The sequence below is a fragment of the Rissa tridactyla genome, chromosome 1 (assembly GCF_028500815.1).
Source record: "Rissa tridactyla isolate bRisTri1 chromosome 1, bRisTri1.patW.cur.20221130, whole genome shotgun sequence".
Taxonomy (NCBI): Eukaryota; Metazoa; Chordata; class Aves; order Charadriiformes; family Laridae; genus Rissa; species Rissa tridactyla.
Genome location: NC_071466.1, coordinates 209,824,586 through 210,112,943, shown reverse-complemented (window position 1 = coordinate 210,112,943; position 288,358 = coordinate 209,824,586). Strand labels below are relative to the sequence as shown.

Sequence of the window (288,358 nt, the reverse complement as noted above, 5' to 3'; positions counted from 1 at the left end):
ATAACTGCATGACATCATATTCATGACCTCACGTAACTGTGGTGATACATGTGCTGGGAGCAAGGAGTGAGATGAGGAAGAGCCAGGAAACACCTCTTCCCTCTGGGGCTGGGTTGCAGGAGCTGCAGAAGGAGCTACCAGATTGGGTTTGAACCTAGAACTCAGACTCCCAAATCCTTTCCTGCCTCCCCAGAAGCCACAGTTTTATTCTGCTCAATTTTCTTTATAAGAACTTGTTTTCACCTGTACCACCAAGATGGCTTTGATATATAGTGTTCACAACTTATGTAATGGCATAAAACCTCCAGTACAAAAAAAAAACTGAGCTAGATCTGTCAAATTCAGTGACTTTGATCCTTGAACAAGACATTCAAAGCCCGATGCCAGAAGTTAAGCATCTAAGACAAATATGTGTCTGGCTCATTAAAAGTGCAGAGCACCTTTTAGTGATGTTGAAATCTGAAAACCAAACAGAAAAGCCAATCAGAACCATCGTTTGTTGCTCTGCCAGAAAAAGAGGGAAAAAAAAAACAAAAACAAAAGCCAACACTCCCCCCTCCCAATTTATACAGATCATCAGTCTGTAACATTAAAAAAAAATGTTCATATTTATCACTGAAATCTAAACTATAGTAGGCCATTAACGTAGTAAAACAGCAAACTGAAGAAATAATGTACAGGCTTACAGAAAAATGGCATTCATTTACACCTGTTGAGCATCTCATCCATACTGTTGAAATAGATTATAGATTTTAGAATTTACCTTACTAGGCGTACAGAAAGGTCCAGGTGTTAATAGAAGAAAAAGCGTAGGTTTCTGAGTTCTTTCTCCTGCTCTCCAGACCCTCGAGGCAGTTTTTACTAAAAAAAAAGCCCAAATCCCCCTTTAGCTCAGGAATGGGAGTTGCTTGAGACTACCCCTGAGGGGGTAATGACATGCATATTTGGATGGCAGATTCCTGGACAATGGGATACGTGAACATCCACACTCCCTTTATCAAAGAAGAGAATCAAAGGTATGAGCACCGACAGAATAAAGCAAGACCCTTTTCATGGGATTATCTCAAAGTTCTCTATCAATTTAAAAAAATCTTCTTTTCTTTTAGGGGTTTATTGGGGGTTTTGTTGTTGCTGCTTTGACTATGCAGAGGGTTAATAAGATTTTCTGTCAGTGTCAAAAATGAATAGATTTGCAGAGACGCTGAAACCTACCAAACCTGAAGGTGCCACAGAAAATGAGGCAGAGTTTCCGAGTTCGGGTTGATCTGCTTGGATCGGGATTGTCCAACTGAAGTGAATAACACCCCAGCAAGCAAAATGTTTATACCTGTGTTTTCAATGGGGACTCATAGAAGAATAAAAATTCTTGACATGGCTTATAAAAGGTTGAAAGAACAGAAACAGAAGTAGGAAATCATGTCCTGTGTGTGGAGGGGAGATACATCTCACCTCATTTCAGCTATCTAAGGGTTAGGCATTGAATCTCAGCCAGTCATGTCAGTACTCCGTAGTTTATCGAGAGGCAAGCACCTACAAAGGACAATTCATCTTCTCCAAGAACAGATGTATATGAGGGATGAAGAGGAAGTCTGTCTTTCATCACAGACTATGGGGGGAGCCCAGATGATGAGCTGATGCCAGATGCCTAACCTTTAGACAGCTGACGTTAAAGGAGATGAATCTGTGACTTTATCAGAAGATGAGATGTGATTGTCCTGCTGTGTGACCTGACACAACAAACTAGTTTCTGAAGAATATGCACCATGGATTTTTTTTTTTTAAATCAAGCTCTTTTCTTCTCATAAGAAAAACACATCAATATTTGATACTTAATTCACTGGACTGCCTTTGCAGGAGTTACTCCATTAGTTTTGGACAATACCTTTTCTGAGAGCATAACTGGAACATGTCTAGCAAAAATTCCTTAGAAAGGATGACAGAAGAGAGGGCCATGAAAAGACACAATCTTTTTATTAAAGTACATGACACTAAATAACTGCTACTTTAAGCATCAGAGCGTTATGCTGTTGCTCTGAAGTGCCAGATTTTTAAAGTATTGCAGGACATGGAAATACACATAACAGAGTTTTACCAGTGTTTCATGCAGTCATGGGAATAGATAATTGGGATCAAGGCTCACATTGACCCCAGACCGGTATTAATGCCACAAAATAAAACACCAAGCACTGGAGGGCTTTCTGCCATAAGCCTCATACAGCTTCAAAGCTAGATCTAAGAAGGACTTAAGGTACTTGGAGATGATAAAGGCACCTTGAACTATCTAAAAACCCATTTGCTTTTTCATAGAGTTTAAAGATTCTCAGATGCAGGCCATTCATATCCTAAGCCATCCAAACCATCCAAACCTCACACCTTAGTGCTTCTTTCCAAGACAAAGTGTCATCTTGCAGCTATGCATACCCTTCCACCAGTCTCCTCTGAAAGGCTTACTTCTCAAAGTGCATTTAACACACACAGATAAAACTCATTCCATCACCCAGGACAGCTGTGTTAGCCCTGGTAACAATAACACCTCCTGTTGACTTTTTACGTAAATAGAGGGGTGGCCAGCCTCTGAATCTGGAGCTGTTCACATGCTCCTTGATAATGACAGTGCTGCTGGATAACATAAAAATACAGGAGCAAACAAACCAGACACTGCTGTTCACATTACTCTCATTAAATCGTCCTTGGTACAACACATACTGGGGTTGTGGGACCTTTAGGACTTTTCTTCTTGGAATCATTCCCTTCCTATCAGCTTTTTGAAGTTTGTCTTTAACTTTCATATTCAAAGGTAACTAGGTTGCTGGATAGGCATGGATAGCCATGCTCAGTCTTCTGAGCCAACACGGTAGACACCTATTCTCATAAGGTCCTGAGCTTTGGACGGTCAAGAAGTAGAAAGTGACTGTTTGCAGCATTCAATCAAGTATCAGACTTCCCTGGATACAACCCCGTGCTCCGTTTTCTATGAGGCAGTTGTAAATCGCCCACCTGGCACACAATGTTTTTTAAGGTAATTCATCCTCCCCAAACTTTCTGTTGGAAAACTTAATTTCTGCTGTACTCAGACATAGTTCTGATTTCCACTCCAGGGGCTCGAGGTGGCTAACAGCTAAGCACTTTTGCATTTAACTTGCAGACAATGAAGCCTTTGACTGGGCCTAGCCCTTTCACTATAAATCTTGTCAGTAAAGCAGGGGAACTCACTTGTCACTATCTAAACCATCTACAGATACAGGTAAAACCGGGGCAGGTGCGGCACAGTTTTGGGTTTCCTCCTATAGGCCTGCAGCCATATGATTCTTTGCAGAAGGCAGACAGGAAATTTATAGCCATGCAATTATTGAATAAGCTGCATTGAGTCCCTGGGAAATCTCTGCGTAAAGGAATCCCTGCAGAAGGAGACAATCCCATCTAGTTTTCGTGCTAGTCTTCTGCATTGATAATCAAAGCAGATATATCTACAGTAACTTCCTGCCTATTAATTTATTTGGGAGCATTTTACTTTTCCTGTGTTCAGTGAAGAACATCAAAGCTGCATTAAATCCATCAATTCTCATTCATCCACCTGACAAAATACATTAAATTTCTACAGAATATTTCCCATCAAACGTGTTTGGTCTAATTGTAGATAACTGAAATATCTACAAGCAGATGGCATAATAAAGATATTTAATTTTATTTTTTCTCCAACTTGGGCAGCCAAAGGTGTTTGATTTAAAGGACATGGACTATGACTTCAGGAGACAATAAATCTATTTATAACAATTTTAATACATGATCAAAAATGCTGCAAACATATGAAGCAAAATACTGATATAGTCTGTGTTTCTGTTTTTCTCACTGTGCTGCTCGTTTTTCTAGTTTAAGCTTGTTCCAAAAAATGTGACTGGCTATCTTTGAGGCAGGAGGTTAGCTATCACCTCTGCTCCTGCTGCTGGCATCAAAGTGGAATTAGCTGCTGTATGACTGTATGTCCCTACCTGACCTTGTGCGTCCTGGAGATCATTGAGTCATCTACCTGTACTGGAAGAGTCAACCAGAGCCAAGGCATTATTGTGGCAGCACAGAGGGACAGCGAATCTAGTCAAAGACTAGACAGTTTTGGGCTTTTCTTGCAAATGCAGAACACATAAAGAGAAAATGTGTTGGTTTTTTTTTTTTTTTTGGTAAATGTGCCCAAATGTATATTTGGGGAAACAGCTCAGAAAATTTTCTTTTAACATTCTGTAAATGAAAAAAAAAAAAAAAAAAAAAGAGATGTCTTTTTGTCTTTTAGAACAAATAACATTTGGGCTAGAAATTCAGCCTTTATGTAAAACAGAAGGTGAAAAATTTGTGTTGTAATCAAAATGCATACTTATGATAGTTTCAGAACATCTTCACTGTTCCAATTTTTATTTATTTACTGGCACTAAAAAAGTTGGAGATTTTCATTTTTCATCCTGATCTGTGAAAAGGGTCTCCTTGATTTGTTTGTTTATCTTTTTTTGGAAAGTCCAAACCTTACAGTTTGGGGAAAACATCTTCTCCCTCACCGTAGTGCTCCTCATCGACTTTAAAAGCCTGTCAAGCATCTTTCTGTAGTTCTGATTTATTGAAGCCGTGCCAAAGGTGGACAGCACAACTTTGTGCTTACTTGACCAATTCAAAGGGGGTGTTTATGGGCAGACACTGTGGCCTAGAGGATGTTATCGCTTTCCCACCCCCTGCCAGGATGGAATCTGACACTTCTCACTTTGCTAATGTTTTCTTCTCCCTTTGCCCCTGGCTGTGGCTAAGTGATTGTTTATGGCAGATACTTTAAATCATTATCACCTCCTGGGCCTTTGAGTACTGCTACATAATCTGTTTTTGCATCAAGGAAACTCTTCTATCAGTACAAAACAAGGCCAAATGTTTATCTGGTGAGATGATAGTCAAAGTGTCTCCTCTAATATTTAAAAACAAACAGCAGTACCTCTGCCCTGTTGCAATGAACACCGGCTAGCTAAAGCTAGGCAGTATCTCTGACATTCCTTAGTGCATGGCTCAGGACTCCTTGGATAGCTGCTTGCCATTTGTTTTTAGAGCATTAGAAATATCCAGGGAACTTGGAGGGCAAAAAAATACATGAAAAAGCTTCACAAAATATGTCTGTGTTTACGGCACTGCCTAAGAACTTAAACCCTGTTTTGCAGTGTGGTAGTGCCATCGTAACAATAAGGTGAGCTTCCCTCTGGTGACTGTCTGGCAGGGACTCCAGGCACACCAGCTGGCAGCTGTGTGGAGCAGAAGAAGGTGTTGGGGGCACCAGGAAGGCCATGACCTCCCTGCCCAACTTGGAAAAGCGAAGCTTGTTGTTGCTCCCAGGGGAAAGATAGGGGTACCAGGGCTGTGATTACTGATTAGCAAGGAAAACAACTTCTCCCTGAATCACCACAGCTATGGCCCTCCCAACCCCCTGGGAAGAAGCACTCTTCAGGAGTGTCTTCCACAAACACCTCCTGGTTCTTGTCTCCTTGGTTGTGCCTCTCCTTCTCTTGGCTCTCATCCTCAAGGTAGCAACATTCAGCTTTTTTTTAAGGGGTTGAAAGACATTCAGCAGGCTCGGTCAACTGCCACAGCAATCCTCACAGCTCACCAAGGGTTTCTAGTAGTTGTCAAGTAGTTTGTTGGCAGAGGAGAGTTCAAAGGAAGCAATTGAAGGGTACCCCTCAGTGGACTGGTAATAATTACAGCACTCCTTTTACACACTGTGGCCAGGGGTATATTCTGGAAAGTTTCTACTTGAAGAGGAGTTTGAAAAAAAAAGTCTCACCTATTGAAAGTGCTCAAGTGGGTGTTGAATAGGTGCTGAATGAAAATTGGCCCAAATTTCTAAGTCTTAAGAGTTTTAGATCACTTGTTACTGAGTAAATGAGAAAAACACTGTCAAATATTGCTGGATAAAACCCTAAAATGAGAGTTTCCTTTAGACTCCACATGGAATTTCATATTTGGAATGGAAGTTTAATAATTTGCCTGATAAGGAGTTAGTATGAGTGTAGGACTTGATATGTAGGCTTAAATCCTGGTCCAAATTAAGTTGCTTGGGGCTTTAGCGCTGACCAAAGATATTTGGAGCCTTTTTCAAAAGAAGCGAATGCAGAGACAAGGGGGAAATAGGGGACGGTGTTTAGGAAAAAAATAAGCAGGTTTCATGGATATTCATATTCTTCAAAGGGAAGCTTGCTGTCCAAAAACATTAACATCAGCAGAATCGTAATGGGTTTACATTTCTGGTTAACGATACAACACAGCTGTTACCTCACTTCACTGTTCAATATATTGCAGGTTTAGTGCATGAAATTACTCTGACACCCAAACTAATCCAAAACATGGTAGCAGGAGTAAACACAACTAAATAAAGAAATCCTGGTTGTGGCTTTGAAAAACTCCTACTGTTGTACTGCTTTGAAAATGTCCAGAGTTGTCAGCACAGCCAGCTCAAGGCTGACTCACAGCATGGGTGCCTAGGAAATGTTTTAAGCATCTAAAGGAGCTGAAGTTACAGTTCAAGCCAGAGACACAGTAGTTGTTTTGCCCTTTCTATTATATTATGCTTTTCACAGTAATTGCCTGACAAAGAAAGTAGTGGGGAACAGCACAGGAGCATTTTTGCTGACGTTGTCCTTGTGAGCATGGATTAAAGGAAAATCTGTGCGTAGGAGCAGTTAAAAGGTAGCATTGTTTTCTGGTTTGAGCTCTCAAGGACCAGACATAGAGTATAATGAAATAATGAGCTTTACATTTTGAAAATTCAAAGAAAAAGTCTGTCTGGCTCTCTCACTCTCTTGGCTTTGCATTTAATAAACTGTCCATTCTGAATATGCTACCTTTGCATTCATGTCTTTCATTCAAAGTATTCCTGCTGTCATAGCTACATCTCCAGCATCTAAGCTAGCAAGCCTGAAAGGACATTTAATCACCCTCTTCTTTTTTAATCTCTTCTTTGACATTCTAGTGCCAGTTCAGATTTCGATGTTTCTAAAGAGATATAAGCACCAATTCTTCTTGGTATCTCTTCTACTAGCTTTTCTCCACAACTGTCGGAAGCTTCACTTCTCCATGTTCACATTCTTGAAGTAATTTGAGTTGGACATCTCCTTGTCTCCCATGCTTACAGCCTTCCAATAGTTCATAGTATCATGGAATTGTTTAGGTTGGAAAAGACCTTTAAGATTGTTAAATCCAATCCTAACCTAGCACTGCCAAGTCCACTGCTAAACCATGTCCCTAAGCACCACGTTTACATGTCTTTTAATTACCTCCAGGGATGGTGACTTAACCACTTCCCCAAGCAACCTGTTCCAATGCTTGACAACACTTTCAGTGAAGAAATTTTTCCTTATATGAAATCTAAACGTCCCCTGGTGCAACTTGAGGCCATTTCCTCTTGTCCTATCACCTGTTACTTGGGAGAAGAGACCTTCCCCCACCTCTCTACAACCTCCTTTCAGGTAGTTATAGAGAGCGATAAGGTCTCCCCTCATCCTTTTCTCCACGCTAAGCAACCCCAGTTCCCTCAGCCGCTGCTCATAAGACTTGTGCTCTAGGCCCTTCATCAGCTTCGTTGCCCTTCTTTGCACATGCTCTAGCACCTCAATTCCTATCATCTCTTTCAATATTGTCAAATTTCTCTTTCTTCAAGCTTTTGTTGTTCGGCTGTTAATCAGCCCCACACCTGTATTATCTCGTCTTAATAAATCTAGTCTTTATCTTTTCAGCTTTTTCTGATGTTGTACCTTTGTCCATACCTTGCTTTCAGTGTCTCCTGAAGGATCAAAATATCCTTCACTATTGGAGTGTCAGTTACTGTCAGGTTTTCTTCTAATCTGTTTTTTAATGTCAGTGTCAGAACAAAAAATCTTAAATGACCTGATACTAATTTTTTTTTAAGCTTTCCCTTCTCCTATGTTTTCCCGCGCGGGTATGAAAAGTTTATGCAAAAGACTGATTCCAGACTAAGGAGAGAAGAGAAGATACACCATGTTCTTTTGGTGAATAGCCCAGAGTTATCTAGGATTTGAAAAATGCTGAGTCAAATACTAAATACCTGAAACAAAATAAGAGATTTAGAATGTTATTTCTTACCACCAACTCTAGTTTGAGAATATTCTGTAAACTCTTCAGGCTATGACTCCTTAATATTGATCTCTCCTGTGAAACCTGGTCTACTCTTCAAAATACTTGAGTACTCAAAATAACAAGAAATCAGGATCTGGCTATCTAGACTATTAAATTACAGAGTTCTTTCTCTTCCTCAGTTAATCTCCCTCTATCTGTCATATAGAGAGTATTTTTAGTCTAAACCCTATTTCAGATTACCCTAACCATTGAGTTACAGGAAACTACTTCCTCTAGAGATGTCAAAATTAACATAGGGATTATGCTCTTATTAACTTTTTGCTAAATTTTGCTCTAAGAGTGTAGACTTAGGTTAGATATTAGGAAGAAATTCTTTACTATCAGAGTGGTGAAACACTGGCACAGGTTGCCCAGAGAGGCTGTGGCTGCCCCATCCCTGGAGGTGTTCAAGGCCAGGCTGGATGGGGCTTTGAGCAGCCTGGTCTAGTGGGAGGTGTCCCTGCCCATGGCAGGGAGGCTGGAACTAGATGATCTTCAAGCTCCCTTCCAACACTAACGATTCTATGATTCTATGAAATTTGGCCATACTTTTGAAGTATGTACAAAACTCATTGTACATAGTGAATGGGCTTTTGAAACTCACCCAACTAATTCTGTCTAATGTGACTGGGGTTTTATTTCTGAGATGCAATCTGACTTTGGTGGCACTTTTATATGTAGTAACTCACACTGATCTATGTAAATCTAAAAGAACCAGAGGAAGGATATTGAATGGAGTAGGAGGCGTTTTTATCCCGTTGCTGCAGATTTTGAAGAGGGTTTTTTTTATTTTATTTTTTTTTTAAAGTTTGTTTTCTTCCCCTGATTGAGTAACATTATTTAACTGGAATAACTTGGGGGGAGGGGGACAAGGGTGAATTAAAAAAAAGAGAAGGGGGGGGAAAAAGAGAGGAAAAACAAAGCCTACATTTGTGGATTATGAACACAAAGGAACTGGCCAGAAGAAGCAAACATTAATTTAAAATCTGCTTCCAGCATGACAAAAACTATGCACAAAGCCTGGAGCTCTTTCGTTAACAAGAAGGATTTAGAAAAATGTGTCCTCATTGGAACTTGATCTCTAATATGGCCAAAACTCGAAAGCTTTAATTGCCCTAAGGAAGGAGTTCTTCTGTACTTAAACTTTTATTTGAAATATTAATTGTGATGAGTAGCAGGAAAGGGTTACCCTTTCAATTCTACCTTCTAGGTTGATGAGCATTTATTTTCCACTGAGTGGATTCACAGCTATTCATTAAAAGACTTTAATACACAGTGCAATGGAAAGGAACATCAGCTATGCATCTCTGGAGAACACCGTTCATACTGTCTTAGATCATAACCCAAAATGAGCTGTTGATCTCACCAGTTCTCATTTGTTCGCAGCATAAAACCACCACATGGTTTGGCACAGAAAGAATTCCCTGTCCAGGGAAAGCTGCGGCTTTTGAAGGGTGTAGCAAGTTTAGTATATAACTAAACACAAGGAATATACCAAGACCAGTGTTGTTTAAACACTGAACTAATTTGCACATGGAAAGAATATGTTATTTGTATTTTCTACCATCAGCTACCTTCATGGTTTGATTATTTTTTCCTTCTCCTTTCATTCTGTGATCCTTTCTAATGAAGGGTTTCTTATTTCCAGCCAGTGTTCAGTCTAGTTAGAGTATCTATGAGTTCGTTGTCTAGATGTTTGCATCATTTAGTAATGAACACAGCTGACACTGTTTTAGCTGATCAACTCAAATTAAACCTTTCTTTCTCAGCAAACAAACATGACCTGAAAGACAATAACACCTTAGTCTATTGCATGGCCTTTCATTATTTTCTGAAATTAATGTTAAATGAATAGGATGTTGAAAAAAGTGATTTAAGCTTTTGTGCACATGAAACCTGATCCTGCCCTGAACTATTGCATGCTAATTAACTCTTGACTATTGGAAGTTAACACACAATTACATCTTCTATGTCAGTGTTCAAATTTTGAGGAGGAAGTGTTTAATTAGCATTGTCAAATGAAAATGTAGACATTCACTATATAGAAGGAACCTTTTGTTGACTTAGAGTCAAGCGGTGTCAAAGGCACAGCAGGAAATTGCCATTAGCCAATCTGGACTTTCTCAACATTCAGTTCTACATCCCATAGTCATCAGCTTCTGAAGGAGAGCAATTTAGGTAGCAAGTCAATCACATCTGTAAGTTGGGTCAACCCATCTATGGCATGCATCCACAGATGGGATGAAGATTGCTTACACATTCCGGCTCCTGGACCTAGTGCTTCACTCTTTATCAGATGTTCTAAACACCATTGGGAGACTGTTGGTGTTTTGAAGGCAAGAGATTAATGACTTATCTTTAAAGTCACAACAGCTGTTTCATTTTATGAAGCCTATTTTTGCAAATATTCATGGCTGCGTTTGGTAATTGATATTTATTGTCATGCTCAGGAGATGAAACGGTTGGAAATTGGGATTAATATTCAAATGGAAGATTGAGTCATATGGAACGTTTTTAAGCAAACTCAGAAAGATGTGCTAAATATTAGCCCACATGTCACTTCCAAAAAAGGCAGTATTGGAGCCATGTGTCTTGTTCATCCCATTTTTCCACCCCACAAGTGGTGCTCGGTGCCGTGGTTGCATGCAACAATTTTGAAGTTTAAGCTCTGGCTGATATCATGTAGCAGCTGTACTGTGGTGGAGGAATGGACTTCCAAATGCCCCCCTCACTCAGCTGTAGGAAAATTTAGCTTACATATGTAAACTTTGTCAAAAAAACCTTACAGAACTTAATGGAACACAAATTTTAGATGATGGTGCTGGGGGAAGACTGTGCCCCCGTTAAATAGAATCTGCAGCTATTGTAGTTCTAACTAACAAATGGTTAGGCTCAGCATTGCAAGATGCAGTACAGATTCATTTGGTTTTTCTTCAAGATTAAGGTTAGTTGCAAGCTCGATGACTAGAATTGAACAAATAATTAGTTAAACCCAAACATGCTGATATAATGTATCTTTAGATTTTTACTCTCTCTCATTTTCCTTTGTATATGTGTGAAAAGATTCAGCTCAGATATAATTTCTCTAACTTTCAAATTGAATTAAAGTACTGGAGAAAATAATAAAAATAGTAAATACTTTTTTTTAAAAATGTACCTTATCTGGAGGGGAAACTTTGCTAAAGATGTGTAGATAACTATGGCTAGCAATAAATATCATGAGGTAAATTTTAACTTAAAACAGCACCCTTTATTGCCTAAAGAAGGCACATCAAAAGATAAAGCTAAATATTCCTTTAGAGTATAGATACAGAGTGCCATAAAAGATTGAGTATGCTCTTTGCAATCAAGTGCTTTAGCGAGGTTTAGCAAGGTTGCCAAATAGAATCACTTTATCTTAACCTGACTTGCTATTTTTTCACATTAATTTGTCTTTACATTGGTTTGAATAACTGCTGAATGCAAAAACCAGGCTAATTTTGGCAAGAAGTTCCAGAAATGCTGAGAGGACTAATATATAGGGTGATAGAATCGTAACTCAGCTGAGAGACAGAACAAATTCCAGTATGCTGGTGTGTACTTGTCCATCACAAAATCATCCCTGGCTCAGAAAAGTGGTTCAAATTTTCATGGAATACTTTTCAATTAGCATATAACACAAGACCATGTGTTCTTACCTTGAATAGCTATGAAAAATTTAGTTTAAATGTGAGGAAATTGGTATTGAGTTATAAATTAGGTTAGATCTACTTCTGGTTACTCAGTTGCAAATACATGACGACAGGATAATTGATAGTATGTCACACTACTGATGAGATAAAGTCATTGCTGTTCTACGTTTTAATAACAAAGCAAATACCGTGATTACTTCGCTACTGGTGAACTAATCTCCCATTTCTGAAAGAGTAATAACAAATATTTCACTTTGGAGGATAAAACACACAGAAAAGTAAACCATTTTAAACGGAGCTGGAGCCATACTTTCCAAGTTTTATGTGATACAACCTTTGGTTACAATATGAACAGTCAGCAGTTTTTCATAATTGGTAGAAATATAGCAATGTTAAAATATAGAAAAATAGCTACATTAAAGTAGAAAAACTGGTTATTTGACTTTTATAACATTAAAAGTAGATTTTGCCAGATATTAAGTGGGTATAACCTCCTCTATAGACGAAATATGTGTATTAATAGAGATGTATTAGTATAAAAGGTCCCAAAATTGAAAAGGCCATTCCATGGGAAAATCGAGTACTTTAGGAGAAATTTTGTTCTAGATCTGAACAAAAAGCCGAAAGTCTGAAGTTTCTCCTGGAAAACAAAATTCCTAAAAATTCTACCAGAGATTCTGACATTGAGGGTTTAGCCGCTATCCTGACTCAGGAAGACCCTGATAGTGCTGAAGGAAGTAAGGTTTGCTACCACGGGGAAGAAAGATTTCTCTGCATCTAGATAAGAAGCCCAGAAGACTAAGACAGCCAGAGAGCTCTCACACAATCATAGATCTATGACACAGGCCTGGAAAGTTTCCAATCTGCACAGCAGGATTGTTCCAGAGTTAAGGTTTTGTGAACCCAAGAAATATCTGAGCAAGCAGTCTTAGGAACAGGAAAATATTCTAATGGGAAGGTATCAGGCAAGTGGGATACACTTAGGGTCAGATTTTACGTCATTCACTTTTCTGATCCAAGTCCTCTGTGACCAAGATATTTCAAAGAAAAAAGATAGATAGATAGATAGATAGATAGATAGATAGATAGATTCATATTACATCCATAAATATAGATTAATAGAAATCAGTATGATCTCCTGGGAAGAAAAAGGCTCTGCTGGAATCCAAATGAAAAAGTTCTATTGAAAGTTTTCTTTTTTAGACCTTTTATCTTCTTTTGTTTCCTTGATTCTTCCGATCTGAGAACAAATCTTTAGAACTAAAGTTATGAGTTTTTAAGTTTTCTCTCTGCTGGTGAAAATAAATAAAGGTTCTTGACTTTAGTATCACATGGAATGTATATGAAGGCAGCCAGGATAAAGAAATAATTCAAAGGTAGTCTCTTACTTGCCTAGGTGTTATTTAAGCAGGCCTTGAGAATTAGAATGTAGTGGGTTTTCGTACTGATTTTTACAATATGTTTGCATAAAGGATGATAGATGTTTTTCTGGCTTTTTGTAGTAATGAGCTGGAGATCTCTACATCTGATAAAACTAACCTCTCCCTGCTGCAAATGAGTGGAGGCATAAATCTCGTCTTTTTTTATTGCAATTTATAAGAAATAGAATTGTACGTTAATGTGAAGTTAATTCCTGTTTTTTTTTTTTGTCATGGACAAATAAGTGTCCAGAGAGTACAATTATCACTACAACAGACTGAACGCTTTATTTATACTATTTATGGAGTAGGTATCTGAATTAACCATTGACTCTTTCTCATCCAGTCTGGATTTTCTACTGGAGTATTTTTTCTGAAAACTCTGGTAAAACCTGCAATATTTTTTAGGTCACTTAAGAGCTTTGGCCAGTTCTTAAAAAGAATATGAAGAAAACGTAATACACAGAGGCTAAGGAACCAAAGTTAAAAGTCCAGATGAACAGCATTGGAAAAGTCGGTAAGAGATCTGTCATTCTTGGCCCTGCTGGGTGATTTCAGTATTGAGAAATTAACACCTTCCTGAAGTTTAACCTGAAAATACATGTAAAAAAGAAAACTTGTGTATACTGTAACCTCAAAATCTAGTTTTCAGTCCTCACTGTGACTTTTGTCATTACAAATTCTGGTATTGAATTACTTTTTTTTTTTTTATTAGGGCTTCAGCATTTCAGAGCATGTGACATTCCAGTCAAACCAACGAAAAACATATCACCAACTGTCTCTTTGTCTTTGCTATGCCCCAGTTAAAAATGTCTTTCACTTCACTTACAGAATGCCACATGACATGAAATGAACTTCCTTTCTCAGATTCTTGGTGTCATTCATAAGGTTGTAATTAGTTCTGTACCTTGGTCATGTAAGTAGCCCAAAGAAGTGAAATTCACTTTGATTCACTGCTTTTAACAGTGGTACAAATCATGAGCTGTGCCCTTCAGCACTTTTGAATTGTCTGGAAAAAAAGTTAAAAAAAATAGTTAAAGCTTCTAGCTCTTCAAATGTGCAAGTACATGTAATCTGCTGGTGAGTTACCTCTCTATTTGGCACGTTATTAGCCAGCCTGCTTTTACAATTCCTGCAATATGCTTGGTAAAATTGACTCAGATCTAGACTGGTCTCCAAAGCATCCTGACTCTGATTATTGCAAAGTTGCTCAAGAAAAATCAACAGTCAGGAATAATTCATGTAATATTTTGCTTGCATTATGCATTATGAGTGCTAGGCCAGGAGAGGCAGAGTGAGGCTGGGAATAAAGAAGAAAGAATAAACATTTGATGGAGTTGCCCTGTAAGGTAAAAATACAGAATATTTGTTGTACAAGGCTATTAGCAAAGGTCATGATATTTTTCTACTGATCTGTTACGGATAGTTTATTACCATTAGTCTTTGATAGAGATCCCAGTGATGGATGCAAAACCAAGTGATAGATGCAAAGATAAAATTCCTTTGCTATTGCGTGAATTTAGTGTTTTGTCACATTGGTTATTAGAAGAGATGTCTTGCAAGATACAAGTTATGGTTCTGATTCAGATTTTCATTAAAAAATTATCACAGAATGGTTGGGGTTGGAAGGGACCTTAAAGATCACCTAGTTCCACCCCCGTGCCGTGGGCAGGGACACCTCCCACTAGACCAGGCTGCTCAAAGCCTCATCCAGCCTGGCCTTGAACACCTCCAGGGATGGGGTATTGACAGCCTCTCTGGGCAACCTGTGCCAGTGCCTCACCACCCTCACAGTAAAGAATTTTTTCCTGATATCCAATCTAAATCTACCCTCTCCCAACTTGAGGCCGTTACCCCATGTTCTGTGATAACACTTCCTGATAAAGAGTCCCTCCCCATCCTTCCTGTAGGCCCCTTTTAGGTACTGGAAGGCTGCTATAAGGTCTCCCCAGAGCCTTCTCTTCTCCAGACTGAACAACCCCAACTCCCTCAGTCTGTTCTCATAGGAGAGATGCTCCAGCCCTCTGATCATCTTCGTGTCCCTCCACTGCACCCGCTCCAACAGGTCCATGTCCTTCTTGTGTTGAGGACTCCAGAGCTGGATGCAGTACTCCAGGTGGAGTCTCACCAGAGCAGAGTAGAGGGGCAGAATCACCTCCCTCGACCTGCTGGCCATGCTTCTTTTTACGCAGCCCGAGATGCGGTTGGCCCTCTGGGCTGCAACTGCACATTGCCTGCTCATGTTGAGCTTTTCGTCCACCAGCACCCCCAAGTCCTTTTCCTCAGGGCTGCTCTCAAGCCATTCTCTGCCCAGCCTGTATTTGTGCCTGGGATTGCCATGACCCAGATGCAGGACCTTGCACTTGGCCTGGTTGAACTTCTTGAGGTTCGTACAGGCCCACCTCTCAAGCCTGTCAAGGTCCCTCTGGATGGCATCCCTTCTCTCCTGCGTCTCAACCACACCACACAGCTTGTTGTCATCGGCAAACTTGCTGAAGGTGCACTTGATCTTGCTGTCCGTGTCACCCACAAAGATGTTAAACAGCACTGGTCCCAGTACTGACCCCTGAGGAACGCCACTCGTCACCACTTTCCATGTGGACCGGTGGACCAAAATTAGACCTGAGATTCAGTGCATCAGAGCCTCTTCAGCTTATATTCACAAATGGCTGGATGTGTCCTCATCATTCAGGAAGATTTTCAATAGAATTCAGTTTCATAACCCTGTGTTACCCTCTTTTCCCTCCTAGGCTGAGTCTTCCTACCTTGTCTTCAAGTCAGTGGGTTTGCAGGTGTGGTATAACTCTTAAGAGTGGGACCCTAGGAAGTTTTGCTTCAAAAAAATAGGCAGTGATAATAATGGCCCTGAAAAATATTTCTAAACCAATAAGATTCCATGATATTTCATATTCTCATAATAAAATGAGAAAAATCTCAGAATGTATTTCTCACAAATGAAAATATGTTAAATATATTGTGGGCTCTGATTCAGTTTAACGACAGGGCGGCATGCACCTGAAAAACAGGTTTGTAAAGGGAAGGCTTCCAGATGCTACCTTATAAGAATGACAACAGGCGCCACTATGTTGGAGACACAGATAACAGCCCAGTTAAGAACGGTTTTCTTTTATTGTAGTCACATGCAATTTAAAACCAGATCCTGAATTCCTTTGTAGTGTCAGATTCATAGTGGGTAAAATCCAACCTTGTGAATTTTTCCTTATATGAAAATGTAATTTACTGGTTTATATTTCTTTTCTCATTAATTTACACTTACTTTACAGCCACTTTTACTCCAAAATTAAATTAATTAACCATCTATAAGATGAAAGACAGTATGCTCTCAGCTGAAGAGAATGATGTTCAGAAGCATGGCTTGCTCTTTCTATCCACATCTGTTACTCTTTTGGTTAATGCAGTTTATTATTGTTTGACTAGTATCTATAGATATGTTATTGGTCAGCATATTAATACTTCTTTTCTTTGGTTCTGCCCAGAAAGTCACTCATACTACTCTTAACAAGAACACCTTTCATCTTAATTTAAGTCTTACAAAATTAGGAGCAGCAAACAAATTGTCAGTAAAAAAATCTTATTTTGCTTACCCCACCATTCTCTTTTTTCCCCTTTCCCTCTTCCCCATCACAACTGAAACAGTTTATTTAGTTCAGTAGTCCTGGAAGCAATGATAAAAATCATCCTAACAAGTCCGATAGTCATCAGTTGTTCAGCAGACATTACAAGACTGTCTCATCTCCTAATTACTCAGCAAGGCACAAGTTGCACTCTCGGGGCTTTCCTGCAACGTGTGAAATTGTATTTCAGTTGTACATTCATATTCTGCTTCTAGAAGAGCAGGATGACGGTAGCAAAACCTTCCATGGAAACCACTTTGCAACTTCCTGCCTCAACTGTTTTTGAAGTCTCTGCTCCCGAAATCTGACTTCATCAATGGTAAATACAAACAGCTACAGAGCTGCGATGGAGCCAGTGAAGGTCACCTTGAGTCTGTGCATCGTAATATATGATGGTAATGGGAGAGCTAAGATGAAATGCTTGTAAATCCGGAATATAAACACAGTATATGAAAGGAAAAGACTTGGAATATTTAAGAGTCTGTAGGAAGAAAACCCGACGGCCAGTTTGTTTCATCACTCTCAAAACTTATAGGAAAATTTTTAAAAAAATTCTCACAAAGTGATAAGAAGGTGAAGGTTTAAGTGTGTGAAGAGAAAGGAGGAGGTGTTAGGGATGGTATGAGTTTGCTGAATTGAGTGATTTGGCTCCTAAGAAGCAGTGTTGAGTGATGAGGAAGGGAGAAGGAAAAATGAAGAATTCCATTCTAGTCAATAAAATGTTAAGGAGAAGCATTGCATGAACAGCTCATTCTTCTGCAGCTTGATTCCTCCCTGCTGAATGTAAGGGCAATAAATACTTCAGGGTTTTCAGAAGAGAATGCACTGAAATTTTTATTCCAGGAACTGTTCCGTTTTTTCATCAATAATGTTGTATGCTGCATGTAAACAGTTACCAGGAGGGGTAAAGTGATAAGAAAAGGTATAATTTACTGCATGGTCAAGGTTTAAAAAAATTCAGACCTGAGATATTATTTTAAACTAACTGAAAACTGTTTCCTTTTTCATAGTCTGAAAAGAGCTGCCTTGTTACTCTGCCCATGTAATTCCAGTTTTTGAGATAGAATCCTGCTCTAACAGAATCTAAAATTGCCTCTTCTAAACTTGAACAGGATGGGCTTTTGTTTTTCTGTTTCTGAACACCCTGTTCTCATGAGCAAAGGTTCTCCTCTGAGAAGAGATCCAGGGAACTTCGAGGCCATCCTGGAGATGGGAATGAAAGAAGACTGAGGTACAGCTGGGAAACAGAAGAAATCTGCTGTAATCTGTATACTCAGTTCTTTCAACTCTTGAGCAAATATTTGTGCATCCAGAAAAAGCCAAATCAATCATTTGGTCTTGCTTTCTTCCATCTTCCTTACTTGGATAAAATGCACGATGATGAGCATGAGGGCAGGGCAGGAAGGACAAAGGGCAGATGTAACAGGGAGTTGCTGTCATGCTTTCTATCACTTGTAAAAGTGTGGCTTAATAGTACCTGAAGGCCTCTGCTTGTTGAGATGAGATCTTCAACATGGCTATCCTGCCTTTACGACACTAAAAGTTATGAAGGATGGGTATTCACTTTGTCACAATGCTTCTTTCTCAGTGATTCTTTCTGTAGAGGAGTGCGACTGAGGTTTTGAAGCCAGCCTGAACTTTCTTTCTCCGCGTTTACCACCATGAAACATAACTACAATGGAGAAGATACAGCCTTTATCTGTTCTGTATGAAATTTGACCTGTGATTCATAAGAGGTGATCCGCATTTTCCAGTCTGCCCCTCTTCCTGAAGGTTTCCTGCTCAGATTTGATTGATAAGTGAATGCATTTTCCAGATATGCCTTCTTGCTTTTTTTCGCCCCCCTCCCCTTCTCCTTCCTCATTTCTGAAAAGAAGCAATGAGAGGGAAGAAATGGACTGTAAAAGAAACACAAAAGCAGAGATTTGCTGAATGATGAGAGCAGACTCAAGGGGCCTCCAGGTAAAAATGGGGTAATTGGACAGCATAATATCATATAACTTCAAGACATGATGCGACTCGCATCCATATGGCATTCAATTAGAGATGTCCAAATACTAGTCTGTCTTCAACCACCATTCTTCTGGGGCCTCTCTGTGTATCATTTAGTGAAGGATGCTTTGTTCCTTTAGGCATAGAGGGGATTTGTCAAATATCCTTCAGCTTGTATTTAGGAGGAGGGGAGGACATGCATTTGCAGCCTGTCTTGGCAGCACTGCCTGTTGTGGCAGGTATGACAGGTCTATGACAAGGACTGCCCACACAGCTGCTCGGTTTCCTCTTCTTCCGATGTGGTTTTGATACGTCTGCATCCAGTCCTACTTTCCTCAGCACATCAATCTTCCTGGACACACATCCCTTGGCTCCTTGACTTTCAGTGCATTCCAGTGAATGGCTTTTGGGTTTATAGTTGCTCAAGATGAGCCTTTTTCTTCTTGCAGAAGTTTTAGGCTAAGGTAGTACTTCTCTGAATATATTCGCAAGTGAGGGAGTTGGGAACAGGGCCTAAAGAATGCAAGACCAACATGGTGTCTGAGATCTTTCCTGTATGTTGGGTATTTCTTAATGAGGAAACATATACCCTCTTCATTTCCTTCTTTCTGAATCTTTTGTTTAGGTTGAAGGAAATCTCTCTGTAATGCAGTCTTGCATATGGTGTGAGCATCTCAAACTACCATGACTAATGAAGACGCAGGGGATGGGAATTCCTTTCTAATCACAACGTGAGATCCACAGCAGCTTTTAAAAAAGCATCCTTTGAACTAGGCTGATCAGTGCTGCTCTTTTGTTCAGAAACGTCTGAGAAACAGTCTGTATCTAGTACATTTTAAAACGTACTTCTATTTCAAACTGTATGGAATATTCAAAATATGTTTGGTGTATGTATAACTACTTATAGCAACAAATGGTTTATATGAGATACATTGTGTGGCTCACTACACTAGGTCGGTCACATAAGACATGATTTTTTTTAATATTCTTATGATAATTTATTTTTTCCTAAAGAAGATTTTATTTTTCCTACCTCCATATGGCCTGTAAGTATTAGGAATAATCTTCCTTTTTTTTTAAAAATTAAATTTACAGAAATCTCTTGACATATACATCATGTCACATAAATCAGGTTTGAATATAGCTCTTAAGACAGGTTTTGTCCAGATCTAGCTAATGACAATTGTTCTATGTCTTCAGGAAGGAAAAAACAGCCGTTTATATAGAACCATGAAATTTTATTCCTATTTCCGAACACCGTAAGTCATTATTAGTCTTTAAAAGTCCATTGGAAGTGGCTGCCTCAGGGCTATGTTGCTGTGTTCCTGGCCTGTCCCTGGGTGTTGAAAGTTAACTATAGTCCTTTTGAGGTTTATACACATATAGACTACAACAATAAAGACTTTGAGTTATTAAATTTACAGCCATTGAGCAAGCTACATCCTTTCCAGTCTCTTCTTTCAGTGAAAGAGGAGAGAAAGCCAAATATTGCCTTGGTCAGAGGGAAACGAGTGGGGAAGATCTGTGGAAAAACAATAGTGACTGTTCTGCTCTCTCCTTTCCTGTGACTGAAGTGACTGTGACTGAAGCACATTTAAAAGAGGTTTATTTGTATCAGTTAAAACACAGAATATTTCAGCCCTGCAGCAAAACAAGGAAAGCACCCTGGGAACAGCACTTAGCCTCTGCACCGATAGCCTTTCGCACAGGGAGGCTTCTCTCCCATCCAGAGAAGGTGGAAAAGGAACAAACTAGAGTTTTAAGTGCAGAAAGCAAGAAGGCCCTCTCCTCCTTTGGGTTTCTCTCCAGAAGTCTCCTGTTGCATCACCTTTTCCTATTGCAAAAGCCTCGTCGTGGGGCTGTGTGCAGTATGGAATTCAGCTTGCCTCACTTGCCAGCCATTGTACTTGGCTTTTTTATTGTTTGTTTATCTGCTTTATACTCATCTTTCTGTGGCTTTGACTCAGACATAAATGTTTATAGACCTCTGGATTTCTTTTTGCTGTAAGCATTGTTTTTTAATCAGTGTAAGCTCCTGGGAAGTCATCGGTCCAGAGAACAAAATTTACATTTCCCTATATATAAGATAGCAAAAGAACAGGAATTCCATAGGAATCTGTTCTCACTTGACAAGTAGGAGTCATTTCCTTTGCTCACTGTACTAATGCTTCTCAGACCTATGCCAAAACAGGAAAGCTTTATAGGTATTATATCTGCGATGTTGACCCCTGTAACATTAGTGAATATGGACAGAGATGTTCTATGTTATATTCTAGTGAACAAGGAACAGAGGTGAAACTAGCCACTCTGTTCAGAGTAGCTACGCTTTTATGATGCCCGGGTCATTGCCGAGCAGCAGCAGTAGCCTACAATATCCCATCCATTATCCTTTAAATCAAAGGTTCCCAACTACAGTCCCAGGAGCCACACCCACACCTCACACCAGTACCATGGTTTAGGCAATGCTGCCCACAGGCAGTTACCCCATCAGCTGGCAAGCAGCTAGCACTGATCTGCTGGTGGCAGCATTTTGTTGTTGCTCTGTTCACAGTACTTACCACATGAATTTACAGACGTAGGAGGATAAATATTGGCTCCCCATTGTCATCCCAGTGAAACGAAGGTATTGTAGTGTAAGGTAAGGGGAGAGTGTGTTATGGTCAGTCATTGCTTGTGGGAAAGAGGTGACGGTATGTGAATGGAAAATGAGAGGTTACACACGTGCTGCTGAGAGCTTGACACAGGGCCAGTACCCTCCGCTTTCCTCAGACTCATGGACATCAGTAACACAGCAGACTAAACCTGGGATCGCTTCCCTAAAACTTTTCATCCCCCAGATTCATACCCTTCCAACACATTCTTTGTAACTTCTTTAATATTCCAAGAGAGATAGGCTTCATATTGATCCCAGCTGTTTGTTTCTCCAAGCTTCAAGAAGTCACATGTTGATCTCCAAAACAGCACATCTGCCATGACATTATCATGGGGATTGTCAGAGCATTCGTACTGATCTGACTGAGGATGAAAAGCCCTTTGCAGTGCCATCTGCCTGCATGAAGGGCCTAAGTTTTCAGCGATGTTCGTGTCTTGGGTATGCAACAGCCGCTGTGATGGCAGATACTGAAAGTCTCAGAGATCTGATCTGAAAGACAGATCTGAACTTTGTCACACGCATGAATATCCCCACTGCACTGATGGCACTGCTTAGGCATTTGGAACAATATCCCCATGGCAGGGCTGCACACCCCATGTTGTCTACGGTGTTTTGGTGCACATGGATAAGCAAGTGTTTGAACGCAGCCCTTACTCTCATCTCTTGCTGCAGGTGAATGTGTTGTATTACCTCCATAGATCATTTAATGTGTTAATTTATTATGTTAATGTTAAGATTTTAATGTTTCAAAGCTATTACTTTTAACACTGGTTTGTGGTGTTTCTTCCTCATTTGTGCAGTTCATCTCTGAGACGGGCAATCTTTTTGCTAAAGATAATGTAGATACTACAGTATAGTAAGTGTTAATCTGTAAAACCATGTAGCTCCACCTGGCCTAGATCACTAGACTCCTTCTCCATACATGTGCAACTGCTCCTCATGTTAATGAGGAAAGCATGGTCTTTGAAGAGGAAATACACACATCACGCTTCACATCCTAAAGCACTCAAGATGTTTTTTTGACATGCCAGAGATAAGTAGCATGACACAGAAATACACATAATACTTGATGAGGTACCATAGTACTTGATGAGATACCATAATATACACAAAACTATTATCACTCAGCTGTCTTCCACTACACATGCTGAGCCTATCAATAATCACACTTGGTTTGGCTTTCTGGGTAATATCTTGAATTGAATTCAAATACAAGTATAACCTGGCACTAAGCCTTTTTTCCTGCATTACAGGAAAAGCAGAGCTAATTCAAAAATGTTGTATTCACTGAGAATTTTGAAGCCTGTATCTGCAACTATTTTGTGTAACTCACTGGATGATTTTAATTTTGGTGTTTTTTTTAATGTTTTGCACCCTTTTCCTTCTCCATTTTTCCAGCCTTGACTTAGAAAAGTACAGAAGGAGGAAGAAGGTAATACTTTAGTTTTCTTATATTTATGATAAAATTGTAAACAAAACATAAAGTGATTCTGACTTTTTTTTTTAAAAAAAAGAAGTCTAGCTTTGGTCAAAATACCTTTGAACAAAAAAGCAGAAGCTTGATCAAGCTCAAAGGTAATGCTAGAGCAAGAATCATAGTTAAAGAATGAAAATAAATGTAATAAAAAAAATACGTTTTTTTATGAAATAATATATATATATTTTAAAATCAATATTGACTGTCAGACTGAGCACATAGAAACTTGCAGTTGTCAAAGAAAAGTAAAGTAAGTAAAGTAAGTTAGTAAATATGTCCCTTAGAGTATTTCACACCCATTGACTGCTCCAGCAATTTAGATATAGGGCTTGTAATAGGACCTGTAATCCTTAGCCAGTACTTAGCTGGTACTCCTGTTTTCCACATTGCCAATGAAACAGGAACAAACGCCTAAGCTGCATTGTAAATGGCTGTATATTTGTACTCATGCTCTTCTTTTTGCAAGATCAGGCTCCTGATCTACCTGTGTATCTAAAACTCTCATTTATACCAATGAAGACATAGGTAAGTAGAATGCTGTATTTGACTTCATTTCTCCATAGAGTAAAACAGAGTAAAATTTGATTGCATGAAATAATCACTCTAAGAAAACATCTCCATCTGGAGGTATATACTACATTCAAAGAACTACAGATAACTATCTGTAAATGTACATTGTTTGGAAGACAAATGGATGAAATTGAAAAACGCTTAGATGGGCTCAGAGCAAAAATACTAATCCAATCTAAATACAGTACTAAGCGGATCTGAGTTGTAGGCATGACCAGAGAGGATAAAAAGATGAAATAGCATAGTTCATCTCAAGTCCCTGCTTTGAAATATCAACAGGACTTTGAATCAATTGCATTTTGATACTTCCTAAAATGTTATATACTGTTCTATACACTGTTCTATACTGTTATAATTCTGATTTTCTTCTTAACTGCTTACATTTTTTGTGTACTTTTATGTGCCTTAAAAGGGAATTACTTCAATGAATACAGAAACTTCACTCAAATCTTCAGAAAAACACAGCTTTTCTGTTTCAGTTCTCTTCTCCCTCATGTTATGTTTTTATTGTTAGGGCCCTATTTCTATTTCCAGGGACTATATAAAAATGGGTTTACCTCTTGCATTGATTGAGTTACACTCCTCCAGATTAGAAGACCCAGCACCAAACATGAAAGCCTGTACTGGGATACCTATATCCATGTGCTTCCGCCGCAGCATAAATATACGGCCCTAACTCTGAATAATTAGGATAATATTACATTTAGGGTGTTCTTTCTTCAAGATACATATGAAAAGTATTGATAATGGAATTTGAAGAGCCAGTGCAGGAAAGATGGGAATCTGAGTACTCTTCATAAAGAAGAATGTCACATAGACCTGGGCATTGCAATGACCTTTGAATATGGGGTATCCTTTTCTCAGACAGACGTAGGATCAATGTGCAAATTTACACCTTTTCCTCTCTATTCAGAGTTCACCCTCTACTGCATTTCCTTGCTTATTAGATGACAAGTTTTCATTCATTTTTAGGTTTTGCTGCTGGCTGACAAACTCAGCACCACTACTCAAATGTCTTCCACAACTTGGCGAGAAGCAAGAACACAAACAAATGTTGCTGAGGAGAATTAAAAAAACAGGAAGCACTTATTTGAAAGGTCAGATCATTGCATGCCCCCTTGCACAGGTGTATTGCAATCCTATTTTATTGTGTGAGCCTCCATTTCCTGCAGTACAACTGCATCCATCAGAGCACAACATAAGCAGTCTTTCATGAGTGAGGCCACTGTGAATATTTTTCATTTGTTACCCTTCAGTATAACATTATGCTTCATTTACTCCATGCTATCTGAAGTCTGCCCAGAGGAATCTTCCTTGTTGGTTCCCCTCTGATTCTGGCTGCAACAGTATTTGAGCACATCTTCAACAAGAAGAAACTCCTCCCTAGCTCCCAGTTTGGGGCAGAAAAGTATTATCTATATTTGACAGAGACAAAAGAAGAGATTAAGCCACTTTCTCTGTACAATATAGGGAACAAGAGCCAGGGGCTCTAAAGGTATCCAGCTCTCTCAGATTTCACTCTGGTGCCCTAATTCATAAAGCAATTAGCCTCTCATGCGCACAGTGGCTTAAATCACTGTACATCATGCTTTCTCTGCAATGAATGTAAACCATCTAAGACTAGCGAACATTATCAGGGGCAATGCACTGCAAGACAGTGCTAAGTTCAGCATTCCCTGTTCAGCAAGCAAGCTGCACGTGAGCATTGTGGAACAAACAGTACGGGCTCATCTCGCAAAGCCCCAGCAGCAGGGCTAAGATCACTTTGTTTTTAACTGCTTTTTCCCAGCCAAATGTGTCACTAAGTCAGACTCACACTGGTTTTACTGGATTGTGCAGTGGTAGAGGAAAGGATCAATTCCCTTTTGTAGCTATATTTCCTGGGCAAAGAACGGACAGTAGTCTGGAGAAAGGACAGCACTGAAATGATAGAAGTGACTCTATGATTCAACACTGAAATGGTGACAAAATAGCTGGAACTGCCTTCCTGCGGTGCTAGATGTTGCCTTCCACAGCCAAAGGACCTAGTCCTTCGATTAGCTGATCCTACATGAAGGTAGGAAAATCCCTGGGTAAGGAAGCTTTACCTCTTCTGATGTTTTCTGACTCTTAGCATTGGAGTTTGGGCAGCAGAGCTGCCCCTAACTTTTACCCCTAATGTTGCTCCATCCTCACGGTGCTCTGCTTCCTCTATGCCCACTACAACTCTGATTCATCGGGGAGAATGGGGAGGCCTTTTCTTGCAGGTAATGCAAATTTTCTGCAAGCAAAAAAAAATGTTTACTTCCCTGCAGCTTGGTTATGAAGAAACTGCTCTGCAATGTCTGAAATCCTCTGGTATGACTGATTGCTATCATTTAACCTTGACAGGCCTGAGAAGTGGGCCAATTTGAACTATAGAAAGTTCAACAAAGTCAAGTGCAGGGTCCTGCACCTGGGTTGGGGTAATCTCCGGAATCAATAGAGGCTGAGAGATGAAGGGATTGAGAGAAGCCCTGCAGAGAAGGACCTGGGGATACAGGTTGATGAAAAATTGGCCATGAGCTGGCAACATGCGCTCACATCCCAGAAATCCAACTGTATGCTGGGCTGCATCAGGTTGAAGGAGATGGCCAGCAGATTGAGGGATGTGATTCTGCCCCTCTACTCCTCTCTGGAGTCCTCTGGATCCTACTTGGAGTACTGCGTCCAGCTCTGGAGTCCTCATCACAAGAAAGACATGGACCTGTTGGAGCAGGTCCAGAGGAGGGCTGCAAAAATGATCAGAGGGATGGAACACCTCTCCTGTGAGGACAGGCTGAGAGAGTTGGGGTTGTTCAGCCTGGAGAAGGGAAGGCTCCAAGGAGAACTTACGGTGGCTTTTCAATCTATAAAGACAGCTCATAAGAAAGACGGAGGGACTTTTTACCAGGGCTTAAATTTTATGATTCTATGATTCTCTGAGCTAAACAGTGATCTAAAAAGTACTCTACAAAATCTACTACACTCATACAAAAGGTATTATATATGTCCTGGAAGCTTTGACATGTAATTCAGTTTGCACTTGTTTTCCAGCAAGTCTCTGACCTTCCTATGACATTTCAAGTATCTACCATCCAACTCCTGCAGTCATGGTATTTGAAATTCAGTGATAAACTTTTCTAATTATGCAAAATACACAATTTTTCATCCATCCCTTATTTTGAAGGTTGGATTTGCTAGGGAAAAAAATCATTTGGGACTACTGCTTGGACTGAGAAGAAACAAGGTATTCCAGATGGAAAAATTAAAACAGAGAGGTACAGGGAACTGAAAGAGGTCTCACAGAAATCTTTGTGTAGCTTTAGTGTCAGGGATTGCTTTACATTCTGACTATAACAAACACGCGTTTCATTGCAGCCTTAACTCCAGCTGGGAGGCCAGCTATGCATGTTGTAAAGTAATATAGAGTGAAAGGACAGATGTAGGGTAAAAACAAAGTACTTGGCGTCAGGATATACGGGCTTCAGACCTGGATTTGCCCCGTTCTGTGCATTGAAATAAATCATTTGGTCTGTTTCTCTCTCCCTCTGAATAACTACTTGTAAAATTAATCTGCTACTTACGTACCTCTAGAAGGTGCTGGACTGCTAAACTGGTTTCGTGTAGGGTTATTTTGGGTTAACAGTACAAGTTGCTGAAATGCCATTTGAGACACTGACAAGGGTGTTCATCATCCACCTTTAACATTGTTCTCAATCTTTTAGCTAAAAATATTTCATATTATTACAAGCTTTAGCCCGACTGTAGTAGACTGTGTTACACACAGAGAAGACTATCCTCCTCCGAAAGGTCATTCTGAATATCTAAATCAGATGTCCTTTCAAATTGACTTTCAGAACAGTCATCACTGACTATGCAGAGAGTAGAGGGTAATTAAGCATGGGATGCACCTTACCAGGTTTCAATGCCTGATAGGTACATGCCTTCACCTGAACAAGTCACTTAGGCTCAGTGGGGAGAAATAAGCACTGCAGAGTGCAAAATAGAGATTTCTCAGAAAAGATAACATTTGTCCAAGGAAAAAGAGAATTTATACAGATGATATAAAGTAAACCTCTCCATTGAAGAAGTCTTGAGTTATATTCCTAATGTTTTAATATCTCTTTCTTTCCTGTCCTTTACCTTTTCCTGCTCTAAAACGGATGTACTGATTATCCATAGCATTTAAAGGCTAATACCTTGATTTTCCACACAGCTTGAAACAAAGATTATTAACCCCAAAACCAGAAATTCTGGCAGTAAATTATTTGGTCTGTCTCTTACTCTGAAGTGACAAAACTTTTCTTGAACAAACTTCTTGGGTTCAGGATTTAATTTTAAGGTAGGGATGCCAAACCCAAATAGGCCAGCACTCAGGGCAATCTGCCCGAGTCAGAAGAGGAACATGAGGCTCTGTTCTTCTCATGCCAGATGAGAACCTTATCCTCCACGTTGTTGGCAGCTCTTCTCTGGGCCTCTCCTTTTTCTCTACCTCCCACTCTCCTTGACTCCCTTCCCCCTACTCTGAAAAAGCTTTGCCAGGTTTGACTTGCTTTCTTTCTCCAGCAGAATAGAAACACATTTTACAATCTAAAATCTGTGAAAAAACAGAAGCTTTGTTTTCAATCCAGCCTGCCTAAAAGAATCCTTAGCATCAGCAGGTCAGTATAATCAGTTTTGCTTAAGTGGTCAAAAGCCTCTGTTTTAAAAGATAAAAATAAATATTGCAGCAAGCATTAAATGAAAAAAAAAAAGAAAAAAGAAAAGGTTTAGGAAATGGAAATTAAGCTAGTCTTTCAAAAACAACTTATAAAAAAAAATTGTTTCCTTTCATTTTCTGGCTTCACCCAGTTTTCTGTTTCTATGTGTTCCAATTGCATTTTAGTAGAGACGTATTATTGCATTCCTTTTGCTGTAGATACTGCTTTGTGGTAAACAAAATTTGATCCCTTTTTTTCCAATAATTTAGTCAGGCTAAATAAAATTATTCTAATACTTTCTGAGTTTGTCTAGCAAGAAGTACACTCACATCTTCTGATTTTTTTTTCTTTCAAAACATCAAAGAATGAAAAATCTGTCAGTCTGAATGTTGTTTCCACATTCATTTTTACCTTCTCTTAATATTACTCTTTCTGTTCTCACTAAAATGGTAGCACTGTATTGGGTTATGATCTGGGAGACTGCCACAGAAAAAATAGCTCCTACAAGGAAGATTTTGCTGAACAAGGGTTACAAAAGATTTTTATGAGAGTCTAGTTGATAACAGTAAAAAAGATTCCAGCTCAGTCCTGTTCTGAAGTTCCTTAAGCGACAAAGTTTATCTCTGTTTATCATGAAGGTTTTCTCCTTGTGCTTGTCAATTATTCATTCTTAGTCTTGTTGCTCACTGCCTGTTCCATGACTTTCTTTTCAGCTTTTCTCGTTCAGCTTTCTGCATCTCCAGAAACAAAGTGCTTCCAGGGCCCTCCTTACAGCTGGATAAATCAGTTGCTTGCTCCCCCTAGCCTCTCCCATTGCTCCAGCCATTTGAACAGTGACATTACTACGGGAAGGAAGATTGATGCACCTATAGCATGTTCCCTGTGTACCAGGCTCTCAAACCACAGGAAAGCCCAGGTGATTTTTCCGGCAAGTGACCTCTGCTCCGTTCCTCGTGCTAGAGCCTCTGCTAAATACATCGTGTCATAGCCTGCACAAAGTACGGCAGCAAGCGCAGGAATTTTCTGCTCTTTCTGATTCTCAGCTGGGTGTTGACCATGTGCCCAGTCTTGTACAAAGCTTAAGAACATATTGTTCTCTCCTATAAGGTCATTGCATACATATTGGACATATAATGCAATATTAGACCTCAGAAGAGCTGTCTCAAAGCGATTTTCTTTTTCTTGCTAGTAAAAAAGGGCAAAAAACCACTGCATTTTTCACTCTGAACCAAATCAAAAGCAGAGTTGGCTGGTCAGGAATTTGTTCTGCCAGAGATGGTGTTATTCTTAGAGCACAGAGGTCATTATATACCAGTATGTTCTTACAAGAATAAGGCACAAAGGCTTTAGATTTAATGTTAGATACTCAGGGTAATGCCTATTTGAATCAGAATCCTGCCATGACTTTTTTGGTTCATCTAATAACTATCCAGGTACATCAAACTTTGTAATCAATTTCTCACTTCCTAATTACTGTCAACTACATTTTAGAAATGGATTAAATCTTTCCTGTGCAAAAGACTTTGTGTGAATAAGGGTAAGTGCATGATAGTTTTCATCAGGAGAAAATCTTCTCCAGCCTGGAGGACAGGTTTAATCCAAACACATCATGACTTCAAGAGGTGAGCATCTGCTGTCTGGATCTGACCCCCTTCAGATCCTTTTCTGTAGTTGCTATGTCCAACCACTCTAACATTTCTGTTTAAATAATTATGTAGTGTATGATATTTTGCTTCTAATACAGTTGAAAAGAACAAAGACGTTTCATTCTGCTTTTCCAGATCTTGAAAAAAGAGATGGTATTTCACTATCCACACTATTTTGCACAGAATTCCTCTAGCATTAATTAGCACTTCTATTTGAATACAAGGACTTACAGCATAAGTGATATCTTTGGAATAAAGCTGTAGAACAAGACTGTAGTGCAGTCACATTTTAGCTATTTTCCGGAAGTGTTCCTGAAGTATAAATACCAATATCCAAAAAACCTGCAAAATCACCCACAGGAGAAAAATAATTTCAGCTTTTGAAATGGCAAAGCAGACACATAAATAAGGAATAACTTCCCATGGATGAAAGGTAGACAAAAAGTTTCCCCCTTTCAGACTTCATCATGTGTAGTACATTTTCAGGGCTAGAACCTTGGAATGAAATCTTGCTCTCATTGTGTAGGGTAAAAATTTCGTCATCTGCTTTGAAGTCAGGTTCCCACAATGGGCCTTCCTAATAAATTTACTTGAGCTAAAGTAAACCTCTGTCAGTAGATGACAAGATGACAAAAGGAAGGTTTTTACTCTCTGAAGGCAACTCATTAAATAGTGTTGCAGCTATAAATATGTATCCAATGCTTTCGTTGGCATTAGTCTTGTTGCAAGTAATGGAATAGAGTGATGTGTTGTGGGTCTCATCTAACATGTTTTTAGATATATCTTGTGTAGGTGTCTATAGCAGATTCTGACCACCTGAAACTCCTTCCACTGCCAATGGAGAGGGATCATCACTGTAAGATAATGATTCATCTGACTAGCATGCACACATCCTAGCTGTATTTATCCTCTATATGTATAGGATGAGATGAGCTGTTCCTCAGGAATGTCTGTTTTCTCCATCACCTTTCAAGTGACTTTCTGGTGGCCCTCATATCTTGCATCTGGCTTGATGAAGTCTTTTCTCACTATCCAACTGCACTTTTGTGATCAGTCTACATTTTCCAATTGCAACTGCACTTCTATTTCATCATTTCAATCCAGCTCCAAGGCTTCTCTGACAAACAAATTCCAGAGCGGTTTAGCATCTGTACATGTGACATATTACAGACACAGTATGCTGAAATACATTGTAAAAATTCAGATTTTATATGGTACTTTGAGACATTTCAGTGAAAGCACAAACTGTACAATCCAAGAGCAAATGTTCATTAATCAGCCTTGTGTCGTATGTGTTCTTTACTCTCTATTGTGCTGTTTCAGAAGCGTATTTCCAGACTAGTTCAGTCATCTCCAAGACAGCCGGAGTTTTCTATTGTCTCATCAGTCTAAGAATACAGTCAAATTCTTACCTTTTGGAGAAGACATTTTGTCTGAGCAGTTCCATGTGTGCTAAAGCATATCCATCTGGCATCTCTGAAGGGAACTCAGTGTGATAAATATTACCACAAATTAGTATAGTTTGAAACCTTGGCTCCAAAACAAAGTTTAATTAACTGTATTTACTGAATGGTCTTAGGATGTGTTTTAAGACTACTCCCTGCAGAGAGATGAAGGTAAACAGAGACTTTGACGCTACACGCGTGTGTTTGCATGTGCGGACGTGTCTCCTCTGATCCTTTTTCTTGTCCAAAATACAGGTCTTATTTTCTTGTTCCAAATGGAATATTCAACAACTTAGTCGTTGCCAGTAAAACTTTTGGGTGCCTTAGCTCTTCAAAATAAAATGTCAATAGCTGTTTTTTTTAATGCATGACTCAGGGTAAAAGTGCTATTGCCAAGGTTTATCAGTCGTTAAACTTTCTCTCAGTGCAGATACAATCTGTTTGCCTGGGAGTTGAAACAAGAAAGAACACGTATTCCAAAGTGTAAACAAAGATCTCATATGATTATAGTGCCGACTTATCTTTGGTTGAAATATTTCACAGAGCAGCTATGGAACAACAGGCACATACTTATGGGCAAGTATTCAGTTGGTAAATTGATGGAGGTTCTCCATTTGGAACCAGCAAATGTTAGGTGCAGGATGCACAGCAGTAGAGAAGCAGCCAGTTTCTGGAGAAAGGATAAAATTTGTAGCAAAAGATAATAAAGGGCACCTGGAACCACTCCCAGGTGGCTAGACAGATGCTAATGAATTCAGACAGTTTCAAAAGTAAATGAAATTATAACACTCAATTATGTGCAAAAATTAAGAGACTGAGCAACAAAAGACATTAGGAAAACCTAAAAAAGAAATTAAAAAATGAATCAGCAATGGCTCAGTTTTGTTGCTTTAGGTGAAATAAAACTCCAGAGGGACCAACACCAAGATAAGTAAATACAGTAAGGATACTTCAGATTCATGTCATGTAACTACTACTGTACACTAAAAGACCGACCCACTTACAAAATCTCACACACTCGTAGTAATGTTTTGTGGAAGACAGAAAGAAGTTTACTTCACAGAAGGATACTGGGTCGGGTCCTCAGCTGATGCAAATCGGCTTAGCTACCCTGTTTTCAGTGCAGTTATACCAGTTAATTCTGGACTAGATCCTCAGCTGAAGTTTTTACTTGTTAAAGTTTCAAATGTTTCATTTAATGACTTCTGTGTTGGGAAAATTCTCCCTTCCACTCTTCTTCTGTACTTCTGATTTGGTCCTATAATTTTCTTATTCTCTTTTTGTAGCCATTAATGCATTCTGCTGAAAAAATTAAATTAGAACAAATATTTTCCAGGAAGACATAATAGGAATAAGGAATGTATCACTTTAGTTCATTTGCAAGGCAGAGCAATCCCAGTCAAAATGGTGTTTCAGTTACTCATTTTGTGAATCTACAATTACACTGTCTTTTATTCTTCTGAGTCTGGAATTGAACTTTTTTTTTTTATAAGGCCCTTGGCTCCGTACTGCACTATGTGAGATTTGTTGTCAACATTATATGCTGATATATATATATATATATAAATATATATATATGGTCAGCTTCTCTTTTGAGTTTATATCTGAAAAAAATATAATATATAATTTTAATGTATAATTATAAAATACATAATATACAAAACTTTTATAAGATATAGTGGTGAGTTTAGGAATCCCCAATATGTTACCCAAGGTCTTAAGAAATGGAATATCCAGTTCCTAGAGCAGAGGTTTTCTGTATTATCCTTGGAAACTGCTTACAATCTTTGCTTCAGTTTCTTTTTACTTCAGTTTAATGAGTAATGTTTTCCTTCCTTTTCAATAGATAGTGAGGATAAAGTTGCTAGTACCTGAAGCGTTAACTTGACATATACAGGTGAAATGTGATTCATCCCACCCAACATTGCCTTCTGTGCTGTAGTCTTTAGTCTACCTTCATAGACAACAGAGGAAAAGCTACTTCCAGAAGAGGCTTGTTTCCACCCACCTCATATTCCTCTCCTATGTCAAGATGAATCAGTCCCTGGGATGTCCATTTTATTCCCCCTGGTCTAGAAAGACCCTAGATTTCTAAATGGCTTAAACATTCAAACAGCTGAAATCACACTTGTAACATATGTTACATGTACAACAAAATAAAAAGCTTTGAGAAGACTAGTATTTATAAATTGTGATATACATAAACCTACTCACATAATCACTAATGTTCATCGCCGGCTGGGAATTTCCCAACAATTCATAGCAGAAGTGTCTGAAGGAGGAATTCGAAGAAGATTGCAATACGCTATGGTTTAGGTCAATCTTTAGGGAATATAATATTTTACAGAAGATCAATCATCAAATAACTCATTATAATCTCCCAGTTATTAGACATGCCATGTGTCAGTGCTTCTGACTTGAAGGGGGCAAAATATTTGCGGATGGAAGCAAAATCTATGTGTTTGACGACAGGTATCAGGAAGACATAAAATGAAATTCAGCCTAGTTTAGAGAACCATTACAGATTCTACTCTGAAAGCTTAAATGATACATCACCGTTAAGATCTATAAACTTGCCTGTTTCATGGGCAACCCATAGAAGTGATCTCTTATGCCTAGAGGGCTTCAGCTGTCCCTCTTGGGGGTTTTAAACTTTTTCAAAGAGTTAGATTATTGGCCAGGCCATAAACTCAAGACCTCTGCCTGGAAGGCAGAAGCTCTCTGTTCGGCCTGTGTGAGCTCTGTTTTCGCCAAAGGAGATTGTAGGAGCAACATACAAATATGTTTGGCCTCTGCTAGTAGGACACATTTCCTTGACCTCAACTTGCTTTGCTATTGCTGCAGCATGTACCTGGAAATTAAATAAAATTTTTTATTTATCTCATCATTCTTCTTTACAGACTGTTTCAGGTTGATATGAGGAAGTTTTGTGCACTCTTCAAATCCAGAGTTCCTACAAGAGTTCTTAGGCAGATCCAGAAAGATATATACATATATATATGACATATATGTATTCTTTTCCACCAGATTCAGCTCCAGCATTTTTATACTGTTTATTGGAAGTTCATCTTCAAACTACCTACATTTTCAGGTGTTTTGACTTTTGAAATCAAATCTTTCCCACATTCAAAATTAAAAACTGTCTGGAAAACAAGCAAATAGACCAAAAAAAAACCAGATTAATCAGTTTTTCAATTTATAACGGTGCTCAGGAACTAGTGTGCCGAGGTAAGCTATAACTGCCACCAACACCATTATCATCAACTAGCACAACACATATTCCTGCAAATTATAAAACCAGGGTAGAATGACTGTTATTTATTGAGGTCTAGAACAAATCTAGGAAATTACCTAATCCTTTATGATAAGCAGCAAAATCAGTCTTCTTCTTGCTGGAATAGAGAAGCTTGTATGATTTACTTTGGTAAAAACTCAGACTTGTAAACATTCAGAGTTATGGTCAGTCAACAAGAACAGGACAAACTTGGTGATACTCAGGCATTATTCTTTTGATTTTTCTTTTTTTTTTCCTTTTCTTCCCACTGACTGTAACCACTATTTTTAGGTGCTATTAATCTACATTCATACATTTGACAATATGAAATGTAATACTTTCATTTGCATGGCCATTCTGGTCTTCCCTCTCTGCAGGAAATGGAGAGAAATCCAGGCATTTAGAAAGTCAGCTATAGGTGTAATTTAGTTTCCATATAGTTAGGGCTGCCTTTATTGACAAATTTTTCACCTTGTTGATTTTCACTTTAGACTCTTATCACTGTATATAATGCTTTATCTTTACAGTTCGGAGCTATGGGTTTCATAACCTATTCTGCTGAAAGCAAAATGTTAAGGGGAGGAAAGTTTCCTACATCTCAGGGGAGAGTTGTGTAATGGACCAAATCTCAATGTCTTACAGCGCCACTGACAACAGATTAGAAAACTTGATCTCTAAATAATAGCTAAAAGCCATTAGCCATCTCTCTTCTCATTTCTTTGTGATGTGGTAATTTTGTCTCTCTGATTTTGTGTTATTGCTATGTTTGCTATAACCTTTTGCTAAAAGGAAAGGCAAAAAGTCCTGTGCTAATTTGCATTTTGTTCTTGTGTTTTAATCTCTGATCAGTACTATGGATTGCCTCAGCTAGTGATAGGGTGCTCAGCAGTTTTAGGACATGGTTGGACTTGCAGTGTAGATACAGATCTACAGCATCAGGCTTATTTTTTAGTAACATACCACTCTTGGGAGGTCTGCTCCATTAAAACCTACTGACCAATTCAGTGGGAAATTACAGAGCTATAAAATACTGCTATCCTAACAGTAATCTACTGGATCATATAATTTACATATTAGCCAACATTAACTTTAGCAAACTGTATAGTTGAACTGAATTTTCTGCTCCATACTGAAAATTAGACTTGTCTTTGAAGGTCTGTTTCTCTCACCCATCTTTTCTCCTCTGGATTTCCCCTGTCTTCAGAGACGATATACTGGGTCTCTCCTGCAGTTCTTCATGCAAGCCAACACTCACTGACATTGTCCTAAAATTGGAGAGGGAGTCATTTTAAGAATTCTGAAAATGTGGGTATAAAACACACTTTATAGATAGCATAATGAATACTTTACAAACCTCAGTGCATTAATAGATTTTATTAACTTTCCATAGATCCTCTTAGGTGTTGTCATACACCAAATTTAGAAATAAATATCTGAAGAAATACTTTAAATTAAATCCACTGCCGTATTTTAAATTAAAACCTCCCCTTCTACAAACACACGCTGGATTAACACAACTGTGTTACTTCCTTTTGACTGAAACTGGAAGCAGCTCCAGACAAGAAATCCCTGCATTAACTTTGCCCTTGTGAACAACTTCTTCCTCTTCATTCTCATTCTCTACTGACTAATTAGCTCTCTGGCAGGGTATAGGGTATAAAAAGCATCAAAGTATCTTAAAGCCACTTTTGTTCTCCCCTCACTTATACGAGGAGTTACAAAATACACAATCCACCTCATTGTGCTTTATACAACTTCATAATCAGCCCTCATTCAGTTTTCCTCTTGCTAATGGCAGTAAGAGAGTTCTGACTAACTTGAGAAAAGTATGGCCTTAAATGCTGATGGTTTCCTGAACACAGTTCAGATGATACATACACTCAACCTTTGTGTTTCCTGGGATATTGGTCTAACCACCAAGAAAAGTACAAAAACTTCATTCACATTTCTTTTTTTAGTAGCAGAAAACGATATTATGTAACTTCAGAAATTTGATAAAGATTCAGCTTCAGAGACTGGTCAGTTAATAGAAGCATTCTGGTTTCCTTAATAGAACTATGTCTCTTTGCAACAATCATGGCTGAAGAGTCCCCCAGGGCTTGGAGTCCTCTTCTGTACTGCTGAAAGGATAATATTTAGAACAGAGACAATCAACTATTCAACCCCTGCCCTGATTTATGTTGTACGCTTTGGAGAACACTCACCCAGTAGTGGAAATTGTCGAAGCTTTGCCTGTCTTTTAAGCCCTGTGTAAGGTTGGACGGGGAACATAGGAAGCTTGAATGAATCACTGAATATGCTACACTCTGTCGCTGTGCAAAATTGTTATAGGCACATTAATACGCTTCTCTGGAAATGGATTTGACCATTCAAGGTGTTCAGAGCTTCAGCTTGGTTCCGCTTTTGCCATGAATAAGAGCTATTTGGCTATGAAATCTGTTCTCTGGTGCACCCCAGAGAGTGACTACTATAGTTTGTTTAGAGTGTGACATGCAGTTTAAGGAAATGCCTGGAAATATACAGATGGAAGAGGAGAGAATGTCAGAAGACAAGGAAGACTGGATTTAGCACAGGTGAATAAGGAAATTCTGAGGTGAGGGAAAACCATGAGGTTAGGAAATATGTGTACTAAGACTGATAGCTAATTATGACAAGAAGAGAAAAAAATTTTTTTTTATGATATAGTTCTGGCTGGGATGACAATGATGACTAGTAGGTGAGGTGACTTGTTCACATCATATTTAATAGTTTTGGCACAGCTCAAAGAAAATATAGTCCTTTACTCTAGGCTTTTAGTAATCCACTAGGCTCTGGGCCACCCAGTTTCACCACCCAACAAGTTCCCTGTAGGCAGCAGCAGGGGGTACTGGAGGGATTATTCTTCAGACAGCACCAACACAATTTTTTTTCCAGATAGATCAGTGTTTCTTAAGCTAGTTTGTCTTTGCTTCTCAATGGGAGGCCTTGGGATAGGACACGGTAATAATGGTTTTGGCTTTATGGCTCCCAGGAACTATAGCTCCTATCTAGTGCTTCAGCTTGTGCGGTCCATCTCTTTCCCTATTCAAAATGACTTCTATAACACATTCTTCCCCTTGACTCCAGCTGCCAATGCTTCTTGTGGGAATCTGCCTGGTCAATGTTCCCCCTCTTCTTTTTTCTGCACCCTCTTCCCCCTAGTTTAAGAACCATGATCTCAAGACAGATTTTGCTGTTTTGTTTTGTTTTGGTTTTTAATTATTTTAATTGAAATTAATTGGTCCCCTGAGGCTTGAAACTTCCTCAAGGACTTTGGAGTTGATCTGGTGAAGCGTTTCAGACTTTCTGCCTTGCTAGTGTCCTTTTTATTTCTCCCTTCTCTCTTTGTCTCCTCTCAACTTCTCTCTCCATGATATTGGAGTAACAACCTTGGGTAGTGGGAGAGGAAAGGAAAAAAGCCTCTTATTCTCTAGTTTCTCCATTTTACCTTTACTACCCTTGTTTTAACACTAAAAGAAGCCATTAGGGTGTTGTAATTTTCATTTATTGGCACAGATTCAAAGTTCTGAAAAGTACTGCCAATGCTGCTGAAAGGCATCTCTATTTGCCGGCAAATGACTTATTTGCATATGAATGGCTACAGCCCTTGCTGAAACTGTCAGGTGTTATAAGCCCACATGGAAGTGGTCCCTGTTTTCTTGCTTTCTTTTCAGCTCCCCTTCCTCTGAAATACATGACATTCTACCAGTTGTGTGGAATTTTCTCCAAAAAATCAGGACTTGGTCAGTTACAGTGGTGAAGAGTGGTGGGATGATGTCAAGAGAATACATAAATTATATTCAGATAGCCTGGTCAATAAGACTCATAAGTATTTAAAAACAAATACACATTTCTGCATGAATACAGAATATCAATATTAGATATGAAATATTGAACTTCACACAAGTTACTAAGTTCTCCCTAATATGGGCGCAGCAGCTTTATTCACAGGCATGAATATTCATAGTAGGTGATTGAATATTATCAAGAAATGCAAGCAACTGAAAAGTGCTGTAGGATAAATATGGTAAAAAGTTTAAGGAAATAAATATGATCCTGCATCTATGAGATTTGCAAGCATTTTCCTGTATTTCCCTGACATACTTCCTGACATAAGTAAGTAATGCGCTTATTGGCTTGCCTACTACAGTGCCAGAAGTCTTCATATGCAGAGAAGAATGATGATCAAGAATTCTGCAGAAGAGGAAAATTCTCTGGCATTAATTAGCTGACTCTACTAAGCAAGATTGGCTTCAGTACTTGGTACGGACCAAGTAAACTATTCTGAACTGAAGCTCTGTTCTTGTGGCTTTACTCCTTAGAGATTAGAACTAGATGAACCGGAAGATAAAATCTGAATGCTCACTTCCATATTCTGAAACCGAGAAAAAATCACCTTGCTTCTGGAATTATTTCTTGGTTCCCACTGATTATTTTGAAGGTAGAGAGTTCCCATTTCATGAAAAGGAATTTCAATTAAAATTCATATACTGAACAAAGATATTCCCTGAAATCGAAGTACTAACAAGTGGAGTACAACTAAAACCCTGAAGTCATTAAATAGTGATGATAACAAAAAATCATATCAGTACGTTAGGCCTATTTAAACTCTTCAACTTGTGAAATACAAATTAATTTTTCATCCATTTAATTTGAGTAGATGGAGAAAGAATGCTCTATTAGGCAAATTTGTAATTTTATCCATGATGTTTTATTTCTTTAAACAGCGAAATGTTTTTATGCTGACCTTCCCAGAAGAAACCACTGGAAGATATTGGAGATTATAAACTTCATTGTGAATGATGAAATATTGAGACACATTCATAAGCTTTGCTACAAAAGTACTCTTTTGGGATGGTAATTCTTTCCAGTCATAAAAATCGCCAGGGCCCAACTCCACCTTCTGTGTCTAATACTGCACAAATGCACTGTCAATCATTATACTCAATAGTGGGAATCTGACATTTTCTACATGACTGAAAGTGCTTATATGACTAAATAAAGCTCACTAAAATACTGCCAGCTTCAAACTTTTGTAGACAAAAGGAGGAAATGCCTAATACAGATGCACTTAACCCAGTTTAACCCTCATTTAATTTATGGGAATAAATCTTTGCTTTTTATCACTATAAAGAATATTTTTTTCTGTGTGCCATTTTTTTTAGATATGTTGGATACAAAACCCATTTAAACCAATCCAACATTCGAAACATTGACCAGGCTTTATTCATGCACTCACTCACTGGCAAGCTAGGGCCTTAAATTCAAAAGCTTTAAAGACCTTGCTAGTGGAAATGGGCTATCTAATCTCACATTGAATAGGAAATACAAAACTGAATGGAAAGTTGACAACTATCCTTGAAGTCTAACAAATTAAAGTACATGCTTATTGGTTAAGACAAAACTTTATAGTCCTCTAAATGTTATCAACCCAAGTTAATGAGCCATGACATTCATTCTACCTCATACAACACTTCTAGATTTATGTTAAGTTGAAGTGCACAAGCATTTTTAAATGTTTTTTTTTTAAATTAAGAAAATATTTTATAGTTCATATGGCTGAAGGTGGATATATTAAAATACAAGATTTGGTGGGAACTGTAATTAGAAAAGCATGTTAAGTCAGAAAGAAGGAAATCACAAAAAAGGTCATCTGTTACAGTCCGTCAGTTTTATATTGCCAGTATCAGATCTAGAGAAACGACAATGTAACGTGTAATTTAAACTTGGAACGCATCTAGTCTGATGGCTTAATTCAAATAAATGTTTTGTGTGCATCCTATCCGCCAAGAAGAAATTTGTAAAAGCCTTATGCCCGTATAAATATTCATCTCAGACCTTATAATTTCACTTGTGCACAAATAAACAAATTGTTGTTTGGGAATAGAAGATAGGAATTGTTCATCCAAACCATTCATTTTCTGCCATTAGACTAATCAATAGTGTTCTGAAAGGAATATTCCGTATGTCAAATGAAAACAGACTTGTAGGGAAAAATGTTTTTTTTCTTTGATATAGTAAAAGAAGACTGTGTTTATTAGATGTTATTCAGGGGTTTAATACAATGGATCTTCTGAATAAATCCAGGAAATACTGTTACAGTTGAAAAACTACCAACTTTCTAATAAGTTGGCTGACCATTCTGAAACTGTGTTCAAGCTCTGGATCTTACACAGGGCTGATACCACTAATTCATTAACATTATTGATACCTCTCTGTTCTTGGTAAATTCTAATGCTTTGATCTCTTCTTGATATGGCTTAAAATTATAGTTTATTTGGTGTTGCCTTTATATGCTTTGAGTTTAAGGATTTAAATTATTCATGCAGAATGGAAGTAAGCATATGATGCAACTGACAAAATCTGGGAATCAAAATTTGTAGCTGGTCACCTGAGACTTTTCAGACAGCAGAGGTAGCAGAGGTATGTTTCATCACATCTTAAAATAGATGTCAAAAAATAGGTCAAGTTTATCACACCCTGGAAGTGCTTATTTCTGTCTATTGACGTTTGCAAACTCAGCTATTGATGTCTGTTGCAGAAATCCTATCACAAGTGTTTATACTTTCATTGTCAGATGTGATTAGGAACTTGCACATACCACTAAAGCGATTGGAGAAACATTCCTGGAGCCTCTACTCCAAATTTGTCCAGCTATTGAAAAGCTCTATTTATTTCACAACAGGAATTTAAAAAGAATCAGCTTAGGGCTATAATGATAATTTTATTTGCTCTGACTAGGGATTACAGTTGCACATGCAGGGGCACAGGTTTATGTGTGCTGATTGCAAATTTAATGAGTGGGCAAAGAAGCCTGGCATGAATGCTAATGAGGAAGAAGGTCACATTTTATCAGCAGTACAGGCTGGACTCAACAATGAAAGAAATATTTGGTGATGACAAGCATTCTGCCTGATGTAGTCATGAAAAAAAGAAAGCAGGAGTAGGGTTCAAAGAGGACTGAATTCCTTAAAGTACTAAAAGAAGAAAATTATACTTCTAACAGTTAAACTGAAGAGAGAGAGCGTTGGTCAGAGAGGGAAAAGAAACTAATCGTTATAGTGGAAAACACAGTAGGATGAATGAAGAGAAAATTGCAAACAAGAGAAGGCCAAGTGGTTCTTTCTGGGCCTGTCAGAGTTGCTGATAATTGACAGTTCTTGGATTCAAACCAAAATTTTTGCTATATTTGATCTAAAGATAACCCTAACAGCTTGGAGGGAGTTTCGTGAATGTATCTGGGAACACTTATCTCACCTCAGGAAAACAGTATGTATTTTTAAGTGATAACAAGTTCATTTCTGTAGAGCAGGGGAAAAAGAAGGTGTGGAAAAATGACTAATTTCCAAATGTGATAAGAATATAAGGTAGTGTTTCATTTAGAAGGCGTGTCTGACAGAAAACTAATTTAGATGCCAAAAAGCCTTGGAAAACTGGGGGGGAGGGGGAAGAAACCATAATAAAAATAGAACTACTATCATTCTGAGGTATAATTTACCTCCATTAAGGAGGTAATACACATTATGTCTTGCTTTGAGCAAAGCCTATGGATGCATGGAGATTAGATCCAGTAGTAATTAAACCACTGACTCTGGAACACTGCACACTTTCAGGTGCGTAACACAGGGTAAGGAAAAAATAATTTTTTTCAACTACATAAGAAAGAAATGAAAGATGAAGACAAAAATGGAAATACATATAAGGTTTTTATCAAATATTCAAAGTAATAGTATCAGGACATGGGATACAAGATTGAATTATCATAGTTTAGCTAATTACTGTCTGCCACCTAACTCAAGGTGTTGTCTGGACAATAATGGATATTATTAGCCCACCCCCAGTTCTGAGGTTATAAATTAAATTAAACTGGTTTGCGTTGCATCACATCTGAAATAGGATAAGCAGTCATTATTGTGAATGTGCAATAACTTAACCTGCTTAAATCTGTGTACTCAAGCTATTGAGCTTGTTAGATCTACAGCCATCCAGAAACATTCAGGAGTATGAAGCATTTCTTTCAGGAGTATGGAAAACTTCATCTTTATTTCCTCCAGCAACAACTTTAAAAAACTGGTTAGGACAACTTTCCCATTCGAAATCAACATGATTTTTGAAGATGGCAACAAAGAAAACTAGCATTGACAACAGGCAGACAGTCCAGTTTCTGTAAAGTTATGTTTTCCTGCAAGAATGGATTTAGTCCTCTAAGATCAAAAATCACACACTTCCAAAGGATTGCATGGATCTAAAATTCTGCAGTGTTCATTTCTGGGTTTTGTTTTTCCTCCTTATTCACAAAACCCTGGTGCACAGGGAAACACATTTTTGAAGTTTCATTAAAACTAATGGTGGTTCAATTGCCCAAAACACTATTTCACTGAACAGTTGCATCTCTCTTCAAGGAAGACCATCCCTGAAGACAGTAAAATCATGAAAAATAATGAAAGACAAAGTAAATGCTAACTCTGTTCCTGAAAATTCAGGTTCAGGGCCACCAAACCCTTCACTATAAATGTAAGACTTTAGCCTAGGTACAGGTCTGGGTCTTCACGGATTCAGGGATTACAGTCTCCCAGATGAATCTCTTTTCCAAGTGAGAGCATGGAAGCTGTGGCTTGGCTGTCTTTTACAGGGAGGGGGAGGCTAGAATTGTAGGTCTCTAGGGAAAAATCCACTTAACCCTTTCTTGGAGCTAGTAAAATGGTCATTAAACTGGAAATTCTTCAATAAACCACTTCTGAATTAATGCTGTTAATTGAGTTTTCCAACAAGTTCTGAAGAAGAAACTTAAATATTTCAGTTTCTGGGTCTTTCAAATCATAGTGACTGAAAGGAAAATACATTTATGTATTTCTTTCTGATACAAATTGACCAGTTTTAGCATATACACAAGGGTCCATTTTAAAAGAGAAATGAGAAGGGGTTTTGATGACTGTTCAAGAGTCAACAGACTTATCTGCTCCCAAAAGAATCTCTTTGGTGTTGACACGCTACTCACTCTTGTCTCTAAATGGAAAGAAAAAAATAATCTGTTTCAAGAAAATTTGGTTGTTGGTGTTGGGTACTCATGAAAGATGGGACTTTATTAAGGAAATGTTAGCTTCCTATATGCAATTACCAGCATGCTAGGTTTTTTCCTTTAAATATATTGCAGTTCAACATGAGTCTTCTTGGCAACCTATGGAAGAATTTACATTAATAGATGCAATCTGTTACAGTTACAGTAATCTACAGTGATTATTTCATAATTCAGAACTGTGGAGGCGTTGAATCCATACCTGGACTATTAACATCCTGAAAGCGTATAAACAACTTCACTGTCAAGGAGTCTCTTTTCCCACAAAGATTCATCACAGTAGTAAAATTCACACCTGAAGCTGCAGGGTAGGGATGTTAACAGCTGAACTGGGATAAAGTATACTCTATCTAGAGTTCATTCTATTAGACTGACTTGTCAGAATTAGTTTCACTTTGTATTCTTTCCATAGAGCTCAACGAATGCAATGAAAGCATTAAATGAAACTTGATTCTTTGCATTTTAAACATAGATCTGAGTACAAATAAATTACTCCAATAAATGTATGGCTGTATTTTCCATAATGCAATGGCATTTTACATAGTTGTCAGATGCTGATGTTTTAAGAAACTGCATTTTTAAAAGTCAGACTACATGTGCTCACGGAATGTATCTGGAAGCCTCAGAGAAGCCTGTCACACTAAACAAGTTATTTTTCTGTGAGTTATCTGATAAGTGGCCTGTATCCCTGCAGAGCTCTCATGTAAATCTTTTAAAAATGTAAGAAAATCTCATTATGATCACAATATGGTCCTGGATGTTTTGTAAAGCCAACAACTCTTCCAGCCAACTTAATATTCCAGCCCTGGGAGGGACTCCTCCCTGTGTTTTGGGAGCCCTACAAGTTGTTTCTGAAATTCCAATATAATCACCAGTTTTATACCAGAAATCCCATGGAAGAGGCCTGATTGGAATGTGTGCATTTTAGAAAGCTGTATGATTTTTTTAAGACTTCTTTTTCTAGCTCTGTTTAGTGGAACTGACTCAAACCTCAACCTTACAAGTACGGAAATACTTTCCTTCCCAACCTGTCAAAATATGGTTACTTATTCAACTTCAGAAAGAACATATTCATATTCCTTCTCATGCTGCCTCTCATGCCACATCCACATTAACTTTCAAATCATTCCCTAAAATTGTTCCCTCAGCTGCTTACAACTAAGCAAGCTAACATCAAACTAAGACCATTGACCACTGTTAGTGATCACTGGATGGACCAACATTATCTCATTTCCTTAAAGGCCCTTGTCTGCCTACGTACATCTGTTTCACCCACAAATTTATTTTTAGCCTTTGCGATGTGAGTTCGTGTGCCTCCTTTATTCACACAATGTAAACACCAATGCACTTTCAAAAAATAAACTTGTAATGACATTTAGATCAAGATTAATATACTTAGTCTCTTACACATGGGATAGGTGTTCAATTTCCTCTTTCATATAGTGACAATATAGTCAACACCATCAATAGAATTTACTGAACAGTTCAATTCACCTTTAAAGAGACACATAAAGCTCAGTTCAGTAGTCTAGGTTTAGGCATCTAAAGACAGTTGAGGTGGGGTAATCTAGATTATGTAATTTTTTTCTGTCATTAATAGAGAGAGACAAGGTAGCTCTGGCAGACAATTTGGAGTTTGTATGAGTGATGAGCTCATTAAAAATTGTTCAACTCAGATGTATATCCAAATTTCTTCTTTTCTATAAACACCTTCTTGGGGTTATACAGAAGGCATATTTGTTCATTTGGTGGTCCATAATTTGTCAACCTCTGTATCTGTAAACCCATTCAGTTCCAGTGAGTAATGCCTGCCCCCAAGGCCAAGTAGAATGACAAGGCATATACCTACACTACTCAGAACTATTTCCTTCTAAAACACTCAGTCTACAGTTGAGTCGCATAGACTAGGGCCTACATCTGTGTTTTTGACTGTTCTCTATTCCCTGTGTTTTTACCTGAGGCATCCAATGCTCACATCATAGAGATTGTACAGAACTGGGATCCCTAAGGTCCTGAAACAGAGTCATGTTAGAGCAGATATTCTTGTGGATGCCTTTGCTGTTCCTCTGAATATCCTCCTAGTTAAACCACTGACGCCATGTATAGATAAAATATACCAGCTGGACAAGTCATAGAACAGTTTGAATTGGAAAAGACCTTAAGGATCATCTACTTCCAACCCCCCTGGCCATGGGCAGGGACACCTCCCACTAGACTAAGTAGCTCAAAGCCCCAACCAGCCTGGCCTTGAACACCTCCAGAGATGGGGCAGCCACAGTTTCTCTGGGCAAACTTTTCCAGTGTCTCACCACTCTCATAGTAAAAAATTTCTTACTGATATCTAATCTAAATCTACTCTCTTCCAGTTTGAAGCCATTACCTCTCATCCAATCACTACACGCCCTTGTAAGAAGTCCCTCTCCAGCTTTCCTGTAGGCCCCCTTCAGATACTGGAAGGCCACTATAAGGTCTCCCCGGAGCCTTCTCTTCTCCAGGTTGAGCAACTCCAACTCTCTCAGCCTGTCTTCATAGAAGAGGTGCTCCAGCCCTCTGATCGCCTATATCTTTCCTTCCAGAAGAGAACAATTTCTGAAAGACTACTAAAGAAGACTTATTCTGATCCAGCTGGTGGTTAAACTGGTACTGATCTAGTAATTGCTCTTTTAAAACACACTTGCTACAGGACTGTAGTCTAAATTTAGCATAGTGAATGTTTTTGTTCAAAGGCCGTGCTAGTCAACAATTTCCAGTGCTGGAAAATATTATAAAGATGACTGGGAACAGCAGGCTGTCTGTTTTTTTCCAACAGCATTAGAAATTACCAGTTCTGAAATGAGACCCAGGCTCCTGGTTAGACTGGAAGTGAAATAAGAACCACCTAGTTCTCCAATAGAGATCTTGAATTAATTCTGGCTTCTGGTTGGAAACATAATTCATTTCCCTTTAATTTTTCTGTTCTTGAAAGGTTTTTTGATTAAAACTGGGAGGTGGTGTGACAGGAGAATGCCAACTTTGTGCTGCTTGTTTCTTGAGAACAAGAAAAACAGTTCCCTGATGGATGCCTCACAGGAAAAGGTCCCTAAATTTGAGGGGAGAGAGAGGGAGAAGAGAGAGGGACGGAGGAAAAGATGGGGAGAAAGAGGGACATGAGTAGAAAGTGGAGTCTGAAAATACAAAGCTATAAGGTTTGAAGACTAGAGAATTTTTGGATTGCTGTTTCCAGGATTCTGTTCTTGAGGAGCTCGTGTCCTGCAGCACTGAGTACATCCTGCACACTATGACAGGAGGAAGTCTGGAAAAGTAAGGAGAGGCAGAAATACTCTCTGGCCCAAACTTTCACAGCAGATTGGCCGGGCTGCTGTCGCGAGTCAGTTTTACAGTGGAGACGGGACAAGTTTGGAGGCAGGCTGAGCATGGACTAGGGGTGAACTACAGTTTTTAAAGCAAAGAGGAGTGGTAAGAGGATGGGCAAGGTGTTGAGGAGTGTCTGACTTAGAGACCTTGGCTACATTATTAAGTTACATAGGTATACAGCTGTTTTGTCTTCCCTGGGTGACACTAATTGAAGTGCCTTTGCTATGTTGTTGAAAATTAATGTTCTTCAGAAATTAAGGTGGCAATAATTCAGTGAAAGCTTATCAGATCCATCTCTGTATAAGTTGCTACAGTTACATGTCTCAGAGGCTTTAAGTAAATTTTAATATTTGCACAATTGCAGACAAACACATTTAATACATAGGAAAACTTGAGGTAGTCTAAAAAAGCATCTTTAAAAAAAGGAAACTCAAACATACAACAAAAAGCAACCAAAACCCTCTATGACAAGTGTTTCATTTTAGTTTATTCCAGCCTTGACTAGAGTGAAGAAGAATATTTTATTTTAGGAACATGGTTTAAGAGTAAATCTCTGTTCAAGACAGATTTGGAGTAGTTGCTTAATTTCCATTGGCACCTGTGGGACCTAAGCACATGATTCATATTATACAGATGTTTAAATGCTTCCCTGAATAGGACTGTGACACAGTGACCCAGCCCCAAAAGTGTATTAATGTGTTATATGCAGTCTCTATAATATGCCAGTAAACCAGAAATAAAGTGGCTGCTTGTGCCAAATACATCTCATGATATGTTGCTTACAGAATGGTACATTGTAGGTTTACTACTGTAATTCATTTTTATCGCTGCAATTCAGCTGATTTCCTGAGAGAAAAGGTAAACAAGATAGAAGAATCAGCACTCCATGATCCTTCTGTACCTAAAGAGATTTATTCTCAAATAAGCTTAAGAGCATTCCTTTTGCATTCTGATAGACAGCAAGCACCCAGAAGAAAGGCCATGATATTCCCAGGGCTCTCAAACAGTAGAGAAATAAAATTATTCCTAAGACATGGGTTGAAACTTTGTCAACATTCAGCAGAAAATCCTCAAATGTAATTGAAAGGCCGCAGTACTCTGGAAGAATAAATTCATTCAACAGCTCCTCAGTTCAATAGTTGAGAAATACCCTTCCACGTGACAGCTAGGATAAGACACATTTGAAGGTTGTTTCTTTATTTATATCAATTTCTTTTGTGGGTGTTTCCAATTTTCTAATTAAGAACCTTACTGTTTTGCTTAGCTGGAATACAACTTGACTTCATATTAAGTCCAGAATTCAAACTGATTAGATAAATCTGGGGAAGTGCATGACACGTGTTCAAGCAAAAAATCCAACTAAATCAGTGTTGCGAGCAAGTTTGTTACAGGGTCTATAGTTTGATAGGAGTTAGGGGACTAAAAGATATGGTATGCTTCTTGCTAAATTCAGCGCTAACTTTAGGGTTTGAAAGAAACAGGAATTGCTCCTGGATGGTATTAACCAATTCATGACTTTGAACAACAGTATCTCAGGGGAAAAAAGCTTGAACCGCTCTTTGTATTGAAAAACACTGAAGTTGGAAGACTGGAACGGAAATAAAGGCAGAAATGATGTTAGGTAGGTGAATATGTGCAGGAGATGAATTCAACAAGGTGAAGTCCATCCTGTGTAAATGGAGGAAGAGGCTGGAGGAGCTCAGAGCGTGGAAGAATGTTGGTTGGAGAATTAAAAAGCAGGAGTGTGACTTGAATGTGAGGATGCCACGTGGAAGACAAATGCCATGTGAGAGGGTGATACGTGGAGCATATACCATAGAATAAGAAATGTTTAGAGATTGTGATGAAAACGATTATCACCTGCAGGCAGGTGTCATTGCTGTACACCCTTCACTAAAGTGGAAAGAGAGCAGAAGCACTCTCTTACCGTGCACGTTTGCAGCTGGGAAGACTTTGCTGAAGTGGACTCAGGGCACTCAGAGACTTCCAGAGCAGCAGAATATCTCAATATCTCATCAATGCCTTTTTATTAAAGTCCTGCATTACCCTGATTTAAGGAGGCAGTAAAAATGACTCTGTGTTATAGAGGTAAACTAGTCTGTTACGTTCACTCCAAAAGCTACAGTCCAGATGAGCTATGACAGTAGTGACAGCATCTGAATTACTTCTTATCACCTGCTCACAGATGATGGGAAAAATACTTCAAAAACTGCTCCACAAATATTTCCATGAAAAGAAATTCAGCAAAAACATAGTGAACAAAAGATTGCAAAGGTCTGGAAAGCATTACCATGGAAACTGGATGTGTCATGGAGTACTTCCTATGGGAAGTACTTCCAGCTGCTTCCTATGGGACAGAGGGGACGAGAAGGATTCTCAGGGTGGCAGGGCAGAACACCTCAGCCAGGGCCAGTCCCCGTCAATCACGAACAGGGCAGGCCAGGGGGAAGCTGGGGCAGACCCAGCCCCGGGCATCAGACACCTCCGTAGGGATGGGGATGGGATAAGACCACTCTGGGACATCAGCCTGCAGGTGGGGGTGAGGACCGAACTCAGGGAGGAGGATCTGAGTCAGTCCCAGCCCGGCATGGCCATGCAAGGTCGTGGAGATAGAGCAATCTGTTATTGATGCCTGATTCCAAAGAAGTTCTGTGAATACTGTGATGTGTGGCCATGGCAACACATGCACTGAGAAACAAAAATGCCACAACTGAGAATTTCTAATTTTAAGTGTTGAAGAGAATTTAAACAACAGAGTTTAAATTACTCTGTTTAAACTGATTTCCATAGTTCATGAACTGAACCTCAATTTTGGTACGACTGAATTGTAATCTAACTAATGAAAGACACACATGACTATTTCCCATGTTGCTGCCAAATACTCAGTCAGTGCTCACATAGCTTTAGTAGTCGCTACATTTTCTAAAGGCTCTACAGGATAAGTTTGATCTGACTTGCCTGGTATTTAAACTGATTGGGTTTTATTCATAAAAACTGATTCTATTTTATGTTGTTAAGATAGGCCTGCAGGTAAAATTTCCAAGTACTTTTATATTCATTGAAATTATCCCAAAGATTCACAAATAGGGGAAGTGGGCTTGATCTCCACCTTACTCAGTCTAGCCCCAAGGACTTGGCTTTGGTGGTCATTTCCTTCTCTCAGAGGATTTACACAGAAGAAAACTGCTTTGAATTTCTGGATTGATACAGATCTGAAATCACCATCCACCTTTCTTTATTACCCACAAAAGAATCAACAAAATTCCACACATCCTTTGAAATGAGCTTAAAGTCCAATGTATTAAAATATTTCCCACAAAAGACATCTTGAGTATAATCTGTTTCATCATCCAAGCATGTTCAAATCCACAGTTTGCATGTTCTGCTTTCTCACAAAAGTCCTGGTAGGATATATTACAACAGAACAAGAGAGTTCTCTAAAAAAAAAATAAAATGCTATTGTTTGATTGCATTTATAATATATTTGAGTCTCTAATGCATCACAACTGTGTTGCTTTGTGAATGAAGAATCATCTTTATTTCTAGATGTTCTTTCAGCCACTGACAGAATTTCTAATCAACATGAACAATTTTGTCCTTTGTTACTTTGCTATAAATTGTGTTAAAGATCCTATTTACATCAGTGTGCCACAGAGCAAAATTGCAAATACTGAACGTGAAATAGGTTGTGAATGTCCGTGATGTCTAGTTTCCTAGTACAAAGTGGGTTTGAAGGTGCCTTGCATAAATAAAAAGGCACATCATATCCGTTATCTCAGTCTATTTTCTTGCAAATGCAGATCTGCTCTCTAAGTTAACAACCTGGCCAGGTTACCTGTGTCTGAAAGTAGGAGGAAATGACGGAAGCTTCTTTCTTACTTCATTTGGTCTTGCTTTGTCTTCTTCCATAAGCGACACTGAGTATCAAATATATAATAACCACTTGGAAATGGAAAAATAAAAAAAAAAATAAAAAAAAAGAGTACACAATGCATTACTTGATTAGCATAATTCTAGAGCAGACGTCTTTCAGAATATGGTGCTTGGCACGCGATGTCTGTGTTCAGACAAGGACTGTGGGCTGGGTGATAAGAAACTTCCTGCAACCCAGACCTTTTTCTTCCAATCTGTCAGATATTATTTGTCCATTTCCCTGCATCATTGTGAGCCTTAATCACTTAGGACAATGCTCATATAACCATCAGTGCAAAAGGTTAAGGGTCTTAATGTGCCCCAAGCACTTTAAAAGCCTCAGAGGAAAGGTTCAGTGACTGAACAATATTATCTTACAGGCTAAAGACTTTTTTTCTGCTTAATGTATATAACCAGATGTGCTTTTACTGTAATGAGCAGTAGTGACCATTAAGGTCATTGATAATACTTTGCATTTATAGAACCATTTAGAAATATTCCTATGTCTTCAGAGCATCCATATGAAGGAGTTTTACAATCCTCTTCTTTCATCAGGCTGGCCAATAGAACATTTTTTTTCTACGATAGTTTTAGAACATGGGTAGGACTTGGGGCACTAGTCACAAATTTGGATGTATGTAGCTAGGCTTTTTCATCCTCTTCAGATTTAATAAAACTTTTAGCTACTCAGGAACTTTAGGAAGACTTTCACAGTTCCATACATAGAAAGTAATGGATTTGGATAAAAGATCTCTGAGATTGAGGAGATTCAAGGAATTTATCCTCTTCTATCTAATTATAAAAGCAATCATGACCTACATAGCTGATATTTCAGGTTCTAGGTTTACTAGCATTGACACCTCACACTCTCTTTGTGTTTCTATTTTGTTTAAAAACAATGAAATAGTCTAATACTCCTGTGGCAGACATTATAGTGGGTCATGGAATTTTTTCTTTGAAGTGCCAATTTAGATACAACAATGCATACCCTAAATTAAATAGTTCCAGTAACAGGATCAGTGAAGCCAACTTGGCTTCAAATTGACATAAATTAGCCTAACACACTGAGTAAATCCTCAGGAGGCTGGTGTTAAGATACCACAGATACTCTACAATTGATACCCAAAATACTTCCAGTCAGTCCAGAAAGGTGTCATACATTTCCATTCCAGCATAGGCACATCGATAACAGAGGGCTCAAGTTTGAGGCATGTGGTTGAGGAGGCCTGTGAAGCTTTTGTATGCATTGTCGATAAACAGAGTATTTCAGGCTCCAGGATGTCCATTTGGCACTTCTTCAAGAATGCAAAAAGCAAGCTTAAATGAAAAATTCAATGTTCTGAAACAAATGAATTTTTCTTAACAGAAGAAGTAATAAGAGACAAAACACTTTCTTCCTTTACTGAAAGCTAACCCCTTAGTCCAACAAAATAATTCTAAAAGCAGCAAAATGTCTTTTTTTCCACGTGATGTGATCAAGTATATTTGTCATGGGTAGTTTGGAAAGTGCACGTCTCTGACACTGCTCATCACAGGATTTGTACATAGCAAAGGCCCAGTAAAAGCTTGGAAAACAAATCCTTGCTCATTATAACTAGAGCATGGAAAAGGCTGATATCTGAGCAGTGAGCTAACAAATGACCCATTACAGAGGTTATTTAAATGTTTGGAATAAAAATGGTAATGCCTCTTCAGGTATTGCCAGCGGTAACTCGGTAGCTTGAATACTCTGCTGCAAGAACAAAATGTTACACAAGTTAATGAGAACAGCCTGAACTGTTAAGCCCTATAAAGATCACATTAATTGAAATCTATGTGTAAGCCATTTAACTGTAACAGCTTGATTTTTCGTTTTCTGCACTTAGAGTCTATCATTATCTAAGTGATTTACACTATGGCATTGATACAGTTTCTCTTTTATGAGAGAGAGAATAACTTACTTTTGGAATATCCTGATGGCTTTTACAGCTCTATATTTTTCTCTACATTTAGGTTAGTATTTCAAAATATTAAGCATTGGCAGCTCAGTGACCCACAGTAGACCGCTGCCTCCATGCACAGTCCTAAAGGTATGGATCTTCACCCAAAGACTCACCTGCAGTAAAATCAGTACTTTAATATTCTACGCTATAAATGAAAAAAAATAAAAAATAAAAAATAGTGATTTTTGAGAGTATCAAGCATGGGGGGTTTTCTTGAGAGCTGAGGGAGCCTGAATTCCAGAGTGGAGGTAAAAAGATTTGCCTTGATCACCTCACTTACATAGTGGAATTCTATAGATACTGCAATCTAGGCTCCATCTGTGCAGTGACATGTCCAGAGGGTAATTCAGGTTCCTCATTACAGTGTTGTCCATTGACTACAGTCCGTTAAATATAAAGTGAGTTTAGGCTGACTATTCCTAATGAAGAAGTCAGACTATAGATAGAACTGTGTATATTTGTAACACTACACATTAGCATTCCTGTAGCCTGAATAATGTCGTTAAGTGACCTTAAAACATAAAGGCAGACAATTTTTCCATGATGTTTCCCTGAGTGTGGAGGTTCTAGAAAACTTCAATTAATTGACTTTAATATTAAACGTTATCAATTCACAGAGAAGCAAGTATGATTAATGAATACTGACACCTGAAAGACTTGGATATCTAAGTATTACAATGGAAACTCACATCATCATCTTACTATACAACCCCAGAGTCAACCAACACTCTTATCAGTCACTGGATAAGCAATTCCACTGACTAGGGCTTGTTTTCTTTAAATTAAGATTGTTTCATATGGTCCTCTGAAATCCAGCAGAGCGAGCCACCCTAATAGCTTCATGTTTCATTTGCCTGCGACAACCATCCTGTTCTTTTCACTCAGAGACCATTTTCAGTCAGTGGTGATGACTAGAGTTTGGATAACTGTTTTCTGTCCGGTCAAGCTTACGTTTTGCTATCTGATAACGTGGATAAAACTCCATACAATCCAATCTAAAATAAACAAAACAAAACAATACCTCAGTAAAATGGGAACAAACAAATGGGAATTGGAGAAGCATTGCATGGGACATACAGCATCAGCAGGCTTGCTATGCCAAATGACTTTTCAGTTAGAGAGCAGAGAGCTTTAGACAATTTCTTCTCTTCCCATCTGTAATTTCATGTTCGTTTTTCTATCATGGACATAAAACCAGCTGTTGCTAAAACACATAGAAAATGATTCCAAGAAAGCTGAATTTGTTGCAGTAAACAACACTTTTACTTTGTGCAAGTAGAAGAATCAGAGCAGTTATATAGTACAATAACTGCAGGTCTTTAGCAGAAAAGTTTGCTTTGTAACTGGACCGTAACACAAAACAACATATACATGATGGGGCTTCGGGAAAGCAAAGAATATTCATGGGAAACATCTGGCTGTCAGTTTATAGCTAATATTAGAATAATTTAGACTTAAGTCACATTCTCTCTTGCAATTAGACAAAGTGATTTCAGACCATTCTGACTTGCAGCTATTGAGACTACTAAATCTTGAGCAAAGATTCATGCTTTTAGATCTGTCTTTCCACTGGTGATGACCCATTAAAGGAAACTTTGTTAAATTAGCCGCCTTCCTTACATTGGAGACAAGCAACACAACATCCTCTTTCATTTCTTTCCAGATCTTGTTCTTTTGTTAGGCTTAATTCATAGCTCTGTGTATGAGGTTCACCATCTAACTGTAGACAGTCTGTGATCATGACTATGTTTGAATTTTTTTTATGGCCAATCTGTCAGCTGTCATCTGCCACATTTCACCATCATTCATTTTTAATTAGAATGTTGAATGATTATCTTGATATTCTGCTTTTACTTTTGCATCTTAAAAACCTTTGTATTACTTATAACATGCAGACAAAATAGAAAGGAAAATATATACCATAGGAAGCGGAAATGCAGTTTAAAAGGGACTAATGCATAGATTTTCTGAATGGAAATCACAGAAGTTTCCTTACCATTGCAATAACTTCCATGACCTGAACCAGGACAGTGTTGTGCAGTAACACCTCAAATAAAAGGCAAATTTTTATTTTGAATTTAAAAGGTGAGATACCTTATGGCAGCTGCCTGGCCTCCATCTGCCAATTGAGAAGGACATGGCTCTCCTGTAAGTATTTTGATGTATCTTCCAGTGCTCTGCAACAGCCTCAGACTCCCTAGGGCATTTCAATTGATGTCAGACACCTACATGATGTCAGACAATTGATGTCAGACACCTACACCTACAGGACACCTACAGCCACTAAAAGCTAGAGATCACAGCTGGTCAAATGCCAGGTTGTCTAAACGTAGGAGTCTAATGTCATTTGAAATATTTTACAGCATCTCACCTGGGCTCCAGCTATCACTCTGTATGAGCATACATCTCCCTGTTCTGTGTTACCTGATATGCCAGCATGTCTTCAATGGCACTAGAAGCTTATATCAGGTAAATGAATCATGCCATAGATGTCTACTCTAAAAGGTGCAGAATAACTTTTCCAGGTGATGTGAACGGTGTTACCGAAATCTCTGTTGATCATTATGAGATCTTAGACACCTACTGAATACTTCAAAGCTTGCATGTATAATCCTAAATTTAGACACATTTTAGACAATCTAAATCTGCACTGCCATTACTTTTTATTTATGCCAGTCTTTTCATTGTTCTAAACAGTCCTGCAGAGGGACAGTCTTTCCACCTAACGACATTCAAATATACAGATTCAGGAAAACAGAGCTGAAAGTGAATTAGCAGTGGACAACAGTAGCTGGCAGCGCTCCATGCTAATAGCCCAGAGACCAGCTGACCCTTGTTTTGGCTTTGTGCCTCAGAGTCAAAAACATTCCTGAGTATGCTCACTCCAAAAGTGTTGCATTTTGCTGCCTAATGACTTGGTCAGACAGCAGTTCCAACTGGAAATCTGTCCAGGCCACCTGATGGGAGGTTGGTCTTAGTTTTGGTGGAAATAATAACAGGTGTGGAGAGCCCCCTTTGGCAATGAAATGGGCCAGCACAATTTTTGCATTAATAGAACATGTGTTCCTAATTTCATTTGCATGAAACCTTTTCCGTTCATGTGCATTTATCTATTTTAAGAGAAATACTAACATATAAAAGTACACAATGCAGCTTTTGGAAACCGAAGTGCATATTTGGGAGGCAACTGTTCACATCAAGGCTGAGTTAGATTTTTTTTTAAACCAGGGTAACTCAATAAAACCAATGAACAATCTTGGTCTTGTAACAAAACAAGATTTATCCCTTACTATCTGATTTTTACAACTGCACTGGGTGCTTATAAGGGTCAGGATTCTCCCCTTTTTTTACCCTATTCCTCAAGAGCTCAGCTTTCACTCAGGAAGGCCACAGAATCCTTGATAAAAGAAGACTGAATTTGGCCAAGAACTTGTTCTTGCTCCTCTGTTTGTTATATTTAGGAACGGAAAGCTCACCTTTGAGCAATATGGGCATGGTATGTTTATTTTCTGCGTGACATTGGTCTTTCTGGGAATCTTTGATGAAATTTCAATTTACCGTGTACTTCTTTCTGTCTACCTTGTAATAGTGCTTGATATTTACAGACATGTACTTCTGCTGTTTGAAACATGAAAAGTAACAAAAGCAAAACAACTCAACAACAGAACACATTCAGAGTAAAGGAAACCCACGCATGGAGGAACTCTGTTGGAATCTAATGGTGAAGATAGTAGCTAAACTGAAAGGTCTAAGGAGAAAGCCTGAATCACGTTCCATTTGCATTTTTCTGTGCTAAGGTGTTTGGGAACATTTCTGTTTAAGCAAGCTTGTTGTAATCTGGAAGAAATTATAACTATAATAATAATCTGTGAAAGCCTGAACAAACTAATTATGCTTAGGCATGCCTGGGCTGAGGTGTTACCCTAATTTAAGGTAACGTTTTGTGGTTTAGAGGTGCAATAGTCCCAAACCATAAGGAAACATTGAAGAGATTATTAAGTCTCCTAGCAGGAAGGACTGTGTGTGGTCCTTCATCCTACATGGACTCTCAGTAAAATGCAGAAATCACTGGAAAATAAAGACGATTAGTGGAGCAAGAGCAGCTCAGTACAGTGAATGGCAGCTCACATTTCTGTGTCAGCTGAAACTTAGATGTGTCCTTATTAAAGTTCAGGACTGTTCTCAAAGCCCTGGAAATTGCAAATTGTGAATGGAGCATTAATATAGAGTGTGTGGGAAGCAGCCAGTTGCCCAAGCAGTTGTCTTACCAAGAAATTAAAGGAGAAGACTTAAAATGTTTTGGGAACTACTCTGGGCAACAAACAACTTCTTATTGTATATTATCCTATTTGTTTTATTGTTGCTCATTTCTAAGTCCTTCAAAACATGGTTTACTTGGTTCCTTGATTGCATGACTGAAGTTTAGCTTATCAAGCACCTAGATAGTTCACTATAGTTTTTCCAAGATCCTTATTTTGGGATATAATTACTTTTTACTAATGATCCCTAGAAACTTAACCTGGCCTAGTAACTTTCTGGCTGAAGGGTTACATGTATAGCACTTTATTTATTCTTTTCAACTTTATCTGGCAAACATTTCACAACTGATCACTTCTTTTAAGTAGAAAGCAATCGCTGCACAGCCAATGACTAAAAAGAGGATCTCCATCCTCAATTGCTGTATATTCACCAATCCAGCCGATCAAGAGAGGTGATTCTCCCCCTCTACTCTGCTCTTGTGAGACCCCGCCTGGAGTACTGCATCCAGCTCTGGAGCCCTCAGCACAAGAACGACATGGACCTGTTGGAGTGGGTCCAGAGGAGGGCCACGAGGATGATCAAAGGTCTGGAGCACCTTTGCTGTGAGGACAGGCTGAGAGAGTTGGGATTGTTCAGTCTGGAGAAGAGAAGGCTCCGGGGAGACCTTATAGCGGCCTTCCAGTACCTGAAGGGGGCCTACAGGAAAGATGGGGAGGGGCCGTTTGCAAGGGCATGTAGCGACAGGATGAAGGGCAATGGCTTTAAACTAGAGCAAGGTAGGTTTAGATTAGACATTAGGAAGAAGTTCTTTACAATGAGGGTGGTGAGACACCGGCACAGGTTGCCCAGAGAGGTGGTGGAGGCCCCATCCCTGGAGACATTCAAGGCCAGGTTTGATGAGCCTCTGAGCAATCTGATCTGGTTAAAGATGTCCCTGCTTATTGCAGGGGGGTTGGACTAGATGACCTTTAAAGGTCCCTTCCAACCCAACACATTCTATGATTCTGTGAGCAACACTGATTAGTCCCTGATGACTATGTGACTAAGTGTCTAACCAAGATCATTACCGTATTCTTGGAAGGTGTTTTCATAGTGTTGCTGACCTGGGATGGAAAAGTAGGGTTCACGTTTCTGTTTAGAGTGGCACATTCACATCTCCTGTTGCCATGTGTTCTACATACCTTAAAATCAACAACTGACTTACCTAACCTGGCAAGAATAAAGCAAAATAAAACAGTAATCCCCACAAACACTCTTGTGAAATAGAGGAAAATCAGAAACAAGGCAGTATGCCCTTTGTCATATCTTGCTGACTATTTTACATTCCTATGCTATTGCAGCAATTTCTGAGTATGAAACTTCCTTTTCAGTGGTGTGCGGTGGGAAGTCACAAATTAGACCTATAGACAAATACACAGAAGTCTGGGGCAGTATGTGATTGTGGATGAGAAAATTTCTCTATTCACAGCAAAAGGAGCTGTCTTCATTAGAGCTGTCAGTGACTCTGCTATCCCACACAAAATACTAGATAATGATCTGTAGGGAAGAATTCGGTGCTGGGCAACCAGCAGAAGTAACATTAATAGGTCTCTTCTACCTCCATTTTTTACTAATTCTTTCAACACAACCATGGTTTAGTGGGTGTCTGGGGATTTAATTGAAATATGGTCATTTCACTCACATTCTAATAAAAACACGTACATCCGAGCATGATCTGTTTCCCACTTGTAAAACAAAAGTGGCTGAAGAAGAGAGGTTCTGGTCTAAGGAGTTAAACCTCTGAGCACATATTTTGTTCCTAGCCTGTGTGACACTTTAATTTGCCTTTTGGTTTCCCTTCTCATTTGAAAATTCTCTTGCAAGTGTGGGGAGATGATGCTCTGATGATTAAACACAGATTTTAGTGGCTTGCTGTATTAACAATGTTTCTGTTTCTGCCAGATGTTGTTGTCGCTTTGGGATTCTTCAGCATGTACCAAGAGCTGGCACGTCTTCCTGCATTTGTTCTGGCACTTTTCAGTCCCCACAGTGTAGCGGCACAGGCACTAGAAGAGTAACCCAGCAAATCACCCCAGGGACAGAAATGCCAGTCAACCAAAGCTTGACTTTAGTAATGCAGCCAGCATACTTGAACTGTCCTGGAAAATAGGAACTGGAGAAATAGAATAGAATTTTACAATAGATGCTATTGAAAAAAAAAAAATAAAGAAAGAAATTTGAACTGAGCTCATTTGTTAAGCTTGGGTGAGCCTGAGCAAGACGTAGTGCACAGCTACTCCCGGGGTGGGGCAGGAATCAAACTCTGGTCCACATCGTCCCTGAGAGCATGGAAACAACTGACACCAGCTCTCATAGAGACACTGTTTATTTTCTGCTTAGTCCTGGCTATTAGAAATGAGAGCTGCCTGCCATCCATTCCCACCCACCGATGAAGAGGGAGACAAACTGTGACCTTCCCTCATCACAAAGCCTGAGCATCTTTCAGAAAGGCGAACAGCCCCATAAGGGACACCGACCAGTGTCCTACTGCACAGGACAGCGTGACAGATTTGTGGTCACCATATGTCAGACAGGAGCACACAGAGGCTTGGAGACAGAAACTCGAGTGTAAAGCTGGAAATGTAATTGGTTCATGACCAAGAACCCACCTTTGCACAAAACATGACAAAGTAGCAGCGTGGAAAGACTGACAGAGCACCAGGCTGTGATTTGAAACTAAAGTTTCAAAAGTGAAACCTAAAGTCCGCGCTGCGATCTGCAGTGTGTCATGGGGAGATCTCCGAACTGCAAGCAGTTTAATCAGGGTTGGGTAACTTAACCCACAGAGAGTCATAGAAAACAGACAGCTTGATGTACTGAAAGTAGCTTGGTTAAGCCAGCTTGGCCTCACTCTCCTGGGGAGACCAAACGTGTCCCAGCTCCGTTCCCACAGTGATCCTATAGTTGCAGAGCAGTGGCAATGAAGTCGATTTGTCACCCTACATGCAATATGGGAGCTATGGTTCTTGCTTAAAGTGCTCTGAGATCTGCAGCTACCTGTGACTGATTGATTTCTTTGTTCACTGCTGAAATGAGCTTTCTCCCATTTCAAAGCAAAATATTTTTTCTCAGATCAGCAAGCCATTTTTTGGCTCTATCCCAAATAAAATTATTTTGGGGGGGATCATTATTATTTATTTTCCCTTATTCAAACACATGAAACATCTTAAGTCTTTTCTAGCTCATAAACACTCAATGATTTTTTTTAAATAATTGTAATTTAACTGAAGAGTCACTTTTTAATACAATATTTCTGTAGAAAGCAATTTATTTCCTTAGAAGGGACAGGTGATATTTTCTTTTTTGCCTCTCACTGACATTTTGACACTTTTGCTTCCCTGTACTCTTGGATAAAGCACAATAACACTAAAGAAATTACAGGGGATTTACACTGGGTGATGCATTCATCAGTGGGGTGGCAATAGCCACTCTGATACTCATTGCAAACACAAGAGCTTAAACAAATTCCCAAACAGCCAGCTGTGCTTCCCATGACTATTTTAAAGATCCTTTACAATATTCATGTAACAGCAAACTGTTACAATCTGCATGCCATGTAAAGGTTCGCTGACTAAACTAATAATCTTCCATTATAATTCAGAAGTGCTATTAATGGAAGGGATCTACATATTTTAAAATATTATATGCTTAATTTGTCTTTCAAGTAACTCTAAACATTCGGTACATCGGTAATGACCCTTTTGACTGCTTTCTGATATTTTGCTGAATTAATCCTGACAGCTTCATCAGTGTAATAAATCATAGACTAGTTAATTGGAGTATTGAATCTGCATCTAGTAGCCATGACTGCAGCTGAACACTTTTCAAATGTTTAAGCCTTTCTGCTACCTCAACGCCTTTTCAGAAAAGCAACCTCTCAGTGTCTTCCAGAAATTAGCCATCAAAGCAAGGACAGTTACCATAATCTGGGGAATCATTGAAGCATCAATCAGGAAGCCTTTTTTTCCTCTTTATTTACTTGTTACCTAGGAAGAAACCCTGCTGGTTTTATGTTATCCATTCTTCCTTGGTTGTTATCTCTATAAATAGATTATACGCTAGTGCTCTGTAGGGTCATGCCATTCTTGCTGCTCATAATTTCCAATTCCATTAAAAAGATACTGTCAGTTTGCTTCAAATTCACTAACACACGTGTTTCAACTTAAAACTGAAATCATCTCACACAGATGCAAATCTTCTTGTTTCCACCCCAGGGATTGTGAGAATTGGCATATATGATCTTTTTCCCCCATCTTAACCTCTCTAGCTTGTGTGTTCCCTTAAGGCAGCCACTTAGATTCCGCCTTCCACCTGCAACATTATTCCCCTTAGAAAGAACTGCTTTTGCTCCACTGGACATGTCAGAATTAATGTAATGGAGGCCAAAAGAGTCTTCCAAAAAGAGTTATTATATTTGGATTTGAATAATAAAGGCTTCTATGCAAGACTGCAGATAATCTACAGTACAATTAGAGCAAAATCTCTTCAGCATTCAAATAGTCATTTAGACAGGAACTCAGCCACCTAAAGAAACTCCTTTCCACTTCATCATCATTCTGGGAAGGATGCCCTGAGACCTGTCCAATAGCCTGATCCCATGGAGTTAGTTCTACTGGTGTAAAACTGGTGTAAGAGGAAAATCAGACTCAGAATTTTCAATTTTTCCAGCTATTATATGCCTTTGAGTTAATTTCCTTTTTGCAATTTATACTGAAAAATGTCACTTCACTGACCTTTTTTTCCCCCATTTTCCATTTGGATAATCAAAATAGAAGGGGAAGACTCATGGCAACATTACAGAAATGAAGTCATATTAGCACTGCCTTCAGTTTTCCATTCCTGAGCACCATGCCTCACTAGATAGTTTGTATATATCTGCTGAAATTATTTATGTAAACAGCATTAACACATAATCCTTTTTTTTTTTCCTAAACAAAATAATACGGAAACACTTTTATCTGCTTTCAAAAATAGCTCACTTCATCGATTTTTTACTCATGAAAGTTCTTTAACAACTTGACTGACTTCCAGAAAAACTACAGAAGGCTGAAAGAGGATTGGGTCATACCTAAACTAGAGGTTTGCTTTCCTCAGATCAGTTTAAAGAGATTTTTTGGTTTTTTACATTTTTACATCAGAGCTCCTACCTATGCTGTTGATGATATGTTGTGGGAGTTGCATGGGTGTTTGACTTATGCTTCATTGCAACACAAACAACAATTCCCTCCTCTTCAGATCAATTATCTTGCATACTTTCCATTTCAAAACCTACCAACTGAGTTTATTTGCGAGAAAATAATCCTACGTTAAAGGATGGTCCTGTGAATAAAGGCTACTATATGTAAGGCGAAGGAAAATCTGAGTCCTTAAATTATAATGTCGGCATTTCAGCTCTTTGGTTTCAGACTCCCAAGTGAAGGGTATAAATGTAATTTTCTTTTTGAGGCAGAAGACATTAATTTCTATTACAATGTGGCAACATAATTCTATATACCATTCATCTAAGTAAAATTTTTGAGAAATTTGTGCAAAACCTCTTATTTGTTCAGTTGGTATTGGAATGCTCTGATGCCCAGTTTTCATGGTTGCTTGGAATCCTCTGTGATAGAGAGTTCTATCTTTTCCCCCCCCTCTCTTTCTCATTACAAAGCCATCCTGATGGGGTTTGCTATTTACATTACCCATCATTCTTCTACTGATTTAACATTGTCTGCTGCTACACAAACAAGTTGAATAAACTGTAGCAATGGTATGCAGACAAATGTGTTCCTTTGTTTATAGCGATCGCATAAATCTGTGTGTATTGATACTGGTGAAGAGGTCTCTGATGATCCTGAAAGAGACAATTTGGGCAGGATATCAATCTCTTATGATCCTGAAATAATGCCATGGGATCTTTAACTTCCACTTGAACAAGCACTAAAGGCAGAAAGATGGAAACTTGGATTAACTTCTTATCCAAGTGACACCTCTCGCAATGTTTTTGACCCTTACTTTAAAGCTGTCACCAGTTGCCTTGATTTATGGAAACACTATCCTTTTAAATCCTCCTCCCTCTTATCTCTGCAGGCAGTTTCCTGATTTGCTTTTCTTCCTCTTAGATCATCCATATTATTTCTTGACAGGGGCTGTGTGGACAGCCACACTTTCGATGGTACTTGGAAAGAAAAATGATTCTTTGTTTTCCAGTAGAACAGAAGGTATTATGGACATTTTTAGTAGTTTTACCCAGAAGACTCCAAGTCTTTTTGTTTTAGGTTACAGAAAGAAAAATACTAATAATTTAAAAAGATGCAGAAAAAAATCACTACAAACTCCATTTCATCTTACTCTAGTTTCACAAGCTAAGTTTCCCAGAAAAATCAGAACTTTACTATAGTAATAGGATACTACTTCCGTCATTCCAAAGAGCTTTCATCAGTAACAAAGAACCTGTTGGGCTAAGACTGTTTCACCAACAAAAATAAAAGTTGTTTCCAGACCCAGAAGTTATGTCTATGCTAGCAAATAATATAAAAAGCCATGAGCAGGGAGCAAGTCAGAGCATGAGCACACCAATATCTATATTATTTAACATTTGCCGTGCACCCTGCCATTGTTTTCCCTTGTGCCATTCAGCGTTGACCAGACAATACCTGGGCACAATTGAGGAGACAGCACATGTCTGTGTCTGTTTCCCATGAGCAGTTTGGATATTTTCATCCTGGTTTTCTTTGGAGAGAAGCTAGATGAAGTGTGTGTGAAGGCAGGCCATGCCATGTCATTGGAGGTCAGGAGCACAGAAGAGTCTTTGTCCATTGTTCGTAAGACAGACGCAGCCAGAGAGTCTGCAGCTCAAGCACAAGAAAAGCGACAACAGAGGACCGCAGTGGATTATCAGCACACAAGAAGAAAAATTTTGGAGGCAGTGCATCACCTAGAGAAATGTTGTCTATATTGGCTTAGTCTTGACAATGTTTAAAAGGAGCCTTTCAAGAACATGATGGTCAAGATGAAAGAAATAATGAAGCCTGGTTTCAAATACTGAGAATGGGTAATAGGGTAGGATTGTTAGGTTTTGCTTTTTAGGCAGAAATATATATCAGTTTAAAAAATGGTAAAGAAAGTATCATTGGGCATATTGTTGGCTTTCACATTTTCCATTGGACAGCAGACACTCAAAAAGTTAATTCAGCTCTTGTACAAAAAAAAAAGAAAAAAAAAAGAGTGATGAGTTGGGACAAGAATGGAGCAGAGCACATTTCTCCTACTCCACTGCTGGCTGATCTGCCTTGTGGAAGCCTGACCTTTCCCAGACACTCATTCACATACACACCATAAATTGTTCAATATTTTCTATTATGTTGGCTTTTGTGCCATGGGTTGGAAAATCTTAAAATAATGCAAAAAAGGTAATTTTGCAAAGACGACAACTGGCAAATTGGTTACCACATAACAGCCTTACGGTATGGACTGACATCTCCTTTGGGATGTGAGAAAGTTTAGAAATACACTCATAAGAGTTTGAAAATATGAACAAGCAAATTGTACTCAATGTACTTCTGAAAAAAAATCCATGAAAGGAATAAAAATAGTAAAAAAGTGTACAAAGTAGTAAGTGAAATATATCACTTGAATGTGGAGCCATGGTGTCTGCAGAGTAATAAGAGAAAATGGCAAAGCCTTGAAGAAGTGTCAGATCCCTGCAATGTGCAAATGAAAAATAAATCTACCTCCAGAAAAGTAACTTTCTGTTTTTACTATAGCAACGTTCTTCTGCAAAGAGATCAAAACCGTTAAGTATTCTACCTGGAAAACAAATTAGCAACTTGTGACCCCAAAACTATGAGTGGATGCATAAGGTTTTTCCTATTTTTCTTTTTTAACATGAACCTAAAGAAAGTTTCCTTTCCTTTTTTTTTTTTTTTTTAAAGTCACTCTTTGGTGAAGAAGTGAACTTTAACATGAATGACAGATCTTTCTGAAGACACCATCTCCTACTGCTCCAAACTAGCCAACTTGGGTAAGATCACAAACAAACAGCACAGTCCCAATAGGCCTCAAACATCCTGAGCTTCCACTCATTAAAGTCAGGCCGTAAGGCAATACAATATGGCCTCCCCTAGAGATTTTTTTTCCAAGAAAAAATAATAGTACATTGGATATATATTTTTTTTTTTTTTACTCTGTCTTGATACTTTTGTGATGATGCAGGGAAAGTGCAGCGTGATGTCAGTATTATCTTAAATATATACAATGTGAGTATTGAATTTTTAGTCATTAAAAATGTAAGCATAGCTTGCAGATTCCACAAAGCTTCAATACATGACCAGCATAGTTATTCAGACTGTGGGTACTTAAGAACATGCCAAGACTGCAGCTATCAGGAGCAGATAACTTTACTCAATGTATTTATTGTGGCTTTCTTAAATGACTCAAAACTTGCAAAGTTGAAGTCTTCTTTTCCCCAAAGTCAATTATCCACAAAGTTATGGGAGAAAAGCACTTTTTTTCCAAATGAAACCCAAATTCTTAAGCACTGTTCACACAGTCGGCCATGCAGAATCAGCAAAGCTCTTAACAATTCCCCAGGGTTGGCTTAGACCTCTGTGACTTCATGGCAGTGTAACAATGGGATGGGGTTTGTCACAGCCTTCCCAGTAACTTCCAAATAAAATAAAATAAGAAAATAATTAAATGAAATTAAATAACCATTCAGTCTTCTCTGACAGAGATAGTAGTTTCAGTGGTATTAACTGGCAAATTTGTTCAGATTGAGACTGTAATCCTCACTGTGTTTACTGCAAGGAGACCACTGCCACAGTCATTGGACGTGTAGTATGTGAAAATTCTTCATTGTCTCTGCACTACTTTGTTCTGCTACAGTAGCTGAGGCAATTTAAAGGCCAACTCGTGGGAATTACTGCAGCACAGACATGTAATGTGAACATTATGTTAATATAACAAGCCAGTCTAATTTAGCACTTCTGCATCTCTTGAAGGCATAGTATTAGATGGCACGTTGTCTCCTTTGAACTGAAGATATGCCTTTTCTTAATGAGGGGACAATTTTTAACTGATCACTGAAAGACATTTTGGCTGAACATTTTACACGATTTTACAGTTCTTACAATCCTGATTCTTTTTTAATAGTGAAAAATTGGCTGTCTTTCTCATAAGAGCTATTCTGGTGTTGGGAAAGGGAAACCAGCCAGTAAATGCTGCATAAAAACAAGAGGGGAATTGAGTTACAAAAGTACCGCAAAGCATCCAAAACAGTAAAACATAGCACATATTATTCTTGAACAGTTCAGCCTCTTCGGAGGTACTAGACTGCTTCTCCAAAGTCCTGTTTTATATGTGACTGACAAGAAAATTATACCCCCTTATCTTGAAGCTGACTTGACTACTGGGAGGCCTTTGGCATCCACGGAGAAGCCTCCTCTCGTCCTACCAAGACTGTGAACAGACAGGTCATCCTGTATCTGTTATCTCTTTCCTGCTGTCAAAGCATCAGCTTTATCCCTATTCAGTTTGGGTTTCTGTTGCCTATCACTCCAGTCCCAAGTGACATAGTGTGGGGTGATCCTCTCTGCCACCCTTGTGCGTTGATGGACACAGCTAGTCTTTGCTCTCTCCTTCCTCCAGTCATTCATGCAGTCATCTCAACTGTGAGGCCCACAAGAGACTTGATAATGATTGGGCAGCTGACATAGATTGTGAGTGGGCTGTGAAAATAATAGAGCTATAATTTGTTTATTTTAGTTCCACAACTGAATCAAAAGAAGAGAGAGAGAAAAAAGAAAGACGATGGTATATGACTAGGTACAGGCCTGGAAAGGCAAAAAACTGAAAACCCGTTCTTTTGTCTGACAACCCAACCTAAAAGAAAAGAGATAGACTTAGAGTTCTTCTGAAAAAAAGCTACTACTAGAAAACATCTTGACTTTCCTTCTGCTTCAATACCCTGTCAGTATAGGCTATAGGTTTTTTTAGGGTCAGGGTCAGGTTCAATGCATCACTCTGCCAGAGGACATTTGTACTGAATTCCTTCCCCCTAGAAGAATTCCATAAGCGCAGCTTCATGGCAGCATCATGGTTGAGCTCGCCCACTTTCTATAAATAAACATTCAGAAGACTGGAGCATAGTTATCACTTCCCAGGTGAATGTCTCAAAAAAAGCGTGTGGAATAACTAGTGATAATATTTTTATATGGGATAATGTATATTTAACTCAGAGTTCTCAAAGGAGAAACTGGAGGACATCTCCAAATTTTATGACATCATAAGATTGTCATATTACTTGAAATCATACCCTGGTTTATCAAATGATGAGAGGATTGCTGTGCGAGGAGAAAGATTTGAATTATTTTTTGTTGTATGTAACAAAATTTGATCCTGTGTTTTACAAATTCTGGATAAATTCTGTGATTACTGAGTAAAATATAAGACATTGTTTCTGTTTCTCTTTAAGGCAGATTTAAGAAGCTAGCCCTTTTCCTTCCAACCTCATAAAACTTTCTGGACACAGAACCCAAGAGTGCTACCATTGGTCAAAAAAAAAAAAAGGCAGAAAAAAAGAAATTAAAAATTTCCCACCTTTCACTGTAAATTTTGTTCTTAGATTTAATCTAACCTAACCTAATCCAAACTTCTCAGTTCCCTCAGATTCACTACACAATTCAGGGTCTCATTACTGTGTCCACACATCAGTATTTTGCGATTTATTTATTTCGAAAATTCTCTGCATCTTCTGATTCATATTGTAGCTGCTACGCATTTGATGTATGGGCTTCCTGATACAGTGAGGCAATAATTCCTAATGGGAGGCACATTAGGATTTTCTCGGAATGCAAGAAGGGAGAAATCCGAAGAAGACCAATCAGAGAGTGACAAAGTATATATTGGGTAGAGGCTGTTATTTTTACTGCCTGGTGATATCACACTGTGTTCTGCACTACGGCTTCTGTGATATACTTCATTTGAATAAATACAACTCCCATGGTACCAGCCAAAACTGAATATACACGTAGAACTCTCTTAGAAGCCTAACCCCGGATGAACTAAAACAATGACCTACAATAACTAGGTGTTCCTAGATTAAATACTTCAACTGCTTATTTTGGAGATCACATCTCAAAGTAACATAGCTGCAGATCATGTTTTCCAAAAAGTAACAGTTTTGATCTGTCTTGGCAGGGTCATAAAATTGTTGTGGGAGGTTATTGCGGAGCGCGTTCTTTAGGAGAGTGTGTTCCAGGTTAAATCATTGGACTCTGAGATGAAATCTCTGCTTTGGCAGTTGGCAAAGGGTTGTGTTTAGAAAGATGCAAGTCCAAAAATAGCCTGAGGAAAGGTGTTGGCCATGGCTTAAGAATCTCTTTTCCAATGCCTTCTTTTTTGAGGGGCGGAAGGGAAGGATGAAGGCACTGCAGAGATAGAAGGAAGTTTGTGAGGAAGGGAGGCAGCAGAGCTAAATTATGACTTATGAATAATAATTTATTTTGTTGTCATGAAGTTTTATTGCACTTGGCACTACATGGCTGTGTCGTTATAGGAATTTATGTTCATGTCTCATTCAAATGAAAAAAAATAAATGAGTAATTTGTTTCTAAAAGAAAAAGAACATGCAGGAGCGTCCACAAGGAAAATTACCTCCTTCATTTGGTCCAGCTTTAAAAATGTGCAAAAGCAGGACTTTACTGTCAAGTTAGTTTGGTCAAATTCTGCTCAGTTGCCCTTGGGTTTTAGAGTTGGTTAAGCAGAGCAAAAATTCTGTTACCCATGGTCAAAACTGAACAACCATGGGTAAGTAAGATTTCAAAAAATCAGAGCACCTCCAAAGACTTTTTCACACGAGTTTTTAGTGCTGATACTAGAATTAACTACAAGAATTATCCATCCCTATCAGAATTTATCTAAAGGCTCCCTGAGATATGAACACCGGTCAGCCTGTGTTTTCAGAAGGGTTAGGTACACAGACTCGAAGAGCTAGTCAAGTGGAAACAGTGTCTGTGGAGCCTGGTGTGAGAAAATAAGATATCCTAGCTCTGTCTCAGCTGGGTGTTGTATTTGCTTTTTTCCTGTCTCATCTCAGAGGAGGACCTATCCAGTGGCCCCACGTTTCCCCTGAAGCTCCTAGGTTGCTTTTAAAGCTGAGTGACAGCAACACTCGCACTAAAAAAAATTAGGATTTGCTGAACCAAAGTTCAGTGTATGCGGGTGTTCTCCCAGTTTAGATACTTGTGTGCCCATGGCAACTGACTTCTCATGATGTCCACTTTGTTGTGTTGTTCTTGGATGGCTGAAATACAGAACGCTTTTGCAGCTATTTGCTTCACTTGACTGAGGATGGAATGGTTCCAGTTGTGTAAATAGCTCCTGATGCTCTTCCAGTTTTTCTCCTCACTACCCCATGGAGATGCATTTTCTTAAGCAGGACGTAGTATGAGAAGAAGCTCTGCTGGATTCCTCCTTCCAAACTTTCCAGCACATCTCAGGCCTGAACTACAGTATTCTGTCAGTGTAGCCCTTGACCTCTCCTTGAACAAAAGGAACCAGTTTTACCACATTAAGTCATGGTTTTGTCTAATGGACAATTGAGGGATAACTAAACTCGTGTGAGTCTTGGTAGGACTTTAACTTAGGCCTCCAGAGACGATCAGTTAATATCCCAATCAACTACACATTTGTCTATTCTTATACAAGCCCCTTGAGATAACAATGGTACAAAAAGCAATATTATCTAATTAACACATGTAGTTAGAGTGTGATCTTTCCTTTTGCCTTGGAATGTCTCAGCTGAAACAGCACTGACATCACTACAGGATTTATGAGGATTAAATAAAGTGCTTTTTCCCATACACATAGTGAGTATGAGTTTCATCCATCAATGCAAGCTTGCATAAGCCCTGTGAATGAAGGGTTATGCATGACTTTGAAACCCTATCTCAAGTGGCAAACAAAATGGAAAGTGTGTAGAATATAATATACAATGTGTGGATACACATTTTTTCTCACGTATAGTTATAATCTGTAGTTTATGAATTGAGGCTGGAAGGTATAACATTTTGTGTAACATCGTTTTCCTTTGTATGCTTGATAAACTAAAAAGCATGGGAATTACAAACCATGTTTTGATATTCTGTGTCTGAGTAATAACATCTGAAACTTGCTGCTGATTTTACAGGCTTACTTCCCTTGAAATACCCAAAGTTACAGAGGAAAAGATTGACCATTAGTACTTATAAGCCCCTGGCTCCTAGTTTTATGGCCATATGACTAGATGCTTCCTGGAAAAATGATGTAGAAAGGAAGATGCCCGAGTCTTGGGCTGCTATAAATTCCCGTAGTTACATTTGTTTCTGGAGCTATGTTGTTGATGTTTGCTGAACATATGACAGACTGTTAAAAATTATTTAACAAAAAAAAAGAAGAAAAAAATATTCACCGCCGACTGGGAAAAGTGAACCCCCTTCTCCACAGACACCAAACAACACAGTGTGTTGAACCTGACAAAGCAGGATGTGAAGGTCACCATTACAGATCAGATAAAAGGTCCATCTAGCCTTTCCTCATCCATTCATGCCTGGCACACATGAACTAAAAAAAAAAGACACAAAGAAGCATCAAAAATATAAAGTGGCCTTTTATAGCCTTTCAGCTTTGCCAAGGTAAGGTCTCATCCAGACCTTTGAAAGAATAATAGAATCATAGAATGGTTGGAATGGACCTTAAAGATCAGCTTTAAAGTAGGGACCATCTTTCCTTCCTTGGTGTCTTTATCTTTCTTGGTATTAACTTCCTTCTCAAGCCCTTCAGTGTATTTAAACCATATTCTCTAAGGAAGTAGCAGTAGCAACAGAAAAAGGCCAGACAGAAAAAAGCCACAGAGACAGTAGTCTTCTATTCATGAACTGCTGATCTTTGTCATCCTTTGGCATTTTGTAGTTGCTTTTTGCGTAGAGGCGGAAATCATACCAGTTCTTGTGTTCTTTACAAAACTGTAAAAGAAAGGCCAGCAGCATCCTTGCTATCTTCAGAGGAGCTGTCTTAGTGCAGAGAGAGCTGCTAATCATAAAATCAAGATCGCAAAAGAAGTAGGTTTCGGTCCAGCATGTGTAACTTTAATGGAGTCCTAATTTGAAGGAGTGCTGAGCACTGATCTGGAAAAACAGTTGCTAACGTCGATATCTAAGAGGTGGCACCAAAAATCTCCAGTTAGTTTTAACATCTGAGCCTACAAAATGGGAATTGCATCGCCCAGAGAAATTTCTAACAGTAAGAAAATCCTGTGTTCTAGACTAGATACTGGTCAGGATGTTTTATTTGAATAATTTCTGAAAAATAAGACCCTATAAAACATAATATATTTCCTGGTAAAGAGATATTAATTGTATTTGTACCTTATTCAGTCCAGCTGGATTAAGTTCTTGCTGAGCACATCAGACAGCTTTTACTTGCTTCTTGTCATGCTGAGTAACAAGACATTTAATATTAGAAAATTGCCTTAAAACTATATAGATCTTTACAGCCGAAAAAGGACCTGCTCAGACTGAAAATCCTTGCTTTTTAAAACAAACTCACTTTCTTGAAGTGTTTTCAATTCAAATATCCAAAGTAAAGTTTAATGTTTGTTGTCTTTTCTCTCCTCCTCACACATATCCTTGTTCATTTGTTACAGTATATTTGATTTAAATTCCAGCTCTTCACTTGTTGCTTGATAAGCTGAGTTTTAAGCATGGTAAAGTCCCATTAAAGCAAATAAATGCTTAAACTCCAGACCACAGTCCAGCTTTGGAGCTTTGTATGGCAAGAGAACTGATGCAAGTCTTTCACTGTGGAGTGCTGTATAACAATAAAAATGTCTGGAAAGTTAAATGAGCAAGACTGGATCACATATCCATTCCAAATACAATCATTCTGCAAACCTGAGAAGCTCAATAGGACACTTTACATGTCAAAAATTAATCATTTAAATGCAGTGGGAGCATAGCCTAGACTTAGACAAGTCCAGGCTTTACAATTTAACAACATATTATATTTTTTATAACAATATATCTGACAGATATACATTTGCATCTGTCTATATTTGTCATATACAGATGTAGACTTTATATTTTATTTTCATAATTCAGTTTTCATAATGAAAATGGTCACGGATCGTATGATCACCTAGTTCAAATACCATACCTCCATTAAAGAAATGTGACATCTCATTTTAGAAAATGTGGAATTTTTGTCTGTCTACAAAGTCCATTAGTCTTAGAAATTTTTTGGACTATCCACAAATTGAATTACAGACTATATTTTGAAGAAAAAAATCATGAAACATGAGGAAGAAGGATCGAATTAGCAAACAATTCGGTCAGAAGTACTAAATGAAGATAGAGGAGATAGTGTTGCATCTGGAAACCATGTGTGTTAAAAAAGGATGCTCATTCCAAGACTGGCCTTTGGCTTAGGTTTCTCTGTTTAGTTCTGTTCACCCTTGAGGTTTAACAGGCACAAGCTTCATTGTTAACTCTAAATGCAGGTACCAGGATTTATATAATCTGTGTGCAAATTGAACTACCAAAAGAGCTTGGTTGCTCCATGCCTAGAAAAGGTTTGATAACCTAAGTACTTGCCCGCAGTGATTTCTCATTCTCCATGTTAATGGAGACCCATGACAGCTGATTTCAGGTTGATTATCAGCCATCACCCAGTTTTTCTGCTTTGAAGTCAAAAGTTAGTTTTTCTGGCTGACATAAATCTAGGACATATCTTTCAAGTAGCAGAGAAGATTAAACAGCTAATCTAGTTTCTGAATGTGAATTTAAGGAAGCATTTGAAGGACCCTGTTAGAATAAATAAAGAGAAAACTTCAGAGGCACCTGTATGCAGAATGAAAATTGACTACCCTGACAACTTCTTGCTGAATTTGTCTAAATATTCCTATATCTCCATTTTTTTTTTTTAATTTTCAGATTTGATTTTCATTTGATGGGTGGGTGTTACAATGTCATCTGTGTAAATCTGTATTCATACAGTCTTCATTGCATGTCTGCTTTTCTTAGTCTAGGGTTAGACTCAGAGAAATTTTTAAAATGAACAGGAACAAATTCCAAGGATGAAAATATATCCCTCAGGAGTTTCAAAGGAACATGAAATGAGTAATATTAACAGGAATACTATAGTCAAAATTAATCGTTAACATTCCCAAACACTTGAAAAATCAGTCATTGGCTTACGTGGGAGACTGAAAATACACAATGTTTTCCAAGCATGGTCTTCAGATATCTTTTATTTCTTATCTATTTTTAAGTTGCTATGGTTTGAATTTCCAGGTTTTTCTCTGTGTCAGGCTGGAACCCGATGTTTTATCTACCTTTGATATCTCTCTCTCATAAATGCAAAGCTTGGAACTAAATTTTCAGAAATCCTTTAACTATTGTAAGACTTGAGATACTATGATAAGACTTGGCATCACAGAGGCAGGTAAGAAGCCACCCACTTAACATTGAAAATCTACTGTATATGACACAGCATCTTATAAGATCAGTAAGACTGCATGAAAAAACCTTTTACAAAGCACAAGGCTTTTCTGTGCACAGTTTTGATGGGTTTCCCAGGCTGGTAAAGTGTTGAGAATGTCCTAAGCTTTTGGTAACTGCATTCAACTATCTTAAAAATATCCCCAGATCTCTTTCAAGTGAATAACTGATCCATCAAGTTGGCATTTGGTAGCGGGAAGCAGCATGGTATTTTGCTTCTTTGATTCAGGGATGGCTTGAGAGGTTCCCTTCCCAAACGACCCCAGTGTGCTACTGGAAAGCCTAAGAGTTGTTTCACAAAAGGCTTGCTGAAAAGAGAGGACCAGAACAGTTTGGCAAAGAAGGGCCCAAGAAAACATCAGACCTGGGTGATTCTACACTGTGTGGGTTTTCTTACTGCAGTCTCACACAAAGTTATTCAGGGGGCTCTGGCTGAGGGAACGTCATGGTTTCAGCTAGGATGGAGTTAACTTTCTTGCTAGCAGCTGTTGTGGGGCTGCATTTTGGATTTGGGATGAGAGCGGTGTTGATAGTGCACAGGTGTTTTTGGTTGTTGCTAGGCAGTCAAGACCTTTTCTGCTCCTCATATCGCCCCACCAGTGAGTAGGCTGGGGGTGCACAAGAAGTTGGGAGGACACACAGTTGGAAGAGCTGACCCCATCTGGCCAAAGGGATATTCCATGCTATGTGATGTCGTGCTGAGGATATAAAGCTCAGGGAAGAAGAAGGAAGCAGGGGATGTTTGGAGTTATGGTGTTTGTCTTCCCAAGTAATGGTTGTGTGTGATGGAGCCCTGCTTTCCTGGAGATGGCTGAACACCTGCCTGCCGATGGGAAGTAGTGAATGAATTCTTTGTTTTGCTTTGCTTGTCTGTGCAGCTTTTGCTTTACCTATTAAACTGTTTTTATCTCAACCCACGAGTTTTCTCACTTTTATTTTGCCGATTCTCTTGCCCATCTGACCCAGGGGAAGGTGAGCAAGCAGCTGCATGGTCCTGGTTGTTGGCTGGGGTTAAACCAAGACAGGGAGACAACAGAAACCATGTTGTTATGTAGCACTACATCAAGGTAAGCTAATAGCATCACTGTCTCTCTCTCTAGAAGAGAAGAAATAAAAACCAGAATGTGTGAGATACTACAGCAGAGTACTGCAAGACTGATGCTTGAAATGGTCATGATCTATGAAGTATATTGCACTTCCTTCGTTAGATTCTAAGAACTGGGAATCTACAGTAATTATATGATGTCTTCCTTATCACACAGTCTTCATATATTTATCTTCCCGACAATTTTCAGGGAATTGGTGTTAGACCTTCCTGTAAACTGGGAGACAGGACACAGAGATTAGATTACCTTGGACAAGCCTTCAAAAGAGTTGAACTTGGGCCATCACCAGACCACACACTTCTTCCTCACCCAGCCAGGTGGAATTCACTTTTTGTTTCCATCTCACAAAAATAGAGCTCCTTATACTTACACTTTGACTTTAAACTGCGCTTTTAATTCCTCTCAAAGAAGACACTAAGGCTGTAGAAGGAGTTTAATCTGCCTTTTATTTCTACCAGGAAAGTAGCCTGACTTTTTAAACTGACCTGCTGTGATTTCTAAGTTGAAGACAAACATGAAAGGATTTTATTAAAACCAAACTACTTAGCTTTTTTTCAAACCCTCCTGCTTGGTATTTGCTTTCTACACATAAAAACTGTTTTTCTTTTATCCCTCCAAAACAGTTCGATGAAAAAGACCCTCAAGCCTTACTATTCAGCAATTGGGCCTTTAAAAACAAATTTTGGGTAATATGAGTTTTTACAACACATTTATATATTTATTTCTTGGATTAGTGCATTTAAGGGCTGTGAGGAGTTGAGGGGACTGACGGCTTTTTCTAAACCACATGGGGTTTTTTGGCATTAGCGATGAAGCTGTTCTATGCCAGGTAACTAAGGCTTATGAACAAAGCTACTTAATTTAAAAGTTCAGGCACAGGTTACAGAAACACCGGTGGTGTGAGCAGGTTTTCTTCTCCTTGCCTTTTCTAAACCCTTAAACACCTAGTTTTTCAACCACAGCTAACTCCAACTAAGGGGCACGTGTATCCCTGAAGAAAGCAAAATGCCTGTGCTCTTGCTTCTCCAGGCGAGATCAGTAAACCTGGACACAGGTCCTGTGGCAAGCCCTCATTTATGGCTTAATTCTTTTTACAGGCAGCAGGTATTAAGCCAGCTTCTTGCAGCAGCTGTTCTGGGAAACAGTGGCATGACTGTAATCCTCCCGGCTGAAATACTCCTAGGTATTTACTGATTCTCACTGCTCGCAGCTGAAGAGGCTCCAAGTCACTGGAGCCAAACTGACCCTGGGGTCTCAGTGTTAGTAGCCAAGTATAAAAATGAAGAAAAATGTATGTTCAGGATTTGAAATTTAGGTTAAATAGGAAAAATACGAAGATCAAAACTATGGGGCACCCAGGAAGGTTTGGTTTATCTCTTGAACCCTTTTCAAAAAAGCTAGGGTTTTTTTCTTTAAATTTAATTCAGCTTTTGAAATGTAGAATATAATTTCAAACTGGAATTAGAAACATATTTGCTTATGCCTCAAAAAGATAGATTGATCTGGTTTTTTTTCCCCTTGATTCTTTGTTTTAGTTGAAACTACTTTTCAGATTCTGTTTCATACTTTGGTAACCTTGATGTTTGGTGTGGTTTTTTTGGGTTTTTTTTAAATATTTTTAAGCAACTATAGAAATAAAGTATTTACTGAAAAGCATCACCCAGCACTGGAAAATCACTTCGGAAGCAAATATAATGAAGAATATTCTCAAAGAAAACACTGAAAAGGAACTAGCAAATATTCTAGTCCAAGATGAACAGAAATATAAAGAATATAGACTTCAGTAGACAGATCAATTCCTCATAATAGCCTAATCTAATAATCAGGCTGACTAAGGAGTTTGTATCCTTCGGTGAAAAGATGGATATAAGAAATAGCTGCATACTAAAGTCCTGGTTCACTTGGTTCTCTCAGACACTTAAGTTTTATATTACAGCCTCAGCTGATTTTTTTATTATTATTATAATTTTATTACTATTTTTTTTTTTTAATACTAGGCTGCTTTATCTTCCTGATCCAGGGACAAATGTTTTATGGATTGAGCAGACAGTGTACTAGCTGCTGAAGTTAAAATTCTTCACTTCTCACTTTATAGAAAATCAGATAATTTTGAATAGAAAACTTTTATAATCTTTGTAACTGAGATGGGCAAGGTGGACCCCAACTTTTTCCATCCACAGGATAAGATGTTTGCATTTGTCTGTCTAACTTGGAAATGAACTAGAAGCAATTCTAATAGAAGCAAAGAGATGGTTGAGCTTTCTGAATGGGACTTCAGGCAAGGCTGGAGTGAACTGTTGCCATGTCAATTAACTTATTTTTATGGAGTCAGATCATATCAGATCATACTGCTGGATATGGAAAACACATAGACACAATGAGATTGTGAAGCAGCTTGTACAGAAAATCTCCCAGTGAAAACTATTCAGAGGTTAACATTCTTTTTCAGCCTTCCCTGCTTATTCTTCAGCACAATGTGGTATCTTTGAAGAAACATTAATGATCAGTGCTTCCTTAGGCTCTCTGTGCTAAAGGATGTGCTCCACCTGGCCATGGCTATGCAGAGGCAGAAAGTCTAAAACACAAAAGTTATCATCGTCACAGGCAGACTACAAATAGTTTGCCTTTCACAATAAGAAACAAACCATAATCAGTACTTGGAAATTTTTAAATTACTTCCATATTATAGAATCATAGATGATGCTGCCTGACATTTTGTTCCCGTTCTAATCCATCTTTCTACTGTTTGAGTGTCAGAGTGCACTGCACCAGATGATGTCTTACCATTACCTTGTACATAGACATTTTTTCCCTCATTGTCTTTGGATCACATAAGCCTTTACACAGCTCTACAACACCAGCAGCTCATAGTCACGCCGTGAATCTATAGTATGCAGTCTTCTTTTCTTCTTTGTTACTTTCAAGCTCACAGCAGAAAGTTTTAGTACTGCCTAAATGAATGTTCTCACTTTTCATGGTACTGAATTTTCTCCCATTTCTGTCTCTCTAACAAAAGGCCATCCAGTTCTTTCCCTATGGCAGCCCCATCTTTCACTACAGTGACAATGACTTCCAACTCTGTGTTGTCATGTTTTATTAGATCACTTCTGGGTTTCTGTGCCAAAGTCATAATGAAAACATTACATGAAGTTAGTCCAAGTTTGATCCTCGAGAAATTTCAGTGCGATGTCCATGTCATCCAAGGTTTCCCATTTAGATATAGCTTGCCATCTCCCGTTTAAGCAACTCTTTAGCCAAGTTCCAGTTCTTGTATTAATCACCTCCATCCGAAAAAATTTCCCCTGTGACCCAGTCTTGAATACGTCACTGAAGTCCAGATATGTGACTGTATTTACTGCATTTTCCTCAAGAGAAATTGAAGTGTTTTATCAAAAGAAGACTGAGGATCTTTAACACAAGACATTTTGGACAATCTGTGTTTTAGTCATATTTTCAATTGACTTTATTTTTTGTTTTAATTTTGTTTTGATTTTATTTAGTATTTTCTTCAAAACTTTCTTTAGCCTTGAGTAATACTATTAAGAGTACGATTGACTTATCTCTCTTTTTTTCTTTTCTTTTTTTTTTTTTTTTACCTTTTAATAGATGACTATTGGGTTTTCTAGTTCCCCATCATATGATGACACTCCAAATTGGCAAACACATTAGAACTCCTTTGTATCAGAGCTGTTATTCTAACAGCATTTTGCTTATTTGATTGGTTTTCCAGAAATCTTGAATGCGTATTATTTTTCCTCTGTTCACTGCTCCTTCAGGTCAAAACATCTAACACTGAGTTTTCCTGCCACTTCACATCCTGTTTCCCATTTTAATGGTTGAATTCGATAATCTTAAGGGTCTTTTCCAACCTGAATGATACTACAATTTCACTCTTACTTCCATTAGTCACTCCACCTTTGTGAACAGTCATCACTGAAACATAAAGATTCACAGGGTTTTGGGTGCCGTTCCTTTAACATCAACATAGTCTGCCCTGCACAGCTACCACTATTCTTTGTTCCTCTGCACGGCTGCCATGTGAGATCGATGATTTTGCTATATCTTTGTTTCTTTTTTCTTTTTAAAGTTGGTCTTACCCCATCCTTACATATTCTGGCCTCCATGATGGTCAGAATACGTAAGAATTGATTCACCCAAGAGTACTCAGGGAGCTGGCAGGAGAGCTCACCAAGCCTCTCTCCATCATTTATTAACAATCTTGGTCAACAGGGGAGGTACCAGATGACTGGAGGGTGGCTAACATGATGCCCATCTACAAGAAGGGTCGGAAGGAGGATCCGGGGAACTACAGGCCTGTCAGCCTGACCTCGATACCAGGAGAGATCATGGAGAGGATCATCTTGAGTGAGCTCTCACGGCAAGTGCAGGGCAGACAAGGGATCAGGGCCAGCCAGCATGGGTTTAGGAAAGGGAGGTCCTGCTTAACCAACATGACTCTCTTTCTATGACCATGTGACCCACCTTCTGGATGCGGGGAAGGCTGTGGACGTTGTCTGTCTGGACTTTGGTAAGGCCTTTGACACCGTCCCCCACAGCATTCTCCTGGAGAAGCTGGCGAATCATGGCATAGACAAGTGTACTCTTCGCTGGGTTAAAAACTGGCTGGATGGCCGTGCCCAGAGAGTTGTGATTAATGGGGTGAAATCCTCTTGGAGGCCAGTCACCAGTGGTGTCCCTCAGGGCTCAGTTTTGGGGACAGTTCTGTTTAATATCTTTATCAATGATCTGGATGAGGGGATTGAGTGCACCCTCAGTAAGTTTGCAGACGACACCAAACTAGGTGGGAGTGTTGATCTGCTTGAGGGTAGGAAGGCTCTACAGAGGGGACCTGGACAGGCTGGATCCATGGGCCAAGGCCAACTGTATGAGGTTTAATAAGGCCAAGAGCCGGGTCCAGCATTTTGGTCACAACAATCCCAAGCAACGCTACAGGCTTGGGGAAGAGTGGCTGGAAAGCTGCCTGGGAGAAAAGCACCTGGGGGTGCTGGTGGACAGCCAGCTTAACATGAGCCAGCAGTGTGCCCAGGTGGCCAAGAAGGCCAACAGCATTCTGGCTTGTATCAGGAATAGCGTGGCCAGCAGGAGCAGGGAAGTGATGGTGCCTCTGTACTCGGCCCTGGTGAGGCCTCACCTCGAGTGCTGTGTTCAGTTCTGGGCCCCTCTGTACAAGAGGGACATTGAAGTGCTGGAGCATGTCCAGAGGAGAGCTACCAGGCTGGTGAGGGCTCTGGAGACCAGGTCATATGAGGAGAGGCTGAGGGAGCTGGGCATGTTCAGTTTGGAGAAGAGGAGGCTGAGGGGAGACCTCATTGCCCTCTACAGCTACCTGAAAGGAGGTTGGAGAGAGGTGGGTGTTGGCCTCTTCTCCCAGGTGAATAATGACAGGACCAGAGGAAATGGTCTGAAGTTGCGGCAGGGGAGGTTTAGATTAGATATTAGGAAGAATTACTTTACTGCAAGAGTGGTCAGGCACTGGAACAGCCTGCCCAGGGAGGGGGTTGAGTCACCATACCTAGAGGTGCTTAAGAAACATCTAGATTTGGCACTTCAGGGCATGCTCTAGTGGCAGAGATTGTAGGGGTTTTTTTTGTGTGTGTATGGTTGGACTCGATGATCTCAAAGGTCCTTTCAAACCATGAAGATTCTATGATTCTACGATGTAGCTTCTTCATTGACTGATCCTTTTTCCTACTCATTATAGACTGAGTAACGTTTTCTTCTGTATCTCTAACATCTTCTACAATGACCCTGCCACTTTTAAAATTACAGCTATTTATCTCTTGCTCAGTGTCTATTCTTAAAAACATCTGTTCACTGGAACAACTGAAAAATACGATAACACCAATAACTGTTTTCCAGTCTGTATGGAAAATTTATCTCATACATGTTCATTATTAGAGATTATGGAATTATTTAGAATAGAGCAAAACAGAACAGAATATTTTCAGTTGGAAGGGACTTAAAATGATCATCTAGTCCAACTGCCTGACCACTTCAGGGCATAGAGTTATTTATATTTCATATGATTTCTGATCTGGACTGTTGTCTTAGGGTAAACAACTGCAGCATGAATACAGCCAGACTTGTGTCACCAGTTCCCTAAGGGAGGACATTCAACTGGAAGCCTTGAGCTCTGCTTCTGGTTGACAGCAGAGTATGACAGGAGTCCCAGCTAACTCATTTGTTTTAAGAAGGAATCAATGCAACAAATTTTTATGCCAAAACTTGATGCCAAACAAACTCTTTTTGTGACTCAAATCCCAGCCTCCTCCGTAAGCCTCATGTGTATATTTTTATTGTTGTCATAGGGCATCCCTGAATTTCCCATCCTCATCTGGCATCAGTAGGACTAAAATGATATTCTAACTTGGCAAAAAACCCCCCTACAGTTAGCGAGTTTGAAGATGAAGGATTTCCAGTCATGGGAAACTGGAAATTGTGTACTCAGCTGTAACACAAAAAAAGTCATTAGGTCACTGTCAGCAGTGATGTAAAAGATGGCATAAATTAGATCTGGGCTTTGGTGAAAATGCAAAATGAGCATAATGTTACATTCACTAGAAAACGGTAGATATTATTCTTTTTCCAATACACAGTATAAAGCCCACTGGTGACCTTTTTACTTTGGTTAACACGGATTTAACTACTGTTCTGTAGTTAAATCTGCTGATTTAACTACAGAATTTTGATCATCACCTCTCATGAGTGCCCTTACCATGATAGGCTGCATACTTCTGATCAGATACTCGACCCTCCTTACAAATACATTATTGAAAATTATATAGGTTTACAGAGATTCAGTGTCAGTGAATAGGTATTTTTTCATCAAAGTATCCTAACCTAGTTTCTTAGAGAATTTCTGATTCTGTTCTTCTGGCCCACTCAGAACCTTGAGGACAGGTATGAATAAAATCATAGACCAAGGAGGCACTTTCCAAGCCATCACAATAGTAACTTTGATGTATTCATTTTGGTTCTGTCCTGATGATGACCCATCTCTTGATCTGCTGTAAAGCGCAGAGAATGTCTTCTTGCATCGGGGAATCAGGAGCTGCAACAAACTCTTGGCCATTTTAACTCCTGTTAAATTGTTTGGAACCCAGAGGTAGGTGAGATGAATCGCATCCTTCATTTCTGATTCTAAACATTATTGTTCATATAGAATAAGATTTCCTATAAAAGCCCATTTTAGTGAAAAACAGAAACTATTTGAGGACATCACCCATCTTCACAGCCCTAGCAACATGTGTGTGATGCCAGGTATAAGGTGATCTGGGTAGAATATATAATGATATTTAATATCACAGGAGCCAAAGAGAAGAATGAATAATTTAACAAAATCAGTGCTGCAGTGAAAATAAAATAAAAGAATTATATGAATCTATTTTAAGGCAATTGATATTAGATTAGAGCTAATCAATTAGCCATGCAGAATACATAGTAACCACTATACTAAGACATCATACAATGGCACTAGATGGATTTTTGAAGAGTACCAAAGAGACTTAGACACCCGACTACATTGACTTCCATTATCTCTTCACTAAATCTTTTTATAACCACAGAGTAATTTTCTTGGCTGGCATATACTGACATGGTTCAGTTAAACTGAGTGTAACTGAAGAGATTTATGAGAGCTGACAGTTAATTCCTTACACCCCTTTTTTTTTTCCCCCCATTCTTCTTACACAACTTAGTTTTTCATGCAATTGCATTCTTTTGGATGTCCTCGTAAATCTCCTTATCCATCCTCCTCCTCTCCTTGGAGCAAGAGGTGGGGGAGAGCATCTGTCATCTCATCATTGGCCAGTCTGGCCTAAACCATGACACCTTTACATTTTATAAGAGGAAATTTAAAGTAAGTCTTTCTACTATAAAAGTTTCCTTGGTTAAGCATCTCCTTTGCTCCTTACACCTACACTTGGTGATCTCTGAATTTGTTCACATCTGACTATAAGGGGAGGGGGCATTATTTTTTATTTTCTTTGTTTCCCTTCACAATATGTAATTTTTTAATGTTTGCTCTGAACAGTTGCACATGTGAGTGGTTCTGCTGACTCCATTATTATGTGGGAGCAAAAAGGCTTTCAGAGAACCAGTCCTCTGTGAATAGTGAAAAATACTTAAAAGTACATTATAACCCCTAGTCATTAGACTCAAATATCCGAATGAGCTAGCTTGAAATCTAATGTGAGCTCCCAGATTTCTGCATCTAACTTTGATAATTTTAGCTGACATTCCTGCAATAACGTCTTGCGCATTCAAATACTTTATATAGCCCACCATTGTAGAACTGTTTTTTCACACTTTTTCTTAATCTAAGCAGGAAAGGGGAAACATATTTAAAATTATTGATTTATTTAATGTTTCCCAGCACTCCTTTGCTACTTCTTTATATATCAAACCATCACTAGAAATAGTGGGAAAAGGTTGAAACAATCAAAGGTGATGAAAGTCCTCATGGTAATGTAGCTATTGCTTTATTTGAAGCTGTCAAAAAAGTACTGACAAATGCAAAATTTCAGTATTAACATTATAGCTTAAATAAAGGAAACCATCTCATTCTCCAGTGTTTGAGGCTAGTTAGAAAACTGTCAAACAGTGAACTATTAAGTCTGATGAGGACTGCAATCTTTGAACATTAAACTGCCACTGGGTTTTTACATAGTGGTTTGCTTTAATCATTTTTAGCAACTATGTCTTGGATTACTTAACATTATTTTAATTTATAATAGTATTAACACAGCAGTTTGTTGCATTGTCACTTTTGGGAACCATGAAATGAAACATGCGAGTTACTGGAGTTGTTTGTAGGCACATGGGAAAATTTCATCATAACAAAAATCATTCTTTTGGGACTGAACAGTTCAGACTTGGATTTTTTAACTAAAACAGGATAGATGCTAAATATTTCAGGAAAACTCTGTTTTGTATTGGAGCTCCTGTTGGAAGAAGAGCCTTGAGAGGGTGAATTTGAATTTAAGTTTTATATTTGTTGTTTGTATTGGTACTGAAATATCACAAGTGAGCACTGGAATCCCATTGACAAACCTGTACCATCATATCAATTATTCTATCAGCAAAATATTTTTTTCTTATTTCTCAGCCTCTGTAAGAAGATGCAGAATAAATCAGGGAAGCATCCTAGCTGCATCATGAGCATTGTGTGCACCTACAAATCTGTCTACAGCATTTACTGCAACATAGAGACTTTCTGATATCTGATATAAGGGTGATTTTTATGATTTTTTTTTCCATTTGCCTAATCCCTATTTTAATTCCTGCAGGCTTTTGACATCCATTACAGCGTGCTACAGTATATCCCATAGTTTAACTGCACTGTGTGAGCAGGTGCTTCCCTGACTGTTGCGACCTGACATTGGGTAACTTTTTTGATGCTTAATGTTTCTCACATCACAGGAAAGAATGAATAGTCATTTCCAACATGCTGTGAGCATGAGTAGCTAAGCTGTATGATGCACAGATGCAAAAAAGAACCAAAAGGACAACCGCTAGCTTCAAAAGCAACTGTCAACAAACACCGGCAACTTCACAGCTTACCTTTATGTCAGTAACCTCATCCAGAAATATTGTCTGTTCATTTTCTAGAATCAATAAGCTATTTTGAATCTTGTGACGTCGTTCACGACCTCCACTTCCATATTCCTTTGCTCTGTCAGTACACTTCAGAAAAAGTTTGCCCCTCTCCAGCATCATTACTTTGAAATTGTCTGTGACCTAGCGGCCTGAAGAACTGGAACTCTTGGATCTTCCACATACTGAGAAGGAGGTGAAAGGAAAGATCATAAACTGCATGAAATGATTTTGAGGTGTCTATCAGAGAAGAGGCAGGCGGACGTTTTGGCAGTGGCATCTGGCTGTTGTCAGGGGTATGGGCTAGATATTTCGCTCACAGAGACCCGTGCCAACATGGCAGGTGTCTCACTGATGTCTACACACATACACTCAGAATCGTTTCCAGATTGCCCAGCCTGGCAAAGCGTGAGCACTTAGTGACGCTGAGTAGTGTTCATTCATAACAAACATCTCCTATGCCATTTCCATTTTCATCCCTCCTGGAATTATTCCACTTGCCACTGTCAGTGCAGAGGGCTACAGTCAGGAGGGAGAGTCTTGAGAGTTTTGTGTGCCTGATAACAGCTCTGCTCTTCCTCAGCCTAGAATGTCTCACAGGTTACCTGCGACAAATCTGTACGTATGCTGCAATGTGTGAACAGCAGCATTGCCTTTCCCTGGAAATGTTCAATGTGTATCTTCTAAAAGGACTGATTTTTCTTCACGCATTTTCCAATCTGTTTATTAATCTGTTGCTGAGGTTACTTTGAAAAAAGCAGTGTTTTTGATAGCAAACCACCATATTATTATGAAACTTGAAAAGACACCAGTTTGCCATGAGAATGATTACAAAATGTTTTAGATTGACATTTCATCCAATTTGATTACTAATCTATTATTGAGGCGTCTTGTTTCCCACCCACCACATGTTCTTGTTAAGTGCTGAGAATTCAACAGAGTTCCTTCCAGTAAAAGTGAAACTCTTTCCATCTGTAGCAAAGGATTCAGTGTCAGTCCTTTATGATAAATAATGCAACTGCTTATTGATGCTTACTTGCTACCTAAACTGTTAGGATGCTTATTCAGTATCCTTACTTAATGTCCTATGCTTAAGGAGTAAGGATAATTAGTATCTAAAGTATAGGTAGTTATGTTTTCAAATTGGAAAACTTTGGCAAATCTAGGCAAAGCTAATTTTTTTTTTCTCTCAGAATGAGATTCAGCTCATCGATGAAACCTAAATTTAGACATCTGCATTGTCCTGGTTTGAGAAGCCTACTTGTGAAACTATGTGTTGAGGTTGCTGCTGTAGCTGCACATGCAGAAGCATACTAGGGCATCTCAGACAGCATTCCTACATTTAAGCAACAGTATTGAGTCCAGAGTACACAAAACATTTCAGATTAGCCTAGAATAGAGGCCTATATTTAATTTTACAGCACTACTAATAGTGAAACTTGTCATTTCAAATGAGAAAGATAAGTAAGGATAGAAGGAAGCACAAAAAAACCCTGGTTATAGCTTATTTACAGGATGGCAACACAGTTTAAAAGAACATGTTAGGAAGTGAGTATTGTGTCCTATTATTTTGATACTTCTTTTAGCATCTGAAAATATAAGCGTGCCAACACAATGGTGCACTGGCACATAGCAACTCTTCGAGAATTTTAAGAACATTGAATAAAAACACTGGGTTGAGTAAGTGAAAATGCCCTCTAATTTCTGCTTTTTTAGTTTATTTTATAAGTACTGCCAGACAAGATGTTATTTATAGACTTCAGACATCTGGAGTGAAAAAAGTTAACTAAGATATGTTCCTTTCAGAAAAAGTTCCAGCCACCTTTGCACAGCAGAGTATGTTGTTTGTGGATGCATGATACTGGAAAGGCAGTGGGCTCTGGGAACATGTAATCCTCCCCGTGAAGGCTTTCAGGCTGTAGTAATCACCCTCACTGACTTTGAGAAGACGTTTCTTAAGTAAGAAATGTCTAAATTGATTTTGGCATTGTATGGGGTCAGAGTTCGGAAAAGAAACTGTGTGTGCAGTGTTTCTTTACCGATGTGATTTAGAAGTAGGCTGCAGAAGGGTCCTAGGCTGAAGCAGAGGAGCGTAAAAGGCAGCTCAGGCTGGCAGGTACCGGTGAGCAAACCAGCTCTTTCTGGGTTAGCACACCCTGGGTCCTTGGACTGCAGATGTTGCTTTTGGAAAAACTGCAGCAGAAATGGGTGGTGTTTGCCTAGTGTCACAGTCTGCTTTGCTCCTGGTGCCATCCGCCCACAGCACGGCTCCCACATTGCAGCAAGGCTTCTGCGTTTAACAGCTTTATCTGCATTCTTCCTTTATCTGATGGAAGGAGACATTTTTACATAACAAAGCTATTAATTAGTTCTCGACAAGATTAACAGGGACTTGTTTTGACATAATTAGAGCTAATTCCATTACTCCTGAGGCTAAGGCTGTGCTAGAACAGAGGCTGAAAAGCTTTACAGGTAAACATAGCTTCACAAGTATTCCATAAGCAAACCTGTTTTAGGAAGGTTTAATAGAAATACGCATGCAAAAGCTGTGTGTATAAAGTGTGTTTCACAAGAACACATTGTGTGAAGGAAAAGCAATTTTTCATAAGGTGTAATGGAACATAATACAGTGAGTAGTTGTTATTTCTCACAGACTTCTGTATTTCTAAACTAAATCCTTGTCTTTATATATTTGCATATTTCGTGTTAGAAAGAAAGCAAGTTAGCTTTTCTGTAGAACTCCTAAAATAAACACAGAAAAGACCTAAAAATATATACTGAGAACAATAACGCCAGTCTGAGTTTTGATCCAGTAAAAATGTGTCTGTAAAATTCTATATGAAAAGAGTATGCCATTAGGAATCTGTTCCAAACTTCATTGACTTTAGGAGAAATAAGCATCACTAAGAGGTTTTATTGATCTGAGAAGAATGAGGTTTGGGTTTAGACAGCTGAAGTTTTCTAAATACAATGTATTCCTTTACTATGATGTAAAAGAAAATTTTTGAATGTTTAAAAGTATCTCTATCTTAAATCCATTTGTGAAGTGCACATTCTAGATCCATTTCTAAATCTAACCAGCCTGCAAAATCCATACTTTATTTATGTTCCTATTCCATCATCTCTGCTTACTTGCTCATAGTCTCCGATAGACCATCTACTTCAAAATGGCTGCAAAAATGCTTTATATCTGTAAGGTGTTACCATAAAAATCAACTCCTGAGACATAATTATCCCTTGTGTAGTTACTTAAAAGCTATTCTCTATTAGTCACTCAAAAGGTATAGGACATATTGAATGTAATGTTAAAAAAGATACAGTCATACTAGAAAAAGTTCAGAGAAGGACAGCTGATGATCACTGATTTCTGTATGAGAACTGTCTCAACTGATGAAGCCTATTTGTCATGAAAAAGAGAAAACTGAAGGGAAGATTATGACCGAGTTCTGCAAAACCATAAGTAGGATGGGAAATGTGAAGAGGGAGTGAATGCTGACAAGTTATCATGATATCTGAGCTTTGGGGCATCAAATACTTTAGCAAGATGCATGCTCAATCAAAGGGATGTACTATTATCATATCATTAAACAATGTAACTCATAAAATGTTACAGACAATCAACAACTGACCATTTCATTAAAGGAGTGGATGATGTAATGTTTTCTCACATAAATAAGAACATCAAGCTTGAGGAGGCCATTTTAGCTGCAAATTAGGTCTCTGGCATGGGGTCTTCAAGAGTATTGAAGACTTCAAGACTTGCATAAAAGTACCACCTGCCTTGCCTGTTTTCCTGTGACTGCCCACTGTTGGAGACCTGATACTGATACAGATGGGCCTTTGCTCTGTTCCAGGACTGTTGTTCTTAGGTTCTGGGAAGGTTTGGTTTTTTTTTAATTACACATGACATTCAATGTATTAAATCATCAGAGTCTTTCCTGTTTGGATAAGGTATGGAGGGTGGAACTTAAGCAGGAAAAAAGTCAAAAGTAGACTTGAAATTCTGACTCCTGGTAGCCATATGGTAGTTTAACCCAACCTGTGAATTAAGTAAAACAAGGCTAGCCTGGGCGTGGGCTGTTTGATAGACCAGACATGTCCTTGGGAACCAGCCTGAACAGATGGCCACTATGCACTGATGCCAACAGAGGAAGCTGGCCATTTAGAAAAGTTTCCTTCTGCCCTTCTTTGCAAGCTTGCTAACGTGGTGTTCGGAGTTGAAGGGAGTAAGCCTTCTGAAAACTCCCATTTTTGCATTCCTGGAACAAATCGCATGCTCTGACCACTTAACTATAATAGCTTATGGGTTCAGTGCTTCAATATGAACCACCTCATCTGGTGCTTTAATCTCAATGCTAGAATAGTGCATTTGGCTTAGAAGGCAAGAACAAAAGAAAGTGTCACGAGAGTGTGGAGCTATGAAGTAACCACATGTAATATTTCTGAAGTAGAGCACATTTGTAAAGCTTCAAACTGATCTCTTGCTAAAAAGAGAGCGCATTCTTGTACAAATGGTATTCCCTTCTTTAGCTTGAGTACAACTGCCCCAGTCTTGACCTTATCCAACTCTACAGAAAGTTGTCTATGTGATAAATATGACTTAATTTCAGGTGTTAAACATTTCCCCTCTATTTTATCCAAGTCTTGTTTTTAACGACATATATGAAACATGAACTCTTCAAAACTTTATACTGAAATTCTGAGAGCAGGTCCTTTTATCATTAAATGATTATAAGGCAGCACACACACTGAAAAAGTGTGTGCCAGGAAAGTCCCTGGGCTACTTGAAACAGAACAAATTTGCCCAAAGTTAGCATTCACAGCTACACGGAGATGACAGGTGATCTCAGAAGGCACTTTCAGCATCTAAATGCTGCATTAAGGATCCCAAGCCATCATTTAGGTGCCACTATCATTCGTCAAATTCCCACATAACTTTGTAGGTACCTTAAGTGCCTAATTTTACAGATTAAGGGGTTAGTCACAGAACTGTAGCATCGTGCTGCTTTTCTGTTCTTAATAGAGAGAAAGTAGCTCCTACAGGCTGACTCCAAGTGGTTGCATTAGGCTTCTGCTCTGAAATGCCCTGCAGGGCAGATCCTTTTTCTCAGCCGGGAATAAAAAGGGAACAGTGGACGTTAGACTCCTTCAATTTATCCTTTGTGATTATTCCACATAATTTCCCATGTGACATCTAAACTGAGAAACTCCAGAGCAGAAGAAGGTTTCTCATCTGAGTGTAAATCTTTAGCCTGTCCTAACTCCACATGAAAGTGGGATTTAAGCACACCCGAAATGTCTCCCAAATCTTGTTTACTGGGGAAAGATAACTGAGGCACAGTCTGGCTGTCACCTATGGTGAACTTTTAAGAGGTCTTTGTTCTGAAACACTGCAGGGTCTTCCATGGTGCAGAGCTAAAGGTCAGTTTGGGAGCAGCCCAGGACATTTGAATTTCTGTGGCAGGAAATGTCTATTTTGAGGATGTCCAGGAGCAAGGTGCTAAACTCATGCCCTCATCCTCCTGCATGACTTCATCCTCTTGTCTTGCCTATCCCAACTGCATGACCTGACTCAATAGACCTGATTACAGCATGTCTAACTCCAAAACAGAGCAATAAATACAATGTTGGTGCCTTCCCACACACTCAATATATTCTAGGTTGTAGATTTCCTTCTTCTGCCTGAGATTACAACTCATTTTATATGAAATACTTGACTGTTCATTTGAGGTTTCTGTACAATTCTGTTTGTGTCTTTGATAGAATTGGCTATAAGGTTAATAAAAGCATGGAAAGATGTGTGCTTGAGGCTTTTCTTAAAGAAAATTTGTTATCTAAATCAAAAAGATTTCTTTTCAAAATTTCCTACAAGCTGGAAACATGGAGAAAGTTTTTTTTAAATTATTTTTAACAAAACACAGGGTGTTTTTAATGATTTTTTTTTCCACAAAAGGGAAAGTTTTCTGAAATTTTGAAACTGCTCTTTGAATTCAGAAAGGGCAAAACTAGCAGCCACCTCTCCCCTTCCTCAGCCCCAGAGCTATTCCCATCCCCCTCAAACCCCTCCCAAACACTTTCCCCTTCCTCACAGGAATGCTTCAGTCCCAAACCTGTTACTTCCAGGGTGGGTCTTCCTTCCCACTGACCCTTCCAGGGTCCTTGCCGTGAGACAGATGTAAGCTGTCTCTTTCTGCAGGACTTGGGTGGCCCAGACAGCAAGGTGGGCTGGTCCTGCTTTGCTCCACCAGCTGAGGTGCTCAGCAGTGAGCTGGCTGGTGCCCAGTGGGGAGCAGGAAGGCTGAAGAAGGAATTTTAATAATGAAATTTAGTGGACCAAACACGCTGTTAGATGAGCCTGAGCTGTTAATAAACTCTGTGATGTGCAGCAGTGAACTGGATGACTTCTCTGGGTCCTTCTCTCTCCTGTTTTCAAAGATACTCTTGCAGAGACAACTCAGCTTCTGCTGGAAATCTGAGGAAAAAAAGAAGTGAACAGCACTCAGGATGGGCTCCAGAGAAGTCAGGGACACCAAAAATCTTGCTTGCTTGCTTGCTTTCAAAATGAAAAAACTTTACTTATCTAATTAACAAACAGAACAAGTAAAACCAATCCAAGAAATCACTTGGCAAAACATTGCACAGGGCATTTCATTCTCTACCTTGGCAGAAGACAATAGTGGAGATGACTTGCATATGACAGCCGTTCATTATATCTAGAAATGGTTATAAAAATGTTATCAGCACATTTTCATCTGAAAAGGCTGTTTCAGCAACAGCAATATATTTAAATACAACATGTTACACTGTTTCCAACAGGAGGTGCTTTGATCTGGAGAAATGAACCTTTCATTTATCACTACATTAAAAAATGTCCTTAGTAAGCTATGATATTTCATGTTGCGTGTTAGTTTTGGCATGGCATTTCACACAATTTTGTAACTAACACATATGTAACCACGTAAAAAGTAATAATAAAAATTTAAAAAATCTGGAAAAAGTATTCAGGGCCTTTCAGAGTTCCATTCAGGTCCAGCAATGCCCTTTAATGCAGTTAGTGTATAGTTGCTTTCATAACTGTATCTATATACAGGTAGATATATAGCTATCCTTATAATGGTAAACAAGGCTTCTACCACTGGTTTTCCACCTCTTCCAGGTCTTTCTTGAAACTTAAACTGAATTTACCTTCTATCAGGTTTAGGTCCTAAAAAAAAACCAAAACCAAATCTTGAAGAAGTTTATTCTATGAGGCATCAACTCCTGTTTTTATAGTGTTTTAAACTGTATATTTTATAATTTTGCATACACAAAACTTCCTCCTTCTATTTGCTTAGTTTCCTAATGTTTGAATGGCTTGCTTTGTCTCTTATCCCACCATTTTCCTATGATTTACTTAAGTTTAGTTGATACACTCACTAACTTATGCCCCAGAGTAAAATTCCTTCACAGATTTCTTTTCATACGGAGGAATTTGATGTCCTTTATGTGTATAAATTTAAGATATTCAAGAATCATCTTTCTTAAAGGCTTAGATTAAGAAATATAGAATTATTTCTTTTTTCCCTTTCAAGGTAAAAAATAAACTTATCTCTTACTAACAGTGAGCCAAAAACTTGTCCTGTTCTCCTTGTGCTCACACATAATGAATTTTTAAGGTTTTCAATAATAATCTTAATGAACAAGTCAGGGAATTAGTTGGCTGTATAAGTGACTGTGATCAGGTCACTTAAAGGGTAAGACAATCTTAAAATTAGTGAGGCACTGGGGAAGGCTATTTAGAATATTTCAAAATGTATATGTTGAGATATTCAGGAAACCTTTTTATCTCCATCTTTTGCTAAACAGAGAAGGTCTCCCACTGGCTGAAAAAATGACAAGCCATCCATATATAATTTAATTTGTTTTGTATAATTTTACACATTATTTTATTTGGAAGAAAAGACACAAGTTTGCAGGGCTTCTCAGCAAGTCTCTACTTTATTTGAATTTCTGCATTTTGGTAGGGAACAGCAGGATAAATATATGCAGAGTTTCTTTTACCCTTTAAATAATGGAGACTGACAGTGGATTGGAAAAATATATATCTATTAATAGTGCTTGTGCAATTCCTTTAGTCAAGCAGGTCAGTAGTATAGCTGAGCGGCAGCTGGCAACACCTGGTTGTGATGACAATAACCTGCACAGCATGTGTGCATTTTCTTCCCTCTCCTGGTTGCTGAGTCCACGGATGACAGCCTACTTCTGCTACCCGTGACTGGAACTAAACTGTGGGTCAGCCAGTGGAGACCTCATTCAAAAGCCACTTTTCAGACTCTGAAAGCCTTTTTTTTCTTTTTCATGATAAAAACAATATGAGAATTCTCAGGCTACCTGACAATAAGTCTTATGAGGAGCAGTTGAGGGAGCTGGGATTGTTTAGCCTAGAGAAAAGGAGGCTATCTAAAGGGGAGACATTATCGCTTTCTACAGCTACCTGAAAGGAGGCTGTAACCAGGTGGGGGTCGGTCTCTTCTCCCAAGTAACTGGTGATATGGTGATAGGACAAGAGGAAATGACCTCAAGTTGAGCCAGGGGAGATTTAGACTGGATATTCTTAAAAAAAAAAAAAAAATAAAAAAAAAATTATACTGAAAGGCTTGTTAAGCATTCGAACAGGCTGCCCAGGGAAGTAGCTGAGGCACCATCCCTGGAGGTATTTAAATGATGGGTAGACATAGTGCTTAGAGATATATGGTTTGGCGATGGTTTTTGTCAAGACTTAAGTTCATGGTTGGACTAGATGATCTGAAAGGTCCCTTCCAACCTAAGCAATTCTATGATTCTACCTTTAATTTAATATTTTTTCTGGTTTTAATTTTTATATAGTCTACATTAGTATCAATCAGGACAGAGAGTTAAGTGTCATAAAGTATGTATATGAAAGATGGGGACAAACTTTTTAGCAGGGCCTGTTGTGATAGGACAAGGAGTAATGGTTTTAAACTAAAAGAGGGTGAGTTTAGAGTAGATATAAAGAAAAAAAATTTTACAATGAGGGTGGTGAAACACTGGAACTTCTTGCCCAGAGAGGTGGTAGATGCCCCATCCCTGGAAACATTCAAGGTCAGGTAGGATGGGGCTCTGAGCAGCCTGATCTAATGCAAGATATTCCTGCCCATGGCAGGGGGATTGGACTAGGTGACCCTTAAAGGTCCTTTCCAAGCCAAGATATTCTATGATTCTATGAGAAAATCTTTGTGTATTACATAGAGTTTTAGTCTCATTAGTGGTATCTTTTTATGTTCCAATGGTCTACAGCAGAAATTCTGAGCCCTATACACGTGTAAGTGTGTAGAAAAATTAAATGACAAAAAGCACAACTGAGATGACAGTGTGGGTTTGTCTGAAAAACAGAAGAAAAATAAAGCAAAGATGGTATGGAACAGGTACAGAACAAAAAAAGGATTATGGTCATGAACACTTAGGAAATGCTTTTATCTGAACAAGAAATACATTGTAAACACAGCTTATTTTTCACAATTGTTTCCCTCTTACTGTGGCTTGAAGAGGATCTCTGTAGAATGATGACGGTTCAAATTCCAGTTCATTAAAGAGGATGAAAAGACAAAGGCTAAAATCATCCCAAGAAATTTAAAGTTTATCAAGGTAAAACTGCTTCTGAAGTTCATGTTTTCATTTGTTCTGAGAAAAAAACAAAACAATCCCAACAAAACCCCTCTTACAGCGAAATTTCGACACTTCTAAGGTATTTTATGGTTTTCACTTCATATGTCAAGTGGGGTCTCCCTACAGCTAACACAAGCTAACTATTGAAACTGATCTCTTAAGTTATGACTAGTAACATAGAAGACTAACATGTTTAGTATACTTTAGGTCTCTTGCAATGGAAAATGAGTAATTTATATATATTCTTTTTTAAATAAATCATGTCACCACTTGGTTTTTCAGAGAAAACTGTGTATTACTTGGCGTAAGTGGTAGGATATTGTGCAATACACAACAGAGTTCATACTTTTAGTGCATTGCAATGTTTCAGCATAGCTTCACCGAGGTCAGTGCTGCTGCAACGAATTACATCAGCCAAGGATCTGCTATTGAACTGAGCTGCAAATTTTGTTTGTAACATACAGACACAAAAAAAGTACGCTATTCATAATGAAAAAGTAAGAATAAAGGCTTGAGTAAAAAAAAAATCTGTAACCAACAAATTTTACAGTTATTGCTGATTTCAATGGCTCGTGATTCACTCTTCACTAAGCCATACTAGATATTCGTTTCGGGGTATTTTGCTTCTATATACCAGATACAGAAAGTAACATAGCTTAAGGGTCATGGAAGGGGCAAAGAGACATAATGAAACACAGAAATAGAGAAATCAGCAGAGCTACCTGGGAGACGAAAAATACAATAAAAAGCCTCCCAGAAGTCTATTGTTCATATTAGCAGAAAGGTTTGACATGAAAAAAAAAAAGAAAACTTACAAGTATTTTCCATCTATTTTTAAAATAAAAATGTATGTTTGCATTAATCAAAACTAAGAATCTAAAGCACCTAAGTAAAATCCTTCTTTCTGGTTCCAGAAATGTAAAAAGTACACAACTGTTCAAATCGATAGAAAATCTCTTCCTCATCCTGGTTCCAGCAGATACCACTTTTTTCAATTTTCAGAGGAAGGTGCAAGAATTCCTCTGAAGGACACATGGAAAATAATCTTCTAGAAGGGAAGCTCTGCTTAGAAAAAATATATGCCATTTTTGAATGGTGCCCTCACTGAAAAATGGTAGAATTGAACCTTAAGTCTACTTTCACACATCATCTTTCAAAACATATATCAGACCACAAATGAAAAATGTTAGTGCCATTGTGAGGTATCAGCTAAGAAAAATATGCGAGGTTTTTATACTACAATTTCCTTCACAAATTGGTGAGTTTACATCTGCCAGAAGATTATCTGTTCTTTGGAGAACATATGTAATGTGACAGTTGTAAGTTCTATCACATTTTTCTTCTTGAGTGTTCACGGACAGGATGCTGCACTTTAAAGAAATACTGTGAGACTAAAAATTTGAGGTCAATGGGTCTGGTTGCCTATAACAGACTGGATTTTCTATATTTAATTAAGTGGCTGATCCAGAGAGAATAATCACCTGCTGTTTCCACTAACCTGAGGATGTGACTACTCAAGATTTTTAGAGTCACTCCCTAAAAGTTGAGATTATCAGCTGAAGAATCCATCCTGTAACTCATGGGACCTCAGGTTCATCCCACAGCAAGTCTTCACTTCCCTTGTTTTGCAGGGGAGTAGTGAAATTTGTCTGGTTCTGCATATTTTCCCTGGAGCTTTCCATCTTTCCTTAATTACTTCGCAGAATTCTAACTGCCCATGATCACCTTCGGACTGCACAGGAATAACAATGACATTCTGGGGCTATGGTGCTCCCTGCTTAAAAAAATTCTGGAGGGCTCTTATTCCTCTGCTGCAGTGCTATCTATGGCGAAAGAGTGCTATGTAGAGGTCTTGATACAAGGCAAATTTCTGCAGCAGCCTTGAGGGGGACTCGTAGAGCAGTGATTGCAAGGCAGAAATTCCCACCTTCATCTCTCTCCAGCTGCGCGGCACACATGCTCCTTCCCACAACCGTGCCTTTCAGTTAGTCCTTCTAGATTTGGCTTAGGCATTCATGTATCCACAGCTTACCTCCTTTTTGCAGTGGCGTGTTCTCCATACATCCTTCTTCCTCACCCTCAGCACTATTTGACACTTCACCCATTGCAGCCCCCGGTGTCAGGTAGATCATTAAGAAATGAAATTAAGAAAACAACATATCCTAGACTGAAAAACTCCAGAGTGCTAAAAATTGAATCTCTGCAATTGTTCTGTTTCTCTTGATTGCCTCTAGATGAGAGTAAAATACAAAATTCTGTTGCCCGTGCAATGTTCCTTGGTTACTTTTGTGTGTGTTTGTTTTTGCACTGAAAAATGATTATTCTGCTAATTATTTTTCTGTGTAGGGTTTGCAAAACCTCTCTTTGTTCTATCCCAGAAATAAGCCTGATGCACACGAGCTTCTTCTCTTGATACACAGGACTAGATTCTTATGGCCACATATGAAAGGAGTGAAACTAATGGGCATTGTCCATTACAAAAATACTAGTTTCATGCATGGTTTGTATTTTGCCTTGTCAGTGGTGTGGTATCACAAACCCAGGCTTAGATTTTTTCAGTGTACTCCAGGCTAACTGTTTTGGAAAAAGAAGAATGCATGTCTCTGTAAGAATCCGAAGTTATTCCATAAAGCCATGAGCACAGAACCCGTTTCTGCCACAACCACCACAAAACCCGGGAGTAAGTCACTACAGAGCACTCCAAAAACCACCTAGATCCTTGCCAAGTCTGTTTTCCTTTATAGTTTAATTCTAGATTCAATAAACACAAAGAAAAGGCCATCAAACAAATGGAGGCTATGTAATTTTCAATTAAAACGTGCAACTGGTGTTTCATAAAAATATGGATGCAGTTATGTCTCTGGGCTGAACTGAAAGAACCACAAGTTTTGACAACTTGCACCTGCAATATATATTTGCTGGATTTTTAGAAAAGTAAAATACTACATTACATGCACACAAAGTGCGTATTCCTTAGCTATGGCCCTCTTTTGAAACTTAGCTCCTGAACAATGTTGCCAAAAGAAACAGCTTTTGTGCTTTCAGACAGCCAACATCTTATAAAACCAGGCAGATGAATGATGTTATGTGTAAGGGATGAATAAAAATATCAAAAATCTGAAGTTCCAAACAGGCTTTGCACGCCAAAAAAACTGTATTAAAATTCACCCCATAGAAAATAAAATCAAATAACACTGGGACCAACCTGAGCATTTAGACCCGCTCCAGAAGCTAAAGGCTTGTGAAAGTTCCTGAGGCAGAAGGATCCCCCTTTTGCAGTCAATTTTCCAAAGATTTTTTGAAGCTTGTTGCTACACTGGGTGTTTTTGTTGACGATAAAACTATGAGCCTATGGTTTATGCAAGGTATATGGTGAATGAGTATCTTTACTGTTATTTGAGACTGAGAGCATTCAGTCAATTCCGGCTTTTGAATTTGGGAGGAAGGTTTTACCATTGATAGCTGAAGACTGGGATTTCATTCACAGATTAAATCTAGAAGAAAGATTTTGATAACTCAGACCGACCGCCTTCGTAATTTAAATTATAGAATTGTACGCAAAGAAAATTATACTTGAGTCAGCATCTAATAATTCAACTGCATGAATATAATTCCCCAGTGATCTCTAGAGTTATATCAGTGTATAACTTAAATAAAAAATATATATTCCCTAATTTATGTAAATGAAGGAATTGAACCCAATATTAATAAGCAACAGCACACTTTGCTTTGAAACTTTCTCACGCCAGAAAAATGTGAAGGCGAAAATTTCCTCTCTGTTCTTCAAAGCAGTTTCCAGTTCAATCTGCTTTCACTTATATGTATGTAAAACAAATATTGATACCATAACTAAAGACTTCAGAAAGAGTTAGACCTATTTATCAGATGTTATACAAATGCACAGGAAAATTCATTCTTTTCCTAGGCTACACCTGATTTTAATCAGAAACGACCAACTGACCATCAAAAATGATAAGAAGAATGGAAGTATACATAAAAAGGTCACCTGTGGGTTAGTTCTGGGTGAGAGTTATCTCACCTGATTTTACATATCTGAAGATTAAAGTTCTGACAATGAACTAGTCACCATAGGTTGCCTTTGTGGGGGTCCTCCAAAGAAATCATCTGACCTCTCTAGAAGAGGATCACGTATGCTTTGGAGGTGCCTATTTCCCTTCTTGGACTAATTAGTGGTCTCAGGTGACTGGATCATAATCAATGCCTTACTTTTGGCTCACACTTGCATGGCTGAGCTTTCTGTATGACCAAGGAGTATCCCAAAGAGAGGAACCAAAGAAAAGAGGTCACAAACTGAATAATAGGAAGTAAAGAAACAAAACTGCATTCCACCAGTACTTTTTCTAAAATGCCTTATTTAATGAGAATAGTCCTCCTTTATTTTATTTGTTGGTCTCCACTAGAAAAGGGTTGCCCTAATACAGAGAGATTCTGGCACTAGTCCTCACTGTTAAAATATATATCCTGGAAGAATGTAAGAAGCTGGATCAGTCTCTGTCCCTCAGTCACATAAGTTACATCTTGGATATATATTTGAGCTCTTTATGACCTTGCAGATGCTTCTATTGAGAACAATCACTTCATTTGTTTTTCGCATTCTTTTTTATTTGTGTTTTATTATTTTCTATTGAAGCCCAGATTTTTAATCATGCTTTTTTGTCTTTCTCAACAAATAGCTTCACAAACAGCACAGTGTAATTCTTTGATCCCTTTTGACACCCGAATAGAGGATAGATGTAAGTACTCCCAGGTAAACTGAGAAGTTATCAGGTCTTTTTAGTACTGCTTAGAGATAACCTGGAGTTCCCTAACGTACATCTGGATCTGCTCTGTTTCTTGGTTTTGCCGACAATTCATTAATGTCTGGTAAATGGTCCACAGGGTCTCGTGTATTCAGAGACCTTAACATGCCAAAAGAATTTGCTGTTGTACCTTTGCCTTCCAAAAATCAAGATGATGAAACATACTGCTGCAACGGGGTTTGGTCTAACACTACTTTTAAAATCAGTCATCTTGATAATGATCATCATTATTAGCCATTGGAACAATTTCTCCAGGGATTTCTCTTCCTTATAGTAACTTAGCTCAGGACTGGCATTTTTTCTTATGTATCTATTCTAGCTCAGCCCGAGATTGAAGGTTGAGCTCAGAGATCATCCACTGAAATTCCTGAGCCAGGTCAGAGATAAGTGATCAAATTGTGGTTTTGGCCTTAAAGTCTTTCTCTATGTAAACTAAGTCTTCTCATCTGACTGACACTAATGTGTAGCTGTTAAGTAGCTTAGACTGCAATAATTAATAAATAATAGTAAAATATGGAAATATATCTACTGGTATCAGTGAGAGAAGGTATTAGTTAAGCCTAATTTTTTTCTTTTTTTTTCTGCTGTTAATCTAATCAATATTTAACTATGAACAAATTAAACTGTTAATTTTTTTTTCTATGCTGAACAAAACTGTTGAAAAGTACCCGATTTGTAAAAAGTGCAGTCTTCCTTTTCAATCTAAAGCACTGTTTTCCTTTGCTATTACTTTTACTTATGTTTCTTTGTGAACTGAAAGCACCTGGAGCTATGCATTGACTTAGTAGATACAGCAGCTTTTCACATATAAATACTCTCGGTCTGCAAGTCTGTTTTTGAAAGCATTCACTCACTGCAGCTTCTTTTCTATGGCCTTGGGTTCTGTTTTCATTGCAATCAATGACAAAAGCCATCATTTACTAGAAGGAGAAAGTTTGAAAGAGAAAATGTTAGAGCCAGCCAACCAAACTGACCTATACACCAGATTTCACTTCCTATCTGCAGTTTGCTGGGACAGAAGATATCTACCCAAACCACAACATCAAATGCTGACTCTTGAATGCACTGGGATACTTCACATTTGAGTTCAAGTTACAGCCTTCTCAGCTGATAGAGCCACTGAATATATAAGCATTTTATATAGATGCACATGGTTTCAATGATGCTAAACTTATTACTTTGTTTTTTCTTTTTTTTTGATTTTTTTTTTGAATTTTTTAAGCCATAGCCCTGAAGACTGAATGGCAGCCAGGCACAGCCACATCTAGAAATGTTGCTGATGTAAACTGAATAAAATCTAGTATAAAACCGAATAAATGAATTATACTGAAAGGAGAAATAAACAAAATTAATTAAAAATCTGTTTTCTTAGTTTGAATAAAATATCTTTCTGTCAGACTCTGAAGGTAATTTTGTTCAACAAGGAACACCAACATGTGGTCACTCTGTTTCCAGGTTGTAGCGCTGAGATGAATAGCACCTTTCATAACCGAGTCCTCAATAACCTCTGGACTTGATCCTGAAAACACTTTGTATGTAATTATGTTGGCTTCAGCTGTACTACTTCAGGGTGGGTTTCACTCACTTCAACATTAAACATTTAGAAGTAGACATGTAGGCTCCCTCTGCAGTCAAAGGAGGGATATAGAAAGCACTAAGGAAGAAGTGTTCCTTGTCTGGAGTATTTTTTAATTTTTCTTTCAAACGGTGGGATGCATCATCATAGAGGGAGATTGGCATCAGTCTCTGTTGACTGCATAAGGAGACCATATGATTGGAAACCTATGTTTCGGGAAATAAGTTTATTTGTAGCTTTGAGTGCATATGTGCTTGATGAGAAAAGCCTGGTATCCGTACACCAGTCAACTGAGATACTTGTGAAGACAACCAATTTGCAATATTCATCACTTTATTTAGTGTAAGTCTTATATTAGTAAGGTTGGTGCCTCCTGTGGCTAGAAAGGTGGAAGTCTAAAGGACATACAGATGCTGTAGTACCTGGATGCAGCTATGGTGCAAATGGGAGTAGTATGCAAGAACTCACTTCATCATACGGACCAAAACCACGGTAGTGGGGTGAGGGGTCTACAGCTCTCACAAAAACCAGTTCATTTGCTATAAATCTACACATGACCATGTGGGCGATAGGGAGTTGTGTTTCTGTAAAAAAAGTGCCGTTGACTTGTGAAGTAAAAAAAGATGAGAAAATAGTACTGGTGTTTTCCCAATAGCTCCCCACAAAATACATTTCTAATTAAAAATGTAGCTCACTGAATTGTAGAGATACTCAAAATATGACGATGTGTGCTGCAGGGATTTTGCTAAGCTTTTGGGATCTGGCTTCCTTTCACTGGGATTTAGATGCCTCACTAACCTTGTTTTGGCTAGGCTAGGTTCCTTGTACAGAGAAACCCAGACTTAAACCTTTGAAATTTCCCTCCAGAGCTCTCAAAATCCACAACTTCCACGAATACATGCCTGTCTGCGCTAGAAATTGTGGTACAATCTTCAAGTTAAGAGTCCCTTTCCTTCAAACCTGTTGCACAGGTATGTCGTGAAGGGGGTTAAACAGAATACTAACACAGAACAGAGGGAGTGTGTAAACAAATGTACTATACCAAGTTACTGTTTTCCTCCTTCTGAGTGCTGATGAGTCTCTTCTTTCAGATGAATTTTGTGCTCACTTGGCTAGTAGTATATTATCTTAAGCTACTAACGACAATGTGTTCTCACTGATGAATCTATAACAAATTTAATGTTTACTGTTTGAGGGAGACAATCTTTTAATACAATCAAAATAGTGATTTATTGAGGACAGAACATGATCCCACATAATGTATGCTGTAAAGCTTTAAGGCATGTGTTTCCATTTAACACTATTTTGCTTGCAAAGTGATCACCTAGAGTTAAGGTTTGCCCTAAATTGGGTAGGAAACAAAAATATCCAAGAATAAATAATAAACAGGGTGTGTTTTGGACAAAGATATGTTTTAGAGACAGAAAGAACATTTCTATCTATAGAACCATTGCTTGGACGTTTGTCTTCTGTTAACCACAAGTACATATTTTCACTAGAAAAAAAGTGACTTTCAGGCATTTGCAAAGATTTGTTCCTGCTAAGGATAAACAGAACTAGATATCCTGTGTTCTGAGATAAGAAAATACATGGAACCATTTCTTGTAATAGCACTCATGTTTTATTAAAATGAGGGGGTGGTGTTTATTATTGCTATGGCCACTGCTGAGGGGGACTGGAGTTCTTTGGACACAGCTCAGAGCTGGTTATGTTCTACCCTCCCCTTGTTGGTGCTGAAGCCAATAAATCAATGCAGCAGTTGTTGCCATTCAGTGAGAGCAGGGTAATGCCTTAAACCAATTAGTTCAACCACTGGTTTCATTCGAAGTAGAGACAGGCAGTAGAAATGCCCTTCCTTAGAAATATTGAAGTATAATTTTTACAAAGCAGAAAAATGAACTTCAGCTAATTTTTCATTAATTTCTTGTCTGACTCATAAAATACATAGAACTGTGGGCTCTCAGAAGGTGCTTTCCTTTCCTATCCAGGACATATGTGGAAATAAAACAATTTTTTTCCTTGTCATACTATTTATTTCGTAGAGACTGAATTCATATGCAAACTATGGTCTGTAGACAAAATTTTTATTCTTCTCACCGTATTTGGTCCAGATCACACATGCACTGAGCAGCAAAGCTTGAACTAAACTCAGCGCAAATTGTAGGTGCTTCATAAGACAGTCCAAGTCTTGAGAGGACAGGGACTGAATAGCGACAAGAAGGTACCTGGGATGTGGCATTGCGTAATTTGTACCTAACCCTGTAACGTGCTGGACAAAGTTAAACACTGTGAGCTCTAACGGAGTTTGAACATGTTCAGTTTTAACATTTTCAGTAATTCAGGATTAGATCCTTTATGACTAAGTTTTCATAATTAGCCAGGAATTTGGCAGCAAGAAAAAGATGGATATTCTACTTTTACCTAATAATTTTAAGGAAGGTTTTGTCCCCTTTTAAGTAATAACTTAGACTTTTCTCTGCACCTTTCATAAAAGTCTCTTTTTGTCTCTTATTCTTTTAATTTTTGAACAGTAACTCAGTGGAGACCGATTATCTCTTACCCCTATAGCAATCAATGAAGTGAAATTTGCTTATTTGGGAGCCGTAGGGGCTAGCAATGCCTCCCTTCATGCATTCTAACCCCCAATAGGATTTGTCCTGACGCGATCTACAGTGCATGCTGAGCTTCTTCACAAACTGGTAGGCTGAAGCAGCCTTGACCTCCTGTCTCTGCTCTGACTGCTTCTTGTTCTCAATGCTTTAGATCAGGTAGAACTTGGGATGATCAGGTGAAAAATAAAATTGAAGAACTTACAGAAACCCTCTCCAGTAAGGGTTTGCAGGCTCAGTCAGTGTTTGCAACTTTACATTCCTCAAGCACAGTATGCAGTGGGAATAAGGATACAGTACAGATGCCTGGTTCTCTGTGATGACCTGCAGACATTTATCCTAAAAAGGAAAAAAAAAAAAAGCAAACCTAAAAGCTATTTAAGAAGAAATACTGTTATGAATAAATCAGATTACAACTACAATGTCAAAGCTCTGTCCAAGATAAAAGAAAAGAAAATAAAGAAAAAAAAGGATCAGATCCCAACCCTGAATTTAAGGCTTGTTGGGGTGGGAGAAGACATGAAATCAGTGTGAGCTACTGTGTAGGTGCTGCATTGTGATTACCAACACTGGAATAAAACAGATTCTCCTCTTCCCAAACTGGTGGGAGAGGGAGTGAGCAGAGTCCCTTGTCCTGCTCTGGAGACCCCCAAAGATCAGCCGAGCTGAGTCAGCACAGGGCAATGAGCAAACTCTGGCTCTTCCCATTCACACAAGGCAAAAATCCCCACGTGCGCGTGAGGAGCTGAGCTGCACGTGCAGCATCTCCTTCACTGCTCCAGTTTGCAATCCAACAGATTAAAATAAATCAGTTCAGGGTTTCAGTGGCTTTATTTAACAGGCCAGGTAGAGAAGTTGCTTCATGTTTGACACTTTCATGTCTGCTGCTGGGAGCGGAGGCAGGGATGGGTGGCTGGGAATAAGCACTGCCAGACTTTAAGCCATCAAGGTTTGTAAGTCAACACCCGGTTTCTTGGTCTTGTCAGTAAAGAGTGGGCAGTTTTTTGAAAATTTTCACAGTTGGACATGAGTTACAGGATCTAACTTCTCATGAAGTTCCTCATGAAGGACCTCAAACACATCCAATGTATAGTTGTTCAATTGGAAGAGATTCACTAGAGACAATTTAGCCTTACATTTGGAAAGCAGTCTCTCTCCTTAAGAGATTTAAGAAACATCATTGCATTGGATAGTGCTGCAGGCATTTCTGTCACTACTTACAGAAGGAATAATAGCACTCAGCATAAAGACAAACGCCTATAGTGTGGCAGCATGCTGCCGTCTCATGTTTCTCCTGCAGCCTTTACTAGGAGAACATTTATCTGCTTTGACAATTTATCTCAGATGAAAATAGTTTTCTCCGAAATATGCCAGTTTGGCATTACAGTGTCTGGACAGCATTCAGACTTACAATCAAGCAGAAAATCAAGGAGATTGATAGAAAATAATAAACCCAGCTTACCTCTCTTCTTAATTTTAATTATTTGCCAAAGACCTATTTGGTCATTTTGTTCATACTTACTATTCAATGAGAAAAGAAGAATGCAGATATCTGATGATCAACTTTGCTCTTTTATGAGCCATTCAGCCTTACAGGAAATTTGAATGGTTCCCCAGGGCACTGGGTGTGGAATTTGGTCTTAGAGGACCCTCAAATTAACTATAACAGACAAAAAAGGGAGAAATACCACTTTTCAAATTCATGTTTGTAAGAACCTGTTGAATACTTCTTCCACACAACAGTCAATGTCCTTTCTCTTTCCATCATCATCACCATCATTATAATAATCACATCTTCAAAATGTTGACAGAAACCCTTCTCTTCCTATTAAAACTTTAGACAATTTCTGCAAATTTGGCAGAAATTCCTATAATTTGGGGGGCATTTCAAACACCCTGTAAGGGGCAAATGCAGTACTCTCCAAAAAGGTAACTCAAAGAAATAGCATTAATGCAGACACTGAAAAAGGTAAAATTCCTTCTAATGTCTCCCGGTGAAGCTGTACTTATCTACTCAAGAATTTTCTGAACAGTGGTTTAAGATACAATGCCAAGGAATGGATCAACTAGTCATTTAAAATGATACTGTGCAGATGGTGAATGTCTCCTCAGCCTGTGTCCATGGCATGACGTTGTATAACCTTGTTTTACAGCTCTAGTAACAAGGAATAAAAAGGCCTGCTCATTCTGCACACTTGGCACAGAAATTTTATGAACTTTCCCAGTTTTCATTCAGCAAACAGCCACAAGAGGGCATCTTTTTTCTTGGTTTCTTCCACTTCAAGAAATGAAGAGCTTAATTAATTTCACAAATTCGTTTTTATAATTCTTGAAATTCTCTGCTATTTATTCCACCAAAAATATGTGTTCGCATGATTTGCAAGAAGAAAAAGTAACTACCATAATAACAACATTTCCAAAGTAATTTCTTTTACATTTCACAGAGACTTCAGGCTGGTTCCACAAGTGAGAAAAGGGGACATTCATACTGATTTCTTTTTCACAGGAGTCTGAAACATCTCCAGTACATGAAGCAAGCAGTACTTTTCAGCAAGTTTTCATTTTACCGGGATTCGTGTTTTCAGAATATATCAAAGCCCAATTCTGTAGTTCAAATGAAAGCTTAAAAAATCAACAGGGATTTTTCTTCCATCAACCTGCTCCTCATTTTCTCTTTCTTGAGCTTCTTCTGGTGTAGAAAGTGGTTACCGGCAGAGTGCCTGTGATGTTCGGTGAGAATGTGGGAACAAGGTAAAGCACAAGAATCATTCCACAGGAATTTAAAATACAAACTGTGTTCTAATCTGCATCATACTGATCACAATGATATTTTTATTAAACAGTGCCATCCAGGGATTAAAGCAATGGAAAGTTTTAGTGATCATAATGAAATGAATGTGGAAAATCAGGTATAAAGTCCCCCTTTGAAGAGCTTAAGCAGCAGAAGTCAACGGCAACTATGAAACAACCTGTCTTCAAATTCCTCCATTTATTTTGTGGGAATGTAAGACACATGTAGACAAGTTGAGTCTGTGTATCTGTGTGCAGAGTTTATAAAAACATCATCAGATTCGTACTATATTAGCAAACTGTTTAAAAAACACAGGTAAAAAAGTGTGAAGCTGGCTTTTGGTGAACTGACAAAAAACCCCATGTTTAGGTTCTCGCTTGTATACCCAGGCCACCCATCTGACTTCTGTGTGAATGCTAGGTGAGGATGAAGCTCTGCTGAGGTGGGTAACATGGTGGAAACTCCAATATATCACTCTAGAGTTCTTTGGTTCTCCTGTTATTTCATGGGAGCAACAGTCGGGGTCTGTTCTGCAACTGAGTCGCCAGCTGAAGACTTTCAATCTGAGCTCTTCACTGAGAGAAACGCAGTTTTTGAAAGAGCCCCAGTGTGTCTTGTCTGGAAGTGTCTGGTATTATCTGTGCCATGTGTTCAATGGCTCTCAGCCTGTGGGCAGAAAGGCTCTTCCTCGGGCAGCCACAGAAGGAAATATGTTGGAGAGAAGGGTTTGGTGTGGGAGTGGGTTGGTCCAGGAGAGAATTTCTCTCTTAGGAAGTGGTCTGCAGCATGCGAAAGCTGGAGAACCACCGATGAAGCACATTCCATGGGCAAAACAAATAAATGCAAAGGCAGATGTATCCCTGGCAGCTATAATTTTGCACGTGGGCTACTCTTAAACGTGCATCAACCCCTAGCACTGGGCCACTACCCAGCTGCTTTCTCCTTATCAGTAAGTGTGGCGAGCTGGCTTTTTTTTTTTTCTTCTCTTTTTTTTTTCACTCCCAGTCTACCAGCCAGTGACCTGCAGTTCAGCCCCAGCGGGAATGTGTCACGGGAATAACGTGAGTGGACCTGATGCTGCTTTAGACTTTATGATTTGGACCAGCACCTGTGGAGGGTGGTTGCGCTATGAAGTTGGGATGCCCCTGTGCAAACTCACAGGTGTGTGATCCGGCAGCGCAAGGAGAGGTCAGTGGTCCAGGGGAAAGGACATGAGCACAGGGTGTCCGGTCTCAGCAGGGTGGGCATATTGTTGCCACACTCTGTCCGTGTCCTTGTGTGTGTGTGTCCGCTCCGCTACTTTTCACGGAGTGAATGTCTCCCCGCTGGCCGGGGCTGTGACCTACGGCGGGAGCAGCGGCAGCGGGTGTGTGTCTGAGCTGGCTGACACACACACACACACACACACACACACACACGCACACGCACGCAGCAGCCCATTTGCTGGAGGGGTGTGCATGTGCGTGCGAGGGAGTGGAAAGGGGTGGCGGGGATGGAGGAAGGGAAGACAGGGGAAACTCTGACACTCCGCGCAGAAGGAGGGAGACCCTCCGCCGCCGCCGCCGGGGAGGAGCCCGCCCGCCTCGCAACGCCTCCAAAAACCCGGCCACCGGCCCCGGTCCCGCACCGGCCTCACCCCGCACCTCGCCGCCGCTCCGGCTCCCCGGCAGGTACCCGCCATCCCCCGCCGGGGTCCCCAACGCTTTGCGCCGCTCCGCTGGGCGCTGGAGCACTTTTCCGCCGCCGCGGAGAAGGGGGGGGGGGGTGGTGTGGGGAAGGGGTGGAAAAGTGCATGGGGTCCCCTTTGCTTGTCCCGGACCCTCCGCTCGCCTCTGTCCCGACAGCCGCCTGGGTCGCCGCGGAGCGGGTGCCGGCGGCCGGCACCTGGCGGCGGTCCCCGGGCCACCTGCCTTGCTGTCATCAAGGAGGTGAGGTGCGCCGGCTTGGGAAAATCCCTCGGCTCTGCCCTGGGTGGTGGGTTTGGGGGGGGGGGGGTAAGGGGCGAGGAGGCGACAGTTTTGGGGAGCCGGGGGCTGAAGGCTGGGGAGGTGGGAGCGGGGCGGGCGGAGGGAGAGGTGTTTTGTTCCCTCAGCCTCGGCACCTCTGCGCCTGCCGCTGCTTCGCATAGGTGTCCCAGGGCGATGGGACATAGTCAGCCCATGTCCATCAGGCAAATTGTTGCGTGCTGGGGCGGTGGCAGAATTCCTTCTTTTCCACGTAGTCCTCCAGCATTGCCATGAGCGCGACTGTGCTGAACGTGTCCATCACCGGGAGCTGCAGAGCACCTGGTTGGCCTGGGGTGCTCACTGAAATGAGATTATTTGTCTTCTCACACTGACAACCTCTACTTTGCTTTGTACAATAGCACAGAGGGTGGTAAAGCTCCTTGTTTTGCAGTGAATATTACAAAATGAAAGTTGTTGCTTCTAGAAAGGAAACATTCCTAAGCGCCTTAGGTAATTGGTGACTGTGTACTGAAGAAGCACAAAGTAGCTACCTATGTTTCCTTTAAAAAAGCTCTGCTTTCATTTGAATTGGGAAAATTTGTCCAAAACCAATAGAGATCAATGGGGCAGTCTGGCCATAAGCAGAGAGCACTTTGCTGAGAAAGCAGCAGCTAAATGCTGCATCTGTGGCTCAGGCAGAGGCCGTGAAGATGCAGGCAAGAACTTTTTGCAAGAATTTTAGCATGTCACTTCTTTTTCACTGCTTACTTGCAGATCTAGGGAGCAGGTAGAGAGACTTGATTTCACTGTTTACCATTATGAGGTGATTAGTGTTACATGGCACAATGTGTTATTACTGTTTTTCAAACCCTTATTAGTATAGTTGATGTGATTTTCATCTTTGCCTTTTAATTAGTTTGTTTAGTTTATTATGGGCCTGATCCAGAAAAGCACTACTCATCATTTTCTGCAAGGTATGTAAGGGACAAGGTCTTTACTAAATCTGTGAAAGCTGGGTGTCTAAATATCTTTCTAAAGAGTAATTGGGGTACTTTAATCTGTATTTGTAATCCTATTGTCAAACAGAGGTACCCAAATTCTGCAGGTGTCACACCTCTTTTTCTTAAAGTTTCCAAGACAAGTCCTGCTCTGAGATGCCTCATAAATAGATGCGTTTTAGCCTTGATCAGGCTGAGCAGCTTGGCTTCACTTTTATTTGAACTTTATTTTGGCTTGGACATCCAGACTAGCCTGAGATCCAGGAACTAAATTTACCACTGGATCAATCCAACAGGGATCCTCAGGGTATGGAGAATAGAGCGGATTCCCTGTTAGGTGCAACATTGAAGCAGAAAATGATGTGCTCCAAACCAGGCAGAAAGATTGTGAGCCAGTCTCCCGGAGCCAGTATGTGGGCTCTGCCCAGGCAGCGCTTTAACCAGAAATGGAAATAGCAGCTTCACCAGTATCCTCTGCCACATCTCAAAATATAAGGACGACTGCAGTTACAAGGGCTGCTGTAAGATGCTTTCAGGACAATAATCCCAGGAAGAGAGAAATGCCCTCCAGTACTGCTGAGTAAGGTGATTAAGTCTCAGAAAGATATAATTTTGAGTTGTGTTCCTGTCCTCAGCTTTGGTTTGGTGGGTAGCTGCTGTCAGAGCCCCAGAAAGGGATACCTCTTTTGGACCCCACTCCCAAGCACCAGCCTCCACCTGCTTCTCTCCAGCTGCAGGTTGTTCCATCAGCTGACCTTCCGAAACACTGTAATAGCCCTTATCTCACTCTGCTTCTCAGTAGTTTGGGTTTTTTTTGTTTTTTTTTTTCTTTTTCTTTTCTTTTTTTTTCTAAGAGGTGATGTTTTCACTGCAGATACCACTGTATTCATTATGCAAATTATACTGCACCCTTGAGATTCTACTGGGATTTTGCAATGGAATTAAATGAAACAAGGCCCTAGGAAAAAAAAAAGAAAAAGTTTTAATTAAGCTAGAATATTAAATGGAAATAGATGTTGTTCATTGGGAAAGAGCCCTTTAAAACATTTGAGAATACTGCATCATTATTACTCAGAGATTAAATAATGATAATTAAGCAAATCAACACTGTAAACACAAAGGTATTAAAAAGCAAAGCCAAAGAATGAAACACTCCCACCAAAACCTGTCCCTATTTTGGTCCTAGCAAAAGGGATGTAGTCAGCATCTCTTTCCACGTCCTATCAAAGAACACGTGGAGGTGCAAATGCCCCACACAGTCAGCATCTTCACAGTTTAATCTGCAGAAGGTCACAATCATTCAGAGTCACTCTGTGAACACACTGTCAGTTTAGGATGGTCAAAATAACGATGTATTTCTGGACACTTTGTAAAACTCTATTTTGCTTTTTGTCTTGTTCTTCTTTTTGCTGTTAAAACTACAGAAGTTGTGATCTCAGGTGTCTCTGCTGTGCACCACTACAATGTAGACATACCGGTTACCCCTGGCTCCGGAGAGGTTGAATCATCAGCTGGGAATCAGCTGAATTCCCAGCACATGCCGGCATTTCTTTGGCTAAAACCCCTGGTGCTGGAATTGGCCACTGAGCCACCTCTATACTCTTTGAGGTTTCCTACATGAGGGAATCCTTCGATGCTGGTTAAGCAGGCTTTCCCACCACGCTCTCCTGGCAAGGCAGCCTGCGGGATAGCCAGAGCTATATTTGGCCCATTGTCTGTTTAACCCATGGAAAATGCTTAAGGTGCATGCCGAGTGTCCTTAAAGCAAACAGAGGCAGCGAACGTGTGATGTGTTTGTTTCCCTCGCTTTCTGGATTTTCTCCAACTCCAAACAAGCAACAGAGAAGCTCGTAGTAAAGCCATGCCCACGAGACGTGAGGTGTGGTGGCTGTATTTAAACTACGTGTGAAGAAAATTTTTGCTCCACGGGTGAGCTATTTTTATCTTTTTTACAGTGCTGCACCTCTGTTGTACTTCTTAACACAATCTCCCCCCCGCCCAACATTTCTGTCTGGGTTTTATGTATTTTATAAACTTAGCAATGGTAATGAGTCAGTGCTTAAATTATCCCTGTGTAAATCTTTGGTCCTTTTATCTTCTCCTTTCTATCCTTGTGTATTCAGAAAGGCCCCGCTCTGGTATTGTTATTTTTCACATCCTAGAGACACACTGAGTGAACATCCATGTGTTATCTGACAGTCGGTGATTAAAAAAAAAAAAAAAGGAAAAAAAAAAAAGCAGCCCTTCTATTCCACTCTCCCCAGTTTAGATGGATCCAACGTCACATGGAGGGGATCCAGGATGAGTCAGGGAGCAGTGCTGTGGTCCAAAATTCCAGTTTGCATTACAGTTGGGAGGCAGCATTTAGCATCATGTGGATTTATTTTCTTTTAACAGGAACTCCAAAATAATTTATGGAAGTCATATAGCCTAATGGGCAGAACAGATAACAGTAAGCCAAGAAGAACCTGGATTCCCATCTGGGTTAAATCATTGACTCAATTTGACTATCAGGGTTATGGGTGTGGTATTTAAGCCTAGAATATTATACTGGCCTTAACTAAATCATTGCACTTCCCTACAACATAACTGGAAAATGTGGTTAAGGTTCAGAGCTCTGCTGGTACCTAACGGTTTACCTAATAGTCAGCTTCACTGGTCAGACTAAGGACAGTACATTAGAGCCATTTATTTGCAACCTCAATTTGCAGAATGATTCCTAAAGGGTATATACGTGGCTGAAGTCAAATTCATGCTCTAATGCTTATATCTACATGGAGACCTGTAACTCGTGAGGACCTTTTGCACTGCATGATTTTCACACTGTATGTATTACTCAGCTTTCAGTAACACGGGTCCTTTTTGTACATCTCTGCCTATTTTTCTTCCTGCGTTATAATAAACAGAAAGAAGAGTCGTGTGAGCTTTTTTCTTTTAATGTGGTCAGTTTAAAAGCAAAACAAATATCCATAATTAAACTGTTTCCAGTCTAGTTGGTCAGTGAATCAGGAGGCTCGCAGGAAGCAGATGTCACACAGAAGAAGAGAGGCTAAAAAGTTCTGTAACATCTGAGCATACTCCAATAATATGTTGAGTGTTTCTTGTTATTGTTTTCTTATTTACTTTTTTCCAAGGGGATGGGAAGGAGAGAAGTCACCAATATTTTTCTGGAGTGTTCCCTTCCAAAAATCCTGGGGACACTGCAGCCCTGACTCTGATCTCATCGTGCGTCAGCATAACTCAGGACTGAATGCACTGGAAACAGAAAGCCTAGGATTAACTGAAAATTATACAAAACTGTCACGAAATGAAAGACTTGCGCCTGTTCTCAGTCTATCTGTACTTAGTGACTTCAAGGGACTTAAGCACATGTTTAAAGATAGACTGCTGTGTAAAATGCCCTCTTGAAAGAGGTACTTTCCTAAAGTCTAAATCTAGAGTCAGAACAAGTCTTATAAAAGTTAAGTGCAGTCCTGAGGGCTGATGTGTCCAAATATTCCAGCTTAATCTTGGCTAGAATTTTAACATTTTGAACAGCTACATCTAACGGTATGTGCCTACCTAGCTTGTAATATTCCCCTGGAATTTATCAATGACACACTCCATGTAATTGTGGTTAATTTTTGTCTGTCTAAAATCCTTTTTTGGTTTTGCAAGGGAGAGACTGCAAAGAGGGAGTATGTAAAAAATTCTTCCTCAACCAAAAGCAAAAATTTTTTTTTTTTTCTTTCCACAATGAAGAATTAAAACAATGTTTGTTGCTTTCATGCTTAATGTCAGAGTGTCTGCTAAAAAATACTAAGAAGAAATATGATGAATTTTTCATATGGAACTTATTCCCTGTAATTTTATAATGTACATATGTGAGGTTTTATGAAGACTTACACTAAAAGGCTTTAGAACAGTGTAATAAAGGAAAATTGTCCATAACATCCTTTGGTATCAAGAGAGCTAAACAGCCACACTTTAAGCGAGGGAAAGAAAATGAAGGGCAAGTAGTGACAGACCATTGCAAATGCAGTTCATTTTCTCCAAGATTTACAGAAAGAACCAGCCTTGACTGTAAGGTTCTTTGCACTCTTTCTTTCTTCATAATCTGTACCTTTGCAAGATGTAACATTCCTATATCCATTCTCTGACTTCTGAAAGATGTGTTCCACCTGCATATAAAATACCAATCACTTACTTGACTTCATGACGTGTTTTCTTTTTTAAGAAGGTGCCTGAAAACCTTTATTTAGGACAAAAATACATCTTCAAAGCTACTACGGTATGTCCTACCAATGGGGTGATTGCATGTTACGTCTCTGAAGACCCGTTGTTGCTTAATAGAAATCAGAGGAGACACAGGAGCAAATTTGTTTGTCTCTGTCTGTATTTCTTTAGATGTTGTTTTTAGTAGGAAGCATGCATAAGATATGGATAATCATGATTTATCACTTCTGTTTGTATTGTCATTAGTTGCAAGCAATGAACCTTTTGTCTTTCAGAGTTCTTATTAATTTATTAGCTATATTGAAGTAGCATCAAGAGGCCCCAGTTAGAAATGAAAATCCTCTTGTGTTTAGCACTGGTGATGTATCCAACTAAACAAAAAAACAAAGCTCACTTTCAACTATAGCGTAGGGCAAGAGCCAGCAAGTACAGAAGGTAAAGAGATGTAGCTTCCTCAAGAAGACAACTAACAAAACTGATTTTATTTCGTAGAGTAAACAGAGGTCTCAGCCTGTTTTTCTGTTGTTAAATGATATAAGCATCAGGGCAAAGTTGAATTTGTAATGACATTATGAGATCCCGTATTGTGAAAGATAAATAGCAAATTTGGCCTAATGCCTCAATAAATTAATTAAATTGAATTAACCTGACTTTTAGTTCCTGTGACCTCCTTAGTTTAGCAGATTAATTTCTGAACAATGCAGCTTCAAAGAATCCACTTTATTCTGGGGAGGTGTACTATAACGAAGTTAGAGGATTTTCTAGAGGCACAATGTCTGCACATGAACAAATCTGGAATTCTTGCATCCATTGAGCCATGTAATACTTTGAGTTGGAGACTCTAAGCTTTTGTGTTTCAACCAGAGCAGAACTCTTGTCTTCAAAAGAAAGAAAAAAAAGATCTGCTATAAATACTATGCAGAAACACAAATTTACCAAGAAGGAGAAAACATAATTCAGGATGTTTTTCATCTAGGTAGCAGGCATACCAATTTTTACCTGATCTTCGTGTATCTCAGCACGTTAATAGTGGAGACAGTTGGTGTCATCCAGTTTGCTGTCTAAGAGTAAAATATTGTAAGTCATTAATTTGTAGAAACAGGTCAATTGAACAGAAATCCGAGCATAAAGGGTGAGCTAATAAAAGCAGTTATCTTTATTACCTCTATACCCTTCCTGAAGCCAAAATGTAATACCTTTTTTTCGTAAGGAGTTTTTTTTGTCAATGGATCTTTAAATCTGCGTGTCTTCATTTCAGAATTCTAGATTAATAAAGTATACTTCCTGAATGGGATCCTGCAAAAGTAGTCCTGGGTGGGGGGTTTCATAATGATCATTTTAATGACAGGAAAACCACCCGCAGATAGGTGGGTTTTAATTTAGCACAAGGCACTGTTCACATCCCATTAGTGTGATGTACTCTGGAGCTGAGGGGCAAACTTCTGCTACAGCTTGTAGATAAAACTGCTGCATCAAGGCAGTGGATGGTGTCCATGGGAATGACAGTAGCACGCAACAGTTATTATGTTAAAAAAAAAAATAATCAAGATATAACTACCTGCATCTTCAGATAGTATGAATTAGAGATGCATAACTGAAATTAATGGAGTGATTTGTGATAGCTAAGGGCAGCCCTATGTCCTTAGAAGAAATGAGCAGCTCTAAAAGCGGAAAGAAGACAGCAGAGACTTAAGTTAGTGGTGCACGCTGAAAGCATTTGGGGGGAAAAGTTGTAAAGAGAAGCTAGCGACTGAAGTACTAAGCAAGTGCTATTGCTTCTTGTGCACTGACCAGGTGATTGTGGTGGGATCCCCAAAAGCCACAAGTCATGAGGAAAGGCAAGGTAAGCCAGCCTGCAGAAAGTTAGGAGGAGTACTCTGCAGCTTGGGCCCCAAGCTGCAAATTTAAGCACAGAAATTCATTTGGGATCCTCAGCCATGAGCTCTCCCAGCAGATAGATATCTACGTAGGGTCGGTTTTTTCTTTGTCTCAAAATTTAAAACAAAATAAAAATTAAAATAATTAAAAAAAAATAAAAATCTGTAGCATATATTTGAGTGGTTCAGGTGTCTGCTCTGGCCTGAGGTGACCTGGAAGCGCAGTTTTTCAGGCGCGTGGCTGAGCAATGGTGTTGCTGGTGCTTGGGAGCATGATTTTCCCAGCCACCACGGTCGTTCCACTTTTTTGCGAGTGCTCTGACATCAAACACTCAACAAAAGGGACTATGGCTTGGCGCGGTTAGAGCATCATCTTTCAGGGATAAGATTTCTCTTAGTGGACCTGATCCAACTAATGTTTTGTTATCGGTGTTGATATTTCCTATTCGATACTGAACTACACTATTGAATTGATCATCCGGAGCCCAATCCTATCTGTTCTTGAAGGAGTGCACTAACCTTGGGGCTGCTGGAAAAGGTGTTGGGAGAGGCAGATCATCTGGTTTCAGTCTGTGGGAGAACTGGGCACGCTTGGAGCCCACCCTGGCTTTGTAAGTAAGGTGGGCAGAGCAACGCCTGCTTTTGAACACCACAGACACTGAGCAGCTTGGAATAATGCCGGCTTTGTTGTATGTGCAGCCAGTGGCCCAGGTGCCACAGGGGACATGTTGTTAAGCAGGTTTGGCTACATGCAAAGCCTGGTAAGAGCAGAAGACAGGGTTTATACTGGTCTCTAATGCTGAACCTGGGTGACTGAAGAGGCAGTTAAGATCATAAATCTCTGTTATTTATCTAATCTTTTGGCTAAAACAATTTTAGTAGACAAGGATGTTTTACATAACTACTGCCTGAGTCATTGTGGTGTGTTGATCTGATGTCTTCTACAGCATATAATGTCAGAACTGAGGTTTTCTCAGACCCGGTGAAATCCAAGGTGTTTATCTTAAGACTCCATTTATCATTTTGTAAATTGAACTCAAAGTTTTAAAGGCTTTAAGGAAAAGCTGGCTGGATGTACTTTTCGGAATGTCAGTCCCACCTAATAGAGGAAAAAGTGAGAGAATTGATGCATCTAAGAGAGTTACTAACATAGTTCAGGCTTAAGGGTCTTTTAGGTCCTCTTTCTAGAAGAAAGGGTGCATTTACCTCTGCTGCTCTGTGGTGTCTATCTTTTTAAGATAAGTGTCCTGGGTAATACCGTTTGCAGTGTACAGATTTGTTCTGGAGTTATGACTTGGTGTTTATAGTCCTCTAGTGATGTCTACAAAAAGCAGACGTATATTATCTCATAAACCTGCCTCAGCTTGAAAAAAAGTAAAAAATGAATCTATGGCAAAGAAATAGCTTTCCCAATATAACACCCCGACACCTTGTGCACTTTGCTCATTGCTTTCCTAAATGACAACACGAGCTCCATTATGAAACTCATAACATAGACATTGATCTCTGCGATGGTGCTTAAAATCAAACCCTAGCTACCTGGTGATAGATGAATTGTTGTGCTTTGGCTTTTACAGTTGAGGAAGGGTTGGGTTTTTTTCTCAATTTGTTGCCGTTGTACATTGATGTGTAAGGTTGAAGAATAAATACTTAAGCACAAAACACTGCTGAAAGCTCCAGTGACAATTTCTGTACCTTTTCACAGCCTGGACAGAAAAGCAGGAGGTACGTGCAGCGAACAGTGCAGGGGGTTTGTCTTTCTTAATCCCAAACATTTGTTTTCAAAGCAAGAGGGCGGGGGGGGGGGAAAAAGCAGAATGAAATTGTCATATTCAGTTTAACACCCAAGGTGAGATTCTGTATAGTTTATCCCTGGTTTTCCCATTGTGCTGGGTCCGTGCTGGCTGCCAGCATGTCCTATGGCACAAGGACATGTGGTCTCTCCTTGGTCTCTCCTAGCTGGAATTGCCCGTCCTCACCTCTTTGCTGCAGCAGTTCTCCAGATGGTTTCAAGGCACAGGGCAAGCTGCTCCTGCCTCCAAACTCTTCTCCCCTCTGAAATTTCATCTTGTTCCTACAGTTTAACTCTTTTGTGCTTTTGTAAGAACTTCAGGCGCAGTTATCCTGTATCCTGTCAATTCCCAGAAATGGTCCCGACATAATGAAAAAACCTCACTCCCTAGGGCTGCTCTACTCAGTAACAATCCTGCATTTAGGGTGTTAAGCTACTAAAGGGAGAGAATTCAGACAGTTTTCAGGTCTCATATCAGGTTTGCGTGACAATGGTAAAAATGCCTTTGTTTATAATAGCATTTATGCCACTGATAACACAGGCACAGCTGTTCTGCAGTTGGTCAGTGCTGAAATATGGATAGTAATTTTCTTAGTAAAGACAGACTTTGTTTCTATTTTTATCCTAGGTTATCACCCTGCTTTAAGGATAATAAAATGGGCTCTAATGAATAGCATTTAAAAAAAAAAAAGAAAAAAGTACTTTCCATCCTTTCTGTCCTTTCCTTCCTTCCTTTCCCTACAAACAAGGTAAATGCCACTAAAGTGATGTGAGAAGAGCATTTTGGAATGTGTTTGGATTCATTGTGGGGTTTTTCCATCTAGGAGTTCACACAACACAATGGAAAGTGGGATCTAACACCTCCAAGATAAGCTATTAGACTATCTATAAAGCACTACACTCCTCTTTATAAGTGAAATTGCATGTACGGCCAGAATAACTGGGACACATTGGCTTTGAATATAAGTAGTGTTGTTATCTTTGGTGCAAGCATCAGCAGAGATTACCACAGTCTGTTGTGATGGCCCTGGGGGAACCTCACAAGGCCTTGCGGTAGGCACTGTACTATTTGTTTTCATTCTTTTCTCAACAAAATAGTGTTTTGATGCTTGGAAGGCGTGACTCTTGTTAAATTGTGTTGACTCTCTTCATTCTTCTTTGAGCCACCTGGAAGAAGAGGTGTGAGCGCAAGCAGAAAAGTTGAAAAGGTGCTGGCAGAGGATGCAGAAATTAATGATTGACACTGTGAAAACAGTTTGTTCTGTAGAGCCACCAAGACTCGGGGCTTTGTGTTCAGATGGATCCAGGATCCTCAGTCAGTGTCTTCAGTGTTTTCTCCTACAAAATCAGTAGTTTTTTTTCCAACTAGTTATATTAGATCCCACCAATGGGATCTGGTCTGACATACAAATATATTATATTATGGAAAAATTCCCAGGCTTAGCCTGTGTGTGCCACCACTCAGAGAGAAAACCCATCTATACTGTGGAGGCAGCAGCAATTGCTCAGAGCTCTTTTTGGACATGCTCAAGTTGAAGATGTGACCTCAGTCCCATGGGTGTCTTTTCTTGTGTAGCTGTCATTTCCACCTCCTACTTTTCTCTTAGGCTGGGAGAAAGTCCCGAAATAGGCATTTGAGTTTTTGGCAGTGTTTGCTGCCTAATTACTTATTCTTCATTCCCTACAGAGATATGGTGGTGCGTGGGATTCTCTGGTTTGTGTAAAACTTCGAAGTAGCATGTTCCTCTTGTGGTTCACAAGACATAGGTTGGAAACCCTGACACAGAACAAACATGTTTCCTTGTTCTTAAGCTGGGTGGTTTTGGCATAGGAATTTTATCTTTTTCAATTTCAGAAGATGGGCAAGGCAATTTAGTGGAAGAATTGCAGAATCTTGTTTTCTTGATGTGTCCGGAAACTGAATCCCATTTGGACAATAACTGCTAGTCCATTAACAAGTTACTGGATTCAGTATAAGGGTGACTGTCTGAGGTTTCTGTGGTCTGTTTAGTACAGGAGTTGATCAAATGTGCCTCTACTAATCTGAAGTTTTACAATTATTTAAACATCTTTCTTGAAATATGCATGATACTTTACCTGTATGTTTCCCGCCAGCTGTCCATACTCAGTGCTTATAGTTTCTGAAAGCAAAACATGGATAGGCTTTGATGGTAATTCAAAGCTGATATAGGATTGTTTTGATTAGTTAGAGATCATAGCTGCTGTCCTAGAAGGGGAGAACTGCATTTGTGTAGTACCAGAAACAGGTTTTTATCTTGTCATTTGTTTGAATAATGTGAGACTGTCACCTCTCTCTCCCTTCAGAAATTTGCTTTTCTGTCTCACCTTACTGAGATAATTTCCAAAAAAATATCAACACAGATGAAATGAATAGGGTCTTTTTTAATAAATTGGCCCTTATTGCAACCCAGGTGCAAGTTCCGGGGAAGTCAGAGGACATGCTTAGCATTCAGCAGTTCTCCCCAAGATTATTCTAAGAAACACATATCGCCCAATACTGAAGCCTGCTCTGGTCTGATAAGGTTTGTCTACATGCGGAAGTCAGCGTGCTGTTGAACTAGAATAAGAGTGTACAGCGTGGTATCTTCTTCACAGTAATTCTCTGCATGACCAGGCGCAGGGTGTATGTCCTAAGGCTGCTTTCGAAGTCAAGTAAGCTGCTTTCTAATTAAAAGTCTAATACACACTTCTGTCTGACGTGATGGCAGTGCCGGTGAGATTGTGTGTGTCAGTATGCTGCTAATTCACATTTTACTGTGTCCGGACTCTCATGTTAACAAGCCCTAAGTATTTCAATTTTAAGGTCTTGGTCAATTATTTCTGTAAGTGCAACAGAAATACCAGTGCACTGTGCTGTGATACAGAGTGCTCAGATGCCACATATCAGAGTAGAACGCTGTGCTCATTGAAGTGAATACAACATTTTAACTGATTTTAGTGAAAGGTCCAACTTTATGCTTGTGTTCATGTGTTTACTTATATCATAGTAACACCTAACGATCCAACCTGGAATTTTGGCCTCGTTGTGCTATTACTGGTAAGTTAACATCTAAAGAGAGCTTAGCGAAGAGCAATAAAAATGAGAAGGGAGGCTTTGAGCCAGGTTTGATTTATGAGGAAAAATTAAAGGATTTGAGCATGCATAGCTTGTTTGAGTTTCACAAAGAAGACAATATGACTGTAAATACTTCAAAAGTTTAATTCCAAAACCAGCAGAGGATTTGCTTAATGTTAAGGACATTCCAAAGGTTAGGACAGCAGCTCAGGAGACCTGGGGTTAATTCCATGACATACGTCCTTAGGCAAGTCATTTCTGCTTAGATCCTAGCAAATTCCTAAAGGCACCCAGCTGCCACTTCTTTGTCTACATCATGGAGTGTTTGTCAGCTGAGACTGAAAACCACCTAATTTAGACAATTAACTTGCTAAATACCTTTGCAGGTCTGGATCTTGGCCTCTACCTGCCTCAGCTATATATGTCTGTGAATGGGTAAAAGCTGCCCTTTGTCATAGGAAGAGTGTGAGAATAATATGTTTGGAAAGTATGGGTGTTTGTTATTTGTAACAATGGGAGCCATGCAAGTATACTGAGCAGAAAAAACTAATTAAGATGGGATTTATTTCACTTGTCCGTAGTGTAAGGTAGTCATCTAATCTTTCTCTATTTTCAGTATGGAGATGAGGGGCTCCAAAGGGCAATGAGCCCTATTCGGCGACAGTATCTGAAATGGGGGATGAATTCACCCCAGCACTGCCTGTCTCCACCTTCTCTGGAGGGAGCCAAGACAATGCCTGAATTTTAGATGGTTGAAATCAGGCAAGAATAAAAGGATCAAACAAAATCAACTCAGCTTGATTTTAAGGGAAAAAAATGTCTTCAATGAGCGTATTTACTAAAAGGTTCTTTTAAAAGAATTACAGAAACCAGCTCAAAGAACTTCCTTTTTCCTCCTGTTATTTCTCATAAAACATTCAGGAAGTATTTTATTAAAAACTAACGACATGATAGAGCTCCCAGTTACCATGTTTGTGTGAAGCAGTCCTTGTGCAGACTAGCAACCTCCCATAAGTGCTATGGTGCACGTACTACTAATGAATGTTGTAGCCAGTAAGGTGTACGTGTCCCACGTTACCTAATACTACATTTGAAATTCTAGGCCTTAATAACTAAATGGGAGCTGAGCTCCTTTGAAAATCTACTCCTAATGTCTCTTGCTTTAATACAGTAGCCTCATGGTAGCTGGAGATACTGCGTTACCTCTGGGTGGTAGCTACCTCCTTGAAAAAGACCAATCCACAGAGAAAATACAATTATGGGCACTGTGAATTTAAAGAAAAAACATGATGTGGGAAAGTTATTCATAGGAGAGCTACAAAAATTCTGGGAGCTCCTATTAGAGCTGATGGAGGTCCATGGGCAAAGCAGCTGTAGGATGCTAGGGGTCTGAGGAAAGGTTGAGAAATAAACACTCATGAGGAAGACCGAGGTAACCTATCTGAGGTCCCTGCTAACTCATGCAATTGCACAAGTTCACATTTCAAAGAAAGATGAGCTTCATCAGTTTATCCTGCTGTAGGTGTGACTCAGTGATAGAATCCTCTTTTATATTATTACATTTGTTACCCTGCGGGACAGCAACATCTCTTTGTGACTAGTTTACTCCTTTTGATTTGCCCTCTTCAAAGAAAAGGCCTGTTTGCAGGCTTTGTCCCTCTTCTCTTGGTAGCTCCCACCTCCAGCCTCTCCAGAGCTCATCTTCACACAGCTGGACTCTTGTTTTCCTCACAACTGCTTGTCGTTTACCTACTTCACTGGATCTGCAGGGGAGGGAAGGAGAGAGTCCCTTCGCTATTCAGCCCTCTGTCTCCTGGCTCATCTATTGATGAAGGGGCAGGGATGAGTGCGCAATAAGTCACTTCAGGGACAGGGACCTGGTGTCAGAGAGCCTGTGGCCACATATGATACTGGACTAGACTTATGCTTGGGAATGTCTAAAATATGCTGAATTTATAAGTGCAAAATGTATTTGCAAGAGTTTATATTGCTTTTTCTTGACCTTACAGACCCAATACCTATTACTTTGGGAAATTGGAGATAGACTGTCCTAAGAACTTAGAGGAGGATTTAGGGTTCACACAGGGGATCTAAACGCAGTGGGGGTTTTATCTGGGTGTGGAGCAATCCTGACTTAAACCAGGACATGAACTAAGAACCCTCTAACTGAAGAAGTGCATTTGGGTCACAAGGCTGTGAGCTTGAACCCCCATCTTCAACCTGAGTGAGACTTAGTCAGCAAGTTAGGTGTGAGATGCACCTATTGCTGGTTCCCCAGAGAGCCTGGGCTTGAACTAGGCACAATGTTCCTGGACACTGGAAGGACTCTTGGCTGTTTCTGCTGCAGAAATGCATATATATACACGCACACATGTATATATATATTCTGCACTGTCAATGCGTAAGGGAATAAAGGTGGAGATTATGTGAATTGCACTGAGCCCAGCTTCTTGCTGGGCTCCCTTGACACACCAGGTTCCCAATCCCTTCCATGAGTGACTCCAAACCTGTGAATTCAAATGATCAGCTTGCCCTAATTCAGGGGCTCTGAATCATCCTCTGTATGTACCTATATCTTTCCTGTGATTTACATCCTCTGAATCTCACCCAGAGGCCTGATGTGGGCAGTGAAAGAATCTTCCAAGGGCCCAGTGGTTCAGACACAGAGGACGACTCTGTGTATGAGTGCTTGTCCACAGGTCACTGCAGGTTGTAAAACATAACACAGAGGACAGAGAGAAAGCAGGCAACAGTGACAGGAACACCACATTGCCTATATATAGCTAAGTAGCTGTTGTGCTCTGCCTGTCACTGTTACGAACAACTATCTCACTTTTTGCTCCCTGTCTCTGTTTTATCCATCTGGTGTCATTCATTATATACTTAGACTATAAGCTGAAAGGAGGAGAGACTCTTGTATCCTCCATCATAGTATGTGCAGCAGTATGGGGTCCTGCCCCTGACTGGGGCCTCTAGGCACTATCCCAGTATAAATAATACATAAAAATAGATCAGCAGTGTAACATCCATCAAGAAAACCATACAGAGACTTAAACAGTGCTTTAGTATTGAATTGCTCTACTGTCTAATGTGGGGTTCATGCAATAGCTTGCTGTAGTTTTCCGAATTAGAAGACAGATCATACAAAGCTGTATATCTATGGGCAATGTGCAGGGAGCTTGGGGGAAATCTATAATTACTAAAATTGGGAAGTGTGCCAAAGATGATTTACAAGTATGGGGAAGAATGCATCTTTTGTGATGTTGAGGATTTTATCAGGTTTATTTTGGAAGCTTTCCAAAATTAATAGCAAAAAACAGCCAAAAATTCTGAAGTGAAGCAATCAGACCAAATTTCAGCTGCAGCAATAGCTGTGATAGCCCAGGGGTTTACAGCAGCTTCCTCTCTCTTGACACAGCACTGATTGTTCTTGTTGCACCAGGTAGGATGACATTAAGGAAAACGATTTAACTGAGTGATGCAGACAGCTTTTGAGGTGTGATAGGGCAATACACAAGAGAAATGGGTATTATTAATATTATCACCTGTATTACAGCCATTGCTGTAAAGTTCATCTGCACTCAGAGCCTCATTAGTCTACACACGATGTACAAAGAGCATGAGTTAAAACTCCTCTGAAAAAACATTAACAGGTATGTTAGAGAACAAAGGTGTACCTGAGAAATTAGGTATTACTGTTCTCATTCAGCTTGGAGTCATGAAGGTGTAGTGATTAGCTCTTTCATAGTTGTAGGTAGCTGTTCCTTGCAACTGATTTGATGGGATTGCTGAGGGGGAGGTTTGGAAGGTGGAAATGGACAAGTCTTTGGCCACTGAGGATTTGTTTCTTGTAATGGCAAAACATTGGACCTGTAGCACCAATTTTCAAATGCTTTTTGAGAGAAATTGATTGTAGTTGTCTGATATTCTTTCATTTTTAAAGATCCTTTTGTGCAATTACTTTTCTATTTGACCCATGACTCCACCTGTTGGAGCTCCATGTCCATTTGGTAACACTGATTGAGGGCTCCAAGGAGCAAGCTCTAAGTATCTCAACTAAGATGGTCATGTAGTTTCTCTATCTAATCAGCAGAGAGGGAGACACCTCAGCTTCCCATCCAAGAAGTCTGAAGTGGCTGGGAGTAATCAGCCCCTGAAGTGCCGGTTTCTCTCTAATGACTGTAAATGGAAACTAGATGAACTGACACCTAGAGCTGGGGTGAGTCTCTTAATCATCAACACGGGAGCCTCTTTCACTGTTTCAGTGCCAGAACGTTCAATGAAATAACCTCTGTGCTAGTTTTTTTTTTTCTTTTTTTTTTTTTTTTTTTCCCCTCTCCCCTTCATCTTTCAAAAAACATGCTGTTGCAAACTTGGAGCAGAGGTAGCATCTTCAGTCTCTGCTGCTAAACCAGGATGGGCTTCTATGCTGGTGAACCAGGATGGGCTTACATGGTGATGGCTGCTGGAGCCGATCTGCCCCGTTGTTCACTGGCAGTGCTGCAGGAGTGTAATGTAGTGTATTTAGTATGGGAAAATCACACAGGATTTGATTTAGGATTATCACTGCCATGGCTGTTGAGCATCTGGGTGGCTGTTTGGTGAAGGGAGTATAAAAGCTTGCTGGGTGCTTTTATGTCACACGACAAATGAAATTAATAAGTAAATCAAAGAGAATGTGATTGAAGAGACTGAGACTTTTCCCTTAACTTTAAAGAGTTGTATTTGGCTTATTAATCCAAAATTGTGTCTACAGGCACAATATACACCTACAGGAAAACAAAGACAAACCTTCATATTTGTCTGCTTTTTTAACATCTGCGTTAGTCTTTTATGGTTTATCTGGAGCCACGGTGGCCATTTTCCTGCTGTCGTACCCAGGTTGGAAGAGGAAAACTTCTCTGTGGCATCATATAATTTATTTTTGTTAGCTTTTTGGAGGTTCAGCATCCCTGGAGGTATAAGTGCTGAGAAGTGCTGAGAACTGTGCAAATCAGACTCCTGATTCTTTCTGTATCAGACAACCTGGTGGCTCCTGATTTCAGAGTTTCTTCGTACAAAACAAAGTCCTTCAGTTCTGCAGAAGACTTTATAAATCCATGTAGGGAGACTAAGAGTCCTTGATTTCCATAGATCCAAATAAACCCATTAAAAGAAAAAGGTTTCTTTTGTTGCTCTCAAGAAGAGTTAGGCAAACAACTTGAGCAGCAAGAGAAGAGGTAAGCAGTTGCACAATCTTCATTTGTATCATTCACATTCACACGTTGGGAAAAGAATTCCCAGCTCAAGAGTGGGCTCAAAATTAAAAGAGAAACATCCCCAAGGCTTTTGGAATAGGAAAAAGAAAAGAAGCTGCAGAAGCTCAACTCTCATGAATTGTTAAAACAAAACAAACAGCTGGATGGCAGAAGGGTTGTTCTCTGCCATAAAACATTTCCTGAAACTCTTTCTTCCAAGATCCATGCTGATTATTTATTTGTTTTAGTTTTTCTTTCTCATGAATTGATTTGATTAAAAAAAAATTAGGCATCTCATCTTCTGAATATGACGAGAGGATGCTAGCAATAATTTTGCCAGTTTCTTAAGTGCGATCAATTAATCCCTTCTTCTGAGCATATGGTGCAAGAGAGCAAGGGATTCATCCCATATCCTTCTTTGCCTGTAACCCTTTGTCTGTAATCTAAAAGTTAATTACCTGTTTCCACCCTCATTTCATCGTGAACCTTCTGTCCTCAGTCCTGCAGATCCATTTGCAGCAAGTGTAGTAACACTGAACTTAAGGTGTTTAAAGTAAACCGGACAGTGCTGACTGCAGCTAAGAGTGACTTCATGAACAGGTCATCTGGCAGAAGGAAAGAGGTGGTGACATTGGCATGAGGGTCATGACAAGTACTGTAGGCCCCCCTGCCACAGTGCTGCCTGCATGGCTTTTATCACCTCTCTTTCTTTTTTGAGGTCTGTATCTCATGGAAGGTGAACTAACAACATCCATCGAGAAGTCGGTGAAATTCTGCTCTAAAAGCATGACCCTGAGCAGGATCTTGTAAGAGGACACTTGTGTGCACTGTTGTGATTATCAGCTGTTTGCTGTTTTATTCCAAGTTTCTCAAAGCTTTTCTGAAAACAGAGTTTCAATGATCAGAAAAAAACAGCCGATGTTTTAGCCTGGCACTGTCTTCTGTAAAACCAGAGTTAAATTTCAAAAATTTCACCTGTAGTTTATCTGCCCACACCTAGAACCTAGAACCGCCTTCCCTTTTTACTTTCTACCTGAAAGTCGTGTTAGCCCAATTTGTACATCTGTATTCCCACTGTTGGAATATTTTTCATGGCTTAGTATTCTCCACAGAAATTACACAATGAAAGGCAGTACATTTTAAGTGCCAAAACTTGCTGGGATGCTTTGCTGGCTCTGTCACTGACTGCCTATCTTGCTCGGCTGATGGCTGATGGCGTTAGTGGCACGTTTCCCTCGTGGGTTCAGGGACTCTCAAGCTGACTGCAGGGGAGACAGATGGGTCACATCTGTATTTGCAAGTTAAACAAGGCCAAAAGACGGTATGGGCCCGCAGTAACCCATGATGTTTGTTAGCGTGCTCACTGGACTGGTTTTTGCTTTTGTCAACTAGCACATTTCCAAACTGTCTATCATAAGCTGGGGGGATGTGGAGGGATCCCAGGAGGCAATATGGATGAGACCATTCGGTTTTGAAGGGAACAAGGGTTTAGCTGTATGGACAGAAGCTGTGCCGGGCTGCTCTGTCTCAGGATCTGCAAATAGTGTCTGGCACATTTTCTTTATTGATACAGACTTAGACTTGGGGTCTGGAAGCTCAAGTCAGAGCTGTGCTGGGGGCAACTGTACCATATTCCTGTAATTACACAGGCTTTTCCTCCACCCGTCTTTTGTTTGTTTTGTCTTCTTAGATGTAAGCTCATCAGGGAAGGCATTGACACTTGCTCTTTGTTTGTAGAGTGTTTAGTACCATGTGGCCCTGACCTGCATAGATTTCACTGCAAATAAAGGCAGTTGAATCTACTCTTGCCTCTTTGCTTGTGGTTTGCAATGTTTTCCCTGACTATAGCTGTACCGTTAAGGAAGGAACAAAGGCTAGCTACTTAAGAACTGTAAAACCTGCTTCACTTCAGCCCTGGCTATTTAATTTTGTAGGCTTATGTCAGACCCTTAAGGTTAAAAATGTTTCTTTTCTTGTCTTGGCTTGAACAGTAAATGGAATGTTTCAAAGGCAAAAAAAAAAAAAAGAGTCCATACGACGCAGGCCAGAGTGATGCAGCCTTGCCTGTTTTTCTTGATCTGAAACACTTTATTAGCTGGAGCACAATATGGCCTTGCCGTCTCAGTTTCCATCCCATTTTTGGATGGAAAGTTGCACACCAAACAGGCCCAGAAGCAATCATTTGCTCATGAACGGGCAGACGTTTGCTCCCTTTCTTTGCAGCGTAACATTTTCTTGGTCAGACTTTTCTTCATCCCTTCCTCCTCCATGAATGCCCCCAAAACTGCAGAGTAGATAATTTTGGCTTACCATGAGCAAAGCTCTGAGATGATAATGAGAACCAGTGAAGAAACTCTCCATGTCTTACATGATACAGACTTGAACTCTGCTGAGGGGGCCGCATGCAGCAAGGTCAGGAGTGTGATGAAGTATAAGTTTGGAAGGGGAATCTGCTGGAGAGATAGTATAACCCACTGAGTGATAAGTGCTGACAGACTGGCACCCTGGTGTTTGAAGTGCTTTCCCTTGCGGCAGAAGTATGTCTCTGATCCTGTTGTGTTATGGCCAGACTCGGTCTGTTTTGAAAGCCTATACTTTCTTCACATGGAGACTCAGAAAGATTCAGGCTGAATGTATTTAACAGACCCCTGAATTTTGGGCCATGGTTAAAGATAAATTTTAAAGATTCGATATGGCCTTCCCAAAAGGCATTTGTAAGAATAATCATAAGCATATGTCAGTGCATTTACATTATTATTATTATATGTTTACATTAATGTTTTTCTAATACTTCACCATTAAGTTACTGTGTTTAGCGTGCTAGTTCATAGGAATAAAAGTATTAAGTTATGATTTCAAAAGAATGATAAAACAATAACACTGGGGAAGTTCAGTCATCTTCTAGTACTTAACAAATTGCGAGCATTATTCAATCTGTCCAGGCAGGCTCTTGCATGGTTCCTGTTCTTCTCTGTTTCTTTCCTGTGGGTTTAGCTTGAGAGTGCTCCCAGTATGGCCACACAGGGAGAAAAACTGAAATATGTGAGTGAGACCCAGGGTGGGAGGTGGAAGATTAAGTGAAACGTCCTGGGACCTTCCAGGAGAAAGCTGCTCTGCTCTTTACGCAAACCTCAGTGACAGAAATAATATCCGAAGCTGGTCATGGATGATTTGACTAATATGGGATCTTAAGAAACAGTAGCGGTATGTTTTCAGTTCCTTGAATCAGTTTACTTTGGTTACATTTTTGAATTTATATATATGTATAAAGAATTACAAATTTTGTAAATGAAAAAGCTTGGGAGAGAGAAAAAAAGAGATTATTCTTTTTTTTACCTGTAGTTTCTAGTCTAGGACTGGGGCAAGTTCCCCATCCCATTTGCTGTATCTCCAGGACAGCAATATTGTGTCACATTTTCAGAAGATTTCTGGTACCTGACATAGAAATTCTGTCATCTAGACTGGTTCTTTGACAACCAGTGATCAGAACACTTCACTGCTTTAGAAGACAATAGGAGGCAAGGGTATAATCCTTAATAGTACACAGGACTAATCAGGCCTCTCTTTAACTACTTGAATACAGAGGGTATATCTGCACAGATAATAGAAGAAAACACTGTTTTCGTTTTGATTAATAATAATAAAGCACTAACAGACAAGCAGATATGTCAGTTTTCAGTGATTTGCAGCCATGCTCCCCTCCGCTGGAAACAATGAGAAATAATTTACAAGCGCTTTCATTATCAGCATCCCAAAGGATAACTGTCTGCACTTTCATTCCTTCCCAGTCTCTAACGTATATGCACTAGGCTGCATTTTTTAACCATGCAATCAGAAAGCATGTATTCCTCAGGACCTCTGGGTCATTCCTGCAGAGGGTGGACACTGAATGAGAAAGACACCAAGGAAGCAGAAATGTTGTCGTGTTATTTTTAAATGAGCTTAGTAAAACATTGCCTTTATTTTCTCTCCGCTTCACAGACTTACTGTGAGAGGCAAGACCATGTTGTTTGCCATCACATTCCAGCTGTAGTGCTGACATTTGTAGCGTTTCAGTTCTTGGCCTTACAATCTTCTCGTTTCCTTTATCATGGAATCGCTTTTGTGTAGTGTGACATTTTCTTTGATTTCCTCTCAAGTAAGAACACTACCACAATAAAGACACATACACCTAACATCGCTAATATACTTTTCCTTTCTAGTAGCAGAAGGGTAAGAGCCTGTTACACAACCATCGGAGGGATTCATTCCTTTGCCTCCTACAGCAGAGGACCATGCTCAGACATGTCGGGGTTTTATGATGGTTCAGCAAATGCTACTCAGTGAAGGGCATTATGTAGGGAGGAACTCTACATAGATCTGGAACCGGAGAAACAAAAGGGATTGTTCTAGTAATGTTTTTCGTTGTTTTTGGAAGCATTTATTTGGTCAAATAGATAAACAAGTGATAGCATATCCTACATTTTCTCCTCCCGTATAGGATCTGATATTTAACTAGAGTCAACAGAAGGTGCTAAAGAGCTCAGGTTGGTAGTTTCAGTGTCTGGTGGTTTCTGTTTCTCCCTATTGATTATGCATGTAGCTTCAAGTGACTGGGCTGCCAGCTTCTATTTTCCAGGTACCTAAATAGAAAGGAGGTGAGTCTGAACCTTAGAGAGATTATCAAATATTTTTACACTAAATTTATTAAAGACAAGCTCGACTTTCATTCAAATTATCTGAACGAATGTGCTCACTAATTATTCTGTCAAAAGAATTCAGAAATGGAACTCAGACAATAAATTTAATATTTGTGTACTAGAGAACACAACTATCACCAATATTAGGGTCATGATGGTCACGGTCCTTTTCTACCTAATTAGTGCAACTTCAATGAAGACAGTGGACACACACCAATGTATCCCTCACTGACTACTCTCTGCATTACTCTGATACAGGTCTATAGTGGACACTTTGTTATAAATCTTTATTATAAATCTCTGCTTCTTTCATTAACTTGTGAAGACATTTGGTAAAATAAAAGGAAGTTAATTGCTGGGAAAAGAATGAGGAAGGAAAATGAGAAGGAATAATCGGATAATCACTATTTGCAACTGTAAACTTTTCTACAGTATTGATCATCATGATTTAGGAAAAAAAAATGCATTTTCTCATTATTATGTTTAGAAATTGCATGATCTCAAGAGGCTTGAAAGCCTTCAAAGATATTGAACATGGGCAATAGTATCATGATGGGTAATAGTATTCTTGACAATTTATATATTTGATCTAAGTATAAATGCATCTACTTAGAAAAGGCAAATTAGCATTCATCTTTGATGTCATGTATGAATTTTAAAACATGGAATCTTCAGTATTTATTTCTCTGAATGAGATTCAGTACAAAGCTTTCATGTTTACTTCTGCAACTCATTTGCTCAGGAGAATCAATTTACCTGATGGACACCTCTCGCATTATGAGACAGCTATTTGCCTTTCTAGAGATCCAGTTCATCTTTGTGAAAACAGAATTAGGCTGTCAGCATGCAGTTCTTTAAAATAAGCTCCACACTTCACCGATGTGGTGGGTAAGATCATGACATAGTTTACGGATCTACACAGGATTTTAGAAGGAATTCATAGGGATTCCTGTGGGGCTTGACCTTGTTGACAGTGTTATTGACATAACTCATTTTCTTCTCTGTTACACAATGGAAATCTAAAATGTAGGCTTATTAAATAGCCTCATTGAGTTCTACGAGCGTTACAGCTTCTTTCACCTTTTTTTTTTTTTTTAAATTCAAGTTTTATTTATTAGCCTGTACATTTTCATATTAGGGGAATTTCCTGTGGACAGAAATGAACCAACTATTTGATATACTATGTGTGATTAAGAAATATTTCAAACTGAAGATTCTGGAATAAATTGCCTGCTTTTTCTTGGTGTGGAGGGTGAAAAGCTAAAAAAAACCCAGAGAGTAATTCTGTTTTTCATTAAGATGCTTCTGCTGTAACAATTGATATAACAATTATAAAAAGCTTTATAGGAACTGAAACTGAAAACTACAGTGCAGAGAATGTGATGTTGTTTTGCACTTTGTCTCCTATTTTATACTTTAGATTTTCTCAGTATTGTGCAGCACAAATTTAGTGAGCAGTTTAAAAAACGGACTGCTAATCAGTGACACTGCTTGTGTTTTTCATTCTTGTGGGTGCTTCTGAAGAACCCCTAACTATATTATGAACGTTATTTTGCAACAAACTTCGTGCCTGTGTAATTGATCACTATTTTGTTGACTTTTTCCTTTTACACCAAAAAAGAATCATGGCCCTGCATTAAAAAAAAAAAAAAAGAATAAAAATTACATTTCAGATTATATTGGCTTAGTGTATTGAATATGTTCCCAGAGATATGTCCGAGAATCTATCTTGTTCTGCAGTAATAGTTTATAATTAAACTTCTTTTTCCCTGGAGGGCCCTTGTTTTGGCTTTCTAAGAGCAAAAATGCAACGTGATAGATGTGTCTTTGTTTTTTTCACCTCAGATGAATGGAACAAATGTCCAGATTCGCCTAAATTGCTGCCAACATGTAATCTTTAAAAATTTAAAAAAAAAGAGCTGTTTGTTTATTTGAAGGAATTCTGCCAGTATTTGGAAGCAACATAAATACAAGAACAAATGGTTATTTAATTATTTTAAAGCACTAGTATTGTATTTATTGGCCTATTGTTTGTACTAAATTGAGCTGTTGTCATGACGTTAGTCTTCTTAATACAACACACAAATATGCAGTTAATATCCTGAGGATTTAAAAAAAAAAGATGTTGCCTTGTCAGATGTCTTTCAGAACTGGCTTTGTTGTGACAGTTGTGTTAGATTGTCTTTCGTTTGGGTATTGTTCCTGTAGTCAGTTCACACAGGGTAATCAGCTCAGTCTTTTTCCACTTCTAACTCTATTAAACCTGTTTTACCGAGTCTGAAGAGTTCCCCCCTCCCCCTCCGCTCCTTTTGCAGGTGCTCTTCACAGAGATGCTCTGCAGCTTCCGAGCGGTGGCATTGGCCAAAGTCCGACCCAGCAGGGCTGAACAGGGCTGTCAGACGGAGAAATCAAGGTCCACAGTTTGGCTGATTGGGTCGAATGGTTTTTGTGAGGACGTGTTAGCTCAATGCCTCACGAACGCATGCGTTTCCAGCCTTGGCTGTGGCTGATAGCATGTTACCGTCGGGAGGGCAACATGGCCTTTTGGTCCCCCTCTGAAAGCTCTGCTTTTATTTTGAATGCTGCAATTAGTGGAATTAATGCGTGAGGGTTTTACAGGCAACATCCTGCCTGAAACCACATGTTGGACAAGGCTAAACTAGAAGATACACTCAGGGTCGGGGTTAGTCTGACACACAGGAAAGGAGAGGAGCTGTTGCAGAGTTTCGAAATTTTGTGTCCTCCAACACAGATATCAGACTGGGCCAGATCCCAGCGAATGTATCCTTTAGTTCATTACTTGCACCTACTGAATTTTAAAAATTAGAACAGGGTTTTCAGAGTGACCAGACTCCTTCAGTTGTTTTTTTTTGTTTCTCTCTCTGTCTTTGGGTGTACCAGGGAGTCATAGATAACTATCTTGCAGCAGTAGCTTTCTAAACTGAACATCAGAATTAGGTACTTCGCATGAGCGGAGAGGTTTTGGATGTCCTGTGACTGAGTTTGATAGTCTCCTTCAATAGCACAATCTGCCAGAGGTGGGTATGCACATTCCCATTCAACTTTTGCTATTTGAACAGCAAATAGTTTCTGGGTTTTTCCTACCTTTTTGAGAGGAAGACTAACAAGAGGCAATAATACCTCCCACACTGATTGCCATCGTATCCCGGTCTTAAGCTTGCCCCAGTCCATCTTGACACAGCCGAATACAGATGCAGTGGTGGTTTGGGGCAGCCCCCGTGGGAAGAGGTGGGAAGCGCTTGCGGGAAGAGTTGGCTCAGCAGGACTTGCTCTTACCTACCCTTCACCCCCTCGCCAGCTCTTTACCCCTGATAGCCCCAGCTATCCCCCCAGCCAGCGCTCGCCCTTGGCAATGGTGCATTGCTGCTTTATGGCCAGCTTTGCTCAGGTCCTTGTCCTTCTCGCTGGCTTCCTCCCACTGCTGAGGCTGTCTATGACAAACAGCAGCATTGTTTCCCAGTCTGGTTTCTGAGATTTCTCACCGTGCCTCCTGCCCCCAGAGTTAAGCAACTGCCGTTGCACGGCGCACTGAACTCTGCATGACCAGTTTGAGGGATTTCTCAACTGCGGCGTCCTGGGGTACGGCACCAGAGCCTGCCTCCAATTAGCTCAAGAGCACAGTTCCAGACACATGTATTTGGTTCAGCAAATGCTATTTGTTTGTTGGGTGATGATGTTTTTCTAAGCTTATGCTTTATTCATAGCATGAGTGACATTTCTGCAAGAGGTGGTGATGTGTCTCTCGGTCTTAGTTTTTTTCTGGTTTTGGAAATATACGTCAAACTGCTATAGCAGTGCACATTAGATCGCTTATGTATGAGTAAAATGGCAATGATAACCAGGGACTTATACATTAAATTAAACAAATATAGTCACTAGGTTTTAAAAACAATATGTCATTACCGTGATGAAAGAAATACTTTTGCTTCAAGGATGGAATAGATATTGGGTTTAAATTTAATTTTGTATTACTATTTTGTGATTATCATTCTTGGATTGCTCGTGGGATTTAAATGCACACCTTTCAAAATGAAATGTATAAATATGAATATTTAGACAGCTCATTTCAAGATTACTAGGTACTTTATTACCTCACCTACAAGACAATTTCATATTTGCTTTGATCCTCTTTGATCTCAAACAGATAGCAACCAGCTTTCAGCAGTGTCTCTTCATAATGTTTCTTTTTCATTATTCCCATGCCTTAGACTAAATTGCTTCCACTGAAGATGTTCAGTGGCCCAAATGACAGTATTTGAATTCTGAATTCATTGGATCTCTCTTTCTGTTTTTTTTTCTTTTGGCCAGTTTTCAGATTAATAATGTGAGAGTAGATAAGTTTCAGGGAAAAAAAAAAAGAAAAAGAGATTAAAAAATTATATTTCAGTATATTAGCTCAATAATATGATTATGCAGCATCAAAAGAATAAAGCTGTGCATTTCTCCAGTGCCCTGAGAATACCTTTTTTAAACCTTTGCCTCTCAGAGATTTGTATTCCTGTGGGAACGTAAGTGATACCAAGGGCAGCAGATTTTGAGTGCAGCTGTAGTTATCATTAAAAGAGATAAGTATTTGAAGGAATTTTGATATTTCAGCCATTCTATGATATCAAAGGTCTCTTGTGTGAAATATAGAACTATGCCAACAAAAATATTGATGACCATTGATTGCTACTTTGTGCTCCATTAAAAGAAAAAAGCCTCCAAGATGCATTCTATTTTTAATATTTGAAAAATAAGGTCATAATAAGCTGTAAACTCATACTCGGGTGCTGTGAATCATGATTATTCCCAATGGAACAAGACATACATATATGTATGCCTATATCTGAGTAGGCACCAGTCACTTTTCTGTGAATCTTGCATCATTTACATCCTTAGACTATTACGGATGTAACAACATTACAAATAAATTTTAAATTGCTTTTACATTGGCAAACAGAAGTTTGGATCAAATACATTGAAAGAAATGCAGAATTTTTTTTATTTTCTGAGATTCTAAAGTTCACATATTACAAAGCAATACAGTGTATGTTCTGATTGTATTTAACTTTCCTTACCTAGTAATATGAAATAATAGAAAAATAAGTTTTTTTATCTAAAGTCTAGAAGCCTAGAAAATGAATAGTTTGAAGTACTGCCTTCAGCTGTCACATTGAGAAGTGAAGGGTCACCACATCGAAGAAGGTGCTCAGTAGCCTCTGCAGGACTGACCAAAGCAATGAAATCTGTGTCCTGTGTACGTGATGAAACGCTAAAACATAGCTGAAAGAAAGCTAGTGTTATATTGAGAGGTTCCGTGTTCATTGTAACTCCTGAATCATCTATTAGATTTTCTTTTTTTTTATAGTTTAAGCTTGTTTTTGCCAAATATCAGTCTCAGAACTTTGCGCCCTGCACTTTGACAAGAGGCAGTGGTGTAAAAGTGGTGGGAAGTGAACCTTTAGTAATATCCTCTCTCTATCCTTTCTCCTTTTGCCATTCTCCTAAAGCAAAACTTGGAGACCCTTTCAAGCTATTTGCCAGTGTTCACTATTAATCTACACCCTATAACTACATTTTTTAAAATTTGGGTTTGAATCTTATTCAACCAAGTCTGCTATCCAGCCATTATTCATCTAAGAAACAATGCACGCTAACTGTATTATGTTTTTCCTATTGCAAAACCTTGTCTGTCTTTTTTAAAAAAATATTATGATTTTATTTTTCTGAAGGCAGAATGGATTCAGACGCAGTACCTGCCAAACTTGGAGAGACTTCAGACATAGGTTCCAGTTTTTACCAGTCTCTAGTGCTTTGTGGATCCATACTCAGGCTTTTTAACTTTGAACATGCTGATATTTTTTAGCCATTTAATATATGGGAGTCAAAAAGTCATATTGGCACGGAGGAAAATACAGAAAAGCAGTTTATAAGCCCGTGAAAGAATGCCGTTGTATTACAGCTGCTTAACAAGTTATTGCACATCAGCTGAAGTACTGTAATTGTCTGTCCATGCACTTGAGCTTGCCCAGAGTGAGGTAAACATCCATGTGCTCCAGGGATTACTCATTAAATGAAGCATTATGTTTTAATACTAAGAAGTCTCTGCTGTCCTTCCATTATTTTCTACTTTAAAGACAAATTTACTCTGCATAAGGGTAATTTTAATTATGTGGTTTGCTGTGTGTATATGTTGGATGTTTTTCAATTGCTCATGCAGACTGTAGACAAACTCATACATATGTGCGCACACAACATTTTCCCTGCTATAATTAGGTATTTCTGGCATTTTGCAATAGCAGGATCAAGGCCAAATTGTAGCTACCTTTGGAAAATATTAAAAGTAGCTGTAATTGAAAAAGGAGGTGTAACTTTTCTGATTTAAAACTTAATGAGGATTTTTTTTTTTTTTCAGAAAGTGTAATGTTTTCCACCATCATTTCAATGTTAGTTTTTGATCAAAGAAGTCGTGGAATTTTTGAATACGTGTATTTTTTGAAACAGCTCTGAAACTCACTAGGCAATGACAGAAATGTCATTACATTGTTGTGATCCTCTGCACGTTACTAACTTAACGTGAAACTTGACTTTTGATTGATATAATCAAAATAACTGAATAAGTTTTTAATTCTAAATAAGTAAATATAACTAATTAGATCCTTTGGAATAATACAGTTTATAATAGTGAGTTGAAAAAATCGTTGTTGTTGTAAAAGGAAAGGAACCTTTTTCTGTTGGGCCAGCTCACTGTAGCATTTCTGAGATGTAACGCATTTGGATATTTATTACCCTTCATGATTCACTAGAAGGGATATTTCTAAAGAAGCTGTATTCTGACAGGCCCTTAAATTAACGACTTTGTATGTATGAAGTATGAAGTATATAAAGTACAATTGTTTTTTTAGTATTTATATTTTTCTACTTATCCATTAGAATGCAACAAACTCAGATGAGGAATCCCTTTCACGAGCTGTAAATTTCAAGTTTTAACCTATTGACTTCATGCAAGTAAAAATCCTCCAGTGGGAGTAAGATGTTCATCATATCTTAACATAAAGTCCAGGAGTCAAGGAAACGCCTGACTGGAATAAGCAAGTAGCTCATCCAGTCTGCCATTCTGGCACCAAGAGTGGGTAAGATCAGATGTTTCAATGGGAGACATAAATCTTCACAATTTTACTGTTCTAAATCGCAAGATGATGTTTTTTACAGCACTCGCACCTTGAAACATAGAGCTTATAACTGTTTTTCCACATAGTCAGTATACAGTGCAAATATGAAAATACATTTCTTAAATTATCTATCCTAACGATTTTGAGAACAGAAGAATTTAAACATATATTATCAACTTTTGCAAAAGTAAGTCCCCTTTTCCCCCTCTTTTATTTAAATTATAAGGAGAGTAGAAGTTTTGTATGTGGGAAAATTTGGCCATTTCAGTACAGTAAAATTTAATTTTGCTGCAATGTGAGAGAGGCAGAGGGCCTTGTCAGGAAGCGAGGTGACAGAGCTACCCAAGTCCTAGGTGTCCTGGGATGCTTTTTCCACCCTACCACCAAAGTTATTCACCAAGAATGATGAGTGGGAGCTCTTCTGCTACTGGTGTTGAGCCACTGTTGTCTGTGAAACCTGAAAGGTTTCTCTTTCACTGATCTAAGCTGTGATTTTTGCCCCACCCATGTATTTGCCAACCTTGGCAAAAGGTTTTTGGTTGAATATTCAAAGCTGGTCCTGGATTCTGACCAAAGATTTAGTTGTGAAATGTTGCATCTCATTTTGTGCAGTGACAGCAGCAAGGTATTTTTCTTCGGCAGCAAATACTTATTGGGGCTGACCACTACTATCACCTTCTTAATTTTCTCTGACCAATTTTCTCTTGATTTCTCAGCCACTCTGTGAGTCTATTATGCAAAGTAAAGTAATGAGGTAGCATGCATAATGCCTCTAATGTTAAACCAGTTGGATGATCATCACAACTCAATCAGAATCTTCCTATTTTTATTGTCCAGTAGGATCTATTTTCTGGCTATTATGAAGATGGTGGTATTTGAGGGGAAATTAATAAGTTGTCAGGTTGCATTGTTGGTTTTGGAAGTGGTTCTTCACACATCGGATAGTAGACATACAAAATTGTTCGCCAGATGGTGTTGCAGATGCAAGAATTTTACAAGGGCTCAAAGGGAGGCTGGACAAGTACTTGAAAGTGATATCTACTTGGGGGTTACAAAATAGACAGGCCACAATAGGCTCAGGAAATCTCCTGAGCTGAAAATAGATTAAGAGAAGGGGGAGCATTAAGGGTGGGGAAATATCATATATAAATGTTCTATTCTTATTCTTCCTTACACCTACTGTTGAAAACAGAGGTGTAGACTGGATAAGCCTTCAGTCTTGCCATTACAAACATTTTTATATTCTTATTTAAATAAGGAGCTGTTGTGTGAGAGGATTTTTCTGGAACAGGAAATGAATGTTGAAGGTGGAGAAAACCCAGAACTGCTTAAATGTAGAAAATCAGTAATGTGTTTTGTGATACATATTGCTAAGGAAAGCAAATTGAGAGACAACTTCAATGTTGAAAGAAGCTCAAATGCAATTACTTTCTCAGTTACAGACTGCATAGATTTGCAGCCTTGCTTTTTTAGCTTTTCCATTTCATCTCATATTACTGCAAGGAACAGATTTGCATTGTTTTTTTGGCGATTTCTCCCGGCAATTCTCGAAGTACATACAGAAGGCATCTGCTGATCTAGCTGCACATCTCCTGAGCCCTACGTGCTCCTTTCTAAATCTGTAGCCAAACTTAAGTACCATAACTTACACTTCTGTACACATATACTATTGATAAACAAAGAAACAATCAGCTGTGCAAGGATGTCTGCTAAAGATGTTCCTCTTTTTCAGAAAGGAGATCGTTATGTGGAACAATTAAAAGGGGCACAGTCAATTCATAGTTCCTGAGTCAATTCAGTGACTCATAATATTGGAATTTATTATGCACATAAGGCATTTATTTTAATCTTGTGTTTTTTTTCATTTGTCTCATCCTTTGTTAGGATTGGCCTTGCATGCTGGATTCTTATCTTTTTATTGTTTTGTGTTTTTTAATGTTTATACAAGCACTTCTGAAAAACAAGAATGCAGCTGAGGTGCCTCTAAAGGAATAGAGATGCTCGGGTTCGAGTGGCCTTTTTTAATTGACTCTGCATGTCCTGACTGCCAGCGCTGGGTTATAACTTGTAAATGAGACTGGAAACAGAATACTTTCTCATCATCCACAACATTTAAATTTGCCTCTGGGAGAATTGTTGCCAAAAAAAAGGTTATGTTTATCAGGGTTATTATTGTTCTTAATATGATGAGTATTAATGATGATGGTAAAAATTATAGCTGTCCTTACTACCAAAATTGCTCTACTTAATATTAAGAAGAACAAAGTGCTGCTGCAGTGTTTTTCTTTGCATGTTTTAGTATTTTGGCAGATGATATCAACCACAGACTTGTATCAGCCATCTGAAATAACTGCTTGCTGATCATTAGAGTGATTAGAACCCACGAGCTTACAGATACTCTGGAACCTGTCAAGATAAAATGCTGTGAGAAGGTATTTTTCCAGAAAGTCCATCTGAAAGAAAACCTGCTTTTTGCCTCCTCTCAGTTTATTAATGGTGTGAGACGAGCATTTTAGCTATAATTTTCTTGGTACAAATTATTAGTCATTTTTGTTCTTTTTAGATGATGCTTTCAGTGGGCTTTTTTTTTTTTTTTTTTTCTTCTCTTACCATATGTCTTGGTCGTTCACAAATCTCCATAATAATAAAACTCATAGTTTACATGTATGATGTCTATGTTTTTTCTGGGTTCCGGGGAAGTGTGACTGTTCTCTGTGTCCTGGAAAGGCAGTTGTGAGATCTCACCCTGAGTTGCACATTACGCACAAACAACTAGTGACGAGCTCTTTCTGTGCCTCAGGAGGAGCACAAAGCAGCTGTAGTGGGACTAAGGGTCCAGACAGCTGATCTCATTGAGGATGGAGGATGGTCAGCATAACAGAGAAAACGTTCGATAGCTTGTCAATTCATGACCCAAAGGTCTAAGAGACTTCCATTCCCTCAGACAAATGCTGATCCCCATTAATATGAATGGTTGAACTTCATTTGACATCAGTCAGTCCTGGGTCTGAGTGCAAGTACATTATTCCCTGTGCCATTAATGCAGGTCACATACCCGAGCTGAGCAGACAAGGGAAGCCGAGTTTCCAGTAGTTATTGTTGTTTTGCTTTTGCGGTACTGTGTGAAGATGATCAATAGGTTTATTCCTCTGTAACTGTGTTCCACGCTTGAGTAGCTTCAATATATTTCTTGCATTTTATAAAGCTCGTCTTTACACTTGTGCGTGTTTATTTAAAACTGATATGCTATGTCAGATAACCCATTTGACTCGGTAGAAGGAAGCGTATCGTATTTAAGAGAGTGGCATTGATAACTGCTGATTAATATAAACTCATTCCACTCCTTAGTCACTTCAAGTCCTTCTAGAATGGCTACTGAATACATTCAGCATCAGCTTCCCCAGCTGTGAAACTGGAATAGTAGGAAAACATTTCTGTTGCAGATTCAGTATTGTATGTACTAGTTACTGTATACTTTAAATTGAATGTATGAAAGGTGTTATATAAGTTTTAAAAACTACATCTTATTTGTGTTTTATTCCTCTCTGGGCACAGGAAGTTCAGTATTGCATTGCAGATTTAAAAAAAAAAATTAAAAAATCAAGGATTAATTTCTCTAAAAAGTTATCGCCTCTCCTCATTTTAGAGGTGTTTACCATTTAGTTTGCTGAAGAACCCATGGACCAAGGTTCCTTTTGAACAGCCAATGTCTAGTTTTTCTGATGATTTATTCCTAGTAGTTCTGTTTTTCTGGTTCCTTGTGAAGAAATTGGCCTTCCCATGGTCTGTCCATGTAAGGCTTTTGTATAATGCATGCTCATTTAGTTAGTTGTTATATTTGTAAGCTCCAGCTGCAGCCATCACTCTCTAAATCTGTCATTGAAGGATTTTGTTTTAAATTCTGCCTGGCTTTGTCTTCAGATGTCTCTGAATTCCTCCCTGTGTTGAGTCACAGCTGTGAAAAGAGAAATCTACCTCTTTAATTCAAGGGGTCAGCGGTTTAAAAGCACTAAAGCCCAGTGGGGAATAGCTTAAGGAAGATAGTTAATCATGATGATCCCAAGGGGTTTCATAAACTTACATAGACCTCATCTGACATAAAGTGTCCTGGATATCTTCAAGCCCTGGCTTCTTTGAGGGGTGCCTGTTTTACCAGGGAGTGGGATCCTCCGTAGAACAAGCACCTGTGGTGGATGTTTGCCACCTGCTCAGCCGTGGCTATGGAAACACAACTTAATCTTCTCCAACACATCCCTTTTCTAGCTAAGACGGCGTGGAGGCCAAATCCGCTCTAGTCATTTTTCTCCCCACAACCTTGAGAAGCTTTTAATGTGGTAACTACAATGGCTCCCACTTCTTGATCCATCTGGGAGATAATAGACTTGCAGGAAGGAGTTGCTAATTTGGACAAAAAAGAGAGAACAGGCTGGAACACACGGCTGATATTTTGTCTTCTGACTGACAGAACTCATTGGCTTAGTTTGAGGGTCAGCAGTCCATCCCAGCGATATTTCTCACCCAGCTTCCTCTTCTAGCTCCAGTAGGGGAATCCTGGAAGAAATCCCCTTCTTGTCTCATCAGTGCAGACAAAAGCGTTACTTCAAATACAGTGTCAATAATTTTGACGCTTAGTTCTGTGTTTAGTTCTCATGGCGTGGGCAAACCAGGACTGTGGCAGCCTTGTGATATTGGATTAAGTGATATAGCTAATGCTGTGTCTGTACCTGTTCTATGTGTACTTCACTTGTTCTGTGCACACATTGCTATTCTTGATACAGGGATTTAGGATCTGCTTGTGAATCAGCTCTTGAATTACTGCAGCTTTCAGACAGTTTCATCAAAGGAAGGCCTTCTGGATTTCAGTCAGATTTCAGTAGTAAAGGAGTTGATTTGTAAGCAGATCAGGTAGGCATTGCCCTCATCAGAAAAGTCCTTGGAAAGATAAGGATGATTGCTAGAGAGTAGGAAAAGCCATTTGATGGCTGTCAGAGACTTAAGTGATCAGTGGAAAGGTGTTGGATGTTGCTGAAGACCTTCAATGTGTGATCCAGTTCAGTTATTCCTTTGTCCATTAGCTGTTAAAGAAACTAATAGAAAAATTTAGGTTGGAGGGTACATCAGAAGGTCATATTGTCCCATTTGCAGCTCAAAGGGTCAGAACTCCCTCAAGATCAAGACTGCCTCATCGTCTCAGGGGGAAAACGAAATTAGAGGTAGTGTTTTATATCCTACCTTTTTTGTATTAATCTTACGGTTATGGCAACTCCCCAGTAACTAACTGGTTAACTGCCTAAAAAGCTTTGCTATTTTTCAGTTAAGTATTGATTCATCTGTGCACCCTCTGTCCTCACTTTGTCCTCACGAGACAAAGGAAAGTTATTGTGGTTTTAAACCAAAGTGGAAATAGTTCTGCGTTGAATGGAGGTGGTGATGCTTGAATTCTTGTTTTCTTTTTCAGTATGGCTGTTTCAGATTCCAGGAACTGTCATGCTAGAACCCTTCACAAAGCAGTTTAAAAATAGACCAGCAAAACAACTCTATTGCACCAAATAGAAATTGATTTCTGCTGCAACACAAGCAGAAAGTTCTCTTAGGGTCTGATAGCAGCATGTTCTAACCCTTGAAAATGGTAAAGTTGGTGATCAGTGAACACAGGACTGTAAAAGCTTTGATAACCTGCTGTCTGAACTCACGCTGGCCATGTGTTACTCCTTATGCAGCTCTGTGAAGTTCTTGTTTATGGGAAATTAAACTGTGATTGCTTGTAATTTTCTGCAGTTTGCTCAAGGGCTTAAATCAAGAGTAGAACACTGGAAGAAGTGGTATGTGAGTCATGGGTCTCGATGCAGCAATCACAACCAGCAGCGTGTAGTCCCTGGTGAGAAGGGTGGCCGGGTGACTAAGGCACTGCCTGGAGGTCAAGGGGATGTGGGTACTGGTCCTAACTGGTAGGGTGACCTTATGCAAGTGATGTCATCTCCTATGCTAACATTAAAAAAAAATCAATTAACTCATAATGGCAAGGAGAGAGGATAGAGATGAGAGGCATTAAAGCTTTTAAACTGCTCGGGCGATGAGTACCTGAGGGAAACCCGTCAAGAGGAATAGGTCCACATTAAGTTAGTGAATTGTGTAAGCTTACAAATGGGCTGTGCTACAGTGTCTCTGCTGGTTCTCTGTCACACGTTCTCCAAATGTAAATAAAATCAAACAGCTAAAAAAAACTAGGAAGAATGCAGATGCATTCAGCCTAACAAAAAAATAACTGGGTTAATGTGCCAACACAGAACACTGCACTGCAGTGTACACGTTCATATGTATATCATTTTACATATTGGCTGCACAAAATGTTGATCCAAAATTAGTTGGGCAATAGATGTAAAGACCCCTCCTCCAACAGAGTTCAAGTGTATAGTCATGAATTATTAAATCAAAATTTGTTGGAAATGTAAATTAAAATCCTTCCGGCATGTCTCTCCCTATACTGTAGTCTCTATATTAAAGCCCTGCAGACTGTGCTGTACAGAGTTCACTGACAGTGCATCAAATAATGAGGCCATACATCGTTGAAAGGAATTCTACAAAAATATGCCATTGGATATACAGTGAACATATTTGATCAAAGCCCAGCTGCCATATGAAGTACACATTTTTTAACCATCACTAAACTCTATTAACCTGAATTCTTTTGAAAACTATCAGATCACACTTTTACACAGCTGACAATGAACTAAATAATACTGGCAGTTAATGAAACATCCTACCAGGATTAGTGCAATAAAAATAATTCGAAAAATGGTTAATTATATTAAGATGCCAACTACAACGTGCAGTTACCTGTCCTTTGTATTTCTAACCTTCTACTATTCTCTGAAAGTCCCACAGCCAGCTTTTAGATACAGCTGGGAAATCTGTGAGTGACTACAAGCATTTAAGCAGAATTCCAAACTAGTTGGCAATGCATTTCCGTTCATCAGATAAATCTAGCTACAAATTTTAGCACAATAGAGTATTTGCTGTGAAATGAAATTAACATTATAAATATATCTGTAAATGTAAATCTATAGTTCTTCTATTTCTTTCAGTTTTGGGGGAGGGTTGTTTTGGTTTTTTTCTGGTTGGGTTTTTTTCAGTAGGGTCTGATGGGTTATGATGTGCTGGGTGGCTGTGGGCAGAACCAAGGTGTTTCTGCCTGCACACAGAGGTGGCTGGCTGGTGGTGCCTCTGATGCATGTGTGGTATAGTGTGGTATGGATGTATAGTACGGAATTAATGGAGCCATACAACAGTAAGAGCTGGCTTAGGTCTGGATTGCTTGGATCAAGGAGAGAGGAGCCCTGCCTACTTGCATCTATAGATATATCCATGCAGACAACTTACTGGATATACGCTTTCAGAGTGTTATTTACCTTGCTGCTGTATCGTGCCTAGAAGTAAGTCTGGACTTGATTTATGACAAATTTCACCAGAGTGCTGCGTTATCTTCCCATCAAGCTGCATTTTTCACAAGCATGCAAAATACATGGTAGGACAAGTCTCCGTTCAAGTAACTGATCCGTAAAATACCGCATTGCCCGTAGTTACTGGTGACCCCCAGAAACACCAGCTGCTCTAGACCTCTGGTAATAGAACTGTCACTGCTAGAGGACTCTTGCTCCACCCCTGCAGACCTTGGAAAGTCTCCTATGAAAGGAGTTACAGAGAACAGTTTTTCCATAGCAAAACACTGGCAAGAATTCCTGGAGGTGAAAAAGAGACTGTAATCCTTCCTTTGAGTTGGCCATTGTAGGTATATGTTTCTTCCAGCAAAAGAATGGTAGTTGCAGGGTCAGTGGCTTAGCTGGCTTGACAGTGCTGCCTGGGGTTAATTTAGGTTTTAGCAGGACAAAAGCAATCTGTTAGTGTTTAAATGTTCAGGCAGATCTCCCCAAAATGAGCATTTCTTTTCTCTGATGGCCATCATGACACTTTTCTGGCTTTTCAGTATTTTCTCAACAGCAGGCCAAGGCTGTTCCACCGGTAAAGCTTCCTGCATGCGTTCTCTCCCTGCCTGTTTTATTCAGAGCTAAGCCAAGCCACCCCAAGTGCTGCAGGTGGTGACAGACGTTTTAGAGGAAAATTCTCTGGCTCTCTGCGAAAACCTTCGGATGTCACGGTACTCGGCAGGAAGCAGTTTTCATCTAGTCTACCTTTTCATTAATGTCTCCAGCATTTTTGTCCTACTGCCTTTTTCTTTTCTTGGATACCAAAGTTACAAAACCCGTCTTAGAATCACTTTTCATAGCTTGAGAAGTTTTTTTGGTCTGCTGGGGAAACATGCTGTACTTAAAATAATGTAACACTGAGGTTTGGCTTAGGGTTCCTTTTGATTCTTATGTGTTGCTAAATTGTGCCATACACGGCTTTCTTCTTTGGCTTGTGTTTTTTTCTTTTTCTTTTCTTTTTTTTTTTTTTAATGATCAGACATGTAGGGTGTTCTCATGTCATTCTAAATAAAGAGCCTATGGGAAGCTGTTATTACAGACGTAATATCTGAAGTCACTGTTCCTTCCACCAAAAAAAAAAGGAAAAAAAAAGAAAAAAAAATCCATCTGAGATACATCTAACTTCAGAGTGCAAGGCAGGTAGATATTTATGTGTGGAAGATATCAGTTGCCTGTCAGACTAGTGGGACATTTTATTTATCCGCCTATCTCCTCTTTTCAATATCATTATCAGATGACAAGTTGCTTTCTATCCCATCCTTTTTCTTGGACAATAGACATTGTGCTTGAGAAACAGCCTGTAGAATGTAAAACTATAGGTCTGATTTTCTTTTTCTTTTTTTTTTAAGGAGACACAATATACAAAGAATTAGGGTTAGAGAGTAGCATTTGTTTTATCATCAGTCATGGATTTATGCATTATATGTCCAAAAGATACAATGCCACACATAAAACTTCTCAGAATCACTGTTTCTAGTGATATATAACATGTCTGTGTGCAGGGCTGTCTATCTGACACATTCTGAAAAGATTTTTTCTATGCCTACACGAAATCTTTGGGTGTAATCCTGACCCCACTGACACTGACCTGAAAAATATCCTGGTATCTTTTGAGGATAAAGTGCTCATTTCCTATGTGTATAAGTTTAAGTGCCTGATAGTAAGTTTAATGGTTAGATAAGCTCTTCATAGCAGTGTGACACAGACTCTAGAAAGGTTACCCATTCTTACCAGTATTTATCTCCAAGCAGACTACGTGCCCTGTATAAATACCTCTATCAGTAGACTAGCTTCAGAAAGATGCAGAGAACTATAAAAAAATAAACCAAGTGAGTGAGTTCATTATTCTTCCCTCATGTTTTACTTCGTCTCCATTTTTACTTTAGCTTGAGTTTATCTTAATGAACAAAAAATCCAATGTAATCCTCAAACATATTTTCTACTCATTGGAGAGCTTTATTTATTATCAGATGGTTCTCTGCAATAAAAATGGATTTTTTGCTGACTCTTTGTATTCTCAGTTGCATCCTCCTTGTCTCTAAGTCCCTTCATTTTAATTTGTTCTACTTGGCTCTTCTCAAGTGAGAACCAGAGCAGAGATTTTTCTTGTCTTCCAAATTACGGGTGCTGAATGGGTAGGGTATAAATCCTGTGAGGAGCTCAGTAAAGTTAAAGCCTGTAAAGCTTTATAAAACTCATTATAAGCTGGCTTATACATTGTATCCATCTTTATTCTCTCTATTCATCTGGATATTTAAGAATAGTAAGGTCTCCTTTATGGCAAAACCTTATCTACACCAGATATACTGAATCCAATGATTTAAACAAAACCAAACCAAACCAACCAAAAAAAAAAATCACCTTCTGTAGGCTCACATAATTTTTTAGATTATATCATCATCTTTTTATTCAGCAATTTTTGCTAGTGTTGGGAAGTGATGTAATACTGATCTGGGTTTTTTGTGAAAAAAAGTATTTTTCAGAATCCTGGAAGAGAACATTTGCTGCACTATAAACAGCACAAAAGCCACTTAATAAATGGGAGAATAGTGATGAATAATACTGTTTACCAGTTCTTGGATGGAGTTAGCTTTATACTGAGATTTCACAATGAAGAGAAAAGCCTCCTCTGCCAAATAATATATCAACAGACCGTCTATCTAAGGGGTACAACAACATAGTTTCATTGTGCTCTGGATGAATGTCATCTTTGTTATTTAAAAAGTAAGTAAGTTAAAGATGTTAAGTAAGTCTGGAGGTATAATTTTATTTTAGTCTATTTTATTTTATGAGTTATTAGTCTGACTCACGTGTGCTTGTAGTTTTCCCTCTTATTAACACCGAATATTCGATATCCAGTTAATGGTTATAGTACGCAGTTTTGCACCACACAATAGACAACCATAGTAATCTTCCTTTAGGAATATCTGTGATAATTTATAGATGAGACAGCTACAAGTAAATGCATTAGGAACATATATCTGTATATTTGCAGTTAAAGTAACATGCTTTAAATTTGTATGCATATATATGAAGTATGTGTACGATATGAGTAAACAGATAACATACCTTTCAATACATTTGAATTATAGGTGGGGTACTTTTTCTTTCTTTTTGCAGGTAAATAGTTTTAAATCCTTTAAAGCAACATGTTTGTCTAACAGCCCAAACATGCTATTTGTTTGATCTTTGCAAGGTACATCCTTTCACAAAATAAAACCCCAAGATCTCAGACAGGGATAGCTGAGGAGAAAAAAGAATTCAGGTATCAGAGGTAACAGTTTGCATATGGAGACTAAATGGCCTAGGTAACTTATTCAGCCTACTTACAAGTCCACAGTGACTACCAGACATTCTTCTATCTTTTTTTAATCAAGATGAACCATCTCAAAGGTTGCTTTAGATTTTCAGTAGTTACTTGCAATTTGTAACACTGCTATTAGATTCAGTATAACTGAGTGATACCATTTGGTTAATGGCTTTTTCTGTATTTGCTGCGGGCTGTTTTCATTGTCCTTTTTACCAGAGTACAAAATTCCAAATTTTAAAATGGCCTCGGAAACCTAGTGCTGGAGACAGGTTTTAAATTATCCTCCAATTCTGTATAGTTTTTTTTTTAAATGGAATTAAACTGAGAGTTACATGAAATACTGTTAAAAAAAGTGTGTGTTTGCAGATGGGTCACAGTCCTTTCGGCTCTGGACTTTATGACGCCAAGGGAAGTCGGAAACCTACACAGTATTTGTGAATGCGAGATTTTGCCTTTAGATAGGTTTGAACTGAACAATCTGAAAAAACTCCCATAAGCACAGAGCTCCCTACTGTCTGTGTGTCTGAGAAGGCTGAAGAGCTCTGTTTATTGCAACAAAGGGTCTGGAATAAATTACGTTTAGTAAATTGGCTCCAGGTTTTCCTGTTTCAGACAGTAGCTTCGGAGCAATCTGTTTTATAGGCTCCACTAAATCTGACCAATTGCAAGGAGGTGACACTTCATTTCAGGGACGTGACATCACGCATGTGCCAGTTACGTCCAGCCACCTCTCTCTGGCAAGATGGCAGGACACCAGCAGATCAACATTTTGCCTTTTTGGCAGTTTTAACCTCCAGCCCGTTACGAATTTATGAGCCCCACAGGGAGGTCCTAGCAGGATGGAGCCAGGCTCCTCGGCCCCTCTTCAGCATCACGCCTCCCACCCCCGTGTGGGGCAAATAATAGCTCCTTTATTCCACTGGAAATACCCCTATTTCAGCGAGGTGTATGCATAGCTTCCTTCCCCAGTCGGTCTCGCAGGTGATAATTAACACAGTGCAGATATTTCCTAGCTGAAGCCAAGGTGGGAAAGCAGTTTTAGCCTCAGTATTTTTCTTTTCAGACTGTTTCCTCATTTATTTTGGGTCTGTTCACGATGAGGAAGTTTTAGAGCGTGTTGGTGCTTAGCAGAAGTATCAAAGAACTAAAGGAAACAACATTTTTTCCTCCTCTGACAAAACTCTTCTTACTTTTGAGGGGAGGAAAGAAAAGGGAAGTTAGATTTGCTCTTAGGCTTTATATTTTATTTCTGTTCATGGGTCTGATTACTTCTGAGCAGTGTGACTATGGGTCTTTTCATACAGGACACTGATTGACATTGCATATGTTACAGAGAGGAAGGATATTTCCTGAAGACTAATGGCCAGTTAGTTGGTCTGAAGTTCATTAACCTGAGCTAGTCGTCAGACCGCTGGAAGGACTCTGTGCAGAAGCTGGAATTGTATTAGAAGATCATCATAAACTAAAAATATATGTGACAATCTGGCCAGATTGCAATGAATCTAGGACAAGACAGGGTTGGCTCGAGCTCACAGAGCAGCTGCCTCCAGTGTAAACTAACCGCCTTGTGTCAGGACTTAAAACAAATGTTTTTTCACAGACATTATTCAAATAAAAGGGGGAAGAAAAAAAAAAAAGAAAAAAAAAAAGAAGGAAGGTATCCATTAGCAGAAGAACTCTACATGAAAAAATGAGGTTGTGAGGTATGGCCAAACGGTCAAGTTTGGTGCTGGTTCTCGATCTGTGATTAAACAAATGACAGTGTATTCAGGCAACGTTTTTTTTTTCTATAAGCGACAAATTTAGTCTTGATTCTTCTCTCTACTTTACCTCAAGAAAATGAGCCCCAAATTCTGTGGTGAGATCCCTGTTGGCTGAGACCCAGGCCCTCAAGGCAAGACTTCTCAGCATATTTGCAGTGAGACTGTCTCCCACTTTATTGCTTCCTTTTGAAGTATGGTTTGTCTCTATCATCCTACCGAAGATGAACAAGGCTGGTGTCTCTTGTCTTCATATACTCCTCCCCCTCCTCCTTCCCCTTCTTTGCCCCCCGTCCCCCCCCGGATATATTTCTTTAAGGTGATATAACCCTATGATAGTCTGGTGAACAGCAGTCCTTTGTAGTCCAACCACAAATAGATGTACCAGGATGGAAGAAGAAGAGGCCTTCTCTCAGGATCCTATACTCTAATAAAGGGAAGGGAAAGATGAACCAAAGGCATTTCATGTTTGTTTTGTTTTCTTTCCATGTCATCTCATGAATATGTAGTGGCATTTAGCCAAAAGCTGTGCCACTCACTGAATGTGAGTGTTGAGGAAGGGACTGAGAAGAAAGAAGCTCAATGTTCTGCAATAGGAAGGATGCTTCAGGCGTTTTACAAATCATTTCCCTCTCTCTCTTTCCCCGTCACACCCTTCCTGCACACTCCCTTGTCTTTTGCTATTGACAGAAGGTCTGTAGGCTCAGAAAGCCCCAGCTTCATTTGAGAGAGGTTTCTTTTCATAGAATCACAGAATCATAGAATGGTTTGGGTTGGAAAGGACCTTAAATCTCATCTAGTTCCACCCCCCTGCCATGGGCAGGGACACCTCCCACTAGACCAGGCTGCTCAAAGCCCCATCCAGCCTGGCCTTGAACACCTCCAGGGATGGGGCAGCCACAGCTTCTCTGGGCAACCTGGGCCAGTGTCTCACCACCCTCACGTAAAGGATTTCTTCCTAATATCTAATCTAAATCTCCTCTTTTTCAGTTTAAAAACGTTACCCCTTGTCCTATTGCTACAGTCCCTCATAAAGAGTCCCTCCTCATCTCTCCTATAGGCCCCATTTAGGTGCTGGAAGGCTGCTATTGGGTCTCCCTAGAGCCTTCTCTTCTCCAGGTTTCAGTTCTGTCTTTGGCAGAGAGAATTGAAGGTGTCCTCTTTCCAGTCCTTTCATGACAGGAAGGATGTAGTGCCTGCATCACGAGGTGATAAATTGATTCTGGATGCCTCCACAGCTTGCAAAGGTGCCCTGGCCCCAGTGTTGCTGCGAGCTTAAGTGCCAGACCTGTGGAATGGCTCTGGGGCCATGAGCTGTGCTGAATCTCCCATGGGCTCACAAGGAGCCTTTCCCTTGATGTCTGTGCAAGCGCTGGCTAATGTGGGCACTAGGATTACTCTTTTAATCAGGATGTCTCAGTACCTTTCAGAAAATAATTTTCATGGCAAGTCATAAGCCATTAATCTCGCTCCTAACCATAACATTTCCTTACTCCGTGATTTACAGCATAACTCAGATACTGACATTTGTCATTTCACAAATTATCTCCCTTGACCTCTGTTATCATGCACTTGTAGGTGGAAGGATCTGCGCTCGCAGATATTTTCATGCTCTGACCTCTGTCATTTATTAACCATCAAATTTTGCCTTCAGAACTCCGGATGCCATTTCGAATAATTTCATATGCAAAAGTAGAGTTATTGGGCAAAGGGAATCCCTCATAAGTGGGTACAAACAGGCCACCAGGAGAACTGTTGCTGCTCTCTGTTCAGCTACTGGGGTGGCAGTGTGACCTCGAGGAAGTAGGTTCACTGTAGTTTCATGATTCCGTATTTGCATAGGGAAAATAAGGACAGTGATAATTACTTTCATTTGTAAAGCACTTTAAGATTTATGGAATATGAATGACTGTTATTAAGTGAAAAGTGTTGCAAAGCTGGCTTAGTTGCACACTGTGCTAACAAAGTCCCGTATCAGCCTATTGACCTCAGCATGAACCACTCATTAAAGTTTATAGGACATTTTGGTGGGTGCATTGAGGCAGTTTTTCTGCTGGAAATATCATACTGAAAGCACATTTAAATCCATCAGCTGCATGGACTTTTTTCTCTGTTAAAACTAAACACAACTGCTTGCTCTATCCAATTTTCCTGGTTTATTTATGAAAGTTTATGATGGGTATGTATTCATTGTTAACTCAGCTTGTACACCCATGGTATCTGAGATATTACAGTTTATTCTAGTCATAGCATAAACATACAATAGCTGTTGTACTGAGATAAAGAGAGTGTTATAAAACATTAAGATATCCAGTGGAGCGGTACGAACTAACAAGTTGCATGGTCACTTCTGAATGGCAAATATTCTTTTTATGGATACTGCATTAATTTAATTTGTGCTTAAATTTTAGGTATGCTAGACATTGGTGTTTGTAAAGTTTACATATTTTTCCAACCTCACAGTGTGTAAGTTTAGTATTAAAGGAAGAGATTTACAGCATTTTGATTTATACTAGAGGAAAAAATAATTTTGTAACAAATGTGTTAAGTGAGCTACTCTTTAAAGATAGGTCTGGCTTGCTTTCAGAATTATTATTTATATAATAATGCAAAAAATTGGCAGATGTTTTCTTTTTTCTTCCAGTTTAAATTTGGATTGTTTGAAAAGCTGGAAGATATTTCACCATAGTGCAAAAGAAGATACAGAAGAAGAGCGCAGAATGAGAGCTTCCCAAGTACCACATGCCTGCAGCCTGTTATCTTTAGCAATGCTGTTCCTTCCAGTCACTGGAACGTCAAAACAAAATATCCCAAGACTTAAGCTTTCCTATAAAGGTAAACTTTTCAGCAGTTTTTCTGATTCTGCCACTTTTGTTTTGATGTCATGTTGCCAGCAGTTCATTTGTGTTGCTAATCAGGAAAACAAAACTCAGTTGTCCCTACAGTTCCCAGAAACATGTGATAGATGCCTTAAAGATGGATGAATTCTGCCTAGGGACAGTATTAAATTCTTTTTTTTTGGGGTGGGGGGTACATGTTACTGAAATATAACTGGTTTTTTAAATTATTTTTTCAGTTTGTTCCTAGAGGATATTAATATAACATACAGAAATTAGGGGGAAGTCATTGCCTAAACATAGATTTCTAGTGCTACTTGAAATGCCATGAGAGACATTCCCATGTGGCTGGTGGGGGTGGCATGGGATATGGAGGGCACTCACACCTTTTAAAAGCATCAGGGAAAGTCAAAAGACCTGCCCCAAGTGTTTCAAATGGCACTGACATTTTAATTTTGGAATTTTTAATTTTTTTTCTATCACCAAGTTGATATGTGAAACTCTTGAAATGTTGGGGTTTTTTCTTCTTATCTCTTTGGATCACAAAAGCGTCTTTTTCTGAGGACTTTCTTAACCTTTTCTGTACTTCTTGTTGAGAAGGTTAAAGGCTGAGGGGTTTGAACACAGATATATTTTTAATTCTTTATTGGACAAGTTCTTCAAAAAGGTAGATTTCTTGTTGCTTTGAATGCACAATACACAGTTCTTACAAAGCACAGAGATATATCATGTTGATATTGTCTTCTTTAGCTAAAGCAAATGCTCTACAGGTAGTTATTTTTCAGTTATGTCAGCACCTTGCCCTTAAGGGAGCTAATTCTGCTCTCGGTTTTTCAAACTTAGGTTTTCCTGTACGTTACAGAGTTGAACTCAGGATGGTGTGATGGGACAGGAGGCTGTAAAGCCTTCACCAGTAGTTATGATATGTTTATCATGCGTTTAACACGCACAGGAATTTATTGAGTAAGCACAGTGACATACTATTTATTTGCAAGCTTCTCTTTTGCTAGATTTGTATGCCACTGTGTATGGTATTCCCCGGTGTATATCTGTGTTTAATGTGTTTGCGTGAGAGAGACAGAGGAAGAGAGATCAAGGGATCTTGACAACGTTTTTATACATTCAGGAAACAGTTGCACTCACTTAAGCCAGTGAATACAGAAACCAAAAGACCTGACATGAGTTATGAAAGTTAGCAATAAAAACACCCTAACATATAGCCAGACTTTTCACAGTTAGGCCTTTTGAGATAATTCCCAATAGCAGCATATACCATATGGTCATGGCATTTATTGTGGATTTGACACTCATGATTAGTGAATTCCTCTTGACTTCAAAAGCAGATAGCCTTTGGCAAAATCCTGGTGGATGCATTTGGCAGGTAAGGAGGGGGAGAGAGAAAAATTACTGAGGTCAAAACAGGTAAAAAAAAAAATTCACTGAAATCTTAGTTTTAAATAGTGGCAAAGGCCTGCTGGGAGTGGTTGGGAAAATGCCTGAACTCGTTTAAAAAGACAATGAGTGGATGATTGATATTTAGGCCCTGACCCAAACTTTTATTAGCAACTTTATAAACCTTTCAGTTTGGCTTGAGGGATACAGTTTCCTATCCAAACTTATCCACCTATATCCCTGTAGGGGGAAAAAAAAGCAACAACAGAAACAGAATGGCACATAAATCTTAATTTGGAGAGCTGTGATGGAATTGAAAAGCCAAAGGAAAGAGAATTATCAGACTTCATTGTGCCTCCTCTTGCCTTTTTTTTTTTTTTTGAAGGGGGGGATGATTATTTTTCTTTTTCCACAGGGAACCAGAAAAAAAGTTACTGCTGTGTTTTCACACTTCTGCATTTTAAATGATGCAGGTATTGCTTGTCATAATTAAATCATATTTTTGTTGTTGATAACAGCGTGGCAGATGTAGTGACTAATAGAGTTGTCAGAGTTAAGCTTACCTTCCGCCTCCCCCACTCCCCAAGTATTCCAGCCAAAATAACTCCAAGGTTTCTGAGAATAAGATGTAGGAGAAATGAACTGTCTTGCCAATTCTCATAAAATTGTTACAGTCATGTCATTGACAAGTCCTGGCATCTCCATTCTTTGGAATTAAGACTTGAAGTATCATGAGGAGGATAATACGGGGCCCTTTTCCTTCTTCATGGAAAACTGACCAAAATTGGCCACTTCAGGCAGCTCTGAAAACCTGGTCACACATGTGTGTTCGTTTGGCTGCTAAAGATGTTGTCTTTCAAGGGAAGGTTTCATCCCCTTCCAAGAGCAATGTGTTAATGGGATGGCATAGCTCCATCTTCCCAGAACAGCTGAGCGTTTGCTCAGGCAGGAGAGCTGGAAGCGAGCAGGACTTTCCCCTGCAGTTACTTCATCTCACAGCTGCAGCCCAGCACACCTCAGCCGAGGGCTGGAAACTGCTTCTTGCCATGCCCCGACAGTAAAGAGAAGAAAGGGAACGCCAAGTGACGAATGCCGAGGATGAAGAAGTGTAGGGGACAAGAAGAGAGAAAGAAGACGAGGGAATGGTATTAAAGGAACACAGAAAATTGAGAGAGAAAGAAAGAGCTCAGTAGTGGAGAGGAAGGGGGACAAGGAGCAGGGTGGGGTAGCTAGAAGAAATGTCTATAACCGCAAGAGTGCTTCAATAAACCACAGTGCGTCACAAGTCCTCTGTTCAGGCAGCAATTAAAATTTTAGAGCTTGTCTGCATGGCAGTTATAGGTTTCCGTCTTATGTGAGATCACTTAAGGGGTGGAAATCTGTGCTGGAAAAGTTAAGGTACAGATATTCCAGTGAATTATGTGGGTATCAACATGATGCTATATGAAGAATTTCCCTTATTGTTTGCCCCAGCTCTAAAAATGTGTTCTAAAAATCATACACACATAAAACTACGAATGCACTCAAGTCAGTTTAAGTATCTTTTAATACAAAGTCATGTATACTCCACCTGTGTTAATATAATACACTATGATTTTTTATTACATACCTCATCCTATATTCCCACATTTCCCCCAATTCATTAATTGAATGATTCTTCAATATTTCTTTTTATCTTCTTCACTTAGACCTTAGCTTTTAGATATTGCTGTGTGTCATTCATATCCCAGAAATTATCACTGCTCTCATGATGCTTTTAAGGTGCTCTCACTACATAGACCATAATTAATCTATATTTCTTAGATACTTTTACAAGCTTATGAGATGGTTTTATTATTATGTTATAGTTTTAATATTATAATATTGTAGAAGATTACCATCTCTAGAAAACTCGGTTCTGATTTTTGAATAACATGCCATATTTTAATAGCCTTTGTATAACACTACATTCAGTCTCAGAGCAACAGTGTGTATTTATCATTCATTCTCATGTGGCTGGAGATACCCTATGGCCATCATCCAAACTGCAGAACTCAGCAAGCACAGAAGTGACATTCAGCTTCCCCAGTTGTACTGTCTGCTGCCTCATTTAGCATCCTCATTCCCACCTCTACAGCAAATGCAGAAGATTTTTGTACGCCAGTCTCATTCAATACCGTCATTTACAGGATGGCATCAGTTCTGTTACTGAAGAAGGGAAGGGCCTGTGTCGTAATTCATATGTACAAATGTGTTTAATTTGTACTGCGTAGACAGTCTTATTTCTGTCTGTCTTTTGAGTAGTAGTCTTTGCCAATTTATTGGCAGGTTCTTTTTTTACAGTTTTTTTGTGTGCATTTCTAGGCTTTACTTTATAGGGAGAGACAGAGAATAACCAGACCAGAAGGCTGATTACCTTCTAGTAAAAAAAAAAAAAAAATAAAAAATTCAACCTCTCTCAATTTGTGGCCCTCCTAAAATTTTCCAGTAGAAATGTAGACTCATAACTGCAAATTTAAGCCTATTGATTTGCTTTATTTTTTTGCTTTTCATGGACTTAGTCTGTGTGCTCAAAGAATCATAGAATCATTTGGGTTGGAAAAGATCCCTAAGATCATTGGGTCCAACCGTAAACCTAACAGTGCTAAGTCCACCACTAAACCGTGTCCCTAAGTGCCACATCTACACGTCTTTTAGTTACCTCCAGGGATGGTGACTCAACCTCTTTCTTGGTCAGCCGGTTCAAATGCTTGACAACCCTTTCGGTGAAGAAATTTTTCCTAATATCCAATATCCAATCTAAATCTCCCCTGGTGCACCTTGAGCTGTTGCCTCGTGTCCTACCACCTGTTACTTGGGAGAAGAGACCAACCCCCACTTTGCTGCAACCTCCTTTCAGGTAGTTGTAGAGAGCAATAAGGTCTCCCTTCGGCCTCCTTTTCTCCAGTCTAAACAATGCCAGTTCCCTCAGCCGCTCCTCGTAAGACTACGTTTATAACTCATAAGAATACTTTTATATTCGAGAAGTGTGCAGCCTGCTTTCTTGGCTAGGGAGTGTGCCCCAGCCCAGTTTTGGCCATTGTCACCAATGACATATCCACGTTGACATCCACAAACATATCTCATTGCCATGCGGGAATAGGGCCATGCCCCAAAAGCAAGCCATGCGTGCTGTGGCCAGTGCTGATTTGGTCAGAGGACGAGGATCCTACCTTGTGACACAGCACATAGGAAAAGGCAAGACTGAAGGCAACCTTTGTCTTTTAAAACAGGATTTACTTAATACTGTTAAAAACAACTATGGCAGCAATTCAAGTCTAATAAAGATGAACATTATTCTCAGCTGATTTTTTTCTTCTTCACATTGAATGAATTAAGATGCATTCTCACTGCTACTAAAGTCATGGCAAGAGTTTTGCCACTGAAGTAAATTGAAGTAGGATTGAATTTCCACTCCTCCTCGCTCTCCATCTTAAATAAGTGAACGTGCAATTCTGTCTCCTGTGTTGAAGGATAACAATGCTAAATCATCAGCTTCACATGGAAATTAGCCATGCCTAAGAATTGTTTAGCTTCATGCAGGGTTTTGTATACATGATTTTCTTCCCCCTAAGAGTGATCCATTCTTACAACATGGTGAAAAAGAAAGCAGAGGTTAACATTTTGGTGACGGGAATTCTTTTGAAAACTTGTCTGGATTAGTACATTTCCTTAATGTTCTAAAAACGATCCTTTGAACATGCTTCTTTGCAATATCAAGCATCCTGTGAGAAACAGGATATTTTTTGCTTTAAATGTGTTTCATTTTACAACAGACAAGATGCTTAACTGTTGCATCAGAGCAGTTAGTTTGTTCTGTTTCAGTAAAGCTGGCCTATTTCCATGTCATGCACCATTTAATTATGCATATAAAATATACTTACCATTGTATAGCTCCATGAGCCTCATTTAAACTGTCTGTGACATTGTGGTAATCCCAGCACCACGATGGGGGTGTTGCACAACTGTGAATGGTTGGAACGCGGTAAACCCGTGATGTACAAAAAAGCCTAGAAATGAGCTTGCATTCCTGCAGCTGTGCTAGCTCTACAGGAAGAAGAAGAAAAATCAGTAAAAATGCTTTTGTGGCAATATCAGCAGCTGTAATTCTGAATGCCAATGCAGATCAAGGAAAATGTGCTGAGTGAGGAAGTGATGAATCCCTTGTTTGTTTTTAATTTGGTTTTGATGATTTGTGATTTCTCTGAAAAATATGTCTGAGATTCCTTTGTAGAGTAATATAAAATATTTATGTGAGAGTTAAGATCCTAGTTTCAGATGCTGGTCTAGTTACAAAATAGATTTTGCCTGTTTTGTCTCAAAAATGCTTTCGTGAAGCAGTGAACACAGCGACTTAAAACGTACCGTAGGTTGCAGATGGATGGGCATTGCTGTCCATGTGATGAAAGACTCTTGCATATGTTGTAGACTAAGTATAAACTTGAAGGGGTTTATTACATTTTAGTAACGGGAAAACCAGCGAGTTTCTTACCAACATTTTTTTCCTTTTTTAAACTCGTGAACTTGGAGGTCAGATCCAACTACATGTTGCATTTTCTGTCATATAATTATCATATATATAATGTCCTGGAGAGCAGCCTCCAGTCAGTGACATCAACAGTTTACATAGCAGTTGAACTAAGAATAACCTTAGAGAACTGACCCGTATCAACCTCTTAACAGTGTAAACAGCCTTTAGCGCACAACAGTCTTCTTTTTTTTGTGATCACAAAAGGGCCTCAATTGGATAAAAAAAGAATTGTGTTCACAAAATACCAAACTATTCTGCTGAATGTTCACTTGATTAAATCTCAGAAGATGAGAGAGAAAAACAAAAGAGCAAGACTTTGGGAAGAACGAGTGGTCCCTTGCAAAAAAGAGGATGAGAACACCAAAAACCTCTTCCCTAGAAGAATGCGGGGAAGATACATCATCAGTGGCATCAGCTTCGAACAGGGTACTTTCAGAAATATTTGTCTAATTGCACTTTCAGGACAGCTATTTGTAAAGCTAAGCCAATCCTGAGTAGTTTCAAAGATCCCAACCTTGTTCGCTTTCTATGCACTAATTTGAGGGCATGATCCTCTTGACGTCAGTGTGTGTCTAGCGGTGGACATCTGTGGTTGCAAGCGCAGGTCCTCGAGTCACATCCTATTTCCCTTTCCTCCCTCCTCGTTTTTGCTGTTCCATTTATAGACAAGTTCCTCAAAGAAGGGCTGGGGGGTGCAGGGGAGATCTGTTCTGTAGTCAAAGTCCTTTGGAGATAAATCCGCAAAGAGATAGCAGAAAGAGACACAGACAAAATTTCCTTTATCGTGACAGAGCACTGTCAGAGAAGTCAGAGGGATTGGCTAGCTGTGGTTAAGAGAGGCATTTAGACAAGGGTGGGAGTGAAAAAGGTACCTTTTTTCCACTAATTCACAAGAACAGGCATTCTCCTTTGTGATCCAAATCCTGGCTGTCCCAGAGAAGTATGCTGTGTTGTACCACAGAGTTTGATAGCTAAAAGGTTGCTGAAGACTGTACAAATAAGACTATACAAATCCCTCTGCATTATCACCCTGGATTTCTTTGAAAAATATTTCTCACTAAATATGTAACACAACAGCAATCCGTATGACACCCGCTGGTGTCCCAAAATGGATAAATAAATGTAAATATTAATAATAAAAGATATCACCCCCCCACCCTCCAATATTACATAATAGGTCATGCCTATATATTAATGATTGACTGGAGGTAATATGATGGTGCACATGGTCACCTTGTGCAGACAGACATCTCTCATATTCCTTGCCCTGCAATTTTTAGTACATACAGTCCTATTGCAACATCGCCTAAGTTTAGAAGGCAGATGTTGGGTCCACCTGCACATGTGCACGTGGGACTTTGAATCTGACAGAGGTTGCTAGGCACAACTCCAACACAAACAACTAAAATATAAGGGAATTAATGCAAATATTCAGTGACCTCTGGTTTTAATGGCTTCATAAGAACTTAACTCCTGTCAATATCAGAAAGTATAATTGATAATCGTATTTCACTTTGCCATCGGAGAACATTATGCTACTCCAAGCTATTATAATGTGAATTGTTTTTACTTTCATTGCTGGAAGAGGTTCTTTGCTATTGCCAGTGCAAAATTATTTTGAAAACCTACCTTCACATTGGACAAGTGAGTTACGTTGCTACACGTGCTTGCTTTTTAATCAAATAAAATACATCTGGAAAGCTGGAAAAAAAAATATAAGGAGAAAAATCTTAGAAGTTTCCTGAAAACAGTCATTCTCTACATTTAAACCACACTTTTTTAACAGAATGTCCATCCTGTGCAGCTACCCCAGATAACAACGAAGTGACTTAAACAGTGCTTCCCTGTAGCAATTGCATCCCTGTACTGCACTTTAGCAATTTAGAGCAGGACTATTAATTTTGCCTTGTGAGCTCAACCAGCAGTCATGGTCGTAGAAACAGCTAAAATGTTAATGACCCCACTGTCTTTATAAAAGTTCTTGTTCCTTATTGAGAGCATGGGAAAGAAAGATTAGCTGGCCAACGTCAGAGAGGGAACCCCCCTGCAGGCACAGGAACAAGCAGTTACGTGTGGGGAGAGCAAGCAGGAACCTCCTAAAGCAGGTTTGCTGCCAACAGCGGAAATATCTGTTCCACTGACAGGTAAATCTGCTCGCAGAGGTCCCTGCCCTTCGCCTCCCTTCCTGTGCAGGCATTCCTCCCACCGCAGCCCTTCAGCCCTGCCAAACGCTGCCTTTGCTCCCTGGGTCATGCTGGTGAGCTGGTTATTGTTTCCCAGACCTGGTTTCACCTCCTTTACTGTATCTGCTCTGCCTCCTCGTCCATCTGGACCTGGCTTGGTTGAGTCAAGATACCAGAAGAACTTTTCAAAGCCAGTAATAAGGAAATTTCCTTGCCCTCAGGGGAACTGTGGGAAGGGCGTTGAAGGACCATCAGCACTTAACAGGCTCTCTCAGACGGTGGTTTCATGACAGCTAAGCCAACATAACAGCGTGCTGCTTCTGGAAGGAGGACATCTCCCTCCCTGCTGCTTTCTCCCCAAATGCACATATCCACGTCTTTCCTCCCTCATCTGCTCCCAGATGCATGGACCTGCCCTTTCTCTTGCACCAGCTCCAGCTCTCGTCAGCCCCCTTGGCAAGGACGTACGCTATAAGTAGTTAGGACTTTATCTCTCTATCTTATTTAGCTTTACAGCCTGACTGTACAGCTTGTGTGGGCTCTGGTCCAGTGCTTGGAGTCAGAGAGAAGAATGGCCCCCACAGCTTCTTGCTGTACGCTCAGGGCTAGATCCTCAGCTGATAAAATTATTGCAGGTCCCAGTGGTTAAACTCAGGGTCTGTCTCTGAGTCTTGATGCAAGTGTGTGTCTGTCTGTCTGTGTGTCTGCGGAGCATGCAGAGGGTGGGGAAGGGTGGGATGTACAGCTATTGAGTGCTTTCATAAAAATCTGTGTTGCTCAAAAACACTGGTTATAACTCTTGTGTAGTATGCAACTACACTAGCATGGAAATTGCAAATAGCAGTGATAGGCAACAAATCTGGATTTTTCTGTCTGTGAGCTGTTCGTTTAAGTCTTGAAAACAGAGGCACTAGTGAAGTAAATGAGCAAGTAAATCTGTTTGGCATTAATTCTCCTTTGCACTGCCAACTCACCTTCTTCACTTTGTGCTACCCTGTATCTCTCCTAAGCCTGTTAGTATTGATATTAATGTATTTTTTCAGGCCCATGCCATCTGACACTGTTATTACAACAAAGTTGTTCGTGCCGCTGCAGTTCAAGGTCTCTCGTCTTTTATCCTGAAAGCCTTATCTGCTTTGCTGTGAACATTACTCTCATTAGGGAGCTGGAAAATATATTTGAACCCGGTGAGAAAAATGTTAAAGTGAAAGTATTATTAAGATATCTGACCATTTAAAAAACAGTATCTTTCATGTACAACAGCTGTAAGCTCAATGGAGCAAGTCCTGGTGTCAGATGGGCAGTCTGGGAAAGCAGGTCTGAATAAAGTGAGTCAGACTCCCAAAGAGATCTGTCAGCACCTATTGGTAGCGTCAGACCAGGTACTGAGCCAAATCCGTATTTCTGTAGCCAATTATGCCTCAGATTATTCGAGAAAACTCCTTGCAGGTTTAAATCCTGGACATTGAAATCCACAACAAAATTCTCATCTGCTCCAACTATGAAACAAAGTCCACTTATCTTTATTCCTAAGGCTGGAATTTCATGGACAAAGCAAAAACTGAGTAAGGATTTAAAAATGTGTCGTGTTCTGCGCAGCTGCTGCCAGATAGTACGGGTGGAAGAAATAGCGCAACCTGCTGTTATTTTACCAGCCCACAGATATACGGGCTGTAAGGTGTGGCAAAGAGCTCCTCTGTATGTTCTCAGAAGTTTTTCTAAAGTAGGAAATTCCATGTACAGGTGCTTGAAAATACTCTAGCCATTTTTGTGTCACTCTGAAGAAAGTAAAGTCTGAAATGAAAGGTTGGTACTATTTTGAAGGCAAGTGCAATACGATGACAGTAATTTGTTTTGAAAGGAGGGATAGCACTGCGTATAATTTTATGAACCATACGTTTACAAAGGAAGAGCTATGTGCCTTGAAGTGCTAAATATGATCACCATGTTGCATTTCTAACACCTGCATGTACTGGAAAATTACAATACACATCTCCATCCAAGCAGGAAAGAATAAGTCCACTGCTGCAGCATGGAGTGTGTTCATTCATGCAAGTTAATGCAAGTCCAGATGCCTGAGATGGTTTTGATGCTAGATGTCTTCTAGGCACAACCTATTGTCAGTGCATTTTCTTTGTGTCGCCTGTTCCTCAGAGCATGGACTAATGCCCACACTTCATCCATCCTGGCTATGTCCTTCATAAGATCCCTGCTTTTCTAACTGCATGTCATAGAATTATGCACCTAAAGGTAGCTTGAAGGTTCATGAGATGAGATGGTAGGCTACTTGGAGCAGTAAAACAAATTCACGATCAGTGAGACTAACTCAGCTTTTTCAAATCAGCCAGTCAAAGAGGATTTTGCCATTATTTCCACCTGAAGCCTATCATCGCTCTCTTGCTTTCTATGGATTTGTTTGGCTGATAGATTGGGAGGAACAAGAGGCTGGGAAATGGTTAACCAGAGCATGAAGAAAAGGACTTTGAGTTGCTGCAAGATATCTAAAAATTGTGATTTTTAACTAGAGAGAATTCATTTGAAGCTTTCTTTTCCCAGGGTCTCAGGCTATTTGTCACTATAGATCTAGTACTGTGGGTTTTCAGACTAGCTTCAAGAATAGGTGAGTTTATAAGCTATCGCCCTCAGAATAGGGCAGAGGTTTTATCTCAGCTGCTTGACACTCATGTCACTGGAAGGTAATTTTAAAAGACAGGGCTAGAGCTTGGTCTCTAGTTAAGTTGACAGATCCTCTTCTATATGGTCAAGAAGAAAACTGGCCTCTGACTTCAGTAGTAGCTTGAAGTTTTACTCTGCTAGGTATAAGGAAAAAGCCTTAAGTTCTTAGAGAGCAATATCCTCTCATCATTGAGATACTTTGAAAGGAATTTTGAAATAAAACTGAAGTGGAAGAAAGCAGATTTCAGTCAAACGACAGATTATTTACTCATTACTCAGGCTGAGGACCCCTGAGAGGTGAAGAGAAAAAAGGTAAGGTCGGTCCTGACAATTGAAAATGAGGAAATAGAGGCGATGAGCCCATCGTTTGCACGTTCTGCCTTTCATTTAAAGAGGTGATTTAATTTGGCCTTGGAAACAACAGTGGTTTTGCTTACTTCGGCAGTTTTGCAAGAAAGATAAGCTACTTAGGAAGAGGGAACCTGTGCAAATCCACAGTCTTAGGTCTTCTTCAGAAAAACAAATGTTTTGCGCAAATACGTTTTCAGTTGTGCTGTCTAAAGTTAATTATTTAGTTTGGCTCTGTGAAGTTTGTGAGTTGAGCTTTTGCATTTTTTCACCAATAACTTGAAGTCACAAAGCAGCTTTTAATCACCTTTGCAATAATAACACTTTACAAGTTATTTGTGCAGCTGTTTCACTAGTCAAATTTATTTGCAGTTAAAATGCAATTAAAATATGCTTCCGTAAACATAAGCGAGAGTTGTTTAGTTTATGTTTTAACTGTGTGTATTTTTGGTCGTAAGCACCTACCTATTTTGTTTTACAGTATTACCATTTTTGCAGATTTAAAAAACACAGCGTCAGACAAAGACAGGACTGTAGATTGATTCTAACCCCTGGCTCCAAAATAGATGAACTAAATAATCTGCAGTAGTCTCAATTCTGATCTTGCAGAAGCACTTCCTTTCAAATGAGCTTTACTGATGTGAAAGAGAATCAGGTCCTACAGCATGATTTACTTTTTTTTTTAATTTTTTTTTCCTTTTTTTTTTTCCTCTTTGTGGGTGGAGTAGCTGTTGTGAAGGTTATCTCAAGATAATGTGATCTGTCCCTTCCCGAAGAAAGATGTGACAAATGTCTTCAGAGCACTGCACAGAGAGAGCTAGTGCTTAGTTACCGTTGTCCGTAATGACGGTTCGAGAAGCATAGTGCTTAATGGTGCGACTTCAACTACTTATGACTTTTCTGGGTTGTAAAATGCTGACAGATTTGACATCTGTCAATAAGTATTTGCAAATAAAGATGTAGGAAATGTTAAGGTTGCTGAGCAGGCTCATAGAAGTGCTTGAAGCTCAAAGTAAAAATGTCCTGAAATGCCTTAAATCCCGCAGCAGAGAGTTCCTGAATTTTGGAGCGATCTTTGAAAAAATTCTCTTTCCCATGTCACCTTCCTAGACTGTAATACTCTCCTGGAGAACAATCCAATCCTAAAAGAGGAACAGAAGTGTCTAACTCAAAATAAGTAGTAGAGGATTGGCTTTGGGGACTACTCAGAAAGAGAACCAAGATTTTAACACAATATTTTGCCAACAAGAAATCATGTTTTCTCAGTTCCCAGTAATCCTTATCCTTTTGGAAAGGCCCTGCTGTGCCATGAACATGACACTTTCCTCCAGGCCAAGTAAAATTCATTGTAGAGCAATGAGAGCCACATGGCATGCACAACAAATCATCATTGTCCATGGTGAGATGCAACTACACAAAATACAACTAACTTGCTTCTTGCGATATGTAGTAGATGTTGGTGGTAGACTGGAACTATTCTCTTTGCCTTCATACAAATACATCTGGGGTCAATTGGATCTTTTAAACTCAGAATACATTTGGAATTAAGTAAATTGCTACACTGACATGTCTTTAACCCCAAAATTTAGTTGAGGATTCGCATAATACCCATGTAAATTGTCATGGGTATTTTCCAGTACATGAAAGGCCTTGCTTCTATCTGAGGAAAATGACGTGACTTTTTTTTTTTTTTTAATTGTATATGAAAACTACAGAAATATACAGCCTTTAAATTCAGAGTCCTTCAAAGGTGTCATTAAATGTAGCTGTTTTGAAGCAGGTTGGGGAGTTCCCTTTCTGCCAATTTAGGCAAGGGCTGTCATTGCACAAATGTCTGTCACTGGCCACAGAGGCAATTCTGAGTCTTGACCGGGCGGTGCCAGATTGCTGCGTGCTTACGCCATGCCGGAGACGAGGAACAGCAGCACAGTCACCACATATGTGACCCGGGGCTAAGCAGTCTAAATACGCTGTATAAATGTAAATACATATTACCAGAACAGAATGACATTTTTTCATTTGAAGCCTTTATGCCATGGCTCTGCTGCTGGAGGTTATTTAAGTAAGCAATGATCACGCTGTTGTGAGCCAAGTCCACTGAGACACTTTTCTAAATGAATAAAAAACAGACACTATTCCAGTTTCTACCCTCAACAGTGAAATATTAACCCAGAAAGGGAGTTTGCTGAATATTCATTTAATCGCCAGACTGGAAAAAACTATTTTTCAGTAAAATAGCAAATACACGCTATAAACTGAGTGCTGAACATGTACTCGTGAAAGACCATCCCTGTAGCTAACCTTGTTTCTGTGCATTTTGAGAATGTTGTTTCTATATTAACCTGGCTACAGAAACGCAGTGATTCAAATCAACAGCCTGCTCTGAGCTTGAAAACCATTGAGCAAGAGTGCTTTTCACAGTAAATTTTTCCAGTGTAATATCTTTGGTGATATTAAATGTATCTCACTGTGAAGGGCAATTTCAACCCATAAGATTGGATTATTTTGCTTTTATGGAGTGAGAACAATGATTAATTTGGCTGTAATTTAATAAATTCTCTGTTAATGTTTACTTGACAAATTTTATTAGGTCATGTTTCAGTTTTAATCTTATCAGTGACCACGTTCAGAGTCTTATTTCCAAGCTCTTTTCAATAGTTAGTAAATAACTGACCAAATCTGATTCTTCACCACTTTGCAGCTTGTGTTGTCATTTGCGTCAGTATGAAATCAGTGTGCAATGCTGTCATTTCAATCTGGGACATTTTACAGATGTTTTCCCTATGATGCAGTGAAACAAATGGCTGTACAAGGCACCGGGCAGGGCTCATTCCCACTTGGGCGTTTCAGTCATGAGGCAGCTTTTTCCCTCCCTGTTGTAGCTGTTCTAGGTGGTTTTTTTTACTGAGAAATACTAGAAGTGTTAAGCAATAGATGACAAATGTCCTTTTGGGATGGTCACTACAGAGATCATTCCTTCCAAATACGAAAGAAATGGGAAGTAGAGAGCAGTCCCAGTCATCTCCTTTCAAGTATGTGGAGAATCAGGTCTACATATTTTGGCAAGTGACACACTTGCAAAGGCCCATGGATTGCATGACTCTAAGCAATGAAAGTGCTTCAGAGAATTTGCACAAACGTATCATTTATCCTTACTCAGATCAAATTCCTAAGGCTGGAGATGAGAAGGAATTTTTCCCTGATATTCTGCATCTTAGTTACCCACGTCCCACGGACGAGTACCGCGATGTGACTGGAAGCTTGTCATCAGAGGAGATTTAAAAGTAGCAGAGGGTGGTATGGATTGCTCAAATGCAGTAGCCTGTGGAATTCATTAATCTCTCCTGTTTATTTGTTATTGCCCGTGAATGACTAATTGCTAGATATTACTATCCTGTGTTCCTCTTCTTCCCTCCATCTTATCTACTAACTGGGACACAGAGCTGTTAAATAGGGATTTAATTGAGACTGCAGAATTAATAAGGCTTTTATTATTATATACCATGGATCACATAATCTAGTAATGCAGCCAGCTCTTATGTCACGGGTGGAGAAGAGAAAGACAATGACTCAGAAATGATGCGCTCTAGCAATGCTCAGCTGATAAACAGTATTTTAGAGATCAACCAAGAAGAATTTGAGTAGCCCAAGGGAGCTAAAACCTCCTGCTGTGCTATGGTCAGTATCAGAGAATCCTTCCCTAATAAACAGCTCCATCATTTCCAGTACCAAGAATTTCCAGTCAGAAAAAACAAGGGAGGAGGTTTGTACAGAGTATGACATCTAATGAAGATACATCTACATCACGCACAAAAATTAACAGTTTGACAAGAAGTGGCTGTCCTGTAACAGAGAACCCAGTAACAAAAAAAAAAAAAAGCATCAGGAGGAGAACATCTTTATTTCTTATTGGGTGAAAACACACTAGTGGAGTGAGCTAAGCTTCAGAAGTTGTGGGTTGAGAGGGCTTTCCTTTTTCCCTTTTAAAATTTGTATTTATTTATAACGCTATTACACTTCAGCCAGGCTATTCATCAGCCAGCTCTAGTGTAAGAAGTAGTCAGACAGGACTTGTGCTTTTATAGTACCATGCTAACCAGAAGTTGTTCCTAAGTGATCTTGCTGTCAATTAATAAACAGGTCTTTTAAAGTGTTACTAATTTAGCAAAAAATACCCTGACATCTCTGTCTTCACAGAAGATAGGACAGCGCTGGAGTAAAGCAGTGTAGTGCTTAATGTTAGATTTAATTTTTCAATGTGAAGTAAGATTTTTTTTTTTCAACATACTGCCAAATAAATCTTACCTAGGGGAATAGGAGCTGCAATACAAGGCAATTTGTTTTCAGACTGTACCGTAACAACATTCAGCAGTGAGCCAGACAAAACCACATGAGTGTTTGCAGAAGTGACTGAGCCAAAATATAATTGTCATAATTATATACTAGGTAGTCAGATTAATAATGATAAAATATTTTTTCTCCCATAGTGCTGTTTATTAGCCAGCAACAGGATTTAATCTTTGCTTTGCCTGTCACATGTTTTGTGAGAGATCTTGTAGAAAAATGGTTGTTGGTTTTTTTTGGTTTTTTTTCTCTTTATTTTGTTCAGGAGTTACTCTGCAAAAAAAACTGGCCCTGATTTTCATCGTGATCAGGAAGTGTAAATGACTTATGCTATAAATCTGGCCTCTTCAGCAGGAAGAATACATTGTCCATCCAGTGCCAGGAAAGGTGGAAATACCCTTAATTTTATATTCAATTCAATACAGGATTTACCTTTATGTCCCAAGATTTCTGCATAGTTTAGCTTGGAGAGGTTGCCTGTGGAAGAACTGATTCACATGTTTATTTTTGTTCTCCCCAAATTAATGACTCTCCAACAAGACTAAACCCTCGTTGTGCTCTTTTCTATATGTTGTTTATGTCTTCATCCAGAATTACATCCACAGACTCTTCATTAAGCAAAAGGTTACAGACTTTTTACTTTACAGCCTTTTAGCTTTTTTACAGGAGAAGCATAGATTCTTTCATTAGCTTCATAGAGAACCATGTTTTTCTTAATTACCTTCTGAAAGAGATTGGAAGCCACTATTAAATCACAGTAAAACTTAAGTGTCAAATTTGTGCTTTTAATAGGGAAAACTTCTTCTGCAGACAGGATAAGGATGTAGGAACAGCCACCCATTGCTACCTCTGTAAGGGAAGTAAAGACCTCAGGACCTTAGAGGTGTTGCTACTGGATGTTCCCTGTAATATGCTACTACATTGCTTTCATTTCAGTACTGTGCCATAGGGATGTACCTCTGCTGGATGGTTGTTGATTCAAATCTTAGTTCTCAAATGAAATGATAGTAATTGAAAATTTAATTGTAGCAATTCTCTACATTGCCACCAGAACTTAATATTAGACAATGGACAAACTGACCTTATATCAAACTTTCTATACACATTATGGTTGTTATCTCCTTCCAGTTCTTCTCAAACATATATATGGCTTAATGTCCAAGTGGAAATCAGTAATGAGCGGTATCCCTCAAGGGTCTATACTGGGACCAATGCTATTTAACATCTTCATCAATGACATAGTGGGATTGAGTGCACCCACACCAAGTTTGTGGATGACACCAAGCTGAGTGGTGCAGTTAATACCCTTGAGGGAAGGGATGCCATCACTCATCTAGTTGGACTACATGGTCTTTGAAGATCCCTTGACAGGCTGTATGAGCAGGCCCATGCAAACTATATGAAGTTCAGCAAGGTCAAGTGCAAGGTCCTGCACTTGTGTCAGGACAACCCTTAATATCAGTGCAGACTGGGTGATGAACAGATTCACAGTCAACCTGCAGAGAAGGACCTGGGGATACTGGTGGATGAAAAATTGGATATGAGCCAGCAATATGCACTTGCAACCCAGAAAGCCAACTGCATCCTTGGCTGCATCATAAGAAGTGTGGCCAGCAGGTAGTGGGAGGTGATTCTGCCCCTGTACTCTGCTCTCATGAGACCTCAACTGCAGTACTACATCCAGCTCCAGGGTTCCCAGTAAAAGGAAGACATGGACCTGTTCAAACAGGCCCAGTGGAGGGCCACAAAAATAATCAGAGGGCTGGAGCACCTCTCCTATGAGGACAGGCTGAGAGAGTTGGGGTTGTTCAGCCTGGAGAAGAGAAGGCTCTGGGAACACCTTATTGTGGCCATGTAAGAGCTTATAAGAAATATGGATAAAGAATTTTTACCAAGGCCTGCAGTGACAGCACAAGGGTCACCTGTTTTAAACTGAAAGAGGGTAGGTTTAGATTGGACAAAAGGAAGAAGTTCTTTATGATAAGAATGATGAGACACTGGAACAGGTTGCCCAGAGGGGTTGTGAATATCCTATCCCTGGGAGTGTTCAAAGTCAGGTTGAGGAACCTGATCTAGTTGAAGATGTCCCTGGCCATGGCAGGGGAGGGTTGAACTAGATGATCTTTGAAGGTCCTTTCCAATTCAAACCATTCTATGAGTCTGTAATACCAGCCACATCCAACCATTGTTTCCTGTTCCTAACTATTCTTTCTGTGATTGACCTTCTTTACTCTTTATATGCACCAAATACGGTGAGATATTGATCTTTGATCATGTGTATCCATGACTATGATGTTATAAACATACATTAGTTTTCTTACAATGAAGGAAAGGTATAGCACATATTTTGCAAGGATCTGTGTTTTTTTGTTTCTAATTTCTGTCGAAGAATGTGATTCCTTCATGCCACAGACATAATTTATTAAGAAAATTTCATGCAGAAAAATGTTTTGTGAAAGTAAATATTACCCAATTTGGAAGTAAAAAACCCCAAAGAAAACCAAGGTTTACAGGAACTGTATTATGACCCTGGAAAGACATGCTCTAAAACTACAGTTATCTCACCGGCATGCTCCATGCTGGTTGCATATATTTATAAGAGACACCAATGAGTCATATGTAAACATTTTGATTATAAAGATTTTCTTCATTTTCCCACAGACTTGCTGCTTTCAAACAGCTGCATCCCATTCCTGGGCTCAACAGAGGGACTTGATTTTCGAACCCTGCTGCTAGATGAGGAGAGGGGCCGGCTGCTGATCGGGGCTAAAGACCACATCTTCCTGCTCAACTTGGTTGATTTAAACAAAAACGTAAAAAAGGTCAGTTTATTTTCTGCAGAGTTCATCTCATAAGCTGAATTTTGTTCCTTTTTCTCTTTTTTTTTTTTTCTTCTCCCTTCTTCACTGTGTAACTGGCAGATTCATTGTGTAATGCTGTGTACCAGAATTTGTAATCTCACCTCCTATAGCTAGGCAAATTATCTTTAATTAACTGAATTTCTCATTGTATGTGACTCCTGTGAGACTGATGTCCTGCAAGAGGTCAGTTGCCTGAAGGATCCCGGCATTGCATTAAAGTAATATCAAAATATCAGCAAAAAGGCAAAAATGCAGCTTGGAGTGTTTGCTTCTTAATTTCTCTTGCCATGGTCAGCCTCCTCAAATAAAAGCCTTTGAAAGAAGATAACTGAAGATAGCTCTTCCCTTTCTTCCTGGCATCATGGGGATTACGTTAGTGTGATATTAAACAGAGCAGAGGCAATTTGAGTGGTTTAAATTGTAGTAAAAATGTTAGTGGCAATTTTAATATTAGCATTTGTATTAATATCTAGAATTACTAGTGATAGGAGAAGTTTCCACTGGGATCTACTGTACTCCCTTGCCCATGCCCTATGACAATGTGTTAACTCCAGATAATAGGATGGCAATTTAGCCTTCAGTATTTCTAGCAGACACGATGAATTGGAGCTTTTGTAGGCACAATTGACTGCTACATGTAAAAAACAGATGCTTGCCCAGGAACGCACGTGAAAGTGGCTTTCCTGCTTCTTCCAGATATCCTACTTACTGAAGGAAATCTAAATTCTCAGCTGTGTTTGATATTTTCTTTAAGCACCAGAAGGAGGTTTTAAATTACTGTGTTCTGCTGTCAGCTCAGAAGAGGTAACTGACCCTGAATTAATACAACTGCAGCACAGGGGCTTGGCAGGTGGAGCAGGAGACTATTTTGCCCCACGTGTTTGAGTGCAACATTTGCTCTTATATAGAAGAGATATAGTACCAGGCTGAATATCTTATTTCTTATTTTGACTTCTGCAATGCTCCATATGCCAGTTTCTTTAAAACTCAGGTTCTGAGCGTTTCAGGAAATTTCTTTCCTGGGATACTTTATCAAACACTTAACTTGGTCTGCCATCTCAGTAGTTTACTCAAAAAACAGCACCTCCTCCAGTTTTTCAGACTATAGCTTGATTTCTGGCATGGGCTTGCTGTAGAAAACAAATTTTGTTTGTGAGAAAAGCAGATTTCTGTTTCTGTGGGACGCCGTGTACCTCCTGAGAGATGCTGAGTGCTGTCACCTCCCGTTATGTTCAGCGGGGCTTGATTAGTTCGGAGCTTTCTGGAGGCGGCAGCACCCTGCATGATCCGCCCCTCCGTCCAAGCTGGTAACATTTTCCCTTTAGCCAAACCGCCACTGATCATTATGGATGTTGTGCTTTCCAAGAAGAGCAGAACACAACAGACTGAGCCAGGAGAATCAGTCTGCAATCAGACAGTGCCATTTAATAGAGATATTGTAGAGCAAAGACTCACTTTATATTGGAATTAAAATTTGCATTTGGTAAGCTGAATAGAGAATGTATGGCTACGTGGTAACCTGAAAGAAGGGAATAAAATTCAAACCCCTTGCATATCTGGACTGAAGAAATTATTATCTGCAAGTTCAAATGTTTCTAATTCTGAGTTTAACTATTCAGGTCATCTTTAACTTTTCAGACAAAACCCCAAGGAAAAGTGTATTTAAATAGCTAAAACTGAGTGAAAAGCTCTGTGGAGCATCCTGCTGTGCCAATTTCCATCTCTCTGTAAGCATTCAGCAACTTTATAAACTTACCCTCTTGGGTAAATGCCCAGGTAACACAAGACAATCTCACAGAAGCGTTTCTTTTTGGTTCCTCTGTGCTGGGTGGGTAGAAACTCGTTTAGGGAGGGAAGAGATGAGATGAAGGCAGTTGCGCGAGTGGTTGTGTATAAATCTCAGCCACTGATGAGGTTTCGATGCTAAAGGATACTCTCCAGTAGCAGCGAAGTGTCAGAAAGTAGCGTTTGCCGGGGCTGTGTTTAGACTGCCCGTAGTTTGGGTTGGCGCTGGGCCAGGCGGCTCGCTTCCAGGCTTTCCCGGTGCGAGGAAACCACACATGTCGGGACTACAAGGGTCTGAAGTGTGTCCTTTGTACTCCTCTGGAGTAAGAGTCCTCTGGAAAAAAGCTATATCTGCTCCTACGCAGCCCCTAAAATGAGAAATAATTGATTAGAATATTAAGTTTCTGCCTGTGAGTGATGTTTTTATTAATGGCATTGAAGAAGGAGGCTTAAAATTCAGCAAGTTGAGGGGGGTGAGAGAGGTGTAAGAGCTCTGAAACTAGAACACAAATTTTGCGTAGTTTGGGGTTTTCTGTCTTCAAAACAAAAGTGAACACGAACTGTAGAACACTCTATGCTGGGTAGTTTCTGATTAAAAAACCTCTCAGTTTCAGATATTTGTTATGTTAGGAACTACTGATACACCAAAAAGCCAAATCTGGGTCCCCAAAAAATTTACTCTCAGAAAATCCTCATCTGTGGATATAATTACTTGGCAAGATTATATTATAGAGTCTGTTGCTCTTAATTCAGATATTTCTGGAATGGTATTCAAAGAAACATCCAAAGCATTTTATCCTTTTCCCTTCTTTAATGTATACATATATATCATTTAATAACTTCCTTTTTACAAACTAATTATTCACCTAAATTGGTTAATTTAACTTACATATATTAAGTTATGGCTTTATTTCCTGGTATATTTTTCCTGATGAAATAAATCAATAGTTCTTCTGGAGTTCCAATTTCTTAAATCACTGTAGGTTTTATTCAATTTATTGTGTAATTGGTTGAAAACTTCCTTAGCTGGCAGCTTGAAAAAATCCATCCAGTTTCCAGTGCTTGCAAACCTTATTATAAAACAACCGTAAGCACAACAGTATAATAGAAAAGTCTTCCATAACGAAAGACAAATGCAGAAAGCTAAAATGGTTCCACTCTCCAAATACCTAAAGCTTAGCAAAGGGTAATCATCTTTCTGTAACGGGGATATAATTTCTATGAGCTTGTCCTGAATAGAAGCCTTTAGCTTCTATTGCAGGAATAGCATTAGCGACTGCCGTTGTCTTTTCTTGAAAGATCCTTAGATGCCTGACAAGCGTTGCAAGCTATTTATAAACTGGAAGATTTGTGGTTCCTCCCTATGAGTAAAATAAAGATGTTCAGCAAAAGAAAGCAGAAGGGAGCAGCAACCTGTATTTATCAGGGCGTTGCAAACGTGGTCAATAAATCTGAAGGCAGCTGTGACCTAACCAGTGGAAGTGCAGTGGGAAACAAACGTGTTTAATAGCATGAGAGGCTGGAAAGCTGAAGAAATTCTATAGGAATCCTAAACTCCGTGATCCTACTGGAAAGATTACTTTGGTACATAGAATTTTCTTATGAGTTTGCCTAAAGCCTTTGTTATTTTACTCCTTGAACTAAACAAATACTAAATGCAAAATGTCAGCTGGGTAAACACTTGTGAAATAGCTGCAAAGAAACGGTGCGCCTTTCTGTAAGCCCCGTGCTCGCGAGCGGTGCAAGCAGGGTTATGTGTCAGCACCATTATCACTGTGTAATCCGCGGCGCGACCCGCCCATCTCGGCAGGAATAGGAATGCTATCAAGGGCTGACAAGCTTTTGAAAAGCTGCCAACCTGCAGGGGCTGTCAGTGCTAGAAGACACAGCCACATGTGGGCCAAATAGATAAACATGTCAGATCTCCCCAATAGCAGCTTTGGAACAAGTTGTTTTCATCTGCCCCAGTGTGTATTGGCACAGGGTCACAAATTATCGTCCCTTGGAGCATCCTTAGTTTGTAGTTGCTACTATTTTTTTGGCATTGCCAGGTGCAGCTGTCTTGTGACTTATCCTTTGATGCCCTCTTGTAGTGATTTGTATTTGTATTTCACAGTAAAAAATACATATGCATATATATATATATATATATCATCTGGGTAAATGCTTATGAAATAGCCGCAAAGAAATTCTGCACCTTTCTGTAACTCCAGTGCTTTCCAGTGGTCCAAGTGGGGTTATATATCCGCACTATTATCAATGGGCAATATTTGTAGTGTGACCCACCCATCTCTGCAGGAAGGGGAACATAAATACAAATACGTATGCATATTTCTGTAAAACAGCACCCTCAACATATAGGAGACAAATTTTACCTTCATTGTGCTGGAAAACCTCCTGTCAGTCTATATAAACATCATCTCAATTAGGAATGAACCTGATGGAAATTTAGCCAGCACCGAAGGGAGGCTTTTGTTCTTGTCATCAGGCCAGAGCCTCAGGAATACACACAGAGTCCAGGATGTTTATTGCAGCCTTGAAATACAGTAACACCAAGATTGGTCCTTCCTAACCAATTATGTGCTGTTTATTCTATATGTCAAAGGAATTTAGCTTTCTGCCTGTTAGCAAAAGCTCTGGACTGTCTTGAGGGTGAAGATTTCTTGACCTGTCAGAAGAAAAAGACTTTCTAGCAAATATCAGAGAAGGCCAGACAGTCACCTGGAAAACACCGAAGAAATCGAAAGTTCTGGAAGTGGGGGCATGAGGACTGGGAAAGTTTAGAATAAACCCAATGGAACTGGAGGAGGATGGTCATTAATCTATCTGTGATCACGTTGGTTTGTTCTCAATCTCTGTGAGTAGAAAAAGTTCCAAGAAAGAAATGAAGTGAGGCTGAGATTTTACAGGGGCACGGTTTGACCCTCCACACATGGGGAATTAGTTCCCAGGTGTTAAATGCACGCTGATGGCCCTGCTGTTGAAACCAAGGGAACTCTTCTGGGTGTCACAGTTCATAAGATAATCATTTCCATCTATTTTAAAGTGCTTCCCCTTCCTCCCAAAATTAATAGCAATAGAAACCATCTTATGTATCATTTGCAATAAAACAAGACTGTTTCCATGGGGGATCCATATAGTTTAGTGTCCTGTCCCTGAAGATGGTCAGCATTGGGCATGGAAGGAATAGTGTAAGAAGAAGCTATAATGGTACTTCAGGTTAGGGACTTCCAGAAGTCCTTACTAGCCCTTGGAGGACTCTTATCATTGAGCTACGTAACTCTTGTTTTGAAGCTCTGCAAACCTTTTGGAGTCCATAAAACCATTTGATAGACTAAAACTTAGGCACCTGTGTAGACAAGGCGGAAGCTTTTAAACAGTGTTTACAGACACAAAACAACAGACAGGGGCAAGATGTGAAGAAAGCAGTATGTAACCAGAATGACAGCAGTCCTACGTGGAAGAGAGTGTCTCTGTTATTTCCTTTTGCATTGTTGCCATAAATTATGTTTCTGTAAACATCCGCTGTCATTTTTATATTTTACCCATATGTTTAGGTATAAAGAACAGAATATCCTGCTCTCTGAAAACACTTGCTTGTATTGGGCTTTGACTTTTTCAAAGGTAGGATTTGTCTTCAGTCTGCAGTGATAAACATGTCAGGAGCAATGCCATTTACCCTAAAAATCCTGGTGTACAGTTTCCTTTTAGGAGAAACAGTTGGTAGTCAGAAGTTTGCTGTGGTTACACTGTGGAAAATGAAGTGTAAAAACACTGAAGCCTTTCAAGATTTAATCCAGTGTAAATGAAATCAGCATCTGGTCCATTTCCTTTAAGCTTTTACATATGCTCATAATGAACACATGAAAATGCACTTTTCAGAAAATGTTTAAGCACTGAAAGTGCTGGCTGCTTCTTAAGTTGTGTTGGGAAGCGGATCACAGTTTAAGAGGAGAGCTGTGGCATGTGGAGATCTTTGTCTCAGACAGATGCAATATAAAAAGCCGACTTGGTCCTAGTAAGAGGTGTCACTCTAACAGCCACCTGCCAAATCTAAGCTACCAGAAGTCTGTGAATGTTTCATCCAAATGCACAACTGTGACTTCCAGTGCATTTTACTCCCTGTGACAGCACTGAAAATAGTGCCATGCGCTGGCGCGTCCTCCAGTGCTGTCTATCACTGTGGATCAAACCTTCTATCCTCTCTTCCCCACTGCCCCCAAGCCATATCAAATTATATCTTTCAAGAGATCTGGTTTTCTGCTACTTTGAAATAATTGGAGTTGGAAATTCCAGTCACGTGTCTCCCTGGATGTATATTTTAAGTGTGGGAATTGGTGCGTCGGCTGTAGGAATACCTGTTGGAAGAAGGAAGGTCTGTGGTAGGTATGAAAGTAAAAGAAATTTAAGAATACATTCCTGCCTTTTAGAGATCTCTAAGTATTTCTGAGATAAAACTGTTAAAAAGAAAACTAGGTGAAAAATCCTGGTCTACAGACAGCCTGGGTAGGTTTCAAATACAGGGAGAAAGTCAGATAAGGAACTTAGATGTATTAACTTCCTTTAAATGAAATTCCAGAGCACAATATAGTGGGGGCCAGTCACAAGAACCGGTTAGGGTAACCTTCCTCTTAGGATTTGTATATGAGAACAATCTGCCCAGTTCCCCATGCTGTGGACTTCCCATACCGCACACATGAATGCAACAGATGTGAGCTATTTAGAGAGCAACTGGTATACATGCGTGCTGTGCTAAAATCAGCTCATTTTCCCATTAATTAAAATATTCTTTGTTTTCAGCAAAATAATACTTTAAAAGAATGAAATTCTTTCTACTGTTTGTTGGGAAAATCAGTAAATTCCTAGTGCTTGCAGTGATTTTCAGCGGAGTGACCTGGGGTCAGTATACAGAAGCGACAAATGTCCTGGTTCTCAGGAAGCGATCCATGAACACACCCCCACTCTTGTGGTATTGGGGTGTGACATTTATGATATTGTCTTATGCAGCAGTGTGACAGCCTTATCATTGGATGTTTTCTCAGTGTTCCTTGATCTTACTGTTTTTCATTGTTTTTCATTTTTCACCTACGAGTTACTAAGTTCTCCAGGAGAAAAAAAAAAAAAAAAAAGCGAGTCACATTATTGTTGTTTTACTGGCGGGAAAAATGAGACTTGACTGTCACATATAGTAGGGCAACGGCAAAACTGGGATTAGACTGTCTCCTGGTTTACTTTGGTGGATCAAGTTGCCCTCTTTACTGTACCCGTTTTATGGTCACATTGGGCTAAGTCATGAATCCTTTTTTTTTTCTTTTTTTTTTTTTTTTCTTTCACACAGGGGTGTAGTTTCTCATGGAGGAGGGTTTCTCAGGGGGAGTGTATTGCATATGCCAGCGTGACAATGAGTTTACAGCTCAGTCTGGCTTTGGTCTTTGGAAGCTGCAGTTGGGACTGTCATATGGGGAATTCGCTCATACCAAGGAGCTTAAGCTTCTGAGTTATGGTCTATGTGATTCACAAAGCCCTAATGAGACATTTTGATGCCTAGGAAGCAGTAATTTTATTGCATGCCTTCCCTTAAGCATCAATATAAAGAATATCTAGTATACACAATAAAACAAGGGAAGAAAGGAGGCTTTCTTTTGCTGCATCAAGTAGTTATTTAAGATCAGTGTATTTTTCCTCTAAGTGCTTCCACCACCTCTTATTCCTTCAAAATAGGAAGGAAGCAATCCCTTTCCGCACAGAACTCAAATTCAGTGAGTGAGTGTTATGAGATATGCTGATCAGCTGGTGTCCATCACTCCAGATACGGATACATCCTGCTGGTGCTACATGTACCACTAATAAAACACTTTGGTGTTTCTCGTACCAGAGACTGTGCTGATAGAGAAGTGCCAAAGCACGTGTGCAGCGTCAAGCACGTGAGAGGCTCCAGCGAAACCCCCAGGGCTGCTGAAAGCCATCGACCTCAATGAGACACTCAAGTGCTTGCTGCTGGCATGAGTGGGTCTATCTTGGGGCCATGAAACTGGAAGTAGTCACGTTGGTCAATTGGTCTCACTCCCTGCTATCACCAGCAACTACCTCATGTAGCAGTTATTCCTTTCATAACCTGGTCCAAATCTGCTGTAAGGGGCCTTGAGGGATACTTCATGCAACTTCTTTAGCAAGGTCGTCGCTACAGATCAGAACCTCGGTAGTCTGGTATTGCACATTTATTTATTTTTTACCTACAATCTATATTTATTTATGACCAGTATATACCCATTTCCTCTGACTGTTTATAATTCTGGTCTTTGTAGCCCTTTGATTCTTCCTCAATAATATTACCAGTCTTCATTTGTGTTAGTGATGGTTCCCAACTTTGTGTCATCTGCACATGTTGTTGCACAGTGCTGGGTTTCTGCCAAGGTAAGTGAAGGGTGTACAACATAGGATGAGCTCTGACAGTGTTTCTTGAGGAACTCCATGAGTAACTTTCCACCACAAGCTCTTTACTTATCACACCATTTTTTTCTTGTAATAATGGCTATTTTTGCCAGCTGAGCTAATCAGTTTCCATGTGGCAGCTTATGAAATACTTAACTGGAACCCTGATGAAGAGGAGCTCTACCACGTTATTGTGGTATGCAATTCAGCTATGTTATTAAAGAAAAGTGCAATATCAGGGCGGAATAATGGCTCTTTACCAAGTTACATTGTCTTTTGTACCATGCTACATATTTATTGGAAACTTACGTTATTCCTTCCCTAACTAAAAATTTGTTTTGAAGCCTTACAAACAGATGAAATAAGACCCATAGGCCTGCAATTTGCTTAGATACCTTGTGTTGTTCCTCTTTGGTATTGTGACAATATGCAATATTTTCCACTGCTTTGGGAAAGCCCTGTATCATACCAGATTTAGTAATTTTATTAGAAATTATTCTTGGAAGAGATGTAATTTCATCCAAGTTTCTTTGGAATCAGAGTTCAGTGTTTTACTTTTGAGGCATCACTTCCCCTGAAGATTTGTAGTCTAATTGTTACTCTAGGAAAAAAAGCGCATAGAGAAAGACAGACACAGAAAGACGAGGAAAATACTCTCTTATAACTAGTATTGTTAATTCATGACAGATGGCAGCTGAAATGAAACTCTTAGACGTGAGTCCAGCTATTATTTATATATACATATAATGATTTATATATATCATCCATATATCAATTTATGTCTATAAATAATGTATTTCATTTTTTATAATTCACTCTTCCCTTTTCAGTCTTTTCTTATAGTAAAAATATGTGTTGGGAGGAAGGAAAAATGTTGCTTTTAGAAATTACTCTGCTCCTGATCTGAAAAGGACCTTTGTGGTTTTTAATGTTTTGTTTTAATCAGAAATCAATTTCCAGCTACCCTTTAAAGTGATACCTTATCTGTCCTACACTTATGTACTACTTAATTTTGTACTCCGGGGAGGTTTTCTTTCCCTCTGCTAGCAGAGAAACGCATTAACTTGCATTTATTAGGAGATTTTAATTTCTTTCCTGTTTCTAAATTTAAGAAAATATTTGTAGAATGATTTAAATGTAATAGTAAGTTTTGTTTTGTTTTGTTTTGTTTTGTTTTTTTTTAATTGGGCTATAGAAGATAAAATCAAGAAATCACAACAGTAGCTGACCTTTGGAATTTTGATATGGATATTTTGCAAGGAAAATAAACTGAAGATTAAGAGAAGAAAGTAATCCTGTTTAAATATATAGTTTATGTATTTCAACTAGTTACATTCTTCCCTTAAATTCAGTAACCCCACCTAGCTAGCTAGTCTAAGATTCCTCCAGACATTTCAGATACAGATGCGACCAATAAATATATTATATATATATAATTTGTAGTGTTTTTAAGATGAAATTATTATAGTATTACATGTCAGTGTTGTTGTCACCATCATTATATATTGTTTGGTTGTTTAGGGTTTTTTTTTTTTCCTTTCTTTGAGGTTTTACTTTTTGGGGAATTTAGGAAAAAGACTTTGTTGAATAAGATGTTACCATTGTAAGTTCAGCATGTGCACTGAAAAAAATTATGAAACAAAATGACCAATTTCAAAGCATCAAACCATCTACAAGCTGAAAGATTTTAAATACAAAAGAAACTACCAGAGCATCTAGTCTTACTTTTTGCATATTGTAAAACTAAGTAACTTGTTTGAATAAAATACGATACTAAGACCTGATTTCACCCCCTACAGAAGAGTCCACACAGCTGCATGTAAATAGGCTTATGCATGTGAAAATTCAGTGAGACTATTTTACATGTGTAAGGTTACTTGTGTGTCAGTGTTTAAGGGAACCAGGCCTGTGGTACTGATACACAGCATGTGATCTAATAAAAAAATAAGTTCATGCTTTCTACCTCAGCACATTGGCTCATTATTTATTATGTAATTTTCTTGACCTATTACAATTTAGAACTGACAGTTTCTGGGAACCTCTCATTTCTCATATGGAAACCTAATAAATATCACTTTAACTCCCCCATATATAATCGCAAATTGATTTTAAAGTTGGATCACTTAGCTTCACTTTTCTTTGTCTAATGTGGCCATGTATAATGCTAAATGCTGAGGCCATTGAGTAGCTGGAAAGTAAAACAATTGATTTTTCTATGATTATTGACTGCGGTCAATTATCATACAAAAGAGGGTGTGTATATCTCAGCCTGACTGGTCCAGCTTGTACGACAAACTCTATTTCCCATGAAGGAATATGTACAAGAGTTGAGGGTAGATTTGAGTCCATTAATACGTGTGATGCTTTCAAGCAGATGTCTTCAAATGTAACAGGGCCTCCCAAAGCAGGGGTCCGGTTCTTCTGTGTAGTTGGCAAGGAGAGCTGGACGTTTTCAAAAGCCTACAGAGGGAGACCTTGTCTACCTTATTGAATACATAACCTTTGGCCAAAAATCTCCAAAACCCCTCAAAGATCTCTAGCATTTTCTGTTACTGATATAAGGATCTTGGGCAGAATTGGGCATAAAGTTTATGTACAAGAGAGGTGAAGATCAGATCTTAGCTCAAGTCTCGTTGGCCAAATGTATTTGGAGATCCATGTTCTTATGTTCCTCTGGCTCTTCCTTTTCATCAGCTTTTCTTCACCAGCACCTCTTAAGCCTCAGGCTTTCCTTCTCCTTAACCCAGTGGCACTTGGGACAGACCAGTGCTACAAGCAAGACCCCTCCACCAGTTCACTGGTGCTGCCTTCAGCTCTTCCCAATGGCTTTGCAATGCTCCCAGTACTTTCCAGCATTGTATACTGTGTAATCCAGACACGCTGGCATGGCTGATTTCAGATTGCTCTTTCGTACCTGGATGCTATCACGACATCATTCGAAGAAAATGCTCTGGGAAAGTAAATTTGTGCTCCAGTGCTGAGATGTTGTTATACTGCCTTATCTCTGACTTTAAGTAAATATTGCTGTAAAGGGTTAAGGTTTAAGTAACTTAAAATACATTATCTTTACTAAGAGCTTCTAATCAGAAAGGTAACTGTAAATTCACTTGAGAGGAAATTAATTTCCTTGCAGAAAGCCAATATATCCATTTTCAATGGGAAGAGAAGAGGAAGAAGTGAAATAAAAAGAATGTTTCCAGATTGAGAGGAACACTGACTGTAGATTTTGGACAGTGATAAAGCCATTTGACACAGGACACTCCTGTGCTTTCCTTACCAGTGTGGGACTGGTAAGCCACATCCTACAAGGTGCCAACAGCTGGGTGACAGAAAGGGAATATTACAGCAGTTAACGTCTCTTGCATGTGGTTGAGTTGTGCATCCTTCCTTGGTGATGATTTTTTTCTAATGCATATTATAATAACCTTTTATTCCTATATATTTTACTATTTAAGATTTTATAATGTGTGATTTGAGACACAACACTACTCTAAAGCATCTGTGAGTACTAGTAAACTGCATCCTGGTACCTGGGACTTGAGGCAATTTCCTAACTAATATTTGCTCAAAAATTAGTGTGATTTGTCGTTATTATTCATCATGAGAAATGAGAAATAGTTATAGCTTTGTCTTGTCAAAATAAGAAGGAAAAAAGATCCATGTTCAGCATGGTGATTCTCTAAGATTTTATGTTTAGCTTCTATTTTGAACTTAATAGAATCAAACATACACTCAATAATATCCAGTTTTGACTGTTTAGTTGAAGTCAATGAACCAGAACCTGAGCTGTTGTTTGTTGATATTTCTTCACTAACGTAATTGGGGTTGCAGTTACTGATAGTAATTTGTCGTCTGGCTCCATCTACATCAAAGCCTAGTTTATAGAATTCTGCAGTGCAGATGAAAGAAGAGAAACAGTTATAATATATGCTACCAATTATCTAAGGTACATGATTCTCCTCTAAACTTCTATGTCATTTTCTCAGTAAACTCAGTGTTGAAGAGTGACATTTTTAACCCGTGCACTATTGATTTCTGTCAAATGTACTCTTTGTTCTACAAATTTCCCTTGAGCTACCTTTAGTTTTTTGAACAATACTTCTTTTCATTTGAAAATTGGCAGTAACAGCTAAGTATTTTTTTATAATGGCTTTGACAAGTTCACTGGACCAAATGTATCAGAAATGTAATTTCCCTTGTTTTGCAGTCAGTTTAGTTTCAAGATGATTCGGCTTGTCATGTCTTTGAGAAAAACTTACAATTCATAATGGTGACAAGGTGTGCTAGGCAGATCAACTAAGTACTTTTAAAAAGTATATATAGACAATGAAGAAATGAACAAAGGACAAGGGTTTGATTTAAAGCCTCTTCCCTTTTTGGAGTGGAACCCTGTATTCAAACTCATGTTCATTTTGATTTACATGCAAATGCCTTAACGTGCATAAATCTGTTTTAACTGTTCATTCAAGGAAATAGTTATTCTGCAGTCACAGGACAATTTATAATATTAATAATGTTTGTCTTATTTTAACTATGTTACAGATTTACTGGCCTGCAGCAAAGGAAAAGGTAGAATTATGCAAATTAGCTGGGAAAGATGCCCATGTAAGTATGGAATATATTTTTTACTATTGCTGAGAATATTGTATATTTGTGTATTTCTTTGTAAATGCACAAAACGGATTAATAAGCTGCTGTTATGCTTTTTTCCTGAACTAATGAACTAAGTGTTTTTTCTTCATTTAAAAAAATGTTACACTTCTACTTTTTTCATTAAAAGTTAATACTTCAAGAAAAAAAATATTAAATATTGCAAGCAGCAATCATGCTAAGCCATTCTTGTATGTAATAAATGCAGTTGAGAGATGAATGGCCTTTCCTCTGAAATGTATCCCAGGCGATACTCCCCTGAAATCCTTTCTTTCCCATCAAACAGCTTCTTTTTGGAATATCCTGAATGTAACTTCATTATAATTCATTAACTAAACAGAGTAGCAGAGCAGAGTACAAATTAACTTAATTTGCAGACAGCTGCAGTTAAGGTTAAAACAAAATCTCAGACTCATTAGCTTTTCCCTGGAACCACAAACCCCCTTTAGGAAGTCTTTTTAAGAAGTGTATTTAAGGTGCATTCATATATACAGTAAAACTTTCGTATCTCTTTTGCGTAGCAGAGATTACATCATGTGTCTAGAACCCACCAGAAATGTAAATATTTCCCAGCTGTATAATAAAATGTCTTCCTTTTCTCTCCACAAGTCCTGTGGTTTCTATCCAGCTTGTCTGTTACCAAGGTGGACTCCAGCTCAAAACACTCTCTCAGCTCTCTGCCTGAGGAATTTCAACTTTTTATCCTAATTTATTGCTACGCTTATCTTTACAGCAGACAAAAACTAAACAACACCTCTGCTGAGCACTGGGAAAATTCTGATACTGGTCTATATGGAGGATTTCTGCTGGTCTATTTCTTCACTAAGACAAAAGGGTCAAAGAGGGGAATATTTGTTTTGGACATAAATCATAAATATCTCCTTTTTTGCTTCCTACATTGTCTCTGCAGCTTGCCTCTCACTTAGGTATAGGGTAGTAGCTTAAACATATGCATAGCTCTTGTGTATTCCCTCCTAAGTACCTTGTTATTTCTTTAATTTTGGGGAAGGCTGCAGCAAGCCTTTCCTACACCCCATGTGGCGGCCCTGCAGCGTGCGGCAGCCTCTTCTGCTGCTTACCAGCAAGGACCAAGCCCAGCTAGAGCCAGGACTGGCCCGAGCATCCCACAGGACCCAGAAATGACCAAATAAAAGTGACCAGTAGGATGTGCTGGTGCACAGATGCACAGGTGCTAAGAAAGTTCACTCATACACAAAACATGCCCTTGGAAGTGCATCGAAGCCCTTCGTTCCACCACAATGATTTCTATCGTATAATCTTTGGTGTTAAAGCTGACGCAGAACCCTGAATCAGGAGCAAAGGCGAGAGATTTGGTAGCCAGACTATCCCAGTGGCTCTCCGACCTCTGCCCAGTTGTTGGTAGGGGTTGTTTGCTACAACACAGGCTGAGCAGATTTCCTCCAAACTGCACTGTAACCACATAACTTCTCATGGCTGTAAGCATTATAGCAGAATTAGCCTTGCAAGTCTGATTGATGAACTGCCTAGGAGACAGCCACTGCAAAATTGTAGCCGTCACAACTTTGAATTATTTGGTAAACAGTCTCTGCTACAGTAATTTTGATTTTAAATACACCAATACTATGGCTATCACCTAGTACAATATCTAATGTGAAAGAGAAGAATAAACATGAAAGTTAACCTTTCTTTTTCTTTTCCCAATAGACAGAATGTGCCAATTTTATCAGGGTTCTTCAGCCCTACAACCGAACCCACGTTTATGTCTGTGGCACGGGAGCTTTTCACCCTCTCTGTGGATACATTGAACTTGGAACTCACAAAGAGGTAATTTAATTTCCTCACAACTCTGACACGTCAAGAAATAACCCTCATCTTGTTTAGCATTCCTCATAGATTGGAAAATACTATGTGAATGCATAAAAAATGAACTGACAGCAGCTTGCATAAATAACAGGATAAATGGTGGATTTTGCAGGTCAGACGGGAACGCGTGTTCTCACGTTTGATATGAGCGTATCGCTTTTGAACAAAACACTTTCCTCAATAAGGCTTAATACGCAAAGTTCTTCAGACACTTCCATATGATTAACTAAGTGAAGAGAACATTTAACCCAGATGTCTGTCTTTCTAGTAAGTCATTTCCGCACACACTTTCTGCTTATGTACACACACACGTATGCAGAGTTCAAGATGACACTCGTAGCTCAATTTTTTAATGTACATATGCCCTTGGTCGGCAGAGATGGTTTCCTACTCCTTATGCACGACAGTAATGCAGAGATTGTAAAGGGTCTCTTAGCCTGAGCCCAAGGACGGCGTCTCAGGGCTTTGCAGATGGTTTGCAGCCCTGTCACTCAGTAGATGTCGGGTACCTTCCATCACCAGTGGCATATTCCCAAACTGAAGTTAGCAGCTGATTGGTCTTCATTTGCTGGTGACAAAGAAATCTCTATTCTAAGTGGTAAATGTTCGAGTCCTAACCCCCACAACAGAAGCATTTTGGTGTTGTGTCAAGCAGCCACTTAGTACACAAGTCTCTTTTTAACTCCTGTATGTATAACACTTTGGCTATATTTATAACACTGGCTCTGGTCTCAGACAGCGTCGAGATGTGACCTGTCTGGCTGCTTGCCTGCGGTGCAGGCTTCCCATGCTGCTATAGCAATAGCTTTCTCTTTTCTTCGTGTCTTGGTGAAATTCTAGAATATTAGAAATGAGGTCTAATGATATGTTATTAAATGTAATAACCTGAAATATGTACACATTGGAGATATTCTGACATGCAGAATCAAGGTCAGATGCTCACAGAAAAAAAAAGAAGAAAAAAAAAAAGTTTATTAATGTTTGCACATGCTGAGACCCATCATTATATTCCACACAGTCTGTGGGTTGGTTGATCAGCCCAGAGGGGCTGCCTATGTTACAGATTACTGAAGCTGCCTGAAATCTGTATGGTGGTGTTCTTTCCCTAATAAGACATTAATGCTCCTGGTATTGGCTGGTATGTGCTGTATTATTAAGCTTGCAAAGAAATAATTTTGGAGCCTTCTTTGCTTCACTACTTTAAATATTCCAGTTGAAGCAAATGAAATTTTAGATCCCGTGTATCATGCTGCTTCCTTAGCCTGAATGATCAAATACACAGCTGAATTGAACCGAACAGCTCTCAGCAAGAGCATAAGTAAGGCTCTGGTTTACCTCTGGGTCATTAGCAAGATGCCTTATTCACTCTACCATAGCACCTTTAACTACTTCATTTGTGAAGATTGTTTTCATCAGACATTATGAAATTATGGATTTGGTCTGATTGTTCAGTCCGGCAGCCAGTCTAGACAAGGGGTCTGCCTCAATTAGACGTGACCAATTACCTTATGAGAGGAAAGGGAAGAAGAATCCTGGTATTGTATTTCCTAATCCCCTCACTGTCTCCCAGTCCTGCGTCTCCCGCATTCCCCATGCTTGCTCAGCTGCAGTGGTAGGTTGGGCAGTGTTCAGCGCTACTCGTGCCTCTTCTCATGGTGCATCTCTTCTACAACCTCCTATTGAATTAACAGCTATGAATGGCGTGGGGCAGATTTTCCCTTTCCTTCTTGGACCCCAAACACCCTACAGCCATGGTCCTTCCGCTGACTTTCCAGATAAATGTGACAGGACAGGAGGGTGCTGAGGACAGGCCCATTGACGTGAGTTTGACAGGCAGCTGAAAATGTCTTCTGGTTGTAGGAACTGAAGCCAGGAATCCTATGTGTTAATTCAAAGCACTTTTATTGTAGATCCATTCTTTTAATTTTTTTTTTCCTCTTTTTTTATCTCTGGGTTATAAGAGTGGATAATGGATGTTTGGTAATTAGGAACCTCTACAGGAAGCTGTGGGATGCTTGGGAAAGCTAGGGCCTGAGATAGCTTCACGGAGGCTGTGAAACCAGGCACTGCCCTGCTGACCTTCGAAAGCTGCTGGTGGATTTGCCCAGCGGTCTGCTGGCCAGTGACAGTGCTGTGAAAGCAGAGAGGAAAACAGTGTGGATCAGGTGACTCAAAACCACAGCACACACTGCTTTTGAAGCAGTACAAATCCCCTACGGGATGACACAATTAAAGGGGATTAAAGTCCTAGTCTTGCTATTGCTGCAGTCACTGCCAAAACTTTTCTTGGCCAGTGAGGAAGAGGCTTGGCAAGGTTGGTGCCGTTAGCCACAGCTCTCCAAGGGATGCTCTTTTCTTTGAAAGCTTTGTCCAGAGTGAAAGCAGGAGGTTAATTCTGAGTGAATGCCTGGTAGTGTCCATTAGTTTGTCTGGGTGAAATCTGAAATATTTGATGTTGATCTATAAAGCCCTCAGTCCCTTGAGTACTGCTGGACTTGGAGACAGCCTCTTTGCATGTGATATGGCAAGGGTCCTCGGAGCAGCTCAGGATTACACTTGGAAGAAATGAGAATGGGACATTAACATAGTATTGTCAGAAAATAATAAAAAAAAAACACTACAGTTTTTAATTTACTTTTGTCCTTGGTGTGCTCTGACCCACTTCAGTAGCCTGAGAATTTGGTTTTCCTGATATTCCACAGGTTTGGAAAGGTAACAAGGGTTGTTGTTTGATGATTAAATTCTGCTTTGTATCAATCAGGATTGCTGGAGGAAATGGAATTTATGTTCGTAGATTGGAATTGATTTTTCTTTTCTCTTAAGGAGCTTAATTATTCAATATCCTGGGCTTTTGTCTTCTGAGCCGAGGAGACACCTCAATGAAATAGAAAGGCTCAGTCATTTATAATCTGATGTACATTAAGGATGAATTAATGTATTGTGAAGTCTGATCCTATGTGGCCATCGTTGGGCATACTTAGCCGTCATTTGTACTCTTTAGTCTTCTTGCAAGGCAGAAGTATAGAAGCAAATAGTTAAAATCACTTCACCCTTTTTTAAGTAATTGTTTAAATCATAAAGGTGTGGTTTTTATTTTTTTGGGTTTTTTTAAACTAACTTCAAAATTTATGTCTCTATAACAGAAATTAAACCCACAATCATTTGATTCCTGAACACTAGTGGGATTTTAAGTATCACTGTAGGTAGGAGAGTATGTTAACAGTGCTTCTGTAGGCAACCCCCTTCTCTAACAGCAGCAGATTTCTGAAAATCAAGTCTCTACACCTGCAAAGACTACTTTACTCCTCTGAGCAATCAATTTGCCCTCAGAAGGACTCACTGTGGGTTTCAGTTTAAGCGTGCTTTTAGAGAACTAATAAAAGGAACAAGTAAAAGCATCCATTTTGACAATTCAAAACTATACTAAAACTTCGAATTAGTGCTTACAACAATTAAGTTGTTGATTACCCACTGAAACCATCAGATGTGGTTTTTAAATAATTTCTTTCCTTTATCTTCCTCTATGCCCTTGTTCTGCGACCCAGGAATTAATCACACTGTATTTGGGAACTGCAAGGAAAGATCTATTCTGATATCTCTTGTATCATTAGCCTTGTTAAAAATAACAAGAAAGAGCATATGCTGCTTTCATTTAGAAGGGGCTGAACTGTGTCTGCCGCAAACATTATTCAGCAGTCCCTAGAGAAATTTAGGAGTCAGCCAGAATCCCTTCTGGGTCTCCTGTTGCAACACAGTCTATCAGCACTTTCCCAAATAGAAGCCAGGGCCTTTTAAGTGCAATCCAGCTTTTAATTTGCGTAGAAATGAACAATGCATCTTTTTTTTCCTGAAAATAATTGTATTTTTTTAAGATTTGTGTTTCACTATAGAGTGAACAGGATACGTTAAAACAGTGAGTTAAAAAAAATCCCTAGATAAAACAGATACACGGACTGTAAACACCAATGCTGAGATGACAACTGTGTGATCTAACACACCTTCACTTTGTACCTTAGCAGAACAGTTCGTCTAAGAGAGTTTTTCTCTGCGGACACACACCAGGATAATGACTATGTGTTTATTCTCAGGAAACGGTATTCCGGCTGGATACTCAGAACTTGGAGTCTGGCAGGTTGAAATGCCCTTTCGATCCTCAGCAGCCTTTTGCTTCAGTGATGGCAGGTAAGAAACCGTCAGAGCCAGGCGCTCCTCTTAGACATGCAGTGGCTTCATAATGGGAAGTTTGGGGTCAGAGGCTCAGCAGATGTCATCGCTGAAGCTCCTCTGGCATTAGTCGTGTTTCCTATGCCAGTTTGTGCTCTCGGAGCTGAGGGAGTCTTCAGTCTGCAGACACCAACGAGCTGGAAATGCAGCAACACAAACAGAGACATCTGAGCAGTTGTGGAGCCTCTGCCAGTTGAGCAGGACGGCGGTTTCATCCTCACCCAGTCATTTCTCCTTTAAGAAGACAACAAAAAAAAAAAAAAAAAAAACAAAACACACGGACAGACAACGTTTGAAGCACTTCTGGGCCTCTTTCTGCAATTATCAATACGTTCTGCCCTTTGAAGTCTGCTGACATCCACTATTTCCATAAATACATTTTTTGAGGTTTCTATTTACTCCAGTAGCCACTTCTGAAGCTGGAAGCCCAGGAACAAGATAGCGCAATCTGCCTGCTGCGTGCATCGCAGCGCTGTGTGGTCTGACATTTGGTGCCGAGGAATGTCAGCTTGACCTCCGGATTTCAAATCACTAGAAGAGCTACTTTTGTCATGGTTTGGTTCATAGCTTTGGACAATTTTCATTTAACTTGTCCGTCAAGCATATGAATACAAGATAAGAGTGAAGCACCATGACGTTTTCATTTACAGCCAAAGAGCAGTGGTGACAATGCTTTGAAGTATCGGTCACTCTGTGTTATAAAAAGAATATGACTAATGTTCAGTCTTTATTCTCAGATAATAAGATAGATGATTTGTGATTCTGACCCAACAGATGGGGCAGGACTTCCTTTATTAAAAACAATAGATTAAAGCCAGTGCTTATACTTCTCAGGGACCCCTAGTACTGTTTAATATTAGACTGTGAAATCTATTTTTAAAATGGGGTTCTAGAAACTTTTTCTTTCTTTTTTTTTTTTTTAATGCAATAGAACTCCATGATTTATTATAGTGTTGGCTAATTTCAGCAGCTCTCTAGTGCTTTGACTGCTCTATTAAATCTTGTGAAATGAAGAAGCTTCTGCGTTTTAGCTAACTAAAACATGAACTTCGGTACATAAGAATTCTCAAGCTTGATAAAATTAATGGTCAGGGCATTCTGGTATCCTTTCTCTGACTGTGCCTAGTGTCAAGTGCTTTGCAATAAAGTACAAGGAGCATTGTAAAGAGTTACAGTCTGCACCAGAGAATGCTTTCTTTGCCTATCTTTTGGTGATTACTTTATTTCCAAAAGTAATAGGAGAGCAGTATAGCTCACAGATAAGACAACGCACTGGGATGAGTCCCATTTCTGCCACTGATGAGACGAGTAACCTTTGGCATGTCACTTGTCCCTGCCTAGTTTTATTCATCTGCTAAATGTCGATACAGATTACTTGTACCCTTCAGAAATCACTTTGAAATCAGTTATACATATATGAGCTAAATAATACTTCATTATCTTTTCATTCATGTGTGCAGGTTAATACAACTGTGTAATTTAAATTCTTCACAGAAATGCATAGTCTCTCTTCGAATTCTACACAGCATTTCACCCCAAGTATAGTCCACAGATAAATTTGAAAAGCCGGTCTTTTTGACTGAAAAGTCACCTGCTCATCATCCATCTTCTATTATGAATTACTGCTTACTAAAACAGTTCTGGGCATAACTGGAACTTGGAATGAGAGATACCAAAAGCTGACAGAAGTGTTGAAAATGCCTTGTCAGCAGAGCCTAAGCAAGGATGGAGAATTTCTGTTAGCCCTTCAGATTTATCGATCACAGAGTGCCTGTCTGTTAGCAAACACCAATTACCCTGCTCATTCCTCATTATGACAAATGCCTTTCAGAATGCACTATTGTTTCTCTACAAAGGCGACATGCTGTCTGAAAGATGTGCTTTCCAATACTGTCATGGAAATAATACATAAGTTACAATAATAAAGAGGTAAAAAGAAAGCTGATAGGTCTTTTTTTTTGGCCAAATAAAGTGCTTGTGGATCGTGAATCATGGTTATGTTTGGGGTTTTTTTGATCTTATTTTCTTAAGTGCATTTACATCTTTTGCAAATGGAAACCCAAACATCTATGTTGAATGGTATTTATTCTGCATTCACTCTTAACAAAGGCCTTCTCTCTAAAAGGCCTTGTGAAATGTTTCCACCCAGAGTATCAGAAAACCTGGAGAAGGAACTCCTGGAAGGGGATTTTTATGTCTCATATAGCTTTTTATATGATTATTGTTTATGAACATGAACTTTTTTTTGCTGTATAAACTCCAGGGATTTATTGTTGCAAGTCATGAAATAAAAACCAAACTCCTCCAACCAATAAATCTATCCTGTTATTTTGAAAAAAGACTGAATTGTAAAATGCACTACGTGGTAAAAAAAGTAATTCACAGCGGTACCGTTCTTCTTTTTTTTTTTTTTTTTCACAGTGATATTGTTTGCTGCTTCTTTTTTCTTTTTTTTTTTTTTACTGACATCTGAAGGAAAACAGAAAATATTGTGCGATTCTTAAGGTTGTGAAATTTTGCATTGCCCACGAAGCTGGCAGAAGACTAAATAGTAACTGCAATTGCAGCAAGCACACTGCACTGTATTATAGATATAGTTTCCATGTGAGACGAATTCTGGCTGCCTCATTCATGCAAGATGTCTCATTTATTTTAGTGGGACCATTCGCTATGTTAAAATGATCACGATTTGGGTCTGTACCCATATTCTTACCATTAACACGTTACATAGTTGAGAAGAATTCCCATAGTGCCTAAATTCCTCTTCGTGAATGAAGTGTTGGATGGAGATCCCTACACCAGGAAAGGGCCAAACTGGAAAGTGCCCCTGGTGAAGCATCCATCACGTTTACTAGCTCAAGCCCAGGAGCAGCAAAGCCACTGGGGCCATGGCAAGCCTGGGACACAAGAGGTCCACAGTCAGTGCTCACGGCGCAGGATGCTCGGATTGAATACACCTTTCTACCCTTAAGGGTCCAGCACCCGTTAAAGCCTGGGGAATTTAATTTTCTGAGTGCCTAAAAGATATGAAAATTAGACTTGGACTCCTTTACTTCTCAGGCATATAATTACAAATATTAGCCTCATTTAAAAGCAAGTAACTTCACAGAACCCAAAATCCCATTGAAATATAAGCCAATGATACTTTAAAACATTAAATTAGTTCATAGACCAATTAAACGCAGGTGTTGTTCAACCAACAAAACACAAACAGTTTTAATTTTGTTTACCCCACAGCTGTAGAAACCCTATTTCTTTTTCATTTGCAGATGAATATCTTTATGCTGGAACAGCTTCTGATTTCCTTGGCAAAGACACTGCTCTGACACGTTCTCTGGGCCCTTCTCATGACCACCATTACATCAGAACTGACATCTCTGAACATTACTGGCTTACTGGTAAGATCCCAAACATATGCTGTTGTCATTTGCATTGTCCCTGCCTCTCTGAAGTTAATAGCCCCTTCCTTATATAAATATATGTCCAGTAACTATAAATATAGATATTGTATCATGGTATCTTTGGATTACGTAGGCTTTTTTAAAAAAGCTCAGTGGAACAAAAATGCACTTGAGAAAAGTCACAGAGGTGAAAATGCTAATTAAGAAAAGGGTAGGAGCGTCAGACCTAATCATTCTTTCCGTCTTTGATCTATACATCTGTATATAGTCCTGTAATTGGAATAATATCGTGACTTAAGTGATTCTATTTCCAGTCTTGTTGGAATAATTTTTTTTAAACCCTTTTTTCCAATCCCTTGTTAAAAGCTGTTCCCTACAGCATGTTGAAATGACAGACTAGAAATTCCACTTTTTTAGGTAGGAGGTCTTTTTTTTTTTCTTTTTCTCTTTTCCTTTTTTGAGGGGGAAAAATACCCTTTGTTGCTGTGAGGATCATTTTAAAACCACTAAGGGCACCCTAAAATAGCTTCCCAAACAAAACACTGCTTTTTCTTGCCCGTTAAAAAACATTCTGAGCTAGTAAACCCTCTGAAAAACTGGCTGCATTTACACCCAGCCAGTCTCAAACCACACACAGAGTATCATGGAAAACTTCGCTCACAAGTTAACCCTGCTCAATTAAAGCATCCCCCTTTTAGCCGTCAACTGTCTTTAAAGATGTGGCAACGCTGGCCCTGGTTCAGGATGCCTGTGTAACTATTGTGGGTGTATTGTAAAGCCAGGGCCTGCTGACCACAGGGTTAAGTTGTCTTCCCAGCAGACAACTTCTGAAAGGGATAATTTTTCCTCTTAACTCTTTGAGACCTCAACAAGAGGAAATGTTCTTTTTTATTTTTATTTTTTTCCCTGACCCTTCTCTCCCTTCTAAGCTGTTGCCTTACATTTCTGCCTAGTTGTAACTCCGTAACCTCAGGATTTCTGCTGTGGGATAAGGAGGAAAGGAAAAGCCACTTAAAGTCATTTTACCTTTCCAAATAGGACCAGTCCTTCAGACAGATACAAAAATCTCACATCTAACTCTGCTGATCTATCCCACTTTCATCTCCTGCACTCAAAACCTTTCTTGTGCCACCTCTCCTATCTCCTGTCTCTCATTTGTACGCAGCCCTTGTGTGATGGAGACCAGAAATGGGCTGTAAGTGATTGGGACTAGGATGGGTCCTTCCAGTAGGCAGTTCTCTATTTGTAATTAACGGTGCAACTGAATATTCAATTTTATTACTGGTGGCCTGTGGACGCTCAGCATGGAAAGATGGTTGGAGTAGCTGCTTTCCTAAGGGATGCTATAATATCCTAAAAAGAAAGATTTACTGTAGTTTGGTCCTGAGGAGCATCTGGTGTTATCATTAATATAGATCCACCTTGATGAGGATTACAGGGTCCAGCTCCTAGACCAAAAGAACGTACAGCTTAAATAACCAGTTCCAAATATTTTTTTTATGCTATTAATGTTTCTTCATGAGCAGTTTGAGACAAGGGAACAGGAGAAGAACACAGAATAAACTACAAGTTTGAGAACTGTTTATGTGTTTTAGTTTAGAGGCTGGCTGGGGGGTGTCTGCCTTTCTTCTTTCTTTTAGATTGATTCATGTTTTACTCTGTTTTCACTTAAAGCGTCTGTATTTGTGAAAGTTTTCTAAGGAGAATAATATATTAATATGTCTGGGTTTGAAAAACAGCTTTAGTGTGCTAGACTGGGACGTGAAAATTACCCCACACTATATAAACACTGAAGACCCCATATATTCTTCAGGTTTACCTTGTTTCCAGCCACATAAAAAACTACAGCCACACTCTGTCTAAGACTTCACATACACAATCCATGCACTGTTATACAAAGAGGCATAGATATAAACTGGGTGCTTTTAATATTTTGAAACGGTCCTTTTAAGGTTGGAGAAAATTTTGAGTGCAACTCTAAATGATGGGATCATTCCTGCAGTAAGCCGTAGTGTAGCCAACATATTTCTAGTTTATTGTGTAACATTATCAATTGCATACATTTATGCTTTCAGCCGATATTGGTATAAAGAAAACATTTATTCGATTTCAGGTTTAAAACTCCCATCTCATCTAAATCCCCTCTTCCCTAAGTCTACCACCCATTTACCCAGCATATGTTAGACCTCCAGGAAAAGTTGTACATACTTGAGTAATTGTACAATTAGAAATAAATTATTTCCAGGCATGACTCATGTTTTACTTAGGATAAGCATAAAATGTAAAACTTGTTTTTTTCCAGAGGGCTGAGGAAGTTTCGCCATAATGCACCTTAATATTTTTAAAGTTTAGTCTTATTCTGTTTCTGGAAACAGGATTATCCTTTCCTGGGGGAAGGGAGGGAAAAACAAAGCATAAGGGAAAAATGCGTAGGATACCTTCCAGCTCCTTGCAGAGCATCTCTGTCTTGACTAATTAAGACATGCCTTAATCTCAGTGACTGAATAGCAGCTTCACAAAGGAGAAAGGGAGGAAGGCAGATAATCTTTCCCATGACTCACGCTCACACAGGCTCATACTCCTGCACGCGGTGGCGCTGAAGACAGAGGGGATGCTGCCTCTGCTCAGACATCAGCCCTTCTCCTGCAGAGCTGAAGAATCAGGCGCTCCTGCAGCCGCTGACCAGAGCTGCCTTACCCGTGGCTGTGGCCGGGGACGAGGCACGTGGGGCTGGTGGTCCCGCTCCGGACGGCAAAGCCGCCCACTGGAACCGAGTCTGCCCCGCTCCAACCCAGTGGGCAGAGGAGAGCATCCTGTGGTGGGATACCCAAGCCCTACATACAGGCATGCACTAAACAGCTGCACATTCCTCCCTGCTTTATAGGAAGCTAAAGCTATAGTTGGAATAAGTGCTTCCCTGAATTGCATTCTTTTTTTTTTTTTTTTTTATGTTGCCATTTAGTCATCTTTGCCAGGGCAAAAACTTGCAGGCAATGACTTCTTTATATCCTGTGAACTTTGGATGGGATTCAGCTCACTTAGCTCTAAAAGGCAAAAGTTAGCATCCTGTCTGAGCTCAGTTGTTTCGCTTGTCTCTGTCTGTAATTTACAGAGGGAGGTGACAGTTCCAGAGGGTGACTCACCTCACCTATTGTAGGAATCTGTCTTAAAATAGGATTATTCATTGTCACTTTCTCCTTGTGTCACTCCCTGAGAGAGGACCGGGATGATCTAGTTTAGCAGCTTGACTTCTAGATGGTTAAAGGTAAATGAGGTGAGCACAATCCTTTGCCCCACTGTCTTGGGTTGCCTTTTCATTTCTTCATGTTCTGGGATTTACTGCTCATTTGCTGTCCTTTTTTTCAGAGCCTAATGAGTCTTACTTCTCTGTAGGTCTTTCTAAGGCATGCACAGTTGCATTGTCTAAAACTACTGCTGGCAATAGAAGGGTGTGAGAGCCGGCAGGTAACCAGCAGCAAACATGGCCACACCAGGAAACCCAGCAGCGAAGGACTAGGTGTAACAGCTCTTCCCACTTGGCCACGAGAGCATGTTAAAAAAAGCACGAGCAACATCTGAATTTATTGTACCGTATCTTGTCAGAGCTCATGATGCCTTTAATGCCCTGTTTAGTTACTACAATTTAGCTATGACATTAATACGTGGGAAAACCTTCTATTGAAGCAATTAGGGGGGGACAACTGTATGTATAGGAAAACAAACAGTGGTTCAGTATCATCATCATATAATTTTTTCCCATGCAAAGATTCCAAAAACCTAATTCACACTTGGTTTAAATGCACTTTTTAATGTTGTATGGATGGATTACAAAAGATGAGACAAAGATCTCACTTGCAGAACATAATGTGCTTTTCAGATCATGATCTCTCTCATTAAATTGTTTTCAGTCTCTTTGTCTTCATATCTTTTACAGCGTATTTTTATTTGGATTTAACTTTCAACTTCAGTGTTTTCAATTGTGATTGAAAATCGTTAAATATTTGTGTTCCTTTAATTTGTTAGAGATTCTTCTAAATCTGTTCCAGGAATTGGTATTGAGACATTTGTTTTTGCATTTGGCTTGCCAAGTAAAGCAATGAAATTTAATTTAAAAAAACCATATATTCAGAGTTTTGTTCAGTGAATGTGGATTAAAAAAAAAAAATCTATGTGAAATTCAAAAGGATGTTATAGAAGTATTTCACAGGTTTTCTTATTAAATGGCTATTAAGCTAACCGCATATTTAAGAAACCATACTGGAAGTGTATTTATGTATTTATTCACGCTTAGAGATCTAATCTTCAAAGTAGCCTTACAGGCCCTGAGGGGTAATTGAATATTTTCTTTAGGTTGATTTTTAAATCCTAAGTTAAATTTATAGGGCTTGATGCCTGCATCATTTCATTTTTCTGCTGACGCCATTCTCTAGTGTCAGAAAGGTTTAAAATGGAAGCAATGCTGTGGCTATTTTGATCCATAAATTTACTCTTCTGTCATGAAGGTGCACATTCAGCACTTAAACATATCCCATTTTGTCCAAGCCTTTGACTGTGAACTTTGGAATCAAGGATGCTGGTTTTGTCCTGGGTTTACTATAGAGTTCATGGTGAAAAATCCTCAAGGCTAATATGAAGTAACAATCATTATAAAGAGGACAAAGGCACAGAGATGCACTAAAAGCTGATAATAGTATTCCCCACATATCACCAGTGTGCTCTGTTTGCTCTGCCACCTTACCCCATCCTCCTTACTGCTTTTTTCTGCAGCTTGCCTACTTATGGGGGCCAAAGACTGTGTATTTTATTGCTGAAAGAATGTATTTTAGAGTCAAGGGTCTCTTTGCCCTCTATTTGTATAGCCACTTCTGTTTAAAGAAAAACATCATTGATCCAAGTGCCCATCTATTGTAGCACATTGGGGAATGTCTTAAAAATCACTTCCCCAACAATGTGGTTCACTTGTGCAAGACAGTGTTGTTGCCTGCTCTGCTGCAGTCAAGGGCCCCTGGAACTCATTTAAATTTTGATTTTAGCGCAAAATTAAAAATAAAACAAAAGCAAGACAAAAAAAATAAAACACAAACCACAAAACCACCACCAAACAAACAAAAGCCACAACTGATGAGCAGGTAGAGCAGGACTGGAGATCATGAACAAAAGGACCAAGGAAGACAGTGTAGGAGATGTATTCAGTCGTTGGCCCAATAAATATGCCTATAGGATGCAGGCAGAGACAGCAAAGCTTGCTTTGGAAGAGACCAGAAGTAATATAACTGCTCAGCACATCAAGGGAAGGCATGCTGTAGCACTCCTAGCAAAAAGCAGATTTAAATAACCCAAACGGACCGTTACATTGATATAGCTAATCTGTTTTCATGCACAACAGGGAACAATGTCCTTAAGACTGACCAGTCAGTGTGGAGTTTAGTGTGCTATCTGGGGCAGTGGATTTGGTAGATATAGTCAGTAAGATTGTTATAGCACAAATGTGTGGGAAACTTAACTTGGAAAAGCTGTCATTTATACTGATATTTTTTTTGCAAGCTCTCTTTAGTAAACAGCAGTGTATTTCTGTACTCATAACTGCTGCAATGTGTAATTAAATTAATTTAAATTCTACTGTGTGATTTTGTAAAATCTAATGAGCTTGATATTGGTGAAAAGAGTTCTCTAAGACAGAGTTTTGTAGACCTTATTTTGTATTGAAAGTCATCCTACTTTCAAGCAGAGAGTGAGAGCCAGTACTGCATGTTTATGCAAGTGGTGGTAAGGTATATATGCAAAAACATCACACTAAGAGTAAATACTTCAGAACTTACTAAGATTAAATACTTCAGGGGCTTTTTGCTCAGGGTTAGTCAGAAACTTGACACTATGTGTTATTTAGTGATGTTTTTAATTCACTGGAAGATGCAAAATAAATGCAGGTATTGAAAGAGAAATTTAGTATCAAGACTTTTCTACATATTTTAAAACCTTTTTTTGGGAACTTCTAGGAGCAAAATTCATTGGAACTTTTCCCATCCCGGACACCTATAACCCAGATGATGACAAAATCTACTTCTTTTTCCGAGAAATATCACAAGATAGTGGCACATCTGACAAGACAATCCTTTCCCGAGTTGGGAGAGTTTGTAAGGTGAGGACTCTATCTTTTTGTTTTGTTAAAAAAAAAAAAAAAAAAAAAAGGAGGAAAAAAAAGTTTGGTTTGTTTCTGTGAGAAATCTGTTTTTTCCCTTCAGATCAGAAGGAAATAGTATTGTTACCCAATGAGACATTGTGGTATTTTTTTTGAACATAGATTACTAATGCTGTCTGAAGTTTACTCGGCTGAAAAATAGACTTGATATGGACTGTGTACCACTTGTAGAAAAGCTAATATGCTTATAAATGATAATCCTGCATCTAAATGGTAATGTATTGACCTTCAGATATGCAAAAGTGACCTGCTTTGTTTCATAACCTTTCAGTGAGGACTGACTTGTCAAAGTGTACACAACGGCAAGGTATTCGGGCTTTTCTGGAAAGTGCCCACTGAGTGGAAGGATATACAAACCCATCCCTTCAACTTAGCTCAGTACATCATTTCTGGGCATTACTGAGAGCTGGGGTCAGTAATTTGTTTCTGCACATTCCTGATAATCAGTCGAGGTGAGGGTAGGCTAAAAATGCATATAGTTTCTGAGCTACACCCACGTCTGCCCAGAGGTTTCCTCCCCTGGGAAGGAGTGCAGTCCTTGACCTTTTGACCAAGAGGAACCAGGCCCCGGGTCTGCTGCAGTGTAAAAAGTTTCATTCAAGCTTAACCTCCTTTAAATGATCACTGCCTTCACTTTCTCTTTCATTACGCTTAGTTTTGCCCCTTAGGAAAGATTTCTGCCCCTATGGTATTCATAATGCAGGCTCAGATTTTCATGAGCTGCACTCTTTTTGAAGAAGCACCTCTGTCAAGGGCAGAAGCCTCCTCAAATGGTAATGAGAACATAAAACAATTCCTGTATAAGAAGACAGCGGTCATTTTGCTGTTTAACAGTCTGCTGGTTTTGCTAAGGTCTTCTTCCCACTACCGCAGAAGGGTCTATTGAGCTCTATGTCAGGCATACCCTCTATCCACTTCTTTGTCTCGTAATACTGTAGGAAGAGAAGCACTGTAGGTGCTCCCATCCTGTACCCAGAAATCACTGGCAAAAGTCAGGAAAATAGGACTTTAAAGTTGTCTTCATATTAGTAAAGATAAGCTTTGGGCAATTTTTTATCTCATATGATGAACAAGATATCAGCAACACCATCACAGCAGTCACACAAATAGGTACATTTCTGTGATATTTTGTTCAGGTGTCTTCATTTACTTGCATTTTCTGAGCAATGTGACTCTGCTGGCAGTGAAAATTATCTTCTTAAGAAGCTTGAAAATCAGTAAACAAAAAAAAGAGTTTGTGACTTGCAGTTAATAAGATGTGTCTAGGAGAAGAGTGTCCATTTAGCTAATGGACACACACAGAAAAACAGAGTGGACACGTGTATGAATATGTAAATCTATGACTGTTCTGCAGTCAAGCAAACTCCTGACAATTGAGATTTCAGTGGCCACAGCCATTTCACACTTCTATCCTTGACCTAAAATGTTAAGAAAACAAAAAAACTCATTCATAAATCAGTTCTCTAGTAGGTTTTTAGCCAGACGAAAGGATGGATAATCTTTAGTTGGGTATTTCACAGCAGTGTGATTAATGGCAGAATGGAAATGCAAACATATATGATTTGCTGCTAGACATGGCATTTGCTGATTGTGAGAAAGCACTTAATGCATTAGGATAAATTGGTAGACAACATTTTCAAGTCAAGGCACATGAGAGATTATAGTAAACGAAGATATATGAGCTAGAGATCTCCAGCATCCTTTACCTAGAGAAAAAAGCAGATAACGTATCATAAGGAAAGCAACAGTATTGTAAGGAAATCCTAACGACCATATGTAATTGTACCTCAAATGAGACTGAATTTGTAGAGTAATCATTTTAAGGGGAAAAAATGTCTTGAATTTTATTTTTTAATAGTCGAAGCAAAACAACTGAAACTGATAAGTAAGATGATTATTATCAGTGTTAGTTTTGCACTGTCTTCTTTATTTATTGAGCACTTCCCGATGGATGCAGGATTCTCTTGAAAATTCCGACTCTTTTTTTTTGTATGTTTGCCTGGAGTAGTGCCAAATAATAATAAAAATACTATAATACAAATTATTATAATTAAAACAAAATTATTATGATTATCTAATATAAATAAAAAGACGCAAATAGACTCCTCTGTTTACAGACTAAGATCCTCTGGATCTGAGCTTTGCTATGAAACATCTGCTATGCTTAATTCTCTCTGATATAGGATCAATGTCTTTGGTTGCAACAATCGATAACATAACCGTTTCCATTTGCACCATCTCGTTAATGTGACCTGTACTGCATAAAGTTAAACCTTTGCTTTCTTTCCTTAGCAAGCAGAGATTAACGGTGGATGGGAGGAGCCCGGCAACTTCTGCAATAATTTGCTTGGTGTAAACCCATTTTTTTTCTGCTAGAACTCAGTTGCTCTCTACCTCACTGTGCCTTAGGGCTTCTGTGCATTACCGCCAGAGACACATGCTGAAATTAGAATGGGCTTTGTTTTTAATAAGGAGCTTAGTCAATGCAGCCTATTCTTTGGCTAATTTTCAGTGGCTCGACAATATGGTCTCTCACTGATCCTCCCCCTTAGGGAAAATCTTCTCTGGAAAGCATTCCCTTTTCCCAGCTACTTTCAGACCCAGAAGATTACAATACTCCTGCTGGCAGCTCTTTGCTCAGAGTCAAACAGCTGTCACTTGTCCTGTTCATAAGACCATACTTACCATCTCGAAGCATGTGTTATAATAACGCAGCCACTGTAGCACTGAATAGCACTAATTTAGATTTACGTCATCTGCATTCTGTATATCACCAGGGGATATCAATATGAATTGGGAGGAAGTGCTTTCAACAGTCACTTTCAGAACCGGTTGTGTAATTTATCATGGCAAACAGCATTTCCTATTTTTGGTTTGAGGGAAGCAGAAAAAGTATCATTGGCCTATCTGTACTACCTGATACTAGTTATGGTGTGTTCCTACTTCCATAAAGTATAATCTGTTGGGTTATTTGCTTTCTTTGCAAGTAAGGTCATAAGTAAAAAGCAAAAAGATTATTATTAAAGATTAGCCAGCTATATACACATATGTATATTGCATGATCATACAAATCTTAACTTCTTAAAAGCATGGACTTAAAGCTTAAAAGCATGTTTCTGTTTCTAGAAAGACAGGCATAAACCTTTACGATTACATTTTCTTCCAGCCCACACTGCTGAACCAGTTTGCATCAGCTAAAGACATGACAGTCATTAGACACCGAGCCCGATTTTGAAAAAAAAATAAATATGGCAGCATCCATGCAGTGTGCCCTTTGCAGTCAAGTGAGAAGTCAGCTATATTTTTGCATACATACCCACCACAAAATGATGACAGAATTGGAATTCTATTTAAAGACAACTTTACATATGCATAAATATAGCCCTAGAAAAGACATAGGTTCCCCTTCTATTTTCCCACTCGAATAAAGTAAGAAATTAAAATCTTAACTTAGAGGAGTCCACAGAAAGGTTTTGGAGAGGGAGGAAGGTTGTTGGGGGCATTGTTTGTTTGTTTTCTATATAGAAAAACATTTTTTCATAGCTACAACCTCATTCTATTGGAATGGAGTGGAAATTAGCCAAAAAGCAGTAGTCTCTCTGCTACAGTATGAAAATCCTGTTTATTATTACAGCGGTTTGCATTTGCTGTGTTACAAGCTTCTCTTTAATGGTTTTGGTGATGTATTGCAAAAGTTGCGGCATGCAGTCTTGAAGACTGATTTCCAAGACCTCAACTGCCAAGAAATCAGGCTTCAGCCCCTGATGCTTTCCCATGTTTCCCAAAGTGTTCTGTATCCAGAGGCAGCCTTTGTTCTAGTGGAAACAAGTGAGCTCTTTGTCTTTTTTTTTTTTTTTTAGTATGCCATTCCACCCTCACATATACCATGCTGTACCTGGGGATGAGAATACAGCAATTAGGCACAGCCCTCTTGGTTAAACTGTACTTTCTAAACACACTGGAATGTAATCATTTTAAGAGCTCCTGAGTTGAGAGCCCAGGACACACCCTGCATTCCACCTTTGGATAATGTGATTTATTTCCAAAGCCATGAACATGAGCAGAGTTCAAGGCTGTGACCTTACCTCCCGTCTGGTGCTTTAAGGCAATTTGTATTCCCGGAATGGCAGGAGGGAGCTATTCCTCTGCGACTCCAAGTCCAGGGTCTCTGGTGGTCTCTGCCATGGGGCTGCTTGTGTGTAACAGTTAGGAGGTGTTTTTCTTGTCCTGGAAACAGTCTAGCCATGCCTTTACTGTGACTAGGGATAACTGGGTCATTAACATTCTTTGTATTTCTATATTGTGTAATGCATCACTGTGTAGATAATTGATCTATCTCCAAAAACATTTGAGTTGTCCGCATAGTGTAATGCTTTGCCATTCAGCCGTATTAGCTTGGGTCCCGGAAGCGAAATAGCCATGTTAACATGTTCTCAGCAGGGCTAATTAGTCTGGGCTCAGAGCCATGCTCGTGCAGCTATACCGCTTCCAGTTCTGGAGGCAACTCATTCCAGACGAGATTTAACTTACTGTGTATTACATGCTTACATACTTTCTTTGTCACCATAATATTGCCTAGCCGCAAGGCTAACCATGGGTAATATTTTTTTCTATTGTTTTTTTTTTCTTTTCTTTTTTTTTGTGTTTTGTTTTAATTTCTCAATGATAATGATCAAAACCACTTCGAAAATGTCATCCCTAGAAAAAATTTGGCCCTCGTTAGCCTGTTGAGCATCTTTGCAGCAGTGGGACTTCCAGAAGTCAGCTCCTCTTGGACTTCCAAATTTGATATTTGAATATTATGTGCCACTTGAATGTTTTCGAATTATGTAGAAAAGCAGATGCTCATCAAGATGATTTCATTTTAAGGGCTGATGTGTTGGAGACAGGCCAGTTCCATATAGTGTCTGCTTCTAACTGTGATGAATTAAGAGATATAACATCAGGCTTTGTCAGGTCTTTTGGTCCAACTTTCCTTATTGGCAAGAGTACAGGCATGAGCATAGGAAGTTTTGTATATTTTTGTCCCTTATGGGTGTGTTTCAACAATGTAATTGGTGTTTTTTTTGAGGGGGGAAATCATGATTTGCAGATGAAGCAAAAATATGTAAGTTATGCTTATATATAAAGAGGTGTGACTGAATTTTACTGAGCCTCAGGGAAAATGAAAAAGAAATTGCAGTGTCAAGATAGAGCTTTAAAAACTGGATTATGGAAATGCAGCTGCACAATCTCTGAAGCAAACTCTGGAAATCATCCTAGTTGCCAGAGAGACTCATTGCAGAAGACACTGTCAGTAACCCACTGGCTTGGAAGTGGGAAGCCTGCAGAGTTAATTGGAGTGAAGTTCCCATGTCTAATCCAAAGTTCCTGACTTCAGAGTGCTTTGATTCAAATGTTCAATTCCCTCTAAAAGTAGCAAATAATTACTGTGATTTTGGAAATTTTCTGATGGGATAAAATTAGCTTCCTGTTTTTGTTTTGTTTTTGTTTTTGTTTTTTCCTATCAGTACATTTAATATGAAAATATTCCAGTTTAAAGTTCAGGCTTTGCTGTTGTTGATTAAGTTCATTGTTGTAAATGCAGACGTTTCAGGATGCTCAATTCTAAAGGTCTCCATAAGATGTTGAGCTACCTTCATTTTTTGGTCTTATTCTTTTCCAGCTCTCAACATATGGTTGTCAATACTGTGGTCACACTGTCCCACACTAGTGATTTTAGGCCCTTGTACGTGTCCAAGCGAGGAAAGTAATTATCAGGCATTCCCTTCAATCAATAAAGGCAGGTGACTATTTTTTAGAGGAAGACTCCTTCCATCTTCAACCCAAATCACTCTTTGAAGGACATATTTTCCACCAACTATAAAGGGAGCTTTGCCCTACTGGGTCCCTGGAATGTGAAATTCAAGACATTCTTATTTAAGAATGTGAAATTCTGAATGGCCAATTCGTAAAGAAACCAGCCTATCCCAGTACTGCCTCTCATACTGCTTCAGTTTCACAATGCTCTCAGTGCATTCAAGTCATAATAAATTCTCATCTCCTATTTGACATTAATTGCATGATCTATCTAGTCATTTGACTTGCCTGTAGCTTCACAATCAAGAATGCTACATTTCATAACCTGAAGGTTTTGTTCCTTATTTTTTTTTCTCTTTCTTTTTATTTCCTTTTTATGTTTTTATATCACGTAATTTATATTAAGTGTATGCGGAAGTTTAGATGAGAGACAGGTCAAGGCAAGTTAAACACACGGGAATAAACCATGAACAAGTTATACTCAAAATTTAAGGTAGATTTTCCCGAGAATTCCTTAACATATTTTATTAGTTAAGCCATCACCCTTTGCTCACTTCAAATTTCCATTGAAGTTGGAGGGAGGAGCCTAATGATGGATATAGTACAGTACATCTACTGTGTGGCAGCCTTTGAACAGTTTTAGGGAATGTTCCTAATACTAGAAAACATGTTGAAGGTAATATTAGCAGGATCGCTGAATGGCCTTGCAGTAAAATGGTGCTTAATTTTATCATTTCATTTGTCTCAAACCACAATCAAACTTGCTGTTGTCATCTCCTTGCCTTTACCTGACCCTGTAAATTACTGGCTTTTGGTTTGTTTTTTTTTTTATGGTGTGCTTCGTAAAAGTCCAGAATTTGTCTTTGCTGTATAGTTAGGCTTTCCAGTTTGAATCCCATCCAAAGATAATTCAGTAGAAACCTCTGGGTGTGATGTTTAAATATTTTCCAAAATAAAAATCAGCATTTTCCTTAGTGAACCGAACAGTTACACATGCTTGATGCAAGTACATTGCCATTCTGATTGAAATAACAACAAATCTGCTTCAGGAGCAGGAACTTAGGGCTAAAACACTGTTTCTCTCACTCGTAGTTCAGACAGAGGGCTTTTCCACAGTAGGTGCAGCCCTACAGTCTTGTAGTTTTTGCTGTGGTTGAGATAAAGACCTTCTTTCCCCTTGTCTTAATGCCTAGAAATAAGCGAATGCCCAGAGCGGCATCCTTACCCGTAGGTCTCATGTCAGCTTTCCAATGACACTGGGTCATCTTGCCATACATTCAGCTAGTTGAGCTTCATTCTGCTTTCATGCCAAAGGCTTCCCTGCTTCAGTCTTGCTGGTGATTTACTCATTTCAGCCAAGGAAGCCAAAAGCAGGCTCAACACTAGCTACGACACTCCTGCGTGCTGCGTGCTACGTGCTGCGTTCTACTATAGAGATACGTGCCTCTCCTGCCTAATACTGTTGTCTAGGTAGGCAGGGCATGAGTTAAGACAAATGTTTAGCTTTTCTGTTTGTAAATATACTGCACGAATGATAAGGACACTTTAGTATTAGTGCCTGGAATTGTTAGCTGTTTCTCCATTTATAAAGTCTGCTAGAAGGGTTTTTTCCATAATGTAAGTCTTTGCTACAGGGGATGCCATTTGTTTCTGGTGGCTTTGTAACGTAGCTAGGCTTCACACAAGAGAAGGGCTCCAGGGCCTTTTGCAGTTTCAGCACTTTTTCCCCTCTGTTCTCCAGCTTTTCCTTTTATTCAGGCCAGGAATTCACTTTGGATGGTCCTTCTGCATACCTTGCCACTGGCTCTAATTAATAACCTGCTTTTTAAGAGGCTTTTCAGGATAATTACTGTCTTTAAAGTTTTATGAATCACAGTGTTTGACATCTTTGATGTTGATTGATTTTCAGAAAAATGCACTTTTTGTTCTACTGTTCAATTTGTCACTGTTACTTACAAACAAATAAGAGATTTAAAACCCTGAAGATGCAGATGTTCTTTAGCCTTGTTGCCATCTGTTTTCCTGCCTACTGGATTCCAAGACTAACATTTGTGCATTTTAATGAAGCTACATTTATTTCATATATAAGATACAATAGAATAGGAAATAGATAAAAAAGGAAGTCTTTAATATAAGTTGATTTTTAAATGACTTGTTCACAGATCAATATTTTGCTGATATTTTTTATTTTCATGATAAACATCTTTAACTACAGGGTTTGAAATACCTGTTGTTTCGCTCAGTTATATGTAAATTGCAGATCAGAAAACTGAGATTTTCATGGAAGTCTCCCAAGAAAGGCATATGATATTACATTTATTTACTTCACAAATTCTACATTGTGGCGTTTAAACAGCATTCTTCCTAGATGTCAGAAAGCCATACACTTACGTGTGCTTATTGAAGTTGTACATCATATATTTGAATTCTTCATGTAGTTTGCCAGAAACCTGATTTCTCACTCCAACAAATTATTTTTTAGAACCAGATCATTGAAAAGGGTTGAAATTTTAGGATTTCTGTAAAATAAAAGTCTGTCTGATTTATTATAATCATATTGGAGTCCTTCCCCATTTATTTAGATAATTTCTGCATTTAAATCTTTGTGATATCTTTTGGTAATATTTCCTCAACAGGTGACAGTTGGCAATTATCTAAATCTCTAACTCAGGCAAACACAAGTAACCAAGATTTTACAGGCACTTCTTTCTGTTAAAAAGAAGGTATTTCAGGAGGAAGTGTTGGTATCTGTTACAGCTTGTGAGATTACAAAGCAGTAAGTGCTAATTAAACCTTTATTTATATTCAAAAAGAAATATGCAGTCCTAAGTGCCTTCATCTGTACTGTAACAAAGTTTATAGTAAACACTGCTAATCCAGTGCGCTTAGAAGTGATATTTTGGGAGATAAGATTTCAGATACTTGTGGCTGCTCATCTGTTACAAGTAGATTAGCCATATTTTTGGAATGAAAGGCTTGCTCTCGCTGCCTTCCACTTCTCTCAGCACTTAAATTTATCTTGTCTCATCTCCCTGAAATATTTAGTGTTCTTTGTCTTCAGTACCAGTATCTCTTGTCCAAAACTGTTTCAGTGCATCCAGTTTACCACACACTTCCTGCAGGGTTGAGACAAATCCCAGCCATTTTAGGATTCTGTAAATTTGTGTTGAATCCTTATTTCTTTTCACCTACAGACTGACTGGCCTTTTCTTTGATGATTTGCTCTCTTCCATCCATCTTTTCTAATCATAGAATCATAATCTACTGACTACCCAGCCTGTACGTCTTATTATATTACTGTCGTGCTCTACATCCAGCTCACAGCATTTGAGCACGTCAGTGATTAATTGCAGACTGATATTATTAAATAACATTTTACTCAGAAGGAACTGTCTTCTTTTTCTAGCAGCCCATTCTCAAAAAGATTTTTGGCCACTATGTCCTTTCTCCAGCCTCTCAGAGACCCACAATCATGAACTGTGATGATCCAGGGAACCTGCAACAGAGTAGGCAAATATGAAGCAAATCTAATGAGTCCATGGCAACATGGTCTGAAGGAAAGGAGAGTAATTGCGTGTTCTCCAGCCCCTGAAGCCTCAAGATGTGTCAAAAACTGATCTAATATGCACCAAAAAATAGTGTTAAGAAGGAAGGGGTGCACTTTCTTCAAAAAACAGAGATTCCCAGAGCTTAATAAGAAAACTACTACTTGAGAATTCAGGAGCAAATTATGCCTGTGCTATTAATAGGTTTTGAACATCCTTAGCCTGAGCAGAACTAATTCTACCTGTAGATAAAATCGCAGTGGCCTTTGTCCATTCCTGCGCTTTCTCATTCAGTGGATCCTGAAAGGATATTAGGGTATTAGGAAAGCAAAGACACTGCATTATTCAGAAATGACATAGAGAATTAAAGAAATAAAATTATATGGCTACTAATAAAAAAAAAAAAAACTAGAAAAAAAACCACAAAAACCCAAAGCAAACAAAAACATCCCCCTGACAAAATGTATGTTTTGTTTCATTCAGCCGTGGCAGTAGGAAGAAGTATGTTGGAGGGTATATCGGCATGTTATATGTGCAACTGTCTAAATCAGTGAAAGGTCTTTTCACTCTCTCCATTTCTGCACCATAAATGTTTCACTCTCTGGCCTCAGAAGGTCTTGGTAGATGATGGACTGCTGGCTGGTGATTGAATTCCCCTTGTTCCTTTATAAACTGCACAGTGCTATTGGCAACTTTTGGATATGTAAGGCACACCTAGTGAATGTCTGTTCTAACGTCTCTTAAATTCAAGTAACATGGTTAACATTGTGTCCTAGATTGAGAGTGAGGAAATACGGATACATCTTAAATCCAGTGGAATCTTATACTTGAAAGCACATAGCACTTGCTAAGGCTGCTTCCTTTGAGCACAGTATTTGGTTCACACTACTCTTTTAGAACTCAGTAGAACTACTGATATATTTAAACTAAGCATTTGCGTAAATGCTGTGTTGGATCGTGAATTAAGGGTGGTAAAACACAAGTATGTATTTTCCCATCTCTTGCAGAAGCCGAACGCCTGTGATGACAGGAGCAGGACTTAGGCGAGGGTGATTGTTCCATTCCAGCCCCATCACATCTTCCTTCCTCCGCCCTTCCTGATCATAGCCAGGCAGTTAGAGACATCTCAGGGTCTTGTGATGCTGCACTGCATCCACCAGAAATCAAAGTGGAAGCCCTGCAACGTGAGAATTGCTTAGCTAATCCAAATTGCCAGAGGAAGGAATAGCTTAACGCTTCTTGCTTTTCAAGATTCTTTGTTGCATCTTTGTAATTGTTTGGCTTTAATTACACCACAAAGTTTATCTGCTGTGCCTTTGAACAGAACACACACATGCAGAGCTTCTTTTTCCTATTGGCTTCAGGCTGCTAATTTTGACACCTTTGTAATAAATCTGTTGGCTAGATGCAAAGCTTCAGGCTTGGCAGGACCTCAGAAAATCAAGAGAGGAGTTAGCAATTCTTGTAAGAACAGAAGTTCCAAAGGCAATAGATTAGCAGGAATCATTTCCAACTGAGCTAACCTATTTAAAAGTAGAAAGTACATGAAAAGGGAAAACAGTTAGAGTGCATTACCAGAGAGGTGTTACTCCTTGTGAAGTGAATTTCAGCACTTAAAGCCATCTTTCTGAATGCCTGTAATATTTATGATACAGCCCTGAAGGGCTAAATGCAATCTATGGAATTACCATATAATTTCCACGGCGAAGTGTTTCCTACTGGCTGGTGCTATACCTTCAGAGTTGCAAAGCCAATTAACAAAAGTCAATTCTCCTGGTGAATCCAGAGGGAATGAATATTTATGACCAAATTTGTGGTGCTTCAATTTGCAGCACAGATTCCCTAAGCCTCAGAGTTTATAAATGAAAAGAAGTAGGCACCTTCATGGGGTAATTCAGAACCTATAGCTGGGAGACTACTGCTAGTGATAACATTTCTCTTAAGTGTTTTAATTCTTGGTTCCTGATGGAATATCATTGCCCATACAGTTTTTAGTATGAAAAAAAAAACAACCAGACGCCTAAATAACATTGCGGAATCTAAATAGATCTGTTATTTGGGGCCAAAGAGACAGATAAATGTAATTCATTAGATTTTTCATGTAGTCAACAGAAGAAGGTAAACTACTAGTTCTAGCTTCTTAAAATGTAAAACTTTCTTCTAAGATCCTCTCTCCCCTCACCTGTCAACTGATCCAAATCAGTAGAAGGACGTTTCTACTTCAGAAGGGTAATTCAAACTTCAAGTGGCCCTTCATAGATTTTTTTTTCTTTCTTCACTGACTAAAGGAAATTTGCACAAATATGGTCATGTCTTGGAAACCCATAGTAAAATATTTTTTTAAAAAATCGCTTTTGTGGAGGATAGACTGATATTTCCATAACAATGATTATTAAAATAATATGACTGTTTTTTTCCTGGAATCCGTATCTCTCTGTACTACATACACAAAACAAACAGTGCAGTGTTTACATTGCAAGAACTGCTGATGTTTTCTTTTTGAGAAATCTGTCCAAAATATTCTGTATTTTTATTGGGTTTGTAAAGAATTCTGGAAGAACAACTGATTGCGTCACAGGGGATAAGAAATCACATGATATAGACGTATGTTTTCACAGCATTACAGCTGTAGAGCTGGTGAGAGACGTTTGCAAACAGATTTGGGTATAATTAGGAAATTTGAGTTGCCCACTTTCTGAGCTGAGAAGTGACTACTGGAGATACTTATAAAAAAGCTGTTCTACACTGGTTTGGGGGAAAAAAAAACACAATACAAACAACCCCAAAAAAGACTTTATTGCTGTTGTGGTAAGATCAAACTGTGGAATCAGACTGAATCATATCAAAAGTATCATATGTTAAAACTCTCCTTATTTGTTTAATATTGAAGTCTTTTAATTTTGTTTTTATTAGAATGATATGGGAGGTCAAAGGAGCCTAATCAACAAGTGGACTACTTTTCTGAAAGCCAGGCTTGTGTGTTCAATACCTGGTCCTGAAGGAGCAGACACACATTTTGATGAGCTGCGTAAGTTGATTTATCTCTAATGGTCTATTTTGACATCAATACTGCTTGGGTTTTTTTTGTTGTTGTTGTTTGTAGAAACACTATCTTGTTCTGATTTTACTCCTCTTCTAAAAAGTGCTGGTAATAGCTATGACTTTTATCAGAAGTCCCTGGTTATAACTGGAATTAGTCTGATCAGAAATAAGGGGGTTTTGCCTCTCACTCCAAAAGGTGGAAAGTGAAACTCTGATTCCTTATAAAAGCCAGACTATCTGCAAATGAACAAACTTCAGAATATTAGCACAAATTCACATGGCAGAAATTAAAATTCATGCAAAAATAAAGCTTTTTAATGTATTTACAAATTTCCAAATTATAAATGGTAATTGCAGAAATATTCAGTGTGTGTTTAATTAAAAAAACCCAACATTTTTCCCATTGCAGAAGATATATTCTTGCTTTCTACAAGAGATGAGAGAAACCCACTTGTATATGGAGTCTTCACTACCACAAGGTATGCGTTAGCATCATGTTTGGCTCTGGAAACAAATGCTGAAGATCTTACTCAGGCCTTTTATTAAACCCTTCTATTACTAGACCCTGATTTCTGAGAGCAGTGAGAGACTGCCTGAATACGGCTTGCAATATTGGGGCTGTAGTCACTAAGGACAGTATTTTCAGAAATGGAAATAATAAATCATGTCCCTAAACCTTTGTGTGCCTGATATTTGAGAATGTTTGTAAAAAAATTAAAAGCTTTCTAGTTTATTTCAACCTTGTCTAGTTGAATTTACAAATTTCAATCATATTTATTGAGTAACCATTAGTTACTATTTAAGACAAACCATTGTTGTGAAGCATTGTTTCTGTAAGCAACAACTTGGCTGTTTCTTAGAATTAAAACCCACTATGCTCTAAAGTGGTATTTCAGTGTTTTTATGGACAGGAGTTGATGGAAGGACAACTCATCTTTATCTCAAGGGGATAGATTAATTAATGAATGAACCTTTTAGCTGCAATAGTGATGTGCTCTATATAGAACTGTCAGAAAGGAAATAAATAATTCTTCTGTTTGGCTCCAGAATCATAGAATCATAGGGTTGGAAGGGACCTCTGGAGATCATCTAGTCCAACTCCCTGCCAGAGCAGGGTCACCCAGAACAGGTTGCACAGGAACGCGTCCAGGTGGGTTTTGAATGTCTCCAGAGATGGAGACTCCACCACCTCTCTGGGCAGCCTGTGCCAGGGCTCTGCCACCCTCAAAGGAAAGAAGTTCCTCCTCATGTTTAGGTGGAACTTCCTATGCTCAAGTTTGTGCCTGTTACCTCTTGTCCTGTCCCTGGGCACCACTGAAAAGAGCCTGGCCCCATCCTCCTGACACCCACCCTTTAAGTATTTATAAGTGTTGATAAGATTTCCCCTCAGCTGTCTTTTTTCCAGACTGAAGAAACCAAAATCCCTCAGTCTTTCTTCATAAGAGAGGTGTTTGAGTCCCCTTATCATCTTGGTAGCCCTTTGCTGTACCCTTTCCAGCAGTTCCCTGTCCCTCTTGAACTGGGGAGCCCAGAACTGGACACAGCACTCCAGGTGCAGCCTCACCAGGGCAGAGTAGAGGGGGAGGATGACCTCCCTCGACCTGCTGGACACACTCTTCTTGATGCACCCCAGGATGCCGTTGGCCTTCTTGGCCACAAGGGCACATTGCTGGCTCATGGTCACCCTGTTGTCCACCAGGACTCCCAGGTCTCTTTCAGCTGAGCTGCTCTCCAGCAGGTCGGCCCCCACCCTGTACTAGTGCATGGGGTTATTCCTGCCCAGGTGCAGCGCCCTACACTTGCCCATGTTGAATTTCATAAGGTTCCTCTCTGCCCAAATCTCCAGCCTGTCCAGGTCTCTGTATGGCGGCACAGCCTTCTGGTGTGTCAGCCACCCCCCCCAGCTTTGTGTCATCAGCAAACCTGCTGAGGGTGCACTCTATCCCCTCATCCAGGTCATTGATGAATATATTGAAGATGACTGGACCCAGTACTGACCCCTGGGGAACACCACAATTAAGAACCTTTGAATTAAGTGTAAATAAAGACTAGCCAAATGCTGAACAGCATGAGTACAATGAAGAATTGCCCAGGCACTCCTGAACTCAGAAGCAGCCACCTCCATAGAATGTATAACCACATAGAATATTTGAAATTGAATGAAATGTTGCGCAATGAATGAAATGGCGTATGAAGTAACTAAAGTACATGCCACTCAACAACCTAGCATGGTGTTCTTTGGAAAACTGAACTGTTTGGTTTTGTTGTTTGGGGTTTTTTTTAAGAAAAAAGAAAAAAAACGTAGAACAAGAAAAATGTTTATTTCTCTCTCTTTTTATTGTCTGTCCAATGCAACTTGTAATACTCAGGCACATCACCTGTAATATCACTAATATACAGACTTCCAGATGTGAACACAATGGAAAGAATGTCCTTCATTTGTGGTAAATTCTAATCAAAATAGCTAATAAATGATAGCTGGAAACTGTCAGCCACTAGACAAAATTACAGTCTATCAAGTCGTCCCAAAGGCTAAGTCCAGGTTTCAACCAAGCAAAGCTTTAAACTGTAATGATAGTGACATTAAATACCTGTAGTTATCAGACGTGTACACAATGTCTGTTATTTAGCACCACTTATATCAACTCTCAGTTGTAGGATTGATTCAAACCCCATCAGACTCTGTGGAATTAATTCACTGGATGAGGCATACACTGAAGAGGTTTTTACAACGTGCGTATCATTCCATCTTCTTTTTCAGCTCTGTCTTCAAGGGCTCTGCAGTGTGTGTGTACAGCATGGCAGATATCAGGGCTGTTTTCAATGGCCCTTATGCTCACAAAGAGAGTGTGGATCATCGGTGGGTACAATATGAAGGGCGCATCCCGTATCCCAGACCTGGTACAGTAAGTGTCTCCTTAATTACATACTTCTATTTTTGCTCCAAAGCAATCATGCTTTACACCCCTCCCCGGATCGGTAATTTGTATTTTCCAGGATGTTTCAAATTATCCTCTCAACCCTCTCCCCTCTGTTGACAGCTTAGACTTCTACCTACCTTGTAGGTATATAAATATACATTTTTCCATGTCTCTGAGATAACATTGTGTCCAGACTGTCTATTTCCTGATTGTCTCTCATATTGTGGTCTCCTACTGTACAGCTGTTGGGATCACCTCTAAGGCATCAACACTTCATAAAAAGCCAAAGGCATTTCTTTATGGAGTATTAAGTTATGATGAGGCATTTTTGTTTGAAGTCTTGCATTTCTGTTATCTTTGTGTCTGTTAAAATCCTGTTCCTTGAGATATGGTCATTGGTTCTATTATTTGTGTTTGTGCGTGTGTTGTGTTTTGAAGTGAAGTAAGGAGTTAGTTGCTGGAGGTTTTATGTGATGAATGATAAGTTACAGGAAGAAAAGAGATGTTTAATATCTGGAAACACTTCTAAATCCCAACCTTCAGATGTAACAGATCTTCAGATGTAACAATCAGGACAAAACGAAGAGGGAAATGTTGAAAGGGTTATTAAAGAATTCTTCCCCCACTTCTGTCTTGGTATTAAATTTAGAAAAGAACGGACCTATATTACAGCTGAGGAAGAAAATACTATTTCCAGAAATGGATCTAATTTTAAAAAGTCATCACAACTTTGAGCAATTCTTCGTATGTACAATGTGAAAGAGCAATGATTTAAGAGTAAGACAGATATTACGCAGGGTAGCTTTACATTATCTTGGTCAGGTATTCAGTGAAATAGTGCTAAACAGCTGCCTAAATCCAGTGAAGCACTGAGCTACCGAGGTTGGACTGCTGCTGGTACCTTGCCTAGAAGTTGGACTGCTGCTGGTACCTTGCCTAGAAGCTATCTGGCTGTTCCTGCGCTATTTCTCTGACATCAGCACAGGTGTAACCTTTGCTTCAAGCCACATTATCTAGCTTATTTGGCTCTTCTTTTCACACATTTCCTTGTGTCTATGTGTTTTCTTCATCACCCTTCCAATGGACCCAATCGCATAGTCCAAGCCCATGCTATTTGCTGCACTCGATGGTCCCAGGCTTCAGCAGGTCAGGCCCTGAGCTCTGATTCCCTCCTCTCAACCACAGGCGAGTCACAGAGGGCAGCTCTCTCTATAAAGACTGAGGCAGCTCCAGAGACTGATTTGGCCTGCCTAGGATCTGTGCTGCTGAGGCAAATGCGCTCCTAATTTAGACATTTTAGGCACTGCAGGCTTACGCATCTCTTTCTCATGCAGAATATATGGTGATCCAAGAAAAAAACCCCAACATTTTATTTTTTTATTTTTTTTTAAAACGTGCAACTCCATTACTGGTTAAGAAGTGCATATGCATTTAGTTTTAAGTACAAAAATGGTGCCAGTGAGAACAATAGCTGGTCCCATGGCATCTAAAGAGATTAAAATAACTCTCTTGAAAAACTCAGAGTGCCCCATAAGGATGAACACTCTGCACAGATAGACGGGTCATAAGCTCATTGCATTTTTGAGTGTATTAGCCATCACATGGTTGAGCTGGGATTCGCAAGGAAGGAAGCATGTCATGCTGAAGCATGTCAATGCTGATCTTTATCACTGCTTTGAATATCCATGCTTGCAAGTTTTGTAAAAGTTGCAATGTTTAAAGCTAAACGATATTTTCCATAAGCCACCTCTTAACTCTCCAACTGCTTCCTTTAAGCACCTGATAACAGTTGTGAGAAAATGGTCTCCAAAAATCCTAAGGACCTTTATACAAAGTGGATTTCTGTAGGAGTTTGTCTGACAAAGGACTGAAAAGGGAAGTGGATTTTACTGAAGAAAGCTCTCGGAAGAAAGATATCTGTAATATTTGCTATGTAGATAAGGTAAATGTATTACTGCATAGTTATTTATCTTTTGTCTCAGTGAGCTGGACTGCTTTCAGACTTCAACATACTTCAGGCTCAGTTTAATATAGGATATTGAAATAAGTAGACTCATGCCATGCTCTTATCTTATAATGGGCTATGCCAAACCTCTGGAGAAGAACAGATTTAGGCTGGGATCTGAAAAAGCAGCACAGTGCTCAAAGAGAAGGAAAAGAAGCAGCATGCTACACCCCTGCAGAACACTGCAGTGCGAATGCTGACATGCTCTTCCTTAAAGAGTAATTTCACCATTTCTTGACAGCCATGGGGTGGTTCAGGAATGCTCAGAACAAAGCCAACAGGGATAATCTATCTTTTTTAAAGTTATTAGAACATTTTAGAAATTTAAGCTCTACCTAGGTATTGCCTACAGTTAGCATAGCCAGCACTGCCCTGATTTTATATTTCTTATATTTTAAGTTACTGGCAAAGTCTAAAAATGGCTATGCTAGGAAATGCGCTTCCTTTGATGTTTGGCTTTGAGAGAGGCATTGACTTCCTTTCAGCATTTATACAGAAGCAGGAGACTGCTTACCCTAATTTAACTTTCTGCTCAGCTGCCTTTATCTCCTAAGTAAATAAAGCTGTTCGCTATAGAGGCTGTGACCACTTTGATATTGAAATTTTGACAAAATGCTTCCTGTGGCAATTTGTGTCAGAGATAAACTCCCAACATGACCATGATATCATGCCTTCGCAATGCTGGGCGGCGTGCAGGCAGAAGGAGCCCCTGCCTGCCCGAGCTCCCGGCGCTGCGGCGGGCGCTGCCTGCCCTCTGCCGTCCTTGGAAGACCCCCGAACAGGGATGCTGGGGATCTCCAGCACGCTCCACACCATTGGTTCTGCAAAATGTATAGGTTTTTTTTTACTTTTAATTTCTCCCAGCGGTATTAAAGAGCAAGTGGAAATAACGGGAATTAAGCAGAGGCGAGGCTTCAAATCTATCTCAATTTTGAAGCTGAAAAGAAAGAGAGACAGAAAAAACATGCAGCTCTGCCACAAAGGGTGGTTTGAAAACCAAGGGAGCTTTTGCTCTGACTCCTTTAGCTGTTTAAAAATTGGACTTGTGTATCTGCAGCTGTCCCCAGATAACAAATCCAGTTTTCTTCCAGTCTCTTAGGGTTTCACTCAGGAAATTATCCATTAATAAGAAATCATCAAGGACTTTCTTTAAAGTGTGTTTTGAATTCTGAAGCAGAGTTTTCATAATGCCTTCCCAGTAATCACAGAAGTCATTTGAACAAGATTTTTGGTCAATATGGAGGAAAAACCATTTCTAGCTTGTTTATTTAGCTGTAAACATTGCAGTATCAGAGCAACTCCCACTGCACATTTGGAAATTCTGATGGGATACAAAGGAGTCATCCGTATTTAATTGGTGGTGAGTAAATATTGAGGTCAGATTTTTAGAGGAACGTCAGTGTTTAAAGATGCAGATTAACACTTAGTCTGATCTGCTGCAGTACCTAGGACTCTAACTTCTATCCAAGGCAACACCAAATATTTTTGATGAATCTGGATTTTTTGCTAACTGATTTGCCAAAGGTTCAAAACAAAGCTCTGCATCAGCACAGTAAGATTCCAGCAGTTTAATTCACTTTTTAGCTACAAGAAGAAACAGCCCAGCATGTTGCTTCTGTCTGTTTGGAGAGCTTTATGTCTCAGGTCTTTCCCTTCCCACTCCAGATCCGAATATGGCCCTGAGCTCTTGAATTCTTTATGTATTCTTTTTTTAAAACAAGTTCCCTTACAAGCCCTCAGATTCTCCTGTGATCTTTTTCATCTTTTTCTCTCTCTATTGCTTTTTCGCCCTTTCTTCAGTGAAACCCCTTCCTTTATTTCTTCTGCTAATTCAGCGCACAGGCTGATCGAGATGTGGTGTCCATCCCGTTGGGACTTGGCTGAACCACAGAGAAATATTGTCTGCCAAAAAGCCTCCCCCTGTCCTCCCATCTGGTTAGTTTTTCTGCTTTAATAAGTGCGTTCATAAAACATTGAGGGTTGCACAGGTTTCCCTTGTTGTTTTTAGACTTATCTTCCTCTTTCACCTGATCTTTTATGGGGTAGACTACATCCTTTGCTTCTCCGATTCCTCTCCCCTTTGATCTCCCCACTGTAAATGGGGCTGCTTAATTAAGTGAAATGTTTCACTTTATGGGTTTATTTTCCTCAGAAAGCCTCCTCCACCTCCTCTGACTTACCAACCTGTTTTCCCCGACATGAATCACCTTTCAATTTCTTTTGAAACTCTGCGAGCACGGTCACCTCTCCCTCTGGCAGAGGTCGGCAGAGAATTGCAAAGTGCCACCTGCAAAGTCAAGTTCACTCACCTGGCTGGTCTCAGCCCAGTTAGCCTCAGATTAATGTTCCCTTAAGTCAACCTTTTCTGTCAACAACACAGGTGTGTTAATTGGAAAAGCAATACAAAGTGCTCAAGACAAACACAGGAACAGGGTAGAACAAATCTCACACATCCAGTGGGATGCAAACTCTATCTTAAAAAAAAATATGGGGACTTCAATGTATTTGTAGGGATTTTTTTGTTTGTTTTGTTTGTGCTTTTTGTGGCAGGGGTGGAGTGAGGTTAATTGCATTTAAAATTTGCGCTGTTTATTTGTCTCCTGCAGAACCTGACTCATTTCCCTGTCCCCTGCCCTCTTCCAGGCTTGCTCTGAGTAGCTGCAAGGTTAGCGTGAAAGTCTCCCTGCTGAGTGTCCAGTCCTTCTGGCACAACCCATCCATGCTGTAGAGAAGCACTAAGGCTTTTCGCAGGCATGTCCAAATGCAAAATGTGTTGTGCAGCTCTGATCAGACTACAGAGAAGAATCCACACAATATTTATGCCACTCAGGAACCCAAGTTGCATTGTCAGAATGGCTTATGGTTGAATCTCCAGTGAGACATAGCTGCCTAAGCCCTGAGAGTCATCTCTCAGCTGTCATCTAATCCATAGAAGTTCATAAACCTATAAGTACCCCATTTTCTAAAGTACTTGTGGGCATCTTGGAAGCTCACACCAGTCCTCAGTGTTACATCTTAAACCCCGAGGATTCAGATTTTGCATTTCTCTATAAACTCTACAAATAAAGTTCAACGTCTTGGGTGTGTGAGAGGTCCCCATTTAAAGCAGAAGTGACTAGTTGAAGGTAATTCTTCTGTTTCTCTGCTTTGTGTTTGATGGATCAGTGACAGGGGAACTTATCTAAAGCTTTGAGACTTTACACTACATTGTAGAATAATACTGACTACAAGGCCATATCTCCTTGCTGGTTAAATATTCGCTCACTGAGAGCTTGGGAGAAAAGGGCTGCATGGTTAATTCATTCCTTCTGAGGGAGGGTCTGGTGCTACAGTTCCTACTCCACTTAACATAAGAGAGAGAGCTTTTCAGAGGAAAAATAGATCTTCTCCCTTCCTGGTTAAAATGTGAGCAACATTCTTGCTACTTTTGGCTAAGCTGAGAGTTGATTATCCCCTGAAAAGTGAAACATCTTCAATAAGGAGTGAGGAGCTCCCAGGCTGGCTCTGGTCCATGTGCCTATAATGGGCCACAATGCACCTCCCCTAGGACTAAGACATCTAATTCCCTGATATGGGAGATATTTAAGAAATATTTCACTCCTTAATGTTTCACACTGACTAATTCAGATGCTCTGAAGAGAGTGACTCGCCGCTGTGGCGCTTAGTTCTCTTGTGAAACGCATAAACATTCCCAGCCTGGACATTGCAAAATCCACGGAGCAGATGCCTGCTGCACTCAATATTATCAAATCCCTGTTGTGTATCTAGCCTATGGGTGTTTGAGCCTCATTGTTAAGTGGGTCTAAGGCTCAATGTGACAAGTCACTTTTAAACTGGGATTTTCGACACACTTGAAATAGAAACCCTTTTGACGCTCACAGGGAGCAGCATTCTGTTTTAAAATTGTCAGTAGACAACAGCACTGCCGAACTCAAGATGCATCACGAAATGAAAAGCAATTTTTTTACATACCCTATAGCTAGGTTCCCAAATAATTGTCACAATTTTTATTGGTGTTAGATCCAGCAGCTCTTACTGACTTCACTGGATGGTGTGAAGCGCTACGCATTTGGCAAATTGGAGGTTTATTTAGGAGCCTAACTTCTGGCACCAGCTTTTGAAAATCTTGGCCAGGGTTCCCACATAATGTTAACACAGTCACACCGTATGTCTCAGTATTGTGTGAGATCTACACATACAGCATTCTGCTAAACTGCAAATTTAATAAGACAAGCAAAAAAAAAGAGAAGAGCTTGCATATGCACACTGTTGCTAAGTTAGTGTGTATTTGCTTTGTTTGAGAAATATTAGCCTTAATTTACCACCTCCTGATGACATTTGGATAGAAATATAAGGTCGGGGAATAAAAAGGCATCTTTGCGGATCATCTGGAATTAAGGCTTTGTCCAGGGTGATTATTGTCAAATTGAACTCACACAGAAGGCACTGAAAAAACTTCAGGTAACTATTGAATTGATTCTTTAAATTTTTTTTGCCACAGAGTTTATACAGCAGTTGAATAGAAATGCCCTTGGCCCTTCTAACTCTGTTTTTCTGGTTTTTTTCTTTTTTCTTTTCTTTTTTTTTTTTTTTTTTAACTTATCATTTCTTAACATATATATTAGTACCAATTTATCATTCACTACAGTGGAGGCCTAAGCAACCTCAGAGGAATAAATTATGTGGGGAATAAGTTTCTTGCAGGATTTTTATTTAGCAGTACTAATTCTACTAATTTAATGTGATTCATTTTTCTTGATGTCAGCTATCTAGAAGAAAAGCATTGAATCTGAGCTAGTTGTTTAGATTTCTCTGTCAGAAAGAGAGAGATGGGCACCTCCTCTGTGCAGTTCATACACAGCCGAGATCAGAGTCTAGGTCTGGTGAGATGAATTCCACCCTGTTGCAAAAGCAGAAGATGCTGAGATAGCATAATGACGGTGTTATAAGAACTTTTATGGAGCCAGATTATTTTGGAGTCCAAATGAAACAGTAGGTGGGAGTAATCCAACCTACTGTGTCATTTGATATAAATGCAAATCTCTCATTGTCTCCAGTGGGAGATGTCACATATCTGAGACAGCATCTGGTGCTGATGATGTGAATAAATGTCCTCTGTGAACTGGGCAGAGAACACCGATATCGTTATCATGAGACATGCAACAGGACGTGAACTCACATTTTCAGAGATGAAAGGCTGCTTCACTCACCCACTTGGCCATGCAACCTTTATCATCATACATCCTATTGATTGCCATGAAAGGAAGCACAAGCCTACAGGAACTGTTCTGCAACGATGGATGGACACAGCTTTAGACAGCTGCCTGGGGACTTTGCCAAAGGGTGGCCAAAATGATTTTCTCATTCCCCTGTTCCATCCGTCATGCCACAGTGAATGATGCCTCTGGAGGAAATAGCTCCCTTGGCCAAGCATAACAGGGTCACACCTGCCCTGCTGTCCTTGGTGGTCATGCTGTCTTAGGATGGGATCCAAAGCCCACTGAAAAGCTTGTTGACTCAAGCGGATCTTTGGATCAGACCCTTCGTCTTTGTTTCTAGTAAATTAGCTGTGCAAGCTGGCAGAGATTTCCCTATATCATGCATGGTAGGGTTTGGGCCTTTGGGATTACTGTAACAACTTTATAATTCCATATTGGTAGACGTTTTATCCTAGTGGTTTTTAGTAAGTGATGTCATTGCTCTCATCTTCCTCTGTTGATGCATTTTTGGCAAACATCTAGGACATCTTTAAGACCCATGAGGCTACTTCCATTTTTCACATAGAAATGGACTTCTGGGATTGAGCTGTGAATAGGTGAGCAGTCGATGAATTTCCAGAAGATGCAGGCTGTAACTCAGAGCAGTGAATGAGAACATGAACCACAGGAAATGCACATATAAGGGAAAGTCAACCTCTAGTACTCAGTGAGGGGGAAGAGAGTTATCGCATGGTTGGGCAAGTGAAGAAATGAATTTATTTCTCATCCCATATAGAATAAATTGATCCAAATTTTGATCCAAAGGCAATTAAAGCACATGTGTTTCTATCTATTGATTCCAACAAACAGCCCCTGCAAAGATAAGCATGCTTTTGAAATCAGCAGGGTTTTTGAGGTCTGATTCTGGTGTAAGTGGCAAAGACTCAGATCTTGGTTGTTCTAAAGATAAGGAGAAATGTGCATTCCTGAAGTACTGCCCATGTAGCGAGTGTGCATGTGATTTGTTTTCTGTGTAGTTATTTTGCTGTCTGAATCTTTTCTCCTGTGTTATGGTTCACTTTATTTTTTACCACAAAGTCTAAAATCTAAATTGTCTTTTTTGCCACATCCTTTTTGTAGTCTCTTTTGCTATATGATACAAAAGCATGTATTTCTTTGCAAAATTATTCAACTGATATTGTTATTGTCAAAGACTACAGCCCACCTCAACGGTGTAACCTTGCAAAGACTTTAATTTTTGAAAACACGGCAGAAAATAGAACATGGGAGATCATACTCAGCAAGCCAGAGTATGCTAGCATAAAACTCCTAGGGATAACTCACTGCAATATATGTTTCCAATTTAACTTCTTTTTTCAATAGGACTTTGCTCTTCTTCCTTTTACTTGTATTAAAATGTATTTTCAAGGCTCCTCTGAGTAGTTATCACAGGACAATAATACAAACCCGTCTTTGTTTTATTGTCAGTTCTTTCACAGTTGTACACTAAAATTGTATATTGAAACCAAATGACTGAATACGCAATGGAATATATCTTAATGCAAATTGGCACAGGTTTACTGTCCATGGAGAAATTTTCATAATCTTTTAGGTGATTCAGGAACCTAAACCCTGTTTTCAGTAAATAATTTCAGAGCCTTTATGAAGATAAGGATGCACAGGCTTAACTCTTACAGATTGAAATAATACTAAGCAAATGGGCACTTACACAAAATCTGTTAGGTCTCTAAATAGCTATTAAAAAAGTCAAAGCAATTACTGGAAATAGATTGCAATGTCTTAAATCACTCAGGCTACATCTCTACTAAATAAAAGCAGAGGTCAGGTTCAAGCGCAGACCGACAGTTGCTGCTTAATGCTAGTACAGGCTTTGCCATAGTTTATGCAGCTCCAACTGGTACCCCCCAGGCAATGCTGTGGCAGTGTTTGGGGTCTAAGGTAGACCAGGAACTGCATCCAACAGGCATTTCAGATTGGCCATAGATGTGGATGCAGAACATCGTCCGATCTGTTCTTTACTGTTTCTGAATATATGGGTAATCACAGAATCACAGAATGGTCAGGGTTGGAAGGGACCTCTGGAGATCATCTAGTCCAACCCCCCTGCCAGAGCAGGGTCACCCAGAGCAGGTTACACAGGAACGCGTCCAGGCGGGTTTTGAATGTCTCCAGAGTTGGAGACTCCACCACCTCTCTGGGCAGCCTGTGCCAGTGCTCTGCCACCCTCAAAGTAAAGAAGTTCCTCCTCATGTTTAGATGGAACTTCCTATTATTGTCAGTGAGAAAATTTTATTTCAGTAGTTGCTATTGTCCTTGCATTTAGGGTATTTATACACGTGCATGTTCACATAGAACTGTATATGATGAGATGATTCTGCATTGTATTAGCTGTATTTACTGCATGAAGAATTCATCCTTAGGCATGGGTACTCAACACCTGTACCCATGGGGAGGAGACTACATTCCCTTTTTAGCTGTGTGCACCCCTCAGCCCAGGCAGAGAAGGGGCAGTGGAAACACAAGGAAGAAGAAGGTCCGGGCTGGTCCTGAGCCCATGGGAGTGTATTTGCTGCTAGTGGCCGAAGTTGTGGCTCCCATGAGAAAGGCGTTGGCCAGCAGTGGAGGAGGGACATGCTCAGCCCTTGGTACTGTGTATGCTGTTCCTAATGCAAATGTTTTGGATATCGCCAAACCTTACACAGTGGAACAAATTCTAACCACAAGCCCTTAACTGGCACCATAGATTGATTATATGTCAAACTGGAGATTTGGGAATGTGAACAAAAGTCTTCTGTGTTGAAATTAGCCATGAAGGAGGGCTGTCGAGCAACTTCACCACAAATCTTAACTTTTTCCTGGCAGACTGCAGAGACATTATTTAATCACATTTCTTTCTTCACATACTGTGTTATGGCTCCACCTGGCAGAAAACACAGGGATTACTTAGTTAAAAATAGACTTAAAAAAGAAGCAATCAACAGTTTATATGTAAAAGGATGTCACCAACTGGAATTATGTTTCCCATTAGCCTTATTATTTGTAGTGCGCCAGTAACACATCTAGATACCTCCAGATTCTAAAGAGAAGGTTTCTCATACTCAGATTAGAGACTAAATGTAAAACAAGAGATGAAAAAGAGATAAAAACAGCCATGGGAAGGAAAGCAGAGATAGGTGAGCATGAGAGATGATAGGTCACCAACATGACTGACCTTGCAAGTATGTTCCTAGTCTCACCCTGAAAAGCACATAAGGGAATAATTCGAAGGAGGTTGAGGAGGTAGGTTTGTGGGTGGTCTTCAAGCAAGATGTGTGAGAGCCAACTTACTTTGTCTAAGCCAAAGAAACAGCTGAATTGATTAGTTTGTCAGTATGGATCAACCAGAGGCAGGAGCCAACCCCAGCAGTAAATGAGCGACACTGGGGGAGCGTCTGAGGGAGTGATTGTTGTAGCAGTGGTCTGGACCAGAAGAGGATGAGACAGTGCAGTTCAAAGCCAGAGCCAAAGCAGCTGAGCCATGGGCAGGAGTTTCAGCTATTTGGATGAGTAAGGAAAGTCACTTCTGAGAAATAAGGAACTACAGGGATCATCTGACATGTGGAGAATCTGCCTTTATTAGAAGAAAAATAAACAGGAGGTGTAGGAGGTGCTGTTCACTGTGAAGTTGTGGCCTCTGATTTCAGGCCGTATACAGGGAAAAGATAGATGTGGGTGTTTCAGTCTGGAAAAATGAACATGGTTAAAGCATTTAGTAAAGGGGCCTTCTGCCACGGTAACCCTAAGCCAATCTGCCAAGAGAAGTCAAGCCGTTAGTCTAACATCGGGGAATGCTGGGGAGGATCTTGCACAATTCTGGCTCACTGGGTCAACAGGGCAGAAACTCAACCTCGCTAAGAGGAGCAGAAATACGAAAAGGAGAAAAACTTTGATTGTGAGAAGGTCCTGCACTTTAAATACTTGAAGTTATCTCATGGTAGCCACCGGAGGGCACTCTAGACTTGCTGTTGGAAGCATATCCTACAGACCTGCACGAGTTTGTTCGGCTTGTAGCAAATTTAACTGCATGTTGGTACCTGTGCCTTGAAATGAGAGCTAGACAGCATGAAAGGTCTTCTTTGCCCCAGGCTTGATTTCCTTGTCTTTGTAAAATATCCAACATGATAAGGCGCCCGTGAGTGGGACAGGGAAGAAGGGGATGAAATTCGTTGCAGATGTACTGAGCCCATCATGAGAATTTCTCTGGTTTTAAAGCAATGCTTTCACAAAATGAATTAATAATGACCAAGTGCTGCTTTGGGATGAGAAAAATCACTGAGCAAGCTGATTTCTTACTATCTTCGCAAGCATTCTCACAGAAAACTTGATTTCTACTTGAATACGGATTGAATTTGTGACTTAGTTGTAAGACCAAATTTCCAAAGGGGCTGACACCGATGACATTATGGTATTACATACAAGTGGTTTCTAAATATTTAAAGAAAAAAATAGATATTTTCCTATATTATTAGATTGTTTATGGCTAAATTTTGCTGGTTCCAATATATGATTAAAAAAATGTTCGAAGCACAAAACAGTACTGAATGTACTGCTTGAATGCTAATAATAATAATAATAAATGTATTTTCATTATTGGTGATAGTGGTATGACTATCAAGGCATGTCTCATGCTCCCTTCAGGAGCACTGCTAGATTAAGAAACATAAAGGGTCTTGATTATGGTCTTAAAGAACATCTGGTGATAAAACTCAAAAAATTTGTGTAGCTTTTAATCATTTGTGTGTATAGATATGTTAATGAAACAAATATGAATTAATTCACATTTTATTCAACACCAGACAGAGAACTTCTCTTTTCTAATGCTGTCTTCTTTTCCTGAGTATCTTAGAGAAGCTATTAAAGTTCATGCCCTATCTAAGTTTTGATTTATGTTAAAAAAATCTGTGACTGAGAAAAAAGAAAAGGCTGTAAGAATTTTTATTCAAAGCTAGCATAAATCTAGGTAGTTGCAGATATAAGCATATAACTAACAGGAATGGAAGATTTATAATTCTGAGTATCAGTACAAATGAGTGAGATTAAACAAACTAAGAGGTTTTGGGTGGTTTTAAAAGATAAAGCAGAATAGGTCGGAGCAGGATAAACGAAAATGAAGATGAAGGGGAAGAGCTTTTGAGGAGAGGTTAAAATGAAAAGAGAAGAGGAGAGAGTGGAGAAATGAGGGAGAAAATGACTCTTTGAAGAACCAGAGGAGGACACACCTCCAGTGTGCTCCCACGCTTCCAAATCAACACTGAGGTTTTTCAACTGTAAATCAAAGTACAATGTGCTTTACAAACTGATATAGCTGATCTGGACCAGGAGGCTTTCCTGCTATACCAAGAAACCTGCAGATTACGTGTACTTCTTTCCTAATATTCCTCTCATCTTCTTGTTCTCGCTCTTTCGTTCAGTGTCCAAGCAAAACCTATGATCCGCTCATAAAGTCTACCAGAGACTTTCCCGATGAAGTCATTAGTTTTATTAAACGCCATCCACTGATGTACAAATCCGTTTATCCAGTGACGGGAGGACCAGTATTCACTCGAATCAATGTGGACTATCGTCTGACTCAGATTGTGGTGGATCACGTCATGGCAGAGGATGGGCAATATGATGTTATTTTCCTAGGAACAGGTATGAGAGAGGACTTCCACTATCATTCTGCATAAACCACATCTTTTAAGAACACTTTTACTCCAGCAGGTCCTAAATAAACCTGTTGATTAACATCTTTTTCCTATGCATGCATCTTCGGGAAGCATTTAGATGCTGCTGATTCTGTGCCAGCTCTTCATGCCAATGATACAATTAAATTAATTTGTCAGCTCAGGCAATTGCTAGTATTGGGATTTTAATGTCTCCTGGTCCCCAGGTGATAAACCAGTTAAGGGTCAGAGTACCTGGACCTTCTTAACCCCTGGGTACCATTCAGTACCTGTCTTTACATTACATGGTAGTCTGGCTCCTGCTGGCAGCACATCAATAGCCAATTAAAAGAAAAATAATTAACTGTAATAACTTCAGGGAGTACTTCCTGTTGTGACTAGTGACATGGCGCTTCAGCATTAAATCTCATGTGACCTTGAACAGCTAAGAAAGATTTAAAATTGAACCTAAAGCGACAATTCCACTTAAATACTTTTAAAGATATTACTTAGAAACATGAACAGCTCCAAACTAGAGGATCAAGATTGAACAGAGAGAGGTTAAACTACTCTGTCTGGGAAGAAACCTACTTTGCAATTTTTCTATGGATAATTATATATCTATTTACATTTTTATGATAGTTATATGCCTTAAGGAAAAAGTCCAGTTTTAGCATAGTAATTAAATTCAGAATCGCTGGATGAATCACCCAACAGGATGGTTTGCTAAGAAATATTAACATACCTGTTCATAACATTTCTGAAGTAATAATCTGCTGGTTTACTCCACTGGAATTTCTTGTTCTTAATCTGCAGTGGGACGTTCTCTCACTAGTAATAAGTCTTATAAAGCACTTCTCACTGTTAGATCTGAACACTTCAATAAAGAGGTCATTGCCATTATCCCCATCTCACAGCGGGTAAACCAAGGTATATGGAGGTGAAAAAGTTTATCCAAGGGCAGTGGATAAGCTACTGCCATGAGCTGCAGGGAAAATGAGATTTCTTTTTGAATCCTACCCCAGTGCTATTGGATTGCACAACATTTTATCTGGTCTATGAGCAAATTTGGTGTCATAAGGTGCAGCTTGATAAGTAGAGATACTCTGAAGTGATTTGGGGAAAGGAATGCATTGTCACAGAGTATTGCCTGTTATAAAGTGTGGGTTGTCTCAGCCTTCAAGAGCTTTCCAGATGTGTTATCACACACACGAGTCCAGACGCAGCCCCTGTCTTGGACCATTTATGTCTCTCAACTCAATCCCTCTCACAACTCTTGTCTTCCAAAAAAAGACAGTGTGAGAGTCACTCTGTGATCCCCACAAGTCAAGTACAGTGGTGTCAGAGAGAAAAGCATAGTTGCATAAAAAAGAACATTAAAGTGCTGTTTGCTCCCCTGCTGACGGAGAAGGCTGGAAATAAGCTCTAGCCATAATGATGGAAAATCCTTGTTGCTTTCTGAATGCAATCTTTAATATAGTCAACGGAGAAGAAAAGGGAACACATTCCCAAGCTGTGAGATGCCTAGGATTCAGGAATATTCACTAAAACTTACTTTTCTTCTGATAATAGTGAGCAAATGTAATTTAAAAATTAGCTGTCTGAAAAGATGAGTTCACTAACTAAAATGTACAAAATATTATTTTAGTGGCTATAGAGATGGCTTTTAGATGTTTGCTATCCTCCACTATAAAATTTGTCATAGGAATAAAATTATATTGAGATATTAGCAACTCAAATACCCCCAGGTTAACTGTTCCTACCCAGCTCCAGTGCTGATTCTTTGAGTAAATTGTCCGGTTTAGAGGTGTGAGGGCCAGCACGGACCATGCAGTCACTAGGTGGCACTCCATAACATGCGATGTGTACTTATTTGCAGTGCCTTCCTTAAAAGTGAGTTTTCTTTTCCAGAAGCACATGTTTTTGCTCTATTTTATCCTCTAAACTTGTCCTATGGAAAAAAATAAACTGAAAGATAAAATTTCAAATATTATATAAAGAGATCAAATACAGATATACCAAATAACCCAGGAGATTTTGAGCAGCAGCAGATCAGAAGCTATGCAACCAACGTGTACATATGCAGGCTTTGGCAATTATGTCAAATAAACAAACAAAAAAGTGCTCTAATACATAAGGCAAACTGAAATACTTTCAGCTTTGATTGGTAATATGATCTTCAGTAGTTTGGGAAAACAAGAATGAAAATCTCATTCTTTCCATTATAATGTATTATTTTTCATCATTTCAATACTATGCATAGTGCTTAGGACTAAGCTGCGCCGTGTCATTTCCACACTGCACATCCCAGCACCCAGTTCACTTCCCCTAAGCAGTTTTTAAGGGTTCTTTTTAAGGCCATTCAAGATTCACCAGCATGTAATGGTCTGAGATGAAATGAGCAGCTATTTTTTTCACCAAGTAGCAATTCAGGTTAAAACTGATGAATAGATTTAAATTTAAAAAAAAATAAAAATCCAGGTAACTCCAAAGAAGTAATTTCTGTAATGATTAAGTGAAGATTTTGATGCTAAATAGAGATGTTGTTCAAAAAATTCCCTAAAATGGAAAGATAAATGAAAAAAAGTGCATCGCTTAACTCCCCACATTAAAATTAAACCTACTTCTGATTAAGGTGCTATACTGGATGAAAATTAATTCTATAAAAAAGATGAAATAATTTCCTTCCAATTGAGTCCCCAGAGCTGGATCTCTTTGGGGTCAGATGGACCCCAGTTCCCATGCTTGCCATGTTGGCTCAGCCATACAGTAAAACCATAAATGTATTGCACAGAGCTATGTAGGTAGCCATAGATGCAGATAGGGATAGATGGTTTTTGAAGGCTACATCCTTGATACATTCGCTTTATCTTCAGGGCCAAGTTTTTAGTTTTTCTTTGTAAGTTTACAGAATCGCTTGTATAAAAAAAAATAAATATCTGAGATCAAGTTGCTATGAAGTAAGAAATGGAGTGGCACATACATACTGAAACATCTGTGGGTTTTAAATGATGAACGTTTGTTTCAGACATAGGCACAGTCCTGAAAGTTGTGAGTATCACAAAGGAGAAGTGGACTAAGGAGGAGGTGGTCCTGGAAGAGCTGCAGATATTCAAGGTAAGCATTAACAGTCACAACATCAATGAAATATTATTCAGGGCCCAAACTGTCTTTGTCTGTCTCGTTGTTTGTTTACTGGAACTAGTTTAAGTTTCCAGAGGGACACTGTGTAAATTTTTAAGTGGCTTGGTATTCTTTGGGTAAAAGTCAATTGAAAAAAGTCCAGGACCAAACAGACCGTGATTTTTCAAACTCATAGAAAGTCTAATTTATCCTGCCTTGTTCTAGTTTGAAATCTTATTGTAAGCCCCAGTTTTTTTATTAGTATTATTTTATTTTTAATGCCAATATTTTCTATTGTCACAACTTTGGGATTATTCTCCATACAATTATTATTTTTTTTTTAAACAAACAAACAAAATTACACAGATGTGGAGACTTCTTTAACAACTTTCAGAATTGAAAACATAAAGAAAAAACACAGTTAGTTTTGATTATCAATGTGTTTTAATTTTATTGGTGAAGGCTGACTCAACATTTTTGACCATTTTGATTTGGTTATTCTGGCTGAGTGATAAAGAAGAAAAGTAACCGGAACCCTGCTAACACCAAAGACTTCTTCATAAATAGAGCTTGTATAAAAGCCCAAACTTCCTTTCTGTTGCACAGGCACGATTTCTGATTAACCTCAGTGCTGGTGAGGGAGCTGACGTCAACACATAGTTACAGCAGGAAAATTGAGACCTGTGTCTTCCCTACTGATTTTCTTTTTCATTTAGTAGTTCCTTCTTCATTCTTTACATTCTGATTTTGCTTTTTTCTCACTCTGTATAGCTCTTTTTCAGTTTTCACCTTGCTTTTTCATCAAATTATATCTGCATCCATGGCATTTTGATTACTTTCTCACACATCTTCTCTCCTATGTGCTGTGTGAGGTCCTAGCCAGAATTTCTGCCCATATTAAATAAATGAATTTGCAACTTAGAGACAGTGTTTTCCAAATGTAAGGACTGGATCCTTAATAATTATTTCAAAGACTATATTTCTCCATATGCATTTTGGTATCATGTTTATGGTGAAACTTTGATTTAAAGGATCGCCATGTCTTCTTCCCACTGTCTTGGTCACCAATTATAAATATCACTTTGAAAATTTCAAGATTACTCAGTAGCCTGCCAAGTAATCAGCAGTTTCAGTATGTGCACCAATTTGCTGCATTCTTAAACTGCAACGTCAAGGGCAAATGTACCATATCATATTTAAAACAAAAAAAAAGGTTATTTTTTTTCCTGCTCAGCAGACATTCCTTCACGTTTTTATTGGTAACATTTATAACTGTTACCTCTATGTTTTTGAATCAAGAAAATTGAAGGGGGTGAAGGGCTGAAAAAACATCCCTTATTTCCTTGAACTGCATTAACATTAAACAATGGGCTTAGGTTAATCATCTTCTATTAGGCAACAGATAATACTCTGAGCTTTATCGTGTTCTTACATCAGTCACTGGCAAAAAATTTCACTGTCTGTCATAGAAGTAAAATACATCCTGGTGCAGAGGATCTGCTTATGTATCCCTTAAATGCCATCTAAGCCTTTCAAATAGTGCTTAATAAGAACTTAAGTTGATGTGAAGGCTCGTTGCCAGTCAGGACGGGATAGATTGCAAACTCTAAGAATTAAAGTCAGTTGCCTCATAAGCAGCAGGGAAAATTTATGGGAGGTATTTTTTGAAGTATGAATTTAGTGGTTTCTGGTTTTTTTGTTTTTAATATTTGTTTAAAACAAGCAAATGGATCTGTAATTTTATTTACATTTTGATGTTAAGTTCTGTTCTTTTTTTCATTAAGAACAGGGAATGTGTAAAGTAATGCGCCTTACTAATTTGTTTTTCAGCACCCTTCGTTTATCTCGACCATGGAGATTTCTCAGAAGCAGGTAATCACAGGCTCGCTTAATTACTGCAGGATATATGGTACACTGAACTCTTAGCTTGTTATTTTCAGGTGACACCTGTTACTTACTGGCCAAGCTTTCCATGGGTGACTCTTAAAATGTATCTGGAAAGAAGGGGATATATTTGAACTTGTTTGCCTGCCTAATTCACATTTGCTTACAAACAGTAATTCGTCTACCAAGCTGGCAATTATTCATGGAAACAAGTCTTCAGTCATATGGTAGCGGTATTTGTGAATGAAGTCAATGCACATTCATTTTCTGGACACTAGAAATACTTGTCTCCTTACAATCTAGTAATAAATTATTATTACTATTATTGTTGTTATTTTTATTAGTAGTCAAGAGAGATCAGGGCCTCACTGTGCTAAAATTTGTGTGCACGCAGACTGAAAACCAGTCCCCTTCTGCTAAAATTGCAGTCTAAATCTGGGTGGTCCAATCCTGGCAGTCACGGGAGCCACTCCCCGGTTGGGAATCTCCCTATGGGAAACAGTTTTATGGCAGTTCTGAGCTCTACGATGGCTACGTGCACGTTTGGGAGCCAGCGTGACACCAGAGCCATCCGTCCCTGCCCTGCCAAAGTTGCCAGAGCAGCTCCGGCACAACATGCCTCCCTCACACGGGAAGAGGTATTTTGCCGCTCAGGCACGCATAGCACAGCTGGGTCTCATCTCCCCTGAAAAAAGGTGGCAGGCCAGCTGGAAGTATTGCATGAGCCAGCTCCGGCTCAACAGCAAGCACTTGGACCACCCTTGGCTCAACACGCAATCTACTCACACGCTGGGGAGCGGGGAGTAATATTATCCCCACCTTACCTAAGGATCAGAAGCAGAAGATGAAGTTTTATCCACGCAAGGTCGTCCCTAGTTCCCAGATTCTTGACGTCACGGCTACCCAGCCACTTGTTTTTACATGTGTTATTAAACCATTCTTTCCATGGTTTGCTTCTGATTTTTTATTGCAGCACAAATCTAAAGGTGTAAGGGTGTTGAGTGCTGGTGTCTTTCCAGGACTGCAGTCCCCTTCCCTCTCCGCTGTGTTGTCAGGGATTGATGGGGACTGGCCAGTTCACACTCAGCCCTGAGAAACATTTTATGGTAAAGGAGGATTTCTTCCTCTTTTTGTAAAATCTGGGACAAGGTTGAAAGTCTGCAAGTGTGGCACTGAAGAAGGGAACTTTTTAAACTGGCTCCTTGGAGAATGCTCCTAATTCATTCGCTTTGCCTGATTTGCAGCAACAATTGTACATTGGTTCCAGGGATGGATTGGTTCAGCTCTCTCTGCACAGATGTCACACGTATGGGAAGGCTTGTGCAGATTGCTGCCTTGCCAGAGACCCATACTGTGCCTGGGATGGAAACTCATGTTCCAGATATGCCCCCACTTCTAAAAGGTAAGAAAAAAAAATACAACGTGCTGTAAAAGATCTTGCTGCTTGCAAGAATTTTAGAGGTTCCCAATCAGAACATGTTGCCTTTTTACTTAGCATGTCATTTGCTTTAAAATTTGATCATACTCTGGCCATGTTTCACATTTCTGCTCAAAGAGCTGTGAAGACAACATAGCTTTGTTTAAGCGTGTGTGACAGTAACTCAGCTACTGCAGCTAACACCATAAATCCACCACTTTCCATTTTTATGCTGAATGCTTTAAGGCATGAGATGCTCAGATGGAGGTCCAGGTTGTGACTGACTCTGGCAGAGACACAAGAGCCTCTCTTAAGCTTCTACCTTTTGCATAGGGCAACCGCCATAGTTATAAAGCGGAGTTTAATATAATATCGCGCAGTGGTCAAAAATAAAAGACATTTAATTCCCCGATATAAACAAACAAGCTTCTCCTGTTGGATTTAACTAATTTAGATAATTTGTCTCAAAGTGTGTCACTCCTCAATTGTGTTTGTGGTCTAGCCATGAGAGGGAGACAGAGATTTAAGTACTGGGATTTGACTACGTTGGGACCATTTTTTCCACAGTGAGAGAAGCTTCATCTGAACTTTCTGTACTCACCAGCTAGGACAGCAGTAGGCATCTACGTGGAGGGAGAGCACGTTGCAGGCTCTAGTAGTGCAGTACCTAAGCGGCTGGATGTGTCTCTTGGAGTTTTTGGCTGATTTAGTGGGAGCTCTGAGCTCTCTTGTTGAGACAGGGTCCTTCACAGCCTCTTCATTCCCCTTTGGACAAAGCCTTCCTGACAGTAATTCTTGCAGTGAGGGTCAGAGGTTGCAGTCTCAGCCCAGGCTATGGAACGAGACTTGCTACCTTAGCAGTCGCAGGGCCGGAACCTGAGCAATTAGACAAACCATTGAAGTTAATGACTCATAAGTTATCGTGTCATGGTGTCAAGGAACTTTATGTGTTTTACCCCAAAGCCAAAGCAAACTAAATTCAGAGAAGCATAAATGAAAGGAGAAAAGCAAGTGTTCAGGCTCACTGCAAAGTTAGTGACACATGAGGCTTGCTGAAGCCTGAGGTGGGCTGGGACACAGAGATTGATGGTCCATGCTTTTTAACAGATGTGCACTTTGGTGGGAAGGCCAAAAGTCTCTGGCACCAAAACAAGGGATGGGTGACTGGCCTTGGGAATCCTCCAGTAGATCTGTTAGTGGAATATTTTTCTTCTGTGTAGCAGCCTGTGCTTCCAGCATGTCTATAGCTTTTACCACAGTGGACAACTCGGCCTCAGGAACCTGCTCTCCTGCCGAGACATTGCTCTGCACATAGGACGTCCCGCTCCTGTTGTCTCCAGTGTGGCTGTCCAGTCCGGGTTTCCAGTTCTTCTACTGAAAAATTAAAATGCAACTTTTTTTGTAACTCTTGGGAGATAAATGCAATGATCCATGGAGGAAGAGTTTGGTTTTTTTTTTTGTTTTTTTTTTTTTTTAAATGCTGTTACACTGAAATTACACTAAATCACAGCGAGTTTAAGTAACACACTCAGACATTAGTAGGTGTCGTGGTTTTGGCCAAATCGACCAATGGCCGGCGACAGATGCTCCCCCCCAGCCTCTCGTGCGTGGAGAGGTGGAGGAGAGTTAAAGAGATTTATGAGGTTAGAAGAAAATAAACTACTTTAATGAAATATTAATAATAAGAATAAAAAGGAAAATAATTAAATAGATACGGTGTACACAAAACTGTATTAAGCTCCCAGGATGATGTCACCGGCAGGCACTGGGGAAGTCCCAGGCTGGACTCAGTGACGGGTGGGAACCGGGTTCCAGAGTTGGAGTCAGGAACACACGGATCGGGATCAAAGGCAGATGAACAGACAGGGTCCTCCTCGGACGACAACCATTGAGGGAACAGGATTGACCCTTTGATCCCTCAGCTTTTATACTGAGCATGGGGCAGATGGAATGGAATACCCCTGTTGGTCAATTTTGAGTCACCTGTCCTGTCCGCTCCTCCCTGCAGGTGGGACCCCTCTACGCTTTTCTGCTTCCAACCGTCCAATGGGGCAAATAACGAAATGAGCTGACCTTGGTTGTTATAACAATAAGGAAGAGCCTTTCTGCATACCATTCCATGGCACAAACTGTCTTTTCACTCTGAATGAACTGTTTTAGACACAACGTGCTGTTAATTTCAGAGAGTTAGAAGAGGCCTAGTTAAGAAATAAAATTACTCAACAGAAAGTTGGTTCTTTTTTACCTCAAACCAGGACAGTAGGCAAGGTATTTGTGGAAAGGAACAGAGTCATCTTAGACTATTGTCTCAAGCATTTTTTCTGTCCATAAAGATGAATGGTAATCATATTTGTCAATTGTTTATTACCAAACTCAAACATGCTTTTCTCTCCTCATTTTAATGATTGGTTTACTAGTTGGTATTACCTTGGGCTGGTCCTGAGCTCAATTTTGAATATCACCTGTTGAATCTCAGACCTTTTCCATGACATGCAACATTAAGGATGTTTTTAGGCATTTCCAAGACAGACCACTCCAGCAGGAGACCCATGTCCTATGCTCCTGAAGCAGGTTTAGATGCTCTTTTTGTCACTATATTGCATGGTCTTCATTCTAGGCAGATTTTTCTCTCTTGCTTTTTCTCTTTCCCCTCCCAGTGGTTTCCCAAATCACAGGCCCTTCTCTTGATGTCAATTGTACAAATCTCTCTAGGCCACATGCTGCTTTGAGGGTGAGGCTGGTTTTAGTTAAGACCGTAATTGTCAGCAGTAGGGTGGGAGCAATGCGAGTCCACATCTGCTGAGCTCCTCTGTATTTTGTTGTTGAATTCCAGCAATTATGCCCGAAGTGTTACAAGTTTGCATGCTCTTCCCATAGGCGAGCCAGGAGGCAAGATGTCAAATACGGGGACCCCGTTGCACAATGCTGGGATGTGGAAGACAGTGAGTATTTTGCACCTTTCTCACTCTTTAGTCACTTTGACAACAGAGTTTGCTGTTAGGATCTTCATCTGTCTGCGAAAACCTGCTGAGCCTGACAGAATAATACTGTTAAAGCAGTTGCCTTTCTCACACATCACATACATTACCCCTCCTGCAGTTAAATCTGGGGAGCTGGGGCTAATAAGGGGTAGCCGTCATGAGACAGCATCCTCACATCTCTTACAGGTGACCCTCCCCAGCACTCACCTAAGGGAGGAAGATGTACCCTTGATGCAAAAACATCACACACATCCCTACAAGTGGCTATCAGGGCCTCCGTTCATCCAGAAACAGGGGAGATAATCCCGCGAGGAAACCCGCAGGGGTGCATGGGGAACACGCCATCTTCTCCCCTTCCACCGCATACACTTGACACGAGTCCCAAAGCCCAGCTCCAGCTGCCAAACCAACCCCTTCCCATCCCCGCAGCTACTTAAATACTCCTGTTATTAACAAGAGCCTGGCCCCCCCCGCTCTCCGTCGGGTCCCCCCTCCCTTTCCCACACCCTCTTTTCAGATGCCAAAGGGTCTGGCTTGCTCCTTTGGCAACTGCAGCTCTTCTCTTACAGCGAGCACTGTCAGTATGAAATCCTGCGGTTGCGCGGCAATCTCTGCGGCAGCGTAAAATTAAATGAAAAGCATTTGAAACCAAGCTTGGGTTTGTCTGGGGCGCTTCTAGCCACTTATTAAAGGGAACAACCCAGTCAAAACAGTATTGATTGTATCGCTGTGCTGAACATTTGATTTGGGCCGAGCCACCACTTTCCATTGATCTCTGGTTATTTTCATGCCACTGTGGTGCTGGATGCCTGCCGCAGATCTCGGCGTGAGTCACTGCAGAAATCAGAGCTGTTTGCCACAGGATCAAAGACTTGAGCCTGTTGCACAATATAGAGGGCTCTGACTGTACATGTGTGCTTGCAGACGTAGTTAAAAAGTCAGGGTAAAACCTCATTTCCATTAAAGTCAACGACAAAACTCCTGCTCATTCCCAAAGGGACAGAATTTCCCCGCTTGCTGCTTACCATGGCCCTCCAAATAGTGGTATCTGAGACCGTGCAAAGCTCAAGGTTATAGAAACCCCAGCAGAAAGGCTGACAATGTCACATTTTCCTGGAAGGATAAAGAGATACTGGAAGAGTTGGCTTTACTAGACAAATGTAAAATGACTTAGCACAGAAACTGGTATTAATCCTTTGCCCTGATGTAGCAGCACCGACAGAAATTTTATCCAGCTGGGGATGACCCCTGTGTGCCATAAAACCATGAATCTGACCTGTGCCACTCCAGGCTTTTGGCTTATTTATGCCCTTTGCAATAATTAATAACATTACGGCCCCAAAACCTATTTAAATTCAGTGCTCCACTGTGTGAGATTCCCTCCCAGAGACTTCATTGGCTGCATGAAGTTGTTTGGCTCTACTGAAATCTCAATGGCACAGTGAAATGAAAGAAAAGCATTTAATGTGGAGAGCTTGAATTTCTACAGATCTCATATAGGTACTTATTATACTGAAAAAACAATCCAAAATTGTATTCATTTTGTTGTTGAGCTAACTTTTGATTTAGGAGACGCCACTGCTTTCACCTTCCTTTCTGCTATTGGCAGGGCGTAAGAAGGAGCTTTATTCTGATGGTAAAGCAGATGAGGCAGATAAGACAGACTGGAAAGGGAAATGCAGATGCAGAGATTAGAAATTACTTGCTCAGGTTTACAGAAGGCCAAGAAAGGAGCCCAGATCTGCTCATGGCTCCTTCACTGTTTGGTCTGAAACATACTACAGAGCATTTCAAATTATACTGAAGGTAAACTTCGGTTTACTTCAGCTCTGTGACTCCTTTAAAGTGTTTGGGAAGAACAAACCAGACTGTACAATCTACCTTTAGCAGCTTTAGCTCAGGTTTAGTAGTTGTGTTACTTAAAGGAAAAATACAGGTCAGATTTTAAATTCCTCAAAGGTGAAAGCCTCAACTTTAAAATGGAGCAAGCTCGTGATAGAGATTTTATTGACCTCCTTAAAAACCAGTTGCACCGAAGGAAGGTTAGCAGACGCCTCTAAATCCTTATAGTTATAGTTTAAGCTAAAAGTTAAGTTTCCTTTTGCTTTTTTATAATTCACTCACTCTTATAGCATCTGTTCTGAATCAGGCTATGTTCCCATTGCTTTAAAAACCAGGTCAGGGTTAATCTCCTGTACCATGTTTGCTTTCCAGGCATTAGTCATGAAACTGCTGATGAAAAGGTGATTTTTGGCATTGAATTTAATTCAACTTTTCTGGAATGTATTCCTAAGTCCCAGCAAGCCTCTATTAGGTGGTACATTCAGCGCTCTGGAGAAGAACATCGAGAAGAGGTAAGTTATAGTCATCAAGGCAAGTTTCCTCTATAGAGAATTCAGCTGAGCATTGAAAGGTAGGAGTTACTGGGATTAGTCAATGTTTTACTTTTCCTTGCCTCACCTTAGGTATCACATAGCATTCTGGTATCACCATTTGGGGCATGCAGTGGGGAAGAGAGAAGCCATTTGCACTGTGTCATAAGCAGATATAGATATTTATTTTGACTTACATGCTCATTCTGTTAAAAAAAAAGAAAAAAAAAAGAGAAATTAGGCTTTAAATACTGAAAAAAATGCCCTTTTGTCCAGAAAGTAACACAACCACTACTTCTGTAGGTAAAAGTATGTTCAAACACTTTTGTTTTAATAAAATCTCTACTCCATTTAGTGTCTGATTACCTTCCCTTACCATGTTAAGCAGTGTAGTTAAGAATTGCATGTACGGCTTGCTGCTTCTCTCCATCTCTCCCCAGAGAAGGAATGGTCTGTGCAGTAAAAAGCTTTTTTTATTTGTTTTTTTACTTGTTAGTGGAGTCTGAGAATTTTTCTTAAATGTCACTCTGCACTGATGCAGACGCGTCAGGTTAAAGAATTGCATCTTGCATGTGAAGTAGAAAGCGGTGAGACTGGTGATGGCCCTCAATTCCTGCAGGAGGTGGGTTTGGGGTCCTCACTGGTGGAGGAGCCCTGGAGAAGCCTCCATGTCCCTGCATGCCCCCTACACAATTTCCTGCTGATTCCTCTCTGAGGTAGAGACAAAGGAACCCTCTGCCGTGCCCAAAAGGTCAATGTGCTGGGACTGATTTGGACTGGGTTGAAGTGAGTTTCAAACCTCAGGAGTTTTCGTAGCCTTTCTCTTACCTGAGTGACTTTGTGTCTGACGCCAAGTCCTGCTGTCATAGCAACCATGGCAGCAGGGAAGGAGAAGGGAAAAGAACTGCCCGTTCAAACGAGCTGGTTCCAGGTGTTAGATATGGTTTTTTGTTAAATGTTCATCTGAGACAAAAATCAGTTTAACTAACAGGAGCTATCAAACACACAACCTGTCTTCCTATTCATCCTATGAGATTTTCTGGGTGCAGAAAATGTTCTGGTTCCTTCTGAAGGCTAGGGAGATGCAGGCCAGGCCAGGTGCCTATGAGAGCATCACCTCTGGGTGAGATGTGACTCATGGCAGTAGTCCCAAAGTTGCAACGCCAGTTACGTCTTGGCCCAGAAAGCCAGAGTAAGGGGATACAAGGCACTTCTCATTTTCCACCAGATAAGGCAAAAAAACACGCAAGGCTGTCATTGTCTGTGACACTGCAGTACTTTTCATTTACTCCCCTTCTTTCACTCAGGCTTTGGATTAGCAAAGATTCTTTCCTCTGCTGAGAATAAAAACTTCATTAATTTGTAAATGCAGTGCTTCCCACAACATGCACTAAACACCAAAAGAAAGATTACCGGTTTGAAATAGCACCTCTAACCTCCATTACAGTCCATACTTGGAAAAAATATATGTTATCTTCTGATCAGCTACTCAAGCACGCTCTCAGCCACAGGTGGTCGAAGTGAAAACCCAGCTAGGAGTGTATCAGCCTGTAAAGACCTACGGGCATTCATTGTTTGTGCTTTAATTGATTTACCTTTAACTGTCCTGTACAGAAGACTCTTGGCTCTACTTCCCTAAGGCAGCAGTTTCTAAATGCCCTTACATATTTGATCAGGGAAACACGCGAAGCACTTGCCTAATTTTAACCATGTGTTTAAGGTTCATTTTAAGTAAATTTAAGCAGATAGTTAACAGGGCTTTTTTGGGTGGGTTTTTTTTTTTGGTGTGTTTTTTTGTTTTTCTTTTTACTGAACAGAAAGTTATGTCAAGTTTTGAGGAGATTCAATCATTTTTTATAACAGTGTTTTGCAACTATAGCATGCTCCTGAGCATCTCAAAAAGAGCTGCAAACTTTGCATAAAGCAGACGGTTCCCTGTGAAGAATGTAATATTTCTGTATCATAAGAAGTCACACTTTCAAGATTTGAAAGCCTCTTTTGAAGGGCTGCTTTTGAGTTTTATCTGTGTCAATTTAGGGGGAAAAAAAAAAAAATCAGTTGATTTTCTCATAAATTACAGGTTCAGATAGGCCTCTGAAGGTCAGAAAGCCAAGCTCAAGTTATCTTTCTTATTTGATTGTGGAACAAACTGCAGGTCAAACAAACTTTTGAACAAAGTTAGGGCAGGCTATACCTAGACAGCACAGACTCAGTTAAGGGTATATAATTTTTTTGCCATGCTTTTTATTTTCAAAAGGTACATTGTGGCAGTGACCTGGTCCCTGCTGCTTGTTCTGGGCCAGATGCCGGTTACCCAGGCATGGTGATGTCCCATACTGCAGGACTGCCCAACGTGCCAAGGATGTGCACGTTGAGAGAGAATAAGGGAATGCATGCGCACATGTGACGGCGTTTGAAGCTCCAGCGAGCACACAGCATACATCTTTGCACATTAGCAATGTTTACCGGGCTCGCTCTGTGTAAACCGTCTGACATCTGTTTGCATGAGAAAAGTAAAGCTTTGCTAAAAGGCTAGATTAACCTTTGAGGCAAATTTAGAAGAAAATTTCAAGGAGAAATCTGCAGACAGATTTTCTACATTATGAATACTAACAGTAGGCAAATAGCTTCTTACCACATATTGTCCCTACAGCCATAGCAGAGTTTCTGTGATCTAGCTTCGATAAAATAGAAGTTGGAGCACATGTTCCGCCACTCCTTGGGGTGGTTTTCTTAGGTTTTTTTGGGGTTTTTTTGCAGTCTTTGAAAATAACAGCCTATATAAACGCATATGCACACATTGAGGATTACAGTATCAGATCACTTAAAGACAGTATTTAGCTATTAGTTTTGTTTGATTCCTGCCACTAAATTCTTATAGTAATGAAATTTCTAGTATTTTGACCCAGGTTAGTTCTAGGGTCTTAAGAACTTGACCTCCTGAGCAAATTCAACTTGCACATCTTGAATCGTCATATTGGGAGATATAATTTTTAGAAGAAAAAAAAAGATGTATTGGTTATTTTTTAAGATAAAGATATTAATCTAGAAATGTCATGTTTTCAAATGCATGTACCTAAAGTTAAATTCCTAATTTTATCTATGGCTGCCTATATAAACGACTGGGTCTGTAGAGATGCTGTACAATCACTCCTTCTATTAAGTAAAATAAGGGTATTTGCAGGTTAAAATGTTAATCCCTTGTTAATTTGGGGATCCAGAAATTGAGATTTTCAGGTTTTCTAATTTGAATTTATCATCAGTATTAAAGCCTAATTGGAGGCCTTCCTAGAACATCCAGAGCAGATCAGCAGAGTAATTGACTTTCTTTTCAAAGTACTTTGATTTGACAAAAATACCACAGGTGACAGAAACAGCATGGTCATATTTAATGTGCAGCTTGATCTTTGCTCAGCCCATGCCTTACCATAACTTTTCCCATTACAATTATATTTTCTGCTCTCTCTCTCCCTTCCTGCAGCAGATTTCTCAAATAACACTGTGCATTATTTTAGTGCGTGTCTTAGCGGGGTAACTTATTGTGATGACGATACCATGCTTTGCAACCGACTCTGTGCACCTGGAACTTAGGTTACGGACTTTTAGTTCCAGGGCTGGAACTGTAACGTCTCAGCAAGTCTTTAAACCTGACTTCACAAATAGATGGTTATGCAGTGTCCCGGACATGTACTACAGCTTCCTGAGGGAAGGAAAAGGGCAAAATCCAGACTAGATGGGAAGCGTTTGGCCCAGCAGGATGTCCCCGACATTTCACCCGTAGGGTCATGGTTCAGAATGTGACTTCCAGGCAGAGCAACCTGCGGGGAGGGACAGGATCTCCTGTGGTACAGGAGCTGTCACCAGGTCATTTGGCTGCCAGTGGGAGTACATTTCCCTGTAGTCTGGGGCCATTTTAAGGTCAGGAGTCAAATATCTAGTGCTTTTGTGTTTAGTGTTGCTCACGCAATTGATCATGTTTGTTCCTGTGCATGCAGGGTTACTCACTGAGACGAGGCAGAGCGTTTCGGTGGCTGGAGTTCATAAAAAAAAAAAGCAGGGACGTCATCTGTTCATAATATCTTAAACTGCTGAAGTTTGCTGAAGATTAAAACAGATATTTATTTATTTCTCAAAAAAAATTCCTATGTGTTATGTTATGTATATAATAGGTGTCAGGACTGCAAATAGCAAATGCATGGCTCCCTACAAAGCCATTAGTTTTAGTGCCCCGTAGCTCTGAAAAGTATTAGCCCCTCTGCTTTAGGCTGCACTTTAGCCCGAGTCTCCTGCAGCTCCAGGTGTGCTAAGCTGCCACCTCCCCTTGCAGGGGACAGAACAAACCATATGGTCTGAAGTGACAGAATAGGTGCAGATCGCTTTTAACTCTCACCTTATGTCTCTATTCATACCTGGTTGTGAGAATAAATCCACCCAAAGGCAGGAGGATGTTCCAGTTTCTTCTTCAGCGGTTCTCACCCTTTCATATTCCTGCCCCACAGCCCTGAGCTGCGTTTTTCTGATGGACCCAGCTTAATGACCATCTGATGGTTTGGTAGGCAAAAGAGTTTGACCTGCTCTTGGACAGGACATCTTGCCAGAAGATTGTGACCTAGCTTCCCCATCGGAGCAAAGAGATGTTTCCATTCCACATTTTAGCCAGACTGAGAAGACATTTTTCAGTTTGTCCAACACATAGGTTTCCGTATCTTTTTGCGTCTGGAGATTTTTGCATCATGATGTCAATTTTCTTTGTTGCAAACAGCAGCATCTTGTGAAAAAAAGTCATAGATTAAGTGCCAGTCATGAAACCTAAGGCTGGATGAGAGCTGAGTAAGGAAAAGGACACACACCAAGGACTGAATTTCCAGTAGTGCTTTCTGTTAGAGGAGTGTAGTTCAGTGTTTGAATCATTAGGTCAATGAGAAAGAGATCAAGAGAGTGAGAGAAATAGAAGAGATTGATTCTGCAGCCTAGGGAATACTTATAACTCTCATGCTCCCACTCTTTTATTTTATTATATGACTCATTGCCTTTTTTTTTCCCTCTAATATCTTGAGGTTCTTAAATAAGACTAATATTTTTGACAGTTTCCTGGGGAAAAAAAAAAAAGAAGTAACGCTGAACTGAGTTATAGTACATAAGATTTCTGCTTTGATTCAGATATACTGGGGGGAGGTAGGAGTTTAAAATTTAGTCTCAGAATAAGAAGTTAGCTTCACCTTGAAAATAATAGGAATCATGCGTTTCCATAATGACATTGTACCAGCAACACATTCTTCATTTTTCCCGTGGCTTCTTGGTAAATAAAAAAAGATGTTAAAAAAAAAAGGAAAAAAAAGAGAGAAATTAACTCTACAGCTGTGTTGAAGTTAAATGATTATTTTCCCAGTACAAGAGAAACAAAGTCATGTGTAACAATAATGCCAAAAAAACCCAGAGTGATCTTTATTTCCAGTCAAATGATGAGGATGAAGAAGAAAACAATAGAAAAACAAAGACAAATGTGAATGCTCCACAAATGTTCCTCATTTTCCTTCCTCTCCCTCTCAATTTGTTCAGGGGTTGCAGCTAACCCATGATTAGTCCAGCTTTACCTCTAACATTTTTTCACATGTTGATTAATGAGGGAAGGCAGGCTTTGAAGCCACTTTCTTCTCCCAGACAGGTGCAGTGTTTTAACTGTGAAAGAGTTGACATGTGAATTATTTGTAAAGAGGGAGCTATCTAAACACATCATTAGCAAAGGACAAAAGGCATTGACCTAACCTGGTGCCACAGTACTTTCAAATCCTTGGTTGTTTTCCAACTTAATGATTGTTTAAAGATTTGCAATCGTTATTGGCAATGCCTATTTTGCCTCCATTGTTAAATTCAAGTGTTTGATTTGCATGGAGATCTTTTCCCTTTGTCAAATGTTGTCAGTATGTATGGCATGTGCCATACTTCAGGTAATGTAATTTTAGGCATACTTATGTGCTTATCATGAAGGATGAAAACTACAATTTGTTGATAAAATATTGTCAAGAATCCGATCCCACTCCCACTAAGAAAAGAAAGTTAATGATAATCAATTGCTTCATTTTTGTGGTTTATAATTGGTTCCCTATTGAACAAAACAATGTCTCTCATGTTTGATTTTTATTGTATGCTCAAATTTAAGCACATGTCAGCAAGCTTTTATGAATTAAAGCCTTTGTGCTTCTGAATTGTTAAATCACATTTACAAATATTTTAAGAGAGTTATTGATTATCTCATGGTGGGGGGAGCAATGAATCCACAGTTGACCAAAGCAAAATGACGTCTTTTATCTAACTAGACTTTTCACTCTCCTCAAAATTTAATAAAATATGTTTTACATCTATAGGTCAGGAACCAAAGAGCACATTAAGCATTCAAGTGAAAGGTTAAAGATCTACTACCAAGTAATGAAATGCCAGGTGTTTATGAAACTCCAGAGCCCTGTGGGGGGAAAAGTAGAGAGGAATGACAGGAAGAGTTCTCAACCTATGGGTAAAACAACATAAACAGGATACCAAAAAGAGAAGTGAGGAGGGAAAACAGTAATGAAGTGTTGCTCAATACGTGTGAAATCAGAGCCATAATTTCATCCTGCTAGAGGATAAGAAAGGAATGAACAATGAAGGCACAGAGGAGGAGGAGGTGACAGTCACTGTAAATCAATATCCAAGGTTAACACAGGACATTCTGTAAGAACACTGCTTCATTAAAAATAGGAGTCATGATGGGCTGGGATTAAGGGACACAACCAATTTAGACTCTGTTAGCTTTCTCTGTGGTATCCCAAAGCAGACTGGGGGGCAACTCCATCAGTTAACACGTTTACAACTAGAAAGTGACGGCTGCTACAGAAATGGTAAATAGTTATGAGTAGCAGGGTGCTGGACTTGGGGGTCCAGTGACCTTTTCAAGTTTAGATCTGCCATTATTCTGCCTTCCTTTCACTGAAAATAGGCGAAGCACTAGTGAGGGCTCTTTGGACTGGTGCCCAGCCAGCCGAAACAGCCAGCTGGAGATCTTCCAAGTGTAGGAGGTACACAGCTGTCAAGACGCTCTAGACTACAATACTGGCAGAGCCACCGATAGGCAGATGCTACTGCTGCAATTGCATCAAGCCCCGAGCTCAAAGAGATCCATCCTGTTTTCACTCAGACAATGTGGGAACTTGGTCTTTGCATAGTGCCTTATGAAACCCAAATGTCTGGAAATTAGCTGCTTCTTCCCATCCCTCTCCCTAAATTTCTCAATCTTGGGTTTTCATGTTGACATGAAGCCTGGGCAGAAGAAAGAGGGGTTTCCTTGTTATATTGCAACAGCCAAGCCTTCAAGCACTTCCACCTGGCCCCTGCTCCTGCTTCTTGCTCTCTGTGGAGCACGGCACCACAAGGAAACACCTGCCTTAGACATATTTCTGCCTACAGCTACTTATTTGTGGATTCATTTATACATTTTACACTCCTGTTTTTACTGTAAGAAAGGTACATTTTCTTGGAATGAAGTGTCACTAGCTGATAAAATTGAGGACTATTGCCCTATGGTTCTGGAGGTGGAAAGGTGGTCTTTTCTAGTTTGGCTCCCTGCTATCTTTTGTGTATGTGCTTGTGGCTCTACTATAATTTCTCTGATTTAAACTCAATGCAGTAAATCAAAAGTAGCTTGTGCTCATGTAGCACCTGTTGTCAGGACAATCGATTTTCCAGGAACTTCCTGAAATTAGTATGATTTCACACTGCTGGTGCCAAGTAGGCATGCTTATATACAGTTTACAAACAAGGAGACTAAAGCTCAGGGTTGACCCAATACTGTCAACTGGTGGCAGCAGCCAAAAAATACTTGGCCACAGAACCAGGCAGCCAGAGCCACGTTCTGACCAGGCTTTTGTAGCAGTTGATTTCTTGTCTCTGCTGCAGTCATATCAATGGTAGTACGCAGGCCAATATCCATCCATCCATATATCTATCCATCTACCTACATAGCTACTTACCTACCTACCTAATCTGTGTGTTACTGAAGATGGTTACAGCTGATACAGTAGCAAGCCAAAGTCTGTCTCTCTGTGAATGTGTTAGATATATCTATATTGCTTTTTCTGGTGATCTCGAAATGGTCTCAAAAATTATTTAATCCTTCCAAAGTCATTATCACAGAAACTTAGAAAAGAGGAAAGCTAAAAGCCCTGGGAGGTCATCTCATCCATCTCTCTGGTCCAAGGGACCCGATTATGATAAAGTACTAGTGAGTCAGAATCATAACAGATGGAGAATCATATGTATGTATACATTTTTTCCCATGGAGTAGAAGAGGGAATCATGTGCAGATTTTTTACATAAAGAAACAGTGTGTAGCTTACCCACTGTGAATAAATCTAATTTAGTCATCTTTATGCCTCCCTGATCTTCATCCTCTGAAGTTTGCTGGAGGGTCAGATGTGCACTCTGGGAAATTTTCCAGATTCTGTGTTGGTTCTCTCTGCCCGCACTCCCCCTCTTTTAAAACCCACTACTCAGCCTTGCCCCGAAGTTTTTCTATGTTATAACAATGCCACCAGCAGTGCTGAGGCTGTGTTTAAGGCCCTGGCTTTGCTGCGGGCTGAGCGAGCGGCGCTCAGGTCCTTCGGTGCCATTGTGTGCTGCAGCCTCTGCGTGGCAGCAGAACACAGCACGCCTGGGAGGTGACAGCTTTGGACTAGACCAGGATCATTTTCAAAGGAAACGCTGGTGTTGGACGCTGGGAGTTAGGGCTCTGCTTTCTGCTTCCACCTCTGCTACTAATCTTTATATGGTCTTTGGCAAATCACTTACCTTCTCTGTTCCCCAGCTGCAAAAATACTTAGGTGCCCAGTGCCCCATCCTGTTGGGTTTGGTCTGTTTTTTTGTTTTGTTTTTTTTTTTTTTTCTGGGAGAGGGGTTATGCTTCTTTTTAGACTTTGGCTATTTTGGAAATAATTTTCAGATCACCAGATACGTAACTCACCTGACAGTGTTATTGCTCTAAGGTGCACCTTATTTTTAACATGTGAGAACGTGCTGTATTTTTTGAAGTATTTCCATTCGTAAATGAAACCACAGTTCCACACTGACAGACTTCAGCTCTCACTTGCAATCTCATTCTTTTCTTTGCTTCTTTTTTCTTTCCCGCCCCCGCCCCCCCCCCCCCCCCCCCCCCCGCAAGCTCTTCAGAGATTTTAACAGTAAAAGAATTGTTCTGGGTTGCATTCATCTAACCTCACTGGGTGCTTTTAATCACTTCTCAATGAGCCAAAGCCAGGATCAACTTCCTTTTGTAAAACCCCGTTGAAGAAGATCAGAATCACAGCATTTCACTTTAAAAATCAGTAGCAGTATTTATTTTCAGTGTAATAGGGCCTCAGCGCTCCAGATATATATAAGCACCCTGCTATATTAGATGCATTACAGATACCTCAAGAAAAGCAGTGAAAAAATGAATGGGACTTGTGGCACTAAATATCTACCCTTCCTTGGAGAACATATTCCAGCTTATTGCATTTTGGTGTGTTGAGTGTTACTGTCTGTCCTTTCAGAGGTACAGCATATATATTTTTAATACTAATATGTCAGTGCTATATACAGGACAGTAATATATACAGACGCTATAGTTAAGGGCAGAACTCAGATATTTGAAGGATCTCCTGGTATCTGTCTGAGCTGCATGTGCCCCACCATGTGCTGGCACCCAAGGGACGGGTCATTTGGGGATGGGTTCCCACACCCAGGGATGGGACATGTGCCACCCGAGCCTTTTCTCCACCTCAGTATAGCACTGCCACGTGTTCCGGTTTTGCCGATGAAACTCACGTATATCATTCTTCTTTGTCCAACCCCACAGCTGAAGGCTGACGAAAGGATCATCAAAACAGAGCACGGGTTGCTGATCCGCAGCTTGCAAAGAAAGGATGCAGGAGCCTATTTCTGCAAAGCCCAGGAGCACACCTTTGTCCACACCATCGTGAAGCTTAATTTAAACGTCATTGAGAATGGGCAAATGGAAAGCACTCAGAAAACTGAGGATGAGGAGGGCCGGGTGAGGGATTTGCTGACGGAGTCCCGGCTGAGGTACAAGGACTACATCCAGCTCGTCAGCAGCCCCAGCTTTAGCCTGGATGAGTACTGTGAACAGATGTGGCACCGGGAGAAACGGCGGCAGCGGAACAAAGGTGGTGCCAAATGGAAGCATGTGCAGGAGATGAAAAAAAAGCGAAACCGAAGGCACCATGAGCCAGCCAGGCCACCATCTACGTAGTTTGTAAATGCTATTTAAAGAAAGGACATTTTCCATGAAAAAAAAAAATACTGTGTTCTGGTTTTGTGCATCTTGCCTATGAATTAGTACTGCTTCTTATTGAAATCAGATAACTCACCATCACTATTAATCTGTGTGAGACAGTACAATGGGATTTGATACCAAACAAGACGTTCCTTATTGGAGTACCACACACCAGGCAATAATTTCCAATGCATTCATTAAAAAGAAAAGATGTACACTTTTAGCTAATTTCTGGGTAGCCTGAGGCTACATGAGGTGTGTTCTGTACTTCCTGCATAATTTTCACATAGGATTTAGTGTCTGTGTTCCCAGGTTAATATTTGCTGCCACATTCCACCCCAGAGGTGGTTACATTTCAGGGGAGGGAAGATGTACTTCTAGTTCTTTGGCATCTTTCTGAATAAAAAGCATGGTAGAAATGTGTGACAGATCCGCAAAAATACCTGCTAATTTACCCATTGGTTTTGTCTACAGGCACACGGGTGGGGTTTGCAAGCACAGCGAGGCTTAGCAAAAAATCAGATTAAGTATTGGCTTAGAAACAACATTCATTCTCCCTGTAAAAAAAAAAAAAAAAAAAAGAGAGAGAGAAAGCATAATCATAGTTTAAGAGAGGGGAATTATCAAACATTACTCATTAGTGCTTGAATAGCCACCAGTTTGCAGTCCATCTGCTGAAATGAAATGTTGACTCTAATTGAAACTGCCTCTGAGATGCTTGGGAGTAAATTTCCTAAGTGGTCTGTGGGAGGCATGTGCACAAATCCTATTAACAAATAGGATATTCCTGCCTGCACCTCTCCTATCTCTCCAAAGGTTTGACTCTGACTGTTTCTCTGGCCCTTTGCTAGCTTTGTTTTATGCAGAGGAAAAGGAAAATAAAAGACAACAACAAAGATAAATGAAAGACGATGAGGGAAAATAGTTAGTGGCTGAGACCAGTGCTCTTGACACAGAGCTGACATTCCTCAGATGTTTGTGTTCTTTGGGATTTTCTCCCAAAGGTCTTATGTATTTTTAAGTTGAAAATTTGCATTGTTGGAATTAATACTTTTATTATAATTAAATAAAACAAAAGATGTCCATGTGTAAATAAAACTTGTAAGTTAGAAATTTGCTATATACCATGATTTCATTTGTAAAGTGTTCCTTATTCCTTGGTTCCTATTTTGATTTTAATAGTGTAAATTTTTCCATATAAGCAAGAAACACTGACCTCATTCTTGTCGATTTTTCATCAATGTGATTTCTTTGAATTTATTTCTGATATGCAGCAACAAACACAAGCTCCAAATCAGGCCTGCTGTCTCTTCTCATGAGTCACAACCCCCTTTTCCTCTCTTCCATCTAACCTCCCTCCGTTTTGCCTTTCACGCCTTTTTGAGTGTGAAATGACAAATTAGCCACTTCCTCACATGGAAGTGAGCTTTGATGGATACCAAAACGACAGACTTTACTTGTTTCTCATGCATTCTACAGATCTTGAGAGCAAAGTCTGTGGGAAACCCATGTAATTGGTGTGCACCTCATTAAGGAACCGAAAACGTTGGCTCTGAAAGTTGTAGATTCGCCCTTGCCCACGCTGGTGTTTGTGTGTGCATTCAGTCGCAGATCGATAATTGTGTAGATCCAATTTGCATCGTTGTTCATTTCCTCTCTGTCGAAAGTCAGATATGGCAAAGTGTTCGTCAGATTTCAGAAAGGAATCTCAGCTTACCCACGTTTCTTGTAAAAACTGAAAGCTGAGTTTGCATGTGTTGTATAAAAGCCAGCGATACCATATGTCATTGATTTTAGATGCTTTTTTAATAGGAGATGTATGAGTTAATTAGGAGATATTAGATAGCATGCGTACAATGCTTTGATAGTGTAAAGCACTGAGTGCTAAATATTATAAAATATGTCTGTGGGGAGGAGGGAATTTCTCAGCACAGGACCTTTAATCAGCAGAGAAACTAATGCTGAAGTAACTAATGAGTTGTACAGTACTTTGAGAACACACAGAGAACTTTTTGGCATTTTTGCTGCAAAATAACATAGGTCAGTCATTGCACAAGAGGCTCGTCATTTTGGGTACCTTGATTTTAAGGCCAATTAAGACTACTTAAAGGAGGTATGAGGGGGTATTAAACTACTACATATAAAGCACGCTAAGATAGGGGTACTCTATATTCTTGGCTGGAAGGTTGTGCTGTCACCATACAGAACCTGCCCAATTATTCTTTATTAGATTTTTATCAGTCTACAAAGTCCCATTTGTCTGACTTGGACATTAAGTAAATGAATGGAACCACACCAAGGCTATGGAGTAACAGGTGGTCTGCATTTGCATGCACTGACAAAGGGCCTGCTCTTCTCCCTGGTGGTGGTGCTCTACTTCAATTATCACATTTCAGACAACCCTCATCATGTGTTTGCCTACTTCATAAACAAGCAGATCAATTCCTTCTTCTGTATTTTTTCTCCTCCATGAAAACTAAATCATCTGATTTATGTTTAGGTATGATTGGAGGAATGTATCCTACAAATGAACCCCCCCCACACTGACTTTAGTAGAAGTCTGGGATGACTAAGGGTCTCAGTGCTGGGAGCATTAGATTTAAATGGTTGAATTAAAATGTTATTACTCTTAAAAACAACTTTCATTTCTTTTATGTCAAATATTGTTGCAATGAGATTCTTCTCAAAGAAATGACCTCATCAGTCTGGGGTACAGTGGTAGCGTAAAACCCCAAGTGAGGTATAAGACCTCTTCCATCATGGGAAATAAATTCAATATCCTCCAAACCAGTGTGATATATTGGGTTCATGCCACCCCAGGGAGTGTATTTAATAATGTTGCATAGATAAAAAGGCTGTGTTTTGGTACGTTGGGTAAGATGTACACCATAGCTGGCAGGGCCAGCCCAACTCCTCCTGCACAGCAGGTATCACACGTGCAAGGAAGCCAGAGAACCTTGGAGACCAGGGAGTGAGAGGGACAGATCAGGGCTCATTCCAGAAGTTAAGACAGGGTTTTGTTAGGCAGGACTCAGCAATACAAACCTAGGAGTGAGAGCAGGAGGAGCAGTGGGTCTTTCCACAGCTTGCAGTCCCAGCGGGGTTCAGAGGATGAGCTAGCCCAGAAATGGTAACAGGAGAGGATCTACCTCTTTTCAAAAAATTTAATGTTCTGTATAATTTAAAGGCTCAACTTGTAAGTCTGATTAAATTTCAAATCAATGATTTGGGGGTCAGTTGGACTGCTGTGAGCTGTACTATGAGCCACAACAGGCTCATAGTTAAAATGAAACTGAGCCTTGCCTCCTTCAAGAGCTCAATAAAAATGAAGTTAAACGAAGTTTTGGTCCAGAGTGGAAAAAGTTGCCTCCACCTTAATAACTGTAGGTTTTAAACAGATCCCTAAATGCATATGATACAAAATAGATATTTATTTACACATGCATTCAACCAGGAGTCCAATTATTAATACATTATCTTTTCTGTCAACAAAACCTTTCCAATGACCCTACTTCAGCAAAAGGCCAGTGTTGGACTGAACTGAAGTGGTTTCAAACAGATCCTTAGAATAACCAGCACAATGTGAGCTGTAGTTATAAAAATGCTGAAAACTGACATAAGCTTTAAAGCCCTACAGGGTCCTAAACTTTGTAGCAATCTTGCAGTCACTTAAAATAAAACAGAAAATAGGATTAGCAGAAAAAGGAATAAAGTATTAACACTCATTGTGATAAACTAGTTCTGTTACTGGAAACTGTTCCAACAACAGGTGTGAATGTGTGTTCATGCCATAAGCAAATACTTTTCTCTCCAAGCAGTTAAACTTACATTGCTTGAGCTGTCTCAGAACCTGAATATTTTCCAATTCATACATAGATTGTTGACCTGGTTCTTATGTCACTTATAGTGAAGTAATAAGGTTAGATGCAACAGATTTCCTCTGGTTCACGTGCTTTTGAGATCAGAAGATCCCAACAGTTCAAAGACTATGAACCCTTTAATCTAACAATTATGGATATTGACCTGCATTTAACTTTTCATATAATGAATAATTATTTGTTATTATTACTCATTATTCATGTAAGGAACCCATGTGTCATAATAATGTCTCAATATTTAATAGCACTAATGGAAATTGAGTTTGGTAATGTTTTGTCGTATGGGCATATGTGTATAGAAGTGCATATACAAATATCTTATTTTCTGTTAATTTTCTGACAGAGGTTAATTTGCAAAAAGCAAATGTGATTTCAAGAGCCAAGGTTCAGCTCTGCTTCCACTGACAGCAGAGATTAAAAATCCTTCTGGAACTGAATCATAGCCTAAATAGACTATAAGTTATTTATTGTCTGGTCATCACACACCCAAAGCTATGTCTTGTTCTGTAGAGTAAATGGGCCTGGTTCTTCTTGCACACAGTTGTAGATGAGATGCGGAGGTCTAAGGAAATACGTCTGCATGAATGGAAAATTAAGCCCACGTGTCTTTCTAATATATTCTGTTACATTTTATAAACTTTAAATGGTCTCTATTGTAACATTTTACCATAGTGTTGCTAATATTACCCTGAACTAGGCTTCTGTCTTTAGCTGAAGTGTGACATTCTTTGCAGTTGTAATCCAGATTTCGAGGTTTGTAAAATAAGTTCATTACAGTAACAAAAAAGAAGGCATGGGGAAAGAGTGTAATCATAAATTCTACAAGGCAGATTTGTAAGATTTTATTTCTATTTATTAAAATAGCAGTTATCTTAAAATCTGTCAGAAACACCAGTATTTGGTTTTCTTTTTTGGTCAGGTAAGGATACACAACAAATTGTAATCTTGAGTTTAACTCTTGCCAATGTGTGGCTGAAACATCTGGTCTGACAGCTGTAGCAAGGTTGAGTTTTTATTTGCTTGTTTTTGTTGTTTTTTTTTTTTTTCCTTCCTCACCAGTTAAGCGCATTGCCTCCTGCCTTTGAGACTCTCTGGTCTGTCAGGTAACCCCAGTTTTATATGAGGAATACTTCAAGATCTGGTGTTTCCTCGACATATAAACATCCCTACAAAGTCATAGTATCACAGCCTGCCTTCAGAGGATGAATTCCCTAACCATTAGCTTTTGCATTCAGTTGCAGATGCAAACCAAACACTGTGAGGTCAATTGGAGACCAGATGGGGTTTTCATTTACAAAGGAAATTTTTGGGACCGTTACTTAGAGCTCTCCGTTCTCCTTTTGCTTTTGTGGTTGCTGTGTATAATTCTCCAATTTAAAATCAAAGTCTTTCGTGCTTTAAAGCATAAGATTTTCCATGTGATGTGAAAAACAGAAGAACATTTCCAGGTGATTTTTGTGATTGATATGGACTGCTGGTTAATAGTTTCAAACAGTACAAGCCAAGGAAATAACCTGTCCAGCCATAGATGGCTGTGAAATTTCTAAAGAGCCCAGACACATCTCAGTTTTGGTGGTGTTTCATATTCTGTTCCATTCCTCTTATGGTATACAAGTGTTTTGGCTGTCTTGGAGATTTTTGTGGGGGCAAGGAGGGGGGTGGAGTAGGTTTTTTTTGGTGGTGGCTTGGTTTTTTGGGGGGCATTTTTTTGTTGTTTTGTTTTTGTTTTTTACATTGTTGTGGGTTTTTTTCTGTTTATTTTGTGTGTATGTGTGTCTTTGGTTTGCTTTTTGTGTTCTATGCATTTTTCATGTTACTTCTCCTGCTGAAAGGAGCTATGCCCAAAGCCAGATGCTTTCTGGTGGTGCAACAGATGACAGAGCTTTAAGAGGAACAAAAAGCTTGGGCAGATATTTTTGGTATGGAGACAATATAGTACATTTGCAAGGGGCAAAGTCCTATGGGTTGAATGACTATGCTGAGATGTATAAAGACCATTTTTTTTGGCCCAGGATGAAATTGAGGGTAGATTTACAGGAGGTATATTTTTTAATTTCTGAAATATTCTCAATATAAACATATCCAGAAGATCTAATCTGTTATCAGGTCTGTTATCTACACTTGACAGAATAAAAATTCATGCACAGAATTCTACAGATTTCCACTTTCTAAATTTATTTTCATATTTTAAAATGCTTTGCTTTTAAAAATGCTGTCATTTTCATTTTAAAATACAATTATTAAAAATATTTTCACTACGAAAATATTTTTTTTTTCTTAAAATACTTTAAAACCTGCACTTTCAAGTCTCTCTTTGTGAAAATACCAGGAAAAAATGGGAAAGTTGTGTTTTCAAAAAAGACAAAGAAAAAGCAGTATCAGAGGTTGTTCACAGCCTCTTTTGAGACTTTATGTAACTTCCTTCAAGGACATTTTCTGTAGAAATGAATAATCACATGTAATAATCACATTTTAAGGCTGTCTGTGAACATATCTTGGCTGTAAAAACTGGATGCAAAGCATACAGATCTATGAAAATACAAATGAAAAAGGAAAATAGATTATCTCCAAATATTTACATATTTTTTTAATTTTTGATGATGTATGCATCGCCACTCCTCTCTCTCTCAGTGACTATCCCAGAATGTATATTAGCTGGGAAGAAAGAAAAAGATTATAACAGCATATCGTCTCCAAATTCCAAATTCCAAAATGAAAAGTCACACTGAATGGACTGGCTGTAAGGATTATGATTAATACTTCACATTTGAGCAGTAAAGACTATATTTGCTCCTAAGGTGAAATTCGTCACTCCTTCAGAAGCCCAGCACAGGAATTGTATGCTATATACCTTCTTTTTAATTTGTAAGGCATGAGTGGTACTTAGGTTGACTTTGTGAGTGAGGCTGACTTTCACTCTGTAGTATAACTATTTATAGAGTAATAAGACTGAAACATTTTGATAAGAGTATCTATTTGTAAATGGTGCAGCTCATTGAGTTGATATGATAATGGAGGTATAGCTTAAATAAGCTATGTGTTTGCCATGCCTGCTGTTTTACTAAATATTTCAATCTTACATAGAAAGGTAACTGAAACAAATGTATATTTTGTTCGTAGTATAATAAACAGCAAATTCTCGGTTTTTGCTTCTTTTTTTAAAGCCATGTCAAACTACAGAGTAAAATATGAGATTCCAGTGAAACAAAGTCTGCAACTTTTCATGGAAATGGCAAGGATACTAATGAAAAGTTCAGTAGTTTAAAGTGTCTTACTTCAGAAGTCTTACTTGAGTAAGGATAGTGTGAGATTCACCCCTCCGCTGAGGATGTGCCTAAGACCAACAGAGGGAGTGGAGGATAGAGTGCACCCTCAGCAAATCTGCTGATGACACAAAGCTGGGGGGGGTGGCTGACACACCGGAAGGCTGTGCCGCCATACAGAAAGACCTGGACAGATTGGAGATCTGGGCAGAGAGGAACCTTATAAAATTCAATAAAGGCAAGGTAGGGTCCTGCACCTGGGGAGGAATAACCCCGTGCACCAGGACAGGTTGGGGGCCGACATGCTGGAGAGCAGCTCAGCTGAAAGAGACCTGGGAGTCCTGGTGGACAACAGGGTGACCATGAGCCAGCAATGTGCCCTTGTGGCCAAAAAGGCCAGTGGCATCCTGGGGTGCATCAAGAAGAGTGTGGCCAGCAGGTGGAGGGAGGTCATCCTCCCCCTCTGCTCTGCCTTGGTGAGGCCGCACCTGGAGTGCTGTGTCCAGTTCTGGGCTCCCTGGTTCAAGAGGGACAGGGAACTGCTGGAGAGGGTACAGCAAAGGGCTACCAAGATGATTAGGGGACTCAAACACCTCTCTTATGAAGAAAGGCTGAGGGATTTGGGTCTCTTCAGTCTGGAAAAAAGATGACTGAGAGGGGACCTTATCAACACTTTTAAATACTTAAAGGGTGGGTGTCAGGAGGATGGGGCCAGGCTCTTTTCAGTGGTGCCTGGGGACAGGACAAGAGGTAATGGGCACAAACTCGAACATATGAAGTTCCACCTAAACATGAGGAGGAACTTCTTTCCTTTGAGGGTAGCAGAGCACTGGCACAGGCTGCCCAGAGAGGTGGTGGAGTCTCCATCTCTGGAGACGTTCCAAACCCGCCTGGATGCGTTCCTGTGACACCTGCCGCAGGTGACCCTGCTCTTGCAGGGGGTTGGACTAGATGATCTCCAGAGGTCCCTTTCAACCCTACCATTCTGTGATTCTGTGATTCTGTGAGTCTACAAAAACAGCTTAAAAAAGCCATGGGCCTCACAGTGATTTAGATTAATACATGTAAAGCAATACACAATAGGCAGCTCTATGCTTATTATTTTAAATTCAATAATAGCTTTTTAATGCATGCATTTCTAGGTGATTAGCAACTATCTTTGTCCTTAAAGACTGCACTGACATTGTGTGTTACAGTTACACTCAAGCCAAATTGATTGCCCATCCATCTTGGGCTGCCTCAGGAGAACTTTTGTCTCTAAATGAGTGTGACTGTCTCTTGTCCTTCCCAGTGTTTTCGGGAAAGGGATAACTGGGGAGAAGAAAGACTTGTTCATTTTTTTAATCAGGTATTGTTGCCTCCTTCCACAGTTATGGGGAGAGGGAAATTTTTTGAAAAAAAAAAAAATTAAAATCTTTAGGCAGGAAAACAAAGAGTCTGACTGGTCCACCTCCTCTTCTAGTCTTCAGCCCAGCCTGCTGTGTTTCATGGGATTTATTAAAGGTTAAAGAGGCTATTTTGTTAACAGACGGTCAGCATGTTATTTCCAAGGACATTTGTGTTGGTGCGCTCTAGGATGCCTGATTCCCAGTCCCATGCTGTGTCCATTAGGCCACGATGCTTCTGACCCTTTGCTGGGAAAGGTCCCAGGGTACTGCTGGCTTGAAAACTGACGCCAAATTCCAACTGCGGCAATAGCGTTCTGCTCACCTAAATTCCACCTGCAGCTGCAATTGGATATGGTATTCTTCATTTCCGAGCCTGAACTCTTGTTTCTGTGTTACCATGCACTGCTAAACAGCTGCTGTGTCCCCCCACTCCCTCCCCACAGGTGGCTGCATTTGATAATGTCTCATGTAGGATCAATCTTGGTCCCATTGAAGTAAGTGGGAATTCTGCCAGCATGTCCCAGGTCTGGTCCTGCATCCAGCTGGTAAAGCACTTTCAGCTCCTGCAGAAGAGGTGCTCTGCACAGGCTAGCTGATTATCCAGGTTCGTTAGCAGAGGCGGGTGTCAGAGAGAAAGAAAGAAAGGAAAAGAAATCCTTCAGCTTCTTTCTGCCACCACTCACTTAGTAAGAGCTTAAATGCAGCACTGTTTTGTGTGCATTCAGAGAAACAAAAGCTAATTAAGCTGAAATCTGTCATTTTCTCTGAAAGGATTTAGCAGGGTCAAACTTCAAGACAATCAGTGATGAGTCTCGGGAAGAAGTGCAGAAGCTCTTCGGCAGTTGCTCAGAAACATTTCCAGAACTGATTGGCTCCCTGAGCTCTCTCCGCTCCACTCTTTTCAGTGCTTGGTGCCTCTTTTCAGGCCCTCAGAAACCAGAAGGGCTATTAGCTGAGGAAGTCTGTGCTTAAAGTAAGAGGTATGAGGTAAAATCCGGCTCTTCATGATTCAAATGGCGGGAAGTGTTCTGGGATGTGTTCACACACAGAGGCCATATGTACTGTGAAAACAAGTGACTGGGAGCTAACAGCCCGTTCATAATCCTTTATATTTCTGCACAGTAAAACATGGTGTAGAGGATACTTAGGGGTTTGTATATTTTGCACCACTGCGCCCAGGTAGTTACCATGTGGAATAATAACTGTATTGGTGCAGAATGACAGAATCTGCAGTTCCCAAGCACATTTCTGCAGGAATGCTCATCAAATACTGGACAAAAACGTACGCCAGCATACGGAGGACAATTTATGAAATGCTAATACACATTATCTCCCTCCCTGCTTTTACTTAAAATTCTTGTAATTGAATATATAACGGAAAAGGTTAGCAAGCATTTTTAAGAGTTGCTAGATGAAACTGAAATGTTGTTAAGACAGGAAATGACAAACCTTGACTCTTTGGCCAAAGTTTGATTCTTTGCCTTGCAATAAAAGTGTTAATGGCTATCATTATTTACATCTTCCAGGGTCGCAATTACATTACATTACAATTACGTCTTTGAGCGTTAGATTCATTTCCACATACAGGAAAGAAAATCAGCAGCCAAAGATCAAGCGGCTCCTTTTCTGCTTCTCTCTTACAGGTAGGTGTGGTCCCTAACTTCCTCCCAGGAAAACTTGGCTGTTGTTTTTCCACTCATAAAGAAAACAACCACAAACACTCAGTGCTTGGACTGTATCCACTAACACATACTAGACTTGCTTCTCTCCATGATTGGGATTATTGTCAGGGATTTTTACTTGAGCACAAGTGTCGGCATGTGTAGCACTGAAGCTGTTGTTTCAGCTTTGGAACTTGACAGCTTGGGTACATAGGAGCCCTTTCAAAAATACTCACATGAGAGTCACTGTCATTAAGGCTTATTATTTAAGGAAACACAAAATTTTGTTACGGGATCAAAGTAATATATATTTTGGGTGATGCTGCATTACAGGGAAGACCGGTCACAGTATAAAATTGTTGCTCCCCTTAAGGGAAAGCCCTTAGATGTCAGCAGCTAGGACAGACTTTGCTCCATTCCCCAAAGCACAGCAGTGGGCCAAAGCTTTTGGAAGAGCAGGTTTCCAGATAAGTAATAGGAAAGTTGCAGAGAACACTGATAATTCTCCTTTAACTGAGGAAAGACTAGAAATTCCCTGCCTCTTAATTTGATACAAGTCAATGTCCACAGTGTATCTTAATTTGTGTCTTCCAACATATTTTTAAGGTAAGGAAGGTAGACTACACATGGTATACCTAGGGTAGACCAAGGTCATGGACTGATCTCTGTGAGAGCTACTTTAGCTAATGCCAAACAGGAAGATGTATCTATTACTGATAATCATATTAAAAAAAAAGGTACCACTGCTCCCATTTACATGGGAAACAGTGATCTGGCCTTGCTAATGTAAAATTGCTGACTTGGTGCCCATCCCTCTTCTGATTCTCCATGTCCATATTTGTCTAAGGCAGCAAGACCATTGGAGGCAAGGTGTGTGCTCAGAAAATCTGTTGGACCTGAAAAAATTGCCTAAGTGACCCAAACAGGCTTTCTGACTGTGGCATACACAAGGATTTGTGGATTTATTTGAGTCAGTGGGGCACTAAGAGTAAACCCAACGTGGCATGGTACAAGAAAGCTTACCAGCTGCTTTTCTAGGCAACAAACAGGATTGCCAGTCATTGTTGTTAATCTAACCAGCTAAAATGGCTTGGTTTTTTTCTTTTCCTCCACTTTTCCAACATCTTTTCAGCTTTGTGTAGGCAGTCCAGTCATAAAATCCAGAACAAATAATTTAATTCTGGAGACTAAGCAGCTAAAGCTCAGGAGCTGTGTCAGAGTGGCTGTGAGTCTTATTAAGGATCTAACCCTAAATCACAAATTTAACATTTGTGGTACAGAGAAATAAGTGAACTCTAAGCCTTAAGACAGTGGCTAGCAACCTAGCTATTGAATTAACTTTTCTGTGTGTGTCTGCCTTTTATCACAAAGACAAATTCTGGATATGTTTGAGTTTCAGTTGAATATTGCAGCATCACCTGCAGGATGTCACTAGATAAAGAGAAGTATAGCTTTAATTAGATTGAAACCCAAGGTTTTAAGCAGAGAAGAAGTTACAACATTTTTTGTTTTTCAGAATGGTCGGGTTTCTGCCTGAATGAAGTTGTGGACAAAGCCAAAAAAAAGGGAATCTCATTACCTGGTATTAAGGCAGTTTCAAAAGGAGAGAGTCTGAGTCTCTGCTGACGTACCTCTTGTCCACACAGAAGGTAATGGAAGTAGAGAATTTGCTGCCAGGTCAGAAAATCATAATTTTATTCTCATTTTGGATAGAATGGACTACGAGTAAAGTATGTTGCCCAAAACAGGCATATTGCACCTTTCATTTCAAATTACTTTCTTTTGTGAAAAGAAAATCATAGAAGAACATGAATAGCCAACAATCATCCCTTCTGAATCTGTATATTGGTTCCTTCGTCTCTTTCTCTTGCAGCTGGTAAGTATATTTATTTCCTGTTACACTTTTTTTCTTTTTTATTCCTGAGGGGGTGGCATATTCTCACATGGAGCATGCTTCAAAGTGCATTCCTGACTATAGGATTTAAAACATGGTGAAGAGAGCAACAATGTTTTATTTCACTTAATACAATCTAAACTCCATTTTGTAGAGCTGCCTTTATCTCAGGAATTCACAATTCACTTGTTGCATACTTTAGCTTCCCTTCTTGGTCCTTTTCGATGTCACTAAAGCAGCATATGAAAGTCCTCTATGATAAATGAAAACGCTCTGGAATATAAGAGGTAGGAAGCACACGCTATTTTACGCACTGATGCAACTCCATTCTGTTCCTATTAAAATAATTTTTTTCATCATGAGTGCTCTTGTCCTTTTTCTCCACACACAACACTAAATCTTCTGGGTTTTATTTGCTAGCTTTTGTTGTTTGCGTTATATCTTCTGCTTTTGTTTAGACTGTAAGGAGACCTTTTTTATTCATAACAGAATGTAGGATTACATTTATGGATAGAAGTTATTTGAAAGAGGAAAACATAATACTAAGAAATTGCCAAAATTTCAGACATAATATGGGAAGCTTTTTTTATGCAATGTGAAACCAGTTGGCTAAATGAAATGACAGGAACTCAAAGACCTGGAAAGTATACGTGGAAGACTGCTGTATGTCTTATGCTATATTGCATTTTGCCATACACTGTGGTTTTTCAACGATGACTCTTTTTTCTTTGCATAATATGGACTTACATTTAATCAAAAATCTGAATTTTGGCTGAGACATATATATATAAATAATTACAATAACAGGAACTGTTTAAGAAACATACTAATAGCAATAAATATGTTAAGAAAGTTGAGAAGATTTAATGAAATCTTAGTCTAGAAGTCACCAATATTCTAGCTGCCACATCACCCTCTTTCACAGTGATGTGATACGTGATACCTGTAAGAGAGGGAAACCCGAAATACAGAATCTTGATCATATCTTTTGGGGAACAATGAGAGATGTATGCATGACTTTTAATGACGGATCCTAGAATGTATTAGGACAAGGCAAGTCCTAAATTAGCTGAGTGACTGGGACTACGTTGTACTGTCATGAACACCACTGTTTCACTGTGGCAAAATGAATAACAAATCTTGTGCTGAAATGAAAATAATAGCAATTTTTCCTTTCTCTTGATAAAGAACTAATGGAAAGGATAATGTGCTTTCTGGTTTGTATTATTTTGGGAAAAATACATCTGTGAATGTGGTGAGTGTCTATTCGAAAAAAGATATAAGATACACAGATGTTGCATATTTGTCCCTGTGTCTTTGTAGATATTGTTGCAGGAGCACAATATTTAAAAGGAAAAAATAAAAATCTTTCAAAGCATTTTCTGAAATGTTGTTTTATAGCCCATGCACAAGGATCTTATTTTATTACAAAAGATATTCTATCAAAGGCTATTGGAAAAAGTCATCATTATCTGGCTGTGTCATTTGTAGCTTTACTTCCTATTGAAATATGGGATCCATCTGCTCACTGATAGCAGGATAACAGCCATCATTCTCACTTTCTTACCATAAATGATATATCTAAAAGTACCAGAAATGTGATGGAGTGCAATCCCAACCCTTGGTCATTCCTTTAAATCATTCATAGTTGACTTAATTTAGGCCAGGCTGATATGCCTCCAGCATATTGACTGAATTCCAGCTTCAGTAAACTCAGTCTGATCCACTCAAAATTTCCAGGGCATGCCTAAAAATCACATCATCCTTTATTTATTTTCCTAATAGCCTATTTGAATTTGTGCCCCAGTTCAGTGCTGCGTTGGTACATTTGAATCGCACCCATGTGCTTTAGCTTACCACTGAAAAGACAGATTTGCTAAAGCTTGAAATGATGGTATCAAGGAGTTTGAAGAACTGTAGCTATGAAATCTGGCACACTATAGACCAAATCCATGGCTTATCAACGGGTCACAGACTAAATTAATTTGAATGTCACTAAAAAGTGTGTTATTTCTCTTTAGGCAGGTTGATCTATTTTCAAATTCCAAGAGGCCTTGGAATATGTTCTAAATAAGAAAACTTTAAATAAAGACTCTGACTTGAGAATATGGAGTCAGCACCAAAAATCTGGTCTTTTGCACTCTCATTGGTATAGGTGACATAATAATAAGCATCCAGGACTCAACTGCGAACAGGAAAGTTTCATAATCGTGCTGTGATTCATAGGTTATCTGAAACTTAGTCCCATAAATGGATCTCATTCCACAACCATTAACTCTCTGTCCCTCCTCCCAACCACTTGTCCAATCTTGTTAATAATCTAAACTCCAAAATTTTAAAAAGGTATTTTGGAGCTCTGAAGAGTCTTTTGGATATACCTGTCTCCAGCTTTAATTTTATTGTCTGCCATCAATATAAATTTTTCAACTCTGCTTAGCCAAAATGCTTATTCAAATTTTATTCACTTGAAAACCTTCTCCTGATGAACCCACCTATGAGGTGTCAGTGAACATTATTCATTCATGAGTGGCACAGAAATCTGCTGAGAACAGCCAAGCGCCGCTGTGGTTCCCTATTAACTGTACACAATCAATGATCTCTCAAACTGCACACCAAAATTGCCTAAACCGTGTGTTGAGGATAAATGGCTAAAAATATGTCCTTTTGTTATTCAAAGTTCCTTCCAAATTAATTATTTGAAGTTATTAAGAGAGCTAGTAAGATATAATAGACTTGAAATCCCTGTCCCCTGCTTTGCCAAAGAGAGCACTCTTCTTCAACCTTAATGCAGTATCTGTCAGCAAAGTACAAAATTATTTGTACTACTGAAAGATTGCTGCTTTGTACATTCATCTAACACATAATGCAGTACATGGGCACAGTCGTAAATTCATTTTGCTTTAAAATGGAAAATAACATGCCCAGAGCTGCACCATTATTCCATGTGACTTGACCAAAGACACACTTTCACTGCATAATTTTAGAATCCCATTTCGCTGTCTGACCTGTGCTAAGTAGGACTCTATTAAGCGAGTTGTCTTGTTGAAATCTTTTGACCTCTCCATGATTAGTTAGGAGATGATGTAAGCAGCGTTGAAGAAATGGGTTGTAAGTCATAGTCTGACATTATTCCTCACTAAGCAGCTTCTGCGTCAGAAGATAATTCAATTGATTAAAACAAAGCAGCTTCTGTTCAATACAAGCATTTGTAAAGGCTCGGGCAAGTTTCATCTAAACTTAAACCTAATTTAACTTAAACCTAAACTCTGTATTCACAAAGTGTAGTAGATACATCCGATTTTTGTTTGAAAGCTTCAAATGGAGCTATGTAAACATAAAATAAAATAAAATAAAATAAAATAAAATAAAATAAAATAAAATAAAATAAAATAAAGTCCTAGACTTTCTACCACATATTTTAAATATATTACTAAGTCACTCATTTAATTTTACAACTCTTTCTCTAGAAGACTTTCTAAATATGGTGTGTCTCATTATTTCAGTGTTTTTAGATGTCGACGAGTCTAAATATCAAACAGCTTCTGTGTTGCCTGGGATGAGCTGGGAAGAAAATGATAAAAAACAAACAAACCCCAAACTCTTATTTGTTGATCAAAGTGAAATTTGCTCTGAAATACCTTTTTCATTGTTTGTTTAATTTTTCTAAAAGCAATGATTTATTGTTGAACACAGAATATTTCCATTTGCTTTGGAGCGTAAGAATAAGAATCCAGAGGAATTATTTGTTGATTTATATTAAGATATTGCCATAAACTGTGAATTCAGTGTTTCCAGGGAGTCCGACTTCAAAGAAAAGACTTTCAGAACCATGGCATTAAACAATTGTTAGCATGATCATGAGGAATTGACAGAAATACTTTCCTTTTTCTTATTTCCAGCTAGGAAAACACTACTAAGCATCATTCCAATGCTTTGTGGAAACAGATGGTATGTGATAGTGAAAGGCTATTTCAGACTAAAATACGCTCGCTCTTTTTTCTTATCATTCTTATCATTTTTGCCAACTGTCCTTCATTATAGTAATTTGTGTGCATATTTTCTATGGAGTCATCTTTCAAAAACATAACCCAGACCTTTAACATTTTCTTTGCTTCTGTGCTGAATCAGACCAAACCTGGGTCACCAAAGGAAAGATGCTTGTATTTTCTGTGTGTGCATTTTGCCACCCTGTTCATATCATTTTAAAAATCTAGTTAAATCCACACAGACTGGTTTCATTTGTGCGTTTAACCTCAGCAAAGGTAAGACCAATAAAGATCATATCCAACTGTCACTGTGTTAGATCAAGATCTCAGGCTAAACATATGGTACAGAAAGATTTAGGTATATAACCCTTGAATCTGGATTTGTGGCATAGAATTTCTGTTCTTACTTGGTAAAAGATGTGACTGTCAACAGTACAATTTTCTCAGCTTATATAGCTGGAAGTCTGGCATGGCGATATATCAGTATATATTATAAATAGAAAAAGACCAGACTTTAGTATGCACTCTCTTCAAATGACCATCACTACCACAGAATAATTTAGTAATTAGACCTGTCTTTATCCAATATAGAACAATTTTTACTAACTCCTACTATCTTTGCAGGAAAAATTCTGATTGACAGCAGAAGCTGCTTGTTTTCTGTAGGAGAGTATGGAATAGTAAAGTGCATTTCTATTAATTTCCTCTGCTAGACACCTGAACTTCTGGAAACAAAGTACTACGTCAGGAAAAGTGGCTAATCTATTCCAGTATAGCAATTCCTGTGAAAATAAGAATCTCCCTTGAGTTAAATATAAAAATAATTTAAAAAATTAATTTAAAATGAAATTATTAATTTTTTTTATACCTCTTCCTTTCTTCTGACAGCTCTACCAAAGCCCAGTATTGTGGTTATACTGGTAATGCTAAAGAAAATTTTAAGAAAAAGATCAGGAAAAAAAAAAGAAACTAGGAGAACAAGAAAACTATTTTCTACTTAAGGTTTTCTTTACTTTACCCTGGATTTTTGCCATGTACTATGCCCCTTGGAGGGTGGAGATAGAGGGAGGATCTACTAACACAAGAGTCGGTGTACTCGGAAAGGTAGTATTTTAGAGGATGTAATGGAAAATTCTGCTTTTGAAAGGGGGTTAAATTTAATATTCATTGTATTGATGTGCCATAATAAACAGCAAAATCTTTCCTTTACTGATATGTATATGACCTTTCAGGCTCATTTTTACAACATGGGAAAGCTTCTTATTTGAGGATAATTTATCTCACTCACAGATTTTTTATAGATCACAGTTTTTTTTCTGTATTTCATGTTATTAATGTAGATTCCATCTTCAACTGTGAACTTATACTAAGTTGAGTAACTATTTAGATAACCCTTAAAGGCAATACTTTCCTGCAGACATTTGACTATTGTGGTATGAATCATTAAAACAATTTACTTTAGGAAAAAGTAAAAATAAAGCCCATTTCTGAAAGAGGAGAAGTTTTCATTCCCATGCTGGCTCAGAATTTATTTGCCTATTAACGATTCCATAATAACCTAACTGGTCATATTGCATTCCTGATTCATCCAATAACTTTTTTGAAAGTTGGAAGGCTAATTGCAAAAGTGATTATTTATAATATCTGAGTGCTTTATTCAGGGGACCCATTAAAAGCATAAACAGTGGGGACAGAGAAAGGTTACAACTGTTTTAATGAAAAGAAACATATGAAAGTTTTATACAAATATCACTCATAAAATTGTCCAGATTTTAAATAAAGAATTCTAATGAAAATAATGTTTTCCTTCAGTGGATCCAGTATGTTTTATACTAACCAAAACAGACTATTTCACTCCCAATATAATGATTCCACTTTACTTGCCAGTGTTGTCAAGATTTTCTTGTGGTGTTCCCAAAATCAGATGTTTTCTTAAAGCCATGCTGTTTAGTGAATTAGTGAGAATTTCAGCTTATATTTTTTAAAAGAAGAGCCCCCAAAACCACTACTCCAACTTCAAGTGATTTTTGTTTGGTTTGTGGTGGATTTTTTTAAAGAATCTTATTACTGGTAGATCAATCTGGTGACTGTCTGGGATCAGAATTTTTTACGTTAACAGTTACCAATCTGCTTTTAGACAAATATAGCACCTCTTGAGGGCCAGCAGGACAAGTGGCATCATACACCGTCTGCTGTTCCCTTGCACAGACTGAATCATCCAAAAGTGTTTTATTTGCCACAGCCATGATTCATGGTGCTAAATGTTGAACTCTTTGTGAAAAAACTAACTTTTATTTTCACGTTTTCACTTTTTACTTTGTATTTAAAAAAAAAAAATAAACAAAAAAACCAAACCATACCAACTGCTAGATTCTCATACCAATTATTCCCAAAAAGGCAGGTAACACTTTTGATTAGGTTTTTTTTGTTAAAATGTGATCTTTCATTAAGACAGAAATGCTCTGCTATTCAGTTTCAAACTATTTCAGATTTAGTTTCACAAAATGTGATTTTGGATGGAAAAAAAAAGAAGAGGCTGTTTAACCCTCTTTTCTTTGTGCATAGTGGCCTTATGCATTAATGTATAATGACTAGCAGCCCAGAAAGCCAATCGTATCCTGGGCTGCATCAGGAGAAGCGTGGCCAGCAGGTCGAGGGAGGTGATTCTCCCCCCCTGCTCCACTCTTGTGAGACCCCACCTGAGTACTGCATCCAATTCTGGAGCCCCTACTCCAAGAAAGATATGGACATGCTGGAACGTGTCCAGAGAAGGGCCATGAGGATGATCAGAGGGCTGGAGCACCTCTCCTACGAGTACAGACTGAGAGACTTGGGGTTGTTCAGTCTGGAGAAAAGGAGGATCCGAGGAGACCTTATAGTGGCCTACCAGTATCTTAAGGGGGCCTACAAGAAAGATGGTGAGGGACTTTTGAGGATGTCGGGTAATGGCAGGACTAGAGGGAATGGATTAAAACTAGAGATGGGACGATTCAGACTGGACGTTAGGAAGAAGTTCTTCACCATGAGGTTGCCCAGAGAGGTGGTGGAAGTCCCATCCCTGGAAGTTTTTAAAGCCAGGCTGGATGGGGCTCTGAGCAACCTGATCTAGTGGGAGGTGTCCCTGCCCATGGCAGGGGGGTTGGAACTAGATGATCTTTAAGGTCCCTTCCAACCCTAACAATTCTATGATTCTATGACTCTATGACACTGCGCAGGGATGAGTCCTAGGCTTAATCTACCTGCAACAGACTGATTTTGTATATCTGCAGAGCAGGAAAGATTATTTGGAAATCTGAATATTTCATATCCCATGTTAATGCCCTATATGCACACTCGGTTCAGACTAATGCTTGAAATTATCCTCTGAGACAAGATCCTGAAGGTTTCATTTCCAAAGTGTTATTTTAATACAGTTTTAAGTTTTACAGCTTTTGTGAAGTTTTGTTTTCCTTTCTAATGAAGAAAAAGTTGCGAACAGTATCATGAGAAATGATTCAAATCCCCTATTGGAATCAATATTGGGGTATTCAGTGACTCTAAGGTATTATTATAGTGAATTAACATTTTCCTAATAAATAAGAACGTTTGTGCAGTTTGGTACAACTTTTCCTTAATTTAACTAGTACTCTAATTTTTTATATCACTTGCTGTTCTAAACAATGATATTTCTCACTTCTGTCTTTCACTTCTCAGCCTTTGGACAATATTCAACCTGAGACATTGTATGAGCAAGTCACTCTTTTTGCAGTGCCAGCTCTGCGCTATGTCAGTAGGCAGAAATGAGGGGTGTATGGAGACAGGGAGGGAACAGGAACTTCTGTGGATGGATTTGGGAGGACAAGGACATTTCCTGACAGTGGTGAGCTATATCTGCAGCACATATATCTAACAACACATCTCAAGCTCCCTGCACCAAATTGTGCCGTGATTGCAGATATGGCTACATTTGTAAAATGATCAAGACTATGGCATGTAATGCCAGTGTGAATGTAGGTCTGATCTGAATGAGGATCCACATCTGGAATGTAGATGCCCTCCTGCGGAGTTAGGTAGCCCAGACATCTGTAGCTGGATACATCCTGGAGCAAAAACATACCCTTACATAGGGAACAGTGCTATGTCTTGACCTTGGAAACATCCATTATGGCTGGAAAGGGATTATTTTAGACAGAATTTTCTTACCAGCTCTAATTTTTAGTTGATGGGTAAGGCAGGGGATAGGTTGTGTTTGATGTGGTGAAGAGGAAGCCAGGGCAAAACTCTCCACTGAGCTCCTCCTGGGAGACCAGGAACGAATTACATGTGACAGATGTTAGTCACTTAATGAATAATTGGAAGGGCCTCAGATACAACAGTGATGAGAGCACTGTAAGAACCCATGGAGAATATAATCATGATGGTTAACAAAAGACGGGGGGAGTGTCCAGCTTCAGAGCAACATGCCAAGGACGTGATCTAAGTTGTTAAACAGGCTAAAATATCAACAGATCAAGCTGAGCGAGGCTGAGACATAATGTCATCTTTCAAATTGCAGATTTGGGACTGAATTTGCACTTAAAATAACAGTTTGATACACTTCCCACTGAAGTCTGTGGCAAGCTGCCAGCTGACCTCAGTGGGAAAAGACTTAGGCCAGAAGCTACTGTGTAAGTAGGATTCGCAAAGTGCTGAATTGGTACTTTGGAAACAAAATTCACAGTTTGCATGCCAGCGAGTGCAGGGGAAAAAATAAAACAGACCCACAAATGGCTAAACCAAATGATAAAGGATAACATACAATTCAGGATGGAGAGTCAACAGCAGCAGGTAGTTGAAGAAGAGAAGATAATAAAAGATGGACTAGAGAAAGAGAAGGAAACCAGCATCTACTTGTAAGAGAAGGGATTTGGTCTCCAACCAGTCAAGTGGTCCAGCAAAAATGTTCTGGCTGCTGACAGTGGCAATCTGGTGCTGGGGCAGCCCTGCGGAGGATAGGTTGAATGGAATATTAAAAACAATATATTCTACTTATTTCTTATAATGTGGGCATGGATGAGAATCAAAAATATGCTACTTTGGAAGGGAGTCCTTTACTCTTGTGGACTGTAGGATTAACCACAGTAACCATCTACAAATTCAGAATAAGACATGTGCCTACCTGAAAGAGTGCATAGAGCAAGGCAGGTTCTGGAAGCAACTGTAATACTGAAGAAAATGCCAATACAAAACCAAAAGAATTCATCCATTTTGTGAAGAAGACAAGGTGCTAATGTGAAATGGAGCTCCTGCACTTATTTCAGCTAATGATATGACCTGCACTTGGAGGAAATCAGCAATGATATAAATAAGCTCAATGCCCTGACTAAAAAACAAATTACATCTAATGTGATTTGATTGAACAGTTTAAATTAAAACATCACATTCCCGACAATCTGTGCTTCTCTGAATGAATGTGTTAGGAAATTGTCACAATGGATCTGCCCTGAAACACAGAACCACAAATGGAAATCACCCAGAACATTGCCATTGTTATTGCCCATGTTAGGCATTAACTTCTTGACTTTGATGTGTGTTTGAGGTCTTCAGCTTATTAGCTTTCATTGCATACAAGTGTCAAAGCATTCCTAACATCAGCTTTTCATAGAAATCTCACTGGTATGTGAGATCACTGAGGCATGGATCACCCATCACTGGAGTGTGTAATAAGGTTGCTGGGGCTCGTGGAGCTCCATGCTGACCCAACTGGTACATCAGGATGGCACAAGCTTATTAGCAGCATGACTGTGGCGGTTGTATTTATTCCACTTTGGGGGCCAGAGTCCTTGATCTGTGTCTCCTCTTTCATCAGAAGTGGGCTAGCGCAGAATTTTGCCCATATAGGAACCACATGTTCCTACTGAGCTGCTTTTTTATTATAACAAAAATGAATAGTTGCTCGTAATGTCACTTATGGTGCTAGTAATGACAAATTTAACATTGAAAATCTTAAATTTAACACGTCCCAATTTTATTTTCCCCTCTGTAGGAAGCTCAGACTTTGAGTGCAGGTTAGGACTTTTTTTTTCCAACTTTATTTTAGAAGTAGTTTTCAGCATTTCTGGTAAACTGAATATTGAAAAAATGTCATGTTGTCTTCAAAATATAAGTAATTAATTCAAAAAGAATACTTAATTTCCAACATATACCTAACATGTACATTCACCTCACTTCTCTTAATATATATATCTGAAATCAAATGTCTTCCTGACTTGAAAAATGCTTTCCTTTGAAACCAACGCTTCTAGTTTTTTAATGTTTCAATATTTAATGTCAGTTCTTTTTGTCATTACCTAGGACAGGCCAAAGCTACAACAAGTTTTAATCCAAAAAATACTTTTTTAATTTTTCTTTTCTGCCTGAATCTAGATGGGATCGGCAACAGCAGAATCATCATTAACAGAGTGTGTTCTACAGAGGTGACCTGAGCTCTAAAGGGTTCAAACTTGTCTGTGACTGCCTGTTTGGTTTCTACGGACTGAGTTGTCTGCTTGTCATCCATCAGAGTTTCTGTGGGCAAACAGGGAAAAACTGAGGCATCTTTTTCTATAGTTGTTAGAATATTAGATCTGGCTTTATAAATCTGAAGTACAGAAACATGATAGACATCTATGAGAATGGCAGATAACAAGGTGAAGGATCTGAGGTTTAACCAATTGCTCCGTGATGTCAAACTGAGAATCACCAGAAATAATCATTTTGGCATCAGACAGGAAAAGTCAAAGGTCAGGATTTAATGCCATCACAGAAGGATTCTTCAAATAAGCCAAGCAGGTGCTTACTAAAGCGTGATTATTTGTTGTGTTTAGGGATTCAGAGTGCAGCACGATGTGAATGGGAATGCAAATCTCTATGGAGAAACTTAGAGAGCTGTCTTGTCTGAAAAATCTTTCCCACAATCATTTCTTCACTTGAATAAGTCCATAGAAAGTAGGTGGCTAGACTTCTGTTCTTTCCTACTTTTCTTCTCCGCAGCTAATAAGATATGTATCCAAAGGATAGAATTCTTTGTCTAAAAAACAATGTCCTAGTTCACCGAATAGTGGATGTTCTGGTGAACAGCAAATGCAAAATTGCCCAAGACTCAGCCTGTCAGAGCAGAAACAATATCTTGGTTATTGTTCTGGTGTGCAATAACAAAATGTGACTCCTGATGCCTCCTTGTGCCAAGGATGCTCAGCTGCAGAGCACCAGCAACTCTGTTGGGTGGATTACTATCCCCTCCACTGCCCAAGAAGGTGTCTATTTGTGCAGTCCTGCTTCTTATCAGTGGACACATTAATGCCAAGTCAAGCAGAAGGCTGGATGAAGTCCCTGAATTTACAGGTCCATGGTTCCTGCAGAATCTCAGAATCTCAGTTGTCAACTTGATAGTCTGATCAAATAATCACCTTTCGTAAGTCCTTTAAGATCTGCACTCCTTTGATAGCTACAAAAGATGTGAGCTTGCTACATTTATTTAATTCAAAAAACTGCTACCACGTGTCTCCCAGCAGATCTTAATATATTTGACTGTAAGGAGTACTGAGAGAAATATAGAATGGAAGAGTGACAATGAACTCAGTTCATGCAGTATAATTAATCTGTGTCTGATACCTGTCTTCATGACGACTTTTCAATCAAAAAAAAAATGATTTTCAAAGAGATATGTCATTTTTTGAGGGTTAGGCGTAATTAAAAAGCAGATCTAGCTCAGGTTAAAACTAGTTAAAGTACTAAACATCAAGTCTGATAGTGATATACTGTTGTTCAACGAAAAAATTTTGCACATGACGTACTTATGAAGTTGTCCCTCATTCCACAGAGTGCTTTGGAGAGAGAGGAGGGTAACCTGAGACTGCTTCTACAGGACAGGATAAACTTTTGAGAACAGAGTAAGAAAGCTTTCGTCATGCTGTTGATTACATCTTGACAGTTCCCCTGATTCCCTTCCCCAACCTTATAACACAAATTCATATGTGTATGTCTATGAGTGCATGCAACCTGTGTGATTAGCTGGAGATTTCAGAAGATGAACTTTTTGCCACTTCTTGGAGAAAGTATCAAATTCATTGCTCCTCCAAAGTCTAATCCCCTTGGAGATAATATAACAAATATAACAAATTCCCTTTAAATGCAATAGGAGCAAAATACAGGCTCGGGGTGGCTCAAAATCTAGTACATTGAATGCTATGAGATTGAAAGGGGAGAAAGTGAGAGTATAGAGACAACAATTGGAAAGTTAAATAGAGAGTGAGACTGCTACAGGCAGCGTTGGCCATGTGATCAACCTTGTCCTCATACTTTTTAACAATTGTAATTTGGGATCTAAATTTTTAGATCTTTGAGAAAATCTCCTTTCTGATTTCTTAGATGTCTGTATGATGCCCATTTGGAGCTCATCCTTGAGTATTTGAATGTTTACTATAAGATTTCTATTTTTTCTTTAATTTCTTTTCCTGTATGTTTGTTTTATCTTCTTCACCCCTACCCCCTTACAGCATATTTAATGCACACTGTAGACCAAGGGATGAATTTGCAGGAGAACTTGAACATCTGCTTCTTGTTGACACTAACTGGAGGGTTTAGGTGCTTTGGAAATGAAGTTCCTACTGGTTTCCAAAATTATCAAATAAAATAACAGTTTCCTGTTTGCCATGAGTTAAGCAAGGAAGTCTCCTGGTTCCTTGTCATAGCTTGCTGTGTTGTGGATGTGAGACACCCAGGTTGGAGCTGCTGTAATCCATTGCATGAAATGAGTCACCAGGTTAAGGGAGGAATATAATAGCAAAGGAACTGCTTTAACATAGTAGATCAATAATCCATTTTATCCAGCATCTTGTCTCAATTCTGGATACTTCAGAGGAAGGTGTTAAACCCACTTAGTGCATGTGATATTATACCATAGGGGATATTTCTTCCTTACCCCATCTGGTGATCAATTTATACCCTGAGGCTTATGGATTGAATTCACATTGTAACTATTCAATACGTTCATTTTCGAGACCCAGAAAATGTGTGTTTCTAAATGCTGCTACATCTGACTACCAGATACAGCAAGGCTGTAGTTTGAAGAAAACTTCCTACACTGTTTTGCTTAAAAAAAAAAAAAAAAAAAAAAAAGTTACCAAAAATCAAAATGCAGCCAGGCAAACAATAAAAACAAAGCAAAGAAACAAACAAACAAACCAAAATGTAGCCGAAAAGGAGAAATAAAAGCATGGATTAAAACCAAAACCAAAACCAAACCAAAACAACAAACCAAACCACACAAAACAAAAAAAACCCCAACTTATATGTTAAATTTTTACCAGTATTTTTGCTTGTATTTGAACAAAATTGCAGCTGCTCTAAAACGTCATTTTTTCTGGGTACCAATGCCAAGATATTTCCAAGGATTTCAAGCTGAAACTCTGAATAGTGCTTTTTTAGCTAACACTGTGACACTGTAAAGTTTACTTATGCATGTTTCCACTACTTAAAAGAAGAATAAAGGTTAAATGTCACTGAAGATGTTCAACCTATTGGGTGGAATCAGGATGTACAACATTAATTTTTTCTCATGATTCTAGGGCCAAAAATTCAGCAATCTGTTGTAGTTAAGGGTACAATCTGCTCAAAGGTCTTCCTTCCTTTGTTCTTTGTGGCTAAGATTTTCAAAGGAGTGGAAGGATGATTGTGATCTAGTTCCATTCAATTCCATTAGTAAGTGGTTCCCGGGTCCTAACACAGCTTTTGAAAAGGTTGCTCCTTAGTTTATCTACAAGGATGTATTCCCAAACCTCACAACAGTTTTCATTGTTACAGCTTACTGTCACACTTGTCCTAAGAGTGGGCTCTAAACCAGTTTTCCAATACGTGTGAAGTTTTGACATTTTGACATGCGTTTTCCTCTGAATTGTTACAAAATATCAAACACGTCAAAACTTGTCAAACAAAATATTCTGAAATATTTCTGGTTTGACCTTATGAAAATGTTCTAAGATAGATTGTATTTTAAAGGTTATTTACCGAGATAAATCAAGCATTCTGATTATTTCCTCAAAAAAAATGGTTGATAAAAATGTCATTTTCCACTAAAATTTTCAAGCTCATTTAGTCAATGTTTTTGCTGGAAAACTGCGCCTAGCTTTTCTGGGACTGATCATCGCAGTCTTGGACTGCCAAACTATGAGGAAAAACTATAAATTTATATCGCTATTGCCATGGATGTTTTTGTTAAAATACAGATCACTTGAAACTTGACTGATCAATCATAAATCTTAATACTCACTTCCAGTAACGTTAGCAGGACCTGATTCACCTTTGTTAGCAACAATGTTGTTGTTTCATAAAGTAGTAATATTGCTGATATATAGTATGGTTTAAAACTAAAAGTATTCTGCATTTCTCTGAATTGTTGAAATGTTAGTTCAAATTCCACCGAAAGAAAAACCTATGCAAAAACATAAGACCTTTCAGATAATTGCAGGATTTCTAAAATTTTTTTTCAGGACTATTGTTCTTCAAGTGGCATGTGAAAATTTAATTATTTTTAAGGCTTCTATTCTTTATTGTGTAATCCATTTGCTTCATCGCTGCACAACCCCCGGTGACATCACTAGGAATGAGAAAAGTGTGAAAAGATGAGAAATTTGCCCTCAAGCATTACAACAAGATTTTAATCAACAAGTAAAAGGTGTATGTGGTCCCACTGCATTGAAAAGAAGACAAAAATGGGAGAACTTTGCCCTTACAGCACAAAGTACCATGAAGGTGCATGTTAAAGGAGGTAAGATTTTCAGGAGCAATCCGTACAGGGCTAACACAACTTTTTCTGAAAGCGAAACAAGCAGGTTTGGCCATAATCTCTCATGTCCTTTCCTAATAGCAAAGTGTCAAAATTGAAAAACATGGTCTGAATGTCTCCATATTTCATGGACCCAGAGTTTATCTTCGCATTCTAACAGTAATTTAGACCAAGCCTTCTAAAATTGCTGTGCACTTTCTTGAAGGGGAATAAGTTACAGATGATGTGTTACATACTAGAGCGTTCCCACCTGAAGTTAAATGATACTCTCCACGGCACCCAGTTGTGCCATTTGCAGTTGGTTTTACCTTGAAAATGCAGATTACTCGCCAAGAGGCGTTCCTGATCATTCAGTTCTGGGCAAAATCTCACATGATCCAGAGGGCATATGTTTGATTTATGTCTGAGATACTCTTTTACACTCCTTCACTCACAGACTTTAATAGCAAAACACTGCATAAACATATGTGTTGAAGGACAAGACTTGTTTACTACACAGTCCAAAGGGGAAGCATCAGGTTTTCTGGATTGATATTTAGTACTTGAACAAGAGAAAATGTTGTGTCAAAGCCAAGGAGCTGGAATGACTGTCAACTAGTGTCATCTTTGCCCTGGCTTTCAGTCACTTTCTGTAATTAGATATTAAATTTTGTGTGGGGTACACCTGATACTCCAAGCATGTCCACTCTATTAAATAAAATACAATCCAGGGGGAAATGCAGTGAGCCTAGGTATTGTGGACAGCTTTGAAATCAGATGTTGTAACTAAAAGTCTTCATATTTTTATCATTTTTTCGTTTCTTTTTTTAATTTTTTTTCTTCATGAAGGATGAAAGTCAAATAGCTTACTAGTTCCTGGGGATTGCTGAGTCAGTTGGAAAGTTACTGAATTATGTTCTTCAGTCTGGTGAATCAGTAGATGAGGATTAATGGTTCTGTAAGATCTTCAAAGTTTGACTTCCAGCTGAGAATATTTTATTGCTGTATCTGCTGACTCAGCTAAAAAAAGTTCCTGGTTTAAGTCTCAGAGTTAGACATTTAAATATGCATTTTAAATGAATTCAATTAAGATCCTATTGCTACCCTTTGATTCTCAACTTGCAAGGTGGGAGCTTTAAATTAAAAAGCTAAAGGGAGATCAGATTTACTCCCTTTGCTGTCTCAGTCTCAGTCCTTTAAGTTCTTACTAACCTACCTAGTTTGAGGCTGAGAGTGCTCAAACCTGAAACTTAAAAATACTTACGAAACTTAAATATCTTTAAGCTCAGTCATTTCCGGAGAAGACATTTGATGCTTAACTTGAGGTAGTAACTATTATAAAAATTAGAAAACACCATTGTAGCCATTTGCTTTTCCAGACTTCTCTGGGCACTAAGTACATACAGCTCTGTCTTAAATAGCTGCTTTTCAGCAGCTAGAAATAACCAGGGAACAGATGCAGAGAAACATAAGATGAAATTTACTGTAGATCTGGTTGTGAATCAAAGACAAAAGCAGGGCCAATAAAATGTTGAAGCCAAAATCCATGAAATCAGGAGTTTACACCACAGAAAATCCAACCCTTAATTTACTTCATTAAATAGTGTCCATTGGTCCCACATAACAATCCTATTTTTCTTCCTTTCTAATTTGCTATTATTATTAATTGTTACTCCTACTATTATTGCTATTAACTCCCTATAACAACAATTGACCTTAAATGAACTGCAGAAAAGGACTTCTGAAACTCAGCTTCAGTGTAATGAAGTGGCATTTTAATTCATTTTCTTTATTGAGTTATTTGAGTTCATCAAATAGTTTGATTTTACTTACTTATTCATTTACTTATTTAATCTAAATAATTCATTTATTTATTTAATCTGCAGGACTATGATCCTACTGGTATCATGGAGACATGGTGGGCTGGTTTCTATGACTGGAGTGTTGGAATCGAAAGATACAGGCTCTTCAAGAAGGACAGGCAGGGGAAACAAGGAGGGGCTGTTGCCTTCTATGTCAATGACCAGCTGTAGTGCATGTAGATCTGCCTAGGGATGGATGAGGAGCTGACGGACAGTTTATGGGTCAGGATTAAAGGGAGGGCAGGGTCAGGTGATGTTACAGTGTGGGTTCTGCTACAGGCCACCTGTCCAAGAAAACCAAGTGGATGAGGCCCTCTATAGACAGGAGTCGTTTCATGTTCACAAGCCCTTGTCCTCATGGGGGACTTCAACCACCCCGATAACTGTTGGAGGGACAACACAGCAGGGCATAAGCAACCCAGGAGGTTCCCGGAATGTGTTGATGATAACTTCCTTTTCCAAGTGAAAGAGGAGCTACTGAGGAGTGGTGTTATACTGGACCTTATTCTCACCAAGGATGGGCTGGTGGGGAATATGAAGCTCAAGGGCAGCCTTGGCTGTAGAGATCATGAAATGGTGGAGTTCAAGATCCTTAAGGCAGGGAGGAGGTCACACAGCAAGATCACTGCTTTGGACTTCAGGAGAGCAGACTTTGGTGTCTTTCAGAGGTCTGCTTTGTAGACTACCATGGGATACAGCCCTGGAGGGAAGAGGGGCCCAAGAAAGCTGTTTAGTATTCAAGGATCACCTCCTCCAAGCTCAGGAGCAGAGTATCCCAACAAAGAAGAAGTCAGGCAAAAAAATCAGGAGGCTTGCATGGATGAACAAGGAGTTCCTGGTCACACTCAAAAGCAAAAAGGAGGCCTACGGATGATGGAAGCAAGGACAGGTGGCCTAGGAGGAATACAGAGAAACTGTCTGAGCTGCCAGGGACCAGGTTAGGCAAGCTAAAGCCCAGATAGAATTAAACCTGGATCAGGACATCAAGGGCAACACAAAAAAAACCCTTCTATAAGTATGTCAATGATAAAAAGAAGAGGAGGGAAGATGTGGACCCACGCAGGAAGGAAACAGGAGACCTGGTCACTCAGAATATAGAGAAGGCTAAGGTACTCATGAATTTTTGCCTCAGCCTTCATTAGCAAGGACTCTAATCACACCACCCAAGTCACAGAAGGCAAAGACAGTGTCTACGAGAATGAAGAACTGCCCACTGTAGGTGAAGATAAAGTACAAGGACACCTAAGGAACCTGAAGGTACACAAGTTCACGGGACCTGATGAAATCCATCTGCAGGTTCAGAGGGAACTGGTAGATTAACTTGTTAGTTCATCTATAAACTTGAACTATCCAACCTATTTGTGAAGTCATGGCAGTCCAGTGAAGTTCCCACCGACTAAAAAAGGGGAAACACAATGCCCATTTTTAAACAATTTTAAAAGGCAGACAAAGGGAACTACAGGCCAGTCAGTCTCACCTCTGTGTCCAGCAAGATCATGGAGTAAATCCTCCTGGAAATTATACTGAGGCATATGGAAACCAAGGAGGTGATCAGTGACATCAAACATGGCTTCACTAACTCTTACAAATTTGGTGGCCTTCTATGACAGGGTTACAGCATTAGTGGATAAGAGGAGAGTTACTGACATCATTTACCTGGACTTGTGCACAGTATTCAACACTGTCCTGCACAACATTCTTATCTCTAAATTGTAGAGACATGGATTTGATGGATGGATCAGTTTGTGGATGATTGAACTCAAAGAGTTGCAGTCAACAGCTCAATGTCCAAGTGGAGACCAGTGACAAGAGGCATTCCTCAGGGGTTGGTACCGGAACCGGTGCTGTTTAACATCTTTGTTGTCGACATGGGTGTTGAGATTGAGTGCACCCTCATCAAGTTTGTTAATGACACCAAGCTGTGTTGAGCAGTCAACAAGCTGGAGGGAAGGAACACCTTCCAGAGTGACCTTGACAGGCTTAGGAGGTGGGCCTGTGTGAACCTCATGAGGTTCAACAAGGCCAAATGCAAGGTCCTGCACATGGGTCGGGGTAACCCCAAGCACAAATACAGGCTGGGCAGAAAATGGATTGAGAGCAGCCCTGAGGAGAAGGACTTGGGAGTGTTGGCTGATGAGAAGCTCAATGTGAGCCACCAATGTGCACTTGCAGTCCAGAAATACAACTGTATCCAGGCTGCATCAAAAGAAGCATGGCCAGCAGGTCAAGGGTGGTGATTCTGCCCCTCTACTCTGCTCTGGTGAGACCCCACCTGGAGTACTGTGTCCAGCTCTGGGGCCCTATCATGGTTTGGGCCAGATTGGCCAATAAGACAGGTGGTCTCCCCCACCTCTCTTTCCAAAAAGAGAGAGAGATTTATAAGTTTAGAAAAAAAACTACACTACTTCAATGAAAGTATTAATAAATTAATAAAATAATAACAATACATAATGAAATAATGAAATATATACAAAACCATATCAAGCTCCCAGGATGACGATCATGTCACCAGCAGCGACAGGGAAAGTCCCAGACTGGACTTGGCAATGGATGAGACCTGGATTCCAGAGCTGGATTCCAAATCTGGATTCAGGAATACTCAGATCACGATCAAAAGCAGATGAACAGACAGAGTCCTCCTTGGACGCCCGCCATTGAAAAAAGAAGCCTGACCCCTTTGATCCCTCAGCTTTTATACTGACTGGGATGCAGATGGTATGGAATAACCTGCTGGTCAGTTTTGGGTCCTTTTCAACCCAAATCATTCTATGATTCTATGATTATGCTTTTAACAAGTATGGAAAAGAGATATTATGACTGACTGCAATATTTACAAAATTCTTTAGTAAATGTATGGGAAGTACTGGGAGAAGACAATAGGAAAGGTGAGAGAGAACTGCAAAGAAAGGCTGAGACAGTTCTTACTTTTTAATAAGCCTCACAAATCACATAATATCCCTTAAACAATGGTTACACCTTGGACTCCCGTCGAGCCCACCTCACCATTGATATTGCAAGCATGACACCTCTTATCCGTTTATTAACCTCTCCATTTTATGATCTGTTAGTCATAGATGCACATCTGCTTCACAGACCATAACAACACCACCTGCCTAAACATCTTAAAAGCAAGGTGACTAAGTACATAAGCAGGACACGTGTTACGCAGCAATGGAGAGTGTATCTTGGTGGTACAACCAGTGCAGCAGCAATAGCCTCAGCTGCTCATATGGTGCACACTTGTGGTCGACTGGCATGGGGCTTGGCTGAATAGTGAGAAAATCTCAGGTTCAAACAGTTGCAAATTATTTAAAGGGAATAGGGGTGTGAATTTGTTATGTGATCATGTAATGGAAGAGCCTCTCACAATACATACGTGCAAGCCGCAGGGTCAAGGTTGTGAACACTAAGCCTGAATCTCTGTTCTTTCATGGACCAGTGCTATACTGTAGCATTCCGCTCAGTAAAAATAAACTCTCTAAAAGTTCAAATGAGTTCTCCTATTTAAAGCTCAGGGGAGATAGCTTTGGTGTTCTGAATATTCTAGCAATCAACCGGTCCCGTAAAGGAATGCCTTCTAGCTTTGAATGCATTTCAAGTGCCTCTGTCGCACCTCTACTTACTCAGATACTCCAAAAAAGCCAGCCTTTGCTCTGATGTTGAATTAATATTCTTGCTAGGCGGCACTCCTAGGAAACAGCTCCTCAGCAGCCATGCATTGGAAAGAATCTGTCTACTGCCTTTTCATTTATTTGTTTGCCTAGAATAGGTGTCCCCTGAAATAGCATTATGGTTTTTACTATACATGATAAGTTGAATAAATAATAGAATCATCGAATCATAGAATGGTTTGTGTTGGAAAGGACCTTAAAGATCATCTAGTTCCAACCCCCTGCCACGGGCTGGGACACCTCCAACTAGATCAGATTACTCAAAGCCCCACCCAACATGGTCTTGAACACCCCCAGGGATGGGCCATCCACAAGTTCTCTGGGCAACCTGGGCAAGTGTCTCACCACCCTCACAGTAAAGATTGTCTTCCTAATATCTAATCTAAATCTTCCCTCTTCCAGTTTAAAACAGTTACCCCCCGTCATATTGCTACACTCCCTGATCAAGAGTCCCTCTCCATCTTTCCTGTAGGCCCCATTGAAATATTGGAAGGCTGCTAGAAGGTCTCCCTGGAGCATTTTCTTTTCCAGGTTGAGCAACCCCAACTCCTCCAGCCTGAATATGAGGAACTTCTCTCCATATTCCCCTTTTTTTTAGATGGCCGTATTGATCAAAAGCTAGAGAGTAGGGGTGTACAAGTTGCACTGCTGAACAAGCTCCATCAATGGGGGTTGTTTCATAAAAATGTGATCCCTGTGCCGCAGCTATGGTTTATAACGGTGTAACTGGTGAGACAAGTCTCTGTTAATGTTTGAAGTAAGAGAGAGCTGGACTCTGATCTTACCACCTCTGCATATTCCTGAGAAGTCAGTGGCTGAGAGCGGGGGCTGGTGCTTCCTGCTTGCAGTGCAGCCTGTACCAGGGATGACAGCCTGGAGACAGCGAAGTGACCTCGTATTACCCTTCATCTGGAACAAAAGGCAGCCTGGCACCGCCCTTGCAATCCAAGCGCTTCTTTGCTCCATACAAATGTTCCAGCAATGTCACTCGTCTGCTGCTGTGTGTTTCCCGCTGTCGACATGGCTCCTTCCTTACCTGCAGTTAGACTGTGCCGAAAGCCCAATGCTAAAATTGGATCATGCCAAAATTTTGAAATCATTATTGTCTTGTGGGTAAAATAAGGACCATGTTTAATACAATTATGGTTTGGTTGATGCTATTTGTTGGTTTAGAAGATATAAACTTGTGAAGAAAGGCAAACATAAGTTTTTCAACAGTCAGTTTTTGAATGGTGCTCAGTGGAAACACTACTGCCCTGTAACCAACATAAGAGTTCATTTAGCTTCTGTCTTTTTGGGAATCCCTTACCTGATTTTAATTACTAAAACACACTGAATGAAATCCTGGACTTTCCTAAAGCTATTAGCAGAATTCCCCTGGTCTCCATCAGGGCCAGGATTTCACCCGCTCCCTCACATTCCTACTTTGGCCTCCACGCTTTGTAGCTGAGAAATTTCATAACTGAATTGCTCATCTCAGCCCACAGGGCATGGCTGCTGACCCTACTTTTACACGGCTGGTGTGGAATACAAGGATATTTCAGGAAATTTCATCTGCCAAGAGGCGCTTTCCACCACACTATCACCTTAATAACTGCGGGGGAACGAGTACATAATGTGCTTGACATTAGCACCTGTTTTTATAACACTCCAGTTAAATACCAGAGGCCAAGACTACTGGATCTTATTCAAAATACTTCTTACCCTTAAACCAGATTGTTTCTCAGAAAAATGCTGGAGAAGAAAATGATTTTCCAAAAGACAGTCAGCCTTTTTAATCGACTGGGTGATTGCTTGTGAAAAATCACTGATTGCACATCTAAGTTGGAATTAGACATGTTTAAATGTCACTGATTGGAATACCTGACACTGTAAACCTAAATGAAGGAGAGATTGACAAAATATCCTAATCAGGAAAGGAGACCATTGAATTAACTAAATATTCTAATGTACTTAATGAATTATACAAAGGGTGATTAATTCAGTTCTAAACCAAATCAGCAGTGACAGGCAGTGGATTTTTTAGTTCTTACTTAAAGGTTTGCGTGGCAATGACTTTGGTAAAATCCCTGCACAGCTATTCATATAAAGATATTCAATATATCTTTACCTTAAATATTCAGTAGAAGAACCAACATTAAAAAAAGAAAAAAAAAAAAAGAAATGGAAACATCTACCCTATTTGCACTAAACAGTAAATGTAACATGAGCATCTCAAAAAAGTCAAGCAAGGATGGATCTCCAGTGGCTCCTGGATCTATGTGCAGAAAGAGGAGTTACGATCGTGTGGTTCTGTTCTTGATATGCCACAAGCTACATCATTTTACCTAGTAATTCCCCTGCAAAGTTCACCATGTCCAACCCAAGCACATATTTTTCTCATCATACCTTATATTTACAGTTCTGGTAACTTTACCACAATCCTAGGAAAATTATTCCAGTGACAAATAATCTTAGTGTTTGTACTGTATCCTTGTGTCTGCTCTTTGCATTATGGTGTTCATGAATTTGCCTTAGAAATAAAATACTTTTTTCTTAATTTAAAGCTTTGATTGCATTGATAATTATGTATCGTAACAACACATAGGCTTTCTGATAATTATATTAATAGGCCTTGCATTCCTAATGCTCTTTCAGTACTAAATTATACTGAAAGAAGCTTCATCATTCCATAACTGTCCTGTAAATAAAAGTTAGATACTTTTATGTCAATGTGATTGTTTATCTGCTACCTTTTCCCTGATATTAAATAACAGAAATACAGCGGTCAGCTTGTTGCTCATATTTTCATAGTTGTTTTTTTTTTAAATAATGTTTACATTATCCTTCGTATATCTAATATTTTTGCACGATAGGCAGGAAAAAAGGAAGATAGAAATCGAATATATATTTTATTAAAATGCGTGACATGAGTAATAGGACACTCACCCTGGGATTTGTATGAATATTCGAAATGCTACATGCCCCTATTGACAAATGTCTCTGAATTCACAGCCATGAATGGCACATGGGCACCATAGACTTTTACTAAAGGCTACATAACCTGTTATGTGTGATTGTTTAGATTTTCCTTTCTTATTTTTTAAGTGAAATGTAACACTAAGAAGCTACCACACCTGTAGAAAACCATAATTTTGGTGTGCATCCTTCATGGATGGAAAAAAATGATATGAAGTGACCCTCTTCTTTACCTGACCAGGTTTACCCTAGTCTTGTGATTAAAATATCACAGTCAAACACAATTAAATTGTCAAGGAATTCAGCAGCAAGATTTGTTGCCTCTTCATTATTTCCCATCATTCTTAAGATGTCTACTGGTTTAAAAACAGGTGTTTGTGGTTATCAATCACCTTGGAAAATAAACCCCTGGGCCAGTTTTCACTGGTTTGTTGATGGGGTGAACATATCTGCCTACAACCATTGGTTAACAAGCACACATAATTCAGGAAGTCGCAGTTGCTACTGTCTATGTTGGAGCATTAAAATGATAAGTGTTTGCACTGTTGGAAGGGTTTATGGGCAGAGGGGAGAGATTCAGCAAATGATTTCCCACTGAAAACATTTTATAAGGAAGCAAATGATATTTTCTGTATTTCTGTGTGTTTTCTAAGGTATATAGCTATTTATTTTGTGTTTCTAAAAGCTGCAGTCCACTGAAGAAACTTCAAAAATATCTTAGATGTGGAACATCATTGGAGAAAATATTTAGTAAGCCAGTATCTGAGGCAGGGAAACTCGGTTTCTGATTTATTGATTTCTATTTCTGGAGCTGAACTACCTAAAAGTCAGGGAGCAGGAACAAAAGTCCAAGTCTTCACTTTACCCAATGACTACCCTAATCCAAACTCTGAACAAATCCAAACTCTGAACGCTACCTGAACACTAGCATGAACTTTTTCATGAACTTAGTCTCTGAGCCTCCTAAGAAGGAATGAAGAACTGGTGTTCTTTTTTCTAAATATTTCTTACTTTCTGTTTTGGTTGGTGATCTCAGGTGGCTTCTGGACTCCACCATGAGGAGTACTGCACATGAAACTCAAACATCTAACCAAAGGTCTAACCACAGACTGCACTGTGGGCAATCACTTAGAAGTTAAGCATTGTACCAGCACGTGTAGTGATCCCTAAGTTCCTTTGCAGATTCAGATTTTAACTCAATTTAGTTTCTGAAAACTGGTCATCTAGAACTCTTCCCATTATCAATGGAGATGAATAGGCAACTCCAGGAGGGGAGTGACCTCATTGCAGGATAGCTGTGCTAAGCCAGAGGCACTTCCTTCAGGAGATTCTTCATACTTAAACTGGACTAAATGCCTAAGTTTCAATAGGTGGAAGTGGTTAAATGAATCCTAGCCTTCATGACTTAATTTGCCATCTGTAAAATTACAGCTGTTCTCTACCTCACCAGGAGGCTGTAAGGCTAAATACATTGAAGATTGAGAAATGCTCAAAAATGAAGGTTGAGTACGATCTATGAACACAGAAGTCAGCAGGATTTTTGCTACTGACTTCAGTTGTGCCAGGATTTAGCCTGAATGATTTAATTTATATCTGAAGGAAGCTTTTATTATTTTTTATGTCCTAGTAATCACAGAACAGGTGAAAACAGTCAGTATTTGATGACTTTCAGAAAATCAGGCTTTCTTATTATGAACTGCTTACAAAAGACAATAATATAACTCTGAATAGCAAGGAAGGCTTAAATAATGTCTTGACCATATCGCCTGTATTATGTTTTATAACATTTCTAAGTATGATCACTTTTGCAGATGCTGGTTGCTATGGTTCTCACATGGGGACTTTGGATATTTAGAGATGTATGGATGTATATAGCATATTGTTTCACTGAATGTCAGCTCCTGAGCCACTAGACACACACAGCTAGAAAAAAAGTGTTTGGCCTTTATAAAGGATAGTGATACATTCACTGAAAAATTTTGGTCTTGGTAATCTCAAACCACTAACAGCCTTAAAACCACTCTTGTATTTCCTTAAGCAGTAAAGATGCAGAGCAGACATGATTATGTTCTGCCTAATATCATCAGATGCTGGAGCAGTTCCCAGTTCCTACACCTAGCTGTGTGCCCAGCTGCATTCCAGCTCCATACCAGTCACACTACACCAATTTTTCTCCCCTACTTTGTGTGTAGGCAGGGAAATGAGCCAGTAAAACCCGCAGTGCTCTCTAAGAAGTTGATTGGACAATGAAGTATAGACACAGACTTTTGTATCAGAGGTTTCTTGTTTTTTTTTTTCTTTTTTAACAAAAGTCAATCCTTTGCAGACAGGTCACCTTGGCTGCTGTTATCCTGGTGACTACTGATCACTTCTGAAGGAAGCTTTCTGTGACTCTAGCTCTCCAGAGTTTCAGATGAACTTGGAAACACATGGGTATCTCATAAGATTTGGCATATGAAAATATTTTGTTACGTAGATAACAGATATGCATTCAAGTGTGTAAAACCAGACTCTGACAAGCATTAAAAATATCCTAGCCAGTCAGTTCTTTCTATAGTGTTGGTTCATTTGCAGGATGATGTCTTAGCAAGAATATGTGTAAGAAACTCAAAGTCTTGCAAGGTGTCTAGAGGCAGTGTAATTATTAATTAAGCATTTTAGCTAAGGACAGAGTTTAAATTGTCTGGTAGAATCATATAATAGTACCTCACAAAACTATCAGAGAAGCAGAATGTTCCTTTTACCTCAAAGCATTTCTAAAAAAAAAAAAAGAACTTATGAGATAATAATACTTGGCTTGCATGAGGAGAAAAGGAAAAGAAATGTTTATATTTTTCCAAATATAGAGAAATTACATTTCTCCCTACAAAACTCAGCAGAACATGTGGAATTTAAAAGGCAAACTCCTCTCCCTTTCGAGTTTCAGAAAAAAATAATTCCCAACAATGAGCTACAGTTTACCAGCTCTGACCTCCAAAGTTTTGGGCATCATGTGTCTTCAAGCCCTCACAATCCACAAGAGAAAGCCTGGCAAAGACAGAAGTGTGTGTTGCACATCAAAAAAAAGACCATATGCTAGCTCTGTGAGTGAGAGGGTAACCCCTAAATCGCACACTGAAGTAAGCTCAAACTCCAGCTACTTATGGGTCAGCAGAACAGAATAACACTGGCAGCTTTAGAGAGAAATCTCTGAGGCCTGAGTGGATGTGAAGTGGAAATAGTACTAATTTAAGGACTGGAAAGCTTTTATCTTTAACCTCTTGTTTACTGTTGCAGTAAGTCCAAATCTTATCCAAGCTGAAAGATGACCTTGATGTAAAAATTATGTAGTTATTGGAGGATGATGATCGATATCACCATGATAGAAATCCCTACATATGACTCAGCAAAGTACTACATCCAGGTGACCTGTTCAAGTCAGGGTGTGATTTGCTTGGGGTACCTAGAAGCTGTAAATGAAAGTAAATCTTTCTGTAATTGTCTATGCCTGTC

At 39.3% G+C, this 288,358-nt stretch overlaps 1 protein-coding gene and 1 long non-coding RNA gene across 11 annotated transcripts; one reads left to right on the top strand and one right to left on the bottom strand.

Annotated features, from left to right (window-relative positions):
* The first annotated feature begins 106,977 nt into the window (after positions 1–106,977).
* Positions 106,978–254,299, top strand: SEMA3D (semaphorin 3D). Of its 10 annotated transcripts, XM_054189132.1 has the most exons (19): positions 119,414–119,474; positions 125,833–125,920; positions 152,167–152,357; positions 170,513–170,673; positions 183,472–183,534; positions 185,266–185,385; positions 189,513–189,606; positions 192,918–193,046; positions 199,046–199,188; positions 211,506–211,620; positions 212,044–212,113; positions 214,396–214,540; positions 227,230–227,452; positions 230,492–230,580; positions 232,417–232,458; positions 233,715–233,872; positions 236,765–236,829; positions 239,083–239,222; positions 249,106–254,299. In XM_054189132.1, the coding sequence occupies exons 1-19, from the start codon at positions 119,429–119,431 to the stop codon at positions 249,517–249,519; spliced, it is 2,496 nt and encodes an 831-aa protein (XP_054045107.1). In that variant the 5' UTR covers positions 119,414–119,428; the 3' UTR covers positions 249,520–254,299. The 10 variants fall into 10 exon arrangements, with proteins under 10 accessions (XP_054045111.1, XP_054045114.1, XP_054045109.1 ...); XM_054189136.1 differs by lacking the exons at positions 119,414–119,474; positions 125,833–125,920 and adding an exon at positions 106,978–107,034 and having other exon boundaries at positions 249,106–250,656; XM_054189139.1 differs by lacking the exons at positions 119,414–119,474; positions 125,833–125,920 and adding an exon at positions 106,986–107,134 and having other exon boundaries at positions 249,106–250,656.
* On the bottom strand, positions 156,871–172,821 carry LOC128904584 (uncharacterized). Its single transcript, XR_008464548.1, has 3 exons — positions 172,469–172,821; positions 158,815–160,001; positions 156,871–157,816 (listed from the first exon to the last, which is right to left on the bottom strand). It is a non-coding gene; the product is annotated as an uncharacterized LOC128904584 (long non-coding RNA).
* Positions 254,300–288,358: the final 34,059 nt, after the last annotated feature.

Excerpts from the sequence above, each read along its gene's own strand:
- SEMA3D (XM_054189132.1), top strand. The coding sequence starts at position 119,429 with ATGACCAGGCGCAGGGTGTATGTCCTAAGGCTGCTTTCGAAGTCAA. Across the intron at positions 170,674-183,471 it reads TAAACAAAAACGTAAAAAAG|ATTTACTGGCCTGCAGCAAA; the intron begins GTCAGTTTATTT and ends ACTATGTTACAG. Across the intron at positions 214,541-227,229 it reads CGTATCCCAGACCTGGTACA|TGTCCAAGCAAAACCTATGA; the intron begins GTAAGTGTCTCC and ends TCTTTCGTTCAG.